The 275,683-nt window shown below is 46.1% G+C and overlaps 26 protein-coding genes across 43 annotated transcripts in view; 15 read left to right on the forward strand and 11 right to left on the reverse strand.

The window, feature by feature from the left end:
* The first annotated feature begins 6,049 nt into the window (after positions 1 to 6,049).
* Positions 6,050 to 18,657, forward strand: wdr18 (WD repeat domain 18). Its single transcript, XM_037470446.2, has 10 exons — positions 6,050 to 6,334; positions 7,403 to 7,513; positions 7,654 to 7,787; positions 8,324 to 8,465; positions 9,858 to 10,001; positions 10,679 to 10,743; positions 10,937 to 11,061; positions 17,544 to 17,701; positions 17,847 to 17,915; positions 18,421 to 18,657. Exons 1-10 carry the CDS (start codon positions 6,125 to 6,127, stop codon positions 18,547 to 18,549), a joined length of 1,287 nt encoding a protein of 428 aa, XP_037326343.1. The 5' UTR covers positions 6,050 to 6,124; the 3' UTR covers positions 18,550 to 18,657.
* Positions 18,658 to 23,605: 4,948 nt separating this feature from the next.
* Positions 23,606 to 50,765, forward strand: grin3bb (glutamate receptor, ionotropic, N-methyl-D-aspartate 3Bb). The gene is made up of 10 exons (XM_037470203.2): positions 23,606 to 24,166; positions 37,713 to 38,359; positions 40,270 to 41,362; positions 43,187 to 43,332; positions 44,301 to 44,416; positions 44,909 to 45,060; positions 45,645 to 45,809; positions 46,155 to 46,222; positions 46,361 to 46,972; positions 47,042 to 50,765. The coding sequence occupies exons 1-10, from the start codon at positions 23,660 to 23,662 to the stop codon at positions 47,172 to 47,174; spliced, it is 3,639 nt and encodes a 1,212-aa protein (XP_037326100.2). The 5' UTR covers positions 23,606 to 23,659; the 3' UTR covers positions 47,175 to 50,765.
* A 2,974-nt stretch (positions 50,766 to 53,739) lies between these two features.
* Positions 53,740 to 61,920, reverse strand: tmem259 (transmembrane protein 259). Of its 2 annotated transcripts, none has more exons than XM_037470161.2 (12): positions 61,576 to 61,920; positions 60,311 to 60,689; positions 58,681 to 59,001; positions 58,252 to 58,447; positions 57,842 to 57,952; positions 57,407 to 57,529; positions 57,186 to 57,286; positions 56,937 to 56,994; positions 56,580 to 56,663; positions 56,283 to 56,415; positions 56,054 to 56,153; positions 53,740 to 55,529 (listed from the first exon to the last, which is right to left on the reverse strand). In XM_037470161.2, exons 2-12 carry the CDS (start codon positions 60,518 to 60,520, stop codon positions 54,756 to 54,758), a joined length of 2,211 nt encoding a protein of 736 aa, XP_037326058.2. In that variant the 5' UTR covers positions 60,521 to 60,689; positions 61,576 to 61,920; the 3' UTR covers positions 53,740 to 54,755. The 2 variants fall into 2 exon arrangements, with proteins under 2 accessions (XP_037326058.2, XP_037326059.2); XM_037470162.2 differs by having other exon boundaries at positions 58,306 to 58,447; positions 61,576 to 61,919.
* A 298-nt stretch (positions 61,921 to 62,218) lies between these two features.
* med16 (mediator complex subunit 16) lies at positions 62,219 to 68,523 on the forward strand. Its single transcript, XM_037470156.2, has 16 exons — positions 62,219 to 62,901; positions 63,448 to 63,633; positions 63,783 to 63,890; positions 63,990 to 64,159; positions 64,308 to 64,589; positions 64,668 to 64,817; positions 64,939 to 65,044; positions 65,132 to 65,287; positions 65,362 to 65,582; positions 65,717 to 65,923; positions 66,087 to 66,297; positions 66,377 to 66,510; positions 66,907 to 67,099; positions 67,328 to 67,544; positions 67,638 to 67,721; positions 68,304 to 68,523. The coding sequence occupies exons 2-16, from the start codon at positions 63,492 to 63,494 to the stop codon at positions 68,428 to 68,430; spliced, it is 2,508 nt and encodes an 835-aa protein (XP_037326053.2). The 5' UTR covers positions 62,219 to 62,901; positions 63,448 to 63,491; the 3' UTR covers positions 68,431 to 68,523.
* A 500-nt stretch (positions 68,524 to 69,023) lies between these two features.
* plppr3b (phospholipid phosphatase related 3b) lies at positions 69,024 to 76,203 on the forward strand. Of its 2 annotated transcripts, none has more exons than XM_062563280.1 (8): positions 69,024 to 69,408; positions 70,629 to 70,719; positions 71,354 to 71,539; positions 71,699 to 71,825; positions 71,948 to 72,143; positions 72,224 to 72,281; positions 72,475 to 72,648; positions 72,991 to 76,203. In XM_062563280.1, exons 2-8 carry the CDS (start codon positions 70,639 to 70,641, stop codon positions 74,392 to 74,394), a joined length of 2,226 nt encoding a protein of 741 aa, XP_062419264.1. In that variant the 5' UTR covers positions 69,024 to 69,408; positions 70,629 to 70,638; the 3' UTR covers positions 74,395 to 76,203. The 2 variants fall into 2 exon arrangements, with proteins under 2 accessions (XP_062419264.1, XP_062419263.1); XM_062563279.1 differs by lacking the exon at positions 69,024 to 69,408 and adding an exon at positions 69,415 to 70,043.
* A 758-nt stretch (positions 76,204 to 76,961) lies between these two features.
* misp (mitotic spindle positioning) lies at positions 76,962 to 85,933 on the reverse strand. 2 transcript variants are annotated; one of them, XM_037470158.2, is made up of 5 exons: positions 85,295 to 85,933; positions 80,734 to 82,780; positions 79,625 to 79,887; positions 79,386 to 79,424; positions 76,962 to 79,268 (listed from the first exon to the last, which is right to left on the reverse strand). In XM_037470158.2, the coding sequence occupies exons 1-5, from the start codon at positions 85,352 to 85,354 to the stop codon at positions 79,179 to 79,181; spliced, it is 2,499 nt and encodes an 832-aa protein (XP_037326055.2). In that variant the 5' UTR covers positions 85,355 to 85,933; the 3' UTR covers positions 76,962 to 79,178. The 2 variants fall into 2 exon arrangements, with proteins under 2 accessions (XP_037326055.2, XP_037326056.2); XM_037470159.2 differs by lacking the exon at positions 85,295 to 85,933 and adding an exon at positions 84,529 to 84,644.
* Positions 85,934 to 87,025: 1,092 nt separating this feature from the next.
* Positions 87,026 to 94,897, reverse strand: palm1a (paralemmin 1a). 5 transcript variants are annotated; one of them, XM_037469201.2, is made up of 11 exons: positions 94,758 to 94,897; positions 94,330 to 94,377; positions 92,357 to 92,390; positions 90,683 to 90,763; positions 90,052 to 90,179; positions 89,729 to 89,792; positions 89,531 to 89,552; positions 89,372 to 89,440; positions 89,130 to 89,204; positions 88,661 to 88,792; positions 87,027 to 88,255 (listed from the first exon to the last, which is right to left on the reverse strand). In XM_037469201.2, the coding sequence occupies exons 2-11, from the start codon at positions 94,332 to 94,334 to the stop codon at positions 87,663 to 87,665; spliced, it is 1,203 nt and encodes a 400-aa protein (XP_037325098.2). In that variant the 5' UTR covers positions 94,335 to 94,377; positions 94,758 to 94,897; the 3' UTR covers positions 87,027 to 87,662. The 5 variants fall into 5 exon arrangements, with proteins under 5 accessions (XP_062419275.1, XP_037325098.2, XP_062419277.1 ...); XM_062563290.1 differs by having other exon boundaries at positions 87,033 to 88,255; positions 89,130 to 89,195; XM_062563291.1 differs by lacking the exon at positions 88,661 to 88,792 and having other exon boundaries at positions 87,026 to 88,255.
* Positions 94,898 to 96,482: 1,585 nt separating this feature from the next.
* On the reverse strand, positions 96,483 to 103,099 carry map1sa (microtubule-associated protein 1Sa). The gene is made up of 7 exons (XM_037469199.2): positions 102,954 to 103,099; positions 100,836 to 100,937; positions 100,519 to 100,601; positions 100,218 to 100,358; positions 97,421 to 100,133; positions 96,953 to 97,167; positions 96,483 to 96,858 (listed from the first exon to the last, which is right to left on the reverse strand). Exons 1-7 carry the CDS (start codon positions 103,096 to 103,098, stop codon positions 96,703 to 96,705), a joined length of 3,555 nt encoding a protein of 1,184 aa, XP_037325096.2. The 5' UTR covers position 103,099; the 3' UTR covers positions 96,483 to 96,702.
* Positions 103,090 to 107,035, forward strand: trmt13 (tRNA methyltransferase 13 homolog). Its single transcript, XM_037469200.2, has 10 exons — positions 103,090 to 103,644; positions 104,316 to 104,362; positions 104,446 to 104,512; positions 104,652 to 104,708; positions 104,795 to 104,971; positions 105,349 to 105,534; positions 105,685 to 105,757; positions 105,835 to 105,909; positions 105,990 to 106,383; positions 106,484 to 107,035. The coding sequence occupies exons 1-10, from the start codon at positions 103,498 to 103,500 to the stop codon at positions 106,659 to 106,661; spliced, it is 1,401 nt and encodes a 466-aa protein (XP_037325097.2). The 5' UTR covers positions 103,090 to 103,497; the 3' UTR covers positions 106,662 to 107,035.
* A 254-nt stretch (positions 107,036 to 107,289) lies between these two features.
* lrrc39 (leucine rich repeat containing 39) lies at positions 107,290 to 109,692 on the reverse strand. Of its 2 annotated transcripts, XM_037469202.2 has the most exons (8): positions 109,613 to 109,692; positions 109,253 to 109,430; positions 108,944 to 109,052; positions 108,712 to 108,868; positions 108,474 to 108,610; positions 108,259 to 108,404; positions 108,028 to 108,180; positions 107,290 to 107,574 (listed from the first exon to the last, which is right to left on the reverse strand). In XM_037469202.2, exons 2-8 carry the CDS (start codon positions 109,363 to 109,365, stop codon positions 107,352 to 107,354), a joined length of 1,038 nt encoding a protein of 345 aa, XP_037325099.2. In that variant the 5' UTR covers positions 109,366 to 109,430; positions 109,613 to 109,692; the 3' UTR covers positions 107,290 to 107,351. The 2 variants fall into 2 exon arrangements, with proteins under 2 accessions (XP_037325099.2, XP_062419278.1); XM_062563294.1 differs by having other exon boundaries at positions 108,712 to 109,052.
* Positions 109,693 to 109,897: 205 nt separating this feature from the next.
* Positions 109,898 to 115,106, reverse strand: dbt (dihydrolipoamide branched chain transacylase E2). The gene is made up of 11 exons (XM_037470197.2): positions 114,992 to 115,106; positions 113,947 to 114,079; positions 113,320 to 113,395; positions 113,047 to 113,228; positions 112,830 to 112,957; positions 112,422 to 112,659; positions 112,109 to 112,275; positions 111,957 to 112,034; positions 111,674 to 111,865; positions 111,487 to 111,558; positions 109,898 to 111,394 (listed from the first exon to the last, which is right to left on the reverse strand). The coding sequence occupies exons 1-11, from the start codon at positions 115,034 to 115,036 to the stop codon at positions 111,227 to 111,229; spliced, it is 1,479 nt and encodes a 492-aa protein (XP_037326094.1). The 5' UTR covers positions 115,037 to 115,106; the 3' UTR covers positions 109,898 to 111,226.
* An 845-nt stretch (positions 115,107 to 115,951) lies between these two features.
* rtca (RNA 3'-terminal phosphate cyclase) lies at positions 115,952 to 119,661 on the forward strand. The gene is made up of 11 exons (XM_037468660.2): positions 115,952 to 116,144; positions 116,260 to 116,360; positions 117,079 to 117,222; positions 117,465 to 117,588; positions 117,710 to 117,768; positions 117,863 to 118,004; positions 118,121 to 118,242; positions 118,860 to 118,918; positions 119,037 to 119,131; positions 119,216 to 119,320; positions 119,443 to 119,661. Exons 1-11 carry the CDS (start codon positions 116,100 to 116,102, stop codon positions 119,539 to 119,541), a joined length of 1,095 nt encoding a protein of 364 aa, XP_037324557.1. The 5' UTR covers positions 115,952 to 116,099; the 3' UTR covers positions 119,542 to 119,661.
* A 1,754-nt stretch (positions 119,662 to 121,415) lies between these two features.
* cdc14ab (cell division cycle 14Ab) lies at positions 121,416 to 131,640 on the forward strand. 2 transcript variants are annotated; one of them, XM_037468655.2, is made up of 16 exons: positions 121,416 to 121,807; positions 122,832 to 122,922; positions 123,223 to 123,298; positions 124,675 to 124,767; positions 125,731 to 125,810; positions 126,745 to 126,811; positions 126,894 to 126,956; positions 127,169 to 127,256; positions 127,405 to 127,635; positions 128,130 to 128,268; positions 128,568 to 128,709; positions 128,808 to 128,908; positions 129,039 to 129,086; positions 129,262 to 129,390; positions 129,606 to 129,954; positions 130,655 to 131,640. In XM_037468655.2, exons 1-16 carry the CDS (start codon positions 121,711 to 121,713, stop codon positions 130,682 to 130,684), a joined length of 1,824 nt encoding a protein of 607 aa, XP_037324552.2. In that variant the 5' UTR covers positions 121,416 to 121,710; the 3' UTR covers positions 130,685 to 131,640. The 2 variants fall into 2 exon arrangements, with proteins under 2 accessions (XP_037324552.2, XP_037324554.2); XM_037468657.2 differs by lacking the exon at positions 129,606 to 129,954.
* Positions 131,641 to 132,031: 391 nt separating this feature from the next.
* Positions 132,032 to 139,201, forward strand: vcam1b (vascular cell adhesion molecule 1b). Its single transcript, XM_037468652.2, has 10 exons — positions 132,032 to 132,302; positions 133,165 to 133,467; positions 133,776 to 134,081; positions 134,172 to 134,432; positions 134,524 to 134,799; positions 135,012 to 135,284; positions 136,141 to 136,443; positions 136,514 to 136,783; positions 137,624 to 137,884; positions 137,970 to 139,201. Exons 1-10 carry the CDS (start codon positions 132,263 to 132,265, stop codon positions 138,128 to 138,130), a joined length of 2,454 nt encoding a protein of 817 aa, XP_037324549.2. The 5' UTR covers positions 132,032 to 132,262; the 3' UTR covers positions 138,131 to 139,201.
* Positions 139,202 to 141,602: 2,401 nt separating this feature from the next.
* Positions 141,603 to 146,493, forward strand: slc30a7 (solute carrier family 30 member 7). 2 transcript variants are annotated; one of them, XM_062563463.1, is made up of 12 exons: positions 141,603 to 141,782; positions 142,072 to 142,173; positions 142,879 to 142,992; positions 143,076 to 143,163; positions 143,258 to 143,387; positions 143,586 to 143,714; positions 143,769 to 143,792; positions 143,918 to 143,965; positions 144,532 to 144,667; positions 145,534 to 145,624; positions 146,006 to 146,155; positions 146,294 to 146,493. In XM_062563463.1, the coding sequence occupies exons 1-12, from the start codon at positions 141,703 to 141,705 to the stop codon at positions 146,339 to 146,341; spliced, it is 1,140 nt and encodes a 379-aa protein (XP_062419447.1). In that variant the 5' UTR covers positions 141,603 to 141,702; the 3' UTR covers positions 146,342 to 146,493. The 2 variants fall into 2 exon arrangements, with proteins under 2 accessions (XP_062419447.1, XP_037324555.2); XM_037468658.2 differs by having other exon boundaries at positions 143,586 to 143,792.
* A 228-nt stretch (positions 146,494 to 146,721) lies between these two features.
* On the reverse strand, positions 146,722 to 151,913 carry dph5 (diphthamide biosynthesis 5). The gene is made up of 7 exons (XM_037468661.2): positions 151,608 to 151,913; positions 150,478 to 150,602; positions 149,816 to 149,924; positions 148,437 to 148,557; positions 147,633 to 147,672; positions 147,335 to 147,438; positions 146,722 to 147,028 (listed from the first exon to the last, which is right to left on the reverse strand). The coding sequence occupies exons 1-7, from the start codon at positions 151,740 to 151,742 to the stop codon at positions 146,796 to 146,798; spliced, it is 867 nt and encodes a 288-aa protein (XP_037324558.2). The 5' UTR covers positions 151,743 to 151,913; the 3' UTR covers positions 146,722 to 146,795.
* Positions 151,914 to 157,803: 5,890 nt separating this feature from the next.
* s1pr1 (sphingosine-1-phosphate receptor 1) lies at positions 157,804 to 160,931 on the forward strand. Its single transcript, XM_037470447.2, has 2 exons — positions 157,804 to 157,879; positions 158,708 to 160,931. Exon 2 carries the CDS (start codon positions 158,862 to 158,864, stop codon positions 159,972 to 159,974), a length of 1,113 nt encoding a protein of 370 aa, XP_037326344.1. The 5' UTR covers positions 157,804 to 157,879; positions 158,708 to 158,861; the 3' UTR covers positions 159,975 to 160,931.
* A 1,137-nt stretch (positions 160,932 to 162,068) lies between these two features.
* zbtb37 (zinc finger and BTB domain containing 37) lies at positions 162,069 to 169,106 on the forward strand. Its single transcript, XM_037469210.2, has 4 exons — positions 162,069 to 162,538; positions 163,406 to 164,381; positions 164,526 to 164,625; positions 164,807 to 169,106. Exons 2-4 carry the CDS (start codon positions 163,414 to 163,416, stop codon positions 165,314 to 165,316), a joined length of 1,578 nt encoding a protein of 525 aa, XP_037325107.2. The 5' UTR covers positions 162,069 to 162,538; positions 163,406 to 163,413; the 3' UTR covers positions 165,317 to 169,106.
* An 857-nt stretch (positions 169,107 to 169,963) lies between these two features.
* Positions 169,964 to 173,695, reverse strand: serpinc1 (serpin peptidase inhibitor, clade C (antithrombin), member 1). The gene is made up of 8 exons (XM_037469211.2): positions 173,568 to 173,695; positions 172,508 to 172,883; positions 172,195 to 172,410; positions 171,938 to 172,075; positions 171,613 to 171,831; positions 171,222 to 171,396; positions 170,821 to 170,885; positions 169,964 to 170,725 (listed from the first exon to the last, which is right to left on the reverse strand). The coding sequence occupies exons 2-8, from the start codon at positions 172,880 to 172,882 to the stop codon at positions 170,549 to 170,551; spliced, it is 1,365 nt and encodes a 454-aa protein (XP_037325108.2). The 5' UTR covers position 172,883; positions 173,568 to 173,695; the 3' UTR covers positions 169,964 to 170,548.
* Positions 173,696 to 174,252: 557 nt separating this feature from the next.
* On the reverse strand, positions 174,253 to 182,478 carry stil (STIL centriolar assembly protein). 2 transcript variants are annotated; one of them, XM_037470629.2, is made up of 16 exons: positions 180,717 to 182,478; positions 180,137 to 180,244; positions 179,710 to 179,825; positions 179,379 to 179,566; positions 178,307 to 178,560; positions 178,139 to 178,222; positions 177,863 to 177,949; positions 177,623 to 177,788; positions 177,442 to 177,542; positions 177,177 to 177,285; positions 176,172 to 177,071; positions 175,993 to 176,092; positions 175,753 to 175,915; positions 175,581 to 175,662; positions 175,234 to 175,463; positions 174,253 to 175,006 (listed from the first exon to the last, which is right to left on the reverse strand). In XM_037470629.2, the coding sequence occupies exons 1-16, from the start codon at positions 180,794 to 180,796 to the stop codon at positions 174,463 to 174,465; spliced, it is 3,312 nt and encodes a 1,103-aa protein (XP_037326526.2). In that variant the 5' UTR covers positions 180,797 to 182,478; the 3' UTR covers positions 174,253 to 174,462. The 2 variants fall into 2 exon arrangements, with proteins under 2 accessions (XP_037326526.2, XP_037326525.2); XM_037470628.2 differs by having other exon boundaries at positions 177,442 to 177,545.
* A 141-nt stretch (positions 182,479 to 182,619) lies between these two features.
* ptbp1b (polypyrimidine tract binding protein 1b) lies at positions 182,620 to 194,396 on the forward strand. Of its 5 annotated transcripts, none has more exons than XM_037469841.2 (16): positions 182,620 to 182,693; positions 185,299 to 185,354; positions 185,996 to 186,029; positions 188,018 to 188,078; positions 188,169 to 188,341; positions 188,482 to 188,628; positions 188,724 to 188,849; positions 188,958 to 189,068; positions 189,144 to 189,321; positions 189,424 to 189,501; positions 189,860 to 189,999; positions 190,586 to 190,619; positions 191,509 to 191,601; positions 191,696 to 191,912; positions 192,041 to 192,118; positions 192,227 to 194,396. In XM_037469841.2, exons 4-16 carry the CDS (start codon positions 188,066 to 188,068, stop codon positions 192,357 to 192,359), a joined length of 1,521 nt encoding a protein of 506 aa, XP_037325738.2. In that variant the 5' UTR covers positions 182,620 to 182,693; positions 185,299 to 185,354; positions 185,996 to 186,029; positions 188,018 to 188,065; the 3' UTR covers positions 192,360 to 194,396. The 5 variants fall into 5 exon arrangements, with proteins under 5 accessions (XP_037325738.2, XP_037325739.2, XP_037325736.2 ...); XM_037469842.2 differs by having other exon boundaries at positions 185,999 to 186,029; XM_037469840.2 differs by lacking the exon at positions 182,620 to 182,693 and adding an exon at positions 183,848 to 183,942.
* A 5,034-nt stretch (positions 194,397 to 199,430) lies between these two features.
* Positions 199,431 to 235,143, forward strand: LOC119216974 (ephrin-A2-like). Its single transcript, XM_037470244.2, has 4 exons — positions 199,431 to 200,333; positions 230,043 to 230,335; positions 231,702 to 231,767; positions 232,077 to 235,143. The coding sequence occupies exons 1-4, from the start codon at positions 200,170 to 200,172 to the stop codon at positions 232,208 to 232,210; spliced, it is 657 nt and encodes a 218-aa protein (XP_037326141.2). The 5' UTR covers positions 199,431 to 200,169; the 3' UTR covers positions 232,211 to 235,143.
* A 5,383-nt stretch (positions 235,144 to 240,526) lies between these two features.
* Positions 240,527 to 243,490, forward strand: LOC119216718 (T-cell acute lymphocytic leukemia protein 1 homolog). 3 transcript variants are annotated; one of them, XM_037469796.2, is made up of 6 exons: positions 240,527 to 240,613; positions 240,763 to 240,799; positions 241,353 to 241,457; positions 241,911 to 242,223; positions 242,577 to 242,641; positions 242,852 to 243,490. In XM_037469796.2, the coding sequence occupies exons 5-6, from the start codon at positions 242,599 to 242,601 to the stop codon at positions 243,217 to 243,219; spliced, it is 411 nt and encodes a 136-aa protein (XP_037325693.2). In that variant the 5' UTR covers positions 240,527 to 240,613; positions 240,763 to 240,799; positions 241,353 to 241,457; positions 241,911 to 242,223; positions 242,577 to 242,598; the 3' UTR covers positions 243,220 to 243,490. The 3 variants fall into 3 exon arrangements, with proteins under 3 accessions (XP_037325693.2, XP_037325692.2, XP_062419684.1); XM_037469795.2 differs by lacking the exon at positions 241,353 to 241,457 and having other exon boundaries at positions 240,529 to 240,613; XM_062563700.1 differs by lacking the exons at positions 240,763 to 240,799; positions 241,353 to 241,457 and having other exon boundaries at positions 240,529 to 240,613.
* Positions 243,491 to 247,888: 4,398 nt separating this feature from the next.
* Positions 247,889 to 255,424, reverse strand: si:ch211-1a19.3 (uncharacterized). The gene is made up of 5 exons (XM_037469021.2): positions 254,909 to 255,424; positions 251,885 to 251,981; positions 250,065 to 250,218; positions 249,704 to 249,837; positions 247,889 to 248,761 (listed from the first exon to the last, which is right to left on the reverse strand). Coding segments are annotated over exons 1-5 (831 nt in total). The 5' UTR covers positions 255,353 to 255,424; the 3' UTR covers positions 247,889 to 248,759.
* Positions 255,425 to 257,379: 1,955 nt separating this feature from the next.
* On the forward strand, positions 257,380 to 258,538 carry sid1 (secreted immunoglobulin domain 1). Its single transcript, XM_062563516.1, has 3 exons — positions 257,380 to 257,390; positions 257,532 to 257,626; positions 258,210 to 258,538. Exons 1-3 carry the CDS (start codon positions 257,380 to 257,382, stop codon positions 258,536 to 258,538), a joined length of 435 nt encoding a protein of 144 aa, XP_062419500.1.
* A 3,345-nt stretch (positions 258,539 to 261,883) lies between these two features.
* Positions 261,884 to 275,683, reverse strand: part of si:ch73-60h1.1 (calcium/calmodulin-dependent protein kinase type IV) — a 14,560-nt gene continuing 760 nt past the window's right edge. The window contains exons 1-11 of the mRNA XM_037469020.2: positions 275,609 to 275,683; positions 272,698 to 272,776; positions 271,538 to 271,600; positions 271,307 to 271,389; positions 270,672 to 270,744; positions 269,019 to 269,109; positions 268,302 to 268,376; positions 266,542 to 266,617; positions 266,142 to 266,268; positions 265,564 to 265,716; positions 261,884 to 265,440 (exon numbers count right to left, since the gene is read on the reverse strand). The exon at positions 275,609 to 275,683 is cut by the window's right edge and continues 760 nt beyond it. Coding sequence (XP_037324917.2) covers positions 264,919 to 265,440; positions 265,564 to 265,716; positions 266,142 to 266,268; positions 266,542 to 266,617; positions 268,302 to 268,376; positions 269,019 to 269,109; positions 270,672 to 270,744; positions 271,307 to 271,389; positions 271,538 to 271,600; positions 272,698 to 272,776; positions 275,609 to 275,683 — 1,417 coding nt within the window. The 3' untranslated portion in view covers positions 261,884 to 264,918. The remainder of the gene's footprint in view (positions 265,441 to 265,563; positions 265,717 to 266,141; positions 266,269 to 266,541; positions 266,618 to 268,301; positions 268,377 to 269,018; positions 269,110 to 270,671; positions 270,745 to 271,306; positions 271,390 to 271,537; positions 271,601 to 272,697; positions 272,777 to 275,608) is intronic.

Genomic DNA, 275,683 nt, shown 5'->3' on the forward strand with positions numbered 1-275,683 from the left:
TTTTGTGAGAAAAAAATATTTTTACATTAGTATCTCTTCCACAGATGAATACATGAATACATAATGGATAACTTTAATACAAACAAAGGAAATATCCTTGAAATATAAAAAAAGAACAATTATTAAGCGAGCACAATGTTAATGGTTTGTGTCATCATTTTACCTCTGAGAGATTTCATAGGACACAAGGAGCATATCAACATAAATATACATTTGAACTGTACAGACACAGAAATACTTCAGTGGTTCAAATACTATATATGTTTATATAAGTCAACTCACGACACTGCATTCATATTTTGTTAAGAAAAACGTAAGTTAACATCTGTTAATATTAGTAACTTGACAGCAGGTCCAGAGAGAACAGAAAAACAAAGCAAAAACCTCTTCAGGAGCTGAACTGAAAAAAGCACAATGTCCTTAAATAATAACTTTATTTAATAAAGATAAATAAAATCCTGAACTTAGTCGGACAATCCAAACATGAGGCGGTCTTCACCTTTATTTATCTATATATGTTTTCATATTTCTCTGCTGTCTGTGGATTGGGAGCAGAAAAAAAACACTGGACCTCCAGTAATTGTTCACAAGACACAACAGCTCAGCTGCATTTCAAACCTCACCTCCTAACTGGGACAAACCACTTCATCATCACATGGCACCTTGAACTTTGTCCTCTTGCAGAAACTCATGCTGGTTTGCACATTGCAAAATGTGACCGGACGTATCAGAACATCCTGCACTTGGGAATACTGCATTTGGAGTACTACATATTAGGAGATAATACATACTTTATGGCAGACTAAATAATTGGTTAGTGTGGCTTTTAATGGTTTTAACGACAAATGTTCATTAAGACTCATTCAAAGACTAAAAGCTGATAATGTAACTTTACTCAAGTATACTTGAATCATTTGTATACTTCAATCAACTGTTCCACCTTAATACTTGGATCAATCTACGCATAGGTAGATTGGAATTTATCTACCCAGAGGCTTGAACTCATACACTTGTAGAACGTATCTACTCATTGGCCTGAACTCATACACTTGTAGAACGTATCTACTCATTGGCCTGAACTCATACACTTGTAGAACGTATCTACTCATTGGCCTGAACTCATACACCTGTAGAACAGTTTTTACTTTTTCAGTAATGTGGAGTTGATCTTTGAGTCTAGACATGTTCCAGAGTTTTGGTTGGAGCAGGTGATCGGCCGATAGAAGGTGTGCTTTGGTGATGAAGTTAAGGTCACGTGACTACGCACAGGCAGTGTTTTGGTGTCGGAGCACTCGGAGGGTGGCAGAGGTGCTCTCAGTCAGCATGTGGGTCACCTGGTCCAGACTTAGACAGGCTACCTTCTCCCCATTTACCTCCAGGATCTCATCTCCAACCGTGAGCAGGCCAGCGTACAACTTCTTGGTGCTGCTGTCCACCATGTCCTCCACATAGACACCTACAGTAAACATGTCATGAACTGTTAATACAACACTAAAACGCTTTGTTAATACAGGTTTAGTATCAGCATTTTTAGGAAACACAACTCCGAATCCAGGAGATCCAGAGTCATCAAATCTGTAGCAGTAGTACAATAAACCCTTTTAGCAGCAATACACGAGAAAACAACTTTAATCGCTATGTTAATTAGGTTAAAGCAACATCTCAGTGGCTCAAAGTGTTGGTTTAGCCTCTTAAGGCATCGACATTAGTATTTGTAATATTCGCAATATCCGAGTCAGCTGGTCTTAACCACCCAATGATGACTGGTCGTATTAGTACTATTTACAGTAGTACTGGCAGTATTGGCAGTACCAGAGTCGAGCCGTCCTCTCCCCCTGCTGATGATGAATCCGTACATCTGGCTCTTCGGTCGGATGACCTCCAACAGAAACGTTCCGTCAGAACAAACCTGAAGAACCCGGCCGATGGAACGCACTGAAGAGGGACAACTGACGTCCTCGATACTGAGACACCTCTGCAGCAACCTAAGAGACAGAGAGAGACATCGCCGGTTAGGTGGATGGATATCGGAGGTCGTGTGCGGAAGAGATTATTTTGAAACGAGACTGTCTTACTGGTCAGCGGCTGGTCTGTAGTCAGCAGAACGATCCGTCTTCTTTTTCTTCTGCTCCAACACAAAACTTTCAACGGACAACGACTTCCTCAACTGCGAGAAGGGGGAACCGTGCTGCACAGGGAGGAACAATTCAGCTCAAATATGAAGAAGAATGGTTACGCACAATGGTCTAAATGAGTGAGTTAGTGAATGATTATGGTATTTCTGGAAGTACATTGATTATAATTCCGCTTTTTATTTGCATCATTGACATTTGACATCAACGCTTGTTTTCTTGTAGCAAGACTGACCTGAATATTGAATTTATATAAGGTTTGTCACTCAGAGAAGTGGAGTTTCAAGATTGAAAAAGTCAATGTATGAACTGAATCTTAAAACCTCTTTAAAGAATATAATCTTAACCCCCACAGGAAAGATATTTTGTGACGACGCAACCGCCCCAAGAAGTCACATCATGTCACATCCACAACTCTGTGGGCATCGAGCCTTGAAGGATCAGGTACAGAGTTGGTAATTAGCTCAGGTCTTTGCTTGAACACACGTCCCTCGAGGCTTTAGATCTGAGATGCCAGCGATGCTGTCAAGATGCCACTTCAGTAAATTTCTTCACTGAGCACGGATACCCTCGTCACAACTGTTTGTTCGTTGAGGGCTTTTGAGAGAGTAAGGTATTAAAATATGGTGATTAATGATCTTCTCACCACTACAGACGGTGTTTTCTTCAGCAGGCCCCCCGAGGACTTCTTTGGCACTGGGGGGGTCGGGTCGGCCGCTGAGGGGTCGGGCCGTGAGCCCAGGCGGTCGAGGCTGCCGGCTCGAGTCCTGCTCAGTCTGACGTTGGAGAAGAGACGACGTAGAGAAAGGCGGGAGGGTTTGTTTCTGCTGATGAGGCTGAAGGACGACAGACTTGATGAGACTACTTAATGAGTGAAAGTCAGGAAACGATGATGATAAGAAAGATTATTTTTTCAAACACTCTAGGCTTTTAGTTACTGGCCTAAACAGTAGAAATCAGTGTTTTGGCTCCTACTGTGTTTAAACCAGTCAGTCGCATTGCAAAGATGATGCGGTGCAGTTTCCACGGTGACTAGTTTACATCCAAGTGTTTAGCTAGAGTGAGGACCTTTGGCAGCAGACATCATACAGACTCAGCTGAAGTCCAAGCTCACCATTCAGGACCTGAAGTGTCGTGGCCATCATCCCGCGCTCTCAGCGGCTGCCCGGCCTCCCGATCACCGCTGCTGCCGGACTTCGCCGGGGCTCGGCTCCCAGCTGTGAACCAATCAGAGGACGACGCGTTAGTTTATTACATTTTCAGGTCAAATGTCAAGGGCCCTTGAGCAGCAGACGGCAGTCAGCTCAGGGTTAAGAATGTACATGCTCACCCGTCGTCTCCTCGCTTCCCCCTGAGGAGGACGAGGAGTTCTTCATCGTGAGACCCAGACCCCCCTCCTCCACAGAAGGGCTCTTCTGCTCCAGCTCTGCCCCTGATCCGTGCTGTCCGGCGGGCTTGGCGGCAGGCGGCTCCTTCTCTTCTCTGCTACGGCTCAGATTCTGCGCTGCCTTTGTGCCGTTGGGCCCGACGCTCTGTGACTTCGGCGACGACGTCACAGCAGGAGGAGACAAGGAGTGTGGGTTGTTGTTGGAGGGCTGCGTGGTCAGCTGATCGGGGGCGTAGGGGTTGATTGGCAGGTCTGTGGACGTCTGGCTTCCGTTGAGTTCCACCTTGCCGGTCGTCCTCCTCAAGTGGTGGTTCACAAACTGCGCGGCCCTGCCCCGCCTCCCGTCCACCTGACCAGGTGTGACAGAGCCGATGTAGGTCTCCCGGATGGGCTCAGTGCGCAGATTGAGGCGAGGTATGCGCGGACTCCGCCCTGGGTCTTCAGGTGCAGGCGGGTATAGTCGGAGGCTCAGGTTGACTCCGCCTCCTAAAACTGTGCCGCAGGAGTCCCACTGACCCAACCCCCCCAGAGACGTCCGTCCTCTTTGCTTCCTGTCAACGGCATGTCCTGCCATGCCGTTGACGAACTGGTTCAGGTTCGGTTTTGAGACCAGGACACCTGTCGCTCTCTGTCCCCCGCGTCTCCTCTGCCACTGTCGCTCCAGGTAACGGCACTCCGCCTCCGTCTCCGTCTCGTCCTCAAATCGCAGACGGCGAGTCGGAGACGTCCCCGGCCGTCGCCTCGGAGACGTGGCGGCTGATTCGCCGCCGGAGGAGGAGGAGTGACCCGGGTGTCCCGAGGGAGAGGCCACGCCCTCCAACCTCACCTGGATGACAGCAGGCAGCCTGACCCCCGACCTGTGAACAGAACCCCATCAAAGGGGCGGCATCATAAATGCAGCTGGACGGGGATCAGTTAACTGTGATGGAGGGACGGGGTTAGATGGGAAAAGGTGGAGTAAAAACATGAGAGGGAGACGGAGGTGGACTTCATTCAAAGGGACGTGGTGTGACGACGGAAAACATTAAAGACAAGAAAAAGTTTATTTCTCAATTACTTCTTTGAACGGCAGATGGTCAACACTTCAATGTACATAAACAACTAGAGGAACACCAACAAAAACACAAAAATGTGTGAATTTATATTGTATATTTTATCGTTTATTTGTTTGTTTGTATTCATGTCTGGCAGATTCTCTTCGGAAAAACAGAATGAAGTGAAGATTAATAAGAAGTTTAAGAGAGAAGAAGAGCTACGGCATGATCACAAAGAGTGAACAGGTGTGACAAAGTGTTTCAGGTCGGCCGCGATCGGATGTGTTCATCACTGACTGACCCTCAAGTAATTTAGTTAATAAGTAGAAAATAACAAACAAAGGTTTGTAAAAGATGCCAAAACATAAACGTTACTGGTTTGTGTTACTTAAACAATTTGTGTGTGTGTTAATCATAGAGAGTTTGTAGGGCCCTCAAGGAGTGTGTGTGTGTGTGTGTGTGTGTGTGTAACTCACAGAGAGTGTGTGTCGGGGGTCAGCAGCTTGTGGTCGGCTCTCAGAGGAACGCACCGGCGCTTCATACGAGCTCAGTCCTCAAACTGCTGCTGCCGCGGCAACGGAGATGACACAAAGAGACTGAACATAAAAACGCAGGGGGTGGGGGAGGGGATGACATCATCCGCTCTGATTGGTTGGTGAGGCAGGGGAAGGAGGATTAAACTGAGCAGCTCGTCAGAACTAATTAACCTGACGCGACCACAGACAGTTTACATCAGCACGAACTGCATATGTGTCACTTTGTTTGTGTGTTACAGAGTTTGTTTGTGTTAATTTTACTTTGTGGTATTTGTGTTTCAGATAGTGTGTGTGTTTTGTGCGTTTGTTTGTATCTCTGGTTGCTTTTGTCATTGAGAAGAATCCTTCAGTAAAAGAAATGCTGTTGAAAAAACAACAAGATGGCCGACGCTTCATCGCATTCTGATATTTCATTGATGCAATCTATGAAAAATAAAAAAGCCAAAACAGTAAAACTTTTACAACTTCAGACACTTGTACCCGTGTCTCCTCTCAGTTTGTCTCTTCTCTTGCTCATTTGAATAAGGGGAACCATGGGGGACTCTACAGACCAATTCCATTCTCAACGCGAGTCCGCAAACTCGTGAGGGTTTGGTTCTGTCCCATGTGTTTTTTGTCACAGTGGTTTGTGTTTGAGGCCCTCTGGCTGAAATTTTGAGCGCTTTATAACCCTATTTGCAAGTAAGCTTTGGACGCTGTCTTAGGGCTGGCCTAAGAAATTACCCACAAGTCATTGTAATGTGACGTTATAAACGGGATAACCAGTGAAGGCAGAGAGATTAAAGTGTATGCATTTAAACATTGATTAAAAATGAAAAAAAAAACATAAGTCGATAGTTTATAATGTATTCATCACATATTTAATTCAAGGTGTTAAAACCAAAAATAGTGAAAGGGTTTATGGGGGACATTGGGTTTGGGCCATGGATGACTGGTTTCCGGTTATCGCGACCGGTCCCGGATATGACGTAGCGGGGCTGACAGCGGACCGCCGGTCCCCGCGTGTGCGTTCTGATTTGTTTTGGTGGAGCCAACATGGCGGCCCCACTTGAGGTGATCGTGACCAGTGACTCCGGCTCGCAGTTGTGGAACAGCACCGTGTTCGACCTGCACAGCGGCTCGAGCCTGCTGTCCTACCGGGGAGGGAACAGCGCCGCGCGGACGCTGACCGTCCTCAATGGCGAGTACCTGCTGTCCGCCCAGCTGGGCAAGAACTTCATCAACATGTGGGAGATCCAGAGGAAGGTAAGGCGGGCGCGCGGGGACACACGGGACACACCTGCTGCGATTAAAACTCATCAAGAGCACACCTTTTACCGCGCGCACTTAGTGAGAGAGAGCGGGCGCGAAACACACAAGGTGAACGTAACCCACCCGACTCCATTCGGAAAAGTCCCAAAATTAAAAACAATGCGCGCTCACAAACGCGAAGTCGCATTTAGGTGAAGACGTCCGGCTTCCTATCAACGAGTCGACTCTTTTGGTAAATTCGGCGTGGAAGAATTTTACCGAACTTTATTTAAAACTGAGCTGTAATGAATTAATCTGCGCTCGCTGCCGCTCTACGTGGTGTTTAGTTAGAAAAAGAACAAAGAGCCGTCAGCCTACACCAGTGGAGGCTGATTTTTAAGTAACGTGGTGATCAGTGGGTTTTATACACGCCGAATCCCACGAGGAGAGGGGTAACTTATTTTAATGATAGATGTGGTTCTGATCTCAGCTGTCAATCAGCTGAGATCAGCTGTAACACCTGCAGACACTTGGATTTGCACTCACGATCACTGCGTAATAATATAAACTATAATACTTTTAATGAATAAAGACAAACAATTATGAGCACTGCGGGTGTAGACGTTTTTGTTAAAAATGGGATTTGAGTATTTATATACATTCTATGGTAATTATACCCTGATTTGTCCTGTTAAACCACACTGAATTTTACCAGTTTGTTCTATTTGTAAATTTTATTTTGTGTTTCTACGTTTTGACAATCTGATTTGGAAATCGTTATTGAGTAATTATTATAACGTAGCTCTCAAACCTGTGTTGTCGTCCTTTCAATCTACTTCTCTCTGATGCTTCAGAACTTCTGCTACGGATTCGGATACATACAATAAAAGGACTCAGAAGAAGTAAAATATTTTGCAATGTAGAAGGGATAAAAAAAAAAAGAAGCTGTGGTTCCCGTCCCGTTGGTGCAGCGATGAGAGTGTACTCAGGCTGTGCTTCTTTCTACATTCTACGACTCCACATCATCGTTTTCCCACAGTGAATTACAGCTTCTGTTGTGCCGGTCACTTCCTGTCTCTCCAGGACCAGCTGCAGCAGAAGATGGTTTGTCAAGGTCTCGTCACCTGTCTGACCGCCTCGCGCAACGGACTCTTCCTCGTGGCCGGAGTGGCGGAGGCAGTTTACCTGTGGGAGGTGAGTCTATTTTATCTTTTTTTTTTTTTTTGTCTCGTTCTTGAAGTTGGCGTCCAAACATAATTAATGGAAGACATAAACACGTGTCTCCTCTTCTTTGATTAGTCCAGGTGTATTAAGTCTTTTCTGTGACGGTTTAGGTGTCTACAGGTAAGCTGCTGTCTGTCCTCAGTCGTCACTATCAGGACATCACCTGCCTGAAATTCACAGACGACAGCAGCCATTTCGTTTCGGGAGGAAAAGACAACCTCGCTGTGGTGTGGAGTGTCTCCAGGTAACACACACACACACACACACCTGAGCTTTGCTGGGGCAGGATGTTTGAGGGGTTTGAGCTTCAGTTGAGCTGAAGACATAAAAGGAAGGTGTTTCATTTAACAGACTAAGATAAAAATAAGCAGTAAACACTACTGTGAATGATCAAAAAACAAATGTCCATGTAGTAGAAGTTACAAAATGATCATTTTATTCCAAAACGTTGAGAGTTCAACGGTTGTGTTACTTATTAAGATGTGATGCTCTGCTGTGTCCACGGGTTGGAGCTCCAACACCGACTGTAGGCCGGTGGGCAGCTTCAGTAACGTTGGTTCCCATGACAACGCCTCAGCAGTGTTTTTCTTCGCCACCGAGTCAGGCTGGCACCAGTGACGGAGTGAGGATCAATTATTTTGATTAGCTAATTGAAATGCCTCTCACCGCCGCTGTCCCTATCAGTTCTCAAAGATCTCAGGTTCCTTTTCATTCCTCAAGCTCCATGAACCAAAGAAAGATCTGTCAATGTTAATGTGTGTATTCGTGTGTGTTTCTCAGTGTGATCCAGCTGGATTTAAGCCACACCCCTGAGCCGCGTCACGTCCTGTCTCGTCACTCTCTACCAATCACGGACCTGCACTGCGGCCTGATGGGAGCTCAGGCCAGAGTCGCCACCGCCTCGTTAGACCAAACCGTCAAGGTGAGACATCACCTCTACAGGTACAACAGTAGAGTTTACACTGTGAGGTGACATCACCTGTACAGGTACAACAGTAGAGTTTACACTGTGAGGTGACATCACCTGTACAGGTACAATAGCTGTGACTCAGCTAAAAGGTCCTTCAAATGAAAAGCTCACAGTGACCGTAAAAACATATCGAGTCTCTGTATTTGTTTCCTGATCGGAGCTTTGATTTTTTTTTTTTTACCGTTTGCACAACAAACAAACACACAGTGTCCTGCTCAGATAACTCTGCTAATAATGATTAATCGAGTAGCTGTGACCTTTTGGCCGGACGTGGTTGCCTCACAAAGGCGGGCTCTCTGGCAGACATTTTTATTACCAGTGAGGTAGAAGTAAACAAAGAGGACGGCACTATTTAATTGGCACAGAACAAAAACTATTTTATTTTTTTTCAAAAGCCATTTGGGATTGGGCCTAAATTTAGATGATATTATGGACCAAGTAGCCGGGCTTTGAATGGTTTAAACACGAGTGGGACGGCACTCTGGTGCCACGTAATGTGTCACCGTGACAACTGAAAGAAAATCTAATTTACAACTGAGGGCGTTTATTTCCTACTTTTTTTTTACTCCCGGATTTGAACGTCTTCCGGGGCTCCGATGACAAAATAAGAAATATCTGATGAATAAATAAATATAATCTTTTTTCCGTGTGTTGTCTCTAATCCTTGATGTTTCTGGTTAAATGTAACGCGACAGGCAGAACAAACGTGTCTCGTCCTCGCCGCGCTGCCGGAGAGAGAGAGAGAGAGATCTCAGCGGCGCGATACACTGATGTTTTTCGGGATTACGTCTAAGCTGCAATAGACATGATGTGTTGTCACAATAATAAAAATAAGTTTACCTACAACAGATTCAAACCGTCCCCTTTTTTTTTTTTTTTTGTAATACGGCGTGACGGCGTCCCTCACTGATCGCCTTCAATCAGGAGGATTAATCGATTTGTAACACTGAGCGTATCTTCCTGTTTTTTTAAAATTTTTTATTTTAATTTGGATAAAACCCCCTGCGGCATAAATCACAGGAGGCGGAGTCTCTGTAATGACACGTCCGCCGGGCTTCGACATAACGGATGGTCGCTGGGCGTCGGAACGCAAGCGCTCTTAAATCACAACGTTCTTAAGTGGAGTCTGGAACCGTGTGGGCGGCCGAGGTCAAAGGTCGGCTGGCAGCCCTCTACACTTCCTGTCCTCATCGTCGCGCAATTTCCCCACTTTTCTCTTTTATTCAAAATAAAAGCTCCTGCAGTAGAGAAGCCCTTCTGAACTGTACCGAGTCTTTTTTTTTTTTTTTTTTTTTTTTTAATGCCCTGCTGTGTCCCCCGTCTGCCCCCCTTCTCTCCCACCAGGTGTGGGAGTTGTCCTCGGGTGAGCTGCTCCTGTCCGTCCTGTTTGATGTGGAGATCATGTCCGTGACCTTTGACCCCTGCGAGTACTTCCTGTTCTGCGGCGGCAGTGACGGCAACATTTTCCAGGTGTCTCTGTGCAGCCAGGTGGGTCTCGCTCTCTAAACGCACTTCCACCCAGGTGCTCATCCTGAATGTGTGCAGCTCGCACACTGCGTCCTACGCTAGCGGCCTGGTGTCCTTATCTCCTTTCGTTTGGGCTGAATGATCGTCTCTTCGTGGCCTCGCCGCTCGCCACAGAATTGATCTTTTTAACTGGGAGTGAAGCGCTGAAGGTGTAAGCGTAGTCGTTGTCGGGAGGACTTTGTGTAATTTATCGTGGCGGGGATCGATCCCGGAGAGTCGAGGTGTTGGTGAAGATGTTTTTGTTGTTGTTGTTGTTGTTCTTCCTTCATTCATCACCGTCGTCTCTTTTCTTCCCGCGACTGAGTCTCCGTTGTTCCTTTTCAAAGCAGATTTGCATGTTAACGCCGTGCTGAGTTAATCCCCCCCCCACCCCACCCCTAACAAACCGTAAAACTCTTCCCCCGTTAATCCTCCCCCTGAGAAGATGATTCGGTTTAAACCTCTGCTCTCTGACTGAAGGCGACGGAGCTCTTTCTACCACGAATATCCCTCAAAGTGAAACGGACGGTTTCTCTCGATTGATTGATTGTCCACCGCCTCTCGAGATGTCGTCCCTCGGTGAATCAGACTGAGGCCCGAGCGGCTGCTTGTGTCGGTTTTTAGGGGTCTATGAACTGTCTTTTTGGCTTCGCCCGCAGAGTCTTAGTCGGGACAAGACGTTCCAGTCGGACAACGACGGGAACCAGGTCTTCAAAGGACACAGGTGAGACGGCAGCAGGTGTTCAGACAAAACTCAGCAAGCTGATTCCATACAGTCCCATCTAATCGTTTATCAATGAAAAAGTTGTTTTCATCTATGAAAAAATGTAATCTGGTGTGGGGGGCGGGGGGGGTAGATTATTGATCTGATGTGAAGTCTGTTCTGATTCTAACTACTTAAATTGTCTGGTGTTGAGGAACCTGGTGACGTGTCTGTCTGTGTCCATGGACGGGACTCTGCTCCTCTCCGGTTCCCATGACGAGACGGCTCGGCTCTGGGACGTCCAGAGCAAACAGAGCATCCGCTGCCTCGCCCACAAAGGTAAGCCCCGCCCCCCCCCTTTCAGATGACACCTCGATTGCAAGGTCAGGTGACCTCAGGAGGAGGTCAGACAGAAATCCATATATAACTGGGGGGAATTGTGCTAACTATTCATATCAAATTAAAAAAAATATATCAATAACAAATACATAAAATATGATTAAAGTGCTGTGATTAAATCTATCATAACATTTTAAAGTGGACAATGAGTAGAATCATATGGGACACCAGTAAGAATCGTATTGTAAACCTGTCAGCTGCAACAATCATGACAATAAAAACTATCTATAAATATAAACCCCTTCACACTAAAAGCCCTGCAGCTGCAACACTACTTCTGTACTTTAATGACGTATTGATCTGCGTCTATATTGATAAATGAGTTCTGCCGTATTTTCGATCTGTCGATCTATCGATGAGTTATTAATCTGTTGAACTGCATCCGTGTTGACTTAAGCGTTAAACAATGAGCTGTAGATAACGTGAGCAGAAGAGATGGTTGCCAACCAGCTGATACCATAGAGGTACGCTAGTCTGTGTCTCCAGGTGGAGTGGAACGGAGGAAGCGAGGCGGCGTAAAGGTGTTTCCATCTCTAGATCCTACAGAGACACCTGTTGTTGTTACCTGCAGCGCATCGGCCCCTCTCCGTCTGTAGATTCAATTAAATCATGGTCATATTGCAATATTGAACGCTGTTGACCGTTGCAGATTTCCCCCTCCTAAGCTGCGGGCTCTGTTATTGATGTATTGATCGGGTGTGAACCGCTTCCGTCTGCTGGAGGGGACACTGAAGGCGCGTCGGACCGATTCAAATCCGACTCGGCTGTTACAGAGAGTCTCGGGAGATGAAGGTGATTTTAACCTCGGTAGTTTAATGCGATTCCTCGTCTCTGTTGCTGGTTTATTAATGAAGCTTCCATCTTCTGACCCGTCATCCTCCCGTCTTTCCGGGGGAGCTTTTAGTTTCCCGTCTCATTCATAATGAGCCGTCGCGTCGCATCTGACAGGAACACGAGGGGAAGGAAACGCCCCCCCCCTCCCCCCCCCCCCCCCCGCGATCATGACTGGCACTTTGTAATTAACCAAATCCTCGGCGCGCCGAAGGCCTCCTCGCTTCAAACGTCGGAGCAGACGATAATCCCTCCTGCGTCCGGACGGAGGGACTCGCGCTCGTCCCCCGACTCGCGTTTTTAGCTTTTCTTCCTGCAGCCGCGGACAAAGAACCAGACGAAGCCTCGTCTCCCAAGACGGCAGCTCTGAGTCACCTTTACACACCCATCCTGCTGGGAATCATTTTACTATAAACGTATACATTCTTTCTCTCCGGGACCTTTTTTTTGTTGTGTGTTTTACATACACATTTGTATGTACTGTAATACAATAATAATACTGTACTTTTTGTCTATGGGTTTATTAGGGCCTACTAATAAATGTGCATCAGAAGTGCCAAAGATTTAGATATTCTTGGTCGCGCATTTGGGGATAAAAAAAAGTCTCTAGCATTGATGTTTCTGGCTATAATTTCTTATTCATCATGGTAGTGGAGTCCTTAAAGTATTCCAATGCAGTGATTTTCAAAAAAAATATAGCGCCGCCTATTGCCAATGGAAAATGCCAAATCTTTACACTTTTATGAGATATTCCTCCCCCTTTAATCTGATCAACCTCAAATCTGTGAATATAAGCCTCAGGACTGAGTTCACTGTGAATATTGGGAGGTTTTGAAAAACTTTGCATGAGAGTTCAAGTACATCTTTTGGTGTTTTGGCAAATTCAAAAACTTTTGAACAAATGTATTACAGGGAGACCTAACATACAAGTCAAAACAAGTCTCTTGGGACCATGCGCTAAAACAAACGAAGTCAGTTATAATGTTTTTGGTGTGAATATTCCCTCTATTTTTTGCACTTTCTAGACACTATACTTTGACGAACCAATCTTTACTAAACACATTTACAGTTAAAGTTACCTCATGATTTCATTGCTTCCCAATGGCATTTTGTCTCGATAGCGCCTCGCTACACGTGTTCATAGAGCAGCAACAGCTCTGATCTTTATTATTTATTTATTATTTCTTGATGGAGCAGAAGTGGTGTGATTAGCTGCCGTCCTTTGCCTTAACGGAGGGGATCCTACACATTTTATTTACTTTCTCCAGGTATTTTTCAGCAAGGCAAGTAGGGTTTGATTCCCATCCCCAACATTGCTTTATTTTGTCTTTTTTTGTTGTCTTTTTGAATGTGTGTCCAGCTGACCGCTGCCCCCCCCCCCCCCCCCCCCCGTCATGCAAGGGGAGGCAATGGTCCGTTCAACGCTGCTTGCAGCTTGAATTATTATTATTATTATTATTATTATTATGACCCAAAAAGTAAAACAATGCGTTACCTCACTGTGTGTTGAGTACTTCTCAGCTGTGTACAAACCTGCGGTTCAGTCAGAGTTCATGGCGTTAAGGAGGAAACCGGGAAATGAACGATATGAATCAGTTCCAGTTGAATCAGTTCGTTTAACTGCGGCGCCGCACAGCTGAATGTTCCGTCTCCTCGAGGCTGTCGAATCTCAGCACGTCAAAATCTCACCGAATGTTATTAAGAAACGTCGGTCTGTCGGCAGAATGACTCCGCTGGAGGCGTCGGAGGGAGCTTTCCTCTTCCTGCACTCAGGTGCAATAGTTCAGCATAAACACGGAGTCGGTGTGGTGTGTTCAGGTGCAACGGTTCAGAGTAAATATTGAGTCGGTGTGGTGTGTTCAGGAGCAACAGTTTAGCGTAAACACGGAGTAGGTGTGGTGTGTTCAAGTGCAACGGTTCAGAGCAAACACTTCCTACTACGTGTGGTGTGTTCAAGTGCGTAGCTGCTGGTGGGGGATTCTCCTCTCGGAGTATCTGCAGTGTGTTGGCATCTCTTCAGCCTCCGTCTGATGAATGGCTCCACGTTGGACCACTTTTGGACCATTAGTGGAATTCTATCGGAGCCAAGCGGCCCGATCAATATTAGTACTTGAGCGGGAGATAATCAACCAGTTTCTATTAAAGAAATAGACTTTATTCTTCAGCGGAACGCTCTGCTTTTTATCAAAGTGCTCTTATCTAGAAGAATAGAAACTCTTGACAACGTCTTAAAATCCTACTTAAATCCCAGAGAGGACGTCCGTCCTCATTTAGCGGCTCGCCTCCTGGTGAATAATTCAGATCATGTCGTCACGGCGATCGGCGCGGGGCTCCATTGACCCGGGCCGATGCTAATGTGGCGCGTCCTCAGCCTTCAGCTCCGCTCACGGCCTCATTTCGCCGTCACTCCAATTTTTACTTTTTCTTTACACGCGAGTCCGAGCGTTAATGAGACGGCTGCAGGTTGGGGGTCGGCGCCCTGCTCAAGGACACTCGGGCAGCAGCAGTTTGACCCCTTTAATGCGTGATGCTAATGCTAACTTTTGATGTTTAACCACAACACCGGTCCATCCTGCCTGAATTGACTTCTGCATTTATTAAAGCATGCGCACATCTTTGCATAACTCTTATGAATAAGGACTTTTCCACTCTTGTACTGAGTTACTACCTTAATTATTCTCGCCCGTAAACAATAGCCCCCCCCCTCCCCACCCAGATAATAAGGCGGCGACGCTCCGGTGAGCTCACGCCTGGTGGATGTGTGGCGGTTCCGTTGATTGATGGTGAAAAGGTAAAGCCCCGCAGCGCTGTGAATCCAAACCCGACGCGGCACTTCCTGCCGACTGACACGCGCCTCCTCCGCCTCCTCCTCCTCCTCCTCCTCCTCAGTAGTCCGGGTTTCATTTATTTTCATATTTAAAGATGATGTGCGATAACTCTGTGGCTGCAGGCGGTGGTGGTGGGGGGGGGTGAATAATTGAGGTTTTCACTTGTCGGGAGTCGGCAGGTAGGCCTCGCTCGCGGGTTTGACTCCTTCACAAAGATTAATTTCACACCGGTGAGGACGTGCAAAGCAACGCGCCCCCCCTCCCCTCCCCCCCCAGCGCAGTGCGAAGGTCGCGGGCCGCAATCAGATGTTCGCGGCTCCGAATCGCGTGGTTCGTGGGATGTGGATCGGCTGATTGGCGTCACGCTTCTCAATCAGAGCGGCGTTTTTGTTTTGAATCCTCAGCGGAGCCGTCGACGGGCGCCGCTCGCTTCGTTCATTACCGCAAACGGCTTCCTGCCCCCCCCCCGGCGGCCCGCCGTCAACACGCCTCTTTAATTGATTTTTTTTTTCTTTCTTTTTCTTGGGGTGATCTGAGGGAAATTAATTTGTAAAAGTCCCCAGACAGGAAGTCTGAGTGACAGCAGGGGCGAGGGGAGAAAAGCAGCTCGTGGGGTGGGGGAGGGGGAACGTTTCCACAAAGGTCAGAGGTCGTCGCATCGCTTCTGATGAGCCGCGAAGCAACAGATGCGATCACTTGTTTTTGAAACCGATGGGTTTGGTTTTGTTATCTAAGCAGGAGACCCTCTGACTTCATTTCTTCATTCGAGGACACGAATTCGGACCGAGACACTCGAGCCGGAGCAGCTTAAATATTTCACTTCAGAAGTTGGGGGGGGGGGCGGCTTTAATATTTCACAGTGAATCCTTTAAAGGCACTCGGAGAACTCGGCGAAGAAGATGTCCGGTCATGTGATGTTTGAGCGGCAACGTTCCCTTTCGTGGCACGCTTTGATTCTGTGTTTGGATTCGGCCTCCATTGATGCGGGCGTCCCACAGGAAGTCTTCCTCGTGGTCTTGGTCCCGCCTCTCAGCTTTGGAGCCATTCATCTGATCCACATCATTTGAGATAATATTTAATATCCTTGTCCCTGCCTGCAACTGTCATTTGTTTTACGGGGCTGGACTTTCTCAAATGAGTGGAACCGTCTTAAAGGTCAAATTCGAACCCTACGTTGGGTGTGTTCACCTCCCGCGGGCTTGTTATGAAAGTTTTAAGGTCAGTTTTGCAGCTGTTAATGGAGCAGTTTTACGGGAATAAAAGGCTCTGAAGGGGGGGGGGGGACCTGCACCAAGTCGCCCCCAAATTCTGTGAAGTAAAGGAGGCTTGTGATCACGCTGAAGTGTGGCATTCAGTCAATAACTATGTGCACACGCTAGTGTAGAAGAAGAAGAGATATCCCTGTTGATCTTCACCACTTCACGCCTGCAGGTTTACGATCACTATTGATTAACCCGGAATAGACAAGAGACCGGCGCTCAGGGGGCGGAGCCTGAGGGCTCTGAAGTCCAGCATGTGCTCTGCTGGATGCTAATGTAGCCGGCGCTACGCGAGGAAATGAATAAGTAATGGTGGGGCCCGAACATCTCTCCCCCCCCCCCGATGTCCCCGGAGCCAAAAAGCAGATATTCCTCAGGAACGTCTCCACTGTCATTAATAACATTAATAACGAGTAGCAGAATACTTTCTGGCCGTCATGAGACCGAGAACCAGCTTCACCGCCTCCTTCCACCAGCGAAACCCAGGAGCAGAGCTTCTCCTCCTCCTCCTCCTCCTCCTACTCCACTTTTCATTCATCAAAAGTGTGAACAGGAAAATGTACCTTCTGGATCTTCTCAAAGCGTCGAGGCGTTGTCATGGCAACGGAGCGTCCTCCATAGAACCCGGACTTGTCACGTATCGACCCTAAAGCCTGTAACATTCACCCAAATGACTTAAGTCTTTAATTTAATTGATAATATAATGATCGTTCCATACAGGTTTGCGCCGATTACCAATTTATTCTCAAACAGTCGTAGGAAATATGGTTTTATTTATAGTTTATTTTGGAAGCGAGCTGTCTTTTTTTTTTTTTTTTTTTCTTTCATCCATGACTCATTTTTCAGGTCTGTTAATTGAAGGAGCTGATGTTCCAGCTTTGGTGTCAGTGCGACATCAAGCTTTGACCTCGTTAAGAAGCGTCGGCTATCGAACAACAACAAAGCAACGTCGACGCCGCTGAACACGCGTTAAACGACGCGAACGACGACAAACGTCTCGGACTTCAGTCGCTCACTCGGTGAACGCCGCAGTGTGTTTGTCGGTCGCCCTCACAGCTGCAGCGTTCAGGTCATTTCAGGCTGTGAACACTTTGATCCGCTACCCGCAGGCCACGCTCTCCTCCTCCTCCTCCTGATGATGTCACAGGTGTCCCCACGGCTAATTGGTCCCTTAGCCAGATGTAAATGTCCATCAAAAATGAATCCCGATGAATAATTTAGGTGTTTGTCAATAAAACCTTCCTCTTGATCTCAGACTTTTTTTTTTTTTTTTTGTCTTCTGTCAAAGTGGATCATCAAAACAAAACATCTGAAGACACTAAACAAATAATTAATCAGCGGATGAATCAATAATGGAAGCAATCGCCAGTTGCAGACGGAAAATATTACAATTTGCGGCTGCAGAGTCTCCCTCCATTTGGTCTCCGTGGTAACGGTGGAACAGCGACAAACGCGCTCCGGTCACCTGCGGCCCTCTGACATCACTTCCTGTCCCCCTGCTCAGGTCCGGTGACCAACGCAGTCATCATGGCGGCTCCGGCCAACATGTTCCTGCCCGACAGCCGGCCCGGCGTCCCGCTGCCGCGCTTCAGCCGGCACCTGCACGCCTCCGAGGGCGGCGACTCGGGCGAGGTGTGCGTCCGCCTGGGACTCTACACGCAGGTGGGTCGGGTTAACACGTTGAGCCGGCGCCGTGGCGTCCGTGAACCTGCAAACGGAAAAAATCTGTTTAAAAAAAAAAAAAAACGCTTCAGAATGTTTCACAGGAACCAACCTTTATTTTGAAATGTTCCTGTTTGTTTTGTAGGACGAGGAGCAGACGTACCTGCAGAAAGCTGACAGGCTGAACAACTTGATGAACGCTGTGACTGACAAGGTGAGAGGGGGGAGGGGGCGGGGCCTGAGGCGTCCTATCAGGTGTGCTGCTAGTGAGGTTTAAACGTCACACTTTTAGGATGCAATGTTTTGCATGAGGGCTGTTTGAGTGTTATCTGTCTCCCAAAGAGCCTTCTGTCAGAAAAGCGGGCGGCTCAGATGTTTTACTCGGAGGTCAAAGGTCAAAAGGCCGTAAAACCGACTAAATGTCAAGAGACGACAAAGAGTGAAAATGTCACAGAACGCCAGACGACGCAGAAAGTCTTTTAGGTCTCTTAAATGACTCAATAATCATTCAAGTTCTGTCCTCGTCTCTCACTCTGTGACACGGGTGCATAATTCTACTGTGTTTGTCATTCTAGTCACATGACCCTGCATCGATCCTCTGTCGATCTCCTGAGGTTGCGCCCTTTATTTTCCCCCGCTGACGAGCGCCCCCGGGGACGCGGGGCGCCGCGTGCTTGTCGGTTTGTGTAATTGCGTGTTGCCGCCCTCTTGTGCTTCAGTCGGTGTTCGGGGACGGGGAGAACACCAAGGTCCGGGTGGCGGAGCTCGAAGAGGAGGTCCAGACTCTGAAGAAGGTCAACAAAGACCTGTACGACTTCTCCAGCCAGCTGCTCACCAAACCCACATAAACACACACACACACACACACACACACACAGACACACACACGCCATTCAAACACACAATCTGTGATGATTTTTGTTGTTGGAAAATAAAAGTGTTTTGTTTTTGTAGAATTCGTGGTCTTTCTTGATGCTGCCTTGGCTCCTTCTCCTTTCCTAAATCCTCACCAACTCTCCTTCACACCTTCCCTCGTTCAGGTCGAGTGAAGTGATTTAAAAGGAAAAGATGCGTCTTTTTCCGCGCGCCGCCCCGGACCTCAATTAACCCCGACTGGTGTTCACGTTTAAAGATTTTTACAAGCAAAGCCTCAATGAAGAAATAATGACACAGGGGCTCGTTCTGGGTTCAAGACCCCTTTTCCCCCCCCCTCGACAAACTCAAAACGTCCGGCAGCAGCGAGTTTCAGGCTCCACAAAGCGGAGCAGAGTCACTTCAGCTAATTTACTTCTGTCTGCAGAACGAAAACCAATCTCACGCCTGCTAATACGCAACACTTCTCTCTGCCAGTGAAACGCATTTCTATTGTTCGGTTTGAAGAAGGAAGCGTTTGAGCTTTTCTCTTCTTTGCAGAACTACAAATACTAATAAATATATATATATATATATTATATATACATAATCTATACCTGCACAGATGTGAAATAATAATCCAAAATCCAAGATTTAAAGAAAGAAATCCTGATACGAAGATACGAAGTCCTGGACACTATTACCTTGTTTCCTCGCTTCCTCTGCTCTTGTCTCATTTGGCCTGGACAAAGACATGAGGTAAGGATTCGTGTGTGTGTGTGTGAGAGAATGGACCTCTGGATTTAGATGAATTATTGCATTACCTTTGTAACAAATTAGTAAATGCTGCTGCAAAATTGGGTAAATTTTACGTTTTATATGAGAATACGACAAATGAATATTTATTGATTTATGTTTAAGCTGAATAATAAGAGTTCAGTGTCCTTAAAAGAAATGTCTATCTTTGGATTTTCCCTTCAGCTATTAATTATACTGGAATTATGTGAAAACATAGTTTCATTATCACACTATGGTATTCTATTACTATGTTATTAATATTGTACTATAACTATGCTTTACGTCATGTTATAAAATAATGATCCCATCTGTTATATTACATCAACTATCCAAAACACTTCATCCTTGAATTTAAATGTAACTTCTTTATTTCACATTAAATGTCTCCATGCGCAACTTTCCCTAAATGTCACTGAACTGTTCTCACAACACAGAGGAGGAGGAAGAGGAGGAGGAGGAAGAGGAGGTGAAGGAGAAAAAGGAGGAGCCACCGTGATGGGTCAGTGAAGATCTGCCTGCTGTCGGGTGGTGATGAATCAGGAAGGTCTGCAAATGTCGAAGGAGCCTCACGCGGCTTCAGGTGAAACATCAGTGGAACGATTCAGGTGTAGTTTTACACACAATTAGTTACAACTACAACTACAACAATCGTCATCATCGATGAAGGGAGAATAGTGGGTTAAAAGCAGTGTGAAGCACCCGGGAAGAGCGGGAGGACCCTGGGGGGGGAGGAGGGCCGAGCTGAGCCAGCTCCATCTAAAGGTCATTACACCACCCAGCTCTCCATGGGGCCGACTGCTGCAGCCAATCCAAGCCGCCGTTGGGTGACGGCCGAGTTCCCCCTGAACGGGTCGCCGGTCCGGAGCCGCAGGGACGTCCACGCCTTCCCGGCCGATCACGTGTTCGCATTGTTATTCCTTCTGCGGCCTGCTTTCTTTTTCCAGGTGATGAAACGGAATGAAAAATGAGGCAAAAAAAAAAGAAGAAAAAAAAAAGGCAGTTGGAGTGTGAACGGATGAAGCTTTGAACACGCAGACTGGCGCATGTTTACGAGGACGCTTCCACTCAGGAGGATGACACCCGTGTCGAGGAGCTTTCCTTTTGCACAACAGGAATCCCAGAGACGGCATCTGCATCTGCAGACACCGGAGTGAGTGGCTCTTGTTTGGCACCAGCTGGCCGGCAACACAACGGGGGGGGGGGGGGGGGGGAAGGGCCCCAGTTGAGAGGACCTCACTGCCATCAGTTCCCCACAAAACCCACAGCATGAAAGGCCCACGGTTGTTTATTTTCCACTCGGTAGCCGGTGATCAGACTTCCTCACGCCGGCACCTTCCGCTGTAGGCTTTTTTTTGGGCCCCGGAGCCCCCCAGGGCTGCGTACTGGGCGTACTTTTTTTTTTTTTTTTTAGAGAAGCGGTTGGAAACATTACATACTGTGATTCGACAGAGCTGATTGGAACCAGAAACCCGGCGGTTCCGATCCGGCGAGGAGCCGGAGAAGAGCCAAACGAGATTAAAAGAAAGAGCCCAGCGGCCGCAGATCGTCTGATTTACCACCAGACTTCAGATCGGCATCTTTCCTCTGACCGAGACACTGACAAAGTCCCCCCCCCCCCGTATATATATATATATATATATATATATATATTATGGTCTGTTGTTGTTGGTGGCTTTTGTTCTGTCACATAATGGCACCATAAACTACATTTACTTGCGAAAGCTTTTTTCGGACAATGGCCATAAAATGGACCCGATAACCTCATTGGGGAAATCATGGGGATAAACACACTGACACACAATCACTTAAGTGTGTGTGTGTGTGTGTGTGTGTGTGTGTGTGTGTGTGTGTGTGTGTGTGTGTGTGTGTGTGTGTGTGTGTGTGTGAGAGAGATGATTTCAAGTCAGTTTGTTTTAACATCTTTGTGTTAAATGCGAGGATCAAACACTTTGTATGATTCCATTTTTCTAATTAATTTGAGCTGTTTCACTTTCTCTCAATGAGATTTACGTGGGACTTTTTACAGTGTATGTACCGTGTGTGTGTGTGTGTGCGTGTGCGTGTGCTATATCTTTCTACGTGTGTTATGTAACGTTGCTCTCAGCTCTGATGTTCTGACGATGACGAATCAAAACCTCACGGTGAAAATCTTAGCTGGATTCTCCCCAAAAATCCTCTGCAACAGTGAAATCCCCTGCTGTCAAATACTAATGGAAAGATACTCCTGTAGTATTTCTGTGGTATTACTGTAGTATTTCAGTGACACTCCTTTGATATTTCTGTGTTTCTGCTCTAGTATTTCCGCTATGCCTACATAGTATTTCTCTGGCATTATTGTAGTATTTCCATGATGCTTCTGAGGTACTTCTTTAGTATCACTGTAGTATTTTGGTGATTCTTCTTTAGTATTTCCATGTTGCTCTCGTAGTATTTTACAATATATCTTTTTTTTTTCTTTTCTCCCACAATGCAACGGTTTGTCTACTGCACGCTTGTCAGACATCTAATAGGCTCAGGGGTTTATGCACTTTTTGCTTTCAAATCTTTTCACTTAAAGTTAGAGGACATATCGAAATACTAACGAAGCAATCGTGGAGTTTCTTGAAAGGAATTGAGAGTTTGTTCTGAAATCAATCCCTCAAAGGAAATGATTGGGCGTGTGTCTAATATCCAGTTGAAGCTCTCGGCTGCTGACCTAGTTTTCCTTAATGGCTGAGTCTGTTTTATTTCTAATTTAAATCAAATGCTGTTCTATTGGTTTGGAATCGTACAAATCGATATGTTGTGCGAAACGTAGAGACTATGACCTGCGGCGGCCATCTTGTTCCTCAGTGAGTAAACAAACACAACGTGGCAATGCAGACTACTGAATGCAAGGCAATTTACTGAATTCTGAAGTGATTTTTTTTATTGTAAAAATATATATTTTATTGTAAAAAAATGTATGAATGCGTTTAAGAGGCAAGTACCAGAGCATTATGTCTCATATTGTGTCTCCGGGACCCAACCATTAATTGTATAAACCTTATTTATTCCACGCACAGCTGCTCTTCCTCATCATCCAACTCCTCTGTGATTGGTTTAAGCCTCGGACGTATACTTTTACCTTTGGGTCGAATGTTGAAAAAACACCTAAAATACCAAACCCAATCAGATCTTAGTCGACCATGTTTGTATTCCAGAGGAAGTGAAGAAGCAATAGAGGGAACAAAATATAATTTATCATAGTGTATGATATACATTTCAGAGGCCAAAACATGGTCAATCCCGTAGACATGATGCACCTGAATGTCACCCATCATTTCTGACACCGTTTGTGAGGATACGTCTCATTCGGCCTTTGGCTAAACTTCTAAGCTTCACTTGGAAACACTCTTCACTTTCTTCATGGGTTCATGGACTCGGGGTCTGGATGCAGGCAAAGAATCGATCGCCTCTCTCCGGAGGATCAGGCTGCGGCGGACTGATTGAGATCCAAGTCTTCTCCCAACTTCGAAAGATTTGACTCGGCGATCACATGACTCTATCAAAGCGTCAGTCAGCCGCCATCTTCTTCCTCTGCTCAGTTCTGCCCACAGATGTGTTCCCAGCTGAGAATCACTTTAGTCCACAGACAACAACGCAACGTCCACCATTTACATGTTATTGTTATTCTGAATGTTAATGAGCGGAACATGACGACGCCTTCATTCATCAAGCAAGGGATCAAGAACATTCCTGGAAAACCATGTGATGTTCCAGTTATCACAGTGGAGACGGTATTTTGTATCGAAAGATATTTTGTATCGAAGGATATCGAGTGTCTACATATTTTTATATCTTTCTGTGCTGTCTTTTCTTTATTTCTTTATTTAATTTTTAATATTTGCATACTATGTTCTCAATTTATATACCATTTAATTATTTTATATAATATAAATAATTTCTAAATCAATTAGTTATGTTACATATCTTAAATAGAAGGCTTAATTTCTGTGCTATTTGCTCAATGTGTCAAAGAGGAACTGCATTGATGATGTAAAGTTCATTGACCTTCTACTAAAAGAACAAAGTGAACTTTGACTTTTCAACCTTGAATAACCTTCATTCAAAGCAAACCCACACGTGCGAAACGTGTTGCTCACTGGGTTCCTCTCCTCCTTTCAAATCCTATCACCGGCTCCTCTGCACCTCCTGTTTTTGGGAAGCCGCCTCCCCTCCCGTGTCCTCCCCCCCCCCCCTCTCGGTCTCCTCAGTCTCTCCTCTCGCTGTCTCGGAGCAGAAGGAGAAACCGGAGGCGCGGCAGAGCGATGCTGAGAGCGCAGCAGGATGTCTTTCACCTCCTCCTCCTCCTCCTCTCCCTCCTGCTCCCGGACTCTCCTGGCCGTGCTCCTTTTGCATCTCCTGCCGCCGTGCCTCCTCCATCCGCAGCCGTGCCACCTCCTGGCTCAGATCGGACACACGGTGCGCGTTGGCGCGCTCCTCCCGGCGCAGCGGGGGGCTCGCGTGCAGGTCCAGGCGGCGCTGAGCCGCGCGGCGGCCGCGATGAGCCGGGACCGGGACTGGAACCAGGACCAGGACAGGGACCGGGACCGGCAGCAGCACAACTTTCTTCCCTACAACTTGAGCCTGGAGCTGGTTTCCCGCCAGCCGGCCGCCGCGGACCCGGAGTCCCTGTTCCGGTGCGTGTGTCAGGGCGTGGTGGTGCAAGGGGTCTCCGCCGTGCTCGCCTTCCCGCAGAGCCGCGAGGAGCTGCTACAGGTGGACTTCATGGCCTCGTTCCTGGAGATCCCGTTCCTCAGCGTCATTGAGCACGGAGAGCCGCTGCGCACGCAGGTACGACACCCGCCTCTCTGCGCACGAGCCGACCCGGATCCGGTACCGGTTCCGCCTTGGTCCGGGTCCGGGAACCCGTTCTGGGGTCGGTGGGTCTCTGTGTTCCGGTTTGACCTTGACCCGTTTGGTATCTGGAGGTTCCTGTGACGTGGCGCGTAAAACCAGTCAGCGGCGCAGAGCTGTTTGTTTGTTGATTTGTTTGTTTACCAGTTAACGTTTAACAATGTTTTGAAAATGTTTAAAAGACATTCAAAAGTTTTGTGAAGACTTTGAGCGTTCAGACCTTCTTCATCTGGGATTTCAGTGAATTTATTTGATCTTACATATTGTGGTTTTATTAATATTACACATGTCACAGTCAAAAGCCATGTTGTCAAAGCGTGAATACACGTTTTCTCAACGAAAACACACCAACCAACAACTTATTTAAACGTCATTTGAACTTAAAAATGCTTAGATCCGCTTAGATGACAAGGTGACACAGGCAACAATTTGTATTTGATAAGCAAAAATATATGTAATATATATACAAACAACGTTCTTTTGCTTCTTAAAATGCGGTCAAAGCAACAGGCGCTGAAGTCAGATGGTCCGCCATTTTTCAATCTGTTGATAAAGAGATGAATATTACACTCGGACATCTTTTTCAATGGAAAGACGCTCACGGCCATATTTCATGGTGTTCAGAGTCCTGCGTGTTTATTTTACATGTGAAATGGTCTAAAAACTCAATCTTCTAACGTCGAGCTACGCTACAAGCTAGCAGCGGCACAAACTGACGCTAACGGGGCAAAGTTGTGGTTTGCTATGTTGGAATTGAGCAGTTTGAGTAGCTTCAAATGTAGTTGAACAACAGTGAAAATTCACTAAAAATCAACAACAAAATCCTGACAGTTGCTCACCGGGTTTTTTTAAAAATACGGCCACGACAAAATGGAAAATACACAATCGTTGAACGACATTCCTTCTTTAAATGTAAAATCATCTCTCCTTCAACCCACAGCTGAACAAATCAACATTTTCAAACAAACCTGGGTTTTGTGAAACATCGATATTTTAGGTTTTTTTTTTTTTTTTTTTACGTATTCAAATCGACGTTCAAATTGTGGTGGGTGTTGACTGGGCTGCTTCGGGCCTGAGACCTCTGAGGAGTGAGAGCAGACGAGTGAGGGGACGAGGTCTCCTTCACAGCCGGATGCAAGGACGGAGGAGACGATGCTGAGGGGTCAAATGAGCTCCAGAAGGAGTTCTGCTGTCCACTGGTGAGGACTTTTACCTCGAGAACCTCCTTTAATCACAGTATAATGAGAACTTTTACAGGATAAAGGAATTCCGCTTTGTTTTCACGTCTGAATTACACATTTTTTTGTCCCTAAACATCCCTGAATGTGCCAAACTTCCTCCCTCGGGCTTTCAAAGTAAAAGCCTGAGTGTTTGCTGATGAGATTATCTCTGCGGAGATTTTCATTTTCACGCTGAAAACAATCCAGTTAAAGCTGATATCGGGTTTCCGTCTTCTTAATCCTGTTCATCAAGCTGCAGTTCAGATATGGGACACCAGCACATTTAACCTGCTGATATTCACTTACGTGACTCCTCATACCATCGGAATTCTGAGCCGATTGAAGAGTTGGCGCGCGTCGCTCATGAATAACCCGAGGCTCAAATGAGACTGGTGTTTCCGTGTTGTGGAGGAACACCTCCGTCCTGCTGCTGCTGCTTGTTGTTGACTCCCGTGGAGGAGCTCGACATCTGCTCGCAGGCTCCGAGGTTTGGGGGCTCGGAGGCCTCGGCGAGGGGGGAAGTACAGCCGCCGTTTGATGTTTACACAACAGATTCCTCCCGTCAGGTCGGAGACGATCAGCAACAGATTTTTTTATCCCTGTTCTTCCTCTTCGTCTTCGTCTCCTCGGCCATAGAAACTGTCTCGCTGATTAAGGCCTCTGAAATATGAATGAGTTTGTTACATCTTCTATGAATCCAAGTATGAACAGATCCTGTTAACAGGGTTATACATACAAAATAAAATGTCTATCACTATTAATGACACTAGGATTAGAAAGTAGTAGATGGTCAACACCTGTAACTGACAGGTGTGTGTTTGTGCGTTCCTCGTTATTCTATAAAATATTAATTAATAGAGATGGGGATGTTGTGGAAACTCATTCCATGGTTTAACTAGTTCACATTGCCTGTTGGGCTGGTCAAAGCGGTTTAAACTACTTTACATTGATTGGTGAGCTTGTAAATCCGGTTTAAACTAGTTCACATTGTTTGTTGGGCTGGTCAAACCGGTTTAAACGAGTTTACATTGTCTGGTGAGCTGGTCAAACCGGTTTAAACTAGTTCACATTGCTTGTTGGGCTGGTCAAACCGGTTTAAACTAGTTTTCATTGTCTGGTGAGCTGGTCAAACCGGTTTAAACTAGTTTGCATTGCTTGGTGAGCGGGTCAAACCGGTTTAAACTAGTTCACATTGCTTGTTGGGCTGGTCCGGTTTAAACTAGTTTTCATTGTCTGGTGAGCTGGTCAAACCGGTTTAAACTAGTTTGCATTGCTTGTTGGGCTGGTCAAACCGGTTTAAACTAGTTTTCATTGTCTGGTGAGCTGGTCAAACCGGTTTAAACTAGTTTGCATTGCTTGGTGAGCGGGTCATACCGGTTTAAACTAGTTCACATTGCTTGTTGGGCTGGTCAAACCGGTTTAAACTAGTTTTCATTGTCTGGTGAGCTGGTCAAACCGGTTTAAACTAGTTTGCATTGCTTGTTGGGCTGGTCAAACCGGTTTAAACTACTTTTCATTGTCTGGTGAGCTGGTCAAACCGGTTTAAACTAGTTTGCATTGCTTGGTGAGCGGGTCAAACCGGTTTAAACTAGTTTGCATTGCTTGTTGGGCTGGTCAAACCGGTTTAAACTACTTTTCATTGTCTGGTGAGCTGGTCAAACCGGTTTAAACTAGTTCACATTGCTTGTTGGGCTGGTCAAACCGGTTTAAACTAGTTTGCATTGCTTGTTGGGCTGGTCAAACCGGTTTAAACTAGTTAAAATTGTCTGGTGAGCTGGTCAAACCGGTTTAAACTAGTTTGCATTGCTTGGTGAGCGGGTCAAACCGGTTTAAACTAGTTCACATTGCTTGTTGGGCTGGTCAAACCGGTTTAAACTAGTTTACATTGCTTGGTGAGCTGGTAAAACCGGTTTAAACTAGTTCACATTGCCTGGTGAGCTGGTTCATCTGGTTTAAAACTAGTTTGCGTCGCCTGGTGATTTAAAGGCGGATTGTAGCAATGAAAGGCGAGAGGTATAAAGAAGCCTCTCACATTTCATTTCACCTCCCGTCACGCGTTACGTTGCACTTATATATTCTCTTTATCATCAGTGTTATTCAGGTGAGCCGTAGATGGAAGCACATTTCAATTATAAAAAATATAAGCAAACTGAAACCTCAAATCAATTTTAGTTCAAAGCGCTTTGCTCTCCTCACGGAAAGACCGGACTAGAGATGCCCGGTTAAATTAACTTCAGCTACTGTGAAAAAGGTTAGATTTCGTCGTTCAGATACACAAAACATGTTGAATCATTGAACAGTTTTATTTGAATCTGTTTCATTTGGTGGTGGTAAACACTGGAGTAAAAGGCTAATCTGTCCACCTATGACAAGTTATTGATTTTATTGATAGAACTTTGTTTTAACTGTGAAAACAATGAAATTACCGTTCCATTTGAACTGTAATTAAAAACAAGTGATGGGAGAAATAGACATAAAACCCATAACGGAATCCCAATGGTCTTTTAGCAAAGCACTCTGGGAACTGTTTTGGATGGAGTTGTAGCTGCCTGTGACCTCTGAACTTTTTTTAATAAGCAGAGAGCTGTGGTGATGTCATAATCTAGATTAACCGCCAGACGGAATCTTGTTAAGACTCCCTCGTTAGGAGACTTAATGAGCTGATAATAGCTGCCCGCATTTTAGTCTCTGCAGGCTGATAAACGTATCCGACCGATCTCAGACCAGCTGGAGATCGCTTATTACACACACACACACACACACACACGCACACGCACACGCACACACAGGCACATGCAAGGTCTGGACCAACATGTGTGACGGCATGTTCAGGTCCTGCGGGACAAGTGAGAATTAAAAGCTTCCAGTTTGCCATGAATTCAGTTCACGTTCATCAACTCGAGTGTGGCTTCATTCAAAGATTTTCCTGCTACCCCCCCACCTCCCCCCCCCCCTCCACACACACACACACACACAGAGCCCTGAGCTGCCTTCAGGCTCTCAGACATTAGTGAGGAACATTTCCAACTGATAACCAAAATAAGACATATTTATATTCAGTATAGAACTTAAGTAGGTTACAGACGCCACTCGTATTTATTCCTGTAACATCGCACACAAACTGAATAACAACACACTCGGGTCTCTTTCAAGGTCGTCACTTCTGCTGCTGAGACAACCACCAGCCATCTCCCTGCGCAGGATGGAATCCGGGTTCGATTGTTCTTCGCGTCGTCCGTATTGATGTGCCTCAATAGATAGGAAGGAACTCAACATCTAACGTCACCCCGTCGCTGAAGGGCAGTGGTTAGAAAACGTCCTGCTAGATGTGGGCAGATTGTTGGCACTTCAAACACGGCTGTTAAATGACGGAGAGATGAGAGCAGAGGAGACAGCAGGAAGAGTCACCAGTTCAACATGTTCAACGTGTTCCACCAGGTGGAATTCTGCCTCCCAGATGATCAAATGTTTGTAGCCTTGTGTTTTAAAATAACATTAAAAAAATGAGTGTCTAAAATACACGCTACTATTAAGATTGAAGTCTTTAGAAGAAAAACAAACATTCATTAAAAACAACCTTGTAACAACAACAACATTCATTAATCCTGATTAATCGCTATTAATGAATATCAACATGTTTGACTAATTGGTTAATTATTGACTGCTCAGATAAGGACTCGTTTTTCATAAGATGTCCTAAAAAAAAACGAAATAACGCTGACCTCCCAAGTCGTGTTAGTGTTGGTGACCTTGAACCTGTGATCGTGTTTGTGAAGCATCTTGTCTTCCTTCAGCAGGAGGTTCATCCGTCACCACAAAAGCCCTCTTGAGTTTAAGAGTAAACAGTCGGCCTCCTCTTCATCAGCGGTGATATTTAAGCGTCACGTCTCCTCCCCAGAGAGCCGCCGAGCCTCTTCTTCTGTGTTTTGTGCTCTTTTGTCTCCGCTGTGAAATCCTCTGGCAGCGTTTCCCGCCTCACCGCGTGTGTGTCGTCGCCGTGTGTAGTTTGTGTGTCTGTTTTTTTTGTTTTTTTTGTTGTTGTGATTTCTGGGTGTGAAGTAAATCCAGTGTGACTCCGAGCTGCTGCGTTCTGTCTGATGAAGTGAAACATTTATTTACTGTTTTGAAAGTCTTTTGATGGGAGGCGGATTATCCTCCACCTGGCTGCTGCCTCTCTCTCCCTCTCCCTCTCTCTCTCTCTCTCTCCCTCTCCCTCTCCCTCTCTCTCTCTCTCTCTCTCTCCCCCCCCCCCAACGATCGGCCCTCCGCCGTGAGGACGAAGATCACTTTCAGAATCCACTCATTTAATAAATAATGTCCACCCATCAAAGGAACACTGACACATGATGTGAGGATCGGTGAGTGATTGAGGGTTTGTGGTTCTGCTGGTGGAGGCAGGGCCCGGTCGAGGGGGGGTGTTTCGTCCTCGCGTGTTTCCGCTGAAGATGAAACTGTAGAAACATCTGCGGTGAACCCGCGGTGAGACTGGAATTTTAAAACCTCTTTCACTCGGCAGCTGCTCCGAACCCCTCTCAGCTGATTAAATTCCTCCGGCTCGCTCTCTTCTTCTTCTTCTTCTTCTTCTCTCGCTCTCTGTTCAAACCAGAGAATCAGGGAAGCCTCCCCCCCTCCCCCCCACCCCGCTCGCCGCAGCACGACCGCGGAATGAGAACTTCCTCGTCTGGACACGGCTATCTTCAAGCTACCAGCCCCCCCCCCCCCCCCCCCCCCCCCCCTCCCCCCCCTCCGCCCCCCCTGCTGACCGGAGCTGTTTGCTCGTGAGCAGAGGTCCCGACTGCTTGGCGAGAAGCTGACAGCTCGGGACGATGAAAGCGGTGAAACCACTTAGAGGGCAGGCCCTCGGGCCTGGGGGGGGGGGGCGGGGGTCACGACCTTTTCGGGCGGCGTGACGTGAAGGATGAGATGGAGGATTCAAGCGCCTGGGTGGAGGAAGGCGTTTACTGGAACGACTTCTTCTCCAGCAGACGGAACCATCCAGACGGAAGTTTGAGTTGTGACTTAAATTGACTTCATTTAGGTGTAAATTAAATCTGAGGAAAAGATAAAAGATGTGAACTCATGTCATCAGTTTAACTAAAAGGACCAGATCGTCTTTTTAAAGCTCTAAAGGTTCTCGTGTTGCAACATTATCAGCTGGCAATTAGGAAGGAGAGGAGAAGGAGAGGATGAGATCTAGGAAGGAGAGGAGGGTGAGGAGGGGAGAAGGAGTAGGGGAGAGGATTAGGAGGAGGAGAGGATGAGATCTATGAAGGAGAGGAGGGTGAGGAGGGGAGAAGGAGTAGGGGAGAGGTGAGGATAAGAAGGAGAGAGTGGATGGAGAGGAGAATCAGGACTATAGGAGAGGAAGGACAGCTGGAGAGGAGGAGAGGATAAGGAGAAGGAGAGGGGGATGAGAGGATGAAATTGAGGAAGGAGACGAGAAGACAGCTGGAGAGGAGGAGAGGAAGTGGATCAGAGGTTCAGAAGAGAACAGATTTCATTATCGGGCTCGTCACCTGCTGGACTTTAATAGAAGAAGGAGGTCTGTGTGTGTGTCTGATAGTGCCTCTCTGTAATACCCTAGTACTGTGAGCCTCTGTTAGTACTTTATACTGCATACTGTGAGCCTCTGTTAGTACTTTATACTGCAGACTGTGAGCCTCTGTTAGTACTTTATACTGCAGACTGTGAGCCTCTGTTAGTACTTTATACTGCATACTGTGAGCCTCTGTTAGTACTTTATACTGCAGACTGTGAGCCTCTGTTAGTACTTTATACTGCAGACTGTGAGCCTCTGTTAGTACTTTATACTGCAGACTGTGAGCCTCTGTTAGTACTTTATACTGCATACTGTGAGCCTCTGTTAGTACTTTATACTGCAGACTGTGAGCCTCTGTTAGTACTTTATACTGCAGACTGTGAGCCTCTGTTAGTACTTTATACTGCATACTGTGAGCCTCTGTTAGTACTTTATACTGCAGACTGTGAGCCTCTGTTAGTACTTTATACTACAGACTGTGAGCTTCTGTTAGTACTTTATACTCCATTCTTGTTGTTGATCTTTTTGATTACTGGTGTTAAATGAATTTCTTTATTATTTTATCGTCTCAAAGCTGTTAAATAAAACTTTACTTTTTCACCTCCTCATGAAATCAAATGGTCTACATTAACTGTGTGTGTGTGTGTGTGTGTGTGTGTGTGTGTGTTTGACAGATAAGGCTGTTTGTCACGCTCTGAAACATTTTGTGGAGCTGGCAGGCTGCCACATATCCCAGCATGCATCAGTGCTGTAATGTCTGTGACCTTCACCAAATTCAATACGAAGCGACCACCAACACAGCAGCTGACCTTTGACCTTTCCTGTGTCTCAGGCCACCGCTGGTGACCTCAGCATAGGGGCGGGGCTTAGACGTGAACTGGGCTCCACGTCGGCGTGACCCAATTTCTGCTCCAATCAGACAACTGCTGCAGAAATAAATTTCCCACGGGGATGCTTTGTAAAGAGAGCAGTGGGAAGAGGTGAGACCGGAGCGTCCTGTGACTAACGGACCGATCTGGACCCGGTGGGAGGAAATCAGCTGAGGACCAGCGGCGTCCAGCTGGCCGAGGGCCCCTGTGATTGGCTGGAGCAGTGATTACCTAAATGTTGGATGTAAACAGCTGGCGGTTTAATGTATCCGGCGCTTGATGTGATGGATGCGGGCTGGATGGGAGCCAGCGGGCAGCAAGACTCATTGATCTGTCCGTCCTCTTTAATCAAAGACCCGGGTAGGCCGAGCTTTTAGTGAGATGAACCTCGGAGCGTCGTTAAAGACTGAGTCACAGGTCTGAGGGCTGAGAACGCACCCAAGACCCAAACATGTCAGAGGAGCTAAAGACTGAAGACTAAATAAACACCAATTACTACAGACCAAATACACACTAAAGACATAACAAATACACACTAAATACACACCAATTACACACTACAGACATACCAAATACACACTAAATACACACCAAATTCACACTAAAGACAGACTAAATACACACCAATTACACACTACAGACATACCAAATACACACTAAATACACACCAAATTCACACTAAAGACAGACTAAATACACACCAATTACACACTACAGACTTACCAAATACACACTAAATACACACCAATTACACACTACAGACATACCAAATACACACTAAATACACACCAAATACACACTAAATTCACACTAAAGACAGACTAAATACACACCAAATACACACTAAATTCACACTAAAGACAGACTAAATACACACCAAATACACACTAAATTCACACTAAAGACAGACTAAATACACACCAAATACACACTAAATTCACACTTATGACAGACTAAATACACACCAAATACATGTTTCTTCATTTTTCTTTTTCTGCTTTCCACGAGGCCTCTTCCAATTAATTCATTCCCTAAATGCGATGCGCTCATCTCACCCCTCAAACTTTCACTCTCCTTAACTTTAAAGGTTTCATTTGACGTCTTGAACGCGCCGCGCTCATCCCAGTTCCTCAGTGCCCCACGCTGACTTTACTCCCTGAATGCCTCGCGCTTAATTACCTTCCTTAACTCCCACCGCTCATGTTGGTACCTGAAGTCACTCTGACTTGACCTGCAGAATCTTTACCTGCAGAATACCCCGAGTCATTTGACTGTGTTTTAATTAATTGGGGTTTGTTTAACACGGTGAATCAGATCTCTCATCAGTTTGTGTAGAATGTGCTTCGTGCTCAGCTGCTGCTGGCTGTTGAGGATAAACTTTAAAGTCTGTTACGCTCTGTGTTTTCCCCCCATCGTTTTCCTTTTGGGACACTTTTTCTGTTGTCAGCCAAGACGCGTTCAGGGTCCTCGGGACAAAGGGAGAGAACTGCTGAGTCCTGCTGATAAAACGCAGCAACAACACTCCTGTTGTTCGCAGGGCCGAACGCGCGGAGCTTCTGAGCCTGAACGCGCCGCGAGGGAGACGTCAGGTCTTTGTCCTCCGTGTCTTTAATCCGCGACCCGGGCCCTGGTCCGCATCCAGGTCTTCAGTCAGTCTCCGGGGGGTGGTGGGGGGGTTGGATCAGGACGCCACAGCTCATCTGAAGGTCAGAGCGTTCCGAGGCCTTCTTTCTCCTCGTCGTCGGCGGCTTCATTTAAACTCTGCAGAGGAGGCAGAACAACGTGTGTCGCTGATGTCTTCACATACGTTGCATTAAATGTCACGTAACTGGCAGGTTTAGCTTCATTTCTCAGAGCGCACTGTGTCTTTTTGGTGTGGTGAATCATCTTTATATTCAATTCAGTTTAATTTTATAACCCAATAACGCAAATGACAAATTTGGCTCAGAGGGGCTTTAAAAAAAAAAGAAAGAAACCTTGGGGAGGGAACCAGGGGGCAGGAGGTGAATAGATGTCACGTGTACACAATGAGCTACACAACAGAGTTACGACACGTTTAAAGCATGTGGGAAGTTACAGTAAACTATAAACTTCATTTCAAGAGGTGGTTTTCATTTGAAAAGCATCAGCTGTTTGGCAGTGTGGTTCTGATCATGTGATGCTCTGGAACACAAACAAATAACAATAAACGTTGTTTAGCATTTCCATCCATAATATTTGATTACTTGTCCGATTGCTTTGCCAAAGTGGGTCGTGAATTATGAGCTTATTTTGTCCTGAAGGAGGACGCTGCGTCCAAATCCACAGCGATGAGCGTAGTTGTATATTTGAGAACAGATGTGACTTCAGGGATGTGAACAGCTGTTTCCTCGCATACGGTGGCCCTGAAAAACACAACATTTCAGACGAGGACGTTTCATAAACGCAACACGACACAAAAGGGACACATTTGCATCAAACAGCGTTTCACAAAGATGACATTTAGGTGACATTCCAAACCAACAGCACATTAACATTTGACGGAACATAAAGACACGCGTGACTATTATTCCACACAGAGCCCCGTCAGACCAAATGTGTGTGCGGCCATGTGTTTTTAGCCCCCAGGGGGGGGGCCTTCCGTGGGGGTTTCACGGTGTTTGCCGGAGTAATGAGAGCTTACTGCAGCGCACACAAACTGGTGGTTAATATTTAAAGAGAGAGAGAGAGAGAGAGAGAGAGCTCTGCTGTCACCTCACTTTCTGCTCAGTTAGCAGCTCCCAGGACTCCGATGAACAGTAATGATGCTTCCCTGCAGCCGCAGAGGAATCTGATTATTTAACAGGTGAGTCACCCAGAGGTTCTTCGCCGCTGGAGCGGATTTCACCGGCAAGCAGATATTGCTGGAAATTAAAAAGTTTTCATTTTCTGATCCACTTCAGAAACCTGAAAGTGTGGAGTTGAATAAATGAACGGCTGAGGGGGGTCGGCAGCAGTTTAACGTCGTTTCCACCCGATTCCAGCTTTAACGACAACATCCAGAGCGACACGTGTCCCCACTTTGATCGTCACGTCACTGGTGGCTTTATGCACGTTAGGTAGCGACGACTCATCGTGGAATAGTCTTTAACTGTGACATATTTATTGTCAAAGTGGTTGGATGGAAATGAGAGTTTAAGATGTTGACTTTTCGTCTCTTATCTGGTTTCTACGGTGGCCGAGAAGGTTCAGACAAATACAAAAGCAACAACACAACCGCAAACGCCACAACACAACACGAACGCCAAAACACAAAATACAAAAGCCACATCACAACCGCAAATGCCACAACGCAACACGAACGCCGCAACGCAACACGAACGGCGCAACACAACACGAAAGCGAAAACGGAAGTAGCTGCCCACGGGAGCGAGCGTATTTTGGAGGAACGGAGCTGGAGGATGCCAGATCGTTTAAGAAGTAAGTGAAACATGATTCCTTGCGGCTACAGTTAAAGTAAGGAATCATGTTTCACTTACTTCTTAAACGATCTGGCATCCTCCAGCTCCGTTGTTACGTGCCGACTGGTTTTTGAACCTACTGGTTTGGCTACGCGTTTAGATGTTATTAAGAGAGTAATCCTACTTGGGCAATGTGCTAGAAAACCTGACAGAACTATGTATTTCACGCTACGCCACCAAAAACCAGTTGTCTTGGCTCACCCTGAACCAAAAGATGTTCTTGCCACTGACGATTTGCAATTTCATGATAAGTAGTGAAATCAGCAGCAGCATTTGACAGCTCGGTTGGCCGACGGCGTAGCGCCGCCGTCTTATAAAGTTTTGCTATTTTGCTCGACTGCGGGTTCGAATCCAGGTTGTGGCGATCTTTTAATAAACGTATGTTCTTTTATTTATTTCTTTATACGTAGCAGTGATGTAGTGCTCACTTATACAATCATAATCGCTGCATTGGATATGGGATACATTTTGAACATTTTCAGCAATATGTTTGCGAATGTGTGACGGATCAGGTGACCGAGGCAGACAACATCTGCCGCTGTCGGGGCAAAACAAACACGCACGCGTAGCCAAACCAGTAGGTTCAAAAACCAGTCGGCACGTAACAACGGAGCTGGAGGATGCCAGATCGTTTAAGAAGTAAGTGAAACATGATTCCTTACTTTAACTGTAGCCGCAAGGAATCATGTTTCACTTACTTCTTAAACGATCTGGCATCCTCCAGCTCCGTTCCTCCAAAATACGCTCGCTCCCGTGGGCGTTCCTCCAAAATACGCTCGCTCCCGTGGGCAGCTACTTCCGTTTTCGCTTTCGTGTTGTGTTGCGCCGTTCGTGTTGCGTTGCGGCGTTCGTGTTGCGTTGTGGCATTTGCGGTTGTGATGTGGCTTTTGTATTTTCGTGTTGCGGCGTTCGTGTTGTGGCATTTGCGGTTGTGATGTGGCTTTTGTATTTTGTGTTGTGGCGTTCGTGTTGCGTTGTGGCGTTTGCGGTTGTGTTGTTGCTTTTGTATTTGTCTGAACCTTCTCGGCCACCGTAGGTTTCTGTGTTCCGTTGATTCGCCGGCCGACACACGACCATATTGTTTTGTTTTTTGGGGTGTTACTTCCTTCGGGGAGGAAGGTCCGGCCTGTCATGAACGGTCTGTTGGTCGATCTGTTCTAGTCCAGATGGGTTTAAGCCTCCTCTCCCTGGGTGGAAGAATCAATGAGGCAGCAGAGCTAAAAATAACAACAACCTGCCACCGTTTCCATTTAACGTTATTGAGACTTTTGTTATTTGGGAGGATTGAGAAGATGAATCCAATCGTCGACAGGAAGTGACCCTTTGACACAGAGGATTACTGTTAGCAGGTTTGTCATGTTTTGGGATTTTAAACATGCCTCGTGCTTCAGTCATTTCCCAGGATGCCGCGGGGCAGACCCGACCATGCGGTGCTGCTTGTGTTCAGCACAAACGGTAACGAAGAGTCAGCTGTTTTTTTGTGTGTTTTTTTTTAATGTTACACTCAGGAAACGATTCTTGCCTCAATCTGCAGAAACACAAACACTGTTTTTGTAATAAAAGCTATTTTTGTGTAACACAGATATCGCAGGTCGCCACTATTCCTCTTGAAGGTAAAGCGAAACGATGCGATCGGACTTGAAGGTGAAATCACACAAAGTAAAGCAGCATTTCTCTCCTCCCCGGTTTGGCGCTTTAGGGATCTGTCTGTCACCACCACCACGAGAACAGAGGATCACAGCAATCTCTTTGATCTCTGACACCTCGTGGGGGCTTTTTCTTCTTCTGTCGGTGGATCCAAACCCACGCCACCTGAGATCAACCACATTCAAAGGGGTGTCGGGGGAGAGAGACGAAGCGAACCGAGACCAATCGGGGCGTCGACTGCTCCGACATTCAGCGGAAACTGATCTGATATCAGTGAAAAGTGATGTCTCTGAAATGGGTTTGTTCAGTTCATTTGTTCAGAAAACTCCCCAAATGAGTTCTGATGCATTTCTCCGTCTGCGAAATGAGTAAAATGCTCGTGAAACGAGTCGATTGATTCGCATTCCACTGGCGGAATAATAATGAGTTAGAATCGATTAACCGTTTATCTGAAATCTATAAACCACACACGTCTTAATGACTGCATTAACGTCTCCGTCATTGGTCACCTCTGATGAAGAAGAAATGAGAAATACGATATTAAAACATTGAGGACTTTCAGTTGTTTGACGTCAAGACAAACGATGACATCACAATAAATCAGCAGCACGAGGGAGTGTTGAAACACACGGAATCCGAAACCAGAAGGACCTGGAGATGTTCCGTCGACGCTTCTCTCTTGGTTTGTGTCCGTGACGCTTTGTTCTGACACGTTGTTCTCCCGCACAGAACCGGTTCCACCTGCAGATGGCGATGGGGGTCCCGGAGTCCGGCCTGTCCAACCTGCTGCTGACGGTCCTGCAGCGGTCCGGTTGGAGGGAGGGCACCGTGGTCCTGTGCCGGGGCTGGGAGGAGGCTCGCGGTCTCCTGCGGCTGCTGGACAGCGGCAGCTGGAGCGGTGCATCGTGGGACGGCGGGGGCGCAGTCACCTGGCACGTGCGCGCCCTCCTGAACCTGACGCAGTCGGCGCACGACGACACGCAGATCCACGACTTTCTGTCGCGCCACTTCCGGCAGAACCAGCCCTCGCCCGCGTCGGTGCTGCTGTTCGGCGCCGACCCCCAGTGCGCGGCGGCGGTGCTGCGCAGCGCTCAGGACCTGGGCCTCACCTTACCCATGGTGCACTGGGTGCTGGGCCAGCCCCTCAGCCCCGACGCGCTGCACGCCATCGGGCTGCCCCTCGGCCTGCTGGCCTACGGGGAGGTGGAGCGGAAACCCCTCGACTTCTACGTCAGCGACGCCCTGCAGCTCGTCACCAGGGCCATCGCCGCGGCGACGTTGGTCAGGCCGGACCTGGCGCTGATCCAGAACATGGTGAACTGCTACGACAAGCCCAACAAGCACGAGGTGCCGTCCTCCGGACAGTACCTGTCGAGGTGAGAACCGTTTCTTGGTGTCGTGAGGAGAGTTCTGATCAGTACTGCTGTTATGAAACTGGGATCAAGCATCTTGCTGACCTCAAACACACGGTGATAATTGGTGTTTCCAACAGCAGATTTACAATCAGTGTTCATTAGCAAATGTAATCAGTGCCTGCGAAACATTAACATGTATTCCTCATTTTAGTCCTAATGAGTTCTGGTATTTCTCCAGCGAAAAGCTCTGAATGTTAATTATTTTCTCGTAAAGCGGTGGATGCCTGCAGACAGTTGAGTGTTATCAGCGAAGAGGAGACTCCATCTCTGCCTCTCAGATAGGAGGAGTCACGACTTTAGGACCCGAGAGCAAATTAATTTCCATTTTTTTATAAATACAAACTTGAGCCGCATAGTTGTTTATCTGATATAAACGTGTTGGCACAAATGTATTGCATTCAATTTAAATAATTCTGACCCTATAGACTAATACGTGTCTAAAACGTGACACAGCCATTGGTTCCCCAATGAAAGTACCTTTCTATTTAGAGTTTCTTTTCCAGCCCAGAGAAGTGATCCTCAACCACAACTGTGCATCGCAATCAGGCGCAAATTACTTTGGGTCGCCATTGTTTATGGGCCCTTTGCAGTCCGTTCAGTAGTGGGCTCAAGATGTTAAACCTCTGTTTCCTTTGGGAAGTCTGATGAGCAGCTTTGCAGACGTTCAAATCAGCTTGTTCTGGGTTCCTTTTATTGTGAAGCTCTGCTTTAATTCTAAATCCGTAACACTGGGATTTGCAAGAAACTCCAACAAGGTGCAAGAAGATCTGTGAAGAGGAGCATGAGACGCTTCCATGAGCCAGAACACTCTGAGAGCTGCAGGAGACACTGAGAGCTGCAGGAGACACTGAGATCTACAGGAGACACTGAGAGCTGCAGGAGACACTGAGATCTGCAGGGGACCCTGAGATGAGCCGCAGGAAAAACACCGACCCCAAGCTTCAGGATAGACCGTGACAATCTTGAGGAGACCCTGGGATGAGCCGTGGGAAGCTCTGGGCTCTGCAGGAAACACTGCGATATGCTGCAGACTCAGCCGTTGTTGGAGAGTCTGACAGCAGCAGGAAGCGAGACAAGCTGCAGGTTTGAGGGGGTATTAAAGGTTTAACTGCTGCAATTCAGTTTAGTGACAGAAAAGATCAAACACATTCACAGGAAATGAAATTACACTCAGACTGAGAGATAAAAACCTCTGAGGACGGATTATCGTCTGCAGCAGGAGAAAAGAACAAAAGATGAAAGAGCGCGTGAGGAGAAACGGAAACATACGAATGTTAATCACAGTCATCACACTGACATGAGCCTTCAAACTGAATGAATAAATAAAATGACTTATTGACATGATGTTCGAATGACAAATTAAGTGTCTCTATCTTCTTCTCTTTTGAAAAAAGTTTATTTGTATGTTAGTAGTTGTGCAGCTTCTCAGATCTAATATTAGATTTCAAATAATGCGTCTAATACCTTAATATTTGCCTTCTGTTATATATTTAAATAATCAAAAAAAGCCAGATTGTTCTTTTTAAATGTCAACAGCACATCTTGCTTCTTTTCTTTTGCCTTGTTTTAGACAAATACATCAATCTAACATCAATCGAAATCTGGTCTATGTACTAACATGTACTTGTTTTGAAGAACACAGAAGAATCCATAGAAAAGTTCTTACAATATCAACGCTCGGAGCTCAAAAATTGGAGAGAATTTTAATTTATCTAACAATACAATAAGGGAATATCAAAACCACCCAGAGAACCACTCGAGCCTGATTATAATTCAAAGACCACATTTGGTGTGTGTGTTTGTTTGTGTGTGTGTGTGTGTGTGTGCGCTAGCTGCTATTTTTTCTTTTTCTTTGTTTTTCTGTCCTACAGGTTCCTCTCCAACACGTCTTTCTCCGGTCTCACAGGTCCCGTCCGAGTCCTCCAGAACAGGTCTCAGGTCCTCACCTCGCAGCGCTTCCACATCTGGAGCTTGCGACGGGACGCGCTGGGTCAGCCCACCTGGGTGACGGTGGGCAGTTGGGAGGGAGGCCAGCTGAAGGTGGAGGACCAGGGGGTCTGGCAGGGCCCCAAGCCTCGGCACAGGGCCGACGGCGTGAGCGGGAGGACCAGGGGCCGCTGGAAGCCGGGGATGCCGGTGGTGGGGAACCGGGTTCGGGTGGTGACCCTGGTGGAACATCCTTTCGTTTTCACGCGGGACGTGGACGAAGAAGGAAGCTGCCCGGCCGGGCGCTACTGCCTGGACGCCAGCACCAACAGCTCGGATACCTTGGAGAGATTCTTCGTGGAGGTGGCCGGCGGGAACAGCAGCTTCCTGCCCGCGGAGCACAGCAAGTGTTGCTACGGATACTGCATCGACCTGCTGGAGAAACTGGCCGAGGACCTGGGCTTCGAGTACGACCTTTACATCGTCGGGGACGGGAAGTACGGGGCGTGGAAGGGGGGCCGCTGGACCGGGCTGGTGGGAGATCTTCTGAACGGGCTGGCAGACATGGCCGTGACCTCCTTCAGTATTAACTCCGCCCGGAGCCGGGTGATCGACTTCACCTCGCCCTTCTTCTCGACCAGCCTGGGCATCCTGGTGCGCAGTAAGGACACTGCGGCCCCCATCGGAGCCTTCATGTGGCCCCTGCACTGGTCCATGTGGGTGGGCATCTTCGTGGCGCTGCACATCACCGCCTTCTTCCTCACGCTTTACGAGTGGAAGAGTCCGTACGGCATGACGCCTCACGGGCGCAACAGGGTGAGGGTGTTTTCATACTCGTCTGCTCTCAACCTGTGCTACGCCATCCTGTTCGGACGCACCGTCTCCTCCAAGACGCCGAAGTGTTGGACGGGTCGGTTTCTGATGAACCTGTGGGCCATCTTCTGCCTGCTGGTGCTGTCCAGCTACACCGCCAACCTCGCCGCGGTCATGGTGGGGGAGAAGACTTTTGAGGAGGTGTCAGGAATCCACGATGCCAAGGTGAGACAATGTCCTCCAAAGCCCTCACTCTAAACCTAAGCCAGCCATAACTCTAAACCTGAGCCAGCCCCGACTCTAAATCTGAGCCAGCCCTGACACTAAACCTGAGCCAGCCCCGACTCTAAACCTGAGCCAGCCCTGACACTAAACCTGAGCCAGCCCTATCTCTAAACCTGAGCCAGTCCTATATCTAAACCTGAGCCAGTCCTATCTCTAAACCTGAGCCAGCCCTGACACTAAACCTGAGCCAGCCCTATCTCTAAACCTGAGCCAGTCCTATATCTAAACCTGAGCCAGTCCTATCTCTAAACCTGAGCCGGCCCTATCTCTATACCTGAGCCAGCCCTATCTCTAAACCTGAGCCAGCCCTTTCTCTAAACCTGAGCCAGCCCTTTCTCTAAACCTGAGCCAGCCCTTTCTCTAAACCTGAGCCAGCCCTATCTCTAAACCTGAGCCAGCCCTTTCTCTAAACCTGAGCCAGCCCTGACTCTAAACCTGAGCCAGCCCTGACACTAAACCTGAGCCAGCCCTGACACTAAACCTGAGCCAGCCCTGACACTAAACCTGAGCCAGCCCTGACACTAAACCTGAGCCAGCCCTGACACTAAACCTGAGCCAGCCCTGACACTAAACCTGAGCCAGCCCTGACTCTAAACCTGAGCCAGCCCTGACTCTAAACCTGAGCCAGCCCTGACTCTAAACCTGAGCCAGCCCTGACACTAAGCCTGAGCCAGTCCTATCTCTAAACCTGAGCCAGCCCTGACACTAAGCCTGAGCCAGCCTTATCTCTAAACCTGAGCCAGCTCTGACTCTAAACCTGAGCCAGTCCTAACTATAAACTATAGAAACCATATTGACATTGAGACTACATATGAATCAGCAGTATTTTACTTGTTGTCAACATGTTTCCAAAACTCTACAAAGTATGAAGCACCTCCTGCAACTGCAGCTCAAACAAAGTGATTCCGACCTCAGCTCTCAGCATTATTGTCATCGTTAGTTCTACTTTAATCACACCAACCTTTTTTTGAAGGAACTCTCAAGTGACATTTAAACTTACTTACTAATTCCTCAAATTCTATTTATCAAGCTGTAGCTCCTGGAGCTGGTCCTTGGTCCGGTGCCTGGGGTGGAATTATCTTATAATTCAGTAATAAGAATTGTAAATGGAAAACAAATCATAACTACACTGATAAATATCCGATCTGGGTTTGGCTGCAGTCTTGGCCGCTGAGCAGTGGCTCGTTATTCATTTACTTTCTGCTTCCTGTCGTGAATTAATTACACATTAAACCTTTGGATCACCTGCGTCCTCATAATTACACTTTTAATTCTGCAGCTGATTGAAGCATGAAATACGTTTGAGTGTTTAAATAAGTGTGTGTGTGTGTGTGTGTGGAGTTTGTGATTAGCTTTTGTTTTTAAAGTGCAGACTATAGCTTCCAAAGCATCAGGGTCTCGTGTTATGTAATGTATGATTGTGTATTTAAAAAATATATACATGTGTATATATATATATATATATATATATATATATATGCATATTTCTTCTCTTTTTTGGGGAAATGTGAAAATTTAAAATATTCGCTTGTTTCTTGCTGTTTGTCACAGCGTTGTTTTGTGTTTCGTTTGTATCCTGTTTTATTTAGAATTGACCTGTCTGTTTCCCATGCAGACTTTTCTTTATTAAAACAACTGTTCTCCTCAGTTTACCTGCATTTGGGTCCACGCCTCGCTACCTTTCCCCTCCAAACATGACCCAATTATGTCTGGAGATTTCTCTGCTAAACTTTGTCCCCTCCCTCTGCTTCGTTGGTGTTTCAGCTGCATCATCCGTCGCAGGGTTTTCGTTTTGGGACCGTGAGGGAGAGCAGTGCAGAGGATTACATGAAGAAGAGTTTTCCAGAGATGCACGAATACATGCGGCGCTTCAACGAGCCAACTACCCCCGAAGGAGTGGCCACTCTCAAGTAAGAGAATGCAGGAGAACCGACTCAGAGAAAATGTGACACTGCCCAGTGAAGGACAACAGTTACCGTTCCCGTAGTAACAGTGATACACATTCATTCAGCCTGTAGTAGCCAAAGAAACTGTTGCTTTGTAGTGAGCTTCTGTCCGAAGATGCCGTAGAAACCATATAACTCTGGCAAAGGATGTAGCTTCTGTCTGTGGTAACCTTATTACTCTGTGTCGATGGATGTAGTTTCTGTCTGTAGTTGTCTTAGTAACCGTGTTGCTTTGTGTCAAAGGATGTAGTTGCTGTCTGTTGTTGCCGTAGTAAACGCGTTGCTCTGTGTCGATGGATGTAGTTTTTGTCTCTAGTTGCCGTGGTAACGGTGTTGCTCTGTGTCAGTGGATGTAAATTCAGTCTGTAGTTGCCATAGTAACGGTGTTGCTCTGTGTGGATGTTTCTGTTTCTGTCTCTAGTTGGCGTAATAATCACCTTGTTTTGTGTCGATGGATGTAGTTTCTGTCTGTAGTTGCCGTAATAATCACCTTGCTTTGTGTCGATGGATGTAGTTTCTGTCTGTAGTTGCCGTAATAATCACCTTGCTTTGTGTCGATGGATGTAGTTTCTGTCTGTAGTTGCCGTAATAATCACCTTGCTTTGTTTTCGATGGATGTAGTTTCTGTCTGTAGTTGCCGTAATAATCACCTTGCTTTGTGTCGATGGATGTAGTTTCTGTCTGTAGTTGCCGTAATAATCACCTTGCTTTGTGTCGATGGATGTAGTTTCTGTCTGTAGTTGCCGTAATAATCACCTTGCTCTGTGTCGATGGATGTAGTTTCTGTCTGTAGTTGCCGTAATAATCACCTTGCTCTGTGTCGATGGATGTAGTTTCTGTCTGTAGTTGCCGTAAAAATCACCTTGTTTGTTTTCGATGGATGTAGTTTCTGTCTGTAGTTGCCGTAGTAACCGCGTTGCTCTGTGTTGAAGGACAGATCCTCCTCAGCTTGACGCCTTCATCATGGACAAAGCTCTCCTGGATTACGAGGTTTCCATCGACGCTGACTGTAAACTTGCAACAGTTGGGAAACCGTTTGCTATTGAAGGTGAGAAGAAATGTTATTCTCTCTTTCTGAAATATCGAGTATCTATGATCAACGTATTTGAATTTCGTAGTACAAACTTTCAATGCGTTTTGGTTTTTCCACCATTCACTTCCTCTCACTTCCATCAGCTTTTTATTGAAACAGATTTCATGAAGTTTCATCATCAACCGCATCTCCACCAATCAGTCTCCCTGCTGACTCACTGACAGTTTCCCGCTTTAAAGAGTCGTTCTGAGCTTTTTCCTCCTGCGGGGACTTTGCTGAGAAAACTGTGTCAACACCGTCAATCAACCCTGTTTACACATTGTGTACACTACAGTATTAAATCCACCGCATCCAGGTCAGCACCGAGAAGATTTCCACATAGTCATTCCTCTTCATCCATACCACCACCTCATTTTCCAAAAGGAACTCGAGTACTTTTTCAAATATGTACTGTTTGAATTGTTCACGTTGTGATATATTTGGGTTGCCGGGTTTATTTTGCTTCAGGTTATGGCATCGGTCTGCCCCAGAACTCCCCCCTGACCTCCAACATCTCAGAATTCATCAGCAGGTACAAATCCGAAGGCTACATGGACCTGCTGCACGACAAGTGGTACAAAGTGGTTCCCTGTGGGAACCGCGTGTTCGCCGTCACAGAGGTCAGCCTCAGACTGTGTGTGTGTGTGTGTGTGTGACAGAGAGAGTCTTAATACATAAATATTGTTACTTGTTGTTTGTTCTGTCTGTTTTTCTGTGCTATATATTGGATAAAATGAATAGTATGAAAGCTGTGTCAGTAGCACAGTGCAGTGGTGGCTCGTGTGCTCCGCTGCCGCCCCCTGCAGGACGCAACCTGCAGAGGATTCACAAAAAGAAACACCACCCCAACGTCCCTGTGAAAACCAGAATTTAAATATCACTGATTTACTAACGGTTGCTGCTGCACTGGGACTCCAGGTGCATTGTGGGAGTGAATGAGCTCAGCTAACGGGGTTTAAAATGGAAACAAGTACATGTTGTGTGTGTTGATCAAAGCAACCTTGCAAGTAGAACACTATTATCTGACTAATATCTGACAAAAAAAAGTTCTGTTGTCTGATTTGAAAGCTTAGTTTTACACAAAGATCTGTTTAAAATACATGAAGGTTTATTTTCATTTCTTTTCTACTTCCCTGTCAGGGATGTGTGTTTTTCTTTTTCCTTCGAGAGACCCTCACTTCTTCTCCCTGTTCTTCTCTGTCAGACCCTTCAGATGGGGATCAGTCACTTTTCGGGGCTCTTCGTGCTGCTGTGCGTCGGCGTGGGCGGGGCCCTGCTGACGCTGGCAGGCGAACACGGTTTCTACCAGCTCGCGCTGCCGTACATCCGCCGCCGACAGAAGCTCAAATACTGGCTGCACACCTCGCAGGTGAGTTGTTCCTGCTGCAGAAGCATCATCGGGCATTTGAGTAGATTTGAGCAGGAGAATGGACCATGGGTGTGTTGATGGCCTTAAAGAGGCTCTACGTGAGGTTGAGGAGGTGCAGATAGAATTGAAGAGGTTCTAACCAGTGGGGAAGATGTCCAGAGGACGTGTGAAGGTGATTGAAGAGCTTCTGAAGAGTTTCAAGGAGGTGCAGAAGATCATTCATCTCTGGAAACACATTTACAGCTGTCATCACACCGGCTTTTGAATTAGCTCATATACGATTCTGTTGTTTTTCCTGTTGTTCCTGTTCAGAAGAATATGTCTGTGTCTGTGTGTGTTTGGCAGAAAATCCACCGAGCTCTGAACATGACGTATGAAGACGTAAAGAGGAAGCAAGCTGAAAAAGAGAAAAGGTTCGTTGTTATTAGATATGAGCTTATTCAGCTTTTTCAGTTAAGATATTTGATGAGAAACTGATATTAAACTAAATGACAACGCTGAGGAAGTCATCTGTGGTTCAAGGATGAACTGTGACTCTTGTTTCTGTTCAGCGGCGACCTCCAGAAGCCTCAGGCCCCCTGCGGCCTCCCCGCTCCGCCGGCCCCCGGGGCCTCGGCCAAGTGGAGCAACGAGGACGGCAAGGCCGCTGCTAAGGACGCCCGGGACTTCAAACAAGTCCAATTCAACCTGGAGACCCTCAACACCCGCCGCCTGCTCGCCAGCATCGGCACCTGCGACGCCAAGGGGGGAGGGGCCAAATCCGAAGCGCAGGGGCCGGCCAAGGCGAAGGCGGGGCCTAACAGCCGGCAGTGTGAGAACGGAGGGCCGGCGGTGTCACGGGCCAGCCTGCTCCTCTCACGAGCTTCGGCCTCCTCCGCTTCGGCCGCCTCCTCCGCCCAACGCAATACCTCTGCGCCTCCCTCTGTCGCCGTCGGAGCCCCCACCGCGGCCGTTGCCCCACCCCCCGTGGCGGTGGCTCCACCCCGGCCAGGTGAGATGCAGGAGCTACAGGAGCAGATCGACCAGATGAGGGAGAAGCTGAGGACGGCTCTGGCCAGGAGGGCAGAGATCCAGACGACCCTGGCCAAACCTGTCGCCACGGCAACCAACAACCCCAGTGAAGTTACTACGACGACAACAACAATGACAACAACAGCAGGAGCGCCCCCCAGCGCCCCGCCCCCCAGCGCCCCGCCTCTCAGTGCCCCGCCCCCCATTGCCCCGCCCCTCAGCGCCCCGCCCCCCATTGCCCCGGTGATGCCTTTCCCTGCCAACACTAAGTGCGTGACGACCATGACGGACCCACCTCACAAAGTCCTGTCCAAAGTCCGGCCCTTCCACAGCAGACTGACCAATCAGAGGTGATGCTGTCTGTGCGGGTCACATGACTCTCTTCACACGGCGGCCATTTCAAAAGCTGGACTTTATTTTTAAATGCCAAAGTTAAACATGAACTCACTCGGATATGACAATAAGGCCACAGGGGGGTCATTGGTTCAGCTGTAAAAAGAACTATGTATTATAATGTAATTGTACATTACAGAGTTCTAACTCAAACTCAGTGAGTCATGCATGGGGGGACTTTAATACAACCACAATAAGACCTTATATCACGTGGTAATAAAATCACATTTGCGGTATTTACAAGGTTTGTTTGACAGATAAATGAATGGACTTTCATACATATTATTGAAATAAGTTTCAAATGTTGGTTGTAGATTTGGAGATAAAACATTGAGAATTGAACACCTTTTATATTGCATTTTAAAACAGTTGAAAATGTTTTGGAATATTGAAATCAAATAACATAGAAATCCACCCCCAAAAGATTAGATATGTGTCTTAAAATCTTATGCTGAGCATTTGAACCCAAAACCACTTAAAAAAAAGAATTGTACATCTATGTATGATATTCTATAAATGTTTATTGTTCAACATCAAATTTTGATTAACGCCTGGATTTCCACCATAAGGGAAAACTTAGGTAAAATTAAGGTGCACATTTTGAATCCAAACAATAAGCTATTTAAAAAAATGCTAGAGTCCTAGTAAATGCTGATCCTCAGACTATTTAGAAATCAGTGTTTCATTTTGTTTTTGTAGAAACGACTTACAAACATCCGATAAATAACTGCGGCTAATTGAACACCAAACAAGACCCGACCAGCTGGAGGCTCATCACACTTAGTAGTGAGGACTTTCTGTGGAAGGGAAGGGACACTACTTTCATGTTACATTGGAAAGATTATAGGTCATCTGCACAGTGTAAAAACAACCAGAGAGCATGGATTTGATTAAATTGATATTTATTTCAAGTTAGTGTTTAATTAGGATTCCAGCCGCTGTAGCTAGCTGCAGCTAGCCGCTGTAGCTTACATTACAATACAGGTCATTTAGCTGACGCTTTTATCCAAAGCGACTCACATTGCATTACAACCTATGCGTTACATTTTGCCTGGGGTTAGGTGTCTTGCTCAGGGACACTTCGACATGGCACATGGGGCAGCCGGCATTTCACAGTGTAAAAGGACAAAAAACGCTTTCTTTGCAGCGCCAGCCTCACTGCTCATTTCAACAGATAGGACAGCTCTCACCTGGCACCCGCGCGCACACACTGGTCTGATGCGTCACAAGTTCACAACAACCAGGCGCCAGGCGCTGTAGCTAGCTGCAGCCAGCCACCGTAGCTAGCTGCAGCTAGCCGCCCTAGCTTGATGGCCTACGGAGAGCCTCCCGCAGTGTCCATAAAAATGTATAGTTTAAAGGGACAAAACAACGTTTCATTGAGTTGAGCAGTTTTCAGTTCAGCTCATTTTTACTCGTCCTGAACTGTGGTTCAGCAGGGGAACTACTAGAGATGGCCTGTTCGTTGTTCCCATGGCAATATCCATCACGTTCTTTTTACCTTTACGACATGCCTGAGGAAATAAAGCTACTGTACTCTATTTTTTTATTGACTCTATATCATTTTTTTTGTTCTTATCTTTTATTAAGGTTTACTGTTTGCTGTAACTTTGTTCACTGTTGATGTTTAATTGTTTTATGTTCTTGCTTTGTCCGTTTAAGCAATTTGTAATCCCTGTTTTTAAAGGTGCTATGTAAGTTACAACAGTAGCGAAATCACACACCGTCTGCATCTCTGTGACTTTCCATTTTAAAATATGAATATATTAATTTGCTGGAATGTAATGAGCTCAACACCATGAGGAGGAAAAGGCAGTTAAGATGACAGATGCAGTTTAATGATTCTTATTTACATCAGTCTGGAATATCCATGTTTGTTAGTAGACTCTTTTTGCTATAATGCACAAGAATCCTAATTTGCCTTTTAAGGAATTACTATATAAACTAGTAACTCGGCTGTTTAGGCTTTGGAAAAGATTGTGGTTGGGTCTAAACAACTAATTTTGTTTCTGTGTGAAATAACTACGGTGGTTGCACAACTAGCGTTAGAAAAATCTACTTACGTAAAAGAACTAAAGCTAAATAAATTAATGTTAATTTGATTTTACATAGGACGCAAATAGCGGTCCCCTCTGTGAAAGTCCTGTGTTTATTTGAGGTAGAGAAGGTCGGTGGTTCAATCCCCGGCTCTTCCCTGTTGCGCAATATACGGAACCACAATTTGTTCCCGAAGGCTGTTTGACGAACAAGAACGAAACGTTGAAACGTTCCTTTTTAAGTTCTGCTGTGACAGACCAGGTGAGACCGAGCGTTTTCCCGCAGGTTCAATCCACGTCTTCCTCCTCCGTTTGTTTCTGTGATGCGTTCACTTCCCTTTCTGTTCAACCAGTGGGCTGTGAGGCGTTCGCTGACCAACGTGTTTCTCTGAAAAGTGAAGCTGAGGATGTTTGTGATGAGCAAAGGACCCAGAGTGGTTTGTACTATTTCTGTTCATTTCGATCTTCACATATTTTTTGAAAAATTAAAAAGGAAATAAGTGTGTTACCAAATTAAGAGTGTCGTTATTTGTATCTGAAAAAACACACAAACTTCTTTGTGTGCCAATGACAAAGTGAAAATATTATGGACCAGAATATCTGAAAGAAAATTTACACATGACCTCAAGAGAATTAGGAATAACAAAACTCATGTTAATATGAATAAAGTAACACATCTGTTAACTATCCCTTTATGTTAATAAAAAGTTCATCAGTTCATTTGCAGCTGATCCACCAGCTGGTTATTTCGTCCTACTTGGGCTACAAACTGGATCTATAGAGACTACATGGATTCAAACTGGTTTTGTTTGATCCACAAAGACCACAAGGGGCATTACACTGGATTTAAATGAGTACAACGATGACTTCCCTGGATTCAGGCCGGATTTAAAAGACTTAAAACTGGATCTATAGAGACTGCAGCACAAGTTGCCCTGGATGCAGACTGGTTCCACTGCAATCTGAGATACCACAACAGCAGCTGCACTGGATTTAAATGAATACAACACACAGAATCCCAGGTACCACAACAGTGGTTGTAACTGGATTTAAACTTGGTTACCCCTAATGGCTCCCCAGGCAGAATGTAACACATGGGTTATAATGCAATGTAAGTCGCTTTGGATAAAAGCGTCTGCTAAATGACATGTAATGTGATGTAAAGGAGTCTGTTCCAGAAAGACCTTTTTTGTTGTTGTTTTTTTTGTACTACAGAACTTTAAGTAAATAACATGCTCACAAAAAACCCACATTCAAAAAGTATGTTAAACAGTGACACTGTGAATCATCGTGAGTTCTGGTGTCTCTAGTGGAATCAAAGCTGACCTTCCTGATCCACATTTGGGATTTGATTCTCTCTCCTCAAGGTGCCGTGTGTCAAACGTGTTTATTTCTTCCGGGATTTATTCTCCACTCAGCTGAGGAGGACCCTCAGACTGGTTTAGCTCCATAGGGGAGTCGGTATGGATCCTCTCAATTCACACGCGGGCATCAGCACACATGTCGAAAAAAGTGAAATAAGGATCACATAAAAGTAGTGAAATCAACTAGGGCTTTATTAGAAATGCCATTATATGACTTTACTTGACCTGCAATTCTATTATAACGGTATGGAACGGTTGTGGATTCCAGCCTGAGAATCTATGAGAATTGAGGTTGGATTCAAAAGCCTCAACAGGTGTGTGGTGGAACAGTGCAGGGAGATAGCAGGAAGGCTGAAGTGTGGAGGATCCTCAGTTCAAACCTGCTCTCTCAGAAGGAGGCTTTGGTTGCAGTCAGGGCTTCAAACTGTAAAGTTTGAAACAGTTTTGAGGTTCAGTAAACAATCCCATGGTCTAATATGAGAAACGGACGCAATGAGGCATGTGCTTGAATAGCACAAGGGAACAACTAAAGGGCTGCAGGCTCCAACCTGGTGTCTGAGGTTGTGGGTTCATGCCCCTTCATGCAGACATCACTTCTGCTTTGAAAGAGTTTTGAGGTTTGAGTAGCAGTCTCAAGGTTAAATACGAGAAACAAAAATGTAATTGGTGCATGGTGAGGTAGTGCAGCACAAGAGCTGAGGAGCTACTGTCCTTACTCTATAGGTTGTGGGTTCAAGCCCAGTCTCGGTTTTGAGCCTTTGGCTTTACTTCAGGTTTGAGTAGCAATCTCAAGGTTAAATACAACAAACAAAGGGCTGATTACTGTGTGGTGAAGTAGCACAGTGGAAGAGCTGCTGACATAAGCCCCTGCACTGCACTTGAAGGTTGTGGGTTCAAGCCCAGATGTGGAAATAGCATTTAAAAGAGTTTTAAAGTTTAACTCACATGCTCAAGGTTAAATAGGAGAATCAAAGTTGCCAAAATGTGACCAGGACTGGTAGTGTAGGGGTGCAAGAAGGAGCCGAAAGCCTCTGTAAGCTCCGCCAGTGGGTTCAAATCCTGCTCCTGCCAAGTCTTGAGCGCACTACCGCGGAGGTAGTAGTGGGGGCATTGTCCCCACTGGTTGTTTCAGAGAAGTGAACCCTGGGGGTTATGCAGAAACACAAGGCGCGTTCACTTGAGTTTTGATGGCATTGTCAAGAAGAATGATGAATCTTTTGAATGATGAATTGAATTTGATGTTAATTGCTTTGCTTTAGCTTTTAGCACTTATTAGCCATGCTACGTAGCCTATAGGGTTCCACCTTTTTGACGGGAGAGAAGGCCGGATGAGTCAGTAAAGATGAGCAGATGTGTCTCATTCAGTGGTCACACTGACATGAAACTTATTACAGACTCTGAGGGCATTTTTCAAGACAATCACATGTTTGTCTACTTCAGGGCATCCTGTGAACAACCTTAAACTGACAGTCTGGCACATGGTGTAGATTTGTTTACCCTTTTTAGTGCATCCACCCTCCAATTCTCTGTTACATTCAAATTCACTCACTTGTGCCTTTACCAATGCAGGAAGGATGAATAGCATGGTTGATCCTCCAAGATGCACCAATACGTCTCTGGGGCAATATCCCATTATGATTTTTTATAAATGTCAGTTACCCAAAACTAAAAAAGCATTTAGAAAGAGCCACCGTGTCTCATGTTGAGGGTTGAACCCAGATAAGGTTTAAAGTACAGAAATTTGGGGCATTTGGCATTAGTGACAGGGAAGTGCAGGTTGCTCCATCTAAGATCATTCCAGTCATGTCATGGGAAAAAAAATATTGTGAAAAAAGTAAAAATATGTAGGGTCAAAAAATGTCACAGAAAAGATTTTTTTTAAATAATAGGTAAAAAATTATTATAAAAAAATATATGTACGGTCAATATAAATATAATATAATATATATATATATATATTATTAGGGCCGGGACTCGATTAAAAATATTAATCTAATTAGAGGCTTTGTAATTAATCAAAATTAATTGCATTTTAATTGCATAAATATTTGACCTGAGAACAGTGAGAAGTAATTTTTTTCACATGGATTTTTATTTTGGTTCAACCAATTCCAGCAGACAAGTGTATAAATAGTATATTTAGAAATATAGTACTTTCAGAAATTCAGGTAGCCTATAGGTAAGTAGACCTTCTGTAAACTATGTTTTTTTAGCTTCTCGTCTTAATTCACATTGTAATTAATTAATCGTAATTAACGCACCCTAGTTTAAATATGATCATTTATGAAATTTGGTTAACAGAGATCTGATTCATGTATGTTTTTTTCTAGTCTTTCCGTTCCTGTTTTTTATTTGATTGGTTATTAATTTGTATGTTTCCTTCAGAAATATTAATTACCACAATCTATGTCTTGTTTGTTACCTCTCAGATTCACTCACTGATGAACTCATTGCATTGTGGTCAACTTCCTGTTGTAATAGAAACCAAAATAATTCACTCGTTCACACAGTGTGTGCGTGCACAAACAGCTGTTGTTGAGCACTGGTTTTACTGTTTTACAGTTAAATACATTTTGATGAGTTTCAGGCTTTAGATCAACTAATGAGGTTACAGTCATCCAGCAGAGGCACAGAGAAGAAAAAATAACGAAATCCCCCCCCCCCCCCCCCCCCCGATACTCCAAGTCCATTAGTTTCTTTCTCTGATGCTGATGTCACAATTTAGGCCCCGCCTCCCTTGCAAAAAGAATAATTCAACAGAAGCAGTTCTCCTCGTTAATGATGCGCTCAACGTGCTTAGAAATCCCGTGATATCAGTTAATGAAACGCAGGTTAAGCAATGTCCGACTTTGACTCACGGTAACCATGGGAACAAGCAACACATGGATCTAATCAGTCTTTTTCTTTAGTATGAACAGATAATTTAACCTCCAAAAAAGAAATTCACATTCTTGAGACACATTTTTTTAAATGACTTATGAATTGTCAACAGACTTGTTATTTTACATACAATATATATATCTATCGGTATAGATATAAATAATAGATTTATAAATATATATTTGTATCTATATACGAGTATATATATCAGAGTAGGATTATTGACAATTGGTTTGAGCAGTTAACGGTTTAAACATAACAATCTGTGTGATTTTATGGGACATGTTTGGGGTGATGATGGAAACGTGACTTAATTCATTAATCTTAAAAAGGAGTTTTGAGTAGTTCTTGCCTTTGGTTGCCTGAATGCAGCACATTGATAGCAGGAGGCGGGGCCTGGCGTGTGACAACTGGCATTATATTGCACGACTGGCTCCACTGCCGACGTCTCTGTAGTGTCCACAGAGGATCATCGATAAGGCATCAGTTCTGTCAGGCATTCCCAATCCACCTGATCGATCAGTTCCTCCACTAAAACAACTACAACAAGTGTTCTTCTTCAAAATATAAGCAGATGGAAACAGAATTCAACAGGGATCAGAGTTTGTGCTTCAGTCTGTCAGAATCAGGGCTGATCAACACCGATTCACTGATCAATAACTGATCACTGGGTCATTTAAAATAGCTAATATTCAAGTCAAATCAGTCGTTTCATCAAGAAACAGGGACTTTGTTGGGTACTATTCCACGCGAGGTGCCCTAGTGAGTGTTGATGTGTGTGTGTGAGTCAGAATAAACTTCTGTGTGATGAAGGAACAGCAGCGAGGCTCAATGAAACATCTGGAAATTAGAAACATCTGTTTAAAACATCGCCAATCTCATCAAAATGAAAAGGTGATCCATGGATTTGGTCTTTACTTAAGTTTATGATAACATGTTTTATGGATCTAACGGATTATAGATGACACAATGAACATTTTAAGATATCATCTTTGTTCTCTGAACTGATCTGGACCGGATTCTAGATTCAATCTGGTTTCCATTGAACCTGTTCAACCAGATAGAAGCAAAGTGAAAACTCGGTGGTCCCTCAGAAGAGCCCTGTGACCTGTTGTGGGGCCCCAAGCCAGAGCTTCATGAGCGATCACTCGCTTGTTTGACGTCAGAAATAAAATGATCGGCCAATCGCTCATCAATCACCCTGATCAGCTGACAGACTGAGGTACCGCGGACATGATGTCAGCAGGACTACAGCTGGAATCTCAGGACGGGGTCTGTGGTGCTCTGCAGTCTGTACCTGGACTCAGTGAAGGTGGGCAGTCTGTCTGTGAGGGGGTCTCCTCCAAAGGGCCCGCCTCCACCGCCTGGGGCCCTCTGATTGGAGGGCTGGGTGGCAGATCGGCAGCTCCTGCTGCGGGTTTGATTTGAACAGAAACAACTTTCTGATCATCTTCACCACCTCGGCCTCCTTCTCCTCTTCCCCCTGCTTCATCTAATGCTGCACCTCCAGCTCCTCCTCCTCCTTCTCCTGATGCTGCTTCTAATCCTCCTCCCGTTGCTCCTCCTCCTTCCATCCAAAACCCAGCCAACACACTGACCTCTGCTGCTCCTGCTGACCCCTGACCTCCGGTCGCACCGCCTTCGTCCGCGGTGTCAGCAGAGGAGTGCTGGCCGGAGGAGGACAAAACTTCGGTGATGATGGCCGCCGTCTGAGCGACCCAGTTCAGCTCCGACCTCACCTCCCCTCCAACTCCTGCTGCTGCTGTGGAGGCGGAGGAGGAGGAGGAGGAGGAGGTCTGGGGGTCAGTCTGAGCCTCGGGCTGGGTGCTGTTGGGTCCTGGCTGGCCGGTGGCGGTCGGGCCCGGTCCTGCGGCGGCGGTGGCTGCGGCGGCACTGTTGTTGTTGTTTAGGTTGTCCTGCAGGGCGGTCTGGTTGGCCTGACCCGCCTGCTGGTTCTGAAGCAGCATCTCCTGGATCCGGATCTGCTGCAGGATGGCAGGGAGCTCGTAGTGGTGGAAGAAGTAGATCATAGAATGCTGAGGGAGAGCAAGAAGAACAATAAGAAAAACTTTGACTTAAACTTCCTGTTGGTCAGCTCAAAATGTGTCATGTGACTTTGCGATAATGACATTTCCAAAGATGACGTCATTGTTTTATAAAGTCTCAGTTTAACACGTAAACTCATTTTTGATGCAGATGCTGTTCTTGACATCTTTAGCAATATTTATATTGATGCTTGCATGTCAGACTAATGAGCAAAATAGGTCACGACAAGTATCATTTAGAGCTCTTTGTGATCCATAGAATGAACATGAACTAATTTAAAAATCTGTTGTGTTCACAGGAAAACATTTATTTTGGACAGTTTTATGCATAAAGTCCCTGATCGTCATCCTTGAACTAATCCAGATCGACAGGTTCTCCTCCCGCTCGTCAAAATGATCTTAATCACAAGTCAGATACTTTGGTTCTTTGAGGTCTGATTTATAGGACAGTGCTCGTAGTATGAAATGCTCTTGTGGCTCCCTGTAGACTCTGTGCTGGTGTTGGTGGTTCTGACCTGGATGAAGAGCCAGGAGGTGACCAGCGCCAGGCTGCTGTACTGCCCGTTGAAGCGGTAGTGATACGCGTAGAATGCAAAGTGGTAGAGATAGAAGAACCTGAGGAACAAAGAGACCGCCACGGTGAAAATGATCAGATCAGATGTCACATTTCTCATGTTCCGTGAAAGTTCTCTCCAATGGTTTTGGGCGCCCTCATAACGCATCGGCGTTGGTCAGGTGACTAACCTCAGCCAGTGGCGTTTGCTGGTATTGGTGTGACAGCAGATGGCGTCGTACTGATCGGCCAACCACACGATGAGGATGATGTAGAAGGCCGTCGTTGTGTCGTTGAAGAACTCTGACATGATGGCCTCCATGCCTGGTGACAGGAAGTGACGACAGCAGGACAAGACTTTTCACAAAAATAAAATCACTGGCTTCTGATCATCTGATTAACTGGTTCGTCTCATGCAGCTGGGAAGTAAAGCGCTTGCATCGTGTCTAATATTACGTGGTTTATTTTGCGTCTGGAAGCAGACGTACCAACGAGAGCCAGGATGACGGTGAGCAGAGGGGCTGCTGGGAAGGCGATGGTCATGTTCATCTCCAACATCTGAAGGAGATCCACTGAGGGGGGAAGAGACCGAGACCAGATCAACACAAAGCAGATGTTTTAAAAAGGCACAGTTCATTCATTCATTCTGCACCAACACAAGTACCAAATGAAAATCATTAGTAGAGGGAGTAAACAAGCTGGACCTCACTGAACTACATCTGACTGGACTAGACTGGATTGCACTGGACTACATCGGAGCGGACTGAACTGGACTGGATCATTTTGAGGTGAACCACAAGCTGGTCCCGACTGAATGCCGAGTGGACGTGAGGATAAAAACTGACCGATGAAGACGAAGATCTGGTGGTGAGAATATCTGAGCAGCATGGACACGGACAAAGTCTGGAAAAGACAAAACGTAAACACTGAAGCAAACACTTTCAAAAGAGTTTTGTGTCGCTTGGAATCTTCCTCTTGGCTCCAAAACCTCACTTTAACACGTTTGGTGTAAACACAAAAGTCTAAGCTTTGAGTTTCATGTGTTTAAAAAGTCAGTTCAAGCTGCACTGACCCATCGTCACTCTTCCACTTACGAATATGACCATGATGACGAAGGCGGCCAGGTAGGAAGTCCTGGCCATCCACATGCTGACAAAGCGGTAATGTTCTCCAGACACCACGTTCCTCAGGAACCCTGCAGAGAACCACACAGTGCAGCATCAACAACCTGCTGCACACTTCTACCTCTGTGGAACGAACACACACACACACACACACACACACACACACACACACACACACACACACACAAAACCTTTGTTCTCCTCGTTCTCTGCGAGCGCCTTCACGCTGGACATCAGGATGTCATCGTAGCCCAAAAACTCGTCGAGCAGGAAGCGACTGAAGCCGTCACCGAAGCACTCGTCCTTCATGGGATCTAACAGGTGTACAAGTTCCATCAGAAGGGGGGAGGGTCACGTGACTGTGAGTGGATGTATAGAAATAGCTCCATCATCCTCACAGATGTATAGCATAGAAAAAAATATGGATTTATAACTAAACAAAAAACAGCTGACTCAGATGCAAACAACGCCTCTTTAACTAGAAGCCTGTTGCCTCAACTCCTCGCTTCCTCGCCTCCTCCGCTCTCACCTCCCCGCAGCTTGTGCCAAGATGCCAGGAGAGGAGGTGAGGAAAGGATTCAGGGACGCACAAAGGCGGGATACGAGAAAGGCCTTCGGTGTCTCACCCAAAGTGACGACCATGACGGGGATGTTGAGCCGCTGCCTGGTGGTCTGAGACAGACGCAGGAAGCCGTACTCCAGAGAATACTCCACGATGTACTCCTCCTGAGGCCACACTGAGGACACAACAAGAACATGGCTACTTTTAGGACACCAACAGTACCTGAGGAGGCGCATATTCCTTAATGAACTCTTCAGAGACCAACAGACATGACTACAGTATCTGGGGAGTTTTACATTCTTTAATGAGAAAATTTCAGTCACTGAGACTGCTACCACCTGCTGGGGGGGAGGGTGGGGGGGGGAGAATCTCATCTCTCTGGTGGAAGAGGAAGCAATGAGGGAGGTGGAGATGGAGAGGAAGGAGGAAGTGGAAAGGAGGAAGGAGGGAGACAAGAAGAGGAAGAGGGTTTACCTGCTCTGGTCATCATCTCCAGCTCAGACACTGAGTCCTTCAGCGGCTGCATACCTTTAGTGGTCTGGCTGAAGGAGACGTCCTGGCTGTCGTTGCCTCCCGCTCCTCCTACCGCTCCTCCTCCACCTCCTCTTCCTCTTCCAACACCTCCTCCAATCAGAGACGGCTTCAGACGAGGCTCAATTTCCAGCTCGAACTGCAGCAGGAAACAGAGCAGGACTATTCTATAAAAGGAACCACTCTGACTACAACAGTAATGAATTGGAGGACTACAGGAACAACGGTCATCGTGTCATATTGGAGGTCGCTGATGTTGGCTTTGTTTTAAATTCCGTTTCATTTCTCACAGGAATATAAAAATCAATATTTGAAATAAAATACAAGCTGCTGAGCGGGTTATGACACATCATGTAAACGTGGACCACTCACCTGCACCGAGCTGTTGTCAAACATCTCCAGGGTCATCTCCTCCTCGTCGTCTTCCTCCTCCTGCAGCGCCGCCAGGCTGAGCCCCACCACTCCTCTTGCTCCTCCTCTGCCCATCTCCTCCTCCTCGGCCTCCAGCTCCTCCTGGAGGCCCGCGGAGTCGTAGTACTGCAGGAAGACGGGGGCCCGGCTGGAGTTCCTCTGGATCTCCACTCTCAGGATGCCGTCACGGGGCCAGCGCTCCCTCACCACCTCCAGACAGTTGATGGGCGAGCGGGAGAAGGCGATGTGGATGTAGGCGAGGATGAAGAGGACGAAGAGTGCCTGAACAGGAGCACAGAGGAGTTCATTCCATCACCCTTTCATGGACGACGCCTCTCGCGAGGTGAAGTCAGCCTGATCAGTCAGTTTGATAAGTGTCGGGCCTTAAAGGGGCGGCATCCTCGGGTTGTGGAGAGTGACTCCTCTGGTCCCACAGACGTCCATGAGAGAATGACTACTTCTCTCTTGATTTATTCCCCCAGTAAACATGGGTTTATGGTCCCAATCTCTGTTTCCAAGTACTCTTCGTTACAGCATGATGTTTGCTTAGTAAATGACAGTCCATTTAGCGTCTAACGGACCATAAAGCAAGGTATGCTTTAGGGCGGGGCTTTCTTTTAATTCACAGAAACAAATAGAGCCTCCGAAACAACTAAAGTGAGCGAGTTAAAAACAGGTTACGAGTTTGTCACAATAACAACAACCTCCATTTTGTCTGTACAACTTAAACGATCACACAACAGTCTGTTCTACTCCCGTTTCTACAGGTTAAACGTCAGATGGACTCTAGTTTGATCACTAGGACTGAAGTCGGTTTGACGTACACTTTAATTCATAAATGAACACTGTTACAAACAACCCGAATAAATGACTTTGAGCCCTAGCAGCCTGCACTGTGACCCATCATGACTGAGCAATCCTCACCGCGACCCAGCAGTCTGTTGCATCACTGTGTGTTTACTGAGAAAAGCCTGGAGGGTGGCTGCTGTTAATCTGGTGGATTCACACACACACACACACCTCCAAAGTCCTGTCATTTCAATCCCCATTCCTGCATTACAAAACCTGCTGAATGTACAGTGAAATTCTGTTGCAGTTTCCCCAGAGGTCACTTTGTTTATGTTTCTTCCACATTACTTCCCTTCAGAATCGCCTGTTTTAACATGAATCACATTAAATGCTGTCGTGAACAGAGGACAAACGGAAAGGTTGGGCTCTTTTTGCCAAATCATTTAATTCATCCCCTTCTTCTGATCAAAACCGGATTTCAGTTTGTGAAATGTGATTTAAACTGGTTTTAATTTACATATGGCTGGCATGGAAAAACATGCTTAGCTGTTAAAAGTGCAGTAATAACTTTTGTATAAGTTATTACAAAACATTAGTGTAGCTTTCAATAAAACAAATGTTTGTGGTTATAATTCTGCTGGAGAGAGCAACCATTCAGCAATTACTTAACTTAGAAATCCACTTGCGACGTTGAGAGTTCTGTGACCTTTCACGCCGCGTGTTGTTTATGTAACTCTATGGAAGAAACCCTTCCCCCTTTGTGAATACGCATGTGTAAATCCATAAAGGAGACGTTTCGCACCTTGAGCAGGATGAAGAACTCAAAGACCCTCCTGAAGGACGGAGGGAACAGTCGGGCGTAGGTGACGGCCATCTTGAAGAAGAGGGCGTGAAAGAGGCGGTCGCGGACGTTGATGAGGGGGTTCTGGTTGATGTTGGGGTTTCGCATCCTGTTGGGTCCCATGTTGTTGTTCAGAGGGACATTGTTGTTGTTGGCCTGGTTCTCAGACATGGTCTCTATCTCTGGATTCTTCAGCTCACTGCACAAACTGAGAGCTGATTTTAGGTCAGCATGGCTTCTGGCAGGTGTGTTCAGCGTGAAGGTAAAACTCTGACCTCAGATCAGGCAAAGGTCACCACGACCGGCTCTGATGGGACTCAACCGCTTTACACAGATGCCACTGAAAAAGAATCAACCAAGATTCTGATTATTCATTTGAAAATGTCACATATTTAAGTTGTTAAACCAAAATCTTTTATCGTCCTTATAATGGCCCTATGCAAAAACAAAAAAAACAAATACAGTTTATAAAAACCAATAGATTTCAGTGTAGAAAGGTAGTCTAAAAACACTCTCGTTAAAAAGCACAGTAAGTTAAAGTTAACAGGATACAGGCTACAATACAGAAGGTAGAAACTGTCTTACAACTGTCAACGGATGCATCAAATGGAAGCTGAGAGAACACCATGTGAATGTCTCACACCATCACACCACATGTTGATCACTAGTGTGTTTCAGTGACACTGCAAAGCAGGTCCAACACGAGTTCGCCCAAACATGAAGCAGTAGATCAATAGGAATATTTGTGAGAGTGGCCAAAATAAATCAATTAGTCTATCAACGGAAAACTAGTAAGCTACTACGGGGTGAGTCCCAAAACTAAAAACAATATTCCAAATGATAATATTCTAAAATGAATGATATCATCGTTAATTAATCCACAGTGGACGATCCTAGTCAATCATTTGATTATTAAGTGTATACGATTCAGTCGGTTGAGTTTCTCTTTGAATCACAATCAGAGCATCTAAAAGGTTTGCAAGAAGAAATGATGAATGGATTAAAGGAATCATTTCCTGACAATTGATTAATCAAACTGAGGAACTCTAGTGTCCTCCATAGAAACGTGTTCTTTTTGCCAGTTACTTAATAAACTGTAAACTGCTGTGTAGAATGGATGTAGTTTTGGGGCCTGTCGTATCTTCGGGAGGTAAACACCCTGCCGCTAAACTCTGTACCTCTCGAAGCTAACATTAGCCTCCGTTAGCATGAAGCTGGGTAATTACCTGTTATTGGCTGCGAAGCCGTGCGTCCATGTTAACGGTTCCTCTCCGGTGTTTTCTTCGGGACAAACAGCCGGAGAAACGCAGCGGTTAGCCGGCGAGCTCTGGGGTAGGCTCCGTTAGCGCGCTACATAGGAAGCTAACGCTAAAGGAGCTAGCAGCAGCTAACGCTAAATAACTGTAGCTGTGCAGCGGTGTTCGCTAGCAGCTAGCAGGAGCTGGACTAAGGAGAGTCATTTTTGTTTAATCTAGAGCCGTCGGGCGTTTTAAACTGTGAGCTGAGGGAGTTAACGGGAGACCATACTCTGTACACAGGAGACTGACGGCTGCTAATGGTCCTAGACAACAACCACACCGGAAATACGGGTCCTCCCCGCGGGAGCATCAACCCCCGAGTTTCATCTGCCAGGTACAAAACTACGTTCGATATCAAACTCACATACAGATCATGTTGTGGACCTGTATAGAGGTTTTATTTTGGACCCACGTTCGGTCCATGTATCAGACCCACATACGGTCCATGAATCATATACAGACTATGCATCAAACACACATAGTAGTAGTAGCAGTAGTAGTACACATTTATCAGACTTGTCTTATTTTTAGGTGATGGGTCATTGAACTTGGCTTGGTGGCTGGATCGAAGAGCTGGACCTAGGAAAGCATGATCTCTAACAAAGGTCATGCCTTCGCCGTACACGTCACATTAAGACAGAGACAATATAAATAGTTTTAGTTTCAACTTTCTATCTTGTTACAACAGTTAATTTTGCATGTTACAAGGTGATACTGGTCCGCTTTCTATTCATGGCTCTTGCAATATAAGTAAACAGATGTTTTTATATAAAGTTAGGTAAATAGTTATGCATTTATCGGAGGATCCTGGAAGACTCTGCTCAGGATCAAAAGTCCCACATTCACCTGTAGATGAGGCTGCCCCACCCCCGCCATCTTAGAAATAACGAGTTTACAATCTTACGGATAAGAGAAAGACGTCAAGTTGAATATATTTAACAACAAATCAAACACATGTTCACGGTTATAATCTCGCGTCACAGTGCCCTAATTTTATTTATACAATATGTGTATATACTGAATCGTTTTATAGACAGGCCTCTGTAAGGACTGCCCGCTGAGCTGCGGGGTCCTGGCACTTTGTTGAGCTGAATGACCGGTGGAAGGTTTGTTTGGTACACCAGCCACCATTACATCCAAATTAGATTTAATCTCAAATACTCGTATTTCATATTATTAGTTTTAGGGGTTCGGGCTCTCAACGAAACCGTTTTTTTTGTTGTTGTTCGGAGTCGGAGCCAGAGTCAGAGTGAGGTAAGCTAACGTTAGCAGCTAGCTGCCTGCCACACAAACACAGCGCTGCAGCCGCCTCTCAAACACGCTGCGTCCTAAACCTTTATTTTAAATTGGGCCAACCAGTGCGACCCAGTTCACATCATCAGATCACCAGAAGAGAGAATGTGTTCATGACAATTCTACTGACATTTCTCTGTTCCACCAGCCACTTGTGGTGACGTCAGTTTGACAAATAGGTTCCATTAAATGTAGATGTTATTAAAAGCTTACACCTGTTGAATAGGAAACACGTTAGATTCCATTACCCTTTCCCTTTGTCAGTATAACGCGATCAAATGATTCTATAGTATAAACAGGAAATCTCAAAATCAGTTACTTCCGGTTAGATCTGTAGGCCAATTGTAGTTTGAAGACCTCATTCAGTTTATTTCACGTGTTTGTAAATATATACTTACGTTCAAATATGCGTGTGTCTCTATAGAGTTGTTATATAAATTGTCATCATCATAATTATTATTATTTTTTATGGCAAACTGCTAGTTAAATTGTTATCCGTGTCTTAAGGTGGGCTCCCCGGCTGGTCTCCGGATACTTCCTCCACTTAAAACATGGAGTTGGCGTACGTGTGTGAGTGGGAGAAACGTCCAAAGAGCACTCACTGTCCTTCCATCCCACTGGTCTGCTCCTGGTCCTGCAGGAACCTGGTGGCCTTCACCACCGACCTGAAGAGTGATGATGACGACGACAAAGGTGAAGCCTACTACACGTCTGCAGAGCAGACACACCTACAAGTCTGTAACACCTAAACCCACATGATTAATTTAACACCACAATCTTCTCTACTTCTGCAACAACCTGTGCGGTTCTTCTAGTTTTACAGACTTGTGTGTGTCTTACAGATGTCAGTCACATGATCCACATCATCGACACAGAGCACCCCTGGGACGTTTACTCCATCAGCTCTGGGCACACTGAGGTCATTTCCTGTCTGGAGTGGGATCAATCGGGTAAGGTTGGCCCTTGCAGTCTCATATTCTTCTAACATGTTGGTTGTGTGCTTATCGATCCGCTTTGGTGTGTTTGCTGATCCGCTCGTGTGTTTTAAGGTTCAAGACTGCTGTCGGCGGACGGCAACGGACAAATTAAGTGTTGGTCGATGGCGGATCACCTGGTGAACAGCTGGGAGAGCCTCCTCTCCAGCTCCCTGGACGGAGATCCCATCGTGGCTCTGAGCTGGCTGCACAATGGCGTGAAGCTGGCTCTGCACGTGGAGATGGTAACGATGGCACAAACGGACGCCGTATTAAAGCCGCCTCTTTTGGAGACCTACATTCATCTTCGGCCTCATTGTTTTGTTTTTTCAGACATCACACGCCACATCTGTAAATCAGTCGCGCGTCTCTCGTTTTCTTTTTGGGGTTTAGTCCGGTTCCACAAACTTCGGCGAGAAGTTCTCCCGGGTGAAGTTCTCTCCGTCTCTGACCCTGTTTGGGGGGAAGCCGATGGAGGGCTGGCTGGCGGTGACAGTGAGCGGTCTGGTCACCGTGTCGCTGTTGAAGCCCGGCGGCGCCCTGCTGACGGCCAGCGAGAGCCTCTGCCGGCTGAGGGGCCGCGTGGCGTTGGCCGACATCGCCTTCACCGGAGGCGGGAACATCGTGGTGGCGGCGACCGACGGCAGCAGCTCTTCCCCGGTCCAGTTCTACAAGGTCAGAACCCCGATTCATCAGGTGTTTTTTTGACAATCGCACGAGTCCGGTAACGATGAGCGCGCTCTCCGTGTCCAGGTGGTAGTGAGCGTCGTGAGCGAGAAGTGTCGCATCGACACGGAACTGTTGCCCTCTCTGTTTCTGCGCTGCACCACCGACCCTCTGAGGAGGGAGAAGTACCCGGCTGTCACTCACCTCAAGTTCCTCACCAGAGAGAACTCTGAACAGGTAACAGGGTGAACCAGAACTCACAAACCAGAGAACAGCGGACCCAAAGAACCTGACGGAACGCGTCTGTGTGCCCGTGTGTGTGTGTGTTTGTCTGTGTGCCCGTGTGTGTGTGTTTCAGGTCCTGCTGTGTGCGTCCAATCAGAGCGGCAGCATCGTGGAGTGTTGGTCTCTGAGGAAGGAGGGACTTCCTGTCAACAACATCTTCCAGCATCGATCACCAGTTGGTAAGGAGACAAGAGACCACACCGGTTGAACCGGATGCCGCTCAGTGCTGTGGGATTGACCTCTGACCCCCCCCCCCCCGTGTCCAGTCGGGGAGAAGCAGCCGACCATCCTGAAGTGGAGGATCCTCACGACCACCAGCGACCTGGAGCGAGTCTCGGCCGTGGCTCTGCCCAAGCTGCCCATCTCCATCTCCAACACGGACCTGAAGGTGGCGTCGGACACCAAGTTCTGCCCCGGACTCGGTGAGCGCGCCGCCCCGTCGATCAGCTGTGTCAGTGCGCAGGCCCGGTCTGAGGGTTCTCTCCCGTGTTGTCAGGTCTGGCTCTGGCCTTCCACGACGGCAGCATTCAGATCCTCCACCGCCTCTCCCTGCAGACGATGGGGGTTTTCTACGGCTCCTCGTCCTCCTCCGGTCAGAGACCCGGAGACGAGTCCGCAATGAAACGCCAGCGAACCGGAGGCCCCGCCCTCCACTTCAAGGCCCTGCAGTTCTCGTGGACCTCCCTGGCGCTGGCCGGAGTCGACAACCACGGGAAGGTGAGGGCACGCACACACCGGAAAATACCGCTCGTTTCTTCTTTAGAGCGTAAACCCCCCCCCCCCCCCGTGATAGAATCGCAAAAGCCCGGTTCCATCGTGATCATCCATCACGTTGACGTTTCCTCCGCCAGCTCCACATGATGCGAGTGTCGCCCTCGATGGGTCAGGTGCTGGAGATGAACACCACGCTGCGCCACCTGCTGTTCCTGTTGGAGTACTGCATGGTGACGGGCTACGACTGGTGGGACGTCCTGCTGCACGTGCAGCCCACCATGGTGCACAACCTGGTGGAGAAGCTGCACGAGGAGTACATGAGGCAGAACCAGGCACTGCAGCAGGTCAGCGAGGCATGAGTGGAGGACAGCGCGGACGCTCTAGTTAAAGAAATGAAACGTTTTTTACATGAATGGCTTTCACCCATTACGTGTCATCTCGGGGGTTTAAGTAAGTAAACTCCACTTCCCATGATGCCTCAGTGTCGCTGTATGATGTCGTCCTCAGGTTTTGGCGACACGTATCGTGGCAGTGAAGGCGTCGCTCTGTAAACTTTCCACGGCAACGGCGGCTCGAGCCTGCGACTTCCACGCCAAACTCCTGCTGATCGCCATCAGCTCCACCTTGAAGTCCCTGCTGAGGCCGCATGTCCTCAACACACCGGACAAGAGTCCAGGTGACCGACTGACCGAGATCTGTGCCAAGAACATCGACACAGGTGAGACGCCTCAAAGAGGAGGGAGGGAGATGCCTGAGGGACACGTTAGATACGGATTGATCACGGTGTGTCTCCTCAGATATCGATAAGGTGATGATCAATCTGAAGACGGAGGAGTTTGTGTTGGACGGCGCCCCCCTTCAGTCCCTGCAGCAGCTCATCCAATGGGTGGGAGACTTTGTCCTCTACCTGCTGGCCAACCTGCCCAACCAGGTGAGCTAACGAGAAAACCGCTAACGACGCCGCTATTTAAAACTGACGCTCATCTTTTTATCTGGATCTTAAGATGAATAGCAATGAGGAGGAGGATTTTACAAATGGAAAATTAATACAAATATAACACAGAACACAGATAGAAGTTCTCCATCCTTGAGCTTAGAACTGTGAGAAGAACCTAAAACATACAGAGGAATTTTAGACGAGACTAGAACCCAGTAAACAAATCTGACCGTGATGCACAAACCCACTAAAGGTCAAAGCTTGTTTCCGCTGTGGTCCTCGTGGTGTCCTCTGGTGTGGTCCTCGTGGTGTCCTCTGGTGTGGTCCTCGTGGTGTCCTCTGGTGTGGTCCTCATGGTGTCCTCTGGTGTGGTCCTCGTGATGTCCTCAGGGCTCCATGGTCCGGCCCGGGTTCGGCTTCATGAGGGACGGGGCGTCCCTGGCGATGCTGAGGGAGATGCTGGTGATGATCCGGATCTGGGGTCTGCTGAAGCCGGGGTGTCTGCCCACCTTCACGGCCACGTCGGACAACCAGGACAGCATGCAGCTGCTCTTCAGACTGCTCACCAAGCTGTGGCTCTGCTGTAAGGCCCTACCAATCATCCTATTGATCCAAACTGATCACTTTAAGCCGCGGCTCTGCTGGAAGAGACAACCCATCTCGTTTTATTGATCCAAACCGGTCATGGCTCTGTAATACGGGACTACTGATCACATATTATTGATCCAAATTGATCATTTAAAGCTGCGGCTCTGCTGTCAAGACACCACTGATCCCACGTCATTCACTAACTCACCTGACTGTCATTCAGCCCGGGAGGACGGACCCCCCCAGGACCCCGATGAGTGTCTGATAGACGAGTGCTGCCTGCTGCCCAGTCAGCTGCTGGTTCCCAGTATGGACTGGCTCCCAGTCAATGACGGCGTCATCGTCAAGCTGCAAGGTAAACATCCTCTCAGGCTGCAGTTCGGAAAGGCCTCGTCTCTGCCCGGAGCCGGTCCCACCGCCCCCCTGGAGGTCTTCACCAGGTAACACACCTGAACCTGGACTCACTGAGGTTATCACACCGAACACGTCAATCTGAACTGTGTGTGTGTGTGTGTGTGTGTGTGTGTGTGTAGGAGTCCCAGTTCTCAGAAGATGGATAACCTGCGTTGTGTCCATATGGGCGTCTGTCCCACCGAGGAGAGCAAGGCCTGCACCAGGTGAGTCCACAGGAAGTGATGTCACAGCTCACCCACCTGTTTCACCAGCTTCAGCCTCGTGTGTTCTAGGAAACACAAGTACCTTTTTTAAAGGTTAAACATGTAAAGTTGTTTGTGATGTGTTCAGGTTCCTTTGACGGTTATGTTTAAAATAGGGCTGCCAATAGATTAAAAAATAATAATCGCACATTTTGAAATTCATTAATTACGATTAATGAATGTTGTTGTTACAATTTTGTTCTTCTGAAGAGTCAATCTTACAAGTAATCACTTTAGAAAGTGTGTATTTTAGACACTGTTATTTAATTGTTAATGTTATTTTAAACACAAAACTACAAACATTTGATCTCATCTCCGAGGCAGAATTCCTCTTTGTGGAACATGTTGAACTCTCTATAATTTACATAGAGATAGAGAGATCTCCCCACATTTAGCAGGACGTTTTCTAACCACTGTCTTTTAGGGACACAGTGGTGGTCCTCTGCAGATGTTTAGTTGCATTAACCCTGGCCACATATAATGGCATAGATTAACGCGTTTATGTTGACAGACCTAGTTTAAAGGTATTTGTGATGTGTTCAGGTGCGGCTGTGTGACGATGCTTCGTTCTCCAAATAAGACCAACGCTATGAAGCAGTGGGAACAACGTTGGATCAAGAACTGTCTGTGTGGAGGTCTGTGGAGGAGGATTCCTGCAACGCTCTCTTGAACCCGAATGCACCACCTATTGTGTTCCTTTAAAACTGTGCCTGTAAATAACGTTTTTTTTCTTTGCTTTGTAATAAAACTGTAAAAATCAAAATGTTTGAGTGGATGTATATTTTTTATTATTTTTTTAAAAGAAATGAATAAACGTTATAAAATATATCTTCAATCCAGTGAGACACTTTAATTTAAAGCTGTGTTCTCATATAAGAACCATGTTGTTTCTGATGATGTGAAAAGCAGACATGAAGCCATCATTTTGACATCTATAAGCAGAGTTTATTAACATAATCTTAAGCGAATGTTCTGTAAAGATCAGAGTTCTCCGGACTCCTTTTGGTTCTCCGTCTGAAAAGGGTTGGAACCAAACAACTGTGAGTCAAGAGGCTCCCGGACTGGAAGACATTACAGCTTCGTGAATAAACACTTTAAAAACAAAACGTTTTAAACCTGATCTCCAGTGTGTTCATGTGGAAACACGAACCGCTTTAAACCCCTCAAGAGTCTCCGAGAGCGCGCAGCTCTGAAGACGAAGAAATCCTAATGTTTTCTGTTTCAGAACCTGGAGGCACTGATCACCTGCCATACAATCTGTCATACACCTACTCACACACACACACACACACACACACACACACACACACACACACACACACACACACACACACACACACACACACACACACACACACACACACACACACACACACACACACACACACACACACACACACACACACACACACACACAGTGCAGCAGCGGATCTCCGTCAGGAAACGGTCGCAGATCCCCGTTATTTTCAGAGGAGAACGGATCCCACATCGGGAATATCCGAACCGGAACCGGGACTCAAACGAAGCTTCTTGTGCCCGGAGCCCCACCGGGAAGGTGTGCGCGCGCGGTCACGGCTCGTCCCACGGGTCCGGTTCTGCAGCTGGAGGAGGAAACGTGATAAGAGTCGGAGCGGATCGATGGTGTGAGGTGAGACGGACCGTTTTCCACTGTTTCCATTCCGCGTGCGCGTGAGCGTGCGTGCGTGCGTTCTGCGGTTTGATCGAAGCTGCATTTGAGCCGTTTGACCAAAAGCGAATAAAACACGGGGTTTACCCGCCGCGCGTGAGGCGGACGGTGACTGCAGCGCTTCAGGCTGCACGGGCCGATCACCTGTCTGTCTGTCCCCCTGTGTGTCCCCGTGTCTGTCAAACCCTCTGTCTATCCACCTGTCCATCAGTCAGTCCGCCGTCCTCACCGCCCACCTGTCTGTGTCTCCACCTGTCTGTCTGCTCGGACATTAATTGGCAGCAGAAGGTGGAGCTGAGTTTGGTGGTGAGGTGTGTCGCATTGTTGCTGTTATTCTTAATGTGTCAACATGAAGACGGTCCACAGCAGAGGGAAAGGATGGAGATACTCAAGACTTGAAGAAGAGGTTGAAGGTGATCGAAATCTGAGGACGACGTGATCTTCCTCTTCCTCCTCGTCCTTTTTTTCTCCTCTTGCGCTGCCTGCGGATCAAGAGGACAAGACGCAGTGGGACAAACAAGCTGCAGATGAGACATGAATGAGCTGAGCGTCTCTCAATCTCAAGACAAACATTTCATCGTCCTCTCACTGAAAATGTGAGACACCAGTGAGACATGAATGAGACACCAGTGAGACATGGATGAGGCGCCAGTGAGATATCATTGAGACACCAGTGAGATATTAATGAGACACCAGTGAGACATGGATGAGGCACCAGTGAGACATCAATAAGGCAGCAGTGAGACATTGATGAGACACCAGTGAGACATGGATGAGACACCAGTGAGACATGGATGAGGCACCAGTGAGACATCAATAAGGCAGCAGTGAGACATTGATGAGACACCAGTGAGACATGGATGAGACACCAGTGAGACACCAGTGAGATATCAATGAGACACCAGTGAGACATTGATGAGGCACCAGTGAGACATCAATAAGGCAGCAGTGAGACATTGATGAGACACCAGTGAGACATGGATGAGACACCAGTGAGACACCAGTGAGATATCAATGAGACACCAGTGAGACATTGATGAGGCACCAGTGAGATATCAATGAGGCAGCAGTGAGACATTGATGAGACACCAGTTTATATACGGTTTAAATGAATGTGTTGAATTCATAGAATAAAGAGGAATGTTTATTAGTGTGTTTTTGTGTGTTTTTGTGTGTTGCAGCTCAATCAGAATGATGATGAACTCTGAGAAGATGAAGAAGAAACCTCCAAAGGACAGTTTGACTTTGCTGCCATGTTTCTACTTTGTGGAGGTGAGAACAACGATGATGATGATGGTTATGGTGAGGAGGAGGAGGAAGAGGAGAAGGAGATTCGGATCTTCTTCTTCTTTATATTATTCAGATGCTGGTTACAAAATAAATCAAGATGATGGGGGCAAAATTGCTGAACTAAAATCTTCAAAGAAACAGGTGATTTCATGTCCTCTTTAGGGATCCGCTTGGAGTCCCTTTAGAGGTTTTCCAGGTCCATGAACTGGTCAAGGGAACGTGATAGACCATGACTTACTGGAAGGGCTAACATCTGGTACGGAAGATGTCAAAAATGTTGAAGAAAATGTTTTTGAAGGCAGGGTTGAAGGAAACCATGGATGTAGACGTACTTGGAGGCGGGGTTGAAGGAAACCATGGATGTAGACGTACTTGGAGGCGGGGTTGAAGGAAACCATGGATGTAGATGTTCTTGAAGGCGGGGTTGAAGGAAACCATGGATGTAGATGTTCTTGAAGGCGGGGTTGAAGGAAACCATGGATGTAGATGTTCTTGAAGGCGGGGTTGAGGGACAGGATTGATGTGCACTTGATGAAAAAAATGGTTTCAACGCGGGATCCGCGCTAACAGTCTGAATGTTTGACGAAGGAAAATTTTGGGGAACTCTTTGCCGCAGCTGCCCATCGTGGCTTCTTCTATGGTGTCGCTGTACTTCCTGGAGCTGACTGATGTCGTGCAGCCGGCTCAGGTCGGGTTCCGCTGCCACGACAGAGAGCTCAGCATGCCGTACGTGGACGGAGGAGACGAACTGATCCCTCTGCTGATGCTGCTGAGCCTCGCCTTTGCCGGACCGGCTGCTTCGGTAAAACACACACACACACACTTCAACACACTTCAACACACTATATCCTCCAGGGTGACGATACGATTCGGCATGGTACTGAGGGTGTGTTTGATTGAGGGATCAGATCGTGGTGTTCGGAAGGTACTGAGGGTGTGTTTGGTACGATTTGTGCCTCAGATCATGCTGGTTGAAGGTCTGATCTACTGCCTGCAGTCCAGACTGAAGCTCCGCCGACCTGAAGGGAGCATCAACGCGGGGGGCTGCAACTTCAACTCCTTCCTGAGGAGGACGGTGCGCTTCGTAGGTGGGGCACTGACTACACCCGTTGCCAGACTTTAGTTACACCTACAGCCGCAGCTCAAGCAGGTCCTCACACCGGTCTGTCTGAATGCAGATGTTCGGTCATACCTGTCCGTGTCTCTACAGGTGTGCATGTGTTTGGCCTGTGTGCGACGGCTCTGGTCACCGACATCATACAGCTGTCGACGGGTTACCACACTCCGTTCTTCCTCACCGTGTGTAAACCAAACTACACGCAGGTCGGCGTCTCCTGCGACAGAAACGTTTACATCAGTAAGGACATCTGCTCGGGTCACGACCAGCACGCCATCGTGGCCGCCAGGTGAGTGACCCGATCACGTTGTGTTTAAATGCTTAGCGTGACATCGATTAAACGATCTACTCTTTCTTCTGTCCTCACAGGAAAACGTTCCCTTCCCAGCATGCAACACTGTCGGCTTTCGCTGCTGTCTACGTGTCTGTAAGTGTGACTCATCTTTGTTCAAACCAACACAACTTTATTTAAAACACACACACACACACACACACACACACACACACAGCGTGTGTACACTTGCTGCACCACTTCCACAGGGTTCATATATATATACATTTATCATTATTTATATTATATGTGACTTATTACTCTCCTATTCATGATTCCTCTGTTTCAGATGTATTTCAACTCGACCATCTCCGACAGCACCAAGCTGCTGAAACCCGTCTTAGTTTTTGCCTTCGCCATCGCTGCGGCGCTGACGGGTCTGACTCAGATCACTCAGCATCGCAGCCATCCCATCGACGTGTACGTGGGCTTCCTCATCGGAGCCTTCATCGCTGCTTACCTGGTGAGCGCAGAGGATGTTCACCAAGCACCAACCGGATAAAAAAGTTTCACCCGAGAGCTGGCAACAGAGATGGATTTAAAATCCTGCCGATCAAACGGTCCGGCCGTCGTCATGGGAATAGTCATGTGTTTCTGTTGCCACGACGACCTCATCAAGATAAAAGAATAGAGTGGTGGAGACGGAGAGAAAATCTAACCTTTACTCTTCACAGGTTCAGACCTTGTGTTCTCCACCATGACACTGAATAATAATAATGATAATAATAATAATAATCATAACGATATCGAAGCAGCGTGAAAGGATTTGAAGTCTTCAAATACTCAAAGTGATTGTCTTCTTCAGGCTTTTCACGCCGTGGCCAACTTCAAATCCGGTGATGACATCTCTCTGATCCCACCTCCCTCGCTGCCGAAAGAGGACCCTCTACGAGCGCTGACCGAGCGAGGACACGAGTCCGTCTACAACAAGGGCCCCGCCTCCGCCTCGGAGAGCAACGACGAGATCGCGCCGGCTCCGGCCCCCATGGACCGGCTGGAGGGCCTGGTGCCCCTGCAGAGGGAGAAGGCCTCCATGGGTAGCCTGAAGAGGGCCAGCGTGGACGTGGAGCTGCTGGCTCCCCGCAGCCCCATGGGGAAAGAGACCATGCTGACCTTCAGTAACACGCTGCCGAGGGCCAGCATGAATATCAACGGGGTGCTGGGGGCCAACCAGGGGCCAGAGGAGCCGCTGCAGCCGGTGCAGCCGGTCCAGCCGGTGCAGCGGCGGCTGAAGGCCGTGCAGGTTCCCATGGACCCGATGCGTTCGCAGCAGCTGGTGACGGAGTGGAAGCAGAAGTCGATGGAGATGAGAGGCCTGAGCGTCCGGGACGAGGCGGAGCATTCGGCCAGCGAGGACGGGTCCGAGGTGGGCTCCGTGGGGACAGACGATGGGGGGTCTCATGTCCCCATTTACCAGACGGTAGGGCAGTCCGGAAGGGCGGCCCACGGCCGCAACCCCACTCCGCCTCCGGTGGGCGCCAAAGCCGTGGCGACCCCCAGACCGCCACAGGTTCCCGAGGCCGGACCCCCACCGGTGTCCCCAAAGAGCGCCCTGACGCGGGCCAAGTGGCTCGCCATCAGAGAGAAGACGAGCGGCGAGGGCTCGGGCCGCGGCGCCACCAACCAGCCGAGACTCATGCAGGTCATTGCCATGTCCAAGCAGCAGGGCCTCCTCCCCTCCTCCTCCTCGGGGGAGAAGTCCTCTGAAACCACCTCCACCTGTTCCGGCACCTCCTCCACCACAGACTCGCCGCACTACCGCCCGTCCCCTGAGCAGCAGCAGCAGCAGCAGCGGGAGGGGTCGGGTATAATCACGGTGGACGCCCACGCCCCTCACCATCCCGTCGTCCAGCCCCAACCTGCTCTCCAAGCCCCGCCCCTCGCCGGCAACGGCAGCCCGTGGGAGTGGGCGGGGGCGCCCAATGGCGCCGACCCCCGAGACACCTACGACCTCAACAGCCTGACCCGAGGAGACTCGGCTGCCCGCGGCAGCAGTTTCCGACCCCACAGGGCCGCGTCGCCGTGCCCGGCGGTCGGACGCGATCCGGCCTCGCCACGCGCGCAGGTGGAGACGTCAGCAGACGCCCAGCGCAGGGAGATGGCCATGAGACGCAAGACGGCGCTAGTCCTGTTGGATCGAGAGATTCGCAACCAGACTGAACAGGAGAACTACTATAAGAGTTTGCAGGGACGAAGGTATAAGGATTAGTCTCTCTCGAAGAAAAAAAACGCCTTATTTCGTGACAGGTCACCAACAGCACAAACCTGAAGAGCCGTTTGGACCACGTTGCTATGCATTCCTTGGGCCTGATGGGATGGAAGGTTTGGGCTGTGGGAGTTGAACGTTCACATCCAGTGGGGTAAGGTTTGATGGCCGTGGCTCAACACTCTAGACAGTTCTCTCTCAACACTGAAAACGATGTTCAAGGCTATTGCGGTATCAGCCTTTATTTTGGAATGATTACTACAAATTTTAAAGCCTTTAATAGAATCCACTTCATCCACCCAATGCCATGCGAGAACCCTGGCTTTAGAGTCCTGGTCCTATCGAAGACGGTCCGGATTGTCTTTCAGTATTTAAGGTGCAATGGATGGATTAAGGTTCTCTGTCATGGCCACGTTGTGCAGATGTTCATCTGGTGGTACCAAACAGATTTGGTGGATTTTTATGTGGCTCAACGAATCTCTTTGGTCGTGGTCGTGTGCAGCGGTTGTGGAGTAGTGGTTAAATTAATTTAAAAGAAGCCCTTGGTGGTCAGGTGGTTCCCAGCTGGTGACCAAAGTTGAACGCCATTAGCAGGTACCATGATAATGATACAATGTTACGTAACCCTTCTACAGATTCAAACTGCACTTACTGCTTTGGCTAAACATTTTAGTTGTGCAGCAAGAAAGAGCTCTTTAGTTGATGAAATTATCAGTACATCCAACAGCCACAGGGGGCGCCGCTCTGTTACCATCCAACATTATGAATGGTTTTCAGTCCTACTAGTTTGTATATAAAAATGTGGAAAAATACCTCAGGACATTAAACAAACAACACTATAAAAATTATATCTGAATGGTGGGTTGCCTTCATCTTTACTCAGAGAGTCATACGTCCACAGTGTTGAGCCATCCAGGCAGGAAGCTGGAGCGTTTCCACGGCAACCCATTCTGCAAATAATCTGCGGTTCGGAGGCAATTTTAAGGATTAATTCTTGAAGCACAAACACGCAGCAAACCTGCTGTGGAAGCTCCTGCGACGAGACGCACCTGCGCCGCTCAGCACCTGCTTCCTGGCTCAGGCCCCGCCTCCTCTGAGGGGAAAGGCCTGTGACCGGCGCCATGTGGAAGCCATCGTCCCCCCACCAACGCGTTCTCACCCCGACACGCCGAAAAACGCAACTCCCGTCAGCGACGCTGAGCTTCAAGCGACAAGGTCATCGCCATCAACATGCCCCCCCCCCCCACCCCCCTCCAGCTGTGTGGACTATCTCGCTCTTAAAACGTAAGTTGCTCTACCCATAATGCTTTGCGGGTGTGCGTGGGTCTCCGCGCAGTGAGGAGGGTCCAACCCTGATTGTATATTTCCGGGGACCAGAGTGTTATTGTTGTTGTTGTTGTGATGGCTCGGTTGCTATAGTGATTCTCAGCATGTTTGTTTGTTTGTTTGTGTGCTACTTTCTGACTGGTCGAGTGTTTCTGTGAGTGGATCTGAAAGTGTGTATTTATTAGTGATAAGAGTGTGATATTTTGAAGGAAAAGTTGTAATTACAGAATATGTCATGATTCCATTGTGGTAAAGTGAGGATTTTCTCCTCAGTGGCTCTCGAACTAAACTACGAGAGCTCTTAGAAAATAAAAATTGTATTAAAGATGCTGCAGTTCCTAAACTCACTGAGCTCAATGACGCTCTGAAACTGAATCAGTTCATCCGTCAATATGAAATATTGATGAGCCAATACTGGTCTGTCTCTGCTGTTAATGTGTCTGTGTTGTTGCATGTGTCCAAAGTTTGATTTAATATCAGACATCCTGTTCAGTTTTTTTTTTAACCCTGAGAACTGACCCGAGGGTTCCTCATAATTTCCATCTGAATGTATAAACATGAATCTCCAATCTGTACATTTTGTGACTGGAAACATTTTAAGAAAAAAAAAAACAACTGCTGCTGCTATAAAGAGTTTATTTCTGTGAAAATAAGAGTGGACACTGCATGCTCGTTGTGATGAAAGTTCAAAATTAAAAGTTGTTCTTGGTCTCAAGGTATTTAAGTGCAGTTTCTTAATTTATATTTCAAAAAAAATTTGTTAAGAAAACACCATTACAGAATCATGAAGGCCAAAGTGATCTTGTGTAGACATTAGTATGTCCTGTACACTATAGTATCCTTGATAAATATATCTGTTGTACAAGTCAGTGTTCTTGGTGTAGACGTTAGTATTTCCAGTGTAAAAGTTAGTACTCAGTACTTACAATAACAAAGTAATTTTTCTTTCTGTAAAAAAGAAGGTAAAAGAACCAAAGCGTCTCTGTGATCAGACACAGTCAAACTGGAGCTTCTTAATTTCCTCTCTTATCGTTCCACTTAAAGCTCGTTTTCTGGAGTTCTCCATCCCGCCGGCGTCTGCTTAAACCCACCAATTAGTGTTGAGAGATTAAAGACTTGTGAGGCGTTTAGGGTCGGGCATTCTGCGGGAGATTTCCCTCTCCGTCCCCGGAGGACACTTAAAATAAAAAAATCTTCGATAAAGCCTCGGCTGTGAACTTTAACTGAGCCAGTTCACACTGCGAGACGAGGTGGGATATTTATTATTCACATTAAATTAGTTCATATTTCATCTTTTAAAGAATCATGTGCTGCTCTTAATGAGTTTGTGTCCTTTAGTTGGCAACAGATGTAATATCAACACACAGTTTTCATTGGAACTCTGTAAATCAACATGCTTTGATTCTGACTATTACACTTAAAAAAAAAAAAAAAGTTTATGTAAAAGCTAAAAATAAACCAAAAGGGGTAAAACTAGAGATAATTGAAATAAAGGTATAAAGAAATGATATATAAAGAAACTATAAAAAATTAAATATTACATATATTTTATACAACATGCCCAATAATATACTTATATAACGATAATATATATTTAAATATCTTTGCAAGTCAAGTTTTTTTTTCAACACAAAATTTAAAATAAACTTTCTTTTGTGCACAATAATATTTTGAGATGCTGGTCATTATGTGAGATTGTAAACTCTCTTGATAGATGATTCAGCCTGTTTCTGCTGTAAAAGAACATTTTTTACAGTTTATTTAGTCAAGAACCTGATTCCTGCCGGTTAAACCTGATTAACTGTGATGTTTTTAGTCCTGACTCACATGAAGAAACTCGCTGACTCAGCAAACAGGAAAGTTTAAAAAATGAACGCAAACATTCAGAGATGCAAAATGAAGACATTTGATTTTACTGACATACACACAGATGAATGCACACACACACACACACACACACACACACACACACACACACAGTCTCGCTCACTCACTCGCAGCCGTATGTCCTGCACCATCAGGCTCATTATGCAGTTTCCATGGCAACTGTATTGATGGGTGATATAGAGATAAGAGCTCAAAGGCACAAACACACAGTTTTTCAGATTTTTTAATCGTGTTTGTCATCGTGTTTTATTAAAGCTATAAAATATTTATATACTATATTGGTATTCAAACATAGCATAAATATTAACATAAATTTACTTAGATGTTTAATTATTTCCTTTTGAAAGCACTCCATCTCTTGATGAAAAATTATGTGCTGTGACAAAGCTTTTTTTTAATAAATTATAGAAATAAAGTAAAAAAGTAGCTGTAAAAATGATTAATGAGAAGATCCACACAGAAATACACACTTTGTTCTTTTAATCACACACAGACACACTCCCTCGCCAACTCGTCCTCATAGACATAGTTAAGCAACAGCACACACACACACACACACACACCCTCTTTATTCTTTCTGGAGGCAATCGAGTGTGTTGCCATGGCTACAGAAACCAGGAATATGTGTGTGTGTGTGTGTGTGTGTGTGCCTGTCATGTGTGATTTATCGTATGAATAGCCAGGCGTTTATATACGTGTATTCATGGTTGTAGATATATTATTTTGGTTGTATCCAGTAAATATTAGAACAAGTTCATTTTGGGTCTCTTGTTTTTTCCTTTATACATTGTATTGTAAAAATTGCATATTTTTCTGTCACAACATTCTTTGTTCGCCCAATGATTTTTTCATATTTCGGTATTTTTTTGAGTTAAACAATCTTGTTGAGAAACAACATTTCTGTTTGTATCATTCTTGAATAGTTTAAAGTCTGAATTGCTTACGTCCATGTTAAATAAAACCACTTCTTCTTCTTCAGTGCCTCTATTGGTTCCCTGGAGACTCGCTTTGGAATCCAACCATTTACTTTACATATATAATATAATAATACAATCAAGTTTGAACGTCAATTACTGTCACTTCAAGATTTCCAGATTTTTCTTTAATTTAACAAATACAATTTTGATTTTGAACGATACTGTCGTTTTCTACTGTGAACTTTAACAAATTAGTGGTAACAATTTATACCTACTCAATCTCTTATTTTGAAATTTTGAAAAATATTTGTTATTCTTTTTTTCTTTTTTTTTTGATGCATCAGTTTAAAATGATAAAAAACAATCAGAAACTTTATTTTTTGCTGCAAGAGGGGATCAAACAAACTGCTCTTCTTCACTCACGTTAACTCTTCATTTCCTCAATCAATCAGATACATCCACTCTGTCTGAGGCTCTACTTCAGCAGCTCGCAGCTGATTGGACGAGGAGAGGGGACCAATCAGGAGCATCCGCTTCTTTAGAGCCTTCCAGTTTAAACCCATTTTAGTTCAAGAAAAAGTCCTGTTAGTGAAGAGACAAACCAGAGGAGTCGGCGTGGTCTCACTGGTCCTGCTGATCTCACTGGTCCTACTGGCCTCACTGGCCCTGCTGGTTGGAGAACACTCCGGCCTCCCAGCGCAGAGCGCGTTGGTTTTTATGTCGAATGACTCGAGTCGATTCGACAACCTGGAGACGGACAAGACGGAGAGAGACAATGAGGCGAAGAGACAAATGGAGGTTAGCAGCTGGTTAGCAGCCGGTTTGGCTAATTAGTGAATGAAGGTGAATAAAGTGCGGCTGTACCTCGTTATTCACGTCATCCACCGGCTGAATTCCTGCATACTGGAAAAAAAAAGTTTGGTTTGAATTGTGTTTAAAAAAAAAAAAATTAATTACTAATTAAAATAACACCTCAACCATTTCAGTAAAAATGAACTCTTGAATCGGCAATTTTGTCTTGGAGCCTCTAAACACATTTTAAACCTTCCGATTCAAACAGGAAGCACCAGACCTTCAAAATAAGAGACCTATTGATCACTCACCACGCTCTCTTCCAGCTTCCCTTTTACTCGTCTCTCCTTGAAGTCCTCCAGAAGAGTCTCCGCCAGACCTCTGGGTGGAGGTGGGGGCGACCAGGCCGCCGCCGGAGAAGGAGAGGAGGGGCGGATGGGGGGGGGTGTGGACCTCTGGTGAGATTTGGCAGATGGAGGAGGTGAGGAGGACCAGGGCCGGGCCGTGATGTAGGAGATGGAGGGAAGACGGATGTAGGGACGAGGAGACGGAGACGACACGCTGACGGGTTGATCTGTATAACCCAACGGGAAGAACACCGTCAATGACATCATCAACGACACTGTAGGTGGTCCTCTGCAGGTGAGTGGACTCGTCTGGTCCTGCAGGGATGTGACTGGACTTTAATGGATGCACCTTGTCCTGCATGGACTTAGTTTTACTGGTCTAACATGGAGTTTACTGGTCCTTTACATGTTCCCGATTCGACATAGATGTTACTGGTCCTGTATTTCCCGACTGCTCGTTAGTTTACACTCCACAGAATGAAGAGGTGATGGTTCAGACTTCTTTGTGGTTGGAAAGCGGTTGACTAGTTACTGATTTACACAAGCTGCAGCTAAAACCACTTGAAGCTGCTGGACTTTGGTTGAACCCTCATTAAGTAACTCATTCTCCTCTCATGTGACTGACGGACCATCAACATCAGACATTCAGGTTTTACTACGTTCTGATATTACTTATTGTAAAAAAAAAAACCTCCATCAAACTGAGAGAGATCTGACTTTGCTCACAGCATCATCTGGTGGAGAAACCAGTCAGACACACGAGAACTTTGATCAAAAGACAAACTATAAATAATAGCATTAGAATCATGTTAACCGTTATGTCATTATATGACATTAATCAACTCTTGTTAACAGTTTATTAACAGTTTACTATTAATAAGAGTACATTTTATTAATAATGTTGATAAGCATTATATTAAGGCTTTATTATCTATTAACTAACACTTATTACAAGGACCTTTGTTTGCTTGGGACCTTTGGATCCACACACAGTGGGCTTTTGGGGCTTTTGGAGGTCTGGGGCCCCAGGAGTAGATCCCCAGTTCGTAGATGATAATCCAGGACCCACATACCTGTTTTCTGAGGCGGGTAGAACTGACTAATGGCCACTTTGTTCGCCTGCTCCAACAGAGGAGCTGGTGAGAAGACGTGTCCATCAGTTTCCTCCCTGGACTCCCTCAGGTCCTTCAGCTCCTGTTCCCGTCTCAGGGCCTCCTCGATCTCCTTCTCGATGAAATCTGGAGCTCCTTTCCCTCTGGACTGCAGGCCGTTGGACTCCAGGTTCTCCTTCCAGGACAAACGTGTCGGGGATGAGGCAGAGGAGGAGGAGGAGGAGAAGTGGAAATACGAAGCAGTCGTTTGATCTTGGCTCAGGCGTCTCCTGTCCTGGACCTGTGAGCCCCTCACGGAGAAGGAAGAGGGAGCTGAACTCTTTCTGCTGATGTACAACTCGGCTTCCTCGGGGTGTCGATGAGGACAGCATGGCGATGGGAAGACTTCCTCATCTCCCGATTCAGAGCGAGGTCTTTCTTCTGTCTTCTCCTCCCCGTCTTGTGGGTCAAACTCCAGCTCCTGTGGAGAATCCTGACCGTATCGTCCCGGGATCGGTCCTCGTGGCTGAGGCTCCTCCTTCCCCTGGTTGTCCCCCTGGATCTCACTCTGCACGATGAAGGACACTTGGTTCTTTTCTTTAGCTTTGACCGGCGGATGTGGCGACTGAAAACGTCTGGTTTTGATCTCGACCATCTCGTCTCTCCTGTCGCTGAGCGAGATCCCTCGAGAGCGCCGCAGGTTCTCCTCGCGTTCCTGAGCCAACCGGATCTCCCTCTGAATCGGGGTCTCGTAGTCGCTGGTGGACCTGCAGCTCCTGTCCTCCTGCTGATTGCGGTCGCAGGACGAGCCTCCGTCGCCCACCTCCACAGTGAGCTCCTCCGGGCCGGAGTCCAGGTCCTCGAACAGACTGCTCTTTCGGCTGAGACCCTCCTCGGCCCGCCACCCCGCCACCCTCTTCTCAGGGTGGGTCTCGTCTTCTTCTTCAGTTAGGACAAACGTGGATGCGTCTTCGCTCACCTGCAGCCCGTGGCGTGTGTCCACCTGCTCTGACGAGGACACGTCAGGATGCGGCTGGAGATGCGCGTTCAGATGTGTCCTGGAGGACCTCAGCGGGCTGGGCGGTGCAGCCAGCCGCTCCTGCTCCATCTTCAAGAACTGCTGCCGGGCAGCGCTGAAGCTGATCCGCTCCACGTCGACGGTCCCGGGCTCAGAAGGGCGGGGGGGTTCTGCTCCGGAGGCGGCGGACGTGTAACTCATGCTGAAACCTTCGATCAGTCTGTCCGTGGAGCTTCTCGGATCCAGGTCGTCCGGCGCACTCGGCCGGCCCTTGAACGTCGGGTTGCTCTTCGGCGCTTGGCCGTGAATGATCTCCTTGCGCAGCCGTTTCTCCTCCTCCTCCCGGACGACGCCGTTGCCGCTGTCCGGGTCCATTCTGTAAAACGAGTCCCCCTCGCTCTCTGCGAAGAGGCTCTCCGGCTTCCGGCTGGCGTAGGTCTGCAGCCTGAACCCGTTCTCCTGCTTCAGGACGGCCAGCTGAGTCTGCCGCTGCGGGGAGACCATCCAGGCCTCGTTCAGCTCCGCCTCGGGACTCGCCGGGTCCTCCACGAAGGAGTAGAAGCCGCACGGGGAGCCCAGGCTGCTGCCGGCGCCACTGCCGGCGTCGCTGGGGCTGCCCGCGGCCCACTCGTCGCTCGAGTGCCCCCCGTCCCGTGACACGACCACCTGCCGAGCCCGGGCCACGTTTCTGCACCCGTCGTCCCGCTCGGAGGAGACCAGCACGGAGGAGTAGCTGCGAGCGACGGAGATGCTGTCGTACCTGAAGGCCCGGTCGTCGGGGTCCGGGGACGCGCTCGGCGGCGGGCCGGCGATGGAGCGCAGGTCCGAGGGTTGCAACAGGGGGGACAGAGGCTTCAGCACCCAGTTCCTCGGGATGCTGTCCATGGTTGCCGGGGGCGCTGCGGGGCCGGCGGGGGACGGGGGCTCAGGGGGAGGGAGGCGCGGAACGGAGCTCAGTGATTGGAGGCCGTGAGGAGTGCGAGCATTCTGACGGCCGACGGACGCGAGTCTCTGAAACAACGAAGAAGACGGTTACTAAGGAAGGTCGGTTACCGTGGAAACAGCAGATGGTACAGGTTTAGTTACTATGGAAACAACGCCATCAGATTACGGCTCCTCCGTTGCGTCATTTTAGTTGTGCTTCACTTCTGTGATGTAATCATTTCAAGTACCACATAGATTCTAAAAATTTACCTGCAAAGCATTGTGGGAGTTGGATCATTTCAGATCACGACATAATTGTGGTTTAAAAAGCTCGTTTAGAATTCATCAAATTTAGAATTGGTAAAAAAATGAATCTTTGTCTCTGAGTTTAGGCAGAAAAAATAGAAATTAGGACATATATAACATAATATACAACACAATAATATTTGAATATCTTTAATTTCCTGCAGGGTCGGATATTGATCGGCTTATCAACAATACCATTGTAACAGGATCGTTAATTTCAACGTAATAGCTGCCATGAATTATGTGGTGGAAGAAGTATTCGGGGTCATTACTGAGGTCAAAGTGCAAAGACCGCAGTAGTAAAATGCCCCACTATAAAAGTCCTGTATTAATACTTCCACAATCCAAAGTAAAAGTAACTCACTGTGCACAAAAACCTCTTTCAGAGTGTTCTGTTGTAAGGAATAACTTGTATTATTACATAGTTTTGGTTTTAAAGTAGCAGCAGTTTGGAGTAGCATGAAATGGAAAAACTCAAGGAGAATAAAGAATAAATACCTGAAAAGTACATTACAGTAGGTACAGTACTAAATTTAAGGTACTGTGTTGAGCTGTGATCATCAGTTTTGGATTTCTTGTCAGGAGGAAATAAATCTGAAGAATGTCAATAAAGTTTATCAGAGCTGAACAATCCGCGATAACAACGTTTACAGCCCATAAAGGCAGGAGAGGACACGTAACCACGGCAACCACTATGTGCCCAGGTAAGAGAGTCCGTCGCATATAAACGGCGAGTTAAATGAGAGTTAGACATACATGTTCAACAGATACATATATATACATGTAAAACAACAACGGGAACCAGTAGTAAAATAAGATATTGGTTCCTGCAGCAGAGCAGGAGTCACTTCTTCATAAATATGAAGTGTTTGTGAAGCAACGGTTCAGTTTTTAGAGTTCATATTCTTTTTAATGAGGTCAGACAGAGAGCGCGGCGCCTCTCGAGTCTCGATGACTCCGTTCCCACAGTGGGTTACACATGAATTAGCATCGTAGCGTCAGGTCAGTGTCTCTGTGTGGAGGAGATAAGCGCCCCGCCTGCAGTCTGACTGCTGCCGTCGGCTGATAGAAGCCAAAGCGAAACAAACAAAGTAACGGAGAGAGAGAGAGAGAGAGGTCAGAGGTCACTGCGTGGGTAAGATCAAACCCCATGAGCATGCGAACGAGTGCACGAGGTCCCACGGTGGCGCCGTGGGGATGAGCCGCTCATACGACTTACAAATGCATTTATCTGTGCAAGAAACCTTTTCAAACTGTCCAAATCACGAGCCTGTATTAAAGGTGCTTTAAAGTTGTTATAAGGCAGAAAGTCTGAAGTAAATACAAAACATAAACTATAATGTCTGTTTCAGTTTTAAAAAGTCATAGATATTCCAGAGTATTAAAAAATGACACTGGCGTTGCGATAGTTGGTGTGACAGGTGTTCAAACATTCCTCGATAACATTCCTTTCTCATTCAGATTCATAAATGACATAAATTAGAGATACTCGTGTTTAATATTGATGATGATTTAGCAGTTTGTCTCACCTGAGATCAGCTTTCCGACAGCAGCAGAAACACTCAGACTAGATAACAACTGACTAACCGAAGTGACAAAGTTCAGCTCCTATCGTTCAAACAGGCCCCGCCCACTACACCACAAGCCCCGCCCACTACAAAACAGGCCCCGCCCCGTTGACCCCCCACACACTTCTGTAGATGTCTGGACCCTCGCGCCAAAAAAAAGAGTAATGAAACCATATACAACAAATATTATCAATATTTAACTCTATTAAAAATATTATTTTAATTATATTATTTTATCTGTGCAGCATTTCCTCTGATCTCAGTATGATTTCATGTTTTCCTGTGATGTGCTTTTTAAATTGTGTATAATTTCTATAATACATTCAATAACATAAAGTATTTATTAGCCATTCTACGTGTGGTTTTAGCCTTTATTCTCTGAAAATTTATTTTTGTATTTTTTGTATTTTTTTTTTATCGTTTTTGGTCAGCTGCTGCACTCTGGTGGTCACATCCAGTCTGGTGGGTGTTTCATGCAAAGTCCAAGCAGCCGCTCAATTATATCAGTGTCTCCTTGTTTGTGACAATGAGATTTGAAGTGACGACGAGAATTAAAGCGACAGCGACATTTAAAGTGAGAATTAAAGCGACAGCGACATTTAAAGTGAGAATTAAAGCGACATTTAAAGTGAGATTTAAAGCGACATTGTCCGAGTCGGTGGAGCTTGAGACGTTGGAGTAAAGAAACCAACATGGTGGCCTCGTTGGTTCGTTTGTGAGGTCTCACCTTGTTGTCGTGGTCCAGGCTGTAACAGAGAACCTGCCAGGGAGGAGTGTACCTGAACATCCTGGTGTGAACTGGATCTGACTGGTTCTGGTCTGTGTGATGGAGATGATGATGGTGTCAGTCAGACCTCCAGCCAGCAGGTACCAATCCCCATAAACCCTGTGAGAGAGAATCCGCTCTCAGTAAATATTGATTAGTTAGTTTGAAAGTAAATTACCTACAGATACCCAACCAGAAAGCATCAGCAACGTCAACAGGAAGTTAAACACAACTTGTTAAAATAATAATGAAGTGTTTTAATCATAGACCTGTCAAATTATGACATTCCTTGACTTAGAAAAATATGCAAATTTAAAGCGACAGTTTAGCCCAAAATGAAAAAGGTCTTTTCATCACATCCTCAAGCTTCTGATTTGTGTGAGAGTTGGACATTCTGGTTCTATAGACCTTCTTCTCTACAATATGGTAAAGCCAGAAGACTTTGTGAAATCACAACCTCGTTTCTGAACAAAATAACACGTGATCCAGATACATAGAACATAGAGGATAAATATGTATTTCTGATTTGGGGTTGAAGCGTCCATTTCATTCTTGAAACATCAGATTATCATTCAAGCTTTTTAATTCTTAGCAAAAAGTCCAAATTAGTCCAAGTTTTTGTAGTCAAACGCCAGTTTCCATCATTTTTGCCTGAAATATGTATATATATATAATATATATATATATATATATATAATCATTATGTGACGTGAGAGATAAATGATGTAAACAAACATCAGCAGACTCACTGTGGGAGTCCCGTCCAACCACCGTGTCTGGCTGCCGGAGCGAATGTAACGTTTTAATATGTAAATGTATAATATTTATAATATACACATCCCTGACCTTAAAGACACTGACTTCTAGAGTCATCCACCTGAAGATGATGTCATGATGATGTCACACAAGCAACAACAAACCGAGACGGAGCGCGGACTCACCTGCAGGTCCAGCTGCACAGTGACCGTGTGTGTGTGTGTGTGTGTGTGTGTGTGTGTGTGTGTGTGTGTGTGTGTGCGTGTGTGTGTGTGTGTGTGTGTTGCTGAGCACTGGAGTTTGTGAGGAATGCTGCTGACCAACAGAAACACTCACAATGACTAACCACACCCACTAAACACACACACACACACACACACGCCACTGTTGTCAAAGGTCTGACATTTTTGCATCCTGGGACGTGAAGGTGACTTTGTTTAGTTAAATTGAGGGCCCTTCTAATTTCTATTTACACTTTTGGTTTATTTGGTCTGATTCTTTGAACCTCAGATAATTAAATGTCTCTCAGTGCTTCTTAGACAGATGGAACTACTTCTTTGACATAAAGTAGTTCCATCTGTGATGAAGAAAGTAGAGGTGATGGAGACTGTGAAGGAGTTGGTTTAGGTGGGGCAGTCTGAGATGGAGGTGATGGAGACTGAAGGAGTTGGTTTAGGTGGGGCAGTCTGAGATGGAGGTGATGGAGACTGAAGGAGTTGGTTTAGGTGGGGCAGTCCGAGATGGAGGTGATGGAGATGGGCTTAGGTGGGGCAGTCTGAGATGGAGGTGATGGAGACTGAAGGAGTTGGTTTAGGTGGGGCAGTCCGAGATGGAGGTGATGGAGATGGGCTTAGGTGGGGCAGTCTGAGATGGAGGTGATGGAGACTGAAGGAGTTGGTTTAGGTGGGGCAGTCCGAGATGGAGGTGATGGAGATGGGCTTAGGTGGGGCAGTCTGAGATGGAGGTGATGGAGACTGAAGGAGTTGGTTTAGGTGGGGCAGTCCGAGATGGAGGTGATGGAGATGGGCTTAGGTGGGGCAGTCTGAGATGGAGGTGATGGAGACTGAAGGAGTTGGTTTAGGTGGGGCAGTCTGAGATGGAGGTGATGGAGACTGAAGGAGCATCAGCAAACAGAAATACAGAACCAATTTCTTGTGTTTTCGTTATGCTTTTATTTTCTCTTTTATAAAACTCCAACAAACAGAATCATGAAACTCTGCAGGAGAAACTTACAAAATTAAATAAATACAACTCTAAAATTAATTCACTGTTTTCTACGGTGGAGCTTATAAAGAGAGAGAGGTTAATGCTACAAGCTAATGCTAATGCTAAGCTAATCAGACTCAATCAGGCGTCACAGCTGGAAACATGAGTACAAAAGTAAAAAGGCTTCAAGAAAATAGAAAAAAAGTTAAGAGGTTTTATAGAACAAGAGAATGAAAAAACAGGAAATGATGTCATGTTGTTAGAGGCGGAGCAGACGGCAGTGCGTGGAGTTTACTTCCTGTAGCTTATGTCCCGGGTCTTTTTCGTTTTTATATGATTAGATCTAGAAGCGGCGCCCCCTGCAGGATCACATGATGCTGCAGCACTTGCACGGCTGCTTCTCCTTCTTCCCCTCCCCCACTGCCCCCATCCCCTCCCCCACTCCCCCCACTACCCCCTTCCCCTCCTCCGCCTCCCTGTTGCTCGGCGCCGGAGTCGCGGGAGAGGCCGCGGGGGGCGGAGCCGAAGCCGGAGGCGGAGCCGGGTCTGGGGTCTGAGGCCCACCGGCCTCCTCCCGGCCGTCGCCCGGTGACGTTTTCCCGTTGGCGTCGTGGATGAGCACCAGCTCGGCCTTCACTGTCCCCTTCAAGCCCAGAACCTTCTTGGTCTCGTCCTCGTCCTCCACGCTCTGATATCCCATGAACACCATGGTGACGGGGTTCTCGGCGCTGGCCCCGGCCACGCTGGGCTCTCCGCCCTGACTGGTCTCCAGTCCGGTGACCCCGGCAGGCAGCGGCGGCGACTCGGGACGCACCTCCTCCTGGGCGGACACCTGCGGCGTCACCGTGGCGACGCCCTGCGGCGTCACAGAAGTGGTCTTGTCGGCTTTGGTGAGGAGCTCTTCGACCTCCGACGAGCTGAGCGGCTGGACGCCGTCTTCGCCGTTCATCTCGTGGACCACTGGGGGGAGACAGAGCGTGGGGGGGGGGACAGGGTGAGAAGGACCAATAGGAAGAGACCATCCTCCTACACCGCGTGATGTCACTCAACCCACAAGCAGAGAACCACAGCGGTCAAGTCTTCTTCCTCCTCCTCCTCCTCCAGGCCTCAGATGAACTTGTTTTTGGTTGTCATCGTTCAACATTGGGACGTGAGGAGGAAGAGGAGGAAGAGGAGGTGCAGAGTGAGCATGCAGGTCATGTTCCTGAAAACAGGACACTCCTTGAACCTCGTGGGACGTATTGGGTGATCTATCTGCTGCGAGAAGGTCTTTCTGTCCCCACTATGACTATGTCCCCTCTGCGGGACGCATCTTAACCCATCGCGGTTCAGCAGGTAAGCGATCGATCATGCGCGGGACATCACCTTTCCTCTCGTCCTCGTAAACTTTGACCCCTTGGTGAGACAGGTCAACAGGAAGTGTGGTGTTAGTGGACAGAACCCTGGTTTCCCCCGTCACTCTGTCCCGCTCTACTGTAATCTCCACCGAGTACATGGCTGCGGGGACGAGGGGTCGGAGGAGGACGCACGGGGACAAACGCATGAAGACAGAAGACGGAGAATTAAAGACTCAGAGGGACAGACAGAGACAGACACATAATGTTACACATAAAGACACAACCGACTGAACTCCCAGTGTCCGTGAGAGAAATTACTCTCTCATGTCCTCATGTATACTAGTCTACTAGTATAATCAATATTCATCGTGTACTGGACATGTACATAGTACACAGGAGTCCTATCTACGGACGGGAGATGGAGATGGAGCATGGAGGTCCTGGTGCAGGATGTGGCGCTGTGGACTAGATCAGGGCTCAGTCCTCCCACGACTCACCTCTCTTCATCTCCTCCGTCGCCTCGCTCGCTTTGTTCGTTCGGGGGCTTTTGTGAACTTTGACCTCTGCAAGGGCTCATGGGAGGAGAGGAGGCGGGCACAGAGACAGGGTGAAGACTGACTGTAACCAGTGACATCACCGCTGTAATACTGCTTTAATTAGAGTACTGTAATCGGGAAATTGCCGCTAATAGAACTCAACTCTGCGGTGTGTGGTAACTACGACGTGAGCAAAGTCTCACCTTGGACTATCTGATCTGAGGCTGCAGCTCTGTCGTGCGGACGGCCGCTGTGACCTTTGACCTTTGCCGCTGATCAGAGACACACAGTGAGAGGAAGAGTAGACACAAGAAGCACAACAAAAAAACAAATAAACAGAAATAAATGAAGGATAAATGTACCTTTAACTGATCCTGATGACACCTTCAGGGACAGAGACAGAGACAGGAAGTTACACTCAAAAATGTCACCGCTGCCCATAGAACTACAAAATAAAATACAAAATAAAGCAGTCTAAAAGTCTGAAATCCCCTCCAGTAACACCTATAGGCTGCAGAGTGTGTGTGTGTGTGTGTGTGTGTGTGTGTGTGCACACTCACAGTTGTTTGTGTTACGGTCTGGTCCACGCCTCCACTCTCCAAGCCGACCACCTCCTTCTCCAACCTGCGACGCACAGTGAACGCTTCTCTTCTCAATAACATTTTATACCAGGATATAAATGCTTCATCAGCTTCATGGAGCTGCACTTCTTTCACAGGTGGTTAAAGGGTCTCCCCCCCCCCTCGGCAGTCGGACTGATCTGTGGTCAGCTCCCGCCTGCACCGCCGAGGGCTTCAGAGGCGACGATGCATTTAATGCTTTAAACAGTAGACCCAATCAGATTAGCTCACATCAGATGAGGTTAAATCAGATCAGGTCAGACCTGTCGATGGCCTCCTCCAGGCTCCGGGTCTTGGCCTCATCCTGCTCCAGCTGTCTCCTCACTTCGTCCTGTTCCGGTCCAGCAGAGGGCGCTCCGTCCAGCAGCCAGCGCTCCCTCAGAGCCTTCGACTGGACAGGAAGCGCATAACGTTTACAGGCGCATTTGAGCACTAGCTGTCGGTCAAACGTAAAAAAAGATCTAAAAAAAATCATCATTCCCTCGAGGGGACGGTTCTGCTGGTGTTCACGTGATTAACAACAAAGTAAGACATGTGATGACTTAGTAACCCGCCGGCTCGGGGCCGGGCTCGATGTGGCGTACGAGCAGCTGCCGGATAAAAATACTCAGTTATTTGAAAGCAGTTGTTGTGGGTCAGAGGCAGAAAGCGTCTCCGTGGTTCCTGCAACAAAAGGCGGCCGATCCGAGATCTGAGGAAGATATTTTTACTGTGCAGCTGTTGACTGAATGAAAAGGGACCAACGAGGATCCATGTTTACTCTGTTGATTAAAAAACCTTTTACTGAAAATAAAGAATTTTCACATTTGCCTACTTGTTTCTGAGTGTTGATTTGATCTGAACGTTGATTTTTAACGGTCGACTGATTTGAACCTCAGCAGGGAGCCGTCTCACCTTCAGGTGCTGCAGGGCCCTCCTGTCGTCCTCCAGCTGACGCTTCTTGTTCTCCAGCTCCGTCTGCCACTTCCTCTTCTCCTGATGCACGAGGAGACAACGCGTCGGACCGCTTTCATTCAACAGAATTCAGTGCAGTCGGCTTCTTATTTCTATATATATATATATATGTATGGTCTAAACAACATTGAAATCACACTAAAACAGGCATCATGTGAAAGAGATGTAGCTGTTACACATGAACTGACTCTTTAACTGCTTTTACCTGAACTGGACTCACGTATCCTTATTTATGTACACAGCGGGTGAAATAAGTATTGAACACGTCACCATTTTCTCCTCAATAAATATATTTCCAAAGGAGCCGTTGACGTGACATTTTCATCGGAGGTTGTTAACAACCCGAGTGATACATACATGCAAAGAAACCAAAACAAACAAGTTCAGAAATAGAGTTATGTGTAAAAAAAAAAAGTATTGAACACATGAAGAAAGGGTAGAAGGGTATGTATGTATCAGTGCAAATTAATGTCAGCTGGTTCAGTCCCACCTGATGGCCTACAAAAAGGTATCATGGATCACTGGATGCCATAATACACATCATGTTTGGAGGAGAAATGCCAATCACCTGACTTCAAATCCCATTGAAAATCTATGGAAAGAACTGAGGATCAAGATTCATAGAAGAGGCCCACGGAACCTTCAAGATTTGAAGACCGTTTGTGTGGAAGAAGAAAATCCCACCAGAGCAAAGCATCCGACTAGTTTCTCCATCCAGGAGCTGTCACTTCCAACAAAGGCTTTTGTACAAATTATTGAATAAATATCAGTAAGTGTGTTCAATACTTTTTCCCTGTTTCATTTCACATTATTACACATAACTTTATTTATGAACTTCTTTGTTTTGGATTCTTTGTGTGTATGGATTATTTGGGTTGTTACCAACATCTGGTGGAAATTCCATGTCAACAGCTCCTTTGGAAACATATTTACTGAGAAAAATGGGGACGTGTTCAACACTCATTTCACCCGCTGTGTGTTATTAAATATGCACACACACAGTAGATGTGCATATTTAGACGCGTTGTTTGACTCTTTGATCCTTTGAACATCAGAGGAATCAAAAGGCCGATGAGTTCAACTCAAGGACGTGCACTGTGGGAGTGAGCAGCTAAAAGGCAAAAAACAGACCTCTCCCATGACGAGGAGGGATCGTCATCGATATCTAAACTCATGTCTCATGCTTTATTACACGTGTACAATCCCCGCGAAGTAAGAGGACAAGTGTCCAATGTTCTAAAAAGACACAAAGGTTGGACAATGTCCGGAAAGCCATTTGATGTCAATATTTACTGTAGATTCATGTTTCTTAAATCTGAATTAGTAGTTAAACAGTGACGCCTGAAAAGCTGTAATCCTGCACTACGGCGAGTTAAAACTAAGCTTGAGTCATAGCAGGATGATTGAGTTACACAGGAAGTGTGTGTGTGTGTGTGTGTGTGTGTGTGTGGATCAATACGTGCATTAGTGAAAGAGCTTAGAAGCAGAGGGGGGGGTTGGGGGTCGGGGGGTAGATTTATATATCTGCTGCAGTCAGAGGTTATATATCAGAAATATTCATATGTGTGTGTTTTGGGATGGTGTGTTCACTGACTGTATGTAAATGACACTCACCACGAGGAGCTGCTGTCGATCCTGCTGAGCCTCACTGGGGGGGGGGGGAGAGAGAGCATCATCAATATTATTATTATTTTTTTATTGTGCTGTAAATTAAATCCCTGCGTTTTATATCTCGTTTCTATTCATTTTAAAACGTATTTCTGTATTATTTTTTTTCCCTCCGTTTGCATATTCTCGTTTAGAGAAGCTCTCGCTCAGCTGATCAGATGTTCTGGATGTCACAAAGCTGCTGCTGATCTGCAAACTGAAGCCTGACTGTCACATGAGAGTTAGCCGCTAGCGGTTAGCTCGCAGCTACTAAAACTCTGACAGAGAAAGTGGTCCACCAGAAGACAACAGCTGCAAGATGCTTGTGTGTGTGTGTAATACATATATATATATATATATATATATATATATATATATATATATATACATATATAAATATGTGTGTATTACACACACACACACACACACACACACTAAAACCAATTAAAGCGTTTACCCAACCAAGATTGGTTTGAAAAGTACATTAGAAAAATTGGCAACTATTCCCGATTGAATTTAGTCTCTATACGTGAAATCACTAATTCCTTATAATTCTTAGTCACATTTCACTTATTTTTATCTGCAACAGTTTTAGCCGATAAAATGTGTGGTGAATTAAATTCCGTGCTCAACATTTCATTATAAAGAGGCGTAAAAAAAAAAAGGAGATGAGAGCAGAACTACAAAATTAGAGCGTAGTTGCTGCAGCTGAAGAGGACGAGCTGAACTCTGCTGAGCTCCACAGTTTCTGAACTCAAAAGGATTCAGAACAAAGCTCCAGTCCGTCTCCATGGAGACGGGGCTGAACAACAGAGAATCTGACCAGGAGAGGGAAAACACTACGGGGTCTGATACTTCTACTGGGACCACTGGAAACCATCACCAAGGGAAGACAGTTCAATGTCAGGGTCCAATACATGTGCTGGGACCACCGGAAACCAGTCTAAACCACAGGTCCTGATGCTGGGACTGTTTTCATCGCATGTAATTCATCCGTTTGGTGGTTTCCAATTAAATTGAACCTCTAAAAAGGGTGAAAAAAAAGAAAAGAAAGAAGAAGTCCCTCCTTCAGGGTGGTCCAAAGGTCAAAGGACGTCACGTGAACAGAACGAGCGACATGACATTCAATGCGATGAGCAGTTTGTGTCCGTGTTAAACCACTTTAGACCAGAGAGAGGGCCTGGAGGACATGTCAGCAGACAGGTTGTTGTGATGATCAAATGATCAAACTCCCTGTTGTTTAAAGGAGAACTCCCGGTGTGGGAGGCTGTAGAAGAAAGGAGTGACCATCCCCTCCTCGGTCTGAAGAGCCGACACCGATCAGTGAAATAAACTTAGCCAGAGCAAAAAGTGTTATTTTGGAGACATTATCGAGCAAAAAAAAAAAAAAAAGATTGCAGTTGCCTGATAGCTATGAACGCTGCTTTTAAAATAGAGTTTATCCCCCCCCAGCGAAGCCATTATTTTGAAAAATAAACACCACCCGGAAGACGTATTGTCCAAACCGCTCCAGCTTGACAGCCGGCATTGATTATAAATCAGGTCCGCGAAGGCGAAACCCGGATCAATACGTAATTTAGAGAGGCTCGTGCTGCACATTGATGGGCTGTCCGGTCTGCTTCCGCCGAGAAAAGTAGACCAGAGCCCCTTAGAAAGCGGCCTGAGGCAGAGACGGGACACCGTTTAACCCCAAAACCTCCGCAACGTCACGCCTTCGCCGCTCCAGCGTTTTCTGGACGGACTTTTTGGTGCATCCCCCCCCCCCACCCTCTCCTGCCCCCCCACCGGGATAGAGACCCTGACTCAGCAGCCCCACGGGACTGATGCCGCACAGGAACGACACGCGGGACAATAAACTCACCCTCTCCACGTCACACACAAAAAACACACACACAAAGACAATTAAACAAAAGCAGAAATGAAGAAATAAAAGTACTCACTCCATGTCTGACCGTAAGATCAGTCCGCTGCAGCCCGAATCATCTGATCTGCATCCGAGAGAAAAGAGACCCGCCCATCGGGGGGGGGGGGGCAGAGAGGGGAGGGGAGGGGGGTGAGGAGGAGGAGAGGACGCAGAGAAGACACAGGCATCGATGTGATCAGTAGTGGTGACGTCAGTGATCGGGTTCAGTTTCATTTAATAACTTCATAAATATCTCATTGTGGAGGAACGAAGCTCCGTTGAACGTTCTTTTGCAGCTCATCCCGTCAAGTGGATCCTTAAAATTATCTCCATGTTCCGTTTGTTTGGCTTCTTTGCTCTTTTGTGTTTTCCTTTTGTTCCTTTTATCTGAAGCGTATTTGAGTCCTTAGAAATGCGCTTATAAAACAATTAAATTATTATTATTAAAACACGGAGAAAACTCACCTTTTACACGCGAGACGTCCGGTACGACGGCGACGCCCACCGGAAGGTCAATAAAACAGAGACTGGCGTAACTGATCAGAGATCGATCAGCTTCCATCAGAGACAACGGGTGTTTGTGCTGAATGTCCAGCAGAGGGCGACATCCCACTGCGACGCAAACACATCCAATCAATCAATACAGTGAATACACACTAGTGACTGTAGTGTGACTAAAGATAGCAACGATGACGACATGATGATCAAAGTCCAGATTTAACCACAATCAATGGGAACCTGTCGAGGTATTAGTGTGACATTTCAATCATGAACCAGCAAAAACATTTGTGACATTTTAAATCTTCTGGGTCACAGAAATGCATTCAGCCTTTTCACAATAAAACACACTGCAACAATTGTTAAAGGGGAAACTTTTATTTAGAAAGAATCATTCAAATTAGTGTTCAAAGTCACAAGTGATGTGTGAAAACTATCTAAAAAATGACATCGTTAACACTTCAATTGTTTGGCTGAAAAGTAGGTCGTTATTTAGAGAAAAATCACCTCGTGTAAAACAATCACACAAATGAGAATTAAGTTCTTAATTTAGTGATTAAAAGCCAAAATAAGAAAAAAATTCAGTGAATTAAACTGCTTTTTTTTAGTTTTGAAAAAAAGACTTTTTCCTCTAAATGACGACTTTGATCTTTTGACTTTACGGCTGAAGCCTCATTTGATTTTGCAGCATCAGTTGCAATGTGGCTCCACAACCAGAAACGTGATGGATCCGTTAACACTTCAGATGAACTTATATTGAGATCAGACTGAATAACGACCAATTAACTTTGTCTTAGGAAGCAAAACTCAGAAATGACGCTGCAGCTGAAACCTTAGAACGCAGACATGAATTAAAATAAATAAATAAGTTAAAACTGAAATGTGTGGTTGAATGTTAACGGACGGATTTGATCCAAAGTACAAAACATTTCTGAACAAATGTTGACTTCTGCAGATTCAAGCAGCGGTTTCAAGTCACCTGGAGAAGCACTACAAGTCCCAGAATGCACTGCTGCGGGAAGCATCCAAACTGCAGTCGGTGATCAGAGATCCGTGTTTAAAGCTTTAAGGCATCAAACTGATCGCAGATCTGTTTTAAAAGGCAACACGTGGTCCCCAATACCCGTCAAACATTGGAACTCTGCTGGATCGGAACATTTTCTCTCAACAAATAAACAAACAAAAAAAAATGTACCTGTACCTCATAATCAGCAGAATAAAATATATTTGTGACGAGATTAAAAAATATTTTATAGAGAATCGAGTTCACGTAGTTGTCATTCTGCGATATTTATCCGAGATACCAGGTGAAACGATTCGTTTAGGAGCACAAATGAATCGCATAATCAATTATTAACAAGATAATTATTCATTTACAAAAGGAACGTCTCCATTTTGCACTTCTGCTTTGACTCAAAAACTAAAGTGAAACCTAGATTGTAGCTAAACGCTGAGCTAACGGCTGCCAGCTGTCGCTGTGCTGCTGGTGTTTGTTCTTCATCAACAAATGATAACGTAACTAAACAGTAACATGGAGGCTGAACTTCAATCAAAGGGTGACGTCGCTGTTAATATCCAGACTCACGCTAAAGTGCTAATGCTAGTTAGCAGGCGAGTTGAAGGATCGGATCCAGCTGAGATAAAGTGACAGGAAGTGATGTCACACGGGTGCCTTAAGTGTAAATCAAACCGTTTTTGTTTTTTTTAAACAGACTAGCAGCTCAACCTCCCGTTTTACCGTCCTTCAGAATAAGAGCAAAGGAGTGAGCGTGCTCAGCAACACGACTCAACCAAAGTGGGCCGGAGACCTTTGAGTGACAACCACTCCGCTGAGGTGCACAGGGTGTTCAGGGGGCGGGGGCCTCCAGGGGGGGCGGGGGGCCTCCAGGGGGGGCGGGGGGCCTCCAGGGGTTTAGAACTCCACCTTGCAGGCGGGGAAGGTCTCCTCCTGCATGGCTACGGTGCTGTTGCTGCCCAGCACGGTGATCGAAAGCTCCTTCTGCCGGTTGTGGGTCTCCTGGTACCACTCGTGCATCGCCAGCGAATCAAACGTCGGGATCAGAGTCACCTGAGGACAGATCAGCAAAAACAAACCAGTTAAGAGAACGGGGCACGGGACAGCGAAAGCGGACAAATGCGGCCACCGCTCGCGTTTAACGGACCTGGACCTCCGGCCAGCTGCTCTTCCCCTCGAGCAGGGCGTCCAGGATGCTCCTCATCGCCACCTCCTTCCCCGGGTGGTCCCCGCTGATGATGTAATACGAGGAGCGAAGGCGCCTGAACAGGTCCAGGTCCACGGTGGAGGAGGCGCAGCCGGACGGCAGGTAGGCCAGGTCCACGTAGGCCGCGGAACCTGCAGGACCGGCAGCCTTGGATGCTGGGAGGGAGTCAGGGAAGTGAGAGTAAAAACCGATTTACCCAACAAAAGCTTTTTTTTAAAAGCCCAAAACAAATAATCTTTGGGGTGATTGAAGCAAAGAACTAAAAAAGGCACCAAGGACGTTTTGTTTTGGCGGAGCTTTAAAAGCCTGGAAGGTTGAGAACTGGAGTTCTTGGGCCTTTAAAAGGAGACATTCAGCATCACGCCACTGAAATAAATCAATTTAGAAGATACTCCGGCGCCGGCCCACCTGAGGATGAGGGTTTCGTGGGACCGAGCCTGGAGCCTCCAAGCGAGCTCCGGGACGAGGGCTTCGCCTCAAGGCCGGAGGTCATCTTCGCCGACGCCAAGGGGCCGCCGGCCCTGGACTTCCCGTTGGGGGGGTGGGGGGCCGCCGCGGCGCTCCCGGGGGGCTTCTTGGCTTTGGCGGCGGGGCCCTTCAGGCTCCTGGCGGCTGCCTCCGTGTCGGCCATGCAGGCGCCGGGCTGCGGCGGCAACGGGGGCAGGTCTTTGACCGGGGCAGGTGGGGGGTCACAGCCTCCCCTCGGGTGACCGGGCGGGAAAAAGCTACCGGAATCATCATCATCATCTTCATCAGAGACGGACGGACATTCCTCTGAGCAGGGCGGCGCGTTGTCGGAGTCGCTGACCGTTCCCTGGCTGTAGATCGAAGGGCAGTCGCTGCTGCTTTGACCCTGCGAGTGGTGGTTGTTGTTGTGGTTGTCGTCGGGCGGGGCGGCGGCGGCGGTGGCGAGGACGGGGCTCACGCGCTGCTGAGGGTTGTCGGGAGCCTTGGGATGCTGGAACTCGCAGGGCGAAACCAAGCAGAGGTCCACGTCGTGCGGGACGTCCGAGACGAGCTCCGGCGTCCCGCGGACGCGACCCTCTGACCCACCGAACCCGTTGCGGTCCGAGTCTCCCACGTGTCCGTTGGAGCGGGCGCCGTCTCCCGGGGGGCCCGTGGGCTCCTGCTCTAAAGACGCCAGCAGGGACCCGTCGACTTCGGTGGAGTGAGGAGAACCCAGCTGGGCCGGTGTGGACGTCATGGCGATGGAGGAGTCCGGCGTGAGGTCCTTGAAAGGACTGAGCGTCGACAGGCCCGACTTTTCCAGACCTTCCCTCGGGGAGCCAAAGTTGGAGGACGCCCCCCCCCCAGCGGCGGCGCCCTGGTCCGCCGCCATGCAGCGGAACGTCTCCGGACTCCCTACCGGCGAGCCGTGGTTCCCGTTGGTCTTTGCTCCGTCCGAGTTCGGGACCTTTGGGTCGTTCCCGTTTTTGTCCTCCAATCGAAGCCTCTCAAACTCGGCCGCCACGTCCCCCGTGGCGGCCGCCTTCTGGTTGTCCTTTGGACCCGGTCTGCCTTTTGTCCCCGACGGCAGAGAGTCTCTCTTTGGTAGAGTCCCATCCTTTTTCAGGCTCCCGCTCTTCCCCAAAGCTTTCTTCAGCTCCGACGGGCCGCTTGTTGCTTTCTTCACTTCTCGCGCGGCTGGTCGAGCCGTTTTCTTCTCCTCGGTTTTCACGTCCTTCTGTCGGTCTTTCTTTGCTTCGGGTTTGAGGTCTTTCTTTGCTTTTGTGCTTGGAATTTCTTTCTTCACAGCTTCTCTCTTTTTCTCTCCGCTCTCTTCCCTCTTTACAGCGACCTTCTCGTCCTTCTTCTTCACTTCCTTTTTCTCTTCTCTTGACGATTCCTTCTTTGGAACAAGCTTTTCACTCGTTTTTTGCGGCTTTAATTTTGCATCTGGATCCTTTAGTTTGGGCTTTTCTTCCCCATCTCTCTTTTCTTTGGGCGCGGCGTCACTTGCTGCCTTTGGCACCGTTCTCACCTCCGGCTTTTTGACCTCCACCCGTTTGTCCTTCTGCAAGGCGCTGCTGGGTCGGACGTCCTTCGACTGGGACTTGAGGCTTTCCCGGCTCTCCGCTCGCTTCGGTTGTTTGTCGGGTTTCGGCGCTTCGAGGTCCTTCAAACACACCACCGGATGTCTGAGGAAATCCAGATGTTTGAGTTTTTCAAGCCCCTCCAGGATTTTGGCCTGCGGCGTGCACCCCGGGAAGAGGACCCGGATGATTCTCTCCTGAGGACTGGACGGATGCCAGACCAGCAGAGCGCAGATGGACACGAGGCCCGGCAGAGGAAGATCTGAGCCCTTGTCGTCGGAGCCCTTGTTCGGCCACAGCTGCATCAAAGCGTCCAGGCTTTTGCTGCCAGTGACTGGATTCAGCGGGTAGAGCTCCAGGCGGCCCACTCCCATCTTTTGAAACAAGATAACCGGTTCTATCCTGGGCCCGTTGGGCCGGCTGAGGGGTTCCGGGTTGATGGAAAGTCTTTGCAGGTTCTGCAGAGCGAGCGCCGCCTGGTCGCAGCTCCGCAGCTCGCCGGGATCTCCCTGCAAGGACGTCAGCCTGTGGGGGGCGTTGAGGAAGACCACCCCGATCTCGGGGGAGATGAGGCTCTTGGCGCGGTCCTCCTCGCGCTCTTCCTCCTGCTCCGCCACCTTCCTCGCCAGCAGGCTGTTCAGCCCGGGGAGATTGTCCACGCCGATGTGGGTCAGGAGCACCGAGTCGATTCTGTCCAGGTGCCGGACCAGTTTCCAGAAGCAGGAGCGGGCGTCCGAGCCGCCGTTCACCAGCACGTTGAAGCCGTTAACGGCGAAGAAGGCAGAGTCGCCCCTCCCCCCGGGGAAGATGTAGCAGCACGGCCGGGAGAGCTTCAGGAAGCCCACGGTGCTCGGGGGCTCCAGGAGGTCGAAGAGGGACTCGGGCTCCAGCGACTCGGACAGGTACTCCGTGAACTCCTGCAGACCCTCCATCTCCGGCAGCACGGCGGGGGGGTTGATCTGCACGTGGATGTAGTCCTGCAGGATGTGTTTCTCCAACGCGGCGTTCTTCCAGAGACCAACATCTGGACAGCTGAGGGTGAGGCGGGGCTTCGCGGCCGCGTCTGCGGAGCTCAACAAGTGTCCGACCTTCCGAAACAAGAGAGGGAGACGCTCAGCGCCGATCGAACGCGTTACAACGATGCATGTAGACACACACACACACACACACACCTCGTCCTCCTCAAAGATGTGGACGAAGTCGCTGAGCGAGAAGAAGCCTCTCTGGAACACGAGGTCTCCGGACTCTTCGACGCACTGACCGGCCAGAACCAGAAGTTTGTGTGCGGACGGGTCACAGACGAGCCGCCGCACCTGACAACACGTTTTAGAGGAAAAGAAATGTACTTTGTTAAGAGTCATCGCCTGTGGTGACGCACAATTCAAATAATCAGCTCATCTCTCCTCCTGCCCATTTCTTGTTGTTCACTCCCATTGATCCCGGGTCGATGTTTAATGACACACTTTCATTCACCTCTGAGCAGACAAAGTCGTGAGCCGGATTCACGACAACCTGAGTGTCCAGAACGTCCCCGCGGTGCTGCAGGGTCCTCTGCCCTGCGGGACACACATCAAGCATCAGATCAGCGCGCCAGGAGGAAGAAAAAAAACTGTTTCTGATGCACAATGATCATCTAACAGGAGTTTGTGTTTGTGGATTAACCGCTGATCCGTTTCAGGAAACATGTGACCTCCTCACTTCCATAGAATCTTCTGCACAGCGACACCGAGGACAAACTGGACGGGGGGGGGGGGGGGGGGGGGGGGGGGGGGCGCTTCCTGTTGTCTCACCTGGGACGTCCTGCGACAGGAAGGCCGAGTGTCTCGACACAAAGAGCTTCAGCTGCTGGTCCAGAACGGAGACGTCCAGGTTCACAGGCCAGCAGCGCACACCTGAAGGACACAAACAAAACACCTGAAGTATAGTTATCGTGAATAATAATACAAATGTTTCTGCGTTCCTCCATCCCATGATGCATCAGTTTGTGCTCTGAACAGCTGAATGATTCAGGTCACGTGTGTCGTCCTCAGGATGCGACGCTAAAAAAAAAATCAGTGACACCGATTCGAAATGTCTCCATCAGGCCCTGAGTGCAGCTCCTTGTGTTCCCTGAAATCTATTTGGGTCAAAAACAACCCAAACACCAGATGATCTGGTGCATAATAGGAGTCTGTGTGTCACATTATTATGGGATGCGTCCCGTGTTGCTCTGAGGTGAATCCCAGGCCCGAGCGAACCGATGGGCGTTCTTCATCATGTTCACACCAGCAGGCGCTCAGGCGGGTCTACTGGTTCGAACTGGTCCAACCATTCGGTCTGAAGTGACAAACTAAACTTAGTCGCTGCGTGGTTTCTCCTTCCTCTGTCACATGAACCGTTTCCTCCTCAGCAAACAGGAAGCTGAAGATATTTAGTAACACGCTTCCTCTTAGTGCGTCACGCAGCACATAAAACGAGCGGGAAGAAAATCGGGCCCGAAAACTGACAGAAAGCTCAAAGACAAACTAAAGGCCGACGTCGGACTGATGGGAACAACGGAATCCTTCGGCCTGCAGAGACGCACTTTGTGACTGTGAAACACACACAGACTTCATGCATCACGGCAGGGGGAACAAGATCCAAAGCATTTAATGCGATCAACCCCTCACAAGTGATTCAAGTCAAATCAATCTGCAGAAACGCCGTTTTGTCGCTGCGTCGGTGAGAGAGTCGGCCTGAGCCGGATTGAGGAAATTTCACAGCAAGGCCGTTTGATTAACAGTCTGTGAAAAAACATTGTTTAGTGATAAAGCTAAACAACGTCCCTGAAAAAAAAAGGGTGCCAGCCGGCATCGCTGGAGCGGTCAGCAATGTTGACACAGCGAATAAGGAAGAGAAGACCAGACATGTGGCGTCTGTGGTTCAGTCGACAGGGATCTGATTGGAGGAAAGATGGCGTCGGACGGAGGAGTCAGACAAAGGGAAACATTCCTTGTGACGCCTGTCCATCCGACCGTCGACTCCACCAGCGAGGAATGCTTTCAAATTAAAAAAAAAAAAAAAAACGTTGGCATTGAAATAGTGCAGTGCACAATAGTGAGACAATGATGCAAGATAAAATGTGTTTAAATGAATGGCCTTTTTTGAATAATAAAAAAAGAACCGATAATCGGTCATAGAACCAGTATGAGGACACCCGCCCTGGAGCAGTAGAACACATGATGATTCTGGGGGGTTTTTTTTAGAGCGAGTTACAGTAGAACGGTTGTTTAGCGCTTCAGTTTGTTCTAGTAGTTTCACATCTAACGAGGCAGTTTCTGTTGATGGATGGATTCAGAATGATGGATAATGCTGTCAGCGTGATGGTTTCACTGTTCAGATACACGAATAATGAACTGCTTCACGTCAATCTACTTTATTCGAAATGCTCTTTTATCAAATAAGTATGATAGATTTTTGCTAACGCTGGTGAATTATTGACTATCTTTCAGTCAATCAGTCGCATTAGACGACTAACTTGAAGCTAATTGAGGAAGTTAACGGGGTAAAGTGAACGTTTAACCGCTTTATTATTCAACTTTCATTTTTGTTTGGACAGTTAACCTACTTTTAACAGAAGCCACACGAAAAATAGTCAAGCTAGAAGAAATACACAACATCCAGTGAGAAGAAATTTTCAAAACAAACTTGCATAGTCGTTAACTTCAATTTCTGTATAGTTTTAAACTGCCTAAATAAACCACACAAAATCAGAAATGAATACAACATCTAAGCGATAAATAAAAAACACCTTGAACAGGGAGACACCTTGTATAGAGATTAACAAGGTTAGACGGGGTTCTTTATTGTGAAGAGCCCCGCTGACTTCCTGCCATGCGTTAACGTCAACATTACAGTCTTCGGTACCGACTAACTTCACCAGTACACACCTGAGTCTATCTGCTTCAGGAGTCGCTCCAGCAGACCGGTGGGACGCAGCGACCCCACCACCACGAGCACCGAGTACTCCGCCGCCGCAGACCGGGAAGAACCGGGACTGCCGCCCCGCTCCGTTGCTGCTGCCGACGCCATCATGGTTTGGACAGTCCACTAATGACGTCACTCAAACTCCAGCCACACCCGCTGGTATAAGAGGCGGGAAATGTTTTTGTTTGGCACACAGAACGACCAATCAGAAAGAAGAAAGCGATCAGTGGGAGGAGGGCTAAGGAAAAGAAACGGCGGGGTTCACGTGCTACTTTGGAGAAATCTATATGAATACACGCCACATTGAAAATGGTCTTAAACTTGAGGTAAAAAGTAAAGATGCATAACGATGCATTAAAATATGTTAAGAAATATGTCAGCAACTATTCTGTAACATCCCCACTATGTAAATTGAGCAACTCACAAATTGATATTTTCAGTTAAAAAAAAGGTGGCTGAACAGCTTTTGCAGTGCATTCACGCCATTTCCGACAGCTGAGCGAGCTCATGAACGCAGCGTCATTTGCGTCAGTGTTTTCCAACATGGCGGCCGCCCTGTCCGGCAGATGTGGCTTCTTCGTGGAGAAAAAGAAACGTTTCTGTAAAATGACCGTCGCATTAGGAAAAGTGTTCTGCGGAGAACACGCAAACATGGTGAGTTCACAACACCAGGTGAATTCAGGGATACAGACAACGTGATACAACAGAACAATTGATCAGCAACATTGAACAGTGATCAGAAAGTCTGTAGTTCAAACTTTATTAGTTCATCAGTAAAGCGACAAAAACACGTTTTTCAAAGTAAAACAACTTCCATTATGTAATCTTGGGCTGGTGGAGACCATGGCTTAAAGGAGCTTTGATGATGAGTTTTACCCCCACCATAATACATCTTCACTCTTGTAGACTGTTAAATTTAAAATAAGTAAATGTATTTTGCATAAACATTAATATAATATAATGTGTACAGTGGTTGGTTGCTTCATTGGTAAGTTATCATTGAAAAATAAATAACCGCTGTCTAACTGATATCAGGTCAGATTCCAGTGAATGAATAACAGGATTTTTACTGACTTATAAATACTAATTAGTTTAATCAAGTTTCCTAATGAATTAATAATTATATTATAGTTGTATTATTGTATATAAATATATAGTGAGTGATTCAGCAGTAGCTGTGTCAGATCAATAATCAATAACCTGTTATGATATTACAAAAACTACCACTCTGACGATAGTTCACGTACTTCCTGTTGGTCAGTAGGTCTGATAACCAGTGACATGTCATTCCCCGTCTACTAACAACTTCCTGTGTCCTGTTTCAGGAGGAAGGAAGCAGCAGAAGGATTCCATGTCCTCTGGACCCCAAACAGTGAGTCAGCAAGTTCTTAATTATTCAATTCATTAATCCGAAATGATCCCGTTAGTGACTTTTCTGTTTGTTTGACTGACCAGCACTGTGAGTGAAGACAAACTGGACAAACACCTGAAGAAATGTAACTCCAGGGAGAAAGCAAAGCCTGTGAGTTATTGTTAAAATATGATTCATGCTATTAAACATTATTATTATGATTAAGAAAGTTTTATGGTTATTATTAATAATGTGATTATGTTAATATCATTTAAATCATTATTATAATTTGATGTGACTCGCCCCGCAGGTTTATTACGTGGAGAACATAAACTCTGGATCAACGGACGGAGAGACGCTCCAACAGGTAACGTTTCACCCGAAGGGGGTCACAGTAAAAATGTGAACCATAATAATCCTCCTGACCTGATCCTCCTGATGTCTGTGGTTCAGGTGAGTCTGTCTGAGCGGAGCAGGGCCGAGTTACAGGCTCTGCTGGACAAACTCAAGTCTGCCGTCACAGGACTGCAGTGCGACGTGGAGGACAGCGTTCTGTCTCATCCCGTCCTGCAGGAGGAACTCGACAACCCAAAGAACGGAGACTCCGCCCACAAACACCTGAAGCAGCAGGTATGCAAATGAAAGCGGAACTCCCCAGAATCCAGAGTCCTGGACCGGGAGCAGGATTCGTTGTTATTGATGTAACTTCTGGATTAAGTCTGGCTTTCAGTCCCACGGGGGTGGTTCACTTCTCACCTGGTGGATCGCCGTGGTAACTGATGCTGAACTTATTGTGATGGCACCAGGTCAGGCGTTCAGCATCAGTTACCACGGTGATCCACCAACCCCCAAAGTTACATCGATGACCACGAACCCTGATCCTGGCCTTCAACAGGTGGGCAGGTGTTTCGGTCTGATGTGACCTGCGTTCATGCACGTGCACCTGGAGGAGCTGGAGCCTTTTGGTTGTTGTGTCTCGCCCTCCCTCACCAGTCAAGCGTGTCCAGTCCTCCCTCTTAGGTCACCTGGAGGCGCTGGGGCTGCTGGGAAGAGGGCGGTGCTTCGTGGAGTTCGGAGCAGGTCGGGGAAAACTGTCCCACTGGATCCACGAAGCTCTGAAGACCCGAGACCAGCTGCAGGCCTGCGATGACCTGCAGCTGCTGCTGGTGGAGCGCAGCAGCACCCGCTTCAAGGCATGAAAAACCTCATTTCTGCAGCCGTTACTCTGGCTGACCAGCAGGGGGCGCCAACGTCCACCTTCACCCCCAAAAACAGCTGCAACACCTGTCGAGTGATTTAGTCGTAAATCAGGTTTGACCCTGTTCTCTTCCGGTCCCGTTCAGGTAGATGGGAAACATCAGGATACCGGAGTTCAGTTTGAGAGGCTGCAGGTCGACATTCAACATCTGGATTTAAGTAAGAGACTAAACACCTGGAGACGGTGATGCTTCTGGCTTGTTTCCGGTTTGAGTCCTCTGACTGATGTCTCCCAGGTAAAGTGCAGCTGCTCGGACAGAAGAGGCTTCCGCTGGTCGGAGTTGGAAAACACCTGTGTGGAGCGGCGACAGGTGAGAGCGGCGCCGCGATCCGATTGGCTCCCGGGAAAAGGCGAAGGCGGTAGCGTTATCTCGTCCGTCTGCCATCTCAGATCTGGCTCTGCGCTGTCTGTTGGAAACGCCACGAGGGAGAGGGGAGGCCGAACCACCGCGGAAACGCCTCAAAACCTCCGAACCAGACCCAGCGGACGCCGCACCGCCAGAGTCCGGTCCCGGTCCGGACCCGGGCCTCGCTCCGGTTCTGGGCCTGGCGGTGGCGCTGTGCTGCCACCATCGCTGCGAGTGGCGCCATTACGTCGGGCAGCAGTTCTTCCTGCAGCGGGGACTCGGAGCGGCGGAGTTCTCTGCTTTCTGTCGGATGTCCAGCTGGGCCACCTGCGGGCTCGGCGCCGCCAACCAGGGCCGCGCCCCCCAGGGCGGGGGGCCCGACCGGGACGAAGAAGAAGAGGAGCACGCACCGGCAGAGGAGGCGGACGGCGTGGGCGGGTGAATGTCCGCGCTGATTTTCACGTGTCTCTCCCGGGATTCCGTGGGTCCGTGGTGGTGCTGAGACGCTTCTTCTTCTTCTTCTTCTTCTTCTCTGCAGGTTCCTCTCGGCGGGGGAACGCGAGCGGGTCGGTCGCCTCTGCAAGCGTCTGATCGACGGCGGCAGGCTTCACTTCCTGCAGACGAGAGGATTCCACGGCAAACTCGCCCGTTACGTAAACAGTCAGGTGACTCTGGAGAACGTGGTTCTGACCGCCGTCCCCTCGGCGCCGTCCTGAAGAGACCCAGAGCCCGACCGACTCATCCGACTCATCCGGAAATTCTACAAACGTATTTTTATTTAGAGCTAAAAGGATCAAATAGTTTTAATTTTTGTATTAAAATGTTTTCAGTCGTGTTCATTCTGTCTACTTTAAAATATAACTTCATACAAAACACTTTGTCTGTGGCTTTCTGAATGAAATCTGACGTACTGCAAAAAACAATGAACAAAATATTCTGTGTTCTCAGCCTCCAGATACAGAAATATAAATGAGTGCATGAATATATGAATGCGTCTTGAATCAGCTGCTTCTGAATCTTCTATGGTTTTAAAACCTGTAATTAAGCAATATTTATTTATTTGATGAGTGTCAGCTCTGAAACAGAATCATGTGATGAAATACACAAACATACATTTAGTTTACTTAAATAAACATGTTTTAGTCAACAACATTGTGCGATCTCTTTTTATTTTTATGATTATCATTAATATAATGTTTTTTTCATGTTGTTTGTATTATTTATGTCGTTACCAGGCAGGAAGGATAGACGCCATCCAGGTGCATTATGGGAACAATGACTAAATTACTCAAAATTAAACAATTTAACAATTGAAGCTCGAAAGTTAGAAATAAATGTAAACAATTGACTTTCAACACTTGTCTTTTTAATTATCAAACAAACAATAAGAGACAAACAAAGCGAACCTAGTTCAAAGATTCTTTGGATTCGGGGGACAACTGACGGGGGACGCGGTGCACGCGCAGCACGGCGGCGGCTCTCTTTCTGGCCTCCCGGATGTACGTCTGCATGAACTCCCGTCCAAACATCTCCCTGTCCTCCTCCCCCGCCTCCTCGTCCTCGTCCCCGGTCTTCCTGCAGGCCAGCGTCACGTCCAGAGACAGAGGGTTGTCCCGGAAGTTCACGAACCTGCCGCGACAGACACACAAAGACGCTTCGTCTGAGACACGAGGGGACCGCACGCGTTTCAGGACGGACTGACATGAAGACAGACCCGCCCCGGGGAAGAGAGACAGACAGACTGATGAAGGGACAGACGGACTGACATGAAGACAGACCCGCCCCGGAGAAGAGAGACAGACAGACTGATGAAGGGACAGACGGACTGACATGAAGACAGACCCGCCCCGGAGAAGAGAGACAGACAGACTGATGAAGGGACAGACGGACTGACATGAAGACAGACCCGCCCCGGGGAAGAGAGACAGACAGACTGATGAAGGGACAGACGGACTGACATGAAGACAGACCCGCCCCGGGGAAGAGAGACAGACAGACTGATGAAGGGACAGACGGACTGACTTAGACGAGGACAAACGGACGAACCAGAAAACACACAATCTGACCCGAGGACAACCAGACCTGAGGTTGGACATGTCCTCCATCAGGGGGGGGATGTCCGTGAGCAGGTTGCAGCTGAGGACCAGCGTGTCGAGGCTCTTCATCCTGCTGATGTTATCCGGGAGTTTCTCCAGCCGGTTCCTCTGCAGCCACAGAGTCTGCAGCGTCTCCATCCTGAGGACAAACCCCAGTGTTCTTCTAGTGATGGTGGCGGTGGGGGGGGCGGGGCCTCCGATCACTCTTCTCACCCACCTGTCTATGTCTTCAGGTAACCGCCGCAGCCCGTTCCCTCCCATGTCGAGCCACTGCAGCGCCGGCAGTGCGAGGACGCAGTCCGGCATGGCGGGGAAGTCGTTCATGGACAGGTCCAGGTGCTGCAGCTTCTTCAGGTTCCTCAACTGCCGGGTTCAGAGAACTAACCTCAGATCAGCTGGATCAAAGCGGGGGTTCGTGGAGCGGAACGGTACCTGGTCTGGGAGCTGGTCCAGGTCCCGGTTCATGGCCAGCTCCAGTCTCTCCAGGCCCTCACAGCAGCTCAGCTCCTCGGGAACAGACTGGATTCTGTTGCAGCTGAGCAGGAGCTCTCGGAGCTGAGGCAGCTTCCCTGAGACCAGAACCGGGACACGATGACCGCTAACCTCACGGAGCCAAAGAACTGCACCACAGGACGACCCTCAAACAGCGTTTAGAGGGGGACGTACTGACCGATCTCTTTGGGGATCTCCGTGACCCCGTTGCGGGACAGATCGAGAACTAGAAGGTTCTGGAAGCTGGCGATGCAGTGAGGGATTTTCTGCAGGCCGGTCCGGTGAATTTGCCACTCGTGGACCTGACTGAGCTGGACCAGACAGTCCGGCAACGTCTGGAGGACGGGGGAGACAGAGAAAGAACATGGAGATACAACCGCGACATCAAGTCCACCTCGGGGGGACGTTACCTTCCACTCCTCCTGCTCGATTCGGAGGACGAGCCGTCCGTCTTCTGTCTGCAGCTTCTGCCTCAGCCGGGCCAGAACCGCCCGGTCCTCCCAGACCCCGACACCCAGTCTGAGACCGGAAACATGGATCAGAGGAAACGTGAGCGGACCAGAAGGACTCAGGACTCAGGACTGGACCAGAAAACTACACATCTGAACCCCATCGGAGGCCCTCGGAGCTGCTGGGAGGTTCTGCTGAAGGGATCAGATCTCCACCAGGTGTGCGACGGCTAACAGAATGACCTCTCAGCCGAGGAGGCGGAGTCTGACCTGCCGGTGGCCCCGCCCCTGGTCCTCTTCCTCCTCTGCTCGTCTTCGTCCTCCTGGACCTTCCTGATCCTCGTCTCCCACAGGGCTTTGACGGAGCTCACCGCGCCCACCATGACGACCACTTCCTGTTCAGGTGGGACGACCTTTGACCTGCAGCCGCGTCCTGCCTCTGACGGTCCTGTTGGTGAATATTTTAGCTCAGCATTAAATTTCAAAATAATTAATTCAGCCTTTGGGCAGCAAGTCTATAGTAGAGTTGTAGTATCTGTGTACTACAATAGTGCTACTTGTGTACTACAGGAGTAGAGTTGTGGTACTTGTACTACAGTAGTACTGTTGGTAGTAATGTGGTGTCCTCACCTTGTGGGAGCGCAGCAGCCGTCCTCCATGCTCCTGCGTCTCCTCAGCTGAAATTTGACCTCAAATCTGAGGGATAATTTTAGCCTCCGGGTCACATGACCCCTCTGACACAATGATACCGTGGAATGACGAGGGGGGGGGGGGGAGACAGGAGGGGGAGGCGCAGACTTTTGTTCTGTTTGCCTTCCACACTCGCTGGTTAAGTTAAATCATCATTCATGAAAAAAGGCTGTAACAATAAAAACCAGTTTATCTTTTTAACAATGATATAAAAAGTCCAAACTATTTAAGTTTTGTGCACTTCAACTTTATTCAAAGTTTTTCACCAGATTCAAACATTCCTAAAAATAGAAAAAAACGACACCTTTTTTGTTTTGTTTTTACAGTTTTACATTTAGTTCGTCGCTAAAAACTAAAACAACAAAACAGAGAAGAAAAAAAACGAGAAGAAAAAAACCAACACCAGAGATATTCACAGGTTCTGTAACAGTTCTCCAAATGAAGAGACATGTTGGACCACAACCAGGTCTAAAGGTGGACTTGTTTACACACGACACAAAGGACCCGCGGAGCTGGTTCTGATCCATTCAGATAGATCAGGGAGAGACACTGGTTAGGACCCAGTAGGGTGACAAACTGGTTCTGATCTGGTACACAGATCGTAATATGAAACCAGTTCTGATTCTGGAGGGGGGGCGGGGAGGTTGAACCAGAACCAGATGAATTACATGTTGATTTATACCTTTTAATCATTTGATTGACAAGCTGATTTCTGATCAAATGAAACGATCAACACCAGAATAATTTCGTCATTTAATAGTTTGACCGTATGTTCATCAAAAACCTCAGAGACGAGAATCATATTTGGTCCTGTTGATAAATAAAACAGTTTAGTCACATGACCCTCAACCTGACGGACAGCAACCTGTGATGCTCCGCCCACCTCATTTGCATACAGAGACACCTTTAAACCAGGAGATCACACAGTGGATAAATAGGGTTTAAAAATACAGAACGTCAGCAGCAGTTTCAGGTAATTGGACTCTGATGTTTGAGGAACAGGAGCCCGGTTCTACTGAGAACTTTACGCCACCAACACGGCGAGCTTCCAAGTTCTTAAAGAGGAGCATCCTGCTGTTTTCAATGTTTCACTTGAACTGATCTCAGACCAGCTTCAGAAGACGTCAAATGTTTAGGTGACAACACTTGAATCTGGGTCAATGATGAGCAACCTGTGACGGTGACACACCGCAGGGCCCCTCCACACCAGTTCTCCCTCCCAGCACGTCAACTGGTTTCAGTAACGTCCGTTAGAATTGGTCATGATTTGTAATTGATTTCCTGGAACATTAGAAACAGACTAACTACCTATAGCCTCCACTGTGTGTGTGTGTGTGTGTTAGTGTGTGTGTGTGTGTGTATGTGTGCGCTATTGGTCGTCATGGAAACAACACAGGGCTAACCCCTCCTCCGTCTCCCGCTGCCTCGCTCAAAAGGCAACAAATAAAACCGCAGCGAGTGAACGGGAAGGCCTGCAACAGGAAGACGAAGCCAAGGCGGCGGGAGGAGAAGGGAAGGTCTCCCCGGGGCTGATGGGAAATATTCCTCTCCGCTCTATTTGAGGTCCAGCACCATGCTGGCCGGGTTCTCCAGGTACTCCTTCCACAGGTTGGAGAACCGACACATGGTGGCGCCGTCAATGACGCGATGGTCCGCTGACCAGCTGACGTTCATGATGTGAGCTCGGACCACCTGACCGCCGGCGTCGAACCGGGGGAGAACCTGATGGGATTAAAAACGCACCATCGGCACACATTTTATAAATTGGATTCATGTTCTAATACGTTGCAATACCACAGATAAACGTTACCAACCTGGACTTTTCCCAGAGCTCCAATGGCCACTTCGGGAGGAAGAATGACCGGTTTGGCGTACGTCCCTCCGATCTGATTAAAAACCCACAAACAAACAGGTCAGGTTCTGGTGGGTCTTTGTGGTTCTGGTGGGTCTTTGTGGTTCTGGTGGGTCTTTGTGGTTCTGGTGCGTCGCTGCACAACTCACCGATCCGATGTTGGACAGGGTGAAGGTTCCTCCGCTCAGCTCGTTGGTTCCCAGCTGCCCGGCGGTTCCGAGCGCCTGCAGGCGGTTCAGCTCCTGAGCGATGTCGAACACACTCAGCAGCTGGACGTTCTTCACGTTGGGAACCAGCAGACCGTTGGCGGTGTCCATCGCCAGGCCGATGTTATGAGACGCCTTCAGGACACAAATCACACACATCGACGCGTGAACACGACCACGTAAATGGGATCAGATCTCTATGAATCAATTAAAAGATGTAACGGACCTTGTATGTGATGTTCTGGCAGCCCTCGTCCAATGAGGAGTTCAGGATGGGAAAGTGGAGGAGTCCGAGGGAGGCCGCCTGAACCAATAAGAGCGCAGCGTTAACATCAGCGCTCAGCCGTTAACCAATCAGCATCGAGGTGCGAGGTGTACCTTGATAAAGAAGGGCATGTAGCTCAGTTTGACCCCGCGACCTTCAGCGATGGGTCGGAGCTCGGCTCTCAGAGACACCAGGCGGCTCAGGTCCAACTCGTCGCAGTAACCAAAGTGGGGGATCTTCAGCGCCGCCGTCATGGTCTTCACCATCGCTCTGTGGAAACCTGGAGGGCAGAAGCACGGTTAGACCTGAGAGACCCGATCAGTTGTGTGCGGAGACCACAGAGACCATCACCGGGTCCCTGAGAGACCGGAGACTCCTTGGAGACAGGAGGACGGAATGACATGATTCGTGGGAACATACTCTGACCTTTGAGGGGCTCGGTGACGTCCTTCCCGGTGAAGACAGGTTTGGGCGTAATGGGTGGAGCTTTGATGGCTGCCGGAGTGCTCACGGGCCTGGCAGCAGCAGGTGGAGCCGGAGGCTGGATCTCCTGGAACAGGGTCGGAGGGATGATGGCGCCGGTCTGCTTCGCCAGGAAGCTCAGGATGTCCTCCTTCAGGATACGTCCGTCTCTTCCCGTCCCCACCACCTCACTGAGCTTAATCTGAGAGTCAGACCAGTCAAACCAGTTAAACTAGTAATAGGTTACACTGGGAACCCTGGGAGTCTGGAAACAGACTGGGGACCATAAGAACTGTCTGGAGACGCACTAGACACAGTGGAAACATGGGGAGAGACCGGACCACTGGGGACAAACTGGGGACAGACACTCACATTGTTCTCTATGGCGAGACGCCTGACGGCGGGCGTGGCCTGAGTCTTGAGACCCTTGATCTCCTGGTGGGTGTGTTCCTCTCGAGCCATGGCGGGCGTCTCCACCACGTCCTCCTCCTGGATGACCTCTGATCAACAGCAAGGTTTTGGTGTGAACCACAATGTCAAGACACACTGAAGACCTGGTACCAGACTAACACCAGGCATCGCGTCTTACCCGAGCTGGACTCAGTCTCGATGTCCACAAGGGGTTTTCCCACCAGAGCGGTGCCGTCCACTTCGTAGTAGAGTTTCTTGATGACTCCATCGTAGCGGCTGGTGATGGTGACGGACGCCTTGTCGCTCTGAACTTCACAGATACTGTCAAACTGAGACACCTTGTCCCCCTCCTTCACATACCTGAGAGACAGATGTGTTTATGTTAGGGACAAAGTGGTCTTGGTTCATGTGGTCTACGTATTCTCGGTCTTTACGCGGTCTCAGGACTCACCACTCTTTCACAGTCACCTCCATGATTCCCTCTCCGATGTCGGACAGTTTGAATGAGACGATTGGTCGTCGACTCACTGCGGAAGAAAACACATCATCAACGAGGACATCACGACCACATCTTCATCCCTTCCTGTAGACAAGGAGAGACGGACTAAAGGAATCCTCTACTCTGAGACCTAATTACTCGAATGTATCTACAGTACTAATATGTATTCATAAGGAAACATATTCAGCTGGATTCCCTGAACTGAACCAGGAAAAACTCCATTGCCAAAAACCAAGAGCCGGCCCACTTGGATCAGGTTCCAGGGTAACTTCCATCAGGTATATCACACACCCAACGGCTTTCTCAATTCCTAAAACTGGATCGACCAGATATGAACAATGAGTGATTCATTATCGAGCGTCCGAGAACCAGACGGAGACTCACTGTGTGTCTAAACCTCTTGATTATTATTAAGCTAAATATTGGGGTCTCTGGGCTTTTGGTCCCCCCCCCTAAAAAGGTCAAACCACTTTAAGTGATGAGCGAGTCATTCATTCGTCACTGTGTTAAAGAGCTGTGACCTCAGGGCTGAATCATTGTCACACATTCATACCCGGAGTCCTGCAGGTCTGGACCTACCGGCGGAGGAGTGCAGCGTCCTGCCGCTGAAAATCTTGAGGTCCGTTTCATATCTGAAGCTCGGAGGCTGAAGCGTTCGGTCGGGCCTGAAGCTCAGCGGCCGGAAACATCGCCGACGGTAATGATGAGTCAGCTGACAGGAAGAGAGACAGGCAAGTATAAACATCCCCTGACAGGTAGAGTCGTGACAGAGAGTCAACTAAAGTTCTCAATGAGAGACAGACAGGCAGGGTCCTCACAGAGAGACAGACAGGCAGGGTCCTCACAGAGAGACAGACAGGCAGGGTCCTCACAGAGATACTCTACTCATGTCTCTGTGAGGACTCAACAGGTGTATGATCTGTACACGTGCTGATCAATAGTCTACAGATGCAGCAATTGAGAGGAAACAGGAGTTTAAAATTTCAGATATTTTTTTGTCAGTGATGACATCACATTTGATCGTATTTCAATGTTTAACTTTGATGAACACATTGAATCAGACTTTTATTATATTAGACTTCAACAGCTAAAAGCTAACAATACAAATGCTACAGATGTTTGAAAAATGTTTCATTAATACAAAATAGCTATTAGAGATTAACTATGAGCTGTTTAACTTCCTAACAATAGCTATAAGCAGATTATAAATCGTTAAAACTACTAACAAGATTTATTTAAAAAATAAAATGATGGCTTTCTGTTAGCCGTTAGCATCCGGACTCCATCTCTCGTGACCCTGCAGATGGTTCACCTACAGGATGCTAATTGAGGCTAACTAAAGTTAACGTAGAGTGCAACTGCTAACAATAAAAGTAGCATGTGCGCAGTTTGCGGGCGACGCAGAGCATCGGATGTGTCTCTTTTGATTTATTCATTCAGTGATCCTTATTAGCATCACAATTAGCATGAAAGTATAAGTTGTTACAGCAGCTAACAGGCTAAGCTAATCGGCTGACATGGTGACGGAGTGATTACATCACTCACTCCGCGCAAGGAGCAGAAAACAAACTGACGACAAAACCAACAAACAGAAAACATTTATGAAGTGTATCATTTTTCTCACCAGCTGTCTAAAGACAGTGAAGGAGCCTCTAGTCACCGCCGCCATCTTTACTGGATCCCCTAACGTCACAACTGCACGCCCCTCCCAGCAGCCAATCACCGCCCGATGTCTTGTTCATCTTTAGCTGCAGCTTCATGAAAGAAGCAGCTTCTTCATGCTGCCACCCAGCGGCCAGCAGGGAGACTACAGGCAGTTTAGATCTTGCAGATACAGTTTTTTAAAAACACATTTAGTTTTATAATCTGCCGTCAAAGAGTGATTTTTAGAAGTACACTTAATTGTTTGATTGCATGTCATACAACCTCTAAACTCCGACTTTAATTGCGGTTCAGAGAGGTTTTCTTCAATATCAAAATCCACTTTATCAAGTAAGTTTCTCCACAGAAAACATTATTTGGGTTACTGATGCATTCATAGTAAGAGTATCATTACATTACAGGTGAAATTATTGTGATCTAATGCAAAAAACACCGAACAAAAGTACGGTAGAAATAATCATTAATAAAATAAAACTATGTATATTGGCACATATTAATTAAAAAGTTGCAGTTTGTGCAAAGGTTATCAAATACGAAGTCCACCTTTTTACGTATTTCTTCATTCGACCATATAGAAATTACAAACGAGAGATGCATTTTAGTGAATGAATTACTTTGTTTTACGTTTGTATCTTTCCTATCGACGCCACAGTGACTCTGCTGTTGTTCACACAGAACTAATTGAGGCATCAAGTTAAACAAGGTTAATACCGTAACTGCTTTTCAAAATAAAGGACATACTATTCCCTTGAAAGAAAACCCCAAAAAGGCAATGTTCTAGTTATTGTAAAATAATCCAATACTGTAATTACGTATATTTAGTAATCAAGCATTGTCGTAGGGGAGGTATTCTTCTTCTTCAATCTAATTGTTGTGCATGCGACATTAATTGATTAACCATCGGAAGTCTATGTAGTGCTTCCGGCTCACTCCACCGTCCAACTTGACGGAGAGAACTTCAAGAAGAAGAAGAATCACAAACAGAAGGAGAAGAATTGCAAACAGGCTGCCGATCATTTAGAACCATCGTTCGTGTTGTAAAGTTAATTCTTCTTGCTGCTCGTAGGAAGATGGACTCTGCAGTTGTGGAGATCGACGGCAGCGTGATGGAGGGAGTGAGTACTCACCCGTTAACCACCGGGCAGATGTTCCGCGCTGCAAAGATGCTAACCTGCGGCTAGCCGCGGTGGTTAGCAGCCGGTGTCTGAACCCGTGTTTCCTCCCCCGCAGGGCGGACAGATCCTGAGGGTCTCCGCGGCGCTCAGCTGCATCACCGGCTCCTCCATCAAAATCACCAAAATCCGAGCCGGCAGAAGCACACCGGGGCTCAGGTGAGTTAGCAGCTAACGGGTTAGCATGCTAACGTTAGCCTATTCATAGAAGTTGAGTCGTCGGCTAATTAAGTTAGCACACAACAATTAAAACAAAGGCCCGCGGTATTAACGTGTCCGTTGTTCTTATTTGTACGACCCGAGTGAACCTCTCGGTTCTGCTTCCCCTGGTGGGGAAAAGTCCACCTCTTTGTCATACAATGCTTTTGGAAACTTTAGCTTCAATACCGAGCAGCTTCAGCGGAGAAAATGAAGCCGCCAAGCAGCTTCCATTCAGTGATGGAAACCTGCGGCGCTTTAAAAGTCCACTTTTAACACAGCGGCTTTTACCAAAACCTCCTTCTTCCATGAAACTGTTATCGTCTCATCCTGTGAATCAATTCAATTTAAGTTTTTTTTTTTTCTTCATTTGCGCCCGAAATCTCTGTCCCATCACTCATATTTGTCCGATATGTGCATTTGCCTTTTAAAGTACTTAAGTAAATATAAAACATGTCAACTTCACGCGACTTGTGAACTGAGATCTTAAGTTTTCTTTTCATGGCTTTCTCTAACTGAGCCGCCCAGTGAAAGACATCAAGTCACAGTTCACTGCTTGTTTTTAAACAAAGGAAAATGACCGTGGAGTCTGGTGAGCGTTTCTCCGGCTGAATGAGACCATCACTGTTAACTGTGTGTGTGTGTGTGTGTGTGTGTTCGTGTGTGTGTGTTCCTTCAGACCGCAGCACCTGAGCGGCCTGCAGATGGTCTCAGATCTGTGCTCTGGCAGTCTGGAGGGAGCCGCCATCGGCTCCACCGACATCAGCCTGACTCCAGGGAAGATGCAGTCTGGGAGCCACACGGCCGACACGCAGACGGCGGGGTGAGTGTGTGACCGGAACCGGGCTCTAGTGCCTGAAACCAGTGTAACAAACGCAGAAATGGACATCTTGCTCAAACTGGTCTTAAGAAAATATTTAACTGCAAGGAACGACTGTCTATATCTAAGTATGTTTCTCTCTCTCTCTGCTGTTACTTGTTTGTCAATCCATCCTTCGTCCCAAATCACAAAATCTAGTTTTCTTTCAAAGCGTGTAATCGATCTGTAATCTGTGTTTGTGTCAGGAGTGTGTGTCTGCTGCTGCAGGCAGCTTTGCCTTGTGCTCTGTTCTCTGACGCCTCCTCACAGCTCTGCCTGAAGGGAGGAACCAACGCAGAGATGGCTCCCCAGATCGACTACACAGTCAAGGTCTGCTCCTCGGGGGGGCAGCCGGCGTACTATTCACCTTTACTATTCTCACCTTTACTACACTGGTTGTGTGGTCCAGGCTCATCAAACTTTGGGTGCCTTAACTGTTTTTCTTCTTCAGGTGTTTAAACCAATGGTGGAGAGGTTTGGAGTCCATTTTGACTGTGATATCAGAATGAGGTCAGTTTACTGTTTCCCGTCTGATCATTGGAGATCTGTGTTTTTGTGTGTGTCTGATGGTGTGTGTGTGTGTGTGTGTGTGTGTGTCTGTCAGGGGATACTACCCTAAAGGTGGCGGCGAGCTGATGGTGACGGTAAACCCGGTCAAAGAGCTGCTGCCCGTCATCCTGACGGAGAGAGGAAACATCACCAAGATCTACGGCCGGGCGTTTGTAGCTGGAGTCCTGCCCTACAAAGTAACGTCCCACCCTTCAAAATAAAGTTGCCACTGTTGCGCCGCACCAGAACACACGTGACGTGGTTTACAAACAACCACGGCCTGCTTTATTGATTGTGATTATTTTGTGTTCAGTTGGCTAAAGACATGTCTGCTGCTGCTGTTCGAACCATCAGGAAGGAAATCAAAGAGCTGTACATCAACATCCCGGCGCTGCAAGAGAAGGAAAATGCCTACGGTAGCGGCAATGGCATCATGTAAGCCCCGCCCACCTGCTGACATCACCGCCCATTTAAAGCACAGAAAACGGGATTTGCATGAACATAGTTAGCCAACCAGGACGTGTGTACTAAAACACTGGCGATGCAGAGGGAACTGGAAGCTGCAGTATCTGAAATGACCACCAGGGGCGCCTCATCTGGTTTTTATGTTACCTAGTTTCCTCTTCAATACATCATGAATATTGTTTAGTACATTATTGTGCATTTAGTCAATAGACTATGAAGCAGCGTAAACCTTGTGATTGACCAGTCCCTCCTCCTCAGTCCTAATTTGGTCATTTATTTTCCCCGGTTGGTAAAAAAAAAAAAGATGGTAAAATCCCAAAGCGTGTCTTGACTACTGCTGTTTGTAAGCCTGACTCATCAATCCTGGTCCTTTTAAAACAAAAGTTTCATTCAGTGGCTTAAACCGTCCTGATTGGTCGTCAGCGCTTATGTTGATTTTCTGTGTGCTCGGAGAAGAGTATTGGGGGGGGGAGCCTGGGTGAGTTGGCGCTGGATGTTTAAACTCTTATCGTTAATCTAGTTTTTCCCACGTGCAGTGAATGCGTCATCCCGCGCTGATTCTCTTCTTCTCCCGCCTTGTGTTGCAGAATCATCGCCGAGTCGTCAACGGGCTGCGTGTTTGCAGGTTCAGCTCTGGGGAAGAAAGGTGAGGACGCCCCCCCCCCCCCCCCCCCCCCAACGCTCGACATTAAGTCCGGTCTGCAGCCCCTGGCCTCCTGGATTCTGACTGTGTGTGTGTGTGTGTGTGTTTTTGCGTGTTTCAGGTGTGTATGCTGATAAAATTGGTATCGAAGCTGCCGAGATGCTGCTGAGAAACCTCAGACACAACAACTGCGTGGACGAGTTCCTACAAGATCAGGTGAGGGCCCCCCCCCTGTATGATCCTTTTAATGTACAGTTCATGCAAAGTGCTCTGACCCGTCACCTGCGTCCTCGTCCTCAGCTCATCATCTTCATGGCGTTGGCGAAGGGAACGTCTCGGATTCGAACCGGCGCCGTGACGCTGCACACACAGACAGCCATTCACGTCGCAGAGCAGCTGACTCAGGTCTGAGACACTCAAAGGGCCCTCGGGGGTCACATGCAGATCAACTAATACACACACACACACACACGTGTATACAAGCACTCTCTCAATACGTAGTTATTAATGTTCTTTTTTGTTCACAGGCAAAGTTCACAATAACCAAGTGTGAGGACGAACAGGGCAGCAACGAAACCTACATCATCGAATGCGAAGGATCAGGAGCGGTCAACAAACACCTGTAGACACACACACATACAAACCCACATCGCCAGCTGCTCGCCCCCCGACCTTCAGTTTCTGTCTCTCAGGGTGTTTCATTAAAACTGTAATAAATAAATAAATAACTGTTTCTGTTTTTTAAATCTGTTCTTTTTGTTGTTCTATTCATGTTGTGTAGCTGCTTCAGTCTTGTGTTGCGTACTTACGGATGCAACGGGAGCAGAAGAGTGCACAAGACTAGTGAGAAATGGGACATTTTTGTGGAACTAAAATAATGTGGATGGAACGCAAATACGTCAACTGAGCCGCAGAGACCGCAAAGACCACAATGATGAGGGTCAAAGGTCAAAAAGCAAAGCTGTGAAAAAATTTACTGCATGCAGCAGTAAGCAAACTGCAGCATGTGAAAAAGTAAAGTGGGGGGTGGGGGTGAACAGGGTTCGTGCCCTCCTACGGTGTCAAAGTATTGCATTCTGGGTATAGGCTCGTCTCGCTCTACAGCATGAAGACAACTGATCTATTTTGGACTGTCCCCGGTGGACCTGGACTTTCTGTGGTTCCTGTCTTGTTTCCGTGATGTCATCAAGGGGGGGGGGGGGGGGGGGTGTCTTGTCCGTCCCTCTAGCCTCTAACCTGCAGGAGGTGAGCTGATGTACAGGAGGAAGTCCAGTGTGTTGAAACCCGAGCGGGCTGTAAACTCACACCTCTGTCCCCTCTGGAACCAGGAGGAACCTGATCCGGGTCACCTGACACCAGCTCAGCCCTGCCGTGGCCTCGCAGTCTGCTCGCCGCCCTCCAGCATGGCGGACGCCGCGGCCTGGAGGATGCAACAGGATGGCGCCCGGATCGTCCAACTAGGACCAGGACCTGGACCAGGACCAGGACCAAACCGTGTGTGGATCTCTCTGATCGCAGGTGAGAGGGCTGGTCAGAGAGCTTTAAACATGCAGTCTGAAGTCTTAAGACCAGCCAATCGGGTGAGGGTGTCTCACTCATGTTTGTGTGGTTTGTTCACCTCAGACAGGACAAAGTAAAAATGTTTCTTGTTAAAGTCGTTATTAAAAGTGAAGCGGAGCGTTTGAGCATTAAAAAGGGATTTTGATCAAATGCTTCACATTCGATTTGACTACTGAAAAGGGTCTGGATGTTTAGAGCAACACGACTGAGGACTCTTTCACCTTCTTCACCTGTGAGATCACAAGTGAGAGGTGAAGGAGTGTGTCGCTGCAGTCGGGTTCTTCCATTTGTATCGCTCATCCTGAGGATGTGAAGAATTATCAAACCGTTTAACAGAAAGAGAAAATGCAGGCATTCGATGTAAAAACACTCATTCACATGATCATTTACATATATTCTGGGGTTATAAAATAAAATGTTATTACCTCTCTTTAATGTGCAAAATGTGGGTTTTGTTTCAATTCACACTCCATCCTGGAAACACATTCCACATCCATCAGTGAAATTTAACCGTATAAATTGGAAAATAGTCATAAGCATATGATATACATTCATATTATTTCCTTTCTGACCACACCAGGTCATAATTTAGGCACAAAGTACACCAGACAGAAGTTTACTAAATAATTTGTTAATATTATTTACTAATACCCTATAAAACATATACACAACATACAAACTTTAAAGGTACAGTATTGGTTTTCTTTATTCTTATTGTCGGGAGCTCCCTAACGGTCTCAAAGATTAGTTTTATATTTCAATATAAATACTGGTTTTGTTGTGGTCGGGACCTGAAAAGTCTCCCAGCGGGCCTGAAGGCAGCACCGTCTGTTCCCATTGCTGATTGGCTGCAGTTGCTGTGGGAGCGGCTGCCGTTGCTATGGGAACGTGTCTTAAGGAGGGATTTGGTAAATCAGAGCTTCAGACTCTAGGAGCGTTGCGAGTCGGTGTCTCCGCTAACATGCTAACATGCTAACCCGGGAGTATTTACCGGGGAAAAAACGGAAAAAACAAACAAGGGAAACGGTAGAACAGATACCCCATGTGAGCAAAGGAAAGCCGCAGGGGCTGATGGGAAACCGACGCTAAAGTTTTTTTTTGTTTTTTTTTAAACTTTTAAACAGTTTTTTATTCTCCTTCCTGCGCTCCAATGCTAGCCTGCTAACGGCTAACGGAGCTGAAAGCACTCGGGAAAAGTTTGTGAAGCTAGCTAGGGCCAGGAATTAGACGGCCCCATGACGGTGGACGGAGTGAGACACTCCCCGATCCTGTCTGTCCTGTTCGGGATGACTGACGAGTCCGAGCCGGTGGGAGCCGCTCGGTTTATTAAAGGTACAAATACTTCGGAAGAGTCTATCGAGCGACAGATATACAGTGTATTTAAGGAAAGTATAACTTCACAGTTTATTTAAAAAGTAGAAATAATGACACGAGGGACAAGTAAAGGCATACACAAATAGTATTGCGAGTAGAAAGCGTTTATTAATGGTACAAATACTTAAAATATAGCCCATTGAGGCGTATTTACAATGTGTAAATGTATTAAAAGTAACGATACTATTCTATTTAAACTAAATAAACAAAGTTTAATAAGCCAAATTATGACGTTCAAGTTTACTAAAGGGTTATTAAAAGTACATGTAGAGTAATGTTTGAGTTTATTAGTGGTATAAATATAAAGTTAAAGACTTTATTAAAGACAAAATGTTGATCAGGTTTCTTTGTCATAGCAAGTTTAACACAGTTTATTCAATGCTTAATACAGTAATAGATTTTACTGTTAAAATAGTTTAGATAGAAATGGTAACAAAGATTTAATCAAATGTAAGTAATACTAATGTATTAAAGGTGAACATTTGAAATACAATATGTATATGTTCAAACTTTGATAAAACAAATCATTTCAGCAGTCGAGTCAGTTACAGAAAATTCAAAATAATTGGTAACAAGATCCATCATGGGAACCTAATGGGGTTATTTGCACACAAGACTCCAAATATATATAAATTAACATTATTAATAAATCACTCATCTCTTTAATAAAAGGTCTCCGTCTAGCTGTGTCCAAACTGAGAGCTCATTGATGTTAATGTTCAGTTACCCAGATTTATATATTTGAGGAATTATTACTTGGACTAAGACGTTAATATATTTTTCATTATGTCAACCTTTGAAAATCATCTCAATTAGTGTACAGTGAAATTCTCTGTATAAACTATATATGTTAGAATCATTGATTTTTGTCTTCCTGGTTCATTCATCAAATTAATGGGAACACAATACTGTGTTTTTAATCTACAAATTGTCATTTGATCTGAGATCAGTTTCAACCTGTTTGTCTTTGTGTCTCTAACAGAGCGTCTCTACTTCGCCACGTTACGCAGTAAACCGAAAAGTACGGCCAACACTCACTACTTCTGCACCGACGACGAGTTCATCTACGAAAAGTAAGTTCAGCTCTCTGAATGTGTGACATGATCAAAAATCAATATGTGGAACAGAGGAATATGTGTGTATCTTTTGTATAGATGTACAGCAGAAGACACAGACCAGCTGACACGTTATGAATGAACTACAGAATTCATGTAAAAGCTGTTAATGATTATAAGCGCTCCTCATTGTCACAACCATTTTTAGCAACATGAGATTATTAAATAAACCAAAGCTCTCAGAAAAAACACATCACAGCAAAAGTGAAGCATAGCAACTGTTTATTTGACTTTTTAGTTTATAACTCCGTGTTTCAGTTTTTATGCCGACTTTGGTCCCCTGAATCTGGCCATGTTGTACCGATACTGCTGCAAACTCAACAAGAAGCTCAAGGTGAGTTTGCTGATTCACTCTGTCACATCTCATTCACTCTGTCACCTCACATCTCATTCACTCTGTCACCTCACATCTCATTCACACTGTCACCTCACATCTCATTCACTCTGTCACCTCACATTCACTCTGTCACCTCACATCTCATTCACACTGTCACCTCACATCTCATTCACACTGTCACCTCACATCTCATTCACACTGTCATCTCACATCTCATTCACTCTGTCACCTCACATCTCATTCACTCTGTCACCTCACATCTCATTCACGCTGTCACCTCACATCTTATTCACTGTCACCTCACATCTCATTCACACTGTCACCTCACATCTCATTCACACTGTCACCTCACATCTCATTCACACTGTCACCTCACATCTCATTCACACTGTCATCTCACATCTCATTCACTCTGTCACCTCACATCTCATTCACTCTGTCACCTCACATCTCATTCACGCTGTCACCTCACATCTTATTCACTGTCACCTCACATCTCATTCACACTGTCACCTCACATCTCATTCACACTGTCACCTCACATCTCATTCACTCTGTCACCTCACATCTCATTCACTCTGTCACCTCACATCTCATTCACTCTGTCACCTCACATCTCATTCACTCTGTCACCTCACATCTCATTCACGCTGTCATCTCACATCTCATTCACTCTGTCACCTCACATCTCATTCACGCTGTCATCTCACATCACATTCACGCTGTCATCTCACATCACATTCACGCTGTCACCTCACATCTTATTCACACAGTCACATCTCATATGGTTCATTCTGTCACACCACATCTTATTCACTCTGTCACTCAGATAATACATGTGGCCTCTGTGTTTGTTTTATATTTGTTGCCATGGTGATGACATTCCTCTCGGGGACTGTTGTCATTCGTCATGACGATGGTGAATACTCACACCCTGTGATTAGTCTCTACCTGTCCATGTGGGCTCAAAGCATGATGGGACATTAAAGTCAGTAAACAGGTTTGCAGTGTGATGCTAATAACAAGCTAACCCTTTAGCTAACAGTCAGTCAGGGGTCAGAGGTCATCATTTAGAGATGTGTGGGATAATCTCATGAACTACTGGGTTGTGTTTTTAATTGTAACAATAAAGTTTATTCACAGTGACTAACTTTATATATAAAACAAGCAAAGAAACACAAGAGCTGCAGACCTACGATGTCACCTGGTGGGACTAATGACATGTTAACAGCTGCTAGTTCATTACTAGCATTTAGGTATCAACCAGATAAAAACACCTTATCAAGTCACCGATCAACATTATGGATCTGTTGTTGGCCCGGTTGACTGGTTCCTGTGCTCATGTGACCTCTCTCCTTCCTTCCTGTGTGCAGTCGTTCACTCTGACCAGGAAGAGGATCGTTCACTACACCAGCTTCGACCAGAGGAAAAGATCCAACGCCGCCGTGCTTATTGGCGGATACGCGGTGAGTCATCGGCACCCTAATCTCCAATTGGTCAGCGTGTGTGGAGCCAGGAGCTGATCCCAGATCAGTCTGTGGAGCCAGGAGCTGATCCCAGATCAGTCTGTGGAGCCAGGAGCATATATTTAATAGTTGGTATTGACGGACAGCGCGTGACGTGTCCTTCGGGTTCCGTGTCTCACAGCAAGACTCTCATTAACTGACCGAAGGGACTCATCATGTGGTTGATCGTTGACTTTAACCGGACAGTGAGGATGACATCACATGCTCCGTAGTATTTACAGGAGCACAGCTGACTCAGGGTCACGTGTCACTTCCTGTGTTTTGTTGAGGTTAAAAACAAAGAGGGGGGGGGGGGGGCTTTGGGGTCCACTCCTTCAGACGAGTCAATAGAAGAATGTGTAGCTGCGATGCTTCATTAGCTCCCAGTGTGAACAGGAGGGAGAGCTTTAATCCTCAGGCCGTGTTTGACCTGACCCCAAGACTCGAGCCGTTTCATCTTAAAAGGATTAACGTGTCATTTATTCAGAGCTGACGCTAAACCCGTCAACCAAACCTGCGTGTGTGTGTGTGCGTGTGTGTGTGTGTGAGATGAGGTCATCCTCTTTTCATTGATCAGGTGCGTCACATGGATCGGAACTACTCGAGATGTAGCTCACAGCTAACTCCGGCAAGCTCACGCAGACCATGGCAGCTTAGTGTTTACATAACTGTAGTTCCACAAAACGTTCAATAATAACTTTGTTGCATCAGCGTACATATTTGTCGTCTTGTTTCCTATTGGGTGAAGGGTTGTCGCAACAAACGGAGTGAGACGTTGAGCTCACCGAGCTCCAGTCTTTCCTCTCTCGGTCTTTACGACGTAAACAAGTCGCACCTGTTTTTTTCTTTACTTTTAATTCTGATCTCCTTGAAAAGATGACAAATCCAGCTCAGACACGGTTTGCCTTTGTGTGTGTCTCTCAGGTGATCTACCTGAAGAAAACCCCAGAAGAAGCTTACAGAGCTCTGACGTCTGGTTCCAACGCCTCCTACCTGCCCTTCAGGTGAGTTCTCCACTGCAGCAGCACTACTGAAGTACTGCTGTAGTACTACTGCGGTACTAATGCTGCCTGCCTGCAGCTCATTGTTTCCAGTCGCGGGAGGTTTTGGGGGGGGCGGGGCTTCAGTTTCAGCGGGATGTCTGTCAAACGTTCAAACTAGGAGGAGGTAAAACGGGGACGAATAAGGTTGTTTTGAAGCTTGGGTGTGTTTCGGTCCGTCAGTGACAGGGGAGGATAAAGGGCTTGGTGTCTCTGCTCTGGTTGTATAACAGCAGACTTGTTGTTGAATGGATTAAACATGAGGAGGCCACGCCCACCGAGTGACAGGCACCAGTGAGACGTTCACTGACCGCTTTGGAATCACCGTTCACATTTTAAGCTCACCTTTTTAAATCAACAAAGTAAAACTACATTGTATTTCCTACATGAAGCTGCTGGTCTATTTATTAAAAGTCAGTCTGATTTCTTGATATTTTGTTATTAAAGGGATGCATCGGGACGACAGTAACCAGAAAGCTCGTTAATGTTTCGGCAGGAAATGAGCCTCCAGCTCCTCAGTGACAAAGTGAACACATGATGTTAAATAAATGGTTAGTCCATCCACGGAGAATGAAGGGGTTATTATTTAGTGACTTTAGAGCAAAGATATTTCAAGTGAACATGTTGCTCTCATGTGAGTCGCTGATGATAAATCTGAACATCACACCTCACAGAGACATGTCGTACTGAAGTGAGATGCTGAAGTGATAATGAAGATGTCCGAGCATCAGAATCCTGACTCATGAAGTGTGTGTGTGTGTGTGTGCGTTGTGTTATCTACAGACATGTAGAAAATGATTAATAATGATCAGTAATCATGAAATAGTTTAGGATTAATGTGTGAGTGTCTATCAGTGTGTATTATGTGTCACCACTAATCTGCTGTCTCTCTCTTCAGGGACGCTTCCTTTGGGACTTGCACCTTCAACCTCACGGTGCTCGACTGTCTGCAGGGCATTAGGAAGGTGAGCTGTGATTGGCTGGATGGAAGATGACCTCATCAACACTGAGCTGAGCGTCACACGGTGCGTTGTGTTTGTGTTTCAGGCTCTGCAGCACGGCTTCTTCGACTTCGAGACGTTTGACGTGGACGAGTACGAGCACTACGAGGTAAGACCATCGCAGTACTTCACTGGGTACCTCCTTTACTGCCCCTGCTACTCCTAAAACTACCTCCAACTCCACTCTTACCCTTCCTCTTGTTCTAACACCTTCAGTCCCACCTGACTGAGCCTGTAATGTTTGACGACGAGCCGCAGACGTCCTCGCTCTGTGTTTTTTTTTTTGGGGGGGACTTGAACCGGTGTCTTCTGTGTTCTTAGCGGGTGGAGAACGGAGATCTGAACTGGATCGTACCGGGGAAGTTTCTGGCCTTCAGCGGACCTCACCCTAAAACTAAGATAGAGAACGGTGGGTTTACCGAGAGACAACCTCAAGCTGTCAACAGGACGGCATTATTATTATTATTATTATCATAATCTTAGAAAAGGGGCGTGTTCAGGCCGCACTGGGTAAAACGTGTGGATGCTCCGCCCCCCCCCCCCCACTCCCACTGCAGGTTACCCTCTCCACGCGCCAGAGGCGTATTTCCCGTACTTCAGGAAACACAACGTGACCACAGTCGTCCGCCTGAACAAGAAGATCTACGACTCCAAGCGCTTCACCGACGCCGGCTTCGACCACTACGACCTCTTCTTCTTGGACGGCAGCACGCCCAGTGACATCATCACGCGCCGCTTCCTGCACATCTGCGAGAGCACAGACGGCGCTGTGGCTGTCCACTGCAAGGGTGGGGACCTCCTCTCCTTAAACTACCACTTCCTGCCTCGTCCTGTAGTGTGATTCTTATCCTCAACTATAACTTCCTGTGCTTGACTGTTCCTGTCCTTCAGCATAACCTCTTCCATCCTGTTCTGTAGTAAAACCTTCTGTTCTTTTAGTATATCTTCCCGACCTTTCCCTTGCTATAACTTCCTTTTCTGCAGTATTACTTCCTCTCCTTAGGTCTAGTCATTAGGTAAAGTGTCCTGTAGTGTAATGCCGGTTTATGTAATATAAATTCCTGCCTGTAGCATAATTGATGTCCTTTTAATCCCATCTTGGGTTCATCAGAGCTCAGATGATTTATATTAATCTCATTACATTGAACACGTGATATTAAATTCACCCGTTACAGTTTCTTGTCAAATAACAAATCAAAACCAACTGTCAAATACATGTACCACTATACAAGTAGAACAAAAGCAGTTAATGTACTTTCACGTCTCTATTTCCCTCTGTCAGCTGGTCTGGGCAGGACAGGCTCTCTGATTGGCTGTTACCTGATGAAACACTACCGCTTCACGGCAGGCGAGGCCATCGCCTGGATCCGCGTCTGCAGACCGGGCTCTGTGATCGGACCGCAGCAGAACTTCCTGGAGGAGTGAGTCCGCCGATTGTTGAGCAAAGATATTCTCTCTAAGGCTCCGGTCGGACTGCGTGGGTTGCCGCGGTAACGATGCAGTCTGAACATGGTCGAGGAGATAACCCTGTCATTGTGAACTCACCTGGCGATTCCTTGTCAATCAACCCAGTGCGCTGCTTGAGTAATCAAACATTGCAATAATAAAATAATTAAGCTGATCAAATATTGTTCATTAGATTAAACTATTTGTCTTATTAAACTGCAGTATTAATGTGATTATACACATCTAAACAGACTCAGTGTGTTTGTGTTTACAGGAAGCAGGCAGCGCTCTGGTTGCTAGGTGACAGCCAGCGTCCCCAGAAGGCCAAGATGGAGGAGAGAACGGTGTCTCGCCTCATCACTACGATGGACGACCTCACGTTAAACTCTGCTCACAACAGCAGCACTCTGCACGAGGTCAGAAAACACACACACACACACACACACACACTACTATAAAAATCTTATGGGGTAAAATCTTAAAAATCTTATGGGGTGTTTGTTTTGTCCTCCAGAGTGAGACGTTGGACAGTGGGCCGGTCCTGACTCAGGGAGACAAATTGAGAGCCTTAAAGAGCCGGCGTCTCCACCGACCCGCCACCACGGGAGCCCTCAGGTACCGAGACCAGAACCACGTATCTTTAGCCACGCCCACTTCCGAGTGACGGACGAGGCCTCGATGGCTGTGGAGATACGATGGAGAGTTCTGTTGAGTTTTGTGTTCAAAGTGAAATGTTTCCTTTCAGAGTGGAGGAGATGAAGACTCACAGCAGTTCGGCCTCGCAGCCGCTCAGGTAACTCCTGAACTCCTCGGGTTTCCTTTTTTCTGCAATTCGAACGGCCCAAAATCGGAATTCGCCCCCAGAGGGGTTTTAAACATCTGACCAAAAATTAAATGATTTAAAAACAATGTTTTCTCATTTCAATCAATGCATGCGTTGACCATAAGATGTGTAATTGTGTTTTTAGATGGTCAATGGGTGGTGGGCAGAGCCCCTCCTCCCCCCTCAAGTCCTCCAAATTCCCAGCATCCTCTGCTTCAGCTGCCGCCAAGAGGATCGGAAGAAGTTCATCGTCAACGGCCTCCAACATCAGGAGGTCAGTGTTTAGGCTCACTTCCTGTCTGACTCCCCCTCCTCTTCATCACCAGCTCTTCTTGTATAAAGGGCCACGTGTATTTAATTCAGATTCAAGCTGGTTTAAACGAATGTTCTAAAGTGGTGTCCGTGTGGTTAACTCTCTGCCCCCCCTCAGTAGGTTGTTGTGTGTGTGTGTATGAGTGTTGACATGTCCTCCCCCCCCTCCCCCCCCAGCTCTCGGTTGGCCAGCTCTCTCACTGATCTTTATGCTGCGGACGCTGAAGAGGACAAAAAACCCTCGTACTCCTCTCTTCCTCTCCCCTCCTACTCCTCCTCCTCCTCCTCCCCCCCTCTGTCTCTCTGCTCCCCCTCCTCTCCTCTGGCCCCGGCCCCTCTGTGTCGCTACGGTAACGGCCCCCGCGGCGCACAGCACGAGGTAAACAACAACAACAGGGGTTTGTACGGGGGCTCTGCCGCGCCGAGCAGCAGGCCGGGCCCCCAGGATTTCGGCCCCTACAGGGGCCCGGGCCCCCAGAGCGCGCTGAAGGGCCCGTCAGGACGCTACCTGAGCCGCTCCATACCTGTAAGTCCTCTGAACCCGGCAGCCGCTCAGCCCCGCCCCCTCTCTGCTCGCTGCTTCTGTCTCTGGTGACGTCATTAACACACTGGATGTAGCTGACACGTCTTTATTAAGATTGATTGATAATCATCTGGATCGTTCAGTTAAGTCTGAATAATGAATCATATTTTATGAAAACATCCGGTTTGTTTCTGATATCCGCCTGTCGCCTTCTACCTGCTGCTCCTTTTTTAACCTTTCCGACAGTCACATGGCCAGATGTGAATCATGTGTTCTACGGAGACCGTCACATGACCAGGTGTGATTTGGCGTGTTTGAGAGGAGCCGGTCGTGATCCGAATCGATGGCCGCGCAGCGGTTAGATGCTTCTTTGACTCTTTGAGGACGACACGCTGTTTGTTCGTTGCGCCCCGTTCTGCTTCCACCTGCTCGCCGCCACGTCTCCAACGAGCCTTTGTTTTCCAGGGTCACATGACCATGTGTGTGTGCGCGCGTGTGTGTGTGTGTGTGTTCACTAAAAGGTACAGACCTGGTGAAATGACTTATATTATTAATATTACGTTATATGAGAATGAAATTAAACAATGGAATTGACCTTTTAAGGTAGCTAATATAATGGGAGGGGAATCATCATTAGATATATATTTTATTTATTTCTATATAAATACAGAGAGGATATCTGACTTTATTTTTTGTCTTTCAGTCTCTTCAGTCCGAATACGTCCAGTACTAGAACTACAGATCTCACCTGAGGACTCATTACCCACAATCCCCTCTGTGTGGGGAAACTAATAAAGCAGCGGGGGTTCAGCTCCGTGACGAAGGGACAGCTGCTGTATGTAAATGAGCTGTATGTTAATGAACTGTATGTCAATGCTTTTAACACGTTGTAAATATCATTGATAACTATGATCAACTACAGGAGTTTGTTTGGCAGAAGAAGATATATTTAGATAAAGAAGACATTTTATATTTCTTATTTGTGACACGAGAAGATTTATTTTTTTTGTTACGAGCCGAAGGGCCAGACGCAGACGCGTCGTCGCGCTCACAGTATTTACTTCCTGTCTGACAGGTGATTGGTCCGCGCTCATGCGTTGGCAATTAACTGCAATAATAATGACCGCAGGTGAAGAAGGGACAACATTTGAAAACGACGCTTCGTTTGGGAACAACGTCCTTCTGCTTAAGCAGAGCGGCGTGACGTTTCACGTGAAGAGTAACGTAACTTGTCACTGGCCTGTCAGTTCGCCTTTCTTAAACCCAACTCTACGTTCTCACATGTCCCCTTTAAGACCCGGGGAAGAAACAATACGGACCCTTTCAGAACAAAGGCTCCCTGCACAATCACAGGAAAACAAATGGATTGAATCAAACCATAAGTTAAGGGCTTAAAGGGATGTTTTTGAGTTACAACTTTCTGTGAATATTATTCAGATTTTTCGGATCATTTTCTCAGGCTTCGAAGTGCCTTAAAGATGCAACCAGGAGCTTTATTTTCATACACCGTATCAGAGGGCTTTTATTTTGGAGTGAACCACATCCTGATGGATGATATTTAAATGAAGAACTGTAATGGTTGCTTATTCTATATTTTAATGTTGAAGTATTATGATGAAGGGAAACGTTACAAAATATCTTTCAGACTTCTGTTTTTATCTGAAACAGACAATAAACTAATTACTTTTCTGACGCTTTTTTTATTTCCTGTTTCCGTATTCGAATGCGAGGTCGGACATGAACTCTTTACATTCACTCAGCTGATGCACTTGGTCACAATGCTCATCAGGCTGATCCACAGCAGCCACTCAGTCTGTTATCACACTGATGATCAATCAATCAATCAATCAATGCACTGTGAAGCAAACGACTTCAGGATCATTTCCAAACAGCTTGATCAAGAAAGATCTTTTTTAATAAAACCTATTTTAAGTAATACAGAAACCACAAATGAGTTCATCAAACTGAAAGCGTTTTGTCTTCCTGTAAAGTGACCAGAAAAGGAGAAAGAGAAAAAGTCTCAGGTCCGTCCTGCAGAGAGCGCTGTGCCCCACGGACTGATCAGCACACTCAGAAAGAGAGGGGGAGGGGGAGGGAGAGGGGGAGGACAGAAGACATAAAGGCAGAGCGAGGGAGGGAGACGCACAGACATAAAGGCATAGAGGCGCTCGCACACACATCTGTGGAGGATTATCAGACCCACGGATCGGCTGGTGGACGCGTGGAACTGATTTGGTGAAACGCTGCTTTGTTCCTCATCCATTCCTTTATTTATTGATTCATTGGCCGTTTGCATCTTCTGAGGACTGAGATGGCTCTGCTGACTGTCTGCTCGGCCCCTCTTCTCGCAGGTAAAAATGTTTGGATTATTACTTTGTTATATTCTCATTCCGCATGTGTGTTGCGTTTGATTTTTTTTCACCTTTTATGTTCTGTTGAAAGATTTTTTTCTAGACATTTTATTCTGAAGGCTGATTGTTAAATTCTTGATTCATGTTTTTTGTGTTTAAAACCGCATAATAACTATTGAATGGAAAGACAAACATGACAAAAGGAGAATGAAGTTCATTTAAACGTCTCTTCGGGTCAGTAAACATGGGGTCACTCTGTGAGTGGCCATGACCCAGAGGTAGAGGAACTTTATTTTATTTGATCATGATTTTTCAAGATAAAACATCACTTTTTGTTTAATTTCGTGCTGAAAGTTATTATTTAACATAGAACAGGCTTCCTGTGAGGCAGCAGAGGAAACTGCACCATTCAGCACCAAAGGGGGAATCCGGGATCAATACCACAAATGTGAGAAGGTCAGGTAATCGCTAACAAACAGGTAATAAATGGCTAACAAATAGATAGATGGGTAACAAACGGTATCATACAGGTAATAGATGGGTAACAAACAAGTAGCAGACAGGTAATAGATTGGTAACAAACAAGTAGCAGACAGGTATTGGGGGCCTAAGAACTGCAGCGTTCTGGTGGTGATGTGGCAGAACAAAGGGGAGGACAGAGAAGCGGCTGATGAGGTCTAAGGGAGAAGGTGAGGAGGAGCGTCTAAGGACAGCAGGTGAATGCAGGAAGTGTCGGACGCTCTGAATGGCTCCCTCACAGACCCCCGTCTCGAGCAGGTGAGGCGTCCTCCTCTCTGCTCGCAGCAGGTCGATTGAATCAAAGTCACACGAGTCTTGTTGTTGTTGTTGTTTACTTTCCCAGCTGCGCTGCTGATGTCATCGTGGTGTGTTCGGGGTCTGAATGTGGAGGTTTCTCCCAGAAGGCCTCTGTTCAAGCTGGGTGAGCGCCGGCAGCTGGTGTGTCGGGTCTGGGATTGTCCCACGATGCCGAGCGTTTCCTGGTCCGTGCCGGGGGACCGACCTCTGGGGGCCTCAGCCAGCTCCAACAGGACTTGGTCTGTGTTGACCTTCGACCCCATAAAAATGGAAGATGAAGGTTCTCTGCTGTGTAAAGTCATCTGTGGGGAAGACAATAAGCAGATCAGGACGACAGTGCGGGTTTATTGTGAGTTCATACTTTTACTCAAGTGCTGTACCGATCTGAGGTACTTGTACTTTATTTATTCTTTAATCACCATCATGTCCTTATCTGCCATGTGCTGGAGATCTTATAGAATTAACACACAACCTCTTTAATGTAGCAGGAATAATATGCCAGAAACATCAGAATAGAAAAACATTTTTACTGATCGATTGATACTTTTAAATATTTAACTCTGTTTACTTTTACTTCATCTGTGAGATAGATAATGGCGTTTAGTTATGAATTGTTAGCGTAATGTGCCGAGTCACTGTCCTCTTCTCTGGGTGCAGCTTTCCCATCAGCCCCTCTGATCCGAGGCCAGGACCACCTGCGTCTGGGGGCGGAGTCCACCCTCACTTGCCAGGTGTCTGATCTCCACCCAGCTGAGAAGGTGACCCTCAACTGGCTCAGAGGGGACGCCGTCCTGCACAGCACGACGGGGGATTCTGGATCTGGCTCAGTCCGGTCTGAGTACAGATTCACCCCCGTGGAGCTGGACCCGGGAGGAAACATCACCTGCAGCGCCACGATGGACCTGCTGGCCCTGCCAGACGAGGACAGGACCAAAAAGACCACTGTCCCCCTAAACCCGCTCTGTGAGTCCCGCAAAACCCCCGAGTAGAGAAAAGCAAACTTTCCGACTGTGTGTAAGGTCCATTCTGACGTCCTCTCCGCGTCCCCTTCAGACGCCCCGGTCGTCAAGGCGACGCCCCCGTCGGCGTGGGCCATGGCCGGCTCCGCGCTCAACCTCACCTGCGCCGCGGCGGGGAACCCCGAGCCGACGGTCACCTGGAGCTTCAGGCCGGCGGGCGGGCGGTCCGAGGGGAGGGGCCGAGGCCGGCGGCTGGTCCTCGCGGCGGTGACCCTGTCCGACGCCGGACGCTACGCCTGCGAGGCCCGAAACTCGGAGGGGAGCGGGGCGGCGGAGGTGGAGGTCACCGTTCACGGTCAGCGGGGGGGGGGGAAGCGGCTGTTTCGTTTCGCTCGTCGGTGTGCAGCTTCATCACTGACGCGCTCCTCCTCTTCCTCCTCCCGCAGCTGCGCCCACCAACACCTCCCTCTCCGTGAGTCCGGGCACGCAGGTGACGGAGGGTCAGCAGGTGACGTTGACCTGCCGCTCGGACGGAGCTCCGCCCGCCGCGCTGAAGCTGAGGAGAGAGGGGGTGGAGCTTCAGAGGATGGACCCCGGCTCCTCCTCCTCATCGCTCTCGTTCAGGCTCTCCTCCGCCCAGGTAGGAGACTCCGCCCACTATCAGTGTGAAGCCGCCAACGTTTACGGATCCCAACAAACCACCAGCTCCATCACCGTCTCAGGTACCGATTTATTTTCCTCATTTCATTCAGATTTTATTGTGAAGGTAACAGTAACATTTAGATGGTGAAGAGCAAAGTGCTCTGCCGCGCTACGAAAAACGTGCTTCAATGAAGCGTTACGTTGTTAATTTGACTAAAAAAATAATCTAATAATTAAAGCAAATGTTACTACAAACTACTTAATAACTGGATGAATAATGTCGTTCTGTCAGCTCACCCTCTGCAGGTGGAGGTGAGTCCTGCGGTCTCACTAGCGGAGAAGGGTTCCGGTCTGGTCCTCACCTGCAGAGCCTCCAGATGTCCCCACCCGCCCGTCTTCACCTGGCGGACGGACCGGGACCGGATCGTCCTCGGGGGGACGGGGCAGGTTGGACTGTCTGTGCTTCGCTTGGACGACCTGCAGCTGATGGATGAGGGAGGATACACCTGTGAGGCCCAGTGTGACTCCGTCACCAGGACCGCTGCCAGCCAGGTGCACGTCTACGGTGAGTCTCTGTCACACCTGTAGTGGGTTCAGACGTGTTCTCAGACACAACTGGTAGAGTCCTAATACTGAGATTTATTAGTATTAGACAGGTTAGTAATAATAATGGTTTTGTGACACAAAGGGTGTCCAATCAAACATCACAGGCTGAACTTCTATTGATATTTCATCTCCAGATCGACTTGGTAACTAAGTTTTCTATTTGCCAAATGCGTGTAAGCCAATCGGAAGGTGTTTTTTCCCCCCCATGTGACCCGAAGAAGTTTCCTCCCACGGATCTGTTATTAGTCTGAAGAGGACAAACTGTGGCGCTCTGACCGGCAGGAAATGACACAGCAGGAGAGAAGGAGGCCAAATACCCCCCTTGTTCACACACACATAGCTGTACTGACACACAGTGAGGTCCTCCCCCACGCATAGAAGTCAGAGTCCCCCCCCCACCCCCCCTCTGAAAAACACACAGTTCGTCTCCCAGCCTACACAGATTTGGAGCTGTAACTCAAACCTTATCAGAACACTCTCCGAGGACACGATAATGATGCCTGAACAAGCAAACTGTATCAAGAGGGCAAATAATCCAAAATGAAAGCAAGATGATCAGTGAAAAAACATATGTCCAAGATGCCAAAATAAACAGTTGGGGGACATCCAAATGTCGACGAATCACTTTAACATGCTGATGTTTCACAGCGAAGGCGGTTCTTCATCTTTAACCCGAGGGACAAAGGACTTGTTTGTTTAATATCAACTATCAGAGTGTGCCTGAACGCACCGTCACGGAGACAAAGCTTCAAAGAGACGGAGGGGAAGTTGAGTTCTGATGTTTTGTAGATGATCTCTCGTGGTTCTTCTCCCAGCGTTCCCGTCCGGGCCGGTTCTGGAGGACGCTGGTCCCGTCCTTCTGGGTCAGGAGGTGGTGCGCCGCTGCAACGTCAGCAACGTCTTCTGGGCCAATCAGATGAGGATCCTGTGGCTGTCGGGGAACACAACGCTGATGTCAGAGACCTTCGCGTCCTCCGGCTCCCTGCAGAACGTCTCTCTTGCCCTTCGGCTGCCGGTCCGTGAGGACCAGCAGAATCTGACCTGCAGGGCCGAGCTGCTGTTGGAGGACGGAAAGTTGTGGAGGTCCAGGAGGACCAGCGTCCCCCTGCAGGTCCATTGTGAGTGTCTTAGGACGGACTGACGTCTATTGTCGGGTAGGTTCGGGTTCTGATGACGTTTGTGTTCCAGACCCTCCCAGGAGAACCTCCCTCTCAGTGAGTCCGGGTGAGGAGGTGCTGGAGGGTCAGCAGGTGACGTTGACCTGCCGCTCAGACGGAGCTCCGCCCGCCGCGCTCGTGCTGAGGAGAGACGGGGAGGAGCTAAAGAGAACTGACTCCGCCTCCTCCTCGCTTTCCATCAGCTTGTCTTCCGCCCAGTTAGAAGACTCCGCCCACTATCAGTGTGAAGCCTCCAACCAGCACGGATCCCAACTGGTCAGCAGCTCCGTCACCGTCTCAGGTACCGGTTTACCGGAACCACAGGAGGGGTCGAGGAGTCCAGCTCCTCTTCTGCTTCTTGTCTCTAAGTAGTTGTGACAGATGTTATCTGAAGAGTCGACCTTTCACTCCTCACATGATGCTGAGGACGGAAATAACTTCTTACTTCTCTGTTGAGCAATGTGTCAGAAACGTAGAGCCTCCTGCTGTGGATGTGGACCAGACTAAAGTGGGCCGTTTTTTTTCAGTTTGTGGTCGGCTCCGTTTCGCTGAGTCCATGTGACTCAACACCTGAGGAGGCGGAGCTACACAGGCAGGAAGCCGGGTGGTGTTTTCCTTTAATTAACTGACCCATGATCAAAACAAGAAGTGAAGTCACATGGCGTTGTGGCCCTGCTAGAGGTGCTGACGTGTTAAAGGGTCAAAGGTCAACAACTTGAGATCATCAGTTTCACTCTTGAGTGCAAATTCCTATTCAATCAAAAAAAGATGAAAGGAAAGATTTCAGAGGAAGTCGGTGTCTCTGAGTAAAATAAATCTAATACGAGTTATTTAAGTGATGACAATATATTTAGCAAAGAAAGAAACACCTTAGTTGCTCTATGATGATAAAAAACAAACATGTTATGGCTGTTCACTTGTTTACAAAACCCGTCCCGATATCTTTGGTGTGAAATCGATCAATTACTCAATTATTGGCTGAAATTAATCAGTAAGTATTTTGTGAATCAGTTAATTGTTTTGGTTATTATTAGTAAGTTGGTCTTGGTGCTGGATGTGTCCTTTCGCTCCACCTCTGTGAGTCATGTGACCAGCTGGATACTGTAACTCTAATCTTTTTTCTTTCTTTTTTGTGGTCCAGCTCCTCCGAGAAACACCACAGTCCTCGTCCTGCCATCAACGGTGGTCCAGGAGGGACAAAATGTCACCATCTGCTGCCACACCGTCAGCTTCCCGCTGTCCGCCATGGTCCTGAAGAAACTGACCAATGGGATGGAGCTATATTCAACCAATGGAACATTCCTGTTGGTCAACGTCACGGCCCGAGACTCTGGGCAGTACCAGGTCAACGTGACAAACGACCTCGGATACCAGGTCAAAGTCTTCAGCATCAGCGTCAGAGGTTCGTGGGACCAGGATCACTTTCTGTCCCTAGTCTGTCTGAGGCTTTGATTTAATTCTGTCTCTGTCTCCTGCGGTTCACACAGAGAGACGCGCCAGTCTCCATCCGAGTCTCAGTGCTGTCCTCGTCCCCGTCGCCTGCGTAGCCGGCGGGCTGGCTGTAGCCGCTCTGCTCCTCGACTACCTGAGAAGATCCAGGAAGAAAGGTTTCTACCAGCTGCCCCAGTCCGCCCCTATTTCAGCCTGAGGCTAACGCGGGGCTACTCCCTCCCAACGTGGGCCTTTCAAGTCCCAACATGCGGCTACAACCTCCCAACATGTGGCTACCAAGTCCCAACATGCGGCTACTCCCTCCCAACATGGGCCTTTCAAGTCCCAACATGCGGCTACAACCTCCCAACATGTGGCTACCAAGTCCCAACATGCGGCTACTCCCTCCCAACATGGGCCTTTCAAGTCCCAACATGCGGCTACAACCTCCCAACATGTGGCTACCAAGTCCCAACATGTAGCTATCAAGTCTGAACACTTGGCTATCAAGTCCCAACATGCAGCTACAACCTCCTAACGGTGGCCTTCCAAGTCCCAACATGCGGCTATCGAGTCCCAACATGTGGCTACCAAGTCCCAACATGCGGCTATCGAGTCCCAACATGTGGCTAACATCTTTCAGCATGTGACTAACAATTTTGCAAGATTTCAACCGTGACTCTTCTACCCAAAACATCGCCCCTTCTTGTATCCCATTCCCAAGTCTCCATACGTGGCCTTTTGACTCTACATGTTGCTACCTATTCTGAACATGTGACTACAAGCTGTTTTAGGATGTGATTGTAATACCCGAACGTGTGTGGTTACCGATACACTTTGTGGCTACAATATCCAAAATGTGGCTAGTTATTCAACACATGGCTGCATCATTCCGGGACTTCCTTTTGCACAAAACTACAATGTGCCAAATTCTTTTTGTAACTATCGGATGCTTGGCCAGCCCTCCTCAAGATGTGGCCTCACTGCTCACCGCTTCATGACGTAGCTAACAGCTAACTCAGCAGAGGTGCACATGTACCTTCTTTACTCAATGCCAGGACATTGAACATCAGTTGTCATTAGTTTTTGTGGATCAGAGACTTAATCAGCTGTGGGCCTTGTGTGCGTCCCTTTAACTCTTGTGAAACGTTCCGATGTGACTGCGCCGTGTGTTTTTTAAAGCAACCAGAAGATGAGAGTCGCAGCTGGTTCGGTACTCTGTTCCTCCACCATCAATGTTTCCCTTTGTTCTTCACACTGTGCTTTTATTAAAGATATTTATTTCTTGTCCCGTCTTGTTGGAATGGGATTTGACTTCCTGGGGATTTCCACTGATTCAGCAGCCAAAAGTTTCTCTTTCACTTCAGTCTCATTAGGTGTTAACTGGAAGTCTTCGGGACTTCTCTGCTGGTAACCATGGTGACAGCTAGACTAAAGACGGGCTCCGTTTGAGGGTTTTTCCTGTTTCAGGTTCACAGGTTGATCCACATTTGAAAGCAAGCTCAAAGGAAGTGGTTATTGATCCTCTTCCTCGTGGTGGAATCAGTGGCCCAGAAGCCCCTTGTCTACTTCACCTTTAGTAAGAAGAAGAAATGTTTCCTGCTCATTCATTTATAGTCAGGTTGATCACGCAGCAGTCCTCCTCCTCCATGATCATTACTGGTCTCTCATCAGCAGGTGATCTCCAAAGTGATGCTAGCTAACTAACGGTAAAGGTAACAAAGTCCTTATCTTTTATTATTGATCAATTATTTCCTCACAAAGACACAAACTCCCTGAAAGATTCTTATTTGTAAACAAAGCGGACCACTGTGGTCCTGGGAGTGGGATCGGTCTAATTCCTGGCCCTGTTTAAACAAGCAGAACGAATAAATTGAATGGTCTTTTGTCTTTTTTGGTAACACAAAGCCCATTGGCTCCTCAGCTCGTCGTCATGGAGACAGCAGGGCTTCCGGTGTGAGGTGCGACCAGCAGCGCCGCTCCTCTCAGTTTCCCCGTTTCACTCATTTCGTTTTTGTCACCTCAGAAACTCAAGATCCATTGATTAGTTTTCGGGAGCTTTCAGCCACATTTCATGGTCTCCATCGTAACAAAACTGCTACTTTCCGTTAAACAAGCTGAGCAATGGAGTGTGAATTCATTCAAAACGTGTTTAGTTCAGAGAGAGGCGTCCAATGCTCCTCTCTAGTCTCCAGAGCACAGGTCATAACACACACACACACACACACACACACACACACACACTGATGAGGCCAAACGCCACTAAATCATACTGAAGGAAGCTACAGTGTCCCTTTTGAAGCCCTTGAAGATCTGTGTGTTGATACAACTTCACTCAACTGTCCCTGAGATTCACCCTAACAAAACCCTGTGGTGTTGGAATTTAAATGATTTAACTACCTTCTAACACTCATCTAGATAAACCAGAGACCTCCTTTTTCCTCCTCGTGTGGTGTTTATTTTTGAGGAGCAGGCGGAGGGTACTTGAGGTCTTTTATTTATTGTATTTATTTTGACTTCCAAGTCAAACGGCAGCAGGTCAAAGGTCAGATCGTAGCACAATTGCTGGCACAGTCTCCATGGAACAAAATTCCTGCAGATTCAGCCTTAAATGTTGATAAATCGGTTTCTGATGCGTCCGCGTCCCGCTGGGCCTCCGCGACTTCTGACCCCCCCGCCGTGAAAAAGAGGACAGAGCTTTATGCTGCGTCTTCTCATTTTAATCTGATGGTATTTCCTGTCGCTTTGTTTCCCTCAGTCAGCAGCTTGTGTTGGACTTTAGGAGCCCAGTACATCTTCTTCACCTGAGTCATTGTTCAAACAATGACAGTGCTATTTAATCTTGTTGGTCATTGTCCCCCTGATCTTTGTCATGGTCTTGTTCCTGGTGAGCGTAGAGTGACAGGACCGCATCCCACTGGTCATGGACCTTGTATTAGTCTTTGTTTTAACCCTGTTTCTTGTCGTTCTGTTCCCTGTTCTAGTCCTGGTCTTGGTCCAGGCCTTAGTTGAAAGAGGACCATCATGCAGGACAGCGTTGTCCAATAAAATAGATCTTCAGACACAGACTCTCTGAGAGCGGTGACGCCCCCTGCTGCTTACAACACCGCTACAACTCACCACGACTCATTTTTACACTTATTTTGAAACACAACGAGCAAATTATATCGATCAGGCTCAAGTTTAAATCAGACACGAGGTGTTAAATAATGCAGTTGATCAAATATATGACTTCTGTTTACATAAAAAGGTTTAAATAATAACACAATACTACGTTTGATAGACAATACTGGTTCTTCTGGCAATATCCTACTAACAATACTTTCGATTTTCGATTATTATAAACAAAGGTTATTAGAAAAGTGTGGGAAAACCCTTATGTATTCTGGATGTTAAAAAAGTAATATTTTTGATGGTATAATAATTGGGTAAGAGTGGTATCAATACTGTGATTATTCATAGTAATAGTAAGTAGAAATGTTGGTTGTAGTGGTAATAGTTGTATTTTTAGTAGCAGTATTTATATAAGTGATGATGATGATGATTATTGTTAGTGGAAATATAAGTTGTATTAGTAGTGGTAATGGAATTATTCATAGTCTTTGTGGTATTGGTGTTTATGAGTCAGTGCTGCTCTTTTACCATAGTTCTAAGGTAACAGAAGCGCCTTGCGAAACCTTTATTGTGAAACCCGAGCAGAGCGGAAATCGTCCGTTAGCATCCCGTAGCTAGGTCTACAGTGAGTGTGTGTGTCTGTGTGAGTGTGTATGTGTGTGTCCCGGTGACAAAATGTTACCTTTATCCGTCAAAGACGACGAGTACAAACCCGCCAAGTTCAACCTGCTGCTGAAGCTCTCGGGATGGTTCAGGTAAGCTCGATGGCTGCCAGCTCAGCTAACGCTAGCTAACGGAGCTACCATTAACCAGCGGACTAGCGGTGAGCAGCTAGCTGGATGCTAACCGGCTAGCCTGAACCGACCTGTAGCCTTAATGAGTCTTCATGAATATTATCAAGTGTTATTCACCTTTGGCAGTTTTTAATTGTGTGTGGACACGACCTTCGGCGGCGCGTGTGGCGGCTCAGGGGTGGTGTTTGTCCCGGGTGGGTCCCGGGTGTCTGGGTGAAGGAGCTGGTTTGTGATCGTTTCGTGTTTACAGGTCGATCCTCTCGGACAAAACGTCCCGGAATCTGTTCTTCTTCCTCTGCCTCAACCTGTCCTTCGCCTTCGTGGAGCTTTCCTACGGCATCTGGAGCAACAGGTGAGCTAACACTGCTAGCATCGGTGTGTTTGTTCTGCTCAGGATGTGCCACGTATGTCTTAGTGATTCTCTGTGTGTGTGTGTGTGTGTGTGTGTGAGGGTGGGTGTGTGTGTGTGCATCAAATCACACTTCCGGCGGTCAAGGAGGCCGTGTCTGTTAATTAATAACCGACCAGGAGCACTTGTGTGTTTCGATTAGCTTCAGTTCAGCTTTCATCTGTAATACACGACTTCCTGCATGTTTCATTCTCTACAGCTGTCCCATCTTTGATTATGTACAGTTGCCATGGAGACAGGCGAAGCTGAGCCACTTTACGAGTAGTTGACCCAATCAGAGCCCCTACAGGTCAAATGTAAAGTATACACATACGTATACATTGATTAGGTGATCCAATCTGTCCTGCATCACAATTCCTTTAATATTCTCAGTGATAATGAAATGATGCTTTAGAGCTGACGTAATTGTTCTCATGTGTTTTGATCTTGGTGCTGTCACCGCGAGGCAGCTTCAATCACAAGCCTTGTATATTATTTAAACAGAGGAGACGATGAAGCTGGTTGAAACAACACAAGGCTCATTGTAGGATCTCTCTCGTACGGGGATAGAAAGGACAGAAAGACCTTGTTACGGCAGCTGAAGCAGCGCCGCCATGACCTCGCACAGCGTGTGGTGTCACAAGTATTTGATGTGTGTTTCTTCTTCAGTTTAGGTTTGATCTCGGACTCCTTCCACATGTTCTTTGACTGCACCGCTCTGCTGGCAGGTCTGGCAGCCTCCGTCATCTCCAGGTGGAGATCCAACGACAGCTTCTCCTACGGGTGAGATCATGGCTCTGTGCTCTGTTAGTGATGATCACTCTTTGCTCGGTTAGTCAGGTCTGACCAGCCTGTGTCTGTTTCAGTTACGTCAGAGCGGAAGTTCTGGCTGGCTTTGTGAACGGACTCTTCCTCATCTTTACAGCCTTCTTCATTTTCTCTGAAGGAGTCGAGGTACACACACACACACACACACACACACACACACACACACACATGGCTTCTGTCTCCCCATAATAACCTGTCTGGTTGTACCTGTACCCATCAGAGAGCTCTGGAACCCCCCGACGTTCACCACGACCGGCTGCTTCCTGTCTCGGTCGCCGGTTTACTCGTCAACCTGGTCGGGATCTTTGTTTTCCAGCACGGCGGCCACGGACATTCACACGGAGAAGAGGGTAACGCTTGTCATCCAAGAAACCTCACTGCAGTCACCTAGAACCTCTCAAGTACAAGCTGCACTTCAGCAGAGCCTCATTCTGCTCTTCAGGAGCTCTGTCCGTAGAACGCTTTCAGTAGAACCTCCTCAATGAGATCACTGCTCTAAAGTGGAACCTCTGCGCTCTTCTCATCTTTCTAACCCGTCTGTCTCTCAGGTCACGGTCACAGCCACTCTCTGTTCAACGGCAGTGTGAATCACGGACACAGTCACGGAGGACACGGGCCCGAGAGCAAACACGGGGGACACGGACACAGTCATGACGGACACGAGGGACACGGACACAGTCATGACGGACACGAGGGACACGGACACAGTCATGACGGACACGAGGGACACGGTCACGATGAGCCACATTCTCACGGTGCGAGTCGTCCCCGATAGAAGAGACACGACGGACTTGTGTCCCATTCAGTTTTTTTTTTTTTTTTGTCTTCATCAGATCGTTGATATTTACGCGTTCCTTCTCTGCTGTGTTTGTTGTTGCAGACGAGCTGCGCACGCCGGGAAAAGGAGCCAGTAAACAGATCCTGCAGGGTACGCGCTGATCACATGACAGGAAGGACCTAAGGCATTACCAATCCATAAGATCCTTGACTTTTATTCTCGAACAGCATAACAAGAGTCAGTCAGACAAATTGGTCCCTGATGAGGACTAAAAGTAGCTTTGGAAAATGACAAATATAGAAAAATTATATTTAGAATATAAAGTGAAATAATGTACTGAAGCTTAATAGAACATGAGCAGCTGTTACTGAGCATTGACCACCGGGGGGCGCTACCAATCTGACCAGCAGCATCTAAAACCATGGATTCCAATATTTGGCGTTTTTTGGAATAAAGAACTCACGCAATTAATTGAAAAAACAAAAAGTTGACAGTTTGAAAAACAAGAAAATACATTTAATTAAACTCTATTTGTATAAATACAAATGCAGTCTGTACAACATCGTCTGACCCTCAGGACCTGGAAAAAGTAAGAAACCTCTGAGAGTAACACAGGATGAACCAGAATGACAAATGTCATGTCACGTGAAATACAGAACAACCGTGTGCAACTACTGTGACTCTACGGTTCCCGTCCCGTGTGTGTGTTGTTGCAGGCGTCCTGCTACACATCATCGCTGACACTCTGGGAAGCGTCGGCGTGATCATCTCTGCTCTACTGATGCAGAAATACGACCTGATGATCGCCGACCCCATCTGCTCGATGCTGATCTCCCTCCTCATCGGAGTCAGGTGACCATCACACTCCTGGAACCAGACATGACTCGGCATTCTCACACTTCCTGTTCCCTCGTCTCAAAGTCGGTGTGTTTTTCTCAATTTTGTTTCTGGTCGGACGTCTAAAATAGTTTGTCTAGTTCTCAGATTATAAAATAGGTCAGTGAACGCCCCTCTTGTGGAAAAAGACATAGGTTTAGAAGCTCCTCCTCGGACTTCATAAAGTACTTCTTGCAGTCTTAAGAGGCCACGGTTCTTTGGATGGATTGTCTCTCCGGTTTCAGCTTCCACAGTAACTCCGACCTCTCTGGAAGGAAACACAGGGCCTGACGGGTATTGGTTTCCACTAATGTAAAGAATGTAGGATTAGAAGTTAATGGGCTCTAACGTTCCAAACCACCGGTATGCAGCTGGAAAGTAGTTCTGCAGTCCGGCCGTCCTCTGGATGTAAATGCAGCGTTGCGATTTCCCAGAAGGCAGCCCCCCCCTCTCCCCTCCCCTCCCCTCGCTGTCGAACGGAGATGATGTGCGCTGACGTGGTTTGATGGGCTGGAAGTGATCACAGCTGCAGATTTGAAAAGTTTGTGGTCGGCTGAGAGGCCTTCACAGACCGCAGGGCGTCACGCCACTGCAGCTGGAAAAAAAAAAAGCATCTGAGCCGCAGAGAAAAGTTCCGACCAAAACCCCTGTAAAAGAATCTGCAGATTGTACAAGTTAAAGTCACTCGGTGCTGTAGTACCTCATCTCCCTTTAGTTACTGTAGTAGTACTAGTAAGAATTGCAAGTATTAATAGAAGTGCTTTTGTGGTATCGGTGGTACCTTTTTAGTTCTAAATGTATAGTTTTCACACTTGCTCAGTCTTTGACCTCTGACCCCTCAGCGTGGTGCCGTTACTCAGAGAGTCCATCGGGATCCTGATGCAGCGAACGCCTCCTTCACTGGACCAAGCCCTGCCCGAGTGTTACCAAAGGGTGAGTACAGGCCCCGTCCACGCCACGCCACGAGCAACACCTGACGCTTGGCTCTGTACATTGCTGCTACGTTGACGTGAATGCAGTTTGTGGCGTTGTTATACTTTCTGTCGACGTGGATGAGAGCACAGAGTAGTGATGTCATTGACCTCAAAGTCGAACCTGGTTTGTCTCATCTGTCGCTCGATCAATGCCAATCTGTGAAGACCCGCCCCCCTCTGCCTCTGATTGGATGGTCCCGCTTAGTGTCAGCACGTTGCCATGATGATATTCATAACTTAACGGGAACCGTAATGTTTACAATGACTCACTGGTGAAATCTGGGAATCGACATGATGATGAGGGGTGAGTCTAATTCCTGGTTCATCGTTTTGTGTTCAGGTGCAGCAGCTGCAGGGCGTGTACAACCTGCAGGATCCTCACTTTTGGACATTGTGCACAGACGTTTACATCGGAACAATAAAGCTGCTGGTTGCCCCCGACGCCGACCGCCGCTGGATCCTCAGCCAGACCCACAATGTCTTCACACAGGTACCTGAACACACCACACCTCCACCTACTTGTTTATTTCCCAGGTGTTTTGGTTTTTTTGGTCCAGGTATAGTCTGAAGAGGCGTGTACTGCCGTTGTAGTACTTGTATTGGTAACAGTATTACTTTGTCTCCTCAGGCTGGAGTTCGACAGCTCTACGTTCAGATCGACACGGCAGCCATGTAGAAGCTCCTCCTCCTCCTCAATACAGCTGGGACCAATCAGGTTCAGTCTGCTGCAGGTAACCTCTGACCCTCAGAGTCACTGCTGGACACACGGAGACCAGCAGGTGGGCACGATGAGAACTGGACACCCTTTCCCTCCCCCTTTTTTGAAAACAACCCCCCCCCCCCCCCCCCCCCCCGCTGCTGCACTTTGTAGTCTGGAGCAGAGCATTCTGGGTAAGTGCCTTCATCGTGTCTCAGACAGCCCCCGCCCCCCCGCGCCCATCTCTGCTGGGACCAGACTGGTAACCTGTTTTTTAGCGTGCCAAACAATGTGACCAAACCATGTGACCTGTACGCAGGGTCTTTTTTTTCAACTGTAATAAATAATTGTTTCTCTGATCCAATATCTCCATCTTTATTGATGACAAACCCCTTTCACTGGTTATCAATGTTTCCACGTTATTCTGGTGGCGTTATGAGCAGTAGGTGGAGCCGTCCATCATGCGCAGGTCCTTCAGAGCGTCCGGCTCTGCGTTCACTCGCAGCATGTCCACCTCCAGCGGGTGGAGCTGCCCGGTGACGACCAGCGAATGAAGCGGGCCGCCTAGGTCACATGACACCAGCTGACTTAACGTCGCCGCGCGCATTGCCTGGTCGTCGGCGCCGAGCCGGGCCACGCCCACACACACGGTGTCCTCCGTCATACCTGCAGGGGACGCAGCGTTTGTCCCGTTAGCATGCTAACAATTAGCAATGTTTGATGATGTTTAGCTTCCTGCGCTAACAAGATGGAGACTGAGATAACAAATTGCGGGAGTTGGTAGATACTCAAATTAACGTGTAGAACTAAAATAAAATTCATAATATGTCCCCTTTTAAATGGAGAATCAGAGCACGTAGCGATCAGAGGGAACTATATTTTGTTAACTTTAGAGGTACTCTTTCTACAGTGGCTCCTTATTTGAATCAACATTGAGTATGACGGACCAATCAGAAAACAGCTGTCACTCACCCAGCTCCTCCCCCTCCTCCCTCCTCCTCTGGATGATCTGGATCAGCTGATCTGCAGCCTGATTGACAGTCATGAAGCGAGGAGGCTCATAGATCTTCTTCCCTCTGAAATCAACGAACAGACAGGGTTCATCATTTTTAGCAATCCATCAGGTTTGGGATGAATGTTGTTAATATATCTAAGGAAAAATATACATCATTTAAATATTCTCACATGCTCAGAAAACTTCAGGGTGATGACATCATCGACCTGAAAGCCTTAAACCAGCAATAAATCCAGAACTGGTTCTGGTTCTTACCTCATCATGTTCTCGATGCTCTGCTCTTTGACTTTAATATCTGTAAAAATATATATAAAGCTTTGTTTTAGTAGAATTTTATACATTTTTCTAGTGTTTGTTTTCTAAAGTCATTTTTGGGGATGTTCTTTTAAAACTTTAAATGAATCCAGTTCTGTATTTGAATTGGAGGAAACCATGTTTGCAGTAAAATATAAAACTGAACAGAATAAAACACAATTTAGAGATTTATTGTAGGCACAGAGGCTCAAAATCAGAGTCCCTTTTAACAATGACTTTCACCTCTGAAAGTGGAAATTGGATGAAGGTCTTTGTGTATTTAAGGTCTTTTATTTCCACTAACAAATATTAAGGACCAGCTGAGGCACAAAGCCCATTACACAAACAGTCCCTAGCAGGTTGGCCAGCTCCCACAGGACGGAGGGGGGGGGGGGGGGGGTGTCAGGTGATTGATGGTCATGGCCTCTAAACAGATCCCTGGTGGCACTGAAGGCAAAACCTGCTCAACCCTGAACGCACCGTCCAGCTGCTCAGTGAGCTCCAGACGCCGAATCTCACCAGTCCACCTTAACATGAACAGTCACTGTGAAAGTCCACCTTAAAATAGTCCAACATCGAGCAATAAGAGAATCTTTGGGTCTTTAAATCTCCGGTGGTCCCTGAACGTGCCACAATCTCCCCGTGGTCCCTGAACGTGCCACAATTGCAGTTATCAGGTCGATACAGTGACATCTGATTTTGATTGAAATGTTTCCTTTTCATATTTGTCTTCAGTGTGTGTGTGTTTGTGTGCGTTTGTCTCACCCAGCAGACAGAGTGTGTGAAGTCCAGCTGTTCTGTTCTTACAGATTTTGTCATAGAAGCTCTCTGGTCTCCACGTGTCCGTCCAAAACACCAACGACACAGTCTCCCCAAAGTTGTACAGCTGACACACACACACACACACACACAATTTGTAAAATATGAATGAAAGTCAGACGTAAATGTTGTGTTTTCACAATAAAAGCATCCTAGAACCACGTGGATTTAACTTTAGCCTAACGCTTATTCAGACATTATGATGGAAATGGAGGAAGAATCAGAAGGTTCCTGGTGGAACGTCAGCGGAACCAATCACAGTTCAAACATTTTCTGTGTGTCAGTGTTAAAGTCATCAAGAAAATGGATTGCAGTCTATAAGACCCGCCCCTTCGCAGGGATTGTAGGCCCGTTTTACCCTGCAACGTACAATGGACATTTTATTATTTGCAGTATGTTCCTGCATCATTTATTAGAACAAACTCATTTAAATCTTTGTTAAATAAACGTCTTCATTCTGGACTTTAGCTTGCTTCAATAATTTGTGGTGGTTTTCAGAGCCGGACCATAACACAATATTTCATTCTACACGATTTAGTCATGTGACACAAAGGGTTTCTCAAGCTTTTACCCAAAATAAACATCTGGAGTCCAAATAAAGCCATTTAAATCTGTTATAATGGGTATTAATTTAATACATATATTATTATCTTTTGTAAAGTAGAACATTAAATGGTGTCATGTGGGTCGGGGGCGGGGCTCACTCACAGCAGGGGCTGATGGGATTAAGTCCCAGTGGTGGGAGCAGGAAGCTCATTTGCATACCCTCCCCCTCATTAGCATAATAACGACGTCCCAATGCTAATCAGTGACCACGGACACCTGGGTCCTGCGCTCTGATTGGCCGCTCTGACAGATCGGTTATTTACGATCACTTTAATAAGCTCCATCAGCAGATGTGGAGACGTACTGAGGGGCTTTCTGACCCGAGTCCTGACTCACAGGCCTCCATGTTCCGTATCATTAAGTCACTTTGATTGTTCCTCACACCCACCAAACAGATCCACGATACCGCTACAGGTCATGTGACCACATGGTTAAATGGTAGCATGTCTTGAACCAATCAGCATCCAGGAGAAACACACTGACGATCACAGGCTTATTAGGATAACAATAACATTTATTTGTTTCATAATGTTTCCGTCCTGCAGCCTTCAGACTGAGAGAAAACGACCAAGAGGAATGAAGCCGAATGTGGCAAAGTAAAACCGGACTGATTTCTTCTGGAACTAAAGAATTTTCTGTGAAGAATAATCACGAGTGGATTGTTTTTTTCAACCATCAGTTCATTTCGGGGGGGGCAAACAGCCCAATTTATTGATTACCTGCAGACCGCAGCAGCCCACTGCGTTCATGATGGAGGCGTTGTGGATGACTCTGTACGGTATCCCAGCATTCACTGCTCTCAGCACCAGGTCGCTGTGGGTGGTGGCTCTGCGGGACGATGGGAGCGTAAATACAACGACTACATCCTGTTTAATTACAAATACTACACGAGTCCGAATAAAGGAGGAGGGTGGTGGAGAGATCGAGGAGACATCGGGGTACTTGTTGGGAGACATATTCACTGATGAATGTGTAGGGGTGACGGAGTGACTCCATCACAAAGTGACTGGATAGTGGGGTAATGTACGCAAGATGAGGTCAGAGAAGGTTAATGCAGAGTGGGATCTTTGAGAAAAAGGGAATTTTTAGTCTTCAGCTGAACATAAAAACAACCATCTTCTCTTTTATCCAAACTGTAAAAACAACATTCTCATGAACAAATGTCAACAGTGTTTCAATCCAAGCGCTGCAGGCGCGCTGCACTCTGTTATTAACTCTGAGGGAAATCTGGTGGTTTTGGGGAGAATTGCGCAGAAAAGAAGGCCGAGGCGCTCGGAGAGAAGCTCTGTGGTCACATCAAGCGCTCGGTGTGTGCTGACACAGCGGACCTCAGGCCTGTGGGATCAATACGAGCTGCTGATACGTGGACAACGTGACTCACCCAAAAGGGTCGCCCACCACCAGGAACGCCACATCGGTGACATCAGCATCCTTCAGGATCTCATCGGCCTGCTGTTCCACCAGGTCTCTGTCGGCCAGGATCAGCTCCTTCCCATAGTACTCCTCCTGAGGGCAACGGGTCACAGCGAGCCAGATGCTTAAAGAGCTAGCATGCTGCTAAAGTAACTAACATCTGTAAAAGAGCTAGCATGCTACTAAAGTAACCAACATACTGCTAAAGTAACTAACACATCTGTTAAAGAGCTAGCATGCTACTAAAGTAACCAACATACTGCTAAACTAACACATCTGTTAAAGAGCTAGCATGCTGCTAAAGTAACTAGAACATCTGTTTAAAGTAACCAACAGGTTTATGAAGTAACTAACGAACCAGTTAAAGAGCTAGCATGCTACTAAAGTAACTAACAAACCAGTTAATGAGCTAGCATGCTACTAAAGTAACTAACAAACCAGTTAATGAGCTAGCATGCTACTAAAGTAACTAACACACCTGTTAAAGAGCTAGCATGCTACTAAACTAACTAACAAACCAGTTAAAGAGCTAGCATGCTACTAAAGTAACTAACAAACCAGTTAATGAGCTAGCATGCTACTAAAGTAACTAACACACCTGTTAAAGACCTAGCATGCTACTAAACTAACACACCGGTAAAGAGCTAGCATGCTACAAAAGTAACTAACACACCTGTTAAAGAGCTAGCATGCTACTAAAGTAACTAACACACCTGTTAAAGAGCTAGCATGCTACTAAAGTAACTAACAGGCTACTAAAGTAACGTTAACGAACATGTTGCTAAAGCAACTTTTAAAACTCAAACTCAACTAAAACCACCAACAGTACAATCTGTTTTTGACACAAAACACAAAAAGGTCAAAAAAGCATCTTCTTCCCTTGTTTTGGTTGACAGTCAGCGAGACAGACAGTCAGAGAGAGACAGACACAGACGGTCAGACAGACCGAAAGAGAGACAGTCAGTCAGTCAGTGTGAGGGAGAGAGAGCAGCTGCTTTAGACTCGTGTCCCACAGGAGCAGCTGTCCTCTTAACGCTCGTTTCTGTTCGACATTTCTTTAACGTCTGTGGTCCTCCCCTAAAACGTGTCCGGACCCACCAGAGCCTCCTTCCCCACGGTGAGGACGGAGGTGTAGGCCTCCAGGTAGACCCTGGAGCAGCTCTTCACCACCTGCAGCCCCTTCACCGTGATGTCCGTCGCGTCTCCCAGCCCGAGGCCGACCAGATACAGCATCCCGCCGGCCGCGCTCCGTGCGCCGAGTCGGTGCCGCCGCGCTGCTCGACCAAAACACCGGCGAAACCTCACAAACGCGTCATCCGACCGGTTAATCGCGCTGTTAAATACGGGGGGGGGGGTGTTTTCGGCTTTCACGTGTAGTCTCAGTGGACGGGCTGGAATACGGCATGCCGTAAACTGTTTACGTTTACGACAGCTGCAGCCGCGTCCCCGTGGGGACAGATGTTACCACATAGAAAGCTGAGCGCTACCAGACCTCCGCCGACTGATTAAATATAACTCACACATATGCTTTCTGGTACGTTTTGATGTTATCTGTAATTCGGCTTACAGGATATTATTCTGCGTTCAGGGCGGACACTTAATATGTGAGACCCAGTAGATTTGAACTAAGCCGAACTGCAGAGACTCTTTATGTGTGTAATAAATTACATAGACACAACTTTACCAGTGCTAAACTAATTAAAAGTTTTAAAAAAATATATTCTATTTATGTAAAATTAGTAATTAGCAAATGTATGAAAAGGAGACAGGTCGAGATTCCCTAAAATAAGAATCAGACCGATGATCTCTGATGATCTCTAAGTTTCTTCAGGAATAAGAAGTAAGTTAATGTGAAACTTTGAACTTAGTTTGATGGTTGGTCGAAGGACTTCAATCTTATCCAACCCCGGTTTGATCTGTTACTGCGCTTTTCTTCCTGTTAGAAACAAAAAAAAACCCAGCGAAAAACCCTGAAGATCCAAGCCATTTTGAGATCTGGTCTGAGTTGTCCCTCAGTTTGTGACATGCAGTCGCACACACCGTGCAGGTTAACAAAGCTGCACGACCCCCCCTTAAAACGAGCTCTTTTTCACCTTCGCCTTTGTGTGGGATTGACAGCTGATGGAAAGGGCTCTTTTTGGGGGTTCAGTTCTTGGGTTGGTTGAGCCTGAAGTCTCAGTTTAAGGGTTAATAATCAGTGCTTCGGTGACAGAGTGGACCCCGGGCTGCACCACACAGGCCCATTGGATGGATTACACTCTCTCTCTCTCTCTCTCTCTCTCTCTCTGGTTGTTTCCATGGCGACGGCGGTCGACAGCGCGGCGTGTGAAAGCAGTTGGGTTGTGAATGAGTCGGTGGGAAAGACTTCTTCTCCTCCTCCTTTCTCTCTCTCCCTCTCTCCCTCCTCTCTCTCTCTCTCTTCACAGTCTGTTTCTCCCTCGTTCGCCCCTTGTTGTGGTAAACAAGCCTCTCTGGACCACGTGACCCTCCCCGGTCCCCCTTCACTCCTTCGACTGGGAACCACTAAATGATGGGGTGGCTGGTGGGTTACATAATGGGCTCTCTCCCTTTTGGGGGGGACGTGGCGGAGATGAGGGGGATGGGTGAGGAGGGGGGGGTGGGGGGGCAGAGGGGCAGTGCAGGATTGTGGTCTTTTGTTGCTCTGTTTCGGGGCTTGTTCGGCTCCAGTCATCCAGAGAATCAGCGCTGCGTCTCTCTCTGTTAACTGTTTCTCTCCACCTCCACGTCGTGGTCTGGTTGTGCTTACCAACGATGGAAACGTTTAAATGACGGTTTCAAAGAATCTGGATCAGCCAGAACCGGGATAACTGGTCTGAAGTCTGAAGTGGGACCGGGCCTCCTGGGCGTATGAGGTGTTGGAAGTGCCTCCTCAACCCACAGAGGGAGAGTCGTGTGACACCTGAGTGCAACATGTGATCTATGCCATCATCACCAAGTAGCCGACTCAGTAGACAAACTATGTATGGGACCCATGCCTTTATTTTGAAAAGCCCATGCAGTAAACGTAGACGGGATGTGAGACTTTATGTTTTCTGTAAACAAAGGGTCCGAACAAAAAAATAAATCAAACCCAGACGCTTTATGTGAGTTCAGGTGTGGGAGGTGGTCACGTGACTCGTGAGACAGAAACAGGATTAAACAGACAACCATCAGGATTAGACGTGTGTTGTCTGTCTGAAGGTTTAATCTGACCTCTGATCAGCTGACAGATGATGCGAGTAACAACAGAGACCACCAGTGCTCACAATCTGCCCAGCACATGAAGCATACGGAGTTGTTAAAAGAAGAAGAAGAAGAAGACAAAGAAAAATGAAAAAGCAGCATAAGTATTTGTTGAATTACAGATGTGGTGGGAGGGGAAATACATTCAAACTCACATAGTGATATTAATAGAAAAAACATCACTCCTATTACAAGCTCCAAAATGTAATTTAATATTTAATATATGCTTGCAGTGCGATTTAATAACTTTATTTGCAATTTATCCACTCGTTGTCATGTCATTTTTAAACATATTAGACATATTATGAATACTGTATTGCTTTTCCTTTCTTTATTTTACGCAGGGATCTGACAACCGGTGAATTGTTCACATGTGACAGGATGTTGGTTTTATCTCTCTGGGCGTTGCCATGGAGATAATTATGGCTTATAGTATAGTATATAGTTTAGTCCTAACTGGCTGTGGTGATGATTGAGACCCTGACAGATAAAGATTTAATGTGATGTAATGTTTCATCAGTGCGAGAGGGGGAAGTCCCACATGACAGGATGCGGTTCATCAGTCCATGGATCCTTCTTAAGAGCTTCTCAACCTGGTTAGCAAACATAAGAGAGAAAGGAGACGAAACGAGGGTCACTGCATCGGCAGACTGTCTTTAGTGACGTGAGGATCGGATGAAAAGAAAAGTATCGTAGGGGACAAGATTGGTCATTTTAGGGCACATAATAATACTTATGTATTATTATGCTTATGTTTCAAAAGGTTAAAAAAAAGATGGCTGGTGTTTTTCTTCCAGTGAAGCTGTGGAGTCTGTGGCCACAATGATGATGATGATGAAGAAGATGATAAACAGGTGTTCATAACTCAAACAGCGGATTCTGTGATGGCTTTAATTGGACAATTTTTCCTGGAAACTGAATCCTTGTACAAAAAGTTACACAACACAGAGAGGAGGGAGGCCATGGTGAATCAGAGAGGAGGCGATGGTGGTGATGATGGTGAGGAGGGTTAGGAGGCCCTGGTTTCTTTGTGGCTCCCACAGAAACATCTCCAATTACAGGACAAAAGCGACTCATTCAGGCCAGCAGCTCCAACACTGCAGCTTTGCATTTCTAATGAGCGCTCCGCTGAATGCTAAGAGGCCTCAACACCCCCATTTCCCCCCCCCCCCCCCCCCATCCAACCCTCGGCACCCTTCTCTATACCCGCAGTCGGACATCCATGCTGGGCCTCCTCTCTCGAGTGCTCAAACTGTGCCGGGCAGGAAGTATTCAGAGTTAAAGCACTGATGACACGGTGTAGTAATACTTTGTCTAGAAAGTTCATTTTTACGAGCAAACAATAGCAACCGGGTTCATGTCAGAGAAAGTTGCAGGTTGCAGTTCAAGGTTAAAATAAACCAATACAGTGTCTGCGGTGCTACCATGGCTCCCAGTGCTGAGCTGCTGACTCATACTAGCATCCACTAAAAAAGTACCATTCAGAAGGGTAAACCACTGAGAATGTTGAAATGGGACAAAACTAACTTTTAATATTTTATTAACCTTATAATGCTCATAGTCAGGTATGGCTGAGGTGCCCAGTTAGGATGAGCACAGGTTTGTGGCTGAGGTTTACAAGTAGGGCTGGCTCAGGTTTAGAGTTAGGGCTGTCTCAGGTTTATAGTTGGCGCTGGCTCAGGTATACAGGTAGGGCTGGCTCAGGTTTATAGTTAGGGCTGGCTCAAGTTTATAGTTAGGGCTGGCTCAGGTTTATAGTTAGGGCTGGCTCAGGTTTAGAGTTAGGGCTGGCTCAGGTTTAGAGTTAGGGCTGGCTCAGGTTTATAGTTAGGGCTGGCTCAGGTTTATAGTTAGGGCTGGCTCAGGTTTAGAGTTAGGGCTGGCTCAGGTTTAGAGTTAGGGCTGGCTCAGGTTTACAAGTAGGGCTGGCTCAGGTTTATAGTTAGGGCTGGCTCAGGTTTATAGTTAGGGCTGGCTCAGGTTTAGAGTTAGGGCTGGCTCAGGTTTAGAGTTAGGGCTGGCTCAGGTTTATAGTTAGGGCTGGCTCAGGTTTATAGTTAGGGCTGGCTCAGGTTTAGAGTTAGGGCTGGCTCAGGTTTAGAGTTAGGGCTGGCTCAGGTTTACAAGTAGGGCTGGCTCAGGTTTATAGTTAGGGCTGGCTCAGGTTTATAGTTAGGGCTGGCTCAGGTATACTGACCAGCAGTGATCAAATTTCATGATGAGGTATATATGGACACTTAAGCTTTAGAAACAACACACAGATCAGCGACACAATTCAAACACAAACACAGACACACTTCCTGTTTGTCCAAACTATCATTACAGACTTAATTTGGATGTTTGACCTTAACGAGTTTGACTGGACAAATAGTTTGACACCAACATCATCAGTACTGAGACCCGTAGGACCAGAACTGAGACCAAGAGCATAAGTCCAACATCATCAGTACGAGTAGCTGTAGAATCGGGATTGAGGTAAATTGGACCAGAGCTGAGGCCAGGACCACTTCTGAGACCAACAGAACCCAGATGAAGATGCGGACGAGGACTTAGGCTAGTGCTGAGCCGGGACAAAGACTAAAAAACAGGATCAATGACCTACTGACTATTTACACCAACTGTATTTAACCCCAACTAACAGGCTACACCAGGGTCTAACAGGGTCTAACGGGGTCTAACAGGGTCTAACAGGGTCTGTGTGTCTGTAGGTGACTTAGTTGTTCTACAAGGTTCCTCTGGTTCCCTACAGCCGTCGCCATGGCAACGCTCAGCTATGCAGAGTCTGAATACGGTCAGCAGCTCTGAGGAAAGAGACCTTTGTTCCCACCCCCCCCCCCCACCACCACCACACACACACACACCACACCGTACTGCCCCCCCCCCCCCCGTCCCCAACTCATCTCAGCTCAGTTTTCTGACTCTGAGCGGCAAACTGGTCATTTTACCAAACACCAGTATATTCCTTGCAACATGTTTCCTGATGGAGTTCCTTTATTTGATACTGGCATCTATAAAATAACTTATACTGGAACCAAAGTGGAATGGGTGGGGAATCATACTGTATATGAATTGGCATGGTGTATATATTAAAAATGGATAATTATCAAATAATGCTGGTTGTATCATGGGAATAGAAAAGGGACAAAGTGAGAATATTAGGAAAATACAATATGGTCATACTAGGAATATACAGACAACTATATATACAACGATATACATTAAGTATAATGGTAGAATATTGTGATATTAGGAATGTAAGCACCCATTAATTCACCAAATCAACTGACCATTATTTAGCTTGTAAAAGAAATCAATCAATCCACCAAGCAACCATCCACCCAACCAAGCAATTAACCAATGGAACATCAACCAAAAACAATCAACCAACTACCAAACAAACCAACCAATCACCAACAAACCAAGTAACCAACCAAACTACAACCAATCAACTCAACTCCACCAACAAACATCAACCTCAGTCAATTGATTCTTCCTTTCATGGACGTGCAGCCTGAGTTCATCATCTGAAACGTGCTGAACTCCATCAGTGTTCCTCTGGAAGTCCATCAGGCTCTTCTTCTGCTGTGGTACTTTGTGACCCCACAGACCTCACTGGAGGTCAGATGTCAGTGTGTGTGTTTTGGGGGGCGGGGGGGCAGCTGGCCCTTTCCCACACAGGAAACAAAGAAAGGGAAGTTGTCATGATATTATATTTTATTAGAATGATGGTTATCAATAAATAGCCTATTTATTTTATATCATGTACATAATACATATTCATAATAATAGTAAAGCACATATTCGTTTTTTAATCTTTTTTTATTAGCCTGTTATTTGTTATGAGACGATTTCAATGTATTTTGAAGAAAAAGCTTTTTAATTATTTATCTCAGAAACACAAACTGTAGAAAATAAGATCTATAAAATTAAGAAAATACAGCTGATTATTTAGATTGTTGCCTTACATTATTGATCAGATCATGTAGATGAATGAGCGAAATCACAATGTAGAGAGGAGGAGGAGGAGGATGAAGAGGCTGCCCTCATCCTCCTCCTCCTCCTCCTCCTCCTCCTCAGTGAGTCTCCGCTGCTGTCTGTTTGTCGGACTCTTCGTGCGGACTCTAAAGGTAAAAACTCTCATCGTCATTAAAATGTGTTTTTTTGTAACTTCATCTTGAAGCCTCGTAGAAACTTCAGAGGAAGAAACTCAACATGTTTAATGTTCGAGTCAAATTTGACTTTTTAATCCGCGGAACGAGCCGCGATCCGTTGATCGCGACGCGGTTTAACGGAGAGAAAAACACAACGAAAGACGCCATACCGTTAATATTAATTATAATTACACAAAAGGGATAAAAACAATTATTCCCGTTTGCTGTTGAAAAGTACGCAGTGACGTATTTTATAAAGAATATTTGAAGGTTGATGAGAACTAATTAACGGATTCGACACTAAACTGAATCTCTTTCTCTACACAAAGTTCACAAAATCCATTTCTGTTCATGTGTGAAGATTTAAAATGAGTTCGAGGTCTTTGATTAAATCTCTTGAAGGAAACTGGAACGTTTACTAAATAAAACAACTTTTAAATGAGTTTGTTTTCTAACCATCTGATCGGAGATCAGTTTACTCTCACAAACAAAACGAAGGGCATTGATTTCTCTGCACTTTGTCCTCTAAAGACACTAAAAGAGTCAAATCTCTCACATTTTATCTAAACTATGTTTATGGGCTGATTAGCTGTTTTTTGGACGCTATATATATCAGTTTTTCTTGTCCACTAACAATCTTAATTTGTAAATTGAGCATTTTTCTTGCATGTTATTTGTCTTGTTGTCCATTGTCCCACTGTCCTACTGTCCAATGTAATGCACTAACCGCCATGTCAAATTCCTTGTATGTCCAACGTATTTTGGCAATAAATTTGCCTGATTCCTGAATCCGTCCCTCTGCAGGACCATGTCCCCCTTCAGCAGTAGGACCGGGTCTGCTCCTCTTCAAGGTCTCTCCCTGACATGAAGGACTGAGTGTGAGGACACAGCGCCCTCTGCTGGACCCTTGCTGAAACCCTGCTGGACCCCTGCTGGACCCCCCGCTGCCCTGCAGGCCATGGCTGAGCCCAACTACTCCGACCTGATCGCCAAACACTACAACTACACCGGCAAGTACCGCAAGACGCAGCAGGACGCCGGCCTGAAGGCCGACTCGGTGGTCTTCATCATCGTCTGCTGCTTCATCATCCTGGAGAACATCCTGGTCTTGACCACCATCTGGAGGACCAAGAAGTTCCACAAGCCCATGTACTACTTCATCGGGAACCTGGCGCTGTCGGACCTGCTGGCCGGCGTCGTGTACACCGCCAACATCCTGCTGTCGGGCGCCAACACCTACAAGCTGACGCCCACGCAGTGGTTCATCAGGGAGGGCAGCATGTTCGTGGCGCTGGCGGCGTCCGTCTTCAGTCTGCTGGCCATCGCCATCGAGCGCCACCTCACCATGCTGCAGATGAAGCTGCACAACAACGGCAACACGTGCCGCGTGTTCCTGCTCATCAGCGCCGTGTGGATGGTGGCGGCGGTGCTGGGCGGCCTGCCGGTGATGGGCTGGAACTGCATCCGCAGCGTGACCCGCTGCTCCACGGTGCTGCCGCTCTACCACAAGACCTACATCCTCTTCTGCACCACCGTCTTCAGCATCATCCTCATGGCCATCGTGGTGCTGTACGCGCGGATCTACGCCCTGGTGCGCGCGCGCAGCCGCCGGCTCGTCTTCCGCAAGCCGACCAACGGCCGCGGCAGCGCCGGCGCCAACATCAAGAGCTCGGAGAAGTCGATGGCCCTGCTGAAGACCGTCATCATCGTCCTGAGCTGCTTCATCGCCTGCTGGGCGCCGCTCTTCATCCTCCTGCTGCTGGACGCCGCCTGCGAGACGCTGAGTTGCCCCATCCTCTACAAGGCCGAATGGTTCCTGTCCCTCGCCGTCCTCAACTCCGCCATGAACCCGCTCATCTACACGCTGACCAGCAACGAGATGCGCCGCGCTTTCCTCAAGACGCTGCTGTGCTGCACCGCCTGCCTGCGCCCCAAGGCCAAGTCGAGCGGGCCCATCATGGGGGCGGAGTTCAGCCGCAGCAGGTCAGATAACTCCTCCCACCCCAACAAGGAGGAGGCGGAGTATTCGCCAAGGGTCACGACCTCGGGCCGCCTCACCTCGTCCTCCTAAAGGGGTCCCAACGTGTCCGACCAGCAAGCAGGTCGTGGACCGGAACCTTCAGCCAATCAGGACTCGCAATACTTATGAGACTCTAAAACCGGTTCGACTTGGGACCAGGGTCCCTCGTGTAGAGAAGCTCTCACCTACAGGGCCATCAGCTGGATCACCTCCTGGGGATCCTGGTGGTTCCGGTTCAGGTGGACCTAAGCTCCTCGTAGCGCCAGAACCAGGCCGTCTGACCCTCTAAGAACAGATAGAACCTTAAGTATTTAAACTCCTCTCCCCTCAAAACACTTCAAGGGTCCAGGTGCTTTTCATGAACTCCTCAACTCCTCCGTTGATCACGCGACCTCGTCTGGTTTCCGGAGGCGTCTTTCTTCGTGGCCTTCATCCTCTTCTTCGCTTGTCCTGAGACGAAATATCAAACATCCAATAATGTGTTCAAGTCTGTCAACATCAAACACCAAAACTTTGATTCAAGATCTGTTTAGTGATAAATATATATAAAGAAGAGAAACGTTGTGTTTCTTCTTCCTCTCTCCTCGATCAGTGAAACGTGTGTGTTAATGCCTTAATATTAATAATAATAATTAGTCATTTGGATTCATATAAAGCTGCGTCCATGTAATCAGATGAAGAAGAGGAGGAGGACCTGGGTCTCAGAGGAGAACCTGAACCTCAAATTGATTTATTTTTTGGACATTTTTGTAAAGATTTAACTGTAAACATTAGAAACTGTTGGTCAGAATGTATTTTCTACTTCTTCTACTGTGTGGTTGTTGTTGTTTTTGTTTGTCGTTGTCATCAGTAGCATTGTCGAATTAATTTATATTTGAAAATCATTTTGTTTGTCACACATATGTTTTGTTTAATTGAGTCATGTTTCAGAAGTACGGAAGCTCGTTTCTGTCAAATAGAAATTAGCTAATGATTTAAGACCAATAATAAAAACATAATAAAGACATATTTGAAAATGAGAGAATCCTTATTTTGATGTTTTTAGAATTCAATGTAGAATTCAAGGTCTGCCCTTAAGACCCTTAGCTGGGCATCAGGAGGAAGACCACGTGGTTTGAGATCCAGAGATGAAGTCGGCTTTTGCTTGATGCAGAAACTCCAGGAATGATTGAAAGAAATATTGATGATTTTTATTTGCTTCTGTTCAAAACCTCATAGCGAAACGTCGCGTTTTAAGAAATAAAGTAAATTAATCTGTAAATCTGTTGGCGGGATTCCGTAGAACAGACGCTGTTGCCACGGTAACCAGTTCCATCAGCTGCCGTCATCAATCAGGAGTGCTGAGACCGTATATAAAAAACTAATGAGTCAGATCTAAATAATACATTAAGATTAAAACATGTTAATTAATTAAGCAACTCAACTAGGCCATCAGGGACCTTCAGTCTGGGTTTGGAGGATCGGGTCTTTAGGTTCAATGCTGCCTCCCGGTGGCCACAATGATCCTGTAGTTCCAGGTCTGTCCTTGTGGAGCAGATACGAGTTCAGATACTAATTAGTTTACATTGATCAAAAAGGTTCAAAATCATTCAACAAACATAATGATTATAATTATTATTTGGTCCACAGTCAAACCAAAAGATGTTCTGTAACACAGAGAAATGTCCTGATTTCCTTAAACGCACAGTCTTTTATTATATGTCCGCGCTCAGGGATTATTGATCCCAGTACTAAACTGGTTTGAATCATTTTAGATTGCACCATTTCTTGAACCAAATCTTGTACCTATTTTAGAACATTATTCTAGTTTTTAGAACATAACAAACTTATTCATATTGTGTATGCAGTGTCAGAACTCTGACGTTCATAACAAACCAAACCGTTTATAAGTCGGTTGAAAATTGAGCAAGTTATGGTTATTTAAAAGGTACATGTATCACTACCAACACTATGTAATGGGTGAGCGAGCTGACCGTACCAAGATGGCCGCCATCTGCGGACGTTTGACTCCGTTGGCCGGCAAAGCGGACGAGACATCTAGCGTTTTTATATATCTATTATGATGACCCCCCCCCCCCCCCCCCGCCGCCCGTCCACACTAATGCATGCCGGGAAGTAAAGTCCTCAACGCCACGACTAAATCAGCTCTCCCCCTTGCTCAGTGACTTCATTTCCCAGCATGCCCCGCGCGTTTTCTTCCCTCCCTCCTTCCTTCCTTCCTTCCTTCCTGCAGCCTCGGCCCTTCTGCCCTGAAAAAGGAAGATGAGCAGCGGCGGGAGTCGAGCCTGAACCCATCTGACTTCCAGCGGAATGGCGGCGCGGCGGCTGCTGACGGACCGGAGCCCGAGCTCAGCTGCTGTTCCTCGGCCTTGAACCCCGTCGCGACCCCGCCGCCGGAGCCCGCTGGAGTCCCGCAGCCGCGGAGCCTGGAGGAGCGGCGGGAGGAGCTGCTGCAGCCTTCCGGGCCGGGCCGGGCAGAGCCGGGCCGAGCCGAGCCGCGCCAAGGCGAGCCGAGCCGAGCCGTCGTTTCCCGCCCAGCTGACGATGCTCAGATAGCCGAGGGAGTGAAGTCTCGACAGCACCGCACCCTGAAACCAGACCCTGTCCCCCTTCAGGTGAGAGTGGGAGGCACACCTGGGGTAGGGGGGGGGGGGTTACCTGGTCCCCTGATCTGGTCCAGAGTCCGGCTGTCAGACTGGACCAGCTGAACACTGACACATGGTTCTGTGGTACCTGAACCGAACCAGAAGGCTCCATGTGGTCTGGTGTCAGGAACCAGGTGTTCATCCATCAGGTCCAGTTTTAAAGAGGACAGGTATTTGACAAGGCGTTGGGACCAGAACCAGAAGGTCAATAGAGAACTCGATGTGTTGCAGAAACACTCACAACACTGTTTTTATAAATAACAATAAATCCTTAAACACAGTAAACAAACCAACATGATCTTCCCATAGTAGACTGATGAGGTAATGAGTACTTCCTTCTCGGCTTCTGTGTACTTCTACACCACTTTCTACTGCATTTATCTGACCGCTTTAGTTACTTTATAGATTCAGATGCATCATGAGCCAATAAATACTGATGTATTATAGATAATATAACGTTATTAAAATGTTATTATATCATACATATAATAACACTTTTGGTACTTAATAATAATCTAATGATTTTAAAATTAGTGCCTTTTACCTGTACTACTCTGTAGTGTTACTACTTGTACTGTCATAAAATATTCTAGTACTTTTTAAAATAACTGGTCGTACAGTACTACGGTCCTCCTTCAATACGAGGGATCAGATCAGTGTCCACAGCTCTCTGTGGGACCAATCACCGGTTCTCTTTCAACAGAGTCACATGTTCCACATTCACGATGACATCACTGCGAATCCAGAGTGAATTAAACGCGTGATTGGTCTGAACTACGCGTCCTCATCCTGGTCCCCCGTTGGGTCCCCTCTTGTGTCCCTGTTGTGTCCCCGCAGGCTGCAGCATGGAGCGCTCCGGCAGCATCCAGCTGGACATCCCGGACTTCAGCAACTCCGTCCTGTCCCACCTGAACCAGCTGCGCGTTCAGGGCCGTCTGTGCGACATCGTGGTCAACGTGCAGGGTCAGAGCTTCCGGGCGCACAAGGTCGTCCTCGCCGCCAGCTCGCCGTACTTCCGGGACCACATGTCCCTGGGCCAGATGAGCACCGTGTCGCTGACGGTGATCCGCAACCCGTCGGTGTTCGAGCAGCTGCTGTCCTTCTGCTACACGGGACGCCTCTGCCTGCAGCTCGCCGACATCATCAGCTACCTGACGGCCGCCAGCTTCCTGCAGATGCAGCACATCATCGACCGCTGCACTCAGATCCTGGAGGGCATCCACCTGAAGATCAACCTGGCCGACCTGGACGAGGACCCCCGGGAGGAGGAAGGGACGCCGGCGGCGGCGGTGGCGGCGGCGGCGACGACGACTCGGGGCTCCAGGAACTGCAGGGCCCTGGAGCCCGTGGCGCGGGCAGGCAACCATCACGCCGGCCTGCGGCTGCTCGCGGCGAGGGTCGGGGGAGCCGAGGCGCGCGAGGCCGTCAGCCCCGCCGAGGAGCCCCTCAGCCCGCCGCCGACCGTGGAGCACAGCGGGCTGGAGGGCCCCAGCGCCCCCGGCAGAGGGGGCAAGGAACCGATCCTTCGCATCAACCGGGCGGGTCAGTGGTACGTGGAGACCAACAGCGAGCCGGAGCGGTCCGGCAGCGCAGAGGAGGGCAGCGGCGGCGGCATGGACCGCGTGAGGATCAAAACGGAGAGGATGGACGACTGGATCGGAGCAGGGGAGCACCAGGAGGAGGGGGGGGCGATGGACGAGGGGACCACCGTGATGATCGACACGTCGGGACGCAGCACGCTGGTGGCGGCGCCGGCGGGTCCGCGGGGGAACCGCAGCGCCCAACCGTCCTCCAGCTTCAGTGAGACGGACAGGTGAGTCACAGCGAGGACTTCCCGACCCACCTGGAGACACGTGACAGTCGTGTATTAACATGACCTCGTGTTATTCCTGTCCCCACGGTGTCCTTGTGCGTCCTCATTGTGTCCTCATGTTGTCCTCGTGTGTCCGTGCATCAGGTTCAGTCCCACTGGCAGCGTGGTCGTCCTGGCGGAGCGTCAAAGAGCAAAGAGCGAGTCGCCGGGCAGAGCAGACGAGCTGCGACAGCCAAGCTCCCAGGTAATACTACCTTTCCTGCAACTATTACTACTTCTACGAGTACTACTATTAGTACTTCGAGTACTACTGCTAGAGACGCAGACTGGCTGTCCACCTCAAAGATGTAGAAGTTAGTTTGATCTGGTACTTGTTCCAGTGCTGAGGTTCTGGTCTTTTATTAACGCTTGACTCCGCCCTCCAGGGGGAGGAGCACGCATCCTTCGACATGGGCGGCTACGAGGACTACCTGAGGGAGCAGGTGGGGGACCGCTGGTACCGCTACAACCCCCGGCTCACCTGCATCTACTGCTGCAAGTCCTTCAACCAGAAAGGCAGCCTGGACCGCCACATGCGGCTGCACATGGGCATCACGCCGTTCGTCTGCCGCATCTGCGGCAAGAAGTACACGCGGAAGGACCAGCTGGAGTACCACATCCGCAAGCACACCGGCAACAAGCCCTTCCACTGCCACGTGTGTGGCAAGAGCTTCCCCTTCCAGGCCATCCTCAACCAGCACTTCCGCAAGAACCACCCGGGCTGCGCTCCACAGGAGGCCCACAGCGCCTCCCCCGAGACCACCACCGCCTCCGTCACGTCCAGGGGCGGGGCGCCGAGCGACGAGGCCTCCCCCAGCCAGGAGGAGCCCGAGGGCGGCGGGGGCCAGTACGGCGAGGGACCCCAGGCTTCGGTGTCCACCACGGGGCCCGATTGAACCCCCCCCACCCTTCCTCCGAGGGTGGGAAAGGGGGAGGGTCTGATCCCGTTGCACCTGAACCCGCCCGAAGTGGACCACAGAGAAGGACCGGAGAGTCCGCACTGAGAGGATTTAAACCACATCTACCTTCACTAACCAAACCGAACCGGTTCAAGCTACGACGAAGAAACGCCACACACCCCCCAACGACCTCACCGGCCGCGCCACCCTCGTCTTTACGTTACAGATTTCTACTTTTATATTATGTCACAGGTTCTGCTGGGAACTTTGCCAAACTACTCAGTGCCAGTCCAACAGTTTTAAATCCTCATGTTTGCCTTGAGACAATCTGGAGCGGCAAGGTTCATAATAATAATAATAATAATAATGATTATCCCGCGCGCTCTTTTTAATACATCAGACTAGTAAATATTATTCAGTGATTTAAAAAAAACAAGAAGTGTTGTCAGAGCTTCTTTCCAATCTAAATCTCTTATGACGCTCCGTGGAAGTAAAGTGCTGCCAGGTGTGTGTGTCTGGTACTATAGATTAGCTCACTTATTGATTCATCTGCCGGTTAGTTTATTGATCAGTACATCAATCATTTGGTCCGTATGATCTTCAGTTCGTTGTCTCAGCTCGTCTTCAGAATTACCTTCTGTTTTTTAGCTGTGATCAAACAAATTTATTACGTCATCTTATTGGACATTTAATCACTTTTGTTGTGATTATTATTATTATTTTTTATCATTCACACGTTCCTTAATCTAAATACGTTATAAAACATATTGCGACTTTAAAGTAGAGCTGCTGCTAAATCACTAAAACTGAAGACTCTACATAGAATAGCGTCAATATCAAAGTTAAAAGCTGGAAATGAAGTTGAGTGAAAGTCGTTTAATCTAAAAATGGACCACATATTTCGTCCTCTCGGCTCCTACCAGAGCTTTCGGCTGTCGCCTGTGGCCTCCTCCAGCCAATCAGAGGTGCCCAGGTGTCACCTGAGCGCGTTATCTCAGCACCTGTCCAACTAACCGGAGGACGGTCATTGGTACCCAGCAGGAAGCTCCAGCGACGGATCCGGATGGAAGTGGAGAGCTCCGATCACACCGATCAATTCAAATGTTTCAGACTATAAGTGTTGTTCTAGTTGACGGAACGGACTCACGGCAGGAAGCCTCAGATAAGCTACACAGTTACCTCTCACCGCTACGCAATACAGCTGCACCTCCGCCCGGGGGGGGCTCTGATCCACACGGACCTCCGCCAGTCTTCTCAGATAGTTTTATAAACAATTATGTGTTTTGTTGTTTTTATGAGTTTCTTGGACACTTTTTTTTTTTGCTCTGACAATGTTTAAGATGGAGGACAGAAAGTTCAGGACCGGATCAGGAACCGTTTATAACGCCTTAAATCTGCTGCACCAAGAGAAAACACCCTCAAACTAAAGAGCAACAAGTCAAAGACAGGATGCATAACGCTAAGATCAACCCGGGATAAAAACACAAGATAGCCACGAGAAAGGCCACTTATGCTAATATTAGCTGGCAAGCTAGCATAATCTGATCACTTAATTATGTTAATTAACCATAGACACACTCATTTTTACCAAACTGTTGTGTCTCAGTCATTAACGTTTGTGAGCTTATATGTTACTTAAAATAACAGTTTATCTTGTTTTCTTCAGACCATTAACATTAGCTCACTTAGTTAGCTGTTAACTTAGCATTTATGATCAACGTGCCAGTGGTTCAAAGCGTAAACCTACTTCACTAAAACCTTTGCAGGCTGAGGGTTGACGTCTTTCTGATGGATATCGGTGTTCTCTCTGTGTTGTTGGTCCAAGTTGTGTTCAGCTTAGCTTAGCTTAGCTCAAAACCTGCTAGCGCAGCCCCAAGTGTGGGGCTGTATATGTTGACACTAGCTAATGCTAGCGGGCAGCTAACTTTTTCGCTGCACACGTGCAGCAGGTGTTACAGCGTCATGGCGACAGGGTCATTGATCGCGGAACGACTGACGTCAGACCGGATGGATGTAGTAGCCAGGACATGGAGCCGGACTAGAACTCAACCCCCCCCTACAAAGGTCAAAGGTCACATGCCAGGGGACGGATTGCGCGGGGGCGGCATTGGAACTTCAGCACTTAACGGAGAACGAGGATCAAAGGCAGAACTTTCTATAGAATCACATATTAGGCATATATAAACTACGAAGAGGTTTTGGTGAACTTTAATGTCAGAATGCTGGTAGCACATGGATCGGCTGTTACTGTTTTTCTACACGGCTGTGAATCCGATTCTCAGCGGATGGATCTCTTTTTTTTATGCAAGTGTGGCGCCGGCGGCTCCGTCCTCGCTGCGGCGGGACTCTGTGTTCTCTTCAGGCGAAACCCAGGAAGTATCAGGTATACAGACTCTTTTATTCCGCCGACGGGGACGTTTACCTTTTCTCTACGTAGCAGGATGCTAACGGCTAAAACCTCAGAGCGAGCTACGCGCCGCAGAAACTAAAGCTGTAAATAAAGGCCGACACAGACACACAAACCAGGGATGGGGCAATGTGGAATAAATCGGTTGTCACGACGGCGCGAGGGTAGAGCGGCAACACGAAGCACCGCTCTCCGATTGGCTGCCAGCCGTTCAAATTTGTTTTGTGACGTCCAGTTTGTTTAAAGCTCTTTGGGAATATTCAAAATCATGAAAATACTTTCGCCAAGAAATCGCAAATACTAAAAAAATAGTACTCGTGTATTTTACACCTGTAACCAAATCCATCATTGGAGTGTATCACTGCGTAGAGAACATGGAGGTCTCCACCAACATTTTTAACAGTTTAACTTGTTTAACTTTAGCAGCCAAAATATACAAGTGGAGATTTACCTAATAATAAGATTCTAAAATTAACTTCTGAGGGATTTCATCATTTTATCCTTCAAACTGGATTCATAGAAAGTGTTATACTCCACTTGGCAAACACACAATTTGAAACCAAGTTTATTTCAGTGGGATTAAACAACCTGACGGTCCGAAACATTTTCTGATGAATCGCAAAGAACCAACCGATGGAGATTAAGCTGCGTCTTTGTCCTTCTGTCGTATCGACAACTGAGGACAAACAAAAGAAGCAAACATATTGCTCAACTCTAAAAACCAACACCATTAAAAGCGTCAAACTATTGAACCCAAATTCATTCTCCTGAATTTTCAAACGCACTTCAAGATGGATCGTGATCTGTTTCTACTGGTCCAGAACGCCAAATGTCCTCAGTGGTGTTGGTTCATCAACCCGGTTCATTTCAGTCGGGTCTGTCTAGTCTGGTTGATTCAAATCTAGTTCAGTTCAGTCTAGTCTGGAGGAATCTATAAAGGAGGAGAAGTAGGGCCCGAGTTCAGGTCCGATGGACCTTCATGGTTTTATTAAAAAAAACATAAGAATATAGATAGATATTTACTGTGAAGTCATTTCTTTTATTCTGTTCAGTAAGAATCAAACTTACACGTGGCACCTGCTCAGAATCTATAAATTAGGAATAAAGAGTTTAAAGGATCCAACTTCTCCTCCTTGATGGTTCTTCAGTTTCAGTCAAACTGTGAAAACAGCACAACCTCATCATCATCATCCTCATCTTCGTTCTCCTCTTCATCACCCTCTGGTCCTCATGGTGTGTCTCGAGGCTCCTTTTTGCTTCACAACCAGGTTTCATGGTTCTTCAGCTTCTGTTTGTTATTTTATTATATCCAATAACATGCCTAATTATGAATCAAATCATTTAGACGTACTGTATACTCACTTAATGAGATTACTCTTTACTGTTGATTCCTAAAATATATCCTAATATATCAAAGAAGAAGCATTTACTAAATTAACTTTGAATACTGTACATTTGATTTTAAAGAAGTACGGGGGTTTTATGTGAAGATATCTTATGTTGCATGTCTCTGTTGGGGGGAGGGGGGTTAGAAAAATGTGAAGAAACTTCTCTCACCATGACCACTCGATCACTCACAGGTCGCATCTCCAGAAGAAATAAAGCACTTTAAGTGTCCTCTCGCCTCTTTCTTCACCCAAATTCCAGCTGGCAAGATGTAAACACCTCAAGCTGTGTCCTCAAGCATTGTTATTTCTACATCATTTTTTTCTGCCTAATTAATGTAATGTTGTTACGGATTGGCCAAGACCCTCCTCCTTTTTCCAAAAGCCGGCTAACTATGCAGCTCTGGAGTTTACCTCGCTAACAAGCCCGTTCTGGAGTTTACCTTGTGATCCATCCCGTTCTGGAGTTTACCTTGTGATCCATCCCGTTCTGGAGTTTACCATGTGATCCATCCCGTTCTGGAGTTTACCTTGTGATCCATCCCGTTCTGGAGTTTACCTCGCTAATTAGCCCAATCTGGAGTTTACCTCGCTAATTAGCCCGTTCTGGAGATTACCTCGCTAATTAGCCCGTTCTGGAGTTTACCTTGTGATCCATCCCATCCCGGTGATTACCTCGCTAACTAGCCCATTCTGGAGTTTACCTCGTTAACTAGCCCATTCTGGAGTTTACCTCGCTAACTAGCCCGTTCTGGAGTTTACCTTGTGATCCATCCCATCCTGGTGCTTGCGCCTGCTCTCCTCTAAGTAGATGAGGACCAAAATTAATTCTTAGTTCAAACAGCCTCCGAATTTGTCGACGAGCAGTTGGTTTTATTGACAGATTCTCCAAAAACAAAAGCACAACTTTAACTCTTGTTAATGCACTTAAGATATATTAGTTGAGGAGACGTAGTAGTCTACGTAGAGATCTTTGCGGCACCAACACTAGCTGGCGAGGTATGGCTTGTATGATGTGTTTCCATCAGACTCTGGAAAGAGAAAGAACATTGTGGTACCAAACACAAAGCTTCATTCGGAGCTTTACAATGAAGGGCTATAATGACAGAAGAAACAGAAGACCTTGTTCTCTACTCTTTACATCAACATCCTTTTCAGTCTCATACTAGTTTAACAACAAATTGCCTCTTTCTCAACAGTCATTTCCGTAACTCAAACTGGATCAGAACAAGATGGATCTGTCGCCTTGACAACCAAACATAGTCCCTCTGAAATAAGGTCCCATAGGGGACACACAAAAAGGGGCGGGACTTCTCCCCTCTACATTACATTACATGTCTTCACATGATCAAAAACCATGGTCCTTTGGGGGAAAATCAAACCCTGGATGTGAAGATATTGAACGCTGTTTGCTGGGTTGGACGCAGTGGTTGGATCTCACTGGTCGCAGGGGTCAGCCACTCTGGCGGTAAACAGCAGGGAGTTAATGGTGGACTCTCTGATGAGCAGCAGAAACGGCCTGTTGGCCAGAAACACCTCCCGGTTCAAGTTGAGGGAGCGGCCGATGGCCACGACGGCGGTGGCTGCGCCCGCCTCGCTGCCCTCCTCATTCACCTGCGGGGACACAAAGCACGTCATTCAAGGTCCCCGGGTCAGGGTTTCTGGTCTGTCCACCTGTCCACCTGTCCACCTGTCCACCAGTCACTGACCTCCAGAAAGGCTTTATGGAAGGCGTCAGAGATGTGGAGACCTTCACTTCCGTCCTCCAACATCCCTGAAACAAACAAACAAACAAAACGCTAACAGCCTAGATCAAGTAAATAGAGCTGGACAAATTATAATAAACCTATAACGTTTTTTTTTTAAATGTAATGTCCCTGAGTAAAATAAACACAGGATTAAACAGATTTATCTGAACACCCGACACTCATTTGAGTTCCTTAACGCCGTTGTTTCGGTTCCTCAACGCCCCCACGCTGTCCTTCTGGTACCTGAATGCCCCACGTTGTACATTGAATTCCTGAAAACCCCACAATTTTAGACCAGACTAAGTCGTTATAATTTTTTTTATAAAGCTATTATGTTATCAAATATCATATCAAATGATCACCTGGCAGACTGGCCCTCTCGGAGCTAAACAGGTCCGTCAGTCCCATGTCCTGCAGCTTCTCCTTCACACTGAAGCTGTCCCCGATCCTGAAGCGAGGGATGTGGACCGCCACCGTCTTCTCTTTCATCTGATCCAACCAGGACGTCAGCTTGTTCAGGTCTAGACCCTCCTCCACCTCCACACGCAACAACAACAACACACGTTTAAACACACAAAACTAAAACACACCCTCGTTATCGCCCTTCATTTTTAGATGAAGGAGAAGGTCACCAGGACGCTGTCAACATGTTGTTTTGCGTCATGTATCTGCCGTACGTCACTGCGGAAGAATCACGTCCGTTGGCGAAATGAACATCAGTAAAAAACAAAAGAAGGACTGATCAGACGTCACCTTACTGAGGGGGGTGTCCCTCATCGGCAGGATGACCACCATGGTGATGTCGTCTCCGCGGTACGGCATCTCCAGCAGCTGCACCTGGTCGTCGGGGAAGTTCATGTACCTGAACTTGGTCTCCTGGTACATCATCTTGACGGAGCAGGTCCGAGCCTCGCTGACCCGGAAGTCCGAGACGTACACGTTGTCTGTGTCGAACTTGTTCTTCCACTGACCCTGAGATGAAGAAGAGCATGAGCTGCGCAGATCCGGAGCGCCATCAACGCTCTGATCTGGAACACACGTGCTCGCAGGTGGGAACGCGGCGCCGGCAACCAGGTACCTTGAAGTAGATGGTGTTGACGAGGACCAGGATCGTGTTGGAGTCCAGAGCCCCCTCTGGCAGCGTGTCCCGGATCAGGTTCTCCGTCTTGTTGGCGATCCAGTCGTTGATGGTGACCCGGGCCTTCTCCGGGTTCCCCTGCAGCACAGAACTGGGCTTTTGAGTATGAACCAGGTGTGACGCCTTAAGGTCTGAACCCCCGAGTGGCTCAGGGGACGGGGGAAGCCGAGGGGACTCAGGTTCGACCCCAACATTACCTTGAAGTCGAGAGGCAGCAGTTTGGCCCCATACACCGCCTCGCTGATGTTCTGGTACGTCTCGTTGAAGGTCAGAGACTTGTCTCCGAACAGTCGGTTGGCGGAGATCAGCTCGGTGGTCTTGTCCTTCTTCCTGTACAGACGACAGTTGAGCTTGGCGAAGAAGAAGTGGACCTGATCCGACGTCTTCTCTTTGATGCCGTTGAACTCAAACACCTGCAGACAGAAACACACAGAGACGGCGTTTCACGACGCTCGCCTTCTCCTGGTAGCTCCGTGAACGTCAAGAACAATAATTCACAACAGCAATGACCTCCATGATCTGCCGCAGCGTCTGGTTGCAGGCTCCCAGTTTGGTCATGGCGAAGGCCGTGGAGATGCTGATGGGGGACATGAAGATGTTGGCCTCGGGGGCCTTGCCGAGGGCCAGGCGTTTGTACAGGGACAGGGCAAAGCGGCTGTTGGCCTTGGACAGCTCCCAGACCCGGGGGTTGGTGGACTCCGGCATGGTCTCCGGGGTCTGCGGGGGGGGGGGCTGGCCGGCCTCGGCCTCGGGCTCGGGGCTGCGGTAGATGCAGCGCGGCTCCAGGGCAATGTTTTTGGGTTTGGCGCTGCAGATGTCCGAATCGAAGGCGAAGGAGACGAGGGGCAGGGACGCCAGAACCAACAACCAATCAGCAGCCTTCATTCTGCACACAGAGTCAGCCAGGGGGAGTTTAGAAACTTGCACAAAGTATTTCTTTTTACTTATCGATCTTACATGAGAAGAACGCGTTTTCATTTGCTGCCTCAAAACTCAGATGTATTTATATTAGTTTATTTGACATGAGAAAGTCGACACTGAATCACACAAGAAAAATGTAATCGGCAAATTGGTTTTTTCAGAGCAAACAAAAACACCACGAAAATAAAAACTAAAACGAGTTGGAAATCAACGCCTGATAAAGGTTCAAAACCTGGTCAGTTAGAACCAGAGACCACACCAGACTCTAGTTTTGCATAAATAACACAAAACTGTTTATTTTAAACCTGATTGAGCATTTAATTTCAGCATTAATATATTTTATTAAGAAACAACACCTTTAGTTTTGTAGCTTTAATTTAACATTATTAATCACTAACAGGTCGAGAACTAAATACAAAACAAAGCGCAACATCATGCTCTAAAACCTGTGTGAGAGATGAAACGCGGATTTAAGAAATATTTATCTTTAAAACTAAGCATGAGGACAAAAAAAACTAGAAAAGAGAAAGATCTGAACATTTCAGAAAAGTTTTTCCACTGAGACGACTCGGAGATCAATAACTTCACTGTTTCTGGACAAAAAGGCAGAAGCAGCATCCCTCAGGAGGATTAGTTGGTGAAATCTTACCTGAACAGGTAGATATACGAGCGCTGAGACGGTCAGATGTGTGAGGTTTGAGCTGAGCTCAGGTCAGTGTCCTGCAGAGCGCTCAAACATCACAACAACCTTTGAGACTTCGGTCAACATCTGGAAACAAACCGATCAATACCGGTGAGGGGGGCAGGACGTAAACACACCTCTTCAGTCTGAACCGCCAATTTCACAGAATTCATTTTAATCCCTGTGGATCACAAGGGACGTTTAGTTTTAATTGAGATCTTTTTGTGTTTATGCAGGTGACACCATTGTGACTCGGGTGGGACTTCATTTTCATTTGGGAAGTTGAAGCTGAGCTCCTATAAAAAGTTTACAATCCAATCGCGGCAGTTTCCACTACCCTCCAACAAGTGCCCCCCCCCCCCCAGGCTCCACCCCCGCAATAATTATTTTGCAGGTCCCAGACGCTTACAGAACATGTGTCCCTTCGCCCTCGCAAATGGGATCCCCCTTGTTAAGAATCATTGACTTAATCAAACTGTTCTCTTAAAATGAGCATTTCCTCTTAAATGTAGGGAGATAAAAGAGAGGAAATCAATGTATTTAAAGTGACTTTCACAAGTGTTGTAACCATTTTTCTTGTTGAAATATCCCACTAGTACTCAAGCTTTGTAATATACACAAATAAATATAGTAGTATCCAAGTATTAAAACAAATATGACTTTTATTTGCAAAATAAATATTTTAAAAACCTATGCAAAAGACATTTCACATTAAAAATGGAGTGGTAGAAAAACATATTGGCTACATACAAATTTCAGACAAACGTGTCCGCTCCCATGTGAGACAGTTTTAAAAAGTCCATTTGATAAAGATGGAAGACTTCCAGTAACCACGGGACCAGCGCCGGCGTTGAAGACGTTCTTAGAAGAGTTTGGGCAGCTGTCTGAGGCGGCTCAGGTCCAAGATGTTTCCCATCGATCCGTCCGTCCGGCGGGCGCTCGCTCTCAGTAAAGATGGCCGCTTGCCGGAACGGTTCTCCTTGTCGGCAGCGTTCACTAACGGCTGCGTTTTGGGCCGAGGGCCCCGGATCAGCTGACCTTGTGGGAGGAGTTTAGAATTCAGAACATCTGCCTCCTGCTTCTTGTCCTCTTCTTCTTCTTCTTCCTCGTCGTCGTCATCCTCCTCCTCCTCCTCTTCGATCAAGCCATACCTCCTCATGTACTTCCTGGTGGCCAGAGACATGTTGCTAACAGACATCAGGGAGTGGTTGGAGGCGGGCCCTGGGCGAGGGGCGTGGCCTCCCACAGAGAGTCTGCTCAGCTGGGAGTCGCTCAGGTAGCGCAGGGCGATGGCGTTGGCCTCCAGGCTCAGATCCACGCTGCCTTCAGAGAACAGAGCGCTCGCCGCCGGCTCGGACACGCTCAGCCTGGACAGAACCGCCGCCGGGTTGATGCTCGCCAGAGTGCTGGAACCAACACATAATATTACATTCAATATTAAATATTATAAGCCTGAATTTGATTTGAATGATTACATTCATGTAAAAAGTCGTTTTATTCAGTACCTTGCAAACATCAGATGCGTTTTAAATAGTTAGAACGTACACGTCATGTGACCATATGAGAGCTGCGTCAGAGAACCCTGATTTTAAAGTGTGTGATACACATCTAACCCCTCGGCGGAGCCCGGTACCTGCTGCTCTCCACCGTCTCGTGGACTCTGCGCTTCGGCTCCGTCAGATCGTCTCGGTCCACAGCGACCCCGAGCTGCTGCAGCTGCCTCACGGTGGCTGCGAGTACCGGGTCGCCTCCACCGCTCTGCCTCCTCCTGGACTGGGAGGACTCAGGCAGGCTCCTCCTTCTGGACTCCTCTTCTACTTCCTGTTTACTATCGGACTCCTGGAGACGACTGGTGACCTGAGTCTGAGGACACACGGAGGGTCACGTGATTCAGTTTAAGAGTTATACAGATAGCACAGCTATCTACTGTTAGCATCATGTGACCGACACAGAGATAGCATCATGTGACGGTGTCGTTACCATCAGGTTGTGGTAGAAGCTCTGCTGCTCTCCGTACATGCTGACGCTCTCTCCCAGAACGGGACTCTGCAGACCGCTGACGCTGCAACCCGAAAACACCCGAGTCAGAGTCCAGGCCTCCTCTCACAAAGACCTGCTCAGTGGTGCGGCGGTCTGTCTGCGACCGGCTCACCTGTTCTGACCGGAGGGGGGGCATGCGGCCTCGCGGTCCTCAGCGCGGCCTGCAGACCCGATGACGGACAGGTCGCCGTGCGAGGAGTAGGAAGAAGGAGGGGCGGGTACCTCCTGAGGGGGGAGGGGCGACTGGACAGGTTCCCCCCAAAACAAACTGGCCCCTGAAAACCAGAGAGGGAGACTTGTGATGCTCTAACGGCACCAATTTCCAGCTTCTCCACCTTCCCGAGAGTCTCACCTGTCCCTACTGCGATGCTGACGGTGCTCCTGGGCGCCGGAGCCTCCACCGGCCCAACGGAGGGTTGAGGTCTGCCCTGAGCCTGCAGCAGCATCTGGACCTGATGACAGTTAATCGTTCACTCAACACCGTTGCCATGACAACTTTGCAAACACACCCACACAATGAATCGAACCTACCTGTGCCTGCAGTAGGCGCAGCTGTCGGTCCTGATGGAGGAGGAGCTGGTAGGTGTCAGGGGGAACGACCCCCCCCAACTGATCACAGCACTGACTCACACAGGCGGGACGGAAAAGCCTGGTGGGAGACGCAGAGTCTGCTTCTGCTGGACGGGAGGGGCGAGGGGAGGAGGAGTCACCGCACCACTGGGTGGGAGGAGAGTGGCCGCAGTGACAAGGAGGAGGAGGAGCAGGGGGAGGAGACGACGTGCTGTGAGGAGAGTGGGTGGAGAAAGGAGGTGGAGTATAGTGAAGGGAGGAGAGAGAATTAGCAAGAACGGAGGAAGAAAGAGTCGTTGGATGGTGACTGGATGGAGGAGTAGAAGCAGGGTGATGACCACAGGGAGGAGGAGTGTTGTGATGGGGGGATGGAGGAAGAGGAGCAAGGTTTTGACTGAATGAAGGAGGAGGAGTGTGATGGTGGGAAGATGGAGGAAGAGAAGCAGGGTGGTGACTGCAAGGGGGCGGAGGAGTGTTGTGATGGGAGGATAGAGGAAGAGAAGATGGGGGTTGACTAAAGGGAGGAGGAGTGTGACATTTGGAGGATGGAGGAAGAGGAGCAGGGTGAAGCCTTGGGGAGGAGAAGATGGTGGTGCAGTTGTAGGTGGTGCAGCAGGAGCAGGGCTCCTGCAGGTTGGAGTTGGGGGTGCTGTGGTGGTGAGGAGGTGCAGCAGCAGGTCTGGGAGCTGAGGAGGCGGTGGTGTTTATGGTTGGAGGAGCAGACTTCCTCCCAACAGCAGCAGGAGGAGGAGGAGGGTCTCTGTGGGCGGAGCCAGGGCTTTGCCGAGCGTTCTGATTGGAGGTGAAGCTGCTGTCCATCAGCAGAGAAAGTTCAGGAACAGACGGCTGGACTCTCCGAGCCTTCAACAGAGAACACAGGAACTCAACTACTCTGCTGCTATTGGCTGCCTGTCGTGACATCACAGTGATGTCACAGGTCACCATGAGACCTGAGCAACGACTGACCTGCTGAGCGGGGGCGTGGGGGCTCGGGGACGGCCGCGGAGACAAGTCCTCGTCCTCAACCCCTGAGTCCTGATCGCTGACAGACAGACCGGCAGCGGGGGGGGCAGTTCTGAGAGGAGACACGGACAGGGAGGAGCAGTTAAACAAAACAAGCCAGCCCTCTTTGATTTGACTGTAATTAAATGTACAATATTAAATGATCTCTGATCAATATGGATGGACATGTTATTTGCACGGTGGCGTAGGACAGGTGAGGTTCAGGTACCTGCTGAAGGACGTCCTGGCCTCCCTGAAGACCTCCGCCTGTCTGCTGTGATCCTCCGAGCGCAGCTCACACTGCAGAGTCCGCCCCTCCACCGAGGCCACCTGCTGAGACCACATCGGTCCTCATTCATCGTCTTTGCCATTATCATCACTAGTCTCTGCAGGGACAGGTGTGTTCTTACCTGGTACAGCGTGACGCACTGGCCGGCGGTCAGCAGCTGGTAGTCCAGCTGCGGTGCCGGTCCTGGTCCAGGTCCTGGTCCTGGTCCACGGCATTGAAAGAACTGAGGCGCTCTGTGGGTGGAGGCGAACAAGACGAGGAGGAAACAGCGGCTCTCTGAAAGAACTCTGAAACACAAGCAGAACAATCAGGGACTCGTCAACAGGCGGACACGACACTGGACTGTGATGTGTGGACTCACCTGTCCTGCAGGGCGGAGCTGTACAGGAACCTCACACACCAGGCCCACACCTGAGGGTTGGAGACGTGTGTGACTCCACTCAGCCAGCTGTCACATGACGGAAGGTTCAGTTAGGCTTCGTTGTCAGTGTTTTTGTAAAGGTGAGATGACGTAATAACAAAGGTCTCAGGTAAACAACCAGAACACCTGGTGAGACGCTGCAGGCGGTTCGTTCTGACTGAAATACTAAAAAAGACAAAAGATCTCTGTGGTTAGAACCCGTAAAGAAACACTCACAGCCCCACTAGCGGCAGGTTGGAGGCTTTCGGGTCTGACTCCAGCAGCAGGAGCAGCTTCCTGGTCTGATCCATGGTCAGGAACCTGCAGACACAAACACACAGCCGTGAGAACCCTCGTCTCTCGGGGGCAACCGCGCCTCATTTCTCAAGAGGGGCGGATCCTCACCCTCGGTGGCGGCTGGCGGCGTGCGGGGGCGGCGCCGGCCGGTCGATGCCGGTCAGACTCCTCAGCAGCGCGGTGGGGATGACGGGGACGGCTCGGACCGGCTGCACCTGCACGGTGACGGACGGACAGACGGCCGACCAGCTGAGGGCGAGCGCCGCAGCGTCGGACTGCTGGGAGCAGACGACGTGACCTCTGACCTTCATCAGCTGAGACAGATCCAGGGTCTGCCTGCCGCTCACACTCTGCTGCAGCGCCTGAGACGACAGACACGAGCTCTTCAGCTTGGACATTTTGGATCAAGCCCACATTCAGTTTCCTCACAACACAATGAAAGCAGATCTTCAGTCACACGGTCTATGAAGCAGAAATATACAGGAGGGTGTATTAATGGATTCATTATCACAAAACTGAAAGGGTAAATAAAACCCCTAGTAAATTATTAAAATAGTAAACTGCCCTAAAACCTCAAACATCAGGATACAAGAGTTCACGTAGTAAACACATATATATATAATCTGTGTTTTAGTCTTAAAAATCTGCCTGCTGTATTCCATCAGTCCTAATTGTCAAGGTCAGTTCTGAGGGGGATACGGCGGTTTGGGATCGAGGCGAAAACTAGTCCAAAAACTTGTAAAGTGTCGTTATCTTCTGTATATTATATTGGTATCTGTGCATAGCTGGTTGAACAAAAAAACGACGTTTAAAGGAAAATTAAGAAAAATCAGCTGTTGGCGACACGTGTCTAGTTGGGTAAAAGCTTGTGTTCATCAGTGTTGAAGCCAGAAACAAAGTATTTGGATCATTTAAAAAAAGGAGATGATGTTTGTTCTATTGTTCTTATGGATTATTTGGAGAGCACTGTCAAAAAATCCCTGATTTGTTTTTCTTGTGTTTGACACATTCTGTTCACATCACATAATGCTCTTTAACACACAACTATGAGAAGTGTTTACGTTTTTTTTTTAACCACGGAAACTTTCAGCAGAAGCTTGTCTCCGATTGGACGGAGCACATCAATTCAAAGAACCAGACAGACAGCCCGTGACCTTTGACCTAGAGGTGTTAGACTCACCTTGAAGCAGTCATGCAGGTCGGCCTCCGACTGGATGGCGGCGTCGGACGGGGTCTCGGCCTGCGTGGAGACACAACAGGGGACCAGGACGTCTCCAGGCAGCAGAGCAGAGGGGACTCTGCTCACGGATCCAGCCTGCTGCCGACCCGGGTCGAACCGGTCCAGAGTCACAGTGACCCCCTCCCCATCTGGACCACAGACATCAGAGGTAACTTTGATACCGGCGTTGTTATACAGTCTGCTCATATTTGATTTTCTGACCTAATTTCTGTGTGGAAACAAAAGTCGGCATCATCATCACCCAGTTTTTATTTGTAATAACAATAATTACCTGCATCGATACACACTGAACCCAGGAGGAAACACAGGAGGCGGGGCTTGTTGCTGTGACGGGCATGGCGTTGGGCCAGTCGCAGAGCTTTCTCCAACAGCACTAGCCGAGGCCTCCTGCACACACACACGCGCACACACACTGTTAAGAGCTGCTACACAACTTCATCTGTGTGTACATTCCAACCAAACACAACAACTGTGATCGGTCATTTTCCACTGAGTAGACTCAGATATGTCAAACCCATTACTGATGAGACGTGAAGACAAAAACCTACAGTTTGTCAAAGTTCCCCCGGAGGCTCCTAAAGAGTTGATCCGATCCACTTACCTGCCTGGTCTCTATTTAATATATAATATGGTAGAGTATGGAAGTAAATCTGTGTCATTGGATTTTGAAAGAAAAAGTTGATTGAATTGTTGTTTACCTGCGAGCACAGAGCCCCAGGCGGAGCTCCTCTCCTGCAGGGCTGCCGTCCCACAGAGCTGATCTGGATTTGGGGAAACTCAGCGTAGTGAGAGAGTTCATTGAGGTTCTGGACAAGAAAAGAAAAGAAAAAAGTTATAACTAAAGGAACTTCCTCCACTAATGTCTGATTCACGAGATTTGTGAGAGATTGATAATTTGTAATCTCAGGCATAGGGACAATATTCACTACAATCCTACACATTGTATTAGTAACAGTTTCCGGGTAATGTGTGTATTTATACTGCTTGTGTTGTTCGTTTACATGCTGTTGTATGATTTGGACTTTTAGTTAATGCACTGATGAGCGTCGCCTGATAAACATATGAATGCATCCATTTAAAATCTGTGTCAGTTCTTTTACTTAAGATGCGTTATCAATGGACCTTTACCAATACTTGTATCAGAGTAATACATCGTGGTACTATCTCTGCTGAAGTAACGTTAAAGGCCCGAGTACTTCACACATTCACCGCTACGCCGCCGTGACTTCCACAGCAGGTGTTGTTGTTGTTTACCGGACATTGCTAACATCAACTCACCTTCCTTTCAAGTTCTCTGGAGTGAAAACCGCCTCAAACACTCCGGACGGCAGAGCCTGCAGGTTCACTGGGCAGCTCATGCCCGATGGGGCCGGCAGGGTGGAAGGATCAACGGCCACTAAACGCCTGAAACGCCTCAGTGAGATCGGCTAACACCTTTCGGCTAGCCTCTTTAGCTTCCGGCTGGGACCTCATCGGCCGCCTCTTTCAGCTTCGGACACGCGTCGAAATTCGAGCCCCTCGGACGGTAACCGAATGTTTAAACTCCGAGTTAACATTAGCTCACATGTGAAACATTTTGTATGAATTCTATCACAAAAAGTCGACAGACGACAACAAGTTGGACGCTGTTCAATTGTGGCGCTGTTTCTGGTCTCAACTGGCGGGGCAACTCAGACGGCCAATAGGAAACTCTGCCGCAGCCCTTCCGACCAATGGCCTGTCGCAGTCTTCTTCGTGTCCTTTTTCATTCGTCCGCAGCAGATTAAACGGACAGAAAATGGACAGCGCCCCCGCAGGTCAGACGGTCATGGATGATAAAGGACTATTATGCAGTTTTTATATATGTTTTAATATTAGGAAAGAAGGTAATAGTTTATTTGTTAAGCCGATATGTTTGTTAATTAAATTGTATAATACTATTGATATTATGTCATATTAGTATTAGTAAAAATACAAGGACAACATTGAACTATTGTAGTGTAAATTAAAGGGTTAGTATGTCCCATTTAGATACATTTTGTTAGTTCTTTGCCAAATCACTTGACTTTTTTGCGTCTGTAAGGTAACGAAATATATTAGTTGTTAATAATAAATTGAATGTCCTTGTTCTCCTCCAAAAAAAAACACTTAGGCTTTTTTATAAAATATTACAAGATAATTGGCATACAAACATAATTTATTTGAGATTATGGAAAGGAAGTAAATAGAAATATTGCATATTATCAGTAAAGCAGTGATCAAATTAAAATTAAGGAATTTTTTTATAGCTGTAAGCGGGGAAAAAACTCCAAACCTGTTCCTCAATTAAATTCAGTCCAATTAAATGTCAGCCGGGCGTTACAATCTCACATGATCTGTGACTGTATGTGTGTGTGCGTGTGATGAATTATTCATGCATGAGCAGCAGGGTCATCTTCACACAAAGTAATCTCCTGCAAAGCAGCAGGTAGAGGAATTATTCATCAGCGTGTTACTCAACACTGAGATGGACAGATGGACAAGCAGCCTGTCTCCTACGTCCACACTGGGACGTACCCGGGAAGTTCGGTCACGGGTCCGAGACACAAACAGGGGCCTCAGGATTCTAAGAAGCATATGTCTGACTCGTACGGTTTGTAGTTTACAGTAAACTGAACCTTCCTTTGACTCTGAAGTTCTGAGATCAGACACACCAGGAAGCTCGGATGTCCCTTCGGGGCAAAGATGAATCCTCGTCCTGCATATTGCCATATTGTACATCCCAGAAACATGTAATAAATATGTATTAGTACACGTGGGACTTCTGATGTTAATGGAGGAGGGGGTTCCTTTCATTTTGATCTCTCGCTGGTGTCCCGGGTCTTTTCCGCCTGGACATCGGTTCTATGTCAACGCGTATTATGGATTTTGTCGGGACAACGCCCACTTACCCATAATAGAAAAGGCCTGTCTGTTTCTTCTCTACTGAGTCGCAAATAAATAAAAAAACGGTATATAAGAGATGTAGCGTCATCAGTCTTTTAGAGTTTTACATGAAATAGTGACTTTGCGTATTCCTTGTATTGTGTTTTTATTTTTATTGTGGAGCGCTCCATTCACCCGGCCAATCAACGCCCGGCTCCAGCCGGGAACGCCCACCTTATTTTCCGAGCTGCCAATCGGGGAGCTCCCCCTGCCGGACGCCATTTTGTCGGCGCGAGCGGCGCTTCTCGGGGTCTCCTGCTGGCCGTTGGATGGAACCTGTTGCTCCCTAGTTCCGTGTTGTGCAATGGACGGGTGAGTTATCCTGGTCGTCTTACGTGTTCACTCGCGTTCGGTGTTATCTTTTGTCCGTTTTAGCCACACACGAGAACGACTCCGCAAACGCGTCGTCGCGTAACGTGAACCAGAGCGGCCGCCGGTGTTCGTGTTGTTCGCTTAACTGTCGATAAAGTTGTGTTTGTGGTGTTAGCGGGAAGCTAGCCGCGTTAGCTGCCGCGTTAGCCTCGGTGCAGGCACAAACCCACACTTCAACTCCGGTAACTGGCCTCTAAATTGAGGCCTCGTTTATCCGCGAAACGCGCTCTCTTATTTAACACCAAGCCCAACACACTAAGATATGATTAATTAATACGTTATGGGTGTTCGTGACTAACCGACGTGCAGTAAACTTCCAGTAAAGCTTCACCATGTTCTCACGCCCACTAAGCTAGCTTGTAAAGTAATTCTGCCACACAATCCTCCTTTTAAGTGTTATTTAAATATATGTAACGTTGGCTACAGGTTTTGCATGTGTGCCGAATGTAAGATCGGTCCCACTCGGTTCATTTAAGGTGAACACTTTGTGTTACTGTGGGTTCGTTTATCTGAGGATTCGGAAGAGAAGTTCAACATGACTGTGTTTAACGAGGAGTTCAGATTGCTCGATGACGACCTGGAATTACTCCGGTGTTTGGTGGCAAAACGGTTTAATTTTATTCAGACGGTTACTTTTGAAGCAAGTCTGTTATAAAAGTGTAGTTTTGGTAACGTGTCGAATTTGAATAGAGTTGCGTGACTGTTGGTGTAAAGACGTACAGTTGTCTTCTGTGAGGTTTTGTGCGTTCCTTATTTCATGCGGAATGCTGAAAGTTTTAAATATTAAGTTATTGCTGTTTTAAAGTCATCAGCAGGCGCAAACGTGACCCCATCGAAGTGTTGTCGAAGGGAGGAAACATGAGAGCAACCTGTTTGTCTGCAGCCATCTGCAGTTCCTGTTGATGCTTTCAAAGTCCAAACACACACACACATCTGTTTTCCATTGATTCCAATGAGCATCAATGTGTTTGTTGTTTTTCACCTGCAGGAGTTGGTGAGCATTTACGACTCCAAGCACAGTTGATTGTGTCCACTGCTTTTCTTCTCTCTTTTTTTTCACAGTTAAATGGGAGGCGTTTGAGTTCCTGCAGTGAATATTTGTGTGTTGTTTGGGCCCATTGGTGCCCTGAGGGTCTTCCACCTGATTTCACTTTCTGTGCTTTCACATCAGCTTCAGCCCAACCAGCCGGTTTGTCAGCCGCCATCTTGGAGTCCGTACACGTGACACCTGAAGTCAATTCACATGTGCCTCAGACGAGCATTTCTCTTTAGTCTTTAGTGCACACAGTGACGCAAATGCTCGACGGGACCAGACCGGCACCGTGGGGGGCGATCTAATCCAGACCCTCCCGGCCCTTAGTCCAGTCAGAGAGAACAACTCTGACGTTTATCTTTCATTTCCCCTCATTGTGTTTATTGTTTTGCACCAAAATGCAAAGTCCATGAATGGGATTCTCAAACATAGATGCGTACAGTTGTCTTTGGTCACGGGACTGTTACAGCGGCGACTGGTGTTGGTTGTCACGGTAGCAACGCGCGTCGGTGGGGCCGCGAAAGCTCGCCCGCGAAGGTGTTGGCTAGTTAGCAGCGTAGCTCCACGATGCTTTAAAGCTTCCCTGGTTACAGATATTGAGCTGAAGAGTTGTCGCTCTCTCCTCTCCTTCTCCGTGACCACAAAGCAACGAGGACGCATCACGTTGTTAAGTTCTACTTAGCGTTTCCACTCCACTGGTCTGTGTAGTAGTTAAAAAGCCCAAAGAGGCGGTTACTCCGTAAGTGTGTTAAGCTGGGGGCCTTACAGTGGTCGCCGTGGCAACGCTACGCGTAAAAATGGCCGCTTCTGACTGTCCTGTCACTTTGAATTTAAATGAGTGTCTCTTCTGCTCCCTTTTTGTGTGTCTATGATCTGAAAATGACTAGTTAAAGGAATATATAGTAAAGGAGGACTCTGTGTCCAGTTCAGTCTAAATCATTCTCAGTTTGGAGATGAATCAATTATTAAAGTAGTTTATCTATTTGTTGATTATTACTTCAGCAGATCAACCACTCTCTCCACACAACACAGAGGAACCATAAAAACACATCTTAATTAACCAAAGTTTTACATCTGCCGCTGTCGGGTCACATGGCCCAGAGCGGACTAATCAGGAACCAGCTATTAGCTGCTGTTTTAGCATCAGAGATGTTGATGACAGACGCGTTCTATTTCCTCATCTCTGTGATGGAGACAAGAGTTCTTGGTTTTCAATGAATCTACTATAAATAAGTCAATGTAACGTCCAAATGGTTTCTGAATATGACAAAGAAAAGCTTGAAACATTTCAGATGCTGGAATCACATTATTGTCGGAAATTGTTTATCCAATATTATTTGCTGATTTAATTTCCGATGGTTTCAGTTCTAGAAAACACAACTCTACCAACCTCTACTCTCTGGTTCCCTTCAGAACCTGAGTGTAGAATCACTTTTCTGATGTGGATGCATTTTTCTGTCGTCATGCAGGACCCGCTGATACTAACTGATTCATCCATCCTTTCCTATTTAGAATTTTCTCTTGTGTGAAGAACTGTCAAACATCACAAGCTGCAAAAACAATCGAAGGTTAATTTATTTCTTTACATAATGTTATTTCTGCTACTGACGATGTTAAAAAGCCATAGATTTGAACTTTTTGATCTCTAGAGGCAGAGCTAAATTTTGTAAGTACTCATGTTCATATTCTTTTGTAACCCTTTTAATCAATAATCATACGTTTAACCTCATATTGAATAATTAAGACCTCACGCTGGCTTTTTTCAAGTGGTGAACCATCAATATTGTTGCGGCTTGATGAAGCTTGGCGGCTAAGCTTCATCGCTTTGCTCCGTGTTGATGATCATTGGCGCAAATGTCTCTGTTGCTTAAATCCTGACTGAGCCGAGGGTTTAACGTCATCGCTGCCATGATCATTAAATATGATCAGCGCATTAAAGGGAACAGCTCCCTGACTCAATACTGTAAACATTCATTGAGAATAAACCCCTCTACGTGCAGAAAGACGAGGGCCGAGAGACTTCCTCTCAGAATTGACATGATGACAGTGAACGCATCGCTTCAGTCAGCTGGTTGACCCCGGTGCATCTCTGCTGGGTTTCTGCGCCACTCACTCGTCTCCACGGGCTTCAACCTCATTTTTAACTGTGTTGGTTTGTTTTTGAGTTTTTCTCACCTGCTGCTTCTAACACGCTGTCTTCTCTTCACAGCAGTGTCCACCAAGATTTAACAGTTGGTACTAAGGTAGGCACCTGCTCCCTCCTCCTGCTGACCCCTCTTCCTGCCAACCCTTCCTCCTCTTCCTCAGCTTTCTGTAACATGAGATTCATTCATTCAGGAGTCCCTCGCCTTTATTTAGCTGGGTTCAAGCTGTGTTCAAGGACTCAGACATTAGAGTTAAATGGACAGAAAATCAGTCAGCAACACGTTATTGATGATTAATAATCTACTGCCTGGACAAACCGACTTTAACATCCAGCCTCAGGTTATCGGATCTTAACATGCCGAGTATCAGGAAACGGGAACCAGTTTGTCCACTCTGGTGTCACTGGTTCTACTTGAGCCAGCTCGTTCATCACTGTAATCACCTGTGGTGGGCGTGGCCTCCGTCTACCTGAGGTCGAGGCAGGCCCTGCACCTTTTTGAATGTCATGTTTGTTGCTTCCCTTTCACGCGAAAGGTCTTTCCGTTGTCGAGAAGGCCGAACATCTTCTTGGTAGGGCTTTTATTATGAAAGTCAGTTGTATGGTAGATATTTGATTATTATTATTATTACCAAAACACAGAATGACGGCTACTTTTACTACTCTACCGTCGCATCTCCTCCACGCCCTCTTTGCTACGACTAAGCTTAACGTCCCCTCAGGCTCCTCCACCGACGATGACCACTGTGCCACGAGACTCGCCTTCGTCTCTCGGGTAAAAGGTTTAGTTTCTGTGGTCTGCCGTCCAGCTGCTGGTGTTTTCTGTCAGAAGATCTGAGAGTCTGGAAATAAATCCTTTATTTCTGGGTCTGATCTCCCGGCAGCCTGACATTCCTCTGATCGGTATGCGTACCAATCAGAGCAATGTCGGTTTGCGGATTTTATGACCAGAATGTGAGCCAAAACCACATGAGGAGCAGGAAGTGACGGGAGGAGGCGGGCTCTTGATAATCACAGGTGTCCTTTTCCCTCCGGCGAGTCACCTGAACCCTGAAGAACGACTGGCTCCTCTTAAAGGAACGGTTTGGGTTCCTTGCAGCCGCAGATGGTGGAACTTCTCATACAATATTCTCAAACATCTGAACATTTGGCACAATCGTCCAGGTCACGAAGGTCAAAGGTCACTGCGACGATGACATTGTGTGGCTCGGTGCCACATACTGAGATACAAAAGAGATGAGTTGTGTTTGTCACGGGGTTGTTAAAGGGGGGGGGCGATAAGGTTTGTCTCAAGCCAGTGACTTGACGTTGAGCCAGTCAGCGAGAGGACGGGGTTCAGGTGAAGACTGTCCGTCCTCTGGGAGACAGACCGGTCAGCAGCTGTCAGACAGCACATCCAGGTCCACAGACCAGGACTCGGGTTTCTGCTCTTTTATTCATGAGCGGCGCTGTAAGGAGATCGGAGCTGCTTTTGTTCAGAGGAAACACGAGCGTTCATCTCGTTCTCCAATCGGCATTTGGTCCAATAATCAATACGTAGTTTTGTTTGTTTCATAGATGAAATACTTTTCCGGTTCCTTTGATACAAGCAGGTCTCGGTGGGAAACAAACCCGTGTCCTTCTCTAAATGTCTCTTTGGCTTCTCAGCCTTTTGGTGGTGAGTGTCAGCGAGGTCGATGGTGTCAGGAGTTACTGAACGCTGTTTATTATTTACCTTCTGAACTCTGCTGTGAGAAACAGAACTGTTAGTCTACATCTGGTTTCAATAAGCCCCCCCCCCTCCAAGAAGTTGGACCTGTCTCATATTGACCGTTAAAAGGACAAGAGGGAGTTGAGTGGGACACGTGGCTCTCTACTGCCCCCCGGTGGTGTCTCCAGCGTCTGAATGGGAGGATTTCCTGCTTTAGTTTGTCTTTTCAAATGAAAGATCACCTTGTGAGGGACGTATTGTTTTTATTATTCCGGTTCGCATAGTCAAACGCGGCAGCATGAATGTCTTCGGTTCAGAGGCAGACAAACCTTTTGTTTTCTTGTCATTCTTCTTCTTAACGTCTAAATTAAAGGTGAATCGCTGTTGTTGTGTTTCAGAGAGGATCTGAAGAGACTTTCCCCAGCGTCTCCATCGGCCCGTATATCATGAGCACCACAGGTCGGATACTTTGAGGTGGCGCCGTACGTTGGCAGTGTGGATGAAATAACCCCGTCCTGACGCGCTGTCGTTGTCCCCTGTCCTCTGCAGCCAATGGAAACGACAGTAAGAAGTTCAAAGGTGACATAAGAGGTCCCGGGGTGCCGTCCAGGGTCATCCACATCCGCAAGCTCCCCAACGACATCTCAGAGGGCGAGGTGATCAGCCTCGGCCTGCCGTTCGGGGACATCACCAACCTGCTGATGCTCAAAGCCAAAAACCAGGTGCGGGACTTTCACAGTTGGTTCTCTGCTCGGCCGGCTGTCCTCACCTTGATGTAACCGTCCTAAAACGATCCGTCCCTTTTACAGTAGATGTCTCCAGTCAACTGTCCCTGCTAATCTGTGCGCTGTCCCCCTTTCAGGCCTTCTTGGAGATGAACTCGGAGGAAGCTGCTCAGAACATGGTGGGTTATTACTCCACAGTGATGCCCATCATCAGGAACCATCTGGTCTACGTCCAATTCTCCAATCACAAGGAGCTCAAGACGGACAACTCTCCCAACCAGGAGGTACGACTCCCTCTAGACGACAGGAGCCTCCTGAGCAGCTGATCTAAGCTCGTCCATTCTAAGCACGTGTCCCTCTCACCCGTGTTCCCTCTCAGAGGGCCCAGGCCGCTCTCCGGGCCCTCACTTCTCACGTGGACCCAACTATGGTGGCTCCGAGCTCCGTGCTGAGGGTGGTGGTGGAGAACCTGGTGTATCCCGTCACCTTGGACGCGCTCTGCCAGGTAAACGCTGAACAGCAGGAACAACACAGGCAGGAGAGGCAAGAACTTTGATCAGCTCCGACCCGAAGAGGGGGCATTGGACTGATCGGTCTCCCGTCTCGTCCTCAGATCTTCTCAAAGTTCGGCACGGTGCTGAGGATCATCGTCTTCACCAAGAACAGTCAGTTCCAGGCTCTGCTGCAGTACGCCGAGGGAGCCTCCGCCCAGTCCGCCAAGCTGGTGAGCATCACTTCCTGCTGGTCTCTCTCTCTCTTTCTCTTGACCCACTTGACCCCTCCGGTGTCTGTGCTTCAGTCTCTGGACGCTCAGAACATCTACAACGGCTGCTGCACTCTGAGGATCAGCTTCTCCAAACTCACCACCCTCAACGTCAAGTACAACAACGAGAAGAGCCGCGACTTCACCCGACCCGACCTGCCCTCCGGGGACAGCCAGCCCAGCATGGAGCACCCGGCCATGGCCACCGCCTTCAGTAAGTCACCACGCTACCCCCCCCCCCCCAACACACACACACACACGGTGGTCTCTTCGATGGTCTTGAAGCAGCGGTTCAGGTGTTGCTTCTTGTCTGCAGCTCCAGGTATCATCTCAGCTGGGCCGTACGGCGGAGCGACGCATGGCTTCCCGCCGGCCTTCACCCTCCAACCGGCAAGTAAGTGAACGCACGATGGGTCTCAGTAGAGAAGCCCGGGATCAGTTGGGGACGTTTCGGAGGATATCATTCCTCATGAAGACCACCGATAGTCAGAAAATAGATCTACAGAAATCCTACCTGCTCCGGGGTATTTATCTCAATATCCAACATTCCGATATTTGGACTCCTCTACACCTCTGAAGTTTGAATTCATTTTACAGTAACAACATATTTAGGGTTCTTAAATGAATGCTGCACAATGTCCCTTTTTAAAAAAAAAATCTGTAAACCCCTGAGAGCCAATCGCATCTCCTGCTCACTGTTGCCTTTATTACAAAATAAGAGCGTGCTGTAATGCTCTTCCCGCCTCTCTCAGTGTCCTCTCACTATCCAGGCCTGGTCCCCGCTATGCCCGGGGCCCTGGCCTCCCTGTCCCTCCCCGGGGCCACAAGGCTGGGGTTCCACCACATGTCCGCTGGAGTCTCTGTCCTGCTGGTCAGCAACCTGAACCCTGAGGTGAGTCCTTCACTGCGCCGGCCATCGCGGTCCCTCCTGCTTCTTATCGCATATTTGTTGTTTCCTCAGACGACTAAACTCAAAACCAGCAGCGATCTTTTTTCCTGCTGTAAGCTGCTCCTGCTTTTCCTTTGTGCAGTGCATTGTGGGACAGCATTGTTTATTGTTATATTCATTGTTTCCAATTAGTTTTTTAAACCATGTAGGACAAATACAGAGGATGTAATCCTAGAATTCAATGTAAGAAAACATAACACCAAAGTATCTTGTTATAATGAAACTAATAGCAGCGATTATATTAATGTGCACACACACACACACACACACACACACACTCAGCAAAGTGCTGTGTTTCACCATCTGACTTCCTGTAATGTTTTGAGCATCAACACACACACACACACAACATGTCTAGTCAAATGTTACCTCCTCTCTGAAGGTAATTAACCTCCTGATTGACCCCTCACCTGTCTTTTTTTCCCCTGTTTAATTTGTTGCCATGGAAACGGCTCGGACCCTCCACCTGTCCTGCCCTCCCACCTTTACCTGTCCTGTCCCTCCACTGCCTTCTCTGCTGTCTCTAAAGAGAGTTACGCCCCACTGCCTCTTTATTCTCTTCGGTATGTTGTCACTTGCTTCTTATTTTGAAATTTCAGTAACCCGGTTGTTCTGATTTTAAGTTCCTGTTTTTGTTCTCTTTTTCATTTGTTTTTAAGGAAAAGTAATGAGTTTGCTTTAGTCACATTCTGCATGTTGATTTGAGTCCATTCACAATATTTGCAGCTTTTTTTTCTTTTGGGGTTTTAGATGCTTTTTTAGTTTTTTTAAGTTTTTTTAATGACGGTTTTTGCTTCTCAAAAGTCATCATGTGTTTGGAGCCAAGTAACAGAAATGAAGACACGTTATAACAGATTTACATGATCAAAGTATAGAAAATAAAACCAAATTTATCTTGAAATGAATAAATAACGATAATTATCACTCGTCACAAACACTTGTGTGTTGTGTTAAGTGATAACAAACATGACAAATAATTTTAAGAGGGGATGAATAAAAAGGGATCGATAAAAGAAAATTCTTAATGATAATAAAAAGGTGATTAATAAAGATACCTACTTAAAATAGGTTAATGAGAATAGAGTTGATGGGTGTGAATCTGCAGTTCTATTATTTAGTGTGAAAAAGTCTCACAGCGCGTAGAAGCTCCGCTCCATCACGTGGAGGTGGAGGAGGGTCACGGTCGTCACGGTGATCATTTTGGCCGGAAGCTGCATTTATTGTGTTCCATCTCACTTTGGATAAGTGTTCTGAGTTTGCATGCCGGGTTTCTTCTGCATGTCCAGACTTCCCGAATCGGCCTCTCGGCCACACTCCCATAATTCATAGCGGCTTGGCAGGCTGCAGTCAGTCGCGTTTAACGGAGTCTTCGCCATTGCGCTTGTTGGACTTCCTGTTTTAAGGAGAACTTTAACCTTTTGTCTGCTGTTGTTTCCGGCTGCTTTGTTAAAGGTGTTTATGGCGACGTGATGAGAGTCAAGATTCTGTTCAACAAGAAGGAGAACGCTCTGGTCCAGATGTCGGACTGCACACAGGCTCAGCTAGGTAACCCGCGGTTACCTCCACTGGGCCAACGTTCAAGTCTTAACTCCGGTGATCCCGTCGGTCGGCAGTTAACCTTTGACCTCCCGCTCCGCAGCCATGAGCCACCTGAGCGGACAGCAGCTGCACGGGAAGTCTCTGCGCATCACGCCGTCCAAACACACCAGCGTCCAGCTGCCCCGGGAAGGCCACGAGGACCAGGGCCTGACCAAGGACTACAGCAACTCCCCCCTGCACCGCTTCAAGAAGCCCGGCTCCAAGAACTACTCCAACATCTTCCCGCCTTCGGCCACCTTGCACCTCTCCAACATCCCGTAAGTGCCCCCCCCCCCCCCCCCCCCAACCCTAACCACCCCCCCGGCTTAATGCCCCCCCCCAAACCCTAACCACCCCCCCGGCTTAATGCCCCAGCGACGTCACTGACGCTCCGTTGTGTTCGCAGCCCGTCCGTGGTCGAGGACGACCTCAAGATGCTGTTCTCCACCTCCGGAGCCATGGTCAAGGCCTTCAAGTTCTTCCAGTGAGTCCAAGCCCCCCCCCCCCCCCCCCCCCCTCCTCAAATCCCCTTTCTCTGATCTTCACCATGTGTCTTTGTGAACGTCCTGCGTCGTTCTGTTTCCCCGCTCAGGAAGGACCACAAGATGGCTCTGATCCAGATGGGCTCGGTGGAGGAGGCGCTCGAGGCCCTCATCGAGTTCCACAACCACGACCTGGGGGAGAACCACCACCTGCGGGTCTCCTTCTCCAAGTCCTCCATCTGAGCCCTTAGACTCCCCTCGCTGGTGTCCACTACACTCCCGTCATTCCCGCCGGTCTGCAGGAGCCACCGGGGAGCCCGGTGTGATGTTAACTTATTTTTTTTTAAACTCATTTTTAGGTTCTTAGGGAGGATTTTAGGTCATTTTGAGAACCGTGTGGAGGAAGCAAGAATTCTGGAGTCAATCAGACGTCGTAATCAGAAACCATCTGTCTCCATCCCGAGGTCCCGGGCAGGATTGTTGAGTTTGTGTATTCGTGTCCTTCTCGTTTTGAAGCCGTTACCCTTTCGCCACCTTTTTGACTTTAATCCGAGAATCGAGGAATTGGAGTCGGCCTTCTAAACTTATTCCTCTGGAATGCGGACTAAGTTTATCATAATCCCGACTTTATTAACTCTGAATTCTTTCTCTAATCTCAGTTTTCCTGTGGTCCTAATCCTCTTCCCTCTAAAGATTCCCATTCGAAGCAAAGCTTGAGTTTAAAGTAGCCCCCCCCCCCCCCTCCCCTCCTTCATCCGTGCCTTATTCCTGCAGACACAATGACCTTTGACTCTGACATTAAAGTCAAATCTCCCCTCGTGCCTCTGAGCTGGCAGGAAGCAGGTTTACAGTTGGTAAAGGTTTACTGTTGTGTTACAAATATATATCTTTATTTTATTGGTGTTGTTTGGTGCCGCTGGCGACAAACATGTGAACTCTTTCGGTCGGTTTGCCGCTCTTTTTTTTTAAATTTTTTTTTTTTAGATGCCCTTTTCTTTTTCCTCTTCATTTCTATGTACGCAATCACGTTTTATTCAAATCAAACCTTGTAGAAATATTTTAATCATTCCTGACCTTTTACTTTTTTTTCTTCTTTTTTTTTTTTTTAGTTTCTGTGGTGTTCTGTTAGATCTCTGAACGGTTTTTATTTATTAGTGTTGTGATCCACTACAGCTGAAACCAAAAACGGCCTTTTTTTTTAGATGCAAACAAACCGCCTCGGGTTGCTGCTCAAAGGACCAAACCAGCAGGAGACCCACGGCGCTCAACTGGTTCGGGCCTTTGACAGTGTCTTTTTTTTTTTTTTTTCGGGGGGGGGGGGGTTGTTTCCATCGGTGACTCCGATCCTCTGTGGAAACAAGGCAGATGTAACGAGGCGTGCCTTCTGAGACCCACATCAGGTGTCAACGCCTCTTCGCTCACAGATGAAAGTCTGAAGAAGAAAGAAAGAAAGAAAGAAACCTGCGGCCGTCACAAACGTTCTGAAACCACAAGGTGCTGGTTTGGTTTCTTTGTCTTAATATTATCACGTCGACATTCCAGCCTGGACCCAACGTGATGCATTCAAGGCACCTGGGACGTTTGCCCAGCTGTGCCTGCGTTTAGGCTCCTCCTCCTCCTCTTGTGTTTCCTTTTTTTTAATTGGATGGTCATGTTGATGGATCAGAGCGCCGCTCATCTCTGCGTTCAGACCCAGCGGACCAATCAATACATTTATTAAGCGTCTGCTGGATGTAAATATGAGTTTCTTTGAGGAGGGGGAGGGGGGGGGAAGGCAAGAAGTCCAGGACACGGCGAGGCTGTTTTCTCCCGGGTGACTTGAATGCATCGCAGGCGGATGAACTTGAATCATGTTTTAGGGCACATTTCTGTGTCTGAGAGCTGATTAGTGGTTTTATATCTGATGTATATTTTGATTCTGAGCCTTTGACTGTTTGTGTCACAAAGACAAAAAAAACAATTAAATCACTTTTTATCTAAAACTGTCTGAATATTTGTCTAAAAATGTCGCTTTTTTGTTTCTGGGTAGTTTTGGTGTCTTTTCGATTGATTACTAGTAAATAAACAGCAGTTCAATTCATGATGAAAATGATCATTAATAGTTCACAATGAACTCAGTGCATTAGTCACAATACTGATGATTATTATATATTAAAGTACCACAGTCACACCTCTGAATAGTTTTTGACTGACTGAAACAAAGTTAGAAATATTATCTAAAGAAGTTCCAATGATAACTTTTAACACATTTCACTGATGGGAAGTATTTAAACTTCGTACTTCGTACAGTATTTTAATGGTGATGTGTTTTATGATCAGAACCAGCAGGTGGCAGCAAAACACAGCTGTCACGACCGCTCGAGACAATAAATACAGCTAAATGTGTATTGGTACACTAGGAATACTTTTTATCCATACATTAGTGCTGTGTATCAATACATATGTGTACTGTGTAATATAAGATGTGTATATACACATATTGTGTATTTATTGTAATGCTCTGTTAATACATACTGTGTATTCCTTGATTTTGTGTGTTAATACAATTGTAGGAACGCTGTTTACTAATACACTAGTACTGTGCATTAATACATACGTTTTCTGAATTATTACATTTTCTGAATACTGTGTATAAAAACTAATGTGTGTGAATGAATTCACTAGAGAAAGGCTATGTATTAATATCTTATGTATGAATAAATAATATGAATTCAGTACACTATAATACATAATACGAATACTGTGTCTTAATACCCAAATCCTGTGTAGGCTACTATAAAAATACAATGAATGCTATATATTATTACATAATATAAATAATCTGTTAATACCTTAATTATCTGTATGAACAATATAAATGCTGTGTTATAATACCTTAATGCTGTGTATCAATAAGTAATATGAATGCTGTGTATTACATATTATGAGTCATTTATTACATTTTGAATCACTAAAACAGAAGAATTAAACATTCTCTTATTTAATCAATAAATTCCAAACGGAGAAACTTTTCTCAGAATCTTCACACCTAATCTTAAATCTTCTTTTCATGGTTGAACTATTTTTCTTTGTAAACTGCTTATTTTTTAATGTGGAACTTGTGGAAAGTGATGTCTTTTTTTTTTTTAAAGCATTTTTGTTTCTATCCGATTATCCATGAATCAGTCAATCAATACGTAAACCTCCAAGAGGAAGATAATGAAACAGAAGAAGTGAAGCAATCCGAGATCTGAAGCTTTACAGACTGAAGGAACTTCATATCCGTATCTTATCCCCCCCCCACCCTCCTTCACCCTCTACCCCCCCATGTTGAACCGGTGACACACAGTGGAACAAAGAGGGATTGTGGGTAAAAAAAAAAAACGCCAGCTTGGTCAACTCTCACATGGCTGTCAGACAGGAAACGTTTAACATAATCCTCCACACATGCACACACACACACACACACACACACACACACACACACACACACGCATGCACACACACACACACACATTCTGGGGATGAACACAATAACTGAAACACCAAAATCAAACTGCAGCAGCTTTCGGATCAGAAAGTGTTCATCACTTTAATGTTGTAAAAGAACAAAACAATTCTTAGTTAATTAATAAAATAAAAAGTACATTTCCCACTGAGAAGGAGTGGAAAGTAAAGTACATGTCTCAGTTGAAACGCTCAGTTTGCCGTTTTGTCCGTCGCCATCTTTTAGTTTATGGGACCAGCGGACAGGAAGCGACCACATGAGGACTCGGAGTGAGGCGGAGACCCGCCAATCACTAAGTGAACATCATGTATTGAAAAAGACATGAACATAGAGATTGAGACCGTAAACTCAATGAAAAGTAATTTTCTCATAGACCCCTATGGAACCAGAGGAGTCGCCCCCTGGTGGTCACTACAGAGAAGCGGCCATTTTCCCATAGACTTCTATAGGACCAGATGGAGTCGCCCCTGGTGGAAAGTAGAGAGAATGCACCTATAACACATGAAGCATGCTGGTCAAAGATGGAATCTGACATGTTTTGGGTTGAGAAAAGTGTCATAATGGCGTGACTGGAAGCTAGCGTGGAGATTGTTCAATCAATACACTATTATCATTGAAATCAACTATCTAAATTAATTTGGATCACCTCCCTTCAGTGTAAAGAGCTATAACGTGAGTCCTGTCTGTGTCAAAGCGCCGGCTAGCGTCATAGCTAGGCTAACGTCATAGCTAGCCAAACGTCATAGCTAGGCTAACGTCTTAGCTAGGCTAACGCTGGTACCTAGCAGCCTGCAGTGGGATCTCCTGTGGGGCGTACTGGTTGAGCATTCTGACCAGTAAACTGTATTTTGGGACCTTCCTGGTCTCAACGGCGGCCCGTGAACGTCCTTCAGTCCATTTCACGCGGAGAGTCGGAAATAAAACATCAACCGCTGTGTTTGTGGAGGTCTGATCCGGCCAGTCCAGGAACCACCCGACCCGTTTGGCTGGTGTCTTTTAAATGTTGAAGACACTTTATCCGAAGTTTTCCCAAATAATGAGAAAAATATTTGTTTTGATATTAACTTAAATAGCCAGCGCTCCTCTGTGGTGACAGCACTACCGAGGAACATGTGGATCGTGAAGTGATGTGCTGGATATTTCGTGACTTTTCTGGGACCAGCGGGGAGCATATTGGCTGAGCTCAACAAGGTGTGCTAATGCCCGGTGGGCGACTACTTTAAATGCTAATTCCGCCCGGCGCTTCCCGCGTCCCCGAAAAAACACACCAGCTAACTACCTCCGAGCCAATCTCTTCCTCCACATTTCCTCGAACCCTCCGCTCGGCTGCTCCCGCAGAGTGACCGCCGTAAACAAGCACAACATGGCTTGCCCCGGCGGCTTATCCTGGAGAGAGGCGGCGCGCTCGGGCCGGCGTGCCTGCCCGGGCGAGCAGTCACGCGTGCTGGAGGCGGAGGAGAGGAAACGCCGCGGAGTAGAAGGAGAGAGTCTCAGCGTGCGGCTAATGGCCGTCCGGCTGACAGGTGCATCGCGGATTTAACCGGGGACGGCTCGGGCTGCTTTGCATCCGGCTGACAGCTCCGGCGCTTCTGCCTAAAAGGCGTATTATGCAAACGTTCAGGTTCACTGGCCTCCCGTCGACAACGCCGTCTCACTCGGCGACCCCTCCGGAAAGAGGGGGGGGGTCGCTGCGTCCTCCGGCCGGCCGCCAGGTACCTCTGTTCACGTGCGATGAGACGTGAATAAACCGCCGGGCTGCAAATTAACCCTTTAATTTAGTTTGAAATCACATGGAAACACACGGCCACGAACATCCATTATAGTGAAGACACTTATTTTAATCATGCATTCTGTGCCCCTTGGCAAATGGATGTGTGTGTGTGTGTGGGGCGGTCACCAACCCAGAACCCAATCTGAACCTGTCAGAGCCGTCGTTTGAAGGTGCACCTGAAGTATTGGAGACCAGCCAATGTGTCTTCACTTTTCAGGACGCAAAGAAGGTCCTCACTAGGATAGCTACACAAGTACAAAAACACACAAACAGCCAGCGGGTCAATTAAAGGCTGATGGACGAATCAGCAGACAGTCCATTAACTCTTTTGTCCGTGCGTCCGTCTGTCGGACTCCTGCAGAGACCGTCTCCTTCAGCAAGGACAAACAGGCTTGACAGAAAAAAACACAAAGAAGCCTCATTTTTAGTTCAAAACTGGTAAAGAAAGATGGCTGGATGTCGGATCTGGTTCAGGTCCTCGGACCAGGTCCATGGACCTCTGACCAGGTCCATGGACCTGGTCCTTGTACCAGAAACCGAGTTCAACAAAGCAGCGGATCTTCTGGTTGGACTAAAAACTAGAACCTCTAAACTGGTCATCAACTCAGTAGATCAAACCAGAGTTTATAAATCTGGTCATTGTCACGTTGTCGTTAAAGGGGCGGGGCTTAAATTATCCAACCAATCACAACTTAATCAACACTTAATTAACTGAAGAGCCAATGAACCGACATTAAGTTTTCTACTTGAATCAAATTCTCCTCTAATTCAGAGCTTCACTGGAATGAAGTAGTAGTTCAGTGGAAGTAATACTCGTTGTAGTAGTACCTGTAGTAGAACTAAAATACCACCAGCCCTTTGCCAACAACTTGTAGCCAACCAGTCTAACCAGTAGTCAGCACCACACAAGGTGTGATGGGGAGGTCCTGGGATCATGTGTCACCAGATGTTTCATCCAGCTGCAGTGAGAACAAGTGATGTAATGTTTTAACGTCTCTCTCTCTCTCTCCGTGGTCAGTGGATGTTGAACGCCCGGCGCTCTGCATTTATTCATGAGACCCTGTGAAAGTTTAATAGAGCAGCTCCATTAATCCGTGAGCCTGTTTTAAAAGCAAGAATTAAAGATTCATCTCTCTCTCCCTGTCTTCTTCCTCCTCCTCCTCCTCCTCCTCCTCGTTGAAATATGTATGAGTGCTGAATCACTGGATGAGAGGAGACTCGTCACTGCATCCTTCAATAAAACATTCAATATGTAAGTTCACTCAAACACAGAGAAACATGGGTCACATGACTGATCTCTTTTTCCTTTATTTTTATAACAATTCATTTATAATTTCCTGCCTGAATGTTTCATAATAAAAGCCTGCCCGGGAACAACATATTTACTCTGCTGATGCATTTGATCAAGGTGATAACAGTAATAAGTGTATTTTGTGTGCTTACAACAAAAGAGGAGCAAGAATCCAGCAGAATAAATCCGCCGGAGATGAAATGATGGCTTTTAGGTTTCCCCCGTTTGGACAATCGTGTCCTTTGGCTTCGGGCTTTTATTGTGAAAAAGGAAGCGTTGTCACTGAGGACCCTGTCAGAGGTGATCCTGCAGGGGGCGCTCTGAGTCCTGATCACACTCCCGGGACTTCATCTGGAGACCATCTGATGCGGGTCCACGGGACCAGGAGCAAAAAGTTGCCTCACATGGAAAAATACTCCAGTAGAGTACAAGTACCTCACTTGAGTAATAACACTTCTACATGTGAGGGAAGACCTTTGACCTTTGACCCCTGGGACGAACCAGGTCGGGGTGGCATTCTTAAAACAAGAGCCTGACCTCAACCATGCTCTGATGGACACGGAGGGGACGTCTGTCCACAAGGGATGAGACAACAAAAGGGACAAGAGAGAGAGAGAGAGAGAGAGGGAGAGAGAGAGGGAGAGGGGGGAAAAAGAGGGTGAGAGAGAGAGAGAGAGAGGGAGAGAGAGAGAGGGAGAGCGGAAAAAGAGGGTGAGAGAGAGAGAGAGAGAGAGAGAGAGGGAGAGGGAGAGGGGGGAAAAAGAGGGTGAGAGAGAGAGAGGGAGCCCCGTGAACTATTAGCTCCGCCCCCCCGCGGGTCGCACCGGGAGCAGTAAGGACGGAGCCGGTGACGGAGACAAACGCTCCTCCTGCAGCTCTGAGTAACTTTATTTTCTTTGTCCTGTTTCTCGGGTTCTGCTCGGCTCCCTTCGGTTCTGTTGGGCTCTGTTCGGCTCGGCTCTGTTCTGTTCTGCAGCGGCAGAGAGACGCACGGAAAGTTTGATAGTCCAGGATCCGGCAGAGCGGGATCGGAGACCCGGAGACCCGCCGCGGACTGACGGCCGAGGTCTTGAACTTCCACAGCGATCCTGCACAGACCTGAAGACGTGAACCCGATCCCCGCGACCGACCCGGACTCTGATCCGGTCTCTCCCGGGTTCAGTCCACCCGGACGCACATGGGCGGACCGGGTCTCTGCGTGCACGCAGTCCTGCTGCGGATCCGACTCGGTTCTGATTGATTGAAGCCATGCAACTTTTGGACAGTTAGTCCTGCAGGAGGGGGACCTGGAGTAGAATGGATTATCACCGCGGAGCCTGCCGGGAAACGACCAGCTTGAACGCGAGGGAATGAAGCAGCGATGACTATTGATTATTGATTTCTACAACAAAAAGAAGAAGAAGAAGTGATTCATCTACAATCCTTGTCCGCGGGGCTCTTCGGAGGCTTTTGATGTGTTCTGGTTCCGGTCCGTGCGTGTCTCAGAGCTGAAGAGAAGAGCCGGATGTTCGGCGGGACGCAGCGCTCCGCCACGCCGCACATGGAGCGCTCCGGGCGGCCGCCGTCGCTGCTGCTGCTCGGCCTGCTGCTCCGGGTCTGCTCCGCCGTCACCGACGACCGGCTCATCTCGGACCGGTACGCGGTGTTCTGGAACAGCTCCAACCCCAGGTGAGACCCGGGCGGAAGTTCAAACACTTTAGTTTTTGTATCTAAATTGAGAAAATAGAAACAAGTTTGAGTCGGATTCAAGGAAATCACAATAACACTTTAAATAATGAATGATCTGCATTCAGAAACCAATGTGGTGGACCCATGTGGACCCATGTGGACCTATCTGGACCCATGTGGTCTCGGTTCAAGCTGACTACGTTTGGAAAATATAAGATTTAAAGTGAAGAACATGTTAATTTGAAGCTGTTTAACCAAACACGTGTTCAGTTTTTATTTCCTGAAATGTATTGTTTTTGGTCTTTGACAAACGAACACAAATTGATTATGTGAAATCTGTAAAAGAAACATTGTTTAATCAATAATAATTCATAAGTAAAAAATACGTCACAATGATCGTTTTATAAAATATTGATAAGTCAGTTCATCAGTAGAATCAGCAAGGTTAATCAATAATTTAAATAATTCATAAAAATCCTTCTTCCGTTGATGATAAAAATGAATAAAACAACCATATTCACTTAAAATGAATCTAAATGAGATTTAAAATGACGTATGGATTACAGAGAGACTATTAATGATAATAATAGATCATTTATCAGTCAGTGCCCCCCCTCGGCCCCCCCTTACAGGCCCGACCTTTGACTTCTCACACCAACATGTCATTTGTTCTCTTCTTCTGTGGTTTTTCTGTAATATTTCAGGATGAGTACTGAACTCTGCCCTCTGATTGGCCGGCTGCACTCTGAACTGTCCGATAACGCTTTATTTTTCGCAGAGATTTAGTTTTATTTTGGAGGTTTTACTGCAGGAAGGAAGTAAATCAGAGACGTTACAGTTAAAGAACAAACACATGTTCCATTTTTCATTCTGTGTGTGTGTGTGTGTGTGTGTGTGTGTGTGGTCCTCCAGATGTAAGCCTCGTTGCACTATTTCTGTAGTATTCCTGCAGTTTCCTCTGGTACTCTTGTTGTGGTATTCCAGCAGTACTCCTGCAGTACTCCTGCATCGTTCCTGTAGTTTTTTTCAGTGTACTCCAGCAGTACATTTGGTTTTTGGCAGTTTTCCCACAGTTCTTCTACAGGAACATCTGGTGTTCATCACTCCTGGTTTTATTATTTCATTATTCGTAACTATTGTCAACATGTGTATTCATGCGTGTTTATGCATGATCTATGATCCATGTTCCACATCCTATGTTCTATGTTCTATGCATGTAGATCGACTCGGAGCCCAAGACAAATGTCCCTGCGGGACATGAAGTAAATCTCCTCTTATATTCTACAGTATTCCCTTTATTTTTCCTGCAGTCTGCAGTTTTCCTTTAGCATTTCTTATTCACTGTTCCTGTAGTACATTTTGTACCATTCCGTAGTACTGTGTTTTCAGCAGTATTCCAGTAATATTTCTGGCAGTTTCTTTTCCCACAGAATTCCTTTTAGTATCTTCTACAGTATTCCACTCAGTTATTTTCTCGTATTTTCTGCAGTTTCTCATCAGTATTCCTTTAGTACATTCTGCAGTTATTCGTCTAGTTATTGCCGCAGTATTTTCTGTAGTATTCCCATAGTTCTTTCTGTGGTACTCCTGTCGCATCCCTCCTCCCCCCCCCCCAGTGTGAATCCGCTGACCACATTTGGTCACAGCTGAGATCCAGTTTATTTATCAATGCCAATGAATCGATCTTTTGATATTGTGAAGCACTCGATCAGCAAATAGTAAAAATACTTCACACCTCGTAGTACTTCAGTGTGTGTGAAGTAGCTTTGAGGTAAACTTTGTCCTTTTACTGCATTCCTACTATTCGCAAACGTTTTTTTTTTTTTTTTTTATCGAGTGGAACTTTAAACTTAAAAGGAACTCGTCTCGTCTTCCCCGTTGGACGGAAAAATGCATCAGACGTTGTAATATTCCTAAAAATATGAGACAAAAACCAGACAGGTAAAGAAGGAGCGCTTTTGGGGTTTGACGACCGATTAACACAAAAAAACAGTCCGATCATAAATTCTTGTTTGTGACACCAATCGATGATTCACAGCGTCGACGTCCAATAAAACCAAAGTGTTCTCTCCGCCATCAAGGTGATGAAATTCATTCAATGTCACATCATGTTTTATTGTATTATGATGACACCGTTTGCTGAGAAATGACTTCATTCGGATCTCGTAGCGCTTTGTGGATTTATTGATTCATTATTGTATTATTAAATCCTACATTGTGTATTTAAAAACTCAAATTACCTGAAAATGTTTCAGTTTGAATCGGCGAACGTCAACAATTATTTCTCTTACGCCTCAGTGAATGTTCATTTTTATTTTGGTCCTGTTTCCCTCGTCTATAAAATGTAAATATCTACATTCATATCAATGTATTCATATGTTAAATGTACACACATATATATTTGATAAAGGTATATTATGTGTGTATAAATATACTGTATATACATGTACGTATGTATATGTGCGTACATGTCTATTCGTGTATGTGTATATACAGAGGTGTAAATAAAGAATAAATAAAGCGATGACATTTTCCGTTTAACTAAACAAAAATCCACTAAAAATAAAACCGAAAAATCGATCCGCTCTGACGTAACAACTGTGTTTCTTTTATGAAACAAACGTTATTTAAGGAAACGGGTAGTTATTTACTTAACAAACCGTTATTTTACAGAACAAATGTTGTAGTTTTACGGAACAACGATGGTTAAATCACAGAACGAATCGCCGTCTCTCGTTCGGCTCAAAACTCTTTAACCGATAAGCTGATTTTCTTCAACGTAATGAAACGTAATGAAGAGTAGAAACGATACGACATCAATATCCCTCCGTTTGCATATCGACACGTTTTATCACGGCCTCGCTCCGTAAACGCAGTCAGAGGAGTAAAGGCAGGAGGAGGAGGAGGAGGAGGAGCTACCAGACGCCGCCCTCCCCCCCCCCCCCCCCCCAACTGTTTAGAGTTGTTGACTCGAGGGATGCAGAGCGGCTTCTGATTGGCCGGCTGGTGAAAATCTACATAAGACATAAAAATGATAAAGATGATAAAAGAATTTTTTCCTGCAGCAACCTGCCTCCTCTTTTTATTTGTGTTGGTATTTTGGACCAATGAAACGTCAGCGTTGTGTCAGCTGGGAGACTTTCTGTCAGAGCCTCTTCACTTATTTTTATATTCTCTCCTCCTCGTGTCTCAGCACTTCATCATGCTCTCTGCTCCCCGCTCATGCATTTTAATGTCTGACCCACATTCATCTGCGCGCACACACACACACACACACACACACACACACACACACACACACTTTGAAGTCCTGGCCGGAGCTCACTGAGGAGGAGGAGGAGGAGGAGGGTGAAGAGCAGCAACCTTTCCCTGTGTTCTGATGAGAAGCAGCAGGTCGGACCAGAAGTCGAGCAGAGAAACTTGTGAAGGTTGTGGTTTGTTTCACATTCCTCTCGTGAAACAAACCACAACCAAAGAAAAATACCCCATGAGTCAGAACTCAGCGCGTGCTTAGCTTAGCCTAGCCTAGCTTAGCTTAGCATATCGTAGCGTAGCATGAAGCCTCGAGGGGGAAACTGACGGACTGTTTATGGGTCAAGAAAAGCTCTGTTTGAATGTGTTCAGATTGATTGTGATTGAGTCAAAACTGAGGACATAAAACTGATCAATCAATCAATATTCAGATGATTTCGTAATCCCTAATCCCTGGACCGAAATAAAGGCTACAAATATGAATGATTGCATTGCTTATTATTTAAATATAGAATAATGCAACATGAATACGCCCGATGTGATTCAAAGCCTGACATCACAGGTTGACCTCATGACGTCACGAGGGACATCGTGACCTTGTGACATCATGAGGGTGCTCATTGACATCACAAGTTGAAATGGTGAAGATGGCGCCATGAGGTGAAATGGTGACGGGACGCGGCGGCGTTACTCGCCGTCTCCGCTGGCTGGTTCCAGTCTGTCCTCCGATCTGGTCCGTTGGGTCCTGGTCGAGGGATCTGGAGTGTTTTGAGGGGCTCTGAGCAGATGTTGACCTTTGACCTCGGGGCGGCCTGAGATTTAAGGAATGGAAAGAAAAATATATGGGATTTCTGAACGAGAAGCAGCCGACTGTCCGGCTGTCAATCGGCCGTTTCCTGAGAGCGAGAGCGGCGTCCCCCTGCAGAGAGGACGCCTCGCACTGACACTCGGACCCTTGTTCCGTCCTAAAGACTCAAATATTTGTCCCGTAAGCGAGTTTTTTTTGTACATTTCAGACGATGAAATGAGCCAGAAACATCTGTCATTGGATTTTATCCGACAGAAGATCTTCATCTGACAAATATGTCTTTAAACACAACAAACAGAATCCGTTCAGATGTTGATTCAGAGTTTTGAAGGAAGCTTTAAGTGTTTCTGTTGAGACCAAAGTGAACAGGACGTCGTTGTGAAGACATCCGAGGACACGGAGCCAGAAAAGTCTCCCTGAAACGTCTCTCAATGTCCTCAACGGTCACCTCCTCGTCCACATGCAGTCAAACCGCTTCCTTGTTTAGCTTTTTAAAATAGTCGTTATTGACGTGAATTAAAGCAAAAGAAAACCCCTCAAAATGACGTCATTTTAAATTTAAGGACTTAAATGAAAATGTCTGCTTCCCGTCAAACTTCCGTCTCCCGCTGAAGGTCCCGAGCTGATGACGGGTTTGTCTTCAGCGCTCGTCTCCGTACTTTGATCAAAACGTATCCATCGTGCAGAAAATCAAACTTCATCTGGGAGGAAATAGGAAACACATTTGACGTTTCAGTTCAGTTTTCTTAACACGTCGTTTTTTTTTTTAGATGAATCGATTCAATAAATCTCTCGTGATGAAGTAAAAACTTCTGGTCTCAGCTTCATTTTGAAGGCTCCGCTGAGGTCGTTGTAGTGTTGACTGTCTTGATCTGGACTTGTGGAGTCTAAATGACCAAAAATATCTCTACATGTATGATCTAAATATACCGTCATAGGAGTATCTGAATATACGTATATTCAATCACCATATTGATGTGTACCTATAGACACGATAATGATAATCAATAATGTTCAAAAGTGGAAACCGTTGGAGATAAGCTGTGTGTGTGTGTGTGTGTGTGTGTCCTTAAACAGGATTAGCAGCAGCTCAGGTGTCCCTCTAACAGGATTACGTAGTCCTGTAGAGTTCACTGACGGCGTGTTAATCCCAGTTATTTGGCCTCATAACAAAAGGTGTGTATCAATAAATAAAACACAGCTGTGGGTGAAACTTTGAGCTATTTAACCTGCTCACCTGCCGGGACTCTTCTTCTTCTTCTTCTTCTCTACTGAATCTCCTCCAGAGTTTTTTCGAAATGTTAAAAATCATCTCTGGATTTTTCAGATGAATAATGTTTTTATCTCTTGTCTCCTGATCAAAGCATAAATATTATTCAAATAGTATGAAGTAAATCGCGTTGAGATTTAAAAAACGTGACATGAAGTTATGACGCGTTAAAACTCAAAGTCAACTGAAACCGGATCCCGGCGGGTTCCGTGTGCTCCAGACCCCCCCCGGCCTGAACTCACCACAGGGTTTACTGAGACCCGCCGGACCCTGAACACGAGACCTTCAGAGTCCTGTTCAGCACATCGGGTTCTTATCGGATTATACAAAATGAATATAAAGTTATTTTCTTTATTGATGATAGTTAGAATAATCTGCTTGTATTTTTTCATTAACAAATATACGATGAGAACAAAGTTTAAACAGCGTCAGAATAAAAAGCTCTTGTTGGTTTTCCATAGTTTGAGAATTATAGAAAACGTACTCCTGGAAAAAGCCTAATTTTTTTATTTATGGGTATATATTTCCCTAATAATTTCCTTTGGAAGTGAATGTAATACTAGGCCCAACCGTGTTATCCCTAACAAGTCTTAATATTAAAATTAAGTAAATTAAATGTAATAATAATGACTGATCCAAAACTGGTCAAAAAATTAGTTGAGTGTGGAAAAAATGTTTTTTTAAAAACTTATTTCAACCCAAATAAAATAATAAAAAAATTCTTTCAACCACAGATTTGTGACTTAATGCATTTTTAAAAAGTTCTCCTCAAAGAAAATAATATGTTTGACAGAAGCATCTGCAGATAAAACGTAGTGAAAACACAAAAGTATATTAAACACGTTTAACCTGATTTATTATGAAATATTACCAATAATGATTCTGTTTAAACATCATCTCTGGATGCAGAAACAATATTATATTCATAATAACCACATTTTATTTTCAGTGTCAACTTGAGCCTTCAGTTAATGAAGTGAATAAATCTAACTGCTGTATTTGGGTTTTATTCTGCTGAGTCTGGTGTGACATTGATGTGAAGGTGGATTTTAATGAGGAGCGTTCGAGTTCTGCCTGGTGACAGCAGGGCGGGTGGAGGGATGGGTGGGTGGATGGGTGGGTGGGGCGGGGGGGTTGTCTCTGTTTGAAGCCTCCTCCACCTCATCAGAGCTGATCTGGAGCAAGTCTGGATCGGGATCTTCTTCATGTGGTCCATGAAGCAGGTGTAGAACCAGCAGCAGCCGCTCTGGTTCCTACTGGAGGAATCGGCATGTGACCCGAACCTCCGGCCCAGAACCGTTATGCTAAGCTAAATACGTCCACACATGCACATGTCTATGTGGTGCTCGGCAGGTTGCGCGCTGAAGTTGATTGAACAGAAGTTCTGGTTCCTGTGAGAGCGATTACACATTCATTCATGTTGTGTCAGCAGCTCTGAATTATAAATCATTTTCGTGCTGAACAGAAAACTAAATTAACAAGAGAAACACGTTGACGCTTTGCTGGTTTCTATCCAGTTGGATCCGGTCACATCTGGTTCTGACTGGTCGCGTCTGGTTCTCACTGGTTCCCGACTGGTTGCATCATGGTTCTGTCTGGTTCTTGGTGGTTCTGACCGCTTTCAGCTGCATTCAAAGAAGGACCCGACATGTTTTTAACTCTCTCTTCTCTGTGGTTTCCTAAATGTTGTTAATGTTCTATTTATACATACGTTGAGCATACATTTTTGTTATGTTTTGTATATTTTTTAGCAGACCTCTGAGCTTTCGTCAGAGCAGAAACTCTTTCATGTTTGCTGTTATTTATTATAAATGACCTGGAATTCCTGCTCGGAGAAGGCTCATAAATCATTGAGAGACGACCAATCAAAGCAGAGACCACAATGCTGCCTTTTATTCTTTTATTATTTGACACGTCATCAGAGCCGGGTCTGGACCGGACCGGACCTGGATTTCTCTTTATTGATTTTGCTCCTTTTCTTCCACCAGTGTTGGTAACAAAATAAATAATCAAAACTGACGTTCTTTCTGCTTTTTAAGTTATTTCTCAAAATAATTTTACAGCATTATTTTTGACATCTCATATAAGGTGTGATGGAGGATGCTACCTGTATCAATACGAATCAATACGCCCAAAGTCCACCAACTTTATTCTGTTTACTCACACAAATCTGGAAACTTTCAATAATCTGACAACTGTTTCCCAATTTGTTAAAGCACCTTCAAGTCTTTTTCTTAAATATTTATTTCATTCCGTTGTTTGCAATGGTTAATGCGATATGTCCTGTAGGAAAGGTGACACCGTAACATGGTCGTTATTAAACTAAATGAAGAATGTCTGAAATCAGAATCGCTCCACAGGGACGGTTTCTCTGGTCGTGAAGGATGAAAAATGGTTAAAAAGAGTCAACGGGGTTGGTTTTGTTTAGCTTCTATTTATTGAGTAGAGTCACTGACATCATGATCTCTTGAACGAGACACACACACACACACACACACTTATCATTACAAATATCAGGGGCCAATTTTCAGTCCTTCGGAGGACGTTTGATTTACGAGAAACATGAGACGGCAGCGGTGACTTCTCAGATGTTTTTACCTAAAACCATCAGTCATAAATCATCATCAACTCTGATTCCCCTAAAACGATTGCAGCAGAGTTCCTCCACATGAAAACGTGCTCATCAGGAGACATGTTCTGACCCTTATTACCGCGCCCCACATCATCCGTCTCCTCTCCGACCTGCAAACAGAGACGCTTATTCCCCCCCCCCCCCCCCCCCCCCCCTGTGCTTCATTAGTGTTTTCCCCCCAGGAGCCGTCTGGAGTTAATTAATCACCCAACCGGTTTCCCGCTTTTTTTTCTTCTTTATTATTATCGACCTTTTGATCCGTGATGGATGTTTCATTTCCGTCCTCACCTCTCCGCCGCGTGGATCTTTGCCTTGAGAGGCCGAAGGAATGAATGAAGGGATCCGGTTGGTTGGGAGGCGAGCGGGTCGCCAGCTGCTGGGTTTTTTTTTTTTTTTTTTTTACGAGCGTCGGCGCTGAAACGCAAGGGTTTGGTCTGAATTTAAATCTGACCTAGTTTTCTTGTCATCAGAAAGCGTGAATATGTTTTCCTCCTTCTTCCCCCGTCTGAGGGGAGGGAGGGAGGGAGGGAGAAGAAGGGGGGAGACGAGGAACTCTGTAAGCGGACTTTTCCCCAGACGGAGGGGAAGCACCAGCAGATTTACACCAGGATGAAGCTTTTCAAGCCCCCCAACAAAGATTCCTCCCCTCTTCTCCTCCGTTCAGCCTTTGGCTCGGCCTCCATCCGCCCAGCCCTAAACCGTCAGGCCTCTTCTTCTCCCTCCTTTTTTTTTTTTTCCACTCATTCACAAACCTGACAGACACTAAATCTGCCTTTTCTGTCCCACTTTCTCTTCCACCTGAGCCGGAGCTCCTGCTGGCTGCGGCGGCGCGGTGGAGTTAATGGGATTATGCAGATGGCAGCGCTCTTATAGCGCCCATTTGAAGTGTTTAATGGAGATTATGGAAATGGTCGGGCGGCTCAGACCTTCGCTCGCTGAATGAAAAGACGACACAATGACAAGAAAGGAGCAGCTGCGAGGACGGGTCGGCCCGGGGAAGTCGGGGGTGAAGGGTCGGCTCGGTGATTGGCAGGTCGGTGCCTGGCTCGGAGGCACTGCAGCAGAGCGATGACATGAGTCTCCTTCTTCTTCCTCTCTGGGCCTTTTCACCTTAAAGTCACACAGATTCGCCGTCGTCGAGCCGCGCATCCCTCAGATCACACAACGTGCAGCTCCAAGTCCTTCAAAACTCATAAAAACTATTTTTACAGGTATAAACGTAGTTGTGAATACAGGTGAACAATGTTGGATACATATTGACACGGTTAAATACAAATAAACATTGTACAGGTTAACATTGTTACATACACGTAAACATTTTACTTACAGATGAACAATATTACGTAGATGTAAACATTGTTAAATGCATGTAAACATTGTAACTTGCACATAAACATTATTGTCTAAATGCAAACAATGTACATTTAGGTAAAGCGTAAATACATGTAAAAATGTTTGAACACATGTAAACCCTGTTAAAAACACATATTTTTTCAGTATTCATGGAATGTGTCCGAAGATCTTTTGCAGCTTTTTTTGGCCTTTAAAAAAAAGTGTGTGTGTGTGTGTTTGTGTGTGTGTGTGTGTGTGTGTGTGTGTGTGTCTTGTACGGCTTGTGTACAATTTTAAGTACTAAAACATTTCAGTTGTCACATCTTTGTTTGCTAGTTATCGAATGTTTGTGGTGGAGATGACGTTCAGTTTCTGGTTCACATTTAGACAAACCTTTTAAAATCAGTGCTCCTCTCCATGGCAACAGCAGCCAAGGCTCATGGGTATTCTTGTATTTAGAGACGGCCCGATGAGAAAACCCGATGAGTCAGAAACAATTTGTAAATAATTTAAAAGGTGGTCGGAACATAAACCTGAAACGTGGTTTCAGCAGCGTTTCTCTCTCTGATGGACATTATTTAAAAAAAAATAATAATAAAAAAAACCCAGTGATGAAGGAATGTGTCCAGAACCAGGCCTGTTGCTTCAGGTGCCGCTCACACGTGAAACCCGATCCAAGAAGTCCAGCGGGAGAACCGGCTCCATCAGAACCCCCCCGTTCATCATCATCACGTCACTCCACGTCTCTGGAAAGTTCTTTTTTTTTTTTTTTTCTCTCTTCTTGTGGCAAAAAAAATCAACCGCAGAAATAAATTGTTCCTATTACAAGAACCACTGAGTGCTTTCCTGGATGTGACGCGATCGGCGGACGTGGACTTCTCCAAATGAGTCGAGCTGATCTGGAGTCTGCGTCGGTTCACCCAGGGTCCACGTGGATTCTGTCCAACGTGGCCAGATGTTGTCATTTACATCCCGTCGCTGTGGAGCGGGTAGTTAGCGCTTTTATGAGGGCAGGTGTGAGGGTTCCTATACCAGCAGGAGTTGTTAAAATGGATATTTTTAGAAGTGTAGATCTTTAACAGTATAAAGTTTCGTTGCCAAAGTGTTTCCACTCAACTTGTGGAAGTGACGACGCCATCGTTTTCCTCCTCTTGACGGTTGTTTTTTTTTTGCGTTCGTTTAGTTTGACAACCTTCCAGGAAAGAGGAAATCTGAGTGAACTGTTTCTCTCTCCATCCGTCTTCTCCTCGTAAACCTGATCTGATTGGACGGCAGAGTTTCAGGCAGTTGTTTGGCCTTGGTTTATTTTCTCTGTGTTTCTGCTCTCTGCAGATGTTTCACTCTCTCTCTCTCTCAGCTTACTCACTCAGGAGAAATGCTGTGTGTTAATAATAAAACCTAATATTTCTCTGGCGTCAGCGGCGAGGATAAACATGGCGGCAGAAGAAAAGAGGAACGCCGTCAGTGGTTCACGCTCTGATTACTGAGACGGCCAAACAAGGTTTACATGACGGAGCTGGCAGCTCTAACACACACACACACACACACACACACGTACACAAACACGGACACAGTTGTATTTTCATGACTATAAAGGACATATGGACAGACCTACCCTAACCGCTACCTGCATAACTAACTTTAACACAATACTAACCGTAACACAACTCTGTACTAATAACGGTACCTAATAATAATAATAATAATAATAATTCAACTTTACTTCTTTTCTATCTTTGTTTTAGTCTTTTTCCTGCCCACACTACAGTGAATGTTGTAGTGACAGATGTGTTACCGTGACGACGCAGAGGTGTTTGCTCATTACGGTCTGCTGTTGGCAGGTTAACTCGCTCCGCTGGTCTTTGTGGATCAGAATGTCAAACAAGAGCCAACGCAAAAATAATGGTGAAAATTTATTTTTACTACGTGATGGACGGATTTTTTTTTTCTCATCATTGCGTTAGCGTTTTGTATTTTGTTTCAAACCTCCAAAGAGCTGTGACCTGATGTGAAGGTCACGTGACCGCAGCAGGTCACGTCGTTTATTGTTTTTTCCTCTTCATCATTTGATCTTTGTCCTGACAGACAAGTCAACGGACTTTTACATCAAAGAGTGTAATGGCGTTACTTAAGTTATTATAAAGACTACTAATTCATTATCAAAACTGTAAAGTCACTGATAAGAACTAAGAGAGGAGGCGAGGACCCAAGGAGATGAGGAGAGAAAGGAAAGGAAGCAGGAGAGGTGTTTGGGTCCCGGTTTCTGGGATTGCGGCTCTCTGATTGGCCGACAGTGTCGTAGCTCTGCGATTGGCTGAAGATCTGCTGACGGTCTCACACTAACCAGTAATAATTGATGGTGTGTGTGTGTGTGTGTGTTTCCAAAAAATACATCACGTTTTTATTCATGTCTTTTTTTCCTGTCCTTTGCTTCATTTTATCTTCCTCCTCTTCTTCTTCTTCTTCTTCTTCTTTTATGTTCCCTTTTTGTTTTGTATTTTTACTTCTCTATGTGTCTCCTCTTAAGAAAAAGTATTTCTGGAAGTCAACACATCTCCTTCAGTGGGATTTATGGTCTCCGACTGTTTCTGAAAAATTGCTTCATGTCTATTAAGTTTGAGTTTATTTACATGTTTTTCACAAATAACAAGACACAAGAAACCTGATGCACCAAAAGAGGGAACATGATTCTTTTAAGATAAGAAGTATGAAAGTATAGACGTGTGTGTGTGCGTATATCTATTTAAATGCTTAAATAGATGCTACATGCCAATGCCCTACTACGTGACAAAGGAATATTGATTATCCTGAAAATATAATTCTAAGGGAAGTTTCTTAGAGAAACTTTGATGAAATCTGATTTATTTCTAGGAAGTTTATTCAGTTTCAACAGTTTTGATTTTCCAGAATGGAAATGTGTCTTTTGAAATAAACAACAGTATCATCTGCAAAAAGTGACATTTTCTTCACATTCAAATACAAGTTTACACATTTAATTGCAGAAAATGATGTGCATGCACACACTGGTAGTAGTAGCAGCATCATTACTAGCATTAGCAGTAGTAGTAGTAGTAGTAGTACGTGTAGTAGTAGTAGTAGTACGTGTGTAACACAAACTGAGCTCATCTACTTCCTTCGCCTTGGAATCAAGGCGATTCTATATTATTGTTCCACTTCATACTTTCGCATATCGAGGGGAACGTAACTTTCAGTCGGCGTACCCCGTCTTTGTTTCCTGTCCCGCTCTGTGGGGACGCATCTACTTCCTGGACTCTCGGGTGTTCACGAGGAAAGCAGCTGTTCCCGGACTCTTTAACTCTCACCTGAACGAGCCCGGGGCTCCCCAGAGGACGTCGCCATGGCGTCGTCCTCCCCGGCTGCCGTGGCGATGAGCCGCGGGTCGACCAGGAATCGAGGTGAAGACAGTTCAGGGTTCCTTTCCTCGTTTTTCTTTTTTTTTTTCTCCGTATCCCTATGATGGTCTCCACTAATGAAGCCTGGACATTACATTTGTCCAACTTGAGCTTTTTTTTTTAAGGATGGCTCGTCCTGCTCCGTACGGATGCAGCAGTTAGAGGCTGCGTTCGGTCGTTTTAGGACCTAACAGAATTAGATGCAACGTCCAGTGAGTGGGTTCCATTAATATCATCCCTGAAGCCGAACCCATATTTAGCTCGAAAACGGAACGTGAGAAATTAACTCACTTTTTAAAATGGTGTTTTGCAATGTCTTTTTTGGGCTGTAATCGTATGTGTTTCGGTCGAAACAGAAATGCGATGATTCAAAGTCATGAAGGACATGAATTCACGTCAGTTATTTAGCTGCTTGAATCCACCTTCGTATCTTTTGGAACTGAACGATGAATCGAGGTGAAGAAGACCGAGCGAATCTTCTGCCTTCCATCATTCAGCTGCATCTTTTATCATTTGTATGAATACGAATGGAGCTCCTGTGATCCACATGAATATCAAACAAACACTTTCTATTCGTCGTCCTCTTCTCTGATTTAATACAGCGGGAGACGGACTGATGCCCTGTTGTTGACTCCTATTTCCTGTCTTCTATGTCCTCTATTCATCTCTCAAGTGTCCTGTTTTCTTCTACGTCCCGTCTGTCTCCTACGTCCTGTCTTTGTCTCTTACGTCTTTCTGTCATCTACGTTCTGTCTTTGTCTCTTATGTCCTGTCTTCATCTTCTGCTTCCTATCTTCGTCCAGTGTTTGTCTCCTACGTCACGTCTTTGTCCCTTACGTCCTGTCTTTGTCGCCTACGTAAGATATGTCGCCAAATAATTGGCATTGATTGGTTTATCTCTCTTTATTGGAATGTGTTTTTTCTAACTGACTCTCATCAAGTCAACATTTTGTGTCTTTGTGTCTTTGGTCTGGGACGTTTCTCATATTCTGTTATGGATAAAAGTTGAGATTTGATTTTTTTTTTTTTTTGTTCAGTTCCTTTTCTAGAATAAGCTTTATCCTTCATCAGCAGCTCAGACATGCAGTTCCCATCATGCATCACCTCAGGGCGGCGTGGGCGGAGTCATGTGGTCGGGTCAGAGGAAATCACTTTAGTCTTCAATGAATACATAAACAGGCCCCCCCCTGTCAGTGTGCACTGTGTCCTCCCATGATGCCTCGCCGTGCTGCATTCACTGCGGTTAAATAGAAGCGGCGCCCGCCGAGCCCATTTTCACTCCAAAACTGACCCCAGACGGTGTCCTGCTGCATGCTGGGAAAACACCTTCATCTTGTCATTCATCAATCCTCCTCGTCCCCTTGGGAAGGAGAGTTGTCCTCCTCTTCCTCGCCCCTCACCCTGAAGCTGTCAGCAGCCTCACAGTCGACTCGGCGGGAATCAAACGCGCGACTCGCCGCTCTGGCTCAGTCCACAGCTGGACCGCAACACGCGTCTGATCCAGTCTGTGAATGTGAGACATTTCATCTGTAAACATCGGTTCATAGTGAAAAGTTTCAATAATCCAAATAGGTACACGGATACGGAGCTGATGGATGAGACGTCCACTGAGACGGAGACGCGTCCAATTCACTGTGATTAACTTCAGACTCCTTCAAATGTCTCCGTAGTGTTTGGAAGGAGTCAAATTTATATTTTATAGTGACAGCTAGACCTTTTTACGGGACTATGTCGACGGTCCCCACTAGTGCAGATAAACGTGTGTGTATGTGTGTGTGTGTGTGATTTCGTCCAGATTCTCAGGTCAGTGCGTGTCTGTGGCGTCTCTAAGGAGACACTAATTTACCGTTAGAGAGAGGCCGCCGCCCCCCCGAGAGGCCCCGCTGCCGACACACACACACACACACACACACACACATACACACTGTCCACAAGTGGAGCCTCAGACCTCTGGGCTGTAATTATCTGTCCTCTGTCATCAGTCCCCCCTTCGTTAGGTCATCTTAATTAGTCCCATACCTCCCCCCCCTGACTAATCACTGCGGGTGTTGGTGACCAGCGGAGCTGAACAATTAGTGTTTCTATTAGCGAGTGGACAGGAAAAACACACACACGGTTAATTAATTAACTGCCGACAGGCTGTCACATGACAATAATTAATACCCCTCTCATATAAACAGCCACAACAAGATGTGTAGATTCTATCAGGTTGGAATGCTATGAACACTTTAATTATGTAGTCATAATGCTCTTATTATGACAGTCTGTTACTTAAGATAACAGGAGGGACCCCCCCCCCCATCCCCCCATGAGAGGAACAGATGGAAACAATGGTCCCAGAGAGGTTCGAGGCCCCTGCTGTCGTGGGTCGGAGACCCGCTACTGGCTGCTTGTGTCTGTGAGGTCATTCCTAAACTGGAGGATGTTCCTCTTTGGTTCATCTGGAACCGCTGTGGACGACCTCCACATTTCGGCACTGACCTGCCCACCGAGACAGGAAGTGATGTCGGCTGGGTGTCGATCCGATTTTGGCGGTGCACATTTGATTGACATCTCAGGGTTTGTGTAGTTAAGCTCTGTGTACTGTGTGAGTCCGCTGTGTGTCCTTGGCGTGGTGTCCTTGACTCCATCACTCTGAACGCTTGTCTCCTTTTCATTAATTCTGTCCCACGCCCCCCCCCTCCCTGGCCTCTGATTGGCTGCCGGTGGCCCGCTGTGGTAAGACGCCACATTTATACAGGAGGGTTTCTGACAAACAGGAAGCAGCGGGGACGCTAATGACCTCAGAGGAGATTACAGAGCTCTCGGGGACTCTGAGTCTACACTGGGACCTGGACAAGGACCAGGGTCAGGACCAGAACCAGAACCAGGACACCAACATGTTTATTAACATGGAAAAGTTTCTCATCGCTTTCGTCTGTCCCCGTTGTCTTAATTTCTGTTGTCTTCACTGAGTCCATTTCATATTCTTTAAGGTCCATTGGAGCAGACGGAACCAGATTCTGTTTCCCATCGGGTTCTTTGAGGTTTTTTAAGGTGCTTCCTTTGAACGTGTGGAGTCTCTGAAAATGCGGCCGCTTCTGATTGCACAAAATGGCTCCAATAAGAACCGGAGGGAGGTAAACGGAGGGACGGCTGGCGTCCAATCAGAGCGCACCGATAGCAAGGGCGGACCAATCGGAGCGTGAGTCCAGCTGCTCACATCTGGATGTGATCGCGACCTTCCTTGTTAGAGTTTTACTGTCAGTAGTCTGAGAAGAACTACATCAGGACTATTCAACATTTAATGACTTAAATATTAACATTTTAGTTTTATAAATATGACATGGTTTTATAGTTTTTTTAAAATATTTAGTTTACAGCAGTTTGACTGCTGCAGGAAGCTCGAGAGGCAACACCGAATGAGTGGATGAATGAATGAATGGATTAATTTGTCTGGACTCACTGGATCTTCACACCAGTAACAGTTTTATCTTCTATAAAACATTCCCAACGATGACATCTGACTGTTTGTATTTAAATATTAATCTGAATAATCTTCTCCATGTGATCCTCTGTCTCCCCGGATGAAGATATTAGTTCCTTCTTCTTCTTCTGTTTGTTTTCTCGCTGGCTGCTTCCTGTCTGTCTGCCTGCTGCTCCTCTCAAGGTAAGAGATGAGCTGAGGTTCACCTGAGAGAGTTTCAGTCAGAGATAAAAGACACGTTTCACCCACATGTCCTTCTGGTCCATGTTCTTCTTCTATCATGTGGGTCATGCAAGTCCTGCTCTTCAAGTGCCTGATGTTCTTCTGAACAGTGGATCATGTGATTCATAGTGGATCATATGGTTCTTTGATTGTGTGTTTTTCTTTATAGTCGATCGTGTGGTTCTTTTTGATCTTGTGGTTCATCTGGATCGTTTGGTTCCTAAAGTTCTGGGTCTCCTGCCCTCACTACAGAAGACTGCCATGTGTTTAGGAACCAGGTTCTCATCAGAACATGTGGGTTAGGGTTAGGGTTGGTATCAGTAACAGTATTTCAGAGGGTCTTTGATTCAATGCAGGTCCTCACGGGAATAGAAAGACAAACGTGTGTGTGTGTGTGTGTGTGTGCAAGTAACGGGATGAAAAATATATATTCATAGTTTATTGTAAAACCACAGAAGAAGAACCCTGGTGTGTGTGTGTGTGTGTGTGTGTGTGTCATGCAAATCTCTGACACGGCGTAATCCGGGCCGTGTCGCGGCGCTGATAAGAGTTTCCTAGTCCCTGAATGCATCACACCAGGTCAGTTTACCATCCTTACACACACGCACTAGAACATCCCATAATGTCTGCTCTGGTTTTACTGTGAGTTGTGTGATGAACGCAGGGATGATGAAGGGAAACCTCGTGACTCTTCAGTTGCGAGGTTGGGACTTGAACTTCCTCGTGGAGATAAGTAACAGGAAGTGGATTAACGACTGCTCTCAGATCAGATCCGAGGGACAGTCGGTCTCGCTGAGGATCTGTTGGAGGGACGTCTCGTCCTCTCAGGGAATTCTGGGAATGATGGCAGCTATTGTTGAGAGCAGCGTGTGATTGGTGGAGCGTATCGACCGCTGACAGCCGGGACAAAAGGGGGGGAGGGACGTCCAAGTAGAACTAATCCACCCCCTGCAGGGCCACATAGAAAACGGTAAACCAATATTAACGGTATTTTCTTTGTGTTTCTTTTTTTATATTTCTTTGGATTATTTTGGTTTTGACAAAACGTTTTTTTTGTCAAAACTTTCTAAAAGAATCACAAAAATATTTTTTGACAGTAGTTTCTTCTTGATAAAAATAGTTTACGCAAAAAGGATTTTAGCTGGAATATTTTTGTTATTTTAACATTTAAATATTGCACATCGTTTTGATATTGACAAACTATGATACCTAAAAACAGCAATTTGATTTAATCTCTATTATTGAATTTAAACATTGTGCCAATATTAGGAATTTGTTTTATTTTCCATTAAAACCTTTGTATTAATATGGTTTTATTTTTGCCGCAAATATATAAATTTCTTTTTAATATAATACATTCATTTTGTTAGAGGGAAAGAAATAAAACACATCATTTGATAGTTGTAAAGAAACAGATTCATTCTCTATCTGTATTTAAAAAGTATTTAAAGATCTATTTAAATAAATAAAATCATAACTCGTTTATATCTATATTTATCCATCTCATTAATGTATATATTTATTTATTAACCATTTATATTATTCAATACCAAATTGTACTGAAGCTTCACGTTCATTTATTAGATTAATTACGTTTTCATTATAGATTGATATGCTCAATTTTTGGGTAATTGATTCACATTTGTTGTTGAGATGATTGAAAACGAAAGAAAGAAGAAAAGTATTTATCAATATATTTATATTTCAGAAAATAGAACCAGAATAAGTTTTTCCACTTAAACAAAACCCAACATTGTGAATGAATTTACCTTAATCTTCTCTTCACAAGCTCCACATCATAGAATCTTTGACTCAATTAGACCTGAAAAATCACTTTGTATTTTTTGATTGATTTTATTTATTGATTTATTGTGAGGAATCACTTAAAGTCCGTATCCTCACATGTTAAGGTGTGTCACTCTAAAACGGAGTCTGCTGAGGAAGGGAACGGATTATTCGTCCTGAAATAAGGCTTCGTTCTGCACGCGCTCAGTCCGTGCCTGCAGAGCGGGGAGGTCTCATGTTTCACACTCCAGGGTGTAACAAATCAAACACTGTTGACCTCCGACCTTTAACACCCGCTCCCCCCATAATGTCTGCGCCATGTGAGTTTCACCTTTATTGTAAACTTTATTTAAAACCAGGAGAGACTCTCGGATCTGTTGCTTTGATATAATATTACTTTAGTCATTATTTAGGGTTTTTAAACAGTAAAGACTTTTATTTGAGGGTCTGTGCTGCCTTCAGGTCCCTCAATGTTCATCAGGACGGAACAATTTCAAATAAATGCTGCAGCCTGCAGGGGTCAAAGTTTAACATCAGCAAGACCTACACTCTGTGTTGCACCTGAACACATCCTGATCAATTGTGTCGTCACCAGTAGTAGTTATAAGCTATAATATACACAGCAATAACAGTGTTAGATGTTCAACCAAACGCTTCATTGTTTTTTTTCTTAGTTTCTAATATAATTATAATTTGTGATAATAATAATACTATTTATAAATATAATATAAAGCAGAATTTGTAGGGTCCAGATTCGGTTTCAGTGGGAACAGGGTGTCCTCCCTCTGTACTGGGGGGGGGGGGCAGAGATGCACCTACTGACCCCCATACATTGGTCACATAGCTTCCCCCCCACCCCCTCCCCCTCACCCTCACGACAAACATTGTCTTCCTGATTGATGAAATCAACTTCCTGGTCAGACTTGTCTCTGAATCTCCCTAAAAGGCACAAGTGAGTTATTTCTTCTGAACTACCCAGCAGTCCCGTCACTTCCCCCACTGCCCGAGCAGCAGGGCTGAAACCCGAAGCCGGTCTCCAGGCTGGTCCCATGAAGTTCTCTCTGATCCATCTGCAGCTGCTGATCCTGACTGAGACCTGGTCCAGGTCTTTATCAAATAAAACTTCAAATTTGTCCGGTGGAGTTTATATAGTGAGATTTTAGTGATCTTAAGACTCAATCACGACCTTTCATTAATTAAAGAATACTGTGATACTATGTCCGATTTTTTGTAACTAAGTAACCAATTAACTTTCGGTTGGAGGACAAAAATCAATTCGCAAACTTTGCTGAAACAGAGAGATTGTAAAACGTGTTTGAAGGTGTCTTCTTTGCTCCTGCTGAAGATCGGATAAAAACAGACTAGCTGAATCAATGAGTCCTGGAGGATCTGGGTCTTCTGGGAAAAATCTCCTCCTGCTGCCTGCAGAACTCTGACGTAGGGACAAATATGAATTTATAGCCATGTTGTTCTTCGTCATTACTGTGATAGAACGGAAATGTCCATCGTTACATTAAAGGAACCATCTGGATCCATCATGAAGACAAACTGCAGGTCAATATCCTCCAACTGCAAGACCCTCTTATGGATCTAAATCAAACCTGTCTGTGTTCTTTATATGTAGTTGAAGGTACCAACATCTGTCACACTGTTGCTGTCTGTAATATGAGCTGAGTGTGTGTATATGTGTGTTTAGCAACTGGTGAGCTAATAACACACACTCTCAGCAGGGCAGATGGCAGCAGGCAAAGTGAGACTCTGGTGACAAGAGCTGAGGGAGGAAAAAACAACATGGTTCTTCTGTGTGTTTGACCCACAAACACTTCTTCTGGTTATTGGTCCTTTAACCCCCACAAAGGAAAAATAAAGTTTGAGGCAGTCTTAACAATAAACCAGGGCCGGCCCTAATTAGAAACCTGAGCCGGCCCTAACTATAAACCTGAACCAGCCCTAACTATAAACCTGAACCAGCCCTCACTATAAACCTGAACCGGCCCTAACTATAAACCTGAACCAGCCCTCACTATAAACCTGAACCAGCCCTCACTATAAACCTGAACCAGCCCTAACCATACACCTGAACCAGCCCTAACTATAAACCTGAACCAGCCCTCACTATAAACCTGAGCCGGCCCTAACTATAAACCTGAACCAGCCCTCACTATAAACCTGAACCGGCCCTAACTATAAACCTGAACCAGCCCTCACTATAAACCTGAACCAGCCCTCACTATAAACCTGAGCCGGCCCTAACTATAAACCTGAACCAGCCCTCACTATAAACCTGAACCGGCCCTAACTATAAACCTGAACCAGCCCTCACTATAAACCTGAACCAGCCCTAACCATACACCTGAACCAGCCCTAACTATAAACCTGAACCAGCCCTAACTATAAACCTGAACCAGCCCTAACTATAAACCTGAACCAGCCCTCACTATAAACCTGAAACAGCCCTCACTATAAACCTGAACCAGCCCTAACTATAAACCTGAACCAGCCCTCACTATAAACCTGAACCAGCCCTAACTATAAACCTGAACCAGCCCTCACTATAAACCTGAACCAGCCCTAACTATAAACCTGAACCAGCCCTCACTATAAACCTGAACCAGCCCTCACTATAAACCTGAACCAGCCCTAACTATAAACCTGAACCAGCCCTAACTATAAACCTGAACCAGCCCTCACTATAAACCTGAGCCGGCCCTAACTATAAACCTGAACCAGCCCTAACTATAAACCTGAACCAGCCCTCACTATAAACCTGAACCAGCCCTCACTATAAACCTGAACCAGCCCTCACTATAAACCTGAACCAGCCCTCGTTATAAACCTGAGCCGGCCCTAACTATAAACCTGAACCGGCCCTAACTATAAACCTGAACCAGCCCTCACTATAAACCTGAACCAGCCCTCACTATAAACCTGAGCCGGCCCTCACTATAAACCTGAACCGGCCCTCACTATAAACCTGAACCAGCCCTCACTATAAACCTGAACCAGCCCTCACTATAAACCTGAGCCGGCCCTAACTATAAACCTGAACCGGCCCTCACTATAAACCTGAACCAGCCCTAACTATGAACCTGAACCAGCCCTCACTATAAACCTGAACCAGCCCTCACTATAAACCTGAGCCGGCCCTCACTATAAACCTGAACCAGCCCTCACTATAAACCTGAACCAGCCCTCACTATAAACCTGAGCCGGCCCTAACTATAAACCTGAACCGGCCCTCACTATAAACCTGAACCAGCCCTAACTATGAACCTAAGGCGGCCCTAACTATACAAGTTTCCAAAGAAGAGAGTCTCATCCTGCCATCATACAAAACACAAAGAAAATGTCTTAGCAAATTACTTGTAGAGTCAAGACTTCCTTAGTGAAGGAATCCATTTATTTATGCCATCGACCATGTAATAAGTAACCACCACTGATGCATGTTCGGGAATGTTCTTCTCTGTTCATAACATCATCCAGAGGCTGTATTCACTTTTTAGGTTTACTGCAGCTGTACAAACCCAAAATGCACAATAATTTGCTTTTTTTAAATTTATTTTTTTACAACAAACGTATAGAAATGACTACAGAATGATAAACATTTGCAAAAGTCTGAACATATTTTGTTAGTTCTTATCACAAGACGACAAGCAAACAACTCTTGATTAATGGTTTCTGCTCTTTATGTTTCCTGTCAGAGGTCAGCACCTCACAGCGGGTCTGGCCCTGATGAGTCTTAGACCGGATCCAGAACAGACCTGATGTTAATCAGACCTGATCCAGAACCTGCTCAACCAGATCACACCCAAACAGTTCCCCTGTTCCAAGACGGGCTGCCATGTGTGTTTCTAATCCGAGTTAGTCTCAGAGTTTGATCGGATGAGTTCTGAACCTGACAGGTGAGGGGGCGGAGCCTCTGTTGGAGAAAAAGTGGAAAACCACGCAGACCATAAATGCCGACAGAATGGATGGTTCTATCACAGCTCATTTATTGGTTAAAGACCAATGTCGAACATGCATCAGAGACATTGAGACTGATACTCAGCAGAGTGCAGATAAATTCAAGCAGTGCTGAGATGATTCAACGCTTGTTCTTCATGTTAAATTTTATCTGGTTCATGACGACCCGGTTGGTTCTGATGGTCCTGTTGGTTCTGCTGAGAGCAAACATCTGAGTTGTCGAAGGTCTAAGTTGTTAAACTCGTTACAGTGAATTAAAGGGAAAAGAAAACAAATAAAGATCTCGGTGTGGGACAAGGGAAGGAAACGACTCACCCCTGAGGATTCAAACTAACGAGCTCACTCACTGATCGGATTGGTTCATTTGTTTAACGAGCCAAGAAGGAGAAGAGTAATTATCCCGAAGTGAGTGTGTGTGTGTGTGTGCGTGCGTGCGTGTGTGTGTGTGTCGTGGGACTAGATGTTTCAGTGTTTCTCTTCATGAGGCTCTGGAGGGTTCAGTGTCCCCTTGCCGTTTACAGGTGAGGTCTACCTGTCTCAGAGATTTGTTTTTTATTTCATCCACTTTGTCTCTTTTTGTGATAAGAACGGTTGATGTTTTTTATGCTCATTGTTTGATAAAATGTCACTAAATGTTTCTTCAGGTTCTTCAGATGCAAAAATAATGAATAACAAAACATGTAATGTAAGTTTTTAACACACACACACACTAAATGTTTGTGTCTTCATTCATCAGTACGAAACAATCACACACTTCATCCAGTTTTCACATTATAAGTTTTGCACCATTTGTAGTCTTTTAAAAGAACTGGAAGCATTTAAAAAAAACAGATCAAAAATTATAGTGTGTGTGTGTGTGTGTGATGGACTATGACAGGTGGAGAGGTGCATCATGGGAGAGGAGGCCATGCTCTAAAAATCAGTCCCACGTGCACAGATCCCCTTTGATTGACAGCTCTGATAGTCTCCCTCTTGGTCGCCCCGGTGACCGCGTCCCGCTCCGTTAGTTCGTCTCAATTGGCCGAATCTGCCTGCCAATCAAGCACACAGGCCATGTCCCGCCCCCCCCCGGGACCTGCAGCAAAACACTCCTTCTCCTACACTTTCTCTTACTCTTCATTCATCGGTTTAACTTTGGACTATGATCTTCCTCCTCCTCCTCCCCTTCATCAACTCACTTCCCCTCTGCACATCACAGTTTATTGTTCCCACGGCAACGGCCGCGAGGACCCGAATGGTGCTAATGAGGGCGAGTGAACACAAACAAACACAATGAGAAGGAAGAAAGGAAAAGGGAGGAACAACGGAGGAACTAAGAAAGATGGAAGGAGAGAAGAGGGAAGAGGAGGAGGCGTCTGGAGAGGAAAACCGATAAAAGTTGAAGGATTAAAAACTCTGCAGCACTTTTCATCCTCTCTCTGATGACTCGATGACAAACTTGTTGAAGGTCACCGACATCACTGCTTGTTTTAACCCCCACCTCCCCCAGTGACTCCCCCCCCCCCCCCCCCCCCTCACCCCTCGTACGGTTAGAACTACACCCCCCGGCCTCTCGCCACCTGAGCAGCTTTGAAGTGCTAATGAGACGCCGCTACGCTCGCCTTACACCGACAGAGAGCGAAGTCTGACCGCCACGCCGCCGCAGGGCCGGATTCAAAGCTGCTCTGGAGGGGGAGGGGGGAGGGGGGAGGGGGGAGGGGGGGGGGGGGGGGGAGGGGAGGGACACAGAGAATCTGGAGCATTCTGGCTGTTAAACAAACCTCAGTTTTTTGTATTTTTGGGGGGAAACTCTGCCTCCCTCGCTGACGTCCACCACTTTTTATTTCAGCCTCAGTCCCTCGTTAAAGCTCGTGAAGACCCTTTAAAGTTGTTAGGACTCTTTTAAAGTCGTTAAAACTCAGGGGTTGCCGTGGTAATTCGGGAGGCGGGTCACGTTGGAATGTCAAAAACATTTTTAGCTGCTTTAAAAAAAAAAAGAAGTCAAAAACCACCTTTTTTTCCGGTGGTAGTAAAACAGAGCGAAGAGAATTGAACATGCGGGATTCACATGGATGATGTCATGAACATACAAGATGATGTCATACCAAACATGAACCAGCTGGTCTTTTATGGATAAAACGTGATTATTTTCTCTTTTCTTATTATCGGAGTCATCGCTGTTGTTTCCTGTCGTTGTTGTCACTGCTTTTGTTGTCGTTGTTGTCGTTCCAGTCACCAATGCGATTGGCCCGTTTTAATGTCACTCCAGAAGTAGCTCTACTTTATTTTTCACGTTATGATTTTTAAAGCTCCGCACTGATTGGTTCGCAGTTTTCTGCAAAAACTGATCAAAGGAACTTGATCAGCAGGGTCTCCGTAGAACCGTGATCCGCATTTCTTCTTTGATGCTAGTCTATGCGCTAAGCTAGGCTAAGGGTTTTCTTCCTGATTAGCCGTGTGCTAAGCTAGGCTAAGTGTTTCCCCCTATTTATAGTATTTGTGCTAAGCTAGGCTAAACATGTGATTAATATCCATCGGAAAAAACCTGAGACGATTGGAACTCTTTCCACAAAAGGTCTGTCTTCACGCTCCAGAAAAGCGGTCAATATGTGAGGTTTAGATTCTCTGAATCTGTCTGTAGGTTTAAATCGAGGGATTAAACGGGTTGAATCAAGAAGACCCATTAGGGACGTCTACATATTAACTTGAGCCCGGATTGGAGGAGGTGACGGAGCGATGAGTTCTTCAGTGTGAACTGAAATGAGTCTAAAGTGTCTGTAAGCGGATTTCAGAGGGTGAAGTGTGGGGGCTGTGAGCCGAGAGATGGAGAGGAACTCCTCCTGGTCTCCCTGAGCTCTGATACTCTAAATCCTCTCTGATCCACGTTTCAAGGAATGCCTTTCCAGGACATCCCTGCTTTATTTGGTCTTTTTTTTTTTCTTTTTTTCTTCCAGGACTTCTTTCCTGGAAGACCTGGAATCCAGGTTCTTCGGGACATGTGGGGATTGGGAATCATCTCCGCTTCAACCTGCCGTTCCCATGAGAGCCTGGATTCAGAAAGCTCTGTTTTTCACACCGTTTTTGCTATATTCTCTTATTCAAATATCGAAACATGCTGTTTGTTTTTCAGAACGGTTATTAGACGTGGTGCGCATTGAAAACTCCTGCTTTACGTTTTTCTGTTCAGGACCTTTTCTAAAACCTGGCAGGGGACATGTGGGGGACATGTGGGGAGTGGGACTTTTTGTGGGGCTTGTACTGGTTTTTCCAAGAACTTGATATTTCTATTTTTTTCCTCTTCACACCTGTAAGTCCTGGATTGGTTTGGGTTTTCCAGGAAACTTCAGCTGTGCTCTGATGTCACAGTTTTTTTTTCCAGGTTCTCCAGGACACGTAGGTTCCCTGTCAAACTTTTTGGATTCGTACATTCACAACCTTTCCAGGGCCACTTTTCCTAAGTGTTCCCAACATTGTAGTCACTCCTCCTCCTGCTCCTCCTCCTCCTCTCTGTGTTGGATGCCTGACAGGACTAAAGATAATGGAGGGCCATGCAGGGTCTCAGGGGCCATGAGGGGGGGGGGGTGTCTCTGTGTGTTTGTGTTTGACAGGCTTCACCTCTCAGATCACAAAACACAAAGAAGAAGCAGCTTTGCATTGTTTCTGATTGGGACTGGGGCGGGGGGGGGGCGATGATGAGGGCGGGGTGAAGGGGTGAAGGGGTGAGGAGGGGCAAGTCTGATTGACAGGTGGCAGATTATTTTTGGTGGAGGCCTTCTCTACAGCTCGTCACTCTCTTCAGCGTTCTGGAAATGTCTCTCCTGTTTCCAACTTTAACCACAACCTCACCTTTCACACTGATGCATTATGGGTAACCAAGCCGTCCGTTGTGTTCCCCTTAACCACAGAAGACGAAAGTCAGCTTTATCCCCCGCTCGTGTGTTTCCCCTCGCTGCCAGTGTTTGTGCTAAGCTATGCTAACCACAGGCTAACTGACACACACACACACACACACACACACGCGCCTTATGCTGGTTTCATCATGAGTCGCCCTGGTAACCAGAGACAAAGAGACTAGAGTCGTGTTACAGTGAACATGTGGCGGCTACTGGTGTGTGTGTGTGTGTGTGTGTGTGTGTGTGTGTGTGTGTGTGTGAACACGATCCGACATACTCTGAATATTACACGATTCAGGAATCTGTTTCCAACATAACTGCTGTCAGTACTGCAGTATTAATGTAACATTACTAGTACTTTAAACACACTTGATACTAAGTTTGGGAAAATAAAAGTTTTCCAGCTGTTTTGTTTTGGACTTTATTCAGCTACACCGACACAAATTTAACAAGTTTACAAGCAAAAAAAGAATGCTTTTACTGAAAATTGAGTCCAAAAATAAGTAAAAACATGAAGAAAAGTTATTAAAAAAAGGCTTTTGATTTGAAAGTTCAGAGCGGCTCTTCCTGTGGTGGAGTTCATAGCGGGTCTTTTTGGTTGCGGAGAGATCCTCTAGCGCCGCCATCAGGAGGAACTCTGCACTTTTAACATGCGCGTTTCCCTCTCTCAAGATCCGATGCACGAAGTTCAGAAGCAAATTTTACGTTTGGAACGAATCATTGTGGTTGTTTGAATGTCTCTCACAGCGAAGACGGAGGTTTCTCCTTACGTGTGTGTGTGTGTGTGTGTGTGTGTGTGTGGGATCGGGTTTTCGGACATCAGATCTGATAGGTTTGTCTCGGAGCTTGTAGCTTCTTGTCTGAACCTGAAGGGAACACTGAGGGTATTGTGGCCCGGCCTGTCAGGACAGACTCAGGTTACATGAACTCTCACAATGGGAAGTGTCTCCAGAGGGATCGATTATGTGACTCTGGGACAGAAATAATAAAGCTGCTGTGGGAACGGAGTCCAGAGTTAATGTGGTTATTAAAGAGCTTTACAGAATAAACACAATGCCCACATCGCAGCTTACAAAGTAAGAGGAACATATATTATAGTTAAAGCTGTGTGTTGGACCACTAGAGGGCAACAAGCGATGAATCAAAGCTAGTCCAGGACTTAATCCAGGATTTAATGCAGGTCTGTTCCAGGATTTTATCCAGGTTTTGGTCCAATAATCAAGGCCTGATTAAAGTCCAGCTGCAGAATGTAAATACATTGCTGCAGACTCGACCCGTTTCTGTCTGAGCAGCTCTGAACTTTAATCCGTCAGTTCTTCTGTCAGGAACTCTGACGAAATGACCCGGACCCGCTTCAACCCGCCGTCACCTGACTCAGGATGCGATCCACCTGACCTTCAGACACCTGCACAGATTAAACCGTAAATCACAACCCGGCATGCTGGGAGTCACAGGCGCCGACCGTGAAATATGTTTAGACAAACGCAGGACGCTCTGTGGCGGTTGGACAGCCGTCCAATCAGATTGCTTCTCTGCGGCGTCATCAAACACCGAAATCTGATGTGTCACAGAGTGTTAATGGATGGATGGAAGGAGGGAAGGAAGGATGGATGGAGGGTGGGAGAAAAGTGAGGAAGGAAGAGAAGTTTGGAAGAAACTAAGGAAGAGTGAGGAAGGGAAGGAAAGGAGGGAAGGAAGGATGGAAGTAGTTAAAGAACAAACAAAGGACCAGAGAGAAACCGGACTGAAGATTCTGTTTCCCGTCAGCTTGGTTCGGACTAAATGATGAAGGTGATGAAGATGCTCCTGGACCCGCTGGCCCCTCGGCCCCCCGCTGGAACGGACACGGAGGCCCCCCCTCCATTAGAGTGATGAGTGATGATGTGAGAGCTGAGGGGACGGAGGTCAGTGAACGCATCGCCTGTTAGCGTCACCCGATCCCTCAGCTAACCGAGTTAGCGTGCACTTTGCTAATGGTGTTAGCGAAGACGGAGAGGAGAAAGTCTTCTCTCTGCCGTCACTCAGCAGGATGTTTCCAGCTGATCGACCTCCATCAGGACCGAGCTCTGATGCTGCCTTCGGGTCACGCGGGAATAATCAGCGCTGTGATTCAGCAGCTCGGAGAAAAACACTCATAACACGATTACGTGGAGCATTTTAGCCCAGAATAACGGCGTAGTTCTTCCAACTTAAGGCTTTCAGGAGGCTTCACAAAGACGTATAGCACTTCATACCACCATGCGTAAACAAAATCAGGACACTTTATTTGTTTCACAAATGCATGAAAGAGTTCACCAGCTGTGAACTATAATCCATATTTACACAATAATAATAGATGGAAGAGCTTGTTTAGGTTCCACTAATGATATTCTGATAACTATCGCTGTTCATAGCTCATCCTGCTTCTTGCTGGATCGTCCCGCTAAGTATTCTGGGTAAAGGGGACGGAAGAGAGCGCCCCCTTCAGGCCAAACCGATGCTGTCCTGAAGCTAGACGTGACTCAGCATTTTAACACTTGGTGTTGAAGTCGGCGTGTTTCTGGTGAGACGTCGTGTTGAGGTCCTCTGGAGACGATTTTGGGGGCGAGAACCAGTGACGCTGACTTACTGTTACACGCTATGTATATATATATATATATATATATATATATATATACATATATATATACTGTATTTACCTGGTTTATGTGTGTCAACTCAGCAGCATCACTCAGATTGAATTAGTTTTTTATTTGGATGCCAGTAAACGGTGAATCGCACACACACACACACACACACGCACACACACACACACACGCTTTGTTAGTTAAAACTGTTTTTTTTAACGAGCTGTGATTAAACGAGGTCTCCTCAGCCATTCAGGACGGAGCTCGTTAGGAGAATGTTAACGAGCTCTGATTGGCCGCTCCGCCTCTATCTGTGAATATTCAAGGTTTGATGATGATGATGAGCTTCCTCACGAGGAGGCGACTCTGGATCTGTTTGTTCTCAATTAAATCCCATAAATGGGAGCAGCAGCTGTGAGGATGAAGCTCCATCATCATCACCATCATCACCATTCTGCTGCTGTAAGTCACACTGTTCATTGATCTCGCCGGACAGCAGAGCTGAGACTTTAGAGGCAGAAGAATGCCGAGGAGAGATGAAGCACTCACGGACATTTGAGGTCATGTTTCATCACTTCTTGTTAGCGGCGGCGTCACTAGTATTTGAATTTGTGTTACAGTCTTGTTTATGCAAACAGCCTCCGATTCATTTAGAAACCTGAATTCTGTTTAGCAAACGTTTGACAGGAAGTGAGTCAGATTGCTGCTCTGTAAACAAACAACGCTCCTATAAACAGTTAGTTTTGATTAATTGAGGCCTCGTGGGAGGACACACACACACACACACACACAGTGGCTCTGATCAGTAGTTTCCATGTGTTACATGTTCATGTTTCCTCTGCTACGCAGCGCTAATTGTTGGTTGAGTCGGGTGAATTGATGAGTGAGGTGTTCGTTCTGTGGAAGCTGATTGGCTGCTGGACCGGTTTCTTCAAGATGCACTTCACCAGCACACACACACACACAAGTAGTCTTTACAGCCGTCGTCCAAACTGACGGAGAAATCGTGTTTGTAAATAATGACAACGTGAAGCGGGGTATTGGACGAGAAAACACAAAACCTGACATCCCTGCCCCGCCTTCCTCAGGTTCTTCCGGGGCGAGTACACGGTGGAGGTGGCCATCAACGACTACCTGGACATCTACTGTCCGCACTACGAGTGGGCGGAGCCAGACGAGCGCATGGAGCAGTACGTGTTGTACATGGTGAACTACGACGGCTACACCACCTGCGACCACCGCCGGAAAGGGTTCAAGCGCTGGGAGTGTAACCGTCCTCAGAGCGCCAACGGGCCGCTCAAGTTCTCCGAGAAGTTCCAGCTGTTCACCCCCTTCAGCCTGGGCTTCGAGTTCAGGCCGGGACACGAGTACTACTACATCTGTGAGTACTACGCGCAGAGTACTGCTACATCTGACAGTACTACACAATGGGTTGTCGCACATCCCTGCAGTATACATGTTTCATGAAGGCATCGTGGTTGAGGACTGGTCCTCAGACTCCTTTATACACGCCCCTTTTCAGTGGAAGCCACGCCCCCTGTCATCTAACTCCTCCCCACCCAATACACACACATTAAATCGCAAATCTATAAAACTGAAAGTGTAAAAAAAAAAAAGATATATTTAAAAGTATAAAAAAAAAAATAATTTTAAATTTAAGAAAAGAATATAAATTTATTTTGCCCCAAACACCCGAACTTCCCTCATTCTTACTTTGATGCATCGATGTGTTTCTCAAAGTTCAAGACATGCATCTATTTTAGTTCCACTAAGTACGTGTTGGGATATAACCGGAATATTTAAGATATCAGACACATTGAAGGTTTAAACACAGAAGCACACGCTGCTGCTATTATGTGTGTGTGTGTGTGTGTGTGTGTGTGTGTGTGTTTCTGTGTTTCTGTCTAGACATAATTTGTCATCCAACCTGGAAAAAATTTCCTAAATTGTGGCTCATTTGGAGCAAAAGAGTTTCCAGCAGAGAAACAGGCAGTTTGGTTTAAATGACACTTAATGGGTGTGTGTGTGTGTGTGTGTGTGTGTGTGCGTGTGCGTGCGCTGGTCAAACAGCTGCTGCTCTCTGAGAAAACAACGAATCTGGAACAACGAACGTGTTTGAAAAACAAACATTAAATATGAATGTTTCACGTCAAACACGTTAATCAATTACTCCATAAATCAGAAAATGGATGTTAAACTGTGTTGATAGTTGAAGTAATTGTTTCTTTACAATGTGTGAAGTAGCTATTGGGAATAGCGAGGAATTAAGTATATTGTAAATAATGTTATTTTCCTGATATTAATGGAATAATGTTAATGTAGTTAATAATGTTGTTTGCAAACCAAACATCCGATAAAGAATTAATAAAAAGTGCAGCTGAACTACACAGTTTAAACTAATGCAGTAATAATATTGTAATGACGTACAGATAATACTGTAGTACATAATGGTCCAACATTCACAGTTTGAATATTTTTTTTTTAAGTTTGACCGATTATTCGGACTTATTTGAAGGAACATTTAGCTGTAACACATTATTTCGACTGGTATTTGTTAATATACTAAAATCTTCGTGACTGTGTTCTTTCTAGCTGTACTTTAACAGTATTTGAGCGTGTTTATCAGTGTTTTAATCTAAATATTATTTGGTACATTACCAATACCATGGTATTAGTACATTTAGTACTGTAAAGGATACAAGAACCTCTGAACATCTGGACTACTACTGACGTCTTTCTTTCTGCAGCTTCTCCGCCTCCGAACATGGCGGCAAAACTCTGTCTGAAGCTCAAGATCTACGTGAAACCAACCAGTGAGCCTCTCCTCCTCCTCCTCCTCCTCCTCCTCCTCCTCCAAACACACATGTGTTATGCATGTTATACTGAATTCATTTTTCAAAACACTATTTACAACACTTTTTTATCAAAATGCTACACTATGATTTATGACTTTCTACTACATAATGTACCATGATTGTCTGATAAAAACTGACTTTTTAATGGCGTTCTTTTGACCGAATGTATGACTTGTTTTAATGTACTTTTTAGAGATTTAACACTAGAATGAACCGATAGGCCTCAAACCCCAAACCACACAGTAACATCCCTTCTGTGTCTCTCAGATGACTCCGTGTACGAGTCTCCGGAGCCCTTTCTGACCGACGACACCACTGGCGGCTGCAGCCTCGCTTTGCCCCGCCTCCCCGTGCTGATCGCCATGTTGCTCCTCATCCTCCTCCTGCTCGCCTCCTCATAGCACCTCCTCCACCCCCTTCTCCTTCCTCCGTTTGGACAGATCTCCATCCGCCTGTCGGAGGAAACCTGGGGCGGGGAAAGAAAAAAAAAAAAAAAAAAACCCCGGCGCACTGCTCTCCCTGACTCCTCTTGACCTTTTACCTGAACCTCAGCCAATCAGAGGAGGCTGAGGTCACTGGTGGGAGGAGCCCGGAGCTTCTTTTTGAGTCACTGCTGGGATCTTCATTGCTATGTGGATGTTTCTGTTCTGAGAAAGTCCAGACTCCTTTGACTCCCTCGTTAATTTATACATTGTTGTGTGTGTGTGTCTGTGCGTGCGTGCGTGTGTGTGTGTGTGTGTGTACACACACACACACACACGCACGTATCTCTCATTCGACTTTAGTTTGGTATATTTCTAGACTTGCTGCCAAAGTGAAACCTGAGTTTTTGAATTTTATTTTACGTTACTGAGTCTTAAAACATCTTACAAAAACTTTAAATTTAAATTTAGCGAATAAGTCAATCTTAAGGGCGCCACTGGTTAGTGTGTTTCATGTGCTCGTCATGAATCTACAAGCGAGCAATCAATGAAGAAGCAGTTATGTGTAAAACAACCGTAACATAAAGCTGACTGAGGATCCAGAATGATGAAGGTTTATGGTTCCTTTATACATTTTTGTGCATGAATGGGTCAGAGGGTTCTGATCGTAGTCACTCGCGCGCTCCTCGTCCGTTAAACATTTAGAGCATTTTGGTCTTTGAAGAACTAAACTGTAAACTTACAAAAATCTCGTACACTTTACATCGCAGCTCAACATTCCGACTCAACCATTCGTTCTGGAGGTTTTCTTCTGTTCCAGCTGAAGATGAACCTCGTTCAAGGTGGTGGATCCATCAAAGTAAACGATCATCAAGTAAATGTTACACTATTGAATTGAGGTATTTACCTTCATCCTAGATGATTTTCCCTCTGATGGATAATACAACATGTGCAACAGTGTGTAAAATGAATGGAGATCAATGAGGGCCCCTATTGTTAACATACAATTCATTAAATATATTCAGAACCCCTGCAATTCCAGATTTGAAATGAAACCCATGCAAATTATTGGTGTTTTCCTACCTGCACATTGACAAAAATGACAAAAACATTTTTCAGACTTTAGGGGCTTTATAATTTAGCAGGTAAAACTTTAAAGTCACCCATGAGTAAAGATCTCTGACTAAATATATAAAAATAATGGGATTTACATCGGTAGAAAACTGACTAACCAGTGATTCTATTAATGATATAAAGTTGTAGCGTCTCAGGGAACAGATTTAAAATAAACAGCATTCATCTTTTCATGTACATAGATCTGTACTAAACATCTGCCTGAAACATGTCATCTGCACAAACAGACTTCAACTGCAGCAACGCAGCAGCTGAATAACACACACGGAGAGGACGGATGTCCCTCTCAGGAGCTTCACTTTTCAAAAAGGAATATGTTCTAGCAATGTTAGAGGTAGAGGTATTACAACTTGACAACTACTGGTTCACATGTCAATCTAAGTTTGAGATTTGACTGGCGACAGATGCTTAGACACAGAGACCAACAGTATGAGTTACTTTAGCCACACAGACCTATTGGTAAAGATAACGCAGCTTCACAGACCTCCTGGACGAGCTAACACAGACCTACTAGATAAGCTGACGCAGCTTCACAGACCTACTGGATGAGCTAACAGACCTATTGGTAAAGATAACGTAGCTTCACAGACCTACTGGATGAGCTAAGACAAACCTACTTGATGAGTTAATGTAGCTTCACAGACCTACTAGACGAGCTAACGTAGCTTCACAGACCACCAGGATGAACTAACGTAGGTTTACAGACCTACTGGATGAGCTAACGTAGCTTCACAGACCTACTGGATGAGCTAACGTAGCTTCACAGACCTACTGGATGAGCTAACGTAGCTTCACAGACCTACTGGATGGGCTAACGTAGGTTTACAGACCACCTGGACGGGCTAACGTAGGTTTACAGACCTACTGGATGAGCTAACGTTGCTTCACAGACCTACTGGACGAGCTATTGCAGCTCAGCAGAAATCCCAATAGATGAAAAAATAAATAAATTGAGTGTTCAGCCCAAATCAAGACTGTCTGATTAAACTTCTGACGGTTTCAGATCTTGTGGCTAATTCAACGTAATCACCTGGTTAAATACAAAAGTAATAATCATAAAAAAAGAACTTTCATTTTGTGTTTCTCAATAGCGGATGGACTTTTATTTCTGTAAATCTGCCAAAGACTATTGGTTCACTTTTCTATAAGATGGAAAAGTCAAACAGCAGCTAAAGTGGCCATTGTGACCACGCCCACTTCTGCCATAGGAGGCAGAACAATGAGAGGAGGAGGAGTCTGGTCTATTTCTCTTTTTTCTATACTGTGTTTTTGTTGTCAATAAAATAAAAACGAATGTTAAACGCAAAACAAAAATGAACCAATCAAAAATGGCCTTTTCCCCACTGGTGCTGAATTTTATGTCATTGACTGACGTGTTTTCTAGGAAACAGCGACACCTTGTGGTCCTGAGGACTTTTCTTTATTTCTCTTCATCTTCACCATCTCCGCTGATGGAGGACGAGCGTGTCCTTGGACGAACAAGGGCATGCTGGGAAATGCAGTATGTGTAAACGAAAGCACTGTGATGGAGGGGGGGGGGGGTGGAAAACTTTTCTTCTTTATTGGTACAAAAACAGCGAAAACTCAAGTTTTTCCTTTAATGTTTGTGCCATTTTTTCAGTTTTAAAAAAACGCAGGTGAAAATTCATATGAGATATGAATTCATGAAGGAATCAGATGTTTGTTGTTATTGTTGCTGCTGTTGTTGTCGTTGTTGTTGTTTTCTCTTTTATGTTCCTGCTTGCATCACAATAAATTCTTGTACTTGTAATCCTGTTCTTTCGGGTCGTGTGGGCTTTACGTTTCATTTTCCCATTCCCTGCCTCATTTTTGTGTGTATGGAATCAGTTTTTTGTGGCGTAAGAAATGTTATTAAAGCAGCTGGAGGAGAGAAAAAGTATAGGAACCCGTTCTGATGCTGGTTTTGGGAGAGGGATCCAGACCTCCATGATGCACCTCTTTTACAGTGTCTATCAGATTTTTTTTTCTACATCGAAATGTCTGCATATTATATTCTCTAAAAACGAAGAAAAAAAACGAATCTGTTTTTCTATATTTTCTTATTGGATGCTTATAAAGTCCTGTTGAATATTGCAATTATCCGATTGGCTTAAGAGCTTACGCGGGGTCGGAGGTCATAAGGCCTCTTCAGGACTTTATTTTTCTGCGCTGCATGAGCTGGAAAAATAAAACTTAAAAATACATTTACTAAATTTACTTTTACGACAAGAGAAAATGATAAGTGTATCAATCTGTGTCTGATAAGATCACCAATAAAAATATGTTCCACTAAAATTGACTCAATGTTTGCTTTTTTTTGGTAGATGGTTCATATTTAATCGTTACCTGAAAGCAGTTTTTATTTGCTGTTTTACAAAGTAGAAAGAAACTCTGTTACAAAAGTATGAAAAAGAACCTAACTTTGTTATCAGATAATAGAATTTAATAAGAATTTAACAGAAAACTCACCTGCTTTCTGATTTTTTGGTTTAAAAAGACAAGAACATATAAAAGGTTATACGTCTAAATAAACACTGATGAAAATTACAATATTCAAGTTTGGTGGTGAGAAAAATTTGATTATATTGCATTAAGGGATAATACGTCACTAATTTGTTCAATATGAGAAAACGCTAAATATGGAAACAAAAAGATAACAATTTGAACATTCCAGATTTTAAACATTTAGATTAAAAAAATGTCTGAATTGATGAGAGTTCAGTTTCGCAATAAGTTATTAAGTATCTTCCATATTTATTGAGTGAGATTTTTTTCTAACATAAAGGTTAGTTTTGAGAATACGATCAATACAAACAACAGAAACTCAGTTCAGCTGAGAGGAAATGTGGCTTAGATCATATTTAAAATACATGAAGAGCTTCTAAAATGGAAAATAATATATGAATAAGATTCAAACAACCAAGGAGGTAAGTAAAGAGGATGCTGGGAGAGGAGGCTAGGAGAGAGGAGGCTAGGAGAGAGAAGGATTGGGGTTTTCAGAGTCCCTTTATTGATCCACAAGACTCCGGATAACTTTGAAATAATCACTTTAGTTTGGAAAAAAATAAACAACTCATAAGAGCACAAAAATAAAGATACCATTTCGTCTGAGTCCAACATGAACTTAAATAAATGCCGCTGACTGAATGATGAAGTAATTCCATGAAATGTTTGCTGATTTCTCTGAAAACATTGAGAACAGAAACTAACTATTTTTTTTGTCACATTAACTTTGTGTTGTTGTTATTCCTTTGGTTTTTTTGGTCAGTTCTTTTCCTGGTGAAACTTGATGAAATAAAACTTTAAATGTTTAAAGAGGATTTTCTGGTTTCTGATTGGCTGCATGTGTAATATCTTTATTGATTTATACAAAGTCGTATTGAATAAACCTCCAGAGCGGAATTCGTACAGGACATACGTTGAATAACACTGTTAAATGTTTCCGTTAATTTACACCCAAATTTCAACATGATTTACCTGTTATTTGTAATAACTGCAGCTTACTGTAAATTTTTAGGGAATACATGTTAAATAACGCCTCATGTATGTTATTTAACACCTCATTGCTAAATAACATTCATTTTTGTTATTTAACAGCACAACCGAACATTCAAAGATGGCGGCCAGAGTTAGATGGTCTGGTATGGTCATGTTTTGGGGATAAGTGCCGATAAACGCAATTTTATGCTTAGATTATAAAAAATATATTATTTATCATTGGAGAAGTTAGCAATTTTTCGTTTTTGTAAGTTGCAAAACAATGACTAATTCAATATTGTCGATGTTGCATACTAAGAAATTAAATATTGTATGCATTCACTGAATGAAGGTTAGACAGAACACCACGTGATTTCTGTACTGCAAATGTTATAAAGAATCATCTTGCTTTTATTACCATAATCATACCTCCCGATTTTAAACGAGACACCTAACATTTAATTGACTAACTGCGCTCCAAATCTGTGTGTGTATATGTGTGTGTAGATGTGTGTGTGCGTGTGTGTGTGTGTGTGTCTTTCTGATCACGTTCGCGCCACTTTCTGAAATAACAGGTTCATACAGTATTTTTTGCATTCTGGCAAAGAGCGAGTAAGAAGGCATTTGAACCTGCAACGCAACGGACACACGGCCATTCCATGTCGGAGGATCGCTCTGGTTACATCGAGGAAAACCACAACAATCCGGTGAGATTAACTAGAATTTCTTTAAAGTCATGCATAGTTAACATTTATCAGTGATGTTGAGGTATACTAAACGCCACGGACTTGCACTATGAAGTTTAATTTAGCTAGCTGCTAATGAGCCGAGGTGATTCAAGCTAGCAAAGTTTCGATAGTTTGTCCATTAATCTTACAAAACAATGCGCTTATTTTATGTCCGTTCATGTATACGATCTAAATCTATAAATAATGCTAGTGCTAGCGGTCTCAACGGGGGCGGGGGGGCTAGCGGGCGGTCTCAACGGGGGCGGGGGGGGGGGCTAGCGTCGGCGGCCGGGCTTGCACATCCTTACATGCTCCGCTCTGGCCACCCGGCACCCGCGCGCACTGGTCTGATGCGTCACAACTTCACAACATCCGGGAGTTATTCGCGCGTCATTGACTTAGCAGGCTGTGATAGGGAATCGGGACTGGAGCTGTCCCGGCCGGGACAAATCTAAATTGCCCATAATTCGGGATGTTCCGGGTAATACGGGAGGGTTGGTGTGGGATGGTTCTGATTCCGCTGTGTTTTTTTTAAACCGCCCGCTGGCGCTCCTGCGAGATTTGCGTTGGGTCTCGCGGGACCCGGCGGCACACAATCCCAATGTAGCCCTCTAGTCTGTACTTCAGATTAGCTATATGTGTCACAGACTAGAGCGCTGAAAACCACTCCACCCGCCACTGTGGCTTGTATGCGAGGCAAAGTCACCCGCCATTGGCTTGTGGCAGGTGCTAATTTCCCACCCTGGGTGTGTCTATTTTACATTACATTTGTTTGTTTTTAATTACAGATGCAGATGCAGGGCACTATCCCTGATCACACTGCTGATCAAGAAGATCTCACTGCATGTATCCCTCAGAACCAGGTGGAAATTTGAATGGTGTCTTATAATCTATCAATAAGTCTTGTGTTGTTCAAGACTAAACCGACAAATGAAAGGATGAAGGAAGTCAGCTTGATGATGATGTCGAGCTGTCCTATCAAGTCATCCATCTTCTTCTGTCTCACTTTTCCGAAGATGTCTCAGGACTTGATATGCCAGTGCAGCTGACCTTGAAAGTTCACTAGCTTTACCTGCAACGCCTCGTCTGATACTTCTTGGTAAGTTGGTTTTAGTGTTGTATGTAGTGAATTAAATGGTATCAAACTAAACTCTGTATTCAAAATGAAAACTAAAACAGAAATTTGACAGTTAAAACATTTCTGTTTCAGGAGAAACAGGAAACCACTTCCAACGCTGGATGCTGAGCATTGAGGGCCAGATTGTGGGCGAAGGGATCCAGTCGACCTTTGTGACAGGGCTGGCGTCTTTTTTCTCCGGTTTTTATATCTTCAACCTACAGTACCAAGAGGAGGCAGCGTGCACACTTGAATCCATCCAGAGGTAAGACATTGTCTGTTAACACCTGCATTTGTTCTGGCCTAGCTGTGGCTCAAGCATGGTTTCAGCAGGTCTGGTGATGGGATTTAGCAATTAACTTTGCTTTAGAAAGTTTTAGTGCAACTTACAATATTCATAGATGCATAGGATAGTATGTTGAGGATAGTTCATGGACATTTGTTGTCTTGTTGTAGTGTTAGTCTGTGTGAATTACTAGATTTCCAACCCGTGTATAATTTTTCAGACGCTTTGTGGGTATAAACCCAGAAAAGGGGACAAAGGCTGCAAAGGGGAAAAAAAGAACGGTAAATTCACACATCGCCAGCCTCTTGCGCAGACTGATGGACTTCCAGTGGGATTTCATTTCAAAAAGGTGAGATAGATACATACATTCATGCTCTTTGCCATTGTTTCAATAAATTTTACTTTTCAGACGTTCTATTATTTATGTCTCTCTCTCTCTCTCTCTCTTTCAGTGGAGGTGTGTTCAGGTGCATTCTGGGCAATGTAGTGTATTTTTCTGTGATTGATCCAATCTATATGTGCCTACATTTGTAAGTATTTAACTTTCAGTGTTTCTATTACAATAAAAAAGTTCATTTGAACATGGAACTATTCGTTTTCTTTCACTTAAGTGTTATGTGATGTATTATGCCTATTCTTATAATAACTCAAGCTAGAAATATGTATATTACAATCAATGGTACACATTACTATGCTAAAATAATAATCAATACATTTTAAAAGCAATATTTAAAGGAAACTAAATAAATGGTGATTTAACGTGAAAATAATGGTAACCCTGCTGCCAGTAAAGTCCTGTTAAAAAACATTACGGGTGTGCACTGTAAAAAAACATTAACAGGAATAAACCGTTAAAATAACATGAAAATAATGGTAACCCTGCTGCCAGTAAATTCCTGTTAAAAAACATTACGGGTGTGCACTGTAAAAAAACATTAACAGGAATAAACTGTTAAAATAACATGAAAATAATGGTAACCCTGCTGCCAGTAAATTCCTGTTATTTAACGGGGAAATAATTTACAGTGAACATTATTAGTATTATTAATAAAATAATTTATTCTTTCCTCTGCTGGAACTGGTTTTGTGTCGAGAATAAATTAATTAATTAATTTAGGAGATTTCTTCAATGTATTCATGTTTTTTAATTTATTTAGTGATCACTGGTTTTAAAATTCTGAGGAAAACCATCAAATATTTAATTATTTAAAAATAAAACCCTTTAATGTTATTCTCAAAACTCTTGTTTGTGACAAACAAACAAATTCAGCGTTATAAAAAACATAAGGCGGATTTTGTTTGTGGAATAAATGTCACGGTTTGGGTCCTCTTCCTGTCTTATTTTGTAGTTTTCTTGTCTCTCGTGTCTCTGGGTGAGCTTCACTTCCTGCCTTGTCTTGTGATTGCTTGAGTGTTCCCACCTGTGTCCAATCACCTGCACCTCCCTTGTGTATTTAAGCCCCGTGTGCCTGTTGTCCCTCTTCGCGTCATTGTCTTATGTCAGTTGTCGTTGGTGCACGTCCTTTGTTTTTGAGATTGGTGAATAAAGAGCCCCTTTTGGATATCTGGTAACTCCTGCGTTTGAGTCCTGCCTTCCGCCTGCACCAGCACCCAGCCTGACAGTAAATACATCTGAGCAGGTGAGTTCTGACCCCTGTCGGATTAAACAGGAACTGCAGCCATGAAAAGGTCAACGATGAAATATGTCTGTAGAATCTTTAGTATATTATTTCATAATTCTAGTAAACCGCATCTTGGAATTAAATATTGTACCTGTCACTCACCGCAGGTATATTGGGACATCAGGTAATTTGGGACAGCATCAGGTAAAGGCATTTTACTTCTGCCTTGAAAAGGCTATGGTAAAGTTAGGGGTGCTAATACATTGCTTAGGAAGCATAACCAAAGTCACACGACATAATGTAGGTGACATCACACAGGGGGGTCAGCATCAAAAAGGAAGATAAAATTTCCTAATGAACCTGCACCCACCCTACTAGGCTTTATCTTAACGTTTAAAGTCCTTTGTAAAACAACATAGCTCAAGATGTGTTGTAATGTTATAATGATAAACTGAATACTTATTTAGCTCAATTAATTCTTTAAAAAAATGATCTAAAAGACACTATGATGCAGCAAAAATACTGAACCGGAAAAAGAAATGATCTGATCAATGAATACTTTTACTTCACTACATGAGCTGCGTTTACTTTCAGCAGATAATTAACAAACCGAAAACACGACACCGATGGAAGCTGATAACATTCAGCAGCTTTTAAACCACCTGATCGAACATTTTCACAACCACAAGAGAATACTGTTCACTTCCGGTAGTCAGAGCTCATCTCATCAATAACGATCTTTAATCACTTTCATCAGTCCGTTCACTTGACGAGTTCCTCTGCAACATCCACGGGCGCGTACCCGTACAGCCGCGCGCGCGCGCACATCTACCATATCTACAGAGGTGCATCCTACCAAAATGTAAGCTAGTTAGATAGTTTAAAGAAATCGAACAAAAAAGTTTCTGAAACAGGAGAATTATCTACCAGTATGGCAGAGTATCCAAGTCAAAATATATTTATACATAATGCATAATGCAAAAATTATTTGAAATTATTAAAATTATTAAAAGTCATCAAGAATACTTATATTTAATGATGTATTACTGTTCATCGTTTTAATGTTGCAGCTCAATATCATGACTTTATAGTCTTTAATATATAATATGATTATAATAATCCACACAACCTCATTCATGTATATTTATTAAAAGTTTGTTATCATATAATAACTGTCTATTCAAATTATGATAATGAGTCCTACTTTATTTGGAATTCTCGACAATTTAACTCTAACTAAAAACAACACAATGTTTATGATGTGATCCTGTGCTGGTTGTCCTGCGGGGGGGCGGAATGGGGGGGGGGGCTCTAGAGCTCTGGTTCGTGACTGAGGAGGAGACGCCGGATAACACGACTCCTGCAGCGGGGAGGGGGAGCGGCGCCCCCCGCCCCCCGGCGGGTCCCTGGGGTGCCACTTCCTGGGACCTCCCGTCCGTCTGGGTCTAATGGGACTGTCAGCTCTAATGGGGTTTCCATGGAAACGAGGCGTCACGACACGCACAGGCGGACGCGGCTCGGTATAAAAGACGCGCGCAGTGAAGCTCAGCAGCCGAGAGCAGCGGAACCTCCAGAGAGACCCGAACCGAGTCCTGCAAGTCCTGCCCGGACCTCCTGCTCCTCCACAGGTGAGCAAGGGACCGATGATGCTTTGTTGTTTTCATGTTTTTAATCTGATTCTCATTCTGAAATTAACTTGATAGGTAAAACGTGTTTAATTTAAAGATTTTCATTTCATTCATATTTAAAAAAGTGTTTTTCTTTTATGTTCGTGATTTTTTCTTTATTGATTAATTATCAATATATTTCGTTTGTTTCACAAATATTCATACTTTCTTTTTGAATGGTTGACAATAAAACATTCTATTGGGATGCTCGAAAGAGATTAATTTATGTTTAACTTTAATATTTTTAAATATTGACTAACTGACCTGTCCCTCTGTCCCTGTCTCTCCGTGTCCTTCTGTCTCCGTCTCTGCAGCGATCCTGATCAAAGCTTGACGATGAAACAAAGAACGTTTCCATTTGAGATGAACCTCAGTGACGGTACGTTTAAACCTTAAGATTCATTCTTCTTATAAAAAATAACAATCGATATGAAGCAGAGTGTAAATTCACAATAAATAATAATAATAATAATAAGGAAAGTCTTTAGCATTGGCTGTCTGTTCTTCTTCGTGTGTTCTGTTGTCCTTGGACCTGGTTATCCGCACTCCAGCTGACCCCCCCCCCCTCACTCTTCCCCCCCCCCCTCAGGTCCCGCCCCCCGGGTGGTCCGCCGGGTCTCCACCAACAGTCGGGAGCGCTGTCGCCAGCAGAACGTTAACGGGGCGTTCGGCGAGCTGCGGCGCCTCCTCCCCACGCACCCCCCCGACAGGAAGCTCAGCAAGAACGAGATCCTGCGCCTCGCCCTCAGGTACATCGCCTTCCTGGACCAGGTGCTGACGGATCAGGAGGTCAGGGGCGGGCGGCGGGGCCGGGCCGGGAGCGTGGAGGAGGAGGACGGGCCTCAGGGGACGATGTCCCCGTCCTCCAGCTCGGCCGACGGAGACTCAGAAGGTCTCGCGGAGGATCCGGACTGTGGAGGTCTCCTGCAGTACCTCCAGCTATTCGGACAGATGTGATTCAGCAGAGACCGGTCCAGGCCGGTTTTTTAAAACATGGTCCGCTAAAAACACATGTTGATGTTTTGGACTCAGAGGTCATGTGATATTCACATCCTATTATGAACTACCAGAGACACGTTGACTTGTGTCCTCTGTTCTGTCGGAGACGCAGAAGTTCTGCTGCCTCAGCGGAAGAACCCGTAACCAGATCCAGTTGCTTTCATGTTGAAGGGACTTTTGGTCATTTTACAGTTTTGTTTTGTTTGTGATGCTAAATGTTTTTGTGAAAAAACAGGTCAATAAAAATTGATTTAATTTTACACGGTGTTGTTTTTATCTCCGCTGTGCATAAGGCTGGAGAGACGTTCTGTGTGAGACCAAAGACCTCTGGTGGGTCCCGGGACACACGGGAGGAGACTGTGCTAACCGCTAACACACCTAATAGAACACACTGCTGTGCTTCTTAGGTCTGAATTCGGCGTTAAGGTGTCTGCAGTTGAAGGTCTTCAGGGCCGTGTGCAGCTCGTGACAATGACGTCGCAAAGACTGGACCAGGACCAAAGTAGTCCTGAACCTTTACCCTGCACAGGATCCTGGTCTGAACTCTGAGGGGCCTCAGAGGACGACCTTGAAGATGTGATCCGGTTATGGGTCACCTCTGGTGGAGGGTTATGAGGTCAGGAGGGGGCGGGGCCTGTCACTGTAACAAGCCAATGACAAGTGGGTGTGGAGCCAATAAGTGATAAACATCTCAACCAATAAGACTCCCCCGAGAGAGACGATAACAGCGACAGGTCCCAGAGGACCGGAGGGGCGTGTTTCAATTAGTGAGTGTGTGGGTGTGTGTGTGTTGTGGGTGAGATAAGCGCTCAGTCTCGGTTCCCACCTCTGTTTCTTTGTCTCACTGTATCTGAGGCCTTAAAAGGACTCTTCTCCTTCTGTGTCTGCTGTAGTATGTATATATACATAAATATATACTGTGTACACGTGTATATAATATATATATATATACACACCCATAATACATGCTACGATACTGTGCTCTCTTATGTATTATCTAGGGCCGGGACTTTAATGTTAATTTAGTGTTAATTGCGATTCATTAATTACAATGTGAATTAAGATTAATTAATTACACAAAAAATAACACATTAAACCTTTTTTACGCATTTTTACACTTATTTTTTGCACCGCGGATCGTTTCTCACTGGATGAGTTTCAGGGGACCGATTATACTGGAGCACCAACTAGCGTTCATGACTTCAGACAACAAACCACAGTGAACATGAACGAAGAAGCTGACGAGACCGTGTCGGTTGGCCCCGTGAATGGGAAATCTTATTATAATAAACACACGGATGGAAGCGTCTATAAGAGCATGGTTGTGTGCAAGCTGTGCAACAAGGAATTCACATCGAGCCTCAAGTATCACCTCAACGCACAACAATTGCGTGGACGTTAGCCCGATTCAGTACAAGGACCCACACCCAACCCACACTGCACCAGATGACTGTCAATGAACAGACTGTCAGTTTAAGGTTGTTCACAGGATGCCCTGAAGTAGACAAACGTGATTGTCTTGAAAAATGCCCCCAGAGGCTGTAATAAGTTTCATGTCAGTGTGACCACTGAATGAGACACATCTGCTCATCTTTACTGACTCATCCGGCCTTCTCTCAAAAAGGTGGAACCCTATAGGCTACGTAGCATGGCTAATAAGTGATAAAAGCTAAAGCAATTAACATGCAATTCATCTTCATTCAAAAGATTCTTCATCATTCTTGACAATGCCATCATAACTCAAGTGAACGCGCCTTGTGTTTCTGCATAACCCCCAGGGTTCACTTCTCTGAAACAACCAGTGGGGACAATGCCCCCACTACTACCTCCGCGGTAGTGTGCTCAAGACTTGGCAGGAGCGGGATTTGAACCCACTGGCGGCGCTTACAGAGGCTTTCGGCTCCTTCTTGCACCCCTACACTACCAGTCCTGGTCACATTTTGGCAACTTTGATTCTCCTATTTAACCTTGAGCATGTGAGTTAAACTTTAAAACTCTTTTAAATGCTATTTCCACATCTGGGCTTGAACCCACAACCTTCAAGTACAGTGCAGGGGCTTATGTCAGCAGCTCTTCCACTGTGCTACTTCACCACACAGTAACCAGCCCTTTGTTTGTTGTATTTAACCTTGAGATTGCTACTCAAACCTGAAGTAAAGCCAAAGGCTCAAACCAGTAGCTCCTCAGCTCTTGTGCTGCACTACCTCACCATGTACAAATTACATTTTGGTTTCTCGTATTTAACCTTGAGACTGCTACTCAAACCTCAAAACTCTTTCAAAGCAGAAGTGATGTCTGCATGAAGGGGCATGAACCCACAACCTCAGACAGCAGGTTGGAGCCTGCAGCCCTTCAGTTGTTCCCTTGTGCTATTCAAGCACATGCCTCATTGTGTCCGTTTCTCATATTAGACCTTGGGATTGTTTACTAAACCTCAAAACTGTTTCAAAGTTTACAGTTTGAAGCCCTGACTGCAACCAAACCCTCCTTCTGAGAGAGCAGGTTTGAACTGAGGATCCTCCACACTTCAGCCTTCCTGCTATCTCCCTGCACTGTTCCACCACACACCTGTTGATGCTTTTGAATCCAACCTCAATTCTCATAGATTCTCAGGCTGGAATCCACAACCGTTCCATACCGTTAAAATAGAATTGCAGGTCAAGTAAAGTCATATAATTGCATTTCTAATAAAGCCCTAGTTGATTTCACTACTTTTATGCTGTGATCCTTATTTCACTTTTTTCGACATGTGTGCTGATGCCCGCGTGTGAATTGAGAGGATCCATACCGACTCCCCTATGGAGCTAAACCAGTCTGAGGGTCCTCCTCAGCTGAGTGGAGAATAAATCCCGGAAGAAATAAACACGTTTGACACACGGCACCTTGAGGAGAGAGAATCAAATCCCAAATGTGGATCAGGAAGGTCAGCTTTGAATCCACTAGAGACACCAGAACTCACCATGATTCACAGTGTCACTGTTTGTTTAATTTAAAATTAGGGCCGGGACATTAGCGCGTTAATTACGATTAAACCAGATGACTGGTCTAAGGACCAGGGTAGCAGGGTAAGTCCACGTCTGAAAAAATAACCAATGTTGTGAATGTACTTGAAAGTATTGGTCTACTTAAAAAAACATAGTTTACAGAAGGTCTACTTACCTATAGGCTACCTGAATTTATGAAAGTACTATATTTCTAAATATGCTATTTCTACACTTGTCTGCTGGAATTGGTTGAACAAAAATAAAAATCCATGTGACAAAAATTACTTCTCACTGTTCTCAGGTCAAATATTTATGCAATTAAAATTTTTGTATTATTAGTGTTTTAATTATTATGTCATCACAGATTATTTCTGTTATTTCAGTATAAAAGTAAACAATAATCTAGAAGGGTGAGGAAAACATTCAAATGTAACAACATGAACTGCTTGTTCCACTACTTGTTCACTTGTAGTGGGGTTTTTCACATTGTTGGATATTTCACTGTGTGCAGTAATGTAGTTGTTGAGGCCCTTTCTGCTTATAAAAGTGAGGCCCCTTGGTTGGTGTTTTCGAGTTTGATTTCACGCATGAAATAATCATTGAGAGTCTCCAATAGTCTTTGATCGTCCTTTATTGTGTTCTCCAAACATACCTCAACTTCGTCCCACCTTTCTAACTCCAAATGAACTTAATACAACACTTCTGACACCATCGAGGGATCTAAACATAGTCTCGCTCTTCCATGCTTCCACACTCCAACACATGTGTCAGGTAATCCACCTGATTACATCAAAACACAACCTCCCGCCCCCCCCTCCCCCCCCAGAGGGTGGAGCTACCAAACCAACAATAACAAAATGTCTCTTACATTTAAATACTTATTCTGCCTCTTTAATCTCTGGGAGGAAGAAACATTTCTCATCGGATGAAATGGGACAGTAATGAGAGACGGAGGTGGGAACTGAGACGGAGGAATCATCTCACACTCACACACACACACACTCACACACTCACACACACACACACACACACACACACACACACACACACACACACACACACACACCTACACACTCACTAATTGAAACACGCCCCTCCGGCCCTCTGGGACCTGTTGCTGTTGTCGTCTCTCTGGGGGCCGTCTGATTGGCTCAGATGTTTATCAGTCATTGGCTCGTTATAGTGACAGGCCCCGCCCCCTCGTGACCCTCATAACCCTCAATCAGAGTTCATCGTGACCGACTGAACGGTGCGAAATCAAACCTCGCTGACTCTCACGGAGAAGATGAATCTATTGAGTCGAGTGAGGAGATCAATAAACACGATCAGTGTGTTATAATACTGTTATAATATTGTACATTTCTGAGGTACAGGTACTTGATCTGAGCATTGCATCTCAGAGAGAAATAATGTCATCACTTGTCATCACTAAATAAAAGATATTGTGTGTTTTTATTACGCTTCTACATGAACAAAGTATTTAATAAAAGTGGAAGAAGTACTCAGAAACTTGACAATATACTAAAAGTAAAAGTGCTGTGTATATATATAATTAGATATTAATGATCTGCATGTTGAGTTCACTCAACTGAAGTTCGACTGTGAAATCAAATCAGGACAAAGAAAACAGTTTAGAAACTCTTCAGCTTTATTATTTTCAACATCCCCCCCCCCCTCCCAAAAAAGGAAAAGCTTCTAAAAGTCAAGTAGCTGATTCACAGTCAAACTGACTGTGGATCAGCTGTTCAGGACTCTGTGTTATTGATCAGACTCAATACATTGGGTCAGATTTAACCTTCAGGTACAAACAGGGACCTTTTGGGTTTGAGTCATCTTGTCTGCTCTTATTGTGAAAGCCTAACTTCCTCTTTGATTCATGACGCAGATGCTTCATCTCTAGCAAAAGGGCGTAAAGAGGAGAAAAACATGCTGCATTCTGGGAACAAAGTCCAGATTCGTGACACAAAATACCACTGATTCGTTATTTCTGTTTCTCACAGAGCTTTTTTGTTCTCCAGCTGATTCTCAACTCTCCGATGTCCCTGAAAGCACCGTCATGTAGTGGTGAAATTAACAGTAAACAGACTCAAGTACGCTTCCGAGTTACTTTGAAACTCCTCCTCCAAGACATCTTAGAAGGAAGGGAGGTTATTTTACATCGAAGCCAATTTAAAAACGGAGGGAGGATTCATTTTTAAATATGAATATTTAAGAGGACAAAGCAGCAGCAGATGGGGAAAAAGCAGTCGTGAAGCTTCATGAAGACACAAACCTTTTTAAAAACTCAGTGGTCAGCCGCCTCTAAAAAAACCTTTAAACGTCTCAGCTGTTCAAGTCAAAGCAAAGTTTCTGTCCAATCATTCGTCGTGCCAGCGTCTCCGTGGCGATCTCTTTGTTTGTGTGTTTGTACGCATACGGGATGTTTGTACAGCAGTCATGTGGTCCGTCCAGGCTCCGCCTCCGCCCTGTTATACAGTGCTCGCCGCCATACGACAGGTCGCCGCCTCGCTGACCTCCTGAGAACATAACGACACACTTTATTACCTGTAGAATACCCAACATTTTAAACATTATTTGATAAATAACTCTCAAATGGCGGTAATACGTATTACTTGCACCCTTCAAAAGATTTTTTGAAGAAAATGTTTCTCTTAGTTTTTAATTTGGGGTTTATTTAAAAGTTGTTTTAAATGTTTCCGAATAATATTTTAAACTTTTTTTACCTGACCTTTTTTTAGCTTTGACATTCTCTACCATATTTTTTTCAAAACCTTTATGAACCCAATATGTTTTGTCCTAATATTTCTGACTTTTTTCAAAATATTTTTCCACTTGATAGTTAGATAGATACTTTTTTTAGGAAACATTTTTTGACTGTATATTTTTGACATTTTCTATTTGGCATTTTTCAACCCAATATTTTTTTCTTTTCTTTTTCATGACATTTTTTGGACATCATATGTTATGAAGGTTTTTTCAAAACATTTTTGAACCGACTATTTTTTTCAAAAGGTTTATTTTTACTTTTTTTTCAAAAATGTTATTGACCAGATTTGTACAGTATTTTTTGACATAAAATATATATTTTTAACCTAATAAATTTGGACTTTTTTGAAATGATATTGTAAACGTTTTTTAATCTATAATCTATATCTTTCCCATGTGTTTTTCTCTGCACATGTTTCTGCTTAGTGGTATAATAGTGATACTTAATGTTACTGCAGTGACACGCTCCGTCCAGCAGGTGGAGCTGCTCTTTTCTCTGCTGAGGAACAAACCGGTTTCCTCACTCTTTGATCATCAGAGATCGGAATTAACCCGTCCACTGATCGGAGATCCGATTCCTGACTAAAATAAACACTTCTCAGCGATGAAAATCAAAATGTACTATTGTTTTTCACTCGTCTTGGAAGGAAATAAAGTTGCCGGTGAAAAGCAAAGCGACTACGAGCCCTTACAGGTCATCAGGAGCAGAGCGCCGCAGGTCAGCAGCGCCAGCGCAGGAATACCAGAGAGGGGCGAGGTGGAGGAGGACGGCTCCTTGATCTGCGGCTTCGGCGTAGCTTCAGGTACCACGTCTTTGCACTTCAGACTGTGTCCACACACACACACACACACACACACACAGACAGGCCTCATTAGAATCTATCAATCAGCATCTCATCAATCTGATCATCACAGTCCAGTCTCTTTTATGAATGTCTTCCCACTACCGGGTCTGGGCCCTGGACCAGGTCCTGCGTGGGCCTGACTCAAACAGGTACAGGTAAAGCAAACAGGTGCTGGTCACCTGACCCGGGGAGAGGGGTGTGGACTCACAGCTGTTTCTGCAGGAACTCCTTGCCGGACTTGCAGGCGCTGGTCTCACTCTGAGCCGCCCGCATGTGGCTCTCAGCGGCGGCCTTCAGGCTGTAGAGGGACTCGGCCCGGTGGCCCGCCTGCGTCAGGTTCTGCTGCAGGGTCTCGATGTGTTCTGAGGAGACAGAGGTAGACGAACTACTTAATGCACGCGTTACGGTCGGACTTCTTGCTCCGATGAGACGCTTCCTGATCGCCTGTCGTCATGGCGACGTGCCGACAGTGTGCAGGGGGATCCTAGACCTGATCCTGGACATGATCCTTGATCTGATCCTAGACCTGATCCTGGACATGATCCTTGATCTGATCCTAGACCTGATCCCGGAACTGATCCTAGACCCGATCCTTGATCTGATCTTAGACCTGATCCCGGACCTGATCCCGGACCTGATCCAACACAGGACGTTCACTACGGTGGTGAAATTACGCATTACCAGGTAGCGCTCTCTTTCTTTCTTTTTATTTTAATAAATAATCCCACAGGATATTTTGTTTTTAAAGAATGTGATTTTTTTTTTATCAAAGAAACTTTTCTTTCTATCTGTCAAATAATGTTTTCTTTCTTTCACTAAAGAAACTGTAAGAAAACAAGACTTTTAGACGATTCACCAGCAGTGAAATATAACAAAGTACATTAACTACAAGTTACAGGTACAGTACTTGTATTGAGGTATTTCCATGTTTTGCAACTAAAATAATACACTAAAACACTAATTCTACTAACAAAATACAAGTTATATACAAGTTATTTTAATTGATTTAAATAAATCAAGAAATTTTGTTGATACATTTTGAACGGAAAATTTCTGCTTAACAGATTCTTTCAAGTTTGAGACTTTACTAACAATAAAACATGGCTACGTTATGATTTTGACACAATTAGCTGTACATTCCATGTAGTAATATTGTTTTAAACAGTGCGTTGCGCGTGTACTATGTGATGCACCATTGAGTAAAACAACATATTTGACAACTAAATGAGCCGTTTGGAGGTGAATATTTAAAAGTGTGTGACTCCTGTTCCAGAGTGATGTTTATCAGAGACACAATGCGTCTCTCATATCTGCTTCATACAGGAATTCATCGCTTCCCTCCGACTATTCACAGCAGGAACTCACTTCATTAAAGTGTTTCCTCACTTTCCATCAGGCGCAGACGGTTACTCACCAAGATATTTGTGATTTGTTTAAAGGTTAAAAAACTCTGTCATCGTTGTGGATACAAGTACTTCATTAGTATCCTATTGATTTTACGTATAACACACTACGTCTTCTTTCTTTACATTTCCAATTCTTTGCACTTGTTGTTACTTTTAGGAATTATTTAATAATCCTTTCCTTCATTTTGTTTTCCCTCAATTATGTTTTTACTCCTTAACTTTTAACTTATTATGTAAAAGTCTCACTTTGTTTCCATCTCTGAACATTTTCTTCTTGCCGTACATTTTCTTTTTTAGTATTTTAAGATTTATGTTACAGTTGATTTAAGGATGTGTTCATGTTATAAAATAAGGTACATTTAAGTCTGAGGGGTATTTTCTGTACGTGTGGTTTTCTGATAATTAAAGGACCTTCTCTCTTAGAGCAAAACACACATTCCTGTTTTTCATTTCAGCCAGCCAATCGTGTTTATTTACTCTGACTCACAGGTTGCCGTGGTAACGGGGGGCTTGAGGGGAGGGGGGGGGGGTGGGGGGGGTTAGCTAAGAATACCCGGTGGCTCTGCTGAGAAGGTCTCCTTTCATGGCAGTGATGAGGTTTTTCCTACAGAGCGAGAGTTACCTTCCTGCAGGCCGATCCGAGCCGTGAGGTTGGCCTCCGCCTGACGTAGCTGCTCCACCCTCTCGTGCAGGACGCTGATGTTCCCGTTCAGGACCACCTGCAGCACCACCGAAGAAGAAGAAGAACACGTCATGTCAGCCCGAGGCCTCAATGGCTTAAACGCAGCGAGGTAGAGTAAACCCACCCAATGCGGAACCAAAACAAGTCGAAACGCAAAAAAAAAAAAGAAAGGAAGCCAAAACCGTTTTGTTTGTAGAATAGTCGGATGTTCCCACCCGGACCTCCTCGTATCTAAAAAGAGACGTCGGTAGCACCGCTGTGTGACCAGCCTCAGGGGATTCTTTGGCACCTGGACTCCAAAAACAGGGCTGACATGAAAGTTGTGAGTCCGACTTCAGCTCCGGGGGTTCAGTCCCATCATCGTCTGCTTTAAAGCATTTCTTCTGTACCGTCATTTACTTCAGAAATTACAAGAAAGAAAAAGTGAAATCACCAGATTCTCAAATGCTTCATTTGGTTCAGGGTCGACCTTCACCGATCCAACAGAAACACCTTCAGCCTGAAACGTATCCCGAAGCTGCTCAGGAAGTCCCTCAACCAGGCCGTGCTTAGCCAGACCAGAACCAAACCGACACGGCCTGATCGGACCAGGTCGGACCAGGTCGGACCAGGTCGGACCAGGTCGGACCAGGCGGTGCCAGGCTGCCCTCTGGGATCAGCTGGTGATAGAAAGCAGGACGTCTCCTCGCTGAGAGCAGCTTTTAAAACATTCCTTTGGTCTGACTCAACCGTTATAGTTGGATCGGCTCTTTAAACAGACCGAAAACAAATGTCTCCACACTGAGAGGCTTCTGATCCCATAACAACACGCCGTGTTCGCTGTGCTAATTATGCTAATAATGCCAATGTGCTATGTGTGATTCTGCCAGGAACCTTTAAGATCCTCCTGAAGGAACCCTGGGTCTGACTCAAGGACTCACGATACCTCCTGAACAACCTGCAGGAGCTTCTCAAGGACCCTTGAAACCCCTGACCAACTTCCAGGACCATCTTTGAGCAGCTCCAGAACCTCCATCGAGAACCAAGAACACCGACATTGAGTCATTTTCTCACCACACGCTCTCATCCAAGTTCCGTTGTTTTTACTTGTATTTGGGGATTTTCTCGCTGATAATATGAGGCGAAGCCGACAGGAAGTGATGCACAGGAAGCAGCGGCGAGCCTCGTCTTTAAGCTGAACGAAGGCGGCCTCTAACCTCTCACAAACCGATTAAAGATCGTTACCAGCTGACTGAGGCTGAAAGACTGGATCCACTCCCTCCAAATACCGCAGGACACCTGCAAATATCACAAGTGGTTCTCAGTTTCACAGATGAAGAGCTCTGCTGCCATCAGAGGGGGGACATGTACCCAGCATGCAATGGGTTAATGAGAGCTGCCTAGCGCCGAGTCACGCCTGAGGTCATGTGGTCACGTGCGTGAGTTCAGGTGAATTTGATTGGCGAGCCGGAGCGGTGACAGGAAACCACTTCCTGTTGAATCGAAGCTTCAAAGTGCATGAATCAAACTTCTACCACAAGAGTCTCTTCTCTCTGTTACCACGGTGACAGGCCTTCTCAGTACAACACCTGCTCAGGTACTCTGTATACTCCTCAGGAACTCTGTAGACCACCTGCTCAGGTACTCTGAGAACCACCTGCTCGGGTACTATGTATACTCCTCAGGTACTCTGTATACCATCTGCTCAGGTAGTGTGTAGACTACCTGTTCGGATACTCTACACAAAGACTCCTGATGGATCATCATCATCATCTACCTGCTGGAGATAAATGAAGAACATCGACAGAAAGCTCATCCACTCCAGTGAAGCGTCGATGTTTCACAAGAACAAGTTTTCTCTAGCCATGATTGGAATGCACTGCTGGCAGGGGATTCTGGGTAACGTAGTACCAGCCGGGAAATTTCACCCGCGTGTCTGTTGGCAGGAGACTGTTTGCTCGCTTTCTCTCCGTTTCCATAAATAAAAAAAAGAGGAATATTCCAGAAGCCTCGGCGATGAGGAGACTCTAACAGGAGGAGCAGTGATAAAGGGGTCTGCAGGGGAGAGGTCAGGCGGAGAGGGAGGAGTAGACCAGAGGGGAAGTAAGGAGAGGAGGAATGAGTCAGGACCCACCGCCAGAGGAGGAGGAGGAAGAGGAGGAGGAGGAAGAAAACACTCACTTTTTCCAACCAACAACTCTTACAAAATGAAGCTGGAAATGTTGAGAGCAACTGAATTCTTCAGTTTAAACACGGGGCCACTGAGAGGGAGAACGACTCCAGGTCTCTACTGGAGTAACGAGGAGCAGCACGAGGAGGGTCGATGAGGAGAACCCTTCATTGAGACTCTCGATGCTTTCAGGTGAACTGGTGAAGACTTCGAGCGTGTAGGAATGCATCTGAGGGAGCTGACGGATGGAAGTGGTTAGGTGGTCTGGCGAGGTGGGCGGGGCCATTTGTTGCTCTGCGTTTGTGTTTTGGCAGTTGGTCTGAAGACAAAACTACCGTCAGTATCAGTTTGCTGTAACTTCAGTCTGGAGACATGTGGTGTGAAACACGTCTTCTGTCGGCCTCGTCCGACCTTCAGAGACAAAACAACGCGTGAGCAAATGAAAACTAAACCTGCGAAAAAGGAGTCTGTTTTGATCTGAAAAGGAAACCAGCGAGGAGCAGTTTCAGAACATGTGATCTGACACGGATTTCTCCAAATTCACAAAATAAATTCGACAAACTCCTGTCACAATAATCAATTCCTCTGCATATTCATAGATTATCGATTAGAGCCACGGCCCTGAATCTGAGACACAGAGAGAGAAAGTCCACCTCCGCTTCTTATCTTTAACCTTCAGCTCAAACCCTGTACAGAAGTTTTCCGCTGGAGACAGAGACTCTAGTTCTGTTCCTCTCTCACGTCCTTCCTGCTGAGGGGGTTTCTCTGTTTTAAGGAGCCAGTGATGACATCATCGCGCCGGGAGGTAAACTCACGTTCTCCTGCCGGCACTCCTCCAGCGTGGCGTTGGTGGCGTTGAGGCGCCCCAGCAGCAGCAGGATCTCCGCACTCTGGTGGGCCTGCTCCGCCCTGGCCTCCTCCAGCTGCTCCTCCAGGGCCACCTTGTTCTTGCTCCACACCACCTTGGCCCCCTCCATCTTCTCCGTCACCTCCTGCAGCTGGGCGCGGCAGGCGGCGGAGCTCTTCAGGTCCGGGGACGTCGCCCACACCACGATGACGATCAGGGAGACGAGGGACCACAGGGCCAGCAGGGCCAGCACCACGTTCTTCACCGTCTGGGAGGACTTGGATGCGGCGGCCATTTTGGGCGGAGGGGAAAGGATGGAGACAAATGTGGAGGTCGAAGAAGAAGACGAGCGGTGTGGCCGGCAGCTGCTCTCAGCGAGTCTCTCAGGTCGGAGTGATGTGGACTTTCCCATTCGGGGCTGAGCAGGAACTCAGGGAGGGGCTCCCCTCACGGGGCGACGGCAGAGGACAGAACCACACCCCCACCGCCCCAAAACCACCCCCACCTCCCCGCTGGGCCTCCCCGCCAAGAACCTCACCCTCCTCCTCCTTCCCCTCCATGCCGGTGTTATCGTGCCCAGAAAGGACGATCAACAGGAAAGTCTCACACACCTCACACGTCGACACAACTTTCCATGTGTGTGTGTGTGTGTGTGTGTGTGTGTGTGTGTGTGTGTAGACTGAGGCTTTCTGTTTCTGTTTCCCAGCCTCACAGCGATGAACCCTCGCACGCGAAACTATGCGGATCATTTGGCAGCCGAACTCAAAACGGTTGCAGGACAAAAATGAAACTTAGAGAAACAGAAACAGAGAAAAAAAGAGAGAGAGAGAGAGAGAGAGAGAATAAGTAGAGACAGAGGAAAAGACAGTAGAGAAGACAGTAGCATAGACAGAAGTAAAGATAGTAGAAGAGACGGCATTAGAGACACAAGTAAAGACAGAAGAAGAGACAGTATTTGAGACAGTATTTGAGACAGTATTAGAGACAGAATTTGAGACAGTATTTGAGACAGTATTAGAGACAGAATTTGAGACAGTATTTGAGACAGTATTAGAGACACAAGTAAAGACAGAAGAAGAGACAGTATTTGAGACAGTATTTGAGACAGTATTAGAGACAGAATTTGAGACAGTATTTGAGACAGTATTTGAGACAGTATTAGAGACAGTATTTGAGACAGTATTAGAGACACAAGTAAAGACAGAAGAAGAGACAGTGGTAGAGACAGAAGAAAAGACACAAGTAGAGACACAAAAAGACACAAGCACAGTTTCTCTCACTAATCCTGACTTCCTGCTCGCTGCTGGCACACAGCTGTCACAGGGCCCGCCCCCACCGTGCCTGAATGAGCTGTGATTGGCTCGGAGCGCCACTCCTGGAAATAGCAAACAACACCTCTATAAACATCTGTCATTCCTGCCAGGAGCACCTTAATGAGGGTTAATCCCCCCCAGGGCCACACCTAAGAGGCTAGAGTCCAACTGTCATAATAACATTAATAATAATAATAATAATAATGACAACATAAATAATAATAGTAAAAAAGTAATAATGCAAACATTTTTAGTAGCAGAGATAATAATAATAAAAGGATAATTATAAAATAAAGTAATAGTGACAACAAAAAGAAGAAGAATGTGATAAAAAATTAAGTATTATTAATAAGTAGTAAAAATAATAATGTGATAATAATACTATTAAACACATTAACATTGCGGTTTGAATGTTCTCTGACGCTCGTTTCCGGGTCAGTGCTGGTCGGGCGGGTCGGGCGGGGTCGATCCTCCCGGAGGCACTGGCAGGGTTTGGTTGGGTAGGACGGGTACTTTTACCTACCACAGTGTTGCACATTCCGCACATATTATAGTCAACTCATATTTTAACAGACTGCACTTGTTTATGTTTTAGATTTAATTCTAATGTTCGACATCCACTTCTCATACAGCACCAGTCAAAAGTTTTGACACACTTTGTCATTGAATTAAAAGAGAAAATGTGTTCAAAGGTCAGTTCACATAAATAAGATAAGTACAGCTAAAGTTTTATTGAATTATTAAATCTGTTACGTTTGGATTATAAACCATAGTTCAATTTTACAACTAAAATATTCTCATCTATAAACCGGTTATTTAAACTTCCTGCAGGTGTTCCGTGGTCATATTTACCCCCCCTGGTGATTCAAACTCTCACGCCCAACCATAGACATATATGAAGGCTAGATGTCTTAGGGCGGAGTACAGTTCGCACATAGCGGCCATCTTGGTACGGTCAGCTCACTCAACCATAGCATTGTGTTATAACATGGTGTCATAACTACATCTCTGAAGTTTATAAAACTAACCAAACAAAAATCAGTTGGAAAGTGAGCAAGTTAGGGTACATGAGTACATGTATCACTACCAACACAATGTTATGAGTGAGCGAGCTGACCGTACCAAGATGGCCGCCATGTGCGGCCGAGGCATCTAGCCTTCATGTGTATATATCTATGCGCTCAACCATCACCTCAGCGCCAGGAAGTAAACAGGAAGTATCTGTTAATGTAGATCAATAACAGAGTGGGACTGATGTGTGATCCTCTCCTGTCTCAGTGTCTCCACCAGCAACAACAACAACAACAGCAGCTTCATCAGCCAGTGGATGATGGAGTCTCTGCCGGTTTTTCTGATCCTCCTCTCTATCAGCAGTGAGTTGTTTTGTTTGTATTATTAATGTCTAAACTCTGTATACATACATTTAGTTTTATTATGTATGCTTAAATTAAATATAATCTTCAGCCCACTGATTCCTAAACTGGTGACTAAACGCATCAACTGTTGACAGGTGGAAGACTCATTTTAGGCAAATTGATGGGATTTTACGCAGAAAAATCCTTCAATTTAAAGCTTCCCTTGAGAAGGATTAGAAATGCGACGCCTGAAGGATACTTTACATGTTTAAAGATTCCGGATTAATGAAGGAACGAATATTTCAGGGGTACAACTATTAGTTTAGTCATCAGTTAGACGCACGACATTAAATCAACTTTTAATCTGATGTAAACGTAAAAAGCTCTTTGACTATTTTTGTTTCCACAAAGTGTAATTTCTTATTGTTTGGAATCACAAAGCACTGTTTTAGATCTTCCACATCATGCTTTCTGTTCCTATTTAGAGACCCGCCTCCGTTACCTTATTCCCTCTCAATTCTCAGAACCATTTCTACTACAACCTTCTTTGTTGGTTTCATTTTGTTGGATGAAGCCGTTCATAAATAAACACGTGTCTCAGGCTTCCGGTGGGAGCCGCACCCCGCCGCGGCCTCGCCAGCCTCCCCCGTGCGGGTGAGGGTCGGGCAGGACGCCGCCCTGTGGTGCCCACTGTTGGACGCCGCCTCCACCAACGCCTCCTCCACCCTCAGCTGGTACCGGACAGCAGCAGGACGCCGCCCGGAGCTGCTGCTGTCCTTCAGGTCCACAAACGCCTCCGACGTGAAGTACGGCGCCGCCGTGGGCCCGGGGAAGGCCTCCGCCAAAGCCGACGGCTCGCTGCTGCTGCTCAACGCCACACGGAGCGACTCGGCAGTTTATTACTGCGCCGTGACTTGGGGGGGAGAGTAGAAGAAGAAACACCGCCATGCGGTTTCACCTCAGTCGGATGGCTCTTCAGCTTCAGTCTGTTGTACTTTTACTTTGTCTGAACACCGTCTGTCGGTTTAAAGTTTGTTTCACAACAACAGGAAGTTTAGTTAAAGACTGTTAAAGTGACCAAAAACTGGAAACACCTGTGAAATGTTGAATAAACTCTCATCTCAATGGCCTCACTATTTTGTTGTTATGAACACAAAATGGTTCCGTACCATTTAGAGCAAACAGTTATTTTACATCTTATTTTTTAATTATTAGTAAGTTTTAGTAAACCTCAGATGAAAAGAAAGATGGGGATAACAACAGGCAGCTAACCGACAGCTAAAAGACAGACAGCTAAAAAAACAGGTAACGAACAGACAGGTAACAGACAGCTAAAAACAGGTAACAGACAGACAGGTAACACACAGCTAAAAACAGGTAACGAACAGACAGGTAACAGACAGCTAAAAAACAACTAACAGACAGACAGGTAACAAACGTGTTTCTGACTCACGGGATGTGAAGCTGGGTCTTTTTTTGTGGCCTTAAACCATCTCCATCGGTCCGATAATGACAGCGCACGTGTTGCTGAGACGCCATTTTGTTTGTTGACACTCCCCTAGCTAAAAGCATTAGCATTAGCAATGGCTGGGAGACAGCTAACTCTGTTGTCTAACTTGACTTCCATGGTGTCACCTTGTATTGCATAATAATATGGCAATATAGTGGACAACTAATGTGGACAATTTAATGATGATCAAATATTACATCCACACATAGTGTGGTCCAATCGGTTTATGTTCCACGCTAATTGGTGTAAATGGATCTCATCATTTTGAAAGCTAATCTAAACAATATCGATTGTCAGTATCCATAAATCTGTGCACTAAGGGTAATGCAGCAGATGTTGTATTGATTGATAGTTAGATCATTGGGATTAAATTAATGGACCATAATTTCAACCGTAACGGAGGAATTGCATTTTGAAACAGTAGTGCTTTGATGTTACATTGAGTCATATTGAACAGGTGGTTTTAGTCCAATGAACACATGATCTTTGGTTTTTGTGTATTGTATCCAAGCAATTGAAAAAAAGTGTTAGAGTTTTGAAAAACATGCAATTTGATCATTGCTTGAGTGATTTGTATCGAGAGTTTTGAAAAATGGCATCACGGTTCTGAAATTACACAGTGATTGTAAAAAACTGTATTAACACACATATACAGTATTTTTAAAATAGAATATCAGTGCTTTAACAAACCACATCAACATAATAGTAATCTATTAACACTTAGTTTTACAAAGGGATCAAATCCCTGGAGAGAAATTCGAGTTTCATTCAAAACAATGTCGACAGTAAGAAGATCTTCATGTTGCTATAATAATGTCAAAAAACTAAAAAAGACTAAGCGAAGAATAATTCTCATCATAATAGTATTACACAGACCTTTAGAAACTAGGTGTTGCAGTGTTTGTGTTTCTTTGGTTTAAGGAACAACAGTGAGAAGATGTCCTGTTTTTCTGCCACCAGCTGTGGACCAACGGTCGATCTGATCCCAGAGCAGCGTCCGTCCTCAGGAGGCCGTCGGTGTTCTGCTTCAACGGTTTTCATCTTTCTGTTTTACAGCCTCATTAAAACACAAAGATCACCAGACCTCAGACTGACTGCAGCCGCAGCGCCAACCACCACTTTTAAAGGTACGAGTGCTTTTGTTTCAATGTTCATTGGGAGGACATTAAACCAGAATCAAAACAAGGTTACATTTTGTTTTAGGTAAAAATCGTCTGTTGAGTTTTGATTAACGTAAATCACATGCTGGTTTTCCTGCATTATGAAAAAACATGAGATAAAAAAACTACATTTATTTGAACTTTAGTGAGACGTGAGGACTTTGCTCTTACTTCAGTGTATTTGCAGCTGGAGCTGTTGGAGATAGAGGACCTCGGGATGGACACGGCTCTGAGCTTCGTCTTCCTCCTGCGGTGAGAAAGTGAAGAAGCTGCTCTGTGAAACGTCGCTTTGTCCTCACGGTGCGTTTCCTCCTGCAGATGTTTCTCCGTTTGCTCTCTGCCCAGCGGACACTCCGTCTCCTTCCCCGTGGTTTTCAGTGGCGGGACTCAGCTGCTGGTCGACGATGATGAAGAAGCAGCCGACTATGATGAAGACGGCGATCATCATCATCATCATAACAAGACTGCAGGTAGTCTCCGAAACAGACAAGATACAATGAGCCGATTATAACAACTGGAACAAATTGTGTTGTCTGTCTCTTGGTGGTGGATTTGTGTCTTTTTGTGGTTGTTTTGTGTCTCATTGTGGTTGTTTTGTGTCTCTTTGTGGTTGTTTTGTGCCTCATTGTGGTTGTTTTATGTCTCTTTGTGGTTGTCTTGTGTCTCTTTGTGGTTGTTTTGTGCCTCATTGTGGTTGTTTTATGTCTCTTTGTGGTTGTTTTGTGTCTCTTTGTGGTTGTTTTGTGTCTCTTTGTGGTTGATTTGTGTCTTTTTGTGTTTGTCTCTTGTTGATAAACAAGCAACATGTCTATGAGAATTGAAGAAACAACTAAAAAAGACTGATCTGAGTTTGACGTACATTTGCAATGTTTTTAAAATGTTTTATAAATAAATATTCCTGTTATTTTGTCCACGCCTCTCTGCAGGTTCTGGTCCGTCAGTTCAGATTTTATCGTCCGTCCCGTCGTCTCTACAACCAGACTCTCCTCCCCTGCTGGTGTGCGTGCTCACGGGATCAAACTCCCCGCTGCAGGAGGTCATGTGGTGGGTCGATGACACGGTGGTGGCATCAACAGACGTGTCACGGACGGGGTCAGGTGGAGGCGGAGCCTACAGCGCCACCTCGGTGTGGGAGGTGCCAGCAGCAGACTGGAGGTCGAGCTCCACGTACTGGTGTGGGACAATCCAGGGGGGACGACAATACCGTCAGAAGCTCTGCCCACAGGACTGCCTGTGACTCAGAGGTCACGGGTTCGAGTCCCAGACTGGACACCAGCATGCGGCCGTTAGCTGATGAATGGACGCTGATTTAAAAAACTGCAATATGTCACCATTTATGAGCTTAATGCCAGTTTTACATTGAAAATGATCTCCTTGAATCAATTGGGAGATTCAATAATGCCAAGGAAATTCCTAAATACCTCTTCTTTCGTTCTGGCATTATAAAGGAATCATGAAGAAAGATAAAATGCATATAAAGTAAAGCTAAAAGTTGAATGAATAAAAAAATAAAAAACAACAATGACAGAAGCCATAAATGATTCAACTATTCTTTACTGTTCATGTGACGTAACATCTGCTCAATCAGACTGAACTCAGATCAGCTGCTGTTACCAAGAGTCCGTCTTTAATCTGATATGATCAATAGGCATTAAATAATACATGCAGAGATACACATGTTTATATGTCATCCTTCAAAATAAAAAAGGTACGAGTTCACTCAGCAAACACAAAACCAACGTAATTTACAGTTTAGCCCCCCCCCCCCCCCCCCCCCTTCCTGCTGTCACACAGAAGTCAAGATAAATAGAAGCAAAATATTCATGTTTTTACAGAATAAGAGTATAGATGTAAATGAGTACATGCTTTCTACCATGACAGCTAAATATCCAGTAATCTGCATTTGGCAAGACGTTTTAAACTGTGGACAAGTAAACACCTGAGGACACCTAGACGCCGTGGACAGGTAAACCCCCGAGCACACCTAGACGCCGTGGACAGGTAAACAGCCGAGGACAGGTGAGCGCTGCGTCCAGCTTTATCCGGCGTTTTGTTTTTTCTACACTGTTTAAAGAGGAACCAAACCGTAAGGCGAGATCTTCAACTACGCTAATGCTCAGTTCGAGAGACGCCTACTGTGACTGGCGTCGGACTCGACCAATCACAGAGCTTTTTGTCCGGCCTCGCGAGAGAAGGCTGGAGGGGCTTTGGGGCGGTTCAGTGCGTCCAGAGGGAAACGCAGATATAACTAAAAACATATTATATAAACATATTAGATGTTCTCATCTATTGCCCACTGAGCCTTACAGACCACCATGTCTCTCTAAACCGGCATCGCATGGACCGGCAGGACCACGTGAAGCCTGACACCTAGTGGTGAAGATCTGTACTGAGCAGTGCACCTGTGTCATCACCTGACACCAATCTTCTGCAGATGCAGAGGGACTCAAATGAAACCGCCCGCATTTGATTGGAGCGCTAAAAGTGGGCGGAGTTAGAGAGGACCGTGTCCTTCTTCTTCCACCTCCAGCTCTTAGCATTTCACCCGGTGTTTCAGGCGTTCTGCAGGTTTGGTTCCTCTTTAAAGAGTTTGTCTTCACGATCCAGGATTTCCTTCGGTGGCTGAGACAGAACAAAAAGCAAAGGCTCTTTCAGAAATGCAAAACCATCACCTGCGTTGATCTCCGATTCCACCGTATCGTTGGAACAAACCTCACTTTCAGTAAAAAATTTGAAATGGTGTTAACTTAGAAAAAGCACAAAACCCGACCTCTAGACAATGTGTACGATTAATACGCAAAGATAAATAGTAATACAAAAGATGTCCCTTTGAGTATTTCTAGTCAGGAAGGACCGGGTTCTTTCTCTTGAATGACAGGCCCAGAAGTTTGTGACTCTCCTGTAAAGCTTTGGCCTCCGTTTGGTCTGTCTGGGCCACCGTAGATGGAGATTTGGGCGTCCGCATTCTTTTTAGAAATCATTTTGGAAGCCCCTGTAGGAAGAGAGGTAGAACGTGTGGTTTTCAGACCAGGTCACAGGACAGATTATTATCATTATTTTTTTCGGGGGTGTCTGAACGCCGACTGCGTCTCTGTGGTGAAGATGTCAGAAGTTTTCTTTGACCAAAATATGTACAGTGAAAACAGGAGACCTTCATCATCACTGCCGATAAAGGTGTAAACGACGACACTGTTTCACTAGAAGCTGACGAACACGACACTGAACACAGTAGATCCATCTACTCAGCCGCAGGACAAAAGAGGACAAAGGACGGAAAAAGAGACTCTCCAAACGGAAACAGGAGCTTCGCGTTTCTCAGTTTGTCTGAAGACATCAAAAGAAGCAACGCAGAAGAAAAAAAAAAAAAAAAACAGAAGATGCTGCTCTCTCCCTCCATGTCCTTCACACTCGGTGTTTAATAAAGTTTAATGAAATACAATCAGTCGGCTCCGTCCTGAGCGCCTGAGGAAACGTCTCCTTTGGTAACAAAAGAGGGAAAATCTAAATAAACAAAATATAGAATATAGTCAGGATGGAAAAGAAGGAACAGAAGCAGCAGAGGAATAAGAAATGTAATAATAAAAAAAGGTGAAAAGAAGAAGATGAAGAAGGTGAAGACCATAAAAGAAAAAATGGAGAAGAGGAGAAGACGAAGTAGAAAAATGATCTGGAGTCTCCGTTTGTCCCAAATCAGAACTTTGAAAATCTTCAATGGTTGGAGCCGAAAAAAAGAAAAAAAACGGCAACAATGTTGGAAGTCAGAATCTCACGTCTGGGACAGAATCCGAGGTACTGAGGAGGCCCGGTACCTCGTCGCTCCGCTTTCACACCTGAAAAAAACAAGCCCAACCGTAGTTCCGATGGATCCGGACTGACGTCCGTTCGTTCCGTCCGGGGAGCTCGTTCAACAAAATAATTTTAGAAAGTTCCAACCGGACGAGGAAGGGCCTTCAGACCGCAATGATCCTTTAACGCCATCACACACGACACCCATTCAGACCCCGATCGATGCAGCCCATCACTTTGGTCACCAACCGTTACTGAGTTACCGTGGTTACTGTGATAAGAAACGCAAACCAAACAGCAGGAGACTCCTTTGAGGTTTAATGTAAAGAGGAGTCAAACGTGGATAAAATCACACTGTGATGTTTTAATATATATATATATATTTCATATGATTAGGAGGTTTATAAGCGTTTAAAGAATTACTGATTATGATCCAAATAATGTACAAAAACATCAAAGACGGAGAAAAGGTTTTGCTTGCGAATGCAACGAGTGTGTTGATGTTGACGCATTCCTTTATGCCCATATAAGGACCTAAGAAGGGAATTTTCTTCGAGCTCTGGTTGTTTCTATCACCACGGCAACCACCATCAGCAAGTCCCGATGTGGAACAAGTGCTTTGTTCTTTCTTCATATCCTGAATCCAAAAATACCTGACAAACCCTCCGTGTGTAAGTAGCCGTTAGCATGTTAGCGTAGCAGCAAAGCTACAGAAATGGAAGTTAAATGTTAGACGATGCAGATACTTTAATTTGGTCCCATTAAACGACTTTAGATGTTTGTAAAGATGGAAGGCGGAACATTCTGGTGGTTGTGAGAAACCAAAATGTCTCTGTTTTTTCTCTGTCAGCCGATTACTGGCAGTTGGCAGTCTTACTGGCGGACTCCGCCCCCGGCGTGAAGCCGTTGGTGAGGCTGTTGGGACTCGGAGGCGTGGTCAGCGTGGTCAGCGTGGGTGGGGCCTCGACCCTGGAGGCGGGCTCTATCATGGAGCAGCTCTTCTGCGGCGGCCGTGGCTTGACCAGCTTGGTTTTGGGGATGACGGATGCATGTCGTTGCCCTTCGGCTCGCAGTGGCGGTCTGGTGGGGGCGGAGCCCGCGGTCTTGACATCAGAGCTGAGTAGTTTGGGGCTCGGGGGAGGGGAGGGGCCGAGGACACTTTGATCGGCGGACTTCGATTCGTCTTTGTGCGGCGACTGTGGATCCGGGGGTGGCGCTTCCTTATCCTCAGGGGCGGGGCTTGTTGACTCCGGAGCCGGGTCCTGCTGCATGCTACTCTGCCTCGAAGTCCCCGAGCCTGGAATCTCACAGCTGTCGGTGCGACGCCGAGAACTCTCGTGCATCCGACTGGTGGCCACGACGGCCTTCATGGCGGCCTGTCGACACATTGACAGCTTAGTGAGCGTTCTGATGATTCTAGATCTTCACACTCAAAACGCGTGACTCAGAAGGACACAAACCAACAACAGCGCCGGTTGTCTCTGAGACGCCGTCCTCACCTTCAGCTTGCGGCGAGCGTTGAACTCCTGCAGCTTCCTCTGGGCCGTGTCCATGTGAGAGAAGCGGGCTGCTTTGCCCAGCACCCAGGGGTGCTGCAAGGCCTCCCGGACGCTGAGGCGCTTGGGAGGGTCGAGGACGATCAGCTTACTGACCTGCAGACGGATTAACGGGGTCAAGACCGGGTTCAGACCGCCGGTCCAGCAGGAGACCCTCTCCTGGAAGAAAACTCAGGGGGCGGGCCGATCAGCATCAACTAGTCTTAAGCTTCTTCATAACATCCCAGAGCTCAAGCCTCAAGTCCTTCAACGCTGGTCCAAGTTATGTCGGAGCTCAGAATAAAGCTGTTGAGACTTGAAATATTCAACTCACGTCTTAACTCATCGCAGGCAAGTTTATGATGGGTGTAAACTCCTTTAGGACAAGTCCTAAGGAAAATCGTTCTTCAGACCAGGTAAAGTGTTGTATTAAATAGTGGTATAAGAGATTAGAGGCAGATTTAAGTCCAAATACATTGCAGAAAGGTCTAAGGGAAATTGATCAACAATGAAGTGCTTAATGTGAGTCCTCAGCTACCAACCAGATCCTTGGCATTGAGGGAGACGTCGTCCCACCACGGAGACACAAACTCGTAGTCGCAGTTGAGGATTCGACTGTACATGTACTGATCCCCCCTCGGGTCGAAGAAGGGCTCGAACCCACAGAGTCTGGGGAATAGGACGCAGTGAAAAATATCACAACTCAACTGAGTGATCAGAAAACTATTCCTATCTACACTGCTGATGAAGAACGGAAACATCAAACCCATTTAAAGGCATTAACACACATAAACATCTAAAGGAAACAGACAAATCACATTATCTCATTGCTGTTATTAGACGGGAAGACCATAAAATCCATGGACAGTGAGTCCATCCTGAATCAATCCATCCTGTGTGTGTGTGTGTGTGTGTGTGGTAGGGAGGCGTGAATGCACTCACAGGATGTAGAGGATGACGCCCACCGACCACATGTCCACCTCAGGGCCGTAAGCATTTCCCCGCAGGATCTCTGGAGCTGCAGGCAGAAGAGCCCGTTAGCCAACAGATGGCTGACAGAAGCTCTAACGGAGCGTATTGTGATTCCCCACAGAGCAGCAGCTGCAGTGAACGCACCACTGCCCGCGACAGACATCAGAGCACGGCAGGTCATTGAACACACCTTTGAGGATACCATCAAATACCACTACTACACCATCTACTACAACACCATCTACTACTGCTACTACACCATCTACTACCTCTACAACTGCTACTACACCATCCACTACTGCTACTATATCATCTACTACCTCTACGACACCATCAACTACTGTTACTACATCATCTACTACCTCTACAACTGCTACTACACCATCTACTACTGCTACTACACCATCTACTACCTCTACAACTGCTACTACACCATCCACTACTGCTACTATATCATCTACTACCTCTACGACACCATTAACTACTGTTACTACATCATCTACTACCTCTACAACTGCTACTACACCATCTACTACCGCTACTACACCATCTACTACCGCTACAACTGCTACTACACCATCCACTACTGCTACTATATCATCTACTACCTCTACTACACCATCCACTACTGCTACTATATCATCTACTACCTCTACTACACCATCTACTACTGCTACTACACCATACACTACTGCTACTATATCATCTACTACCGCTACTACACCATCCACTACTGCTACTATATCATCTACTACCTCTACGACACCATCAACTACTGTTACTACATCATCTACTACCTCTAAAAACTGCTACTACACCATCTACTACCGCTACTACACCATCTACTACCGCTACTACACCATCCACTACTGCTACTATATCATCTACTACCGCTACTACACCATCCACTACTGCTACTATATCATCTACTACCTCTACGACACCATCAACTACTGTTACTACATCATCTACTACCTCTAAAAACTGCTACTACACCATCTACTACCGCTACTACACCATCTACTACCGCTACTACACCATCTACTACTGTTACTACATCATCTACTACCTCTACAACTGCTACTACACCATCCACTACCGCTACTACACCATCTACTACCGCTACTACACCATCCACTACTGCTACTATATCATCTACAACACAATCTACTACCGCTACTACACCATCTACTACCGCTACTACACCATCTACTACTGTTACTACATCATCTACTACCTCTACAACTGCTACTACACCATCCACTACCGCTACTACACCATCTACTACCGCTACTACACCATCCACTACTGCTACTATATCATCTACTACCTATACAACTGCTACTACACCATCTACTACCGCTACTACACCATCTACTACTTCTACTATACCATCTACAACACAATCTACTACTGCTACTACACCATCTACTACATCTACGACACCATCTACTACCACTACTACACCATCTACTACCTCTACTACACCAACTAATACTGCTACTACCCATCTACTACTGCTACTACACCATCTACTACCTCTACTACACCAACTAATACTGCTACTACATCATATACTACCTCTACTACACCATCTACTACCGCTATTACACCAACGATTTCTACTACAGCAACTGTTCCTCCTACTACAACTACTTCACAGTGTATCACAGCTAATACTACACCACAAAGTACTACTTGTTACACTGTAATCAAGGTCATGAACTCACCACAGTACCCAGGGGTGCCACAGACGGTCTTCATGGTCACCTGGTCATCGATGATTTTGGAAAGACCGAAGTCGGCTGTAAGAGAGGTGGATGTTTTGTCGTTATTCTAACACACGATCCACTGTTTGTCTCTAGCTGTTGGGGGAGTTTGAGAAAAAAAGCTGTTTCTCGCATTGAGGTGTTTCTGCCTGTTTCCTGTTTCTATTTAAAGTGAAGTGGATGAGTGTGAACGTGGAGGAGGAGAGTGTGTCTTTGTACAGGAGAGTCTCTGAACCCAGAAGGAAGGTGTTGGCGTTGGAGCATCTCATGGAAGAGAGCGGAGGCTGAGCTTATTCCATCTGTAACTGTTAGCCGGAGGCCCAGCGGCCATCTGGAAGCCGACACACACACACACACACACACACACACACCGCGGCGTCGCCTAACCGGCAAATACCAGGCACCTGACAACGAGCCAGCGACTAGCTCGCTGTCCGATGCTCTCTTCCAACTGAGTATGATGCTGCCTTTAGGTGCTGTCAGAATTAGCAGCATTACAAGGTCAGCTTGATTGGGCAACACGGAACGGGGATGTGTGTGTGACTTCCCCCACGCTTGTTGTTTAAATTCTCTGCTTCAGTCTGATATTAAGCTCAAGACACTCTGGCAACTGTTTATCGGGTTCGTTAGCAGATGTAAGGTGGAGTCAGAGGGTGGAGGTGGGCACTGGGTGGTTACCGATCTTAAGCGGAGCGTCCAGAGACAAGTCGGCGTACAGGAGGTTCTCCGGTTTGAGGTCTCGATGCACGACTCCGTTCTCGTAAAGATACTGAAACACACAACGACACAGTTTAGGAGCTCCTCCTCGCTCCATTGGTACATTGAAGTCAGCAGCGGGTTTCTCATGATGAAAAGCCTAAAAGTGTCTGGGGGGGGGGGGGGGGGGGATTTGGCAGGACGGGCTGACAGATGGCCTCTTCCTCCAGCTCCCAGCATGCCCTGCTGCTCTGGGAACACTCACTTCCTCTCTTCAGATCAGCCGATGTCTGCAGCGACTAGAGAAGACCTCATCTCCTTCAGGCTTTCTCTCCAACAATGAAATCTGTATCACAATAGTCTCATGGGGCCGAGAACCAGAGCGTAAGAAGCTGGTGGAATAAGATGCTGGTGTGTTCAGGGGGTGTAGGATGTTTCCGCGCTGCAGATTAACGGCAAACACACTCGTGTGATACAGCAAAAACAACTGCACTGTAATCCTGATGCACACACACACGGACATACACAGGCGTATGTTTCTCTGCGTGGTAGATGTAGGTCAGCTGTGGTCAGATTGTGTTTACGAGTGCGTGTTTATATTTATGTGTGTGCGTGTGTGTGTAAGTGTGTGCCTATTAATCCTCTCCAGCTTTAATCTGATCGGCAGCAGGATGGAAGTTGCTGTTACATAAGAGACCTGCAGTTGCTGCAGGCTGACAGTGTGTGCAATAATGATGCTGAAAGTAACACCTCCAACTACTACAACTAACTACTGCAACTTGTACAAATAATTACTGCAACTGACCACAGCAAATAATGCAACTAACTACTGAAACTAATGCAACTACTGCAATTAATGCAGATAACTACCGCAACACCTGGAATCAACTACTACAACAATGAAATACTGCTTAATACTACTAGTAAAACTGATAGAACTAGTAAAAAATAAATACTACTACAACTACTGGAACTAACTACTCCAATTAACTACTTCAACAACCTCTACGACATCTATAAAAACAACTTTTGCTCTGAAGTGTGATTCCTCATCACATGCTATCATTTCCAGTTAGATAAGATGGGCTGAGAAGGAGGAAGAGTGTGATTTGTCAGCTTGAGGAAGACAAACTCCTACATCTCCAAAACTAAATCTGCTTCTGTGGGAGCGCGGGGCTGTTTATGTCCTGATGAATCTTAAAGAAACAGCACAGACTTTGGTGAACCTTAAAGGAACAGTACACCAATTAGTGATCCTTAAAGAAACAGTACAACAGCAAATTAATAAAATCTAAAAGTATTTTGTTTCATATCTATGTGCCTAGTTAATACAGGCTAATGTTTAGTCTGGCTTAGCACAAAGAGTAGATTCAAGGGAAAATCAATCTAGAAGCTAACTAACTCGAGCTAACGGAGCAGGGAAGCTAATCGTAGTTCAGGATTTGCTTTACGACCAGCGGTTCAGTGTGTGGAGCCCCAAGGACTAATCAGAGATGGAGGAAGTGAACAGTAATCCAATGAGCACAGGGACGGATGGAGCCGGATGATCCACTCCGACTGTGACGCTAACCAGACACCCAGACAGCGCTGTAGTTTACTGACAATGAGAACAGACACTGAATGCAGCAGCCTCACCGCCACCGCCTCCAGGATCTGTTTGATGACGTGAGCGGCGTCTCTCTCGCTGTAGTAACCTCGCTCCACGATCCTGCAAACAAACACCAGTTAATCGTTTATTCCTCCAACAAATTTTTGATGTTAATGTGTTAGCATTATTGTAATAATGTTAACATATCAATAATACGGTTAATAATGTGAATGTATTAGTCATAATGGTAAAAACTCTTATATAAGTGAAGTACAGATTTAGTTAATGATAATGTTTTGGAAATAATGATGTTTTTTATTTGAATGATCTTGAAATGATTTCAACTGATTAATAATAATGAAAATTATTTTAATGTATTAGTATGAATGTTAATTGTTCATTAATGTTAAGTCCCAGTAATAATGTTAATAAAATTGTGTATCCTAAAAGAAGTCAGTGCAGATCAACACAATAATCTTCACGTTATTATAAACTCATTCTTTGCATGTTCCTTCCCATGTTTTCCCTTCCTGACATCATCATGTAGACGTCCGTCCATTGACCAACGACTACAATGAAATCCATTGATCTGAGAATCCTCTCCCCTGATGGTTCTATGACCGCACCTTAGATTATTTATACAATATGATACAACATAAATATGTGGAGAGACGCACTGCACCTGTCAAACAGCTCTCCTCCTGTGACCAGCTCCAGCACCAGAGCGATGTCCGTGTCCGTCTCAAAGATCTCCTTCAGCTGGATCTGAGAGACAAACAAAATACCATAACATAACATGTTCTATACATCACAACAGCCCAAATGTATGCAAACTCCACTGATGATCACGTTAATTGATTATTAATTGTTACTGTTAGATCGGTGCCAGTGATGCGGTGAGAAACATACTTACAATGTTTGGGTGGGAAAGACGCAACAGCACGCCGATTTCTGTGCGAACTATTTTCTTGTCAATCTACGATAGAAAAAAACAACGTAAACATCTGATGTGTTCAAAGTCGGACAGGAAGTGAACCTCAACTGTTGTGAATAAAGTCCAATAACACAGAGTAATTAGATTTAGCATCAAGGTCCAGAACATGGTTAGCCTAGCTTAGCACACAGACCGGGATAAGGGCCAAACTGGAAGCCAGCTCCATTAAAATGATTAAGATTCTTTTATTCTTCCAAAATAAAAGAAATATTATTACAAACAAACATATATTGTTAGTTAGACAGACAAGATCTCTCCATTTAAATGTGACCTGTTTGATTAAAACCCAGACCAATAAATCTATAACAAGTTGCCTAGATTTTGTTTCGGTTTTGAAGTTGCTGTTTAACATTAAAATTAAAAGTGCAAGATAAAGCCATAAACCCATTTAGATATCCACGCAGCTCATATAGCTTCTAGGTATCTTACAGGTTAACTTTTCCTTAACCTGTAGTTTAGGAATTGCTTCTGTTTTAGAATTAGCTAATGTGCATCTTTAGCTTAGCTTGCTAGTATAGGATAAGCTTAAGTTAACTTAGAGTTAGCATCTTGGCTCCTCAGCGTGGAGTTAGCCTCAGGATCATGATGTTGGCCTGAGGGAACCTCGTTGTGACCTCTGATTAGTAAACTATGACTTAAACTGATTATTTCAGAATTTCCTTCTAGCTGCCGTTAGCTTAGAGTTGGCTACACCGTTAAGAGTTAGAATCCAGGTGTTGTTAGTTAGTTTAGGATAAACCTAGGTTCCCCCTAGCTTACAGTTATAGCGTATAAATATTATAGAATATATTCTAGGTCCAATTAACTTTGATTAAACACTAGTTTAGCACTAACGTCTATCTGCCCTTAAAGTTAAAGTTAGCATCTTTGCCCCATTACGTTAAGTTAGCTTCTCTTCCCCGTTAGTTTGGCATTAGAATCCATGTCTTGTTAGTTTACGATAACTTAGGTTGCCCATAGTTTACAATTGGCCTCTCTGCCCGTCATCATGGAGTTAGCCCCAGGTTTGTGATGTTGTCTGGAGGACACCCCATCGTGACCTCTGACCTCTGGTTCCTTCATCCTGACACAACACTGACCGTTTTCTTGAGGACTTTGAGAGCGTAGGGTTTCTGAGTCTGCTTCTCCTCACAGCGATACACGATGGACGTCGCTCCTCTGAAAAGTTAAACCAGTACTTTAACTAAATGCTGTTTATACTACTTACATACTTCTACCTCAGAAAGGTATTTTCAGTGAAAACAGCTCCATTGAAAGTAATAGTTTTCATTTTTCTAAATAAACACAAATAATATTACAAATAAATATGGATATATTTTGAGTTCTTACATGTTAGCTAAACATAAGCAGCTGGCCGCCATGTTTCTACTAGCTACCGAAGCTGCTCTGTGACGACAGTTAGAGGAAAAACAGTATAATAATAATTTAAAACCAGGAAAATATCCTAGAAATAATTCCCCGTTATCCTCCGGAGCGGGACGCCGCACATTCGAGGCCTCTTGATTTAAATGTAAGCCCTGTTCAATAATAACCCAGCTGTATAAATTGATCACATGTTGCCTGGATCACAATTCACGATTTGCTTTTAAGTTTTAGTTTCTAACACACAAAGTGTGAGAGACATGAATCCCGTTAGCGGCCAGGTCTGGATAGCTCAGAGTTAAGGGTGGTGAAGTATTTTCACAGAGTGGCGAAGGGTTCTTGTATTAGTTATTTAATTAGTTATTTTACTGCAGTGAAGAAACCGGACAAACTGTCTTTGCCTCATCGTTCCTCTGGATAAGTCATATTTACAGTAAAAACATTGTTCTCCTCTATTTGGACGGACAACAATGGTTAAAACGTGTGTGTGTCTGTGTGTATAGGGGGGGATCTGTTATTCTGTTGGGACAGATGGAGGAAACAGATCCATCTGAAGAGAAGCCACAAACACGCACAGTCTCTCACACACACACACAGTCCTGGCCGGTCTCCATGGCAACAGGACACCTGGTAACAGAGCTGGTGGTGGCCTGCTCACACGTTTCTGAATTCACTGCTGACATCATTTGAACGTTTCCACGGAAGTGTGTTGTTTCAGCAAAGAAGAACAAACAACAACAACAACAACACACAAACAACAGTTGGGTCCCTTTCATTCGGTTCAGAATAAATGAAATAATGACTGTTGAGTTTCACAGACTGACTCAGCGTCTGATTTTATTATTCTTCCTACTAATGTGACCAGTTAAGAGCTGTGTCTTTATAGTTTGTTTGAACTTATACCATCAACTTGTTCATATTATTTTTTAGATAATGATAATAAATAAATACTGATAGATAAATAATGATAACAAATATATTTAATTCATTTCTTGTCCTGTTCGTATGCAAATATCTTTTAGGGATTATAAGATTTCTGTCTGCAGGGGCTTAACGTCACCTGCCTACTGATTTTAATATTTAATATTAGGGAAATTTTTATCTCGACAGATTAAAATTAGCTGTTATGTCATCTTATTTCACAGGTCGATCTGAGCGATGAACTGACAACTATCACTAAGATATCTTAAGTAAACATATGCTTTGTTTTACGATGTTTAGGCACAGGCTATGCTTTGGGGGATGAGAGAGTTTATGTTTCTGTGCGTTCCAATACCAGAACTATTAATCAGAAGGACAGATTTCTGCAGTACGAAGCCAGCCGCCCTCTCTCTGGATGTTCTGACCCGCGATCCTCTGTGCTGCAGATATATTAAAGGTCAAAGTCCAGGGTGCCATTATATGAGGGAGTAGTTTGTCCTTAATGGCCTTTATCTAAGGAGTCTTACTGAACCTGGGAACCATCACCGGTGAAGACAAGAAGGAGACATTACAGAATTGTTTCAGTGAAACAAAGAATCGTTGTCATGTCTTGGTATCCCACACACAGGTTCTGGGCTTTTTCTCAACACATCCAAGGTGAACACATTTTTAATTTATGTTCATTAGCGTTGTTTATCAGCCGAAATTAGCCGACAGAAATCTGTCTGAGAGACAATGGCGCAGAGCCTTCAGTTTTTACCAAGATCATCACAAACGACTCAAGTGAGAAAGAACCAGATGAACCCGAAGGGTGGAATGAACCAGAATCTCTACATCTCTGAGCTCAACGCCGAGTTTCACCCCAATGCAGACAATCGCTCAGGGTCCAAACCAAAGAAAGTAGTGAACGGACGGCGTGATTACGACTTCCTGGTCCATCACATCGACTTCCATTGAGAAAGAGTTGTACCTCAGAGCATCCTTACATTTGACGGGTCTGAACCACTAACGGTTTAGAAGAACTTCTCATGACGTCTCTCTTTCGTTTGACGTTCTGAGGCTTCCAGTTGTACTTTTGGACGAAGTGATGTGGGTTTTTTTGCAACCTGTGAACAGGAAGTGACCCCATTTGTACTGAGGAGGACGTCATATACGCCTCTGGCAAAGACCTGTCAATCACAGCAGCCCCGCCCTTTATGGTCCATAAAGATATGTATATAAGAAGTCATCATTACGTGACCTGTTGGTTCATTGGGTGTTATGAAGCATTTTGAACCAGCATGAACCAGTGAACAGGAAGTGACCATATTGGAACTGAAGAGGAAGTAGAGACTGTGTAACCCCGCCCCAAAGCATCCCCAGATATATGGTTAATTTGACTCAAAATGGACCAAAATTTACAAAACAAACATCATGCTGTGTTGAAGTTTTGAAAGTAGAGCTTGAGACCATAAACTCACGCTTACAATGTAATAAATCAAATAAATCAACAGAGAACTAGAGTCAATTTCCCATAGACTTCTATAGGACCAGAGGAGTCGCCCCCTGGTGGTCACTACAGAGAATGTGGGTTTAAGACATGACACAAGGGGGGATCCCATGGGCCCCTTGTGGAGGCACTTAAAGTCCAGTTAGGGGGCCATGTGAGCCCGTCTACCTTCGAACCACCCCCCCCCCCCCCCCCGTCCCCAATAAAGTGGTCCAGACCTGCCCAGCTCGGAGCCCAGGGTGTAGAACTCCTCCACCGCCCCGTCCCGCCTCGACCCGTCCACCCAGAACTCC

This window comes from Pungitius pungitius, chromosome 7 (genome assembly GCF_949316345.1).
Source record: "Pungitius pungitius chromosome 7, fPunPun2.1, whole genome shotgun sequence".
Taxonomy (NCBI): Eukaryota; Metazoa; Chordata; class Actinopteri; order Perciformes; family Gasterosteidae; genus Pungitius; species Pungitius pungitius.

Excerpts from the sequence above, each read along its gene's own strand:
- sid1 (XM_062563516.1), top strand. Across the intron at positions 257,627-258,209 it reads GATCCTCCTCTCTATCAGCA|GCTTCCGGTGGGAGCCGCAC; the intron begins GTGAGTTGTTTT and ends CACGTGTCTCAG.
- med16 (XM_037470156.2), top strand. The coding sequence starts at position 63,492 with ATGGAGTTGGCGTACGTGTGTGAGTGGGAGAAACGTCCAAAGAGCACT. Across the intron at positions 63,634-63,782 it reads TGATGATGACGACGACAAAG|ATGTCAGTCACATGATCCAC; the intron begins GTGAAGCCTACT and ends TGTGTCTTACAG. Across the intron at positions 66,511-66,906 it reads TGGCCAACCTGCCCAACCAG|GGCTCCATGGTCCGGCCCGG; the intron begins GTGAGCTAACGA and ends TGATGTCCTCAG.
- stil (XM_037470628.2), bottom strand. The coding sequence starts at position 180,796 with ATGAGCTGCCCAGTGAACCTGCAGGCTCTGCCGTCCGGAGTGTTTGAG. Across the intron at positions 177,789-177,862 it reads AGCTCCGCCCTGCAGGACAG|AGTTCTTTCAGAGAGCCGCT; the intron begins GTGAGTCCACAC and ends CTTGTGTTTCAG. Across the intron at positions 177,546-177,622 it reads AGTGCGTCACGCTGTACCAG|CAGGTGGCCTCGGTGGAGGG; the intron begins GTAAGAACACAC and ends ATGTGGTCTCAG.
- slc30a7 (XM_037468658.2), top strand. The coding sequence starts at position 141,703 with ATGTTACCTTTATCCGTCAAAGACGACGAGTACAAACCCGCCAAGTTC. Across the intron at positions 141,783-142,071 it reads AAGCTCTCGGGATGGTTCAG|GTCGATCCTCTCGGACAAAA; the intron begins GTAAGCTCGATG and ends TCGTGTTTACAG. Across the intron at positions 142,174-142,878 it reads TACGGCATCTGGAGCAACAG|TTTAGGTTTGATCTCGGACT; the intron begins GTGAGCTAACAC and ends TTTCTTCTTCAG.
- palm1a (XM_037469201.2), bottom strand. Across the intron at positions 90,764-92,356 it reads ATCGACAGCAGCTCCTCGTG|GAGAAGAGGAAGTGGCAGAC; the intron begins GTGAGTGTCATT and ends CTCGTGCATCAG. Across the intron at positions 89,441-89,530 it reads GTCATCAGGATCAGTTAAAG|CGGCAAAGGTCAAAGGTCAC; the intron begins GTACATTTATCC and ends GTCTCTGATCAG.
- s1pr1 (XM_037470447.2), top strand. The coding sequence starts at position 158,862 with ATGGCTGAGCCCAACTACTCCGACCTGATCGCCAAACACTACAACTAC.
- rtca (XM_037468660.2), top strand. The coding sequence starts at position 116,100 with ATGGACTCTGCAGTTGTGGAGATCGACGGCAGCGTGATGGAGGGA. Across the intron at positions 117,223-117,464 it reads GCCGACACGCAGACGGCGGG|GAGTGTGTGTCTGCTGCTGC; the intron begins GTGAGTGTGTGA and ends TGTTTGTGTCAG. Across the intron at positions 118,243-118,859 it reads GGTAGCGGCAATGGCATCAT|AATCATCGCCGAGTCGTCAA; the intron begins GTAAGCCCCGCC and ends CTTGTGTTGCAG.
- grin3bb (XM_037470203.2), top strand. The coding sequence starts at position 23,660 with ATGTCTTTCACCTCCTCCTCCTCCTCCTCTCCCTCCTGCTCCCGGACT. Across the intron at positions 24,167-37,712 it reads GAGAGCCGCTGCGCACGCAG|AACCGGTTCCACCTGCAGAT; the intron begins GTACGACACCCG and ends TCTCCCGCACAG. Across the intron at positions 44,417-44,908 it reads GAAACCGTTTGCTATTGAAG|GTTATGGCATCGGTCTGCCC; the intron begins GTGAGAAGAAAT and ends ATTTTGCTTCAG.
- misp (XM_037470158.2), bottom strand. The coding sequence starts at position 85,354 with ATGTTCAGGTACACTCCTCCCTGGCAGGTTCTCTGTTACAGCCTGGAC. Across the intron at positions 79,425-79,624 it reads GGAAGCTGGAAGAGAGCGTG|TATGCAGGAATTCAGCCGGT; the intron begins GTGAGTGATCAA and ends TTTTTTTTCCAG. Across the intron at positions 79,269-79,385 it reads TGGATGACGTGAATAACGAG|GTTGTCGAATCGACTCGAGT; the intron begins GTACAGCCGCAC and ends GTCCGTCTCCAG.
- lrrc39 (XM_062563294.1), bottom strand. The coding sequence starts at position 109,365 with ATGGTGGGCGCGGTGAGCTCCGTCAAAGCCCTGTGGGAGACGAGGATC. Across the intron at positions 109,053-109,252 it reads AGGGGCGGGGCCACCGGCAG|ACTGGGTGTCGGGGTCTGGG; the intron begins GTCAGACTCCGC and ends TTCCGGTCTCAG. Across the intron at positions 107,575-108,027 it reads GAGGACATGTCCAACCTCAG|GTTCGTGAACTTCCGGGACA; the intron begins GTCTGGTTGTCC and ends CTGTCGCGGCAG.
- map1sa (XM_037469199.2), bottom strand. The coding sequence starts at position 103,098 with ATGATGGCGTCGGCAGCAGCAACGGAGCGGGGCGGCAGTCCCGGTTCT. Across the intron at positions 97,168-97,420 it reads CACGAAACCCTCATCCTCAG|CATCCAAGGCTGCCGGTCCT; the intron begins GTGGGCCGGCGC and ends ACTCCCTCCCAG. Across the intron at positions 96,859-96,952 it reads GCAGCTGGCCGGAGGTCCAG|GTGACTCTGATCCCGACGTT; the intron begins GTCCGTTAAACG and ends ATCTGTCCTCAG.
- LOC119216974 (XM_037470244.2), top strand. The coding sequence starts at position 200,170 with ATGTTCGGCGGGACGCAGCGCTCCGCCACGCCGCACATGGAGCGCTCC. Across the intron at positions 200,334-230,042 it reads TGGAACAGCTCCAACCCCAG|GTTCTTCCGGGGCGAGTACA; the intron begins GTGAGACCCGGG and ends CGCCTTCCTCAG. Across the intron at positions 230,336-231,701 it reads ACACGAGTACTACTACATCT|CTTCTCCGCCTCCGAACATG; the intron begins GTGAGTACTACG and ends TTCTTTCTGCAG.
- ptbp1b (XM_037469838.2), top strand. Across the intron at positions 188,629-188,723 it reads ACAACTCTCCCAACCAGGAG|AGGGCCCAGGCCGCTCTCCG; the intron begins GTACGACTCCCT and ends GTTCCCTCTCAG. Across the intron at positions 190,000-190,585 it reads TCAGCAACCTGAACCCTGAG|AGAGTTACGCCCCACTGCCT; the intron begins GTGAGTCCTTCA and ends CTGTCTCTAAAG.
- LOC119216718 (XM_037469796.2), top strand. The coding sequence starts at position 242,599 with ATGAAACAAAGAACGTTTCCATTTGAGATGAACCTCAGTGACG. Across the intron at positions 242,642-242,851 it reads TGAGATGAACCTCAGTGACG|GTCCCGCCCCCCGGGTGGTC; the intron begins GTACGTTTAAAC and ends CCCCCCCCTCAG.
- cdc14ab (XM_037468655.2), top strand. The coding sequence starts at position 121,711 with ATGACGGTGGACGGAGTGAGACACTCCCCGATCCTGTCTGTCCTGTTC. Across the intron at positions 127,257-127,404 it reads TAAAACTAAGATAGAGAACG|GTTACCCTCTCCACGCGCCA; the intron begins GTGGGTTTACCG and ends CTCCCACTGCAG. Across the intron at positions 129,391-129,605 it reads ACGGCCTCCAACATCAGGAG|CTCTCGGTTGGCCAGCTCTC; the intron begins GTCAGTGTTTAG and ends CTCCCCCCCCAG.
- trmt13 (XM_037469200.2), top strand. The coding sequence starts at position 103,498 with ATGAACGCAGCGTCATTTGCGTCAGTGTTTTCCAACATGGCGGCCGCC. Across the intron at positions 104,709-104,794 it reads ACGGAGAGACGCTCCAACAG|GTGAGTCTGTCTGAGCGGAG; the intron begins GTAACGTTTCAC and ends TCTGTGGTTCAG. Across the intron at positions 105,535-105,684 it reads GCAGCAGCACCCGCTTCAAG|GTAGATGGGAAACATCAGGA; the intron begins GCATGAAAAACC and ends GGTCCCGTTCAG.
- tmem259 (XM_037470161.2), bottom strand. The coding sequence starts at position 60,520 with ATGTCTGAGAACCAGGCCAACAACAACAATGTCCCTCTGAACAACAAC. Across the intron at positions 56,995-57,185 it reads TCGTCATCATGGTCATATTC|ACTTTGTCCGTGTCCATGCT; the intron begins GTAAGTGGAAGA and ends TGTCTTTTCCAG. Across the intron at positions 56,154-56,282 it reads AGCAAACGCCACTGGCTGAG|GTTCTTCTATCTCTACCACT; the intron begins GTTAGTCACCTG and ends TTTGTTCCTCAG.
- si:ch211-1a19.3 (XM_037469021.2), bottom strand. The coding sequence starts at position 255,352 with ATGGGAAAGTCCACATCACTCCGACCTGAGAGACTCGCTGAGAGCAGC. Across the intron at positions 251,982-254,908 it reads AGGAGTGCCGGCAGGAGAAC|GTGGTCCTGAACGGGAACAT; the intron begins GTGAGTTTACCT and ends GTGGTGCTGCAG. Across the intron at positions 250,219-251,884 it reads TCGGATCGGCCTGCAGGAAG|AACACATCGAGACCCTGCAG; the intron begins GTAACTCTCGCT and ends CTGTCTCCTCAG.
- serpinc1 (XM_037469211.2), bottom strand. The coding sequence starts at position 172,882 with ATGAAGGCTGCTGATTGGTTGTTGGTTCTGGCGTCCCTGCCCCTCGTC. Across the intron at positions 172,076-172,194 it reads TGCTGCCTCTCGACTTCAAG|GGGAACCCGGAGAAGGCCCG; the intron begins GTAATGTTGGGG and ends TCTGTGCTGCAG. Across the intron at positions 171,832-171,937 it reads TCAACACCATCTACTTCAAG|GGTCAGTGGAAGAACAAGTT; the intron begins GTACCTGGTTGC and ends TCTTCATCTCAG.
- plppr3b (XM_062563279.1), top strand. The coding sequence starts at position 69,982 with ATGAATGAGCTGAGCGTCTCTCAATCTCAAGACAAACATTTCATCGTC. Across the intron at positions 70,044-70,628 it reads ATCGTCCTCTCACTGAAAAT|CTCAATCAGAATGATGATGA; the intron begins GTGAGACACCAG and ends TGTGTGTTGCAG. Across the intron at positions 72,144-72,223 it reads CACGCCATCGTGGCCGCCAG|GAAAACGTTCCCTTCCCAGC; the intron begins GTGAGTGACCCG and ends CTGTCCTCACAG.
- wdr18 (XM_037470446.2), top strand. The coding sequence starts at position 6,125 with ATGGCGGCCCCACTTGAGGTGATCGTGACCAGTGACTCCGGCTCGCAG. Across the intron at positions 10,744-10,936 it reads CAGGTCTTCAAAGGACACAG|GAACCTGGTGACGTGTCTGT; the intron begins GTGAGACGGCAG and ends TCTGGTGTTGAG. Across the intron at positions 17,702-17,846 it reads GCCTGGGACTCTACACGCAG|GACGAGGAGCAGACGTACCT; the intron begins GTGGGTCGGGTT and ends TTTGTTTTGTAG.
- dph5 (XM_037468661.2), bottom strand. The coding sequence starts at position 151,742 with ATGCTGTATCTGGTCGGCCTCGGGCTGGGAGACGCGACGGACATCACG. Across the intron at positions 150,603-151,607 it reads CCGTGGGGAAGGAGGCTCTG|GAGGAGTACTATGGGAAGGA; the intron begins GTGGGTCCGGAC and ends CGTTGCCCTCAG. Across the intron at positions 148,558-149,815 it reads TGGGCTGCTGCGGTCTGCAG|CTGTACAACTTTGGGGAGAC; the intron begins GTAATCAATAAA and ends TGTGTGTGTCAG.
- dbt (XM_037470197.2), bottom strand. The coding sequence starts at position 115,036 with ATGGCGGCGGTGACTAGAGGCTCCTTCACTGTCTTTAGACAGCTG. Across the intron at positions 114,080-114,991 it reads TCACTGTCTTTAGACAGCTG|CTGACTCATCATTACCGTCG; the intron begins GTGAGAAAAATG and ends TCTTCCTGTCAG. Across the intron at positions 112,660-112,829 it reads GTCTCGCCATAGAGAACAAT|ATTAAGCTCAGTGAGGTGGT; the intron begins GTGAGTGTCTGT and ends TCTGACTCTCAG.
- vcam1b (XM_037468652.2), top strand. The coding sequence starts at position 132,263 with ATGGCTCTGCTGACTGTCTGCTCGGCCCCTCTTCTCGCAG. Across the intron at positions 133,468-133,775 it reads GACGACAGTGCGGGTTTATT|CTTTCCCATCAGCCCCTCTG; the intron begins GTGAGTTCATAC and ends CTCTGGGTGCAG. Across the intron at positions 134,082-134,171 it reads TGTCCCCCTAAACCCGCTCT|ACGCCCCGGTCGTCAAGGCG; the intron begins GTGAGTCCCGCA and ends CGTCCCCTTCAG.
- zbtb37 (XM_037469210.2), top strand. The coding sequence starts at position 163,414 with ATGGAGCGCTCCGGCAGCATCCAGCTGGACATCCCGGACTTCAGCAAC. Across the intron at positions 164,382-164,525 it reads AGCTTCAGTGAGACGGACAG|GTTCAGTCCCACTGGCAGCG; the intron begins GTGAGTCACAGC and ends TCCGTGCATCAG. Across the intron at positions 164,626-164,806 it reads TGCGACAGCCAAGCTCCCAG|GGGGAGGAGCACGCATCCTT; the intron begins GTAATACTACCT and ends TCCGCCCTCCAG.